The 288,358-nt window shown below is 36.6% G+C and overlaps 15 protein-coding genes across 18 annotated transcripts; 10 read left to right on the top strand and 5 right to left on the bottom strand.

The window, feature by feature from the left end:
- The first annotated feature begins 12,708 nt into the window (after positions 1-12,708).
- Positions 12,709-14,082, top strand: LOC106136119 (probable ribosome biogenesis protein RLP24). Its single transcript, XM_013336568.2, has 3 exons — positions 12,709-12,866; positions 12,945-13,267; positions 13,862-14,082. Exons 1-3 carry the CDS (start codon positions 12,786-12,788, stop codon positions 14,034-14,036), a joined length of 579 nt encoding a protein of 192 aa, XP_013192022.1. The 5' UTR covers positions 12,709-12,785; the 3' UTR covers positions 14,037-14,082.
- A 988-nt stretch (positions 14,083-15,070) lies between these two features.
- LOC106136114 (neither inactivation nor afterpotential protein G) lies at positions 15,071-25,769 on the top strand. Its single transcript, XM_013336561.1, has 11 exons — positions 15,071-15,197; positions 15,720-15,922; positions 16,298-16,522; positions 16,983-17,195; positions 17,890-18,053; positions 21,930-22,090; positions 22,548-22,669; positions 23,044-23,227; positions 23,784-23,928; positions 24,718-24,879; positions 25,640-25,769. The coding sequence occupies exons 1-11, from the start codon at positions 15,071-15,073 to the stop codon at positions 25,767-25,769; spliced, it is 1,836 nt and encodes a 611-aa protein (XP_013192015.1).
- Positions 25,770-26,477: 708 nt separating this feature from the next.
- Positions 26,478-28,943, bottom strand: LOC106136113 (uncharacterized). Its single transcript, XM_060948623.1, has 4 exons — positions 28,820-28,943; positions 28,310-28,462; positions 27,377-27,517; positions 26,478-26,624 (listed from the first exon to the last, which is right to left on the bottom strand). The coding sequence occupies exons 1-4, from the start codon at positions 28,874-28,876 to the stop codon at positions 26,478-26,480; spliced, it is 498 nt and encodes a 165-aa protein (XP_060804606.1). The 5' UTR covers positions 28,877-28,943.
- A 1,855-nt stretch (positions 28,944-30,798) lies between these two features.
- On the top strand, positions 30,799-31,787 carry LOC106136117 (retinol dehydrogenase 13-like). Its single transcript, XM_013336566.2, has one exon. It carries the CDS (start codon positions 30,839-30,841, stop codon positions 31,769-31,771), a length of 933 nt encoding a protein of 310 aa, XP_013192020.2. The 5' UTR covers positions 30,799-30,838; the 3' UTR covers positions 31,772-31,787.
- Positions 31,788-33,218: 1,431 nt separating this feature from the next.
- On the top strand, positions 33,219-35,331 carry LOC106136111 (retinol dehydrogenase 13-like). Its single transcript, XM_060948489.1, has 2 exons — positions 33,219-33,715; positions 34,370-35,331. The coding sequence occupies exons 1-2, from the start codon at positions 33,477-33,479 to the stop codon at positions 35,052-35,054; spliced, it is 924 nt and encodes a 307-aa protein (XP_060804472.1). The 5' UTR covers positions 33,219-33,476; the 3' UTR covers positions 35,055-35,331.
- Positions 35,332-50,623: 15,292 nt separating this feature from the next.
- LOC106136116 (pro-resilin) lies at positions 50,624-59,570 on the top strand. The gene is made up of 2 exons (XM_060948490.1): positions 50,624-50,677; positions 58,578-59,570. Exons 1-2 carry the CDS (start codon positions 50,660-50,662, stop codon positions 59,112-59,114), a joined length of 555 nt encoding a protein of 184 aa, XP_060804473.1. The 5' UTR covers positions 50,624-50,659; the 3' UTR covers positions 59,115-59,570.
- Positions 59,571-64,544: 4,974 nt separating this feature from the next.
- On the bottom strand, positions 64,545-109,723 carry LOC106136131 (chondroitin sulfate synthase 1). Its single transcript, XM_013336586.2, has 6 exons — positions 108,597-109,723; positions 73,732-73,872; positions 69,959-70,139; positions 69,288-69,445; positions 68,646-68,847; positions 64,545-68,095 (listed from the first exon to the last, which is right to left on the bottom strand). Exons 1-6 carry the CDS (start codon positions 109,356-109,358, stop codon positions 66,939-66,941), a joined length of 2,601 nt encoding a protein of 866 aa, XP_013192040.1. The 5' UTR covers positions 109,359-109,723; the 3' UTR covers positions 64,545-66,938.
- Positions 109,724-112,068: 2,345 nt separating this feature from the next.
- Positions 112,069-117,961, bottom strand: LOC106136134 (uncharacterized). Its single transcript, XM_013336588.2, has 2 exons — positions 116,203-117,961; positions 112,069-115,591 (listed from the first exon to the last, which is right to left on the bottom strand). Exons 1-2 carry the CDS (start codon positions 117,688-117,690, stop codon positions 115,466-115,468), a joined length of 1,614 nt encoding a protein of 537 aa, XP_013192042.1. The 5' UTR covers positions 117,691-117,961; the 3' UTR covers positions 112,069-115,465.
- Positions 117,962-118,284: 323 nt separating this feature from the next.
- LOC106136123 (poly(A) RNA polymerase gld-2 homolog B) lies at positions 118,285-141,773 on the top strand. The gene is made up of 8 exons (XM_060948408.1): positions 118,285-118,651; positions 118,725-119,044; positions 127,525-127,719; positions 128,436-128,554; positions 129,825-130,002; positions 130,696-130,827; positions 137,637-137,765; positions 138,187-141,773. Exons 2-8 carry the CDS (start codon positions 118,741-118,743, stop codon positions 138,570-138,572), a joined length of 1,443 nt encoding a protein of 480 aa, XP_060804391.1. The 5' UTR covers positions 118,285-118,651; positions 118,725-118,740; the 3' UTR covers positions 138,573-141,773.
- On the top strand, positions 119,058-127,429 carry LOC106133519 (uncharacterized). Its single transcript, XM_013333275.2, has 2 exons — positions 119,058-121,348; positions 121,990-127,429. The coding sequence occupies exons 1-2, from the start codon at positions 121,334-121,336 to the stop codon at positions 124,075-124,077; spliced, it is 2,103 nt and encodes a 700-aa protein (XP_013188729.2). The 5' UTR covers positions 119,058-121,333; the 3' UTR covers positions 124,078-127,429.
- Positions 141,774-142,335: 562 nt separating the features above from the next.
- LOC106136122 (zinc finger RNA-binding protein) lies at positions 142,336-169,670 on the bottom strand. Of its 4 annotated transcripts, none has more exons than XM_013336572.2 (20): positions 169,533-169,670; positions 169,198-169,337; positions 168,097-168,275; positions 166,017-166,170; positions 165,098-165,191; positions 164,559-164,682; positions 163,920-164,181; positions 162,266-162,555; positions 161,373-161,492; positions 160,628-160,723; positions 159,663-159,851; positions 158,459-158,535; positions 156,778-156,985; positions 156,104-156,227; positions 154,712-154,806; positions 153,192-153,287; positions 152,270-152,422; positions 148,652-148,747; positions 148,260-148,362; positions 142,336-145,386 (listed from the first exon to the last, which is right to left on the bottom strand). In XM_013336572.2, exons 1-20 carry the CDS (start codon positions 169,583-169,585, stop codon positions 145,319-145,321), a joined length of 2,721 nt encoding a protein of 906 aa, XP_013192026.1. In that variant the 5' UTR covers positions 169,586-169,670; the 3' UTR covers positions 142,336-145,318. The 4 variants fall into 4 exon arrangements, with proteins under 4 accessions (XP_013192026.1, XP_013192028.1, XP_013192027.1 ...); XM_013336574.2 differs by having other exon boundaries at positions 162,266-162,468; XM_013336573.2 differs by having other exon boundaries at positions 165,098-165,155.
- An 824-nt stretch (positions 169,671-170,494) lies between these two features.
- LOC106136120 (immediate early response 3-interacting protein 1) lies at positions 170,495-171,558 on the bottom strand. The gene is made up of 3 exons (XM_013336569.2): positions 171,372-171,558; positions 171,130-171,231; positions 170,495-170,693 (listed from the first exon to the last, which is right to left on the bottom strand). The coding sequence occupies exons 1-3, from the start codon at positions 171,457-171,459 to the stop codon at positions 170,638-170,640; spliced, it is 246 nt and encodes an 81-aa protein (XP_013192023.1). The 5' UTR covers positions 171,460-171,558; the 3' UTR covers positions 170,495-170,637.
- Positions 171,559-173,281: 1,723 nt separating this feature from the next.
- Positions 173,282-178,771, top strand: LOC106136115 (uncharacterized). Its single transcript, XM_013336562.2, has 6 exons — positions 173,282-174,469; positions 174,748-174,979; positions 175,449-175,562; positions 176,222-176,380; positions 177,032-177,217; positions 177,642-178,771. The coding sequence occupies exons 1-6, from the start codon at positions 173,571-173,573 to the stop codon at positions 177,960-177,962; spliced, it is 1,911 nt and encodes a 636-aa protein (XP_013192016.1). The 5' UTR covers positions 173,282-173,570; the 3' UTR covers positions 177,963-178,771.
- A 17,966-nt stretch (positions 178,772-196,737) lies between these two features.
- LOC106136126 (fibrillin-1) lies at positions 196,738-260,167 on the top strand. The gene is made up of 54 exons (XM_013336581.2): positions 196,738-196,854; positions 210,400-210,548; positions 214,119-214,201; positions 214,547-214,660; positions 219,395-219,502; positions 219,814-219,921; positions 220,229-220,407; positions 222,181-222,342; positions 222,682-222,769; positions 222,906-223,061; positions 223,446-223,635; positions 223,840-223,977; positions 224,429-224,545; positions 225,153-225,369; positions 225,681-225,891; positions 226,229-226,333; positions 226,548-226,807; positions 227,106-227,220; positions 228,170-228,277; positions 229,712-229,881; positions 230,705-230,837; positions 231,328-231,486; positions 232,122-232,302; positions 232,630-232,774; positions 232,977-233,127; positions 233,771-233,923; positions 234,246-234,426; positions 234,986-235,178; positions 240,063-240,236; positions 240,914-241,080; positions 241,488-241,627; positions 241,859-241,975; positions 242,238-242,384; positions 242,924-243,040; positions 243,192-243,295; positions 243,600-243,861; positions 244,100-244,424; positions 244,773-245,006; positions 245,911-246,080; positions 246,555-246,756; positions 247,345-247,464; positions 247,749-247,906; positions 248,315-248,655; positions 248,879-249,098; positions 249,437-249,610; positions 249,863-249,977; positions 250,524-250,799; positions 251,214-251,506; positions 251,924-252,130; positions 252,735-252,889; positions 256,389-256,628; positions 257,020-257,110; positions 257,683-257,900; positions 258,602-260,167. The coding sequence occupies exons 1-54, from the start codon at positions 196,852-196,854 to the stop codon at positions 258,740-258,742; spliced, it is 8,985 nt and encodes a 2,994-aa protein (XP_013192035.1). The 5' UTR covers positions 196,738-196,851; the 3' UTR covers positions 258,743-260,167.
- Positions 260,168-260,804: 637 nt separating this feature from the next.
- LOC106136121 (solute carrier family 25 member 3-like) lies at positions 260,805-261,849 on the top strand. The gene has a single exon (XM_013336571.2). The coding sequence runs from the start codon at positions 260,896-260,898 to the stop codon at positions 261,847-261,849; it is 954 nt and encodes a 317-aa protein (XP_013192025.1). The 5' UTR covers positions 260,805-260,895.
- Positions 261,850-288,358: the final 26,509 nt, after the last annotated feature.

Here is a 288,358-nt window from a genome sequence, read left to right as displayed (position 1 = left end):
AGCGTTACCGTTCTATTTCAGTGCCATTCTAATTAAAACGATTCTAAATTAACTTATATAATGCGACTCGAGCAAAAATGCGAAATAAACGATTGTTTTTTTCGCATTCGTTGGATAGTTTCAGCTATTAAAAGACAGTAGGTACGTACCAAAACAAACTCGCATGACTCCTATTTGCCAATCACTATCGAACTCACACTCAGATATTATTCAGAAAGTCACTGAAACTGAAACACAGCACAGCACTATACGTCAACACAACACTTTTAAAAAAAAATAATGTCAAAATTTTTATTGGAAAATATTCGAATTTGAACAGTTCGTTTCGATAATTCAAAATTGGAACTCGCCGCGTGGTGGAAGATACAGCCAATACGAGAAGCGGGAGCGGGCGCGCTCTCTGCCTACAAAACTCGCACTGAGCTATTGCACGGCAATCACCCGTGATAACTTTTTTTTTCTTTTATTTTAAAACTCCACCAAAATCGGCAAATAAGTTGCCTTTGCGCGGCTTTCTTTGAAAAGACAAGAGGTTTTATTCGTACCACTATCATTGCCAAGCACGTCAAATTTGACGAGATAATCCGACGAAATCGCGCCCAAATGTGCGCCATGTTTTTTTTTATTTTGTTTCTGGAAGCCGAAATTATGCAAATCGAATTTATTTATACACTGAGGGATATAATCTCGAAACGGGTACCTTTATTTGCAGCTCGTTCGGAACACCCACGAGAGATAATGCAGATTGCAACATTTTTTTCATTAATTTTGCACGATCACTTATCGTCAAAAACTGACATGCAACATTTTTTTTGAGGTTTTTTTTCTCCTGCTATGACAGTTATTTCATAAGGTGTGCCGATTATTATCGCCTCTTGAAATTTAGGTACTTAATTTACATACAATAAGACTGACAGACAGTCATACGGTAATTTTAGTTAATGAAACTTTTCAAAAACTATAAAAAAGGTAAGGTTTCAGTTAGTGGGATTGCCCTAAATTAACCGGGCTGATGCACTGGAAAAAAAAGGAATATAATGCTTGCCTACATACATACAATCAAGTCTAAATCCCTTGCGGGGTTGACAGAGCCAACAGTCTTGAAAACACTGAAAGGCCACGTTCAGCTGATGGCTTACTAAAGATATTAAGATTCAAATAGTGACAGGTTGCTAGCCCAACACCATCCCAAACTTATAAGCCTTTCCTTTATTCGCCTTTTACGACATCCACGGGAAAGATATAGCAAAACATACCAGCATTTGTGATTTGAGTGCATGGAAGCATCTAAACACCGAGTCGTTAATATCATACTATCATACACTTATACGGAGTAGACAGAGCCAGTCTCGAAGGCCACATTCAACCGCTCGTATGTATCAAATGTATCAACTACCTTAATCTAATAAGGCACCACTTGTAACGCAGCAAATGGGAATTTATGATGTAATTATGTCCACTTAATATGCAAGAAACTGGAAGACGTTGGGAAATGGAGGTCCCGGCGGACGGGTTGTGGTAAGTTATGGTCAATATTTAATTTGATTTGAATTTAACTAATTAGCCAAATGAAGCTTCAGATTCTTCTCTTAGGCGATGGGCTAGCAACATGTCATTATTGGAATCTCAATTCCATTATAAAGCTATACAGCTGAACGTCACCTTTTAGTATTTTCAAAACTGTTGGCTCTGTCTACCTCGTAAGGGATATAGAAATGATAATATATATGTATATAAGTTAAATAAACCTTAGCCAACGCCTACAAGAAGAATTCCAAGTTTATAAGCCTATCCCTTAGTCGCATTTTACCACATCCATGGGAAAGATATGGAAATGATAATATATATGTATGTAAATTTAATAAACCTTAGCCAACGCCTACAAGAAGAATTAGAAGTTTATAAGCCAATCCCTTAGTCGCATTTTACGACATCCATGGGAAAGCTATGGAGTGTTCCAAGATTCTTTAGTTCCGGAAACCACACGGCAAATTCGACTACTGAAAAGGCATATAAAATTAGGAATATTCTTGTCGGCGATGGGCTAGCAACCTGTCACTATTTGAATCTCAATTCCATCATAAAGCCAAACAGCTGAACGTGGCCTATCAATCTCTTCAAGGTTATAGGCTCTGTCTATCCCGCAAGGGATATCGACGTGACTATATGTATGTATGTTGAGAAATTAATGTCCAGCGCCAACAACTTACTTTCCGCCTCCGGATAATCACATAGCCGTCGCATTCCTGAGGAAATGAGCCGCCATGAACACTGAATCTTCTGCACAGCACGCCGCTTGCTTATAATATTGATTAATTAACTAATTATTATTAATTGCTGTTTATTTATACCACTTTTAAAAATAGCTCGGTTGTGTCATGTAATATTTTTAATTACTAATTATTAATTGTTGTAAACAAGAATCAATTTTAACACTTTTGAAAATAGCGACCTAGTTTGGATGTGTCATGTAATATTTTTAGGGAAAAATGAGAGGGGACTGTGGGAGTGTGGCGTGTGGTTCCCGGCTCCAATACAAAAATAATAGGACCACTCCATTTCTTTCCCATGGATGTTGTAAAAGGCGACTAAGGGATAGGCTTCCAAACTTGGGATTCTTCTTTTAGACGATGGGCTAGCAACCTGTCACTATTTGAATCTCAATTCTATCATTAAGCCAAATAGCTGAACGTGGCTATTAAGTCTTTTCAGGAATGTTGGCTCTGTCTACCCCGCAAGGGACATAGACGTGACCATATGTATGTATGTAGAATTATTAAAATCTATACTTATATTATAAAGCTGAAGAGTTTGTTTGTTTGAACGCGCTAATCTCAGAAACTACTGGTTCGAATTGAAAAATTCTTTTTGCGTTGAAGATCATTTATCGAGGAAGGCTTTAGGCTATATAACATCACGCTGCAATTTTAAGGAGCAAAGAAATACTGGAATATGTGAAAAAAAACGGTGAAAATTATTCATCCTTGAGGGCTTCAATGATGCTCAAAATAACGCATAATATTATTAAGATAAATAATATATTATGCGAACGAGTTAACAATCATTAGGTTCCTTTTGATTTTAATTAATTAAAAAAAAATATTTCAATAGACTGACCTTCTAACTGACCTGACTGACTGACCAATCATATTTTTTTACTCACGTGACAATGAAAAAAATTACATGTGCTTTATCCCAAAATGATATATATATATATTCTTGAGTCTTATTATATCAAAAGATGATATACTGAACGCAGTCCAAGGTATAAACGTTTGGTACAATTGCATTTTTGATAATTGTGAGTCATCTTTACGAGTATAAGTCATTCCTAGATGTTTAAAGATAAAATAAACTATTATTACTAGCATTAAATTATTAATAATAGGACTACTCTATATCTTTCCCATGGATTTCATAAAAGGTGACTAAGGTATAGGCTTATAAACTTGGGATTCTTCTTTTAGGCGTTGGGCTAGCAACCTCTCACTATTTGAATCTCAATTCGGAGTAGACAGAGCCAATAGTTTCGAAAATAAAGGCCACCTTAAGACCTTGAACTAAAGAAATAATAGTAAAACTTATGATTTTTAACTGTTACCCAAAATCTTCGTTTTTACGAAAGTAATACATACTCGTACATACGTATATAAAATCACTAGCTGTCCCGGCAAACGTTGTTTTGTCATATAAATAATTTTTAAGTTTATAGTTGAAAAAATGTTGAGGGTGGACAACCCTTATCACTAAGGGGTATGAAAAATAGATGTTGGCCGATTCTCAGACCTACTCAATATGCTCACAAAATTTCATTACAATCGGTCAAGCCATTTCGAAGGGAACGGACATTGTGACACGAGAATTTTATATAAAAGATGAATCTTCCCCGTATGGGTAGGCAGAGACTACAACTTTCCATTTACCACAATCCCTGCATAATTATTTCGCTTCATCCACATTCATATCTCTCTTCAACCAAGCCCGTCGGTTCAGGGTACTCTTGACCTGAACCTTCCACCAGAACGTTACATACATACATACATACATATGGTCACGCCTATATCCCTTGCGGGGTAGACAGAGCCAACAGTCTTGAAAAGACTCAATGGCCACGCTCAGCTATTTGGCCTAACGATAAAATTGGGATTCAACTTGTGACAGGTTGCTAGCCCATCGCCTAAAAAAGATTTTTTTTTATTTATTTATTTTTTTCTACAAATTACACAGATTGAGTTAGCCTCGAAGTAAGTTCCAAACTTATGTTACGAGATACTAACTCAACGATACAATATTTTATAATAAATACTTATATAGATAAACATCCAAGACCCAGGCCAATCAGAAAAAGTTAATTTCTCATCATGCCCTGGCCGGGATTCGAACCCGGGACCTCCGGTTTCACAGACAAGCGTACTACCGCTGCGCCACAGAGGCCGTCCTAGTATCCCAAGTTTGTAAGCATATCCCTTAGTCACCTTTTACAACATCTACCAGAACGTTCCCGAAACTTAACTCGCTTTTCCCTTATGACTTCTACCAAAAGAGAAGACAAAAGGAGTCAAAGATCACGCGTCACCCGCGGCAGGAGCACGCGAGTAGACAGCCGATTATAAATTGCAAATTCTATGAAACACCTGATTCGATGCATTTTAAACTTTATTAAAAAAGTATTAAGGTACATTGAGACTGTGTTCTGAAGTTTGTAAAAGGCACCGACAAAAGATTTATAAGCGAAAATTACTCACAAAAAATTGTACTGCTCGAAGCATTTTGTCGTCTGATTTTGCAAATATTCGGAGTATTTTTTTTTATTAAATCATTTATTAACCGATCTTAATGATGATTAAGATTGTTTACGTCTTATTTTAAAAATATATATAATTTAAAGTAATTACAACAGCTTTTGGGTAAGCCAACAACTCATATTTTTCTAATTCTTAAAAGCGATTCAAGTCTACTAGACACGTACTCATTACAAAAAAAAATTCGCCAATAATGAAAAAAACAACAACGGTTGCACACCTCTTAAAGTATTTGGCAAAGAATTATTATATAACAAAATATAATCTTGACAGTCTTCATTTCAAATAAACGACAATAAACTAGTATAACATGGGCAAGAAACTAAGAAGTTACTTACAGAAACAAACAAGTTGAATAACATTCAACTTTCTCACAAAATAACAAAAAAAAATCTTATAATCGTATTCCATCCATCCACATAAATATCACAATCAGGTTGATGATTTAAAAATGCGTTAGGGCTCGTGAGCATACGACAGTGTGAAAAATGTGGCCTTTCAGACTTCTAAGCTCTGTCTACCCAGCAAGGGATATAGACGTGATTATATGTACATTATGGTAACCAAAGCTGGCCTATTACAATGTAAACAACTTTCCCTGTGACTCGTCACATTCATGTCACATGTTCTGTCATTAAGATCGTAGTGGAATCGATACGGACTCGTAATCGATTCCGATTTCGAGTGAACCGAGATGTAAATCTCGATAAAAAGTAATATTAGAATCTTTATTTTTTAAATGTTACTAGCTAGGTATGACCTAAATTATCGCGCGAAGAACTATTGCTGTTTCGCTTTTTATAATGACGTGAAACGGGACAGCGATAGTTTTTCGAGTTATAAAAACGGCGTCGCGCCTGTCAAGCTAAGGAGGCAGCTTAGCAATTAAAAACAATAAAATGGACGACGTTTATTAACTCTTCTAACAAAAACAAGCTTTTGTTATGAATAATAGGACTATATATACATATGGTCACTTCTATATCCCTTGTGGGATAGACAGAGCCAACAGTCTTGAATAGACTGATCGGCCACGCTCAGCTATTTGGCTTAATGATAGAATTGAGATTCAAATAGAGACAGGTTGCTAGCCCATCGCCTAAAAAAAGAATCCCAAGTTTGTAAGCCTATCCCTTAGTCGCCTTTTACGACATCCATGGGAAAGAGATGGAGTGGTCCTATTCTTTTTTGTCGTTATTGGAGCCGGGAACCACACGGCACATAGAACTATCCATAAACAATATAGAAAACTGCACGCATATAAAATTAATATCTTGCCACTAAAAACTTCACGGTCATCTGGCAAATCGAGTCAAGTGCCATAGACTAGAAAATGATAGAGTGTTTTGTCTATGATTACCACAAACAATATTGGCGGTACGGTACTCCAGAAAGATTGCAGGAAGCCGCCACTGCATTTAGTGATTCAACTGTGACGGACGATTAGATATATACTGGGCACTTTCTAACCCATAAGCCACCGTTTCTGTTAGAAATAGTATTAGGTACTTATAAGAAGTTAAGAGACTATTAAAGTCTCTGCCTACCCCTCCAGGAAAGAGGCGTGATTTTATGTATGTATGAATGTAAGAAGTTAAGATCGACAAGAGTTAGGATACCCAAAAAGTTAATTTAAACACCTATATGAAAGAAGAAAGTTGATGACTGTCTGACATCAACGCACAGACCAAACCGCTGCGTCTATAGACTTGAAATTTGGCGTGTAGGTTCTTTTTGAGGTCTAGGAGTGCACTAAGAGAGGATTTCCCGAAATTCCCGCGGGAACGGAAATTATAGTTATATTCGACGAGCGGATCCGCTGGCGTCTGCAGATTGAGTTAGCCTCGAAGTAAGATCGAGACTTTTGTCACGAGATACTAACTACTAATTTTCCTTCTATTTTATTATATAAAAAAAGAACTGCAATAAAGTCAGTGACCATGACCACACACAATGATGAGATGTGTATCACGTACCGGGCGTCTAGACGACGTACCTCAGACGGATTGTAAAAATGTCTCCGATGATACATGCGACGGTTTCAGACGTGTGTCGGGTTAAGCTTGTTTTAACTCCTTACTATTAATAAAAACAAATATTCAGTTATCTATATTCATGCATACATACAGTCACGTCTATATCCCTTGTGGGGTAGACAGGACCAACAGTCCTGAAAAGATTGATATACCACGTTCAGCTATTTGGCTTAATGATAGAATAGAGATTCATACATATAAAAACGTTGTTACTGATCTATGTCTGTACATGAAAGCTACATACATACATTTAATTAATTCTAGGTACCTTACGAGGTTGACAGAGGCAACAGTCCTCAAAACACCGAAAGGCCAGATTCGGCTGTATGGCTTAATGATGAAATTGAAATTTAAATATTAACAGGTTGTTAGCCTATCGCCTGCAAGAAGAATGTCAAATTTATTCGCCATTTCCTTAGTCGCCTTATTAGACACTAGCGACCCGCCCCGGCTTCGCACGGGTGCAAAATTATAAATGTTATTATACATAAAAACCTTCCTCTTGAATCACTCTACCTGTTACAAAAAACCGCATCTAAATCCATTGCGTAATTTTAAAGATTTAAGCATACAGACAAACAGACTAAAATAGCGACTTTGTTTTATACTATGTAGTGATGTTTGCCACGGGACTACGTGGTTAAAACCATGGATTTTCTGCTATGGATTTTATGCCCTTCAAATATCTCTCCTCTCTCTGATCTAAAATTTAATCGCTAATAGTTTGATGAGGTTGGACGTAGGACGTTTTTGATTTCATCATTCTGATTTACATACATACAAACCCAGATACCCAGTGACAGTTCCAAGAACCCCACATTCGACCCCACATTGTACCCGGAACTCATCGTTGAAAAACCCACAGTCACTACAGTATAACATAGTGACATTGTTATGGTAAACATTGGACGGACATCAATAGCATTGTCTGAAGAATTGAGGTCATTGACTTGTCCAACGCACTAGATTAAAGAAATAATAAGTCAATGTTAACACACATTTTTGGCTTTTCATAAATACTTGCATTCTTATTCTTAGCTTTTTATAATTTTTCTAAAATATCAAACCAATTCTATACGTCCTTGTTCTTTTTTTAATTTAAAACACGATCTAAATAATGTTTAATAGTGCAATTCTTATTTATCTATCAGGCAAAGAAAATACATATTTTCATTTGTAAATAGATCGTTAAAGTCAATCAAGAAAAAAGCTTATCACTTGGGGTTCTTCTTTCAATCAATAGGCTTTTCTTCTTTAAGTAACTTTCTCTGAACCTAGTCAATAGAATACTTAGTTTTATTTTCAAAATTGGATACTGATGTCCAAGGTACTGCGGTCGTATAACTTAAATTTAATTATACCTATCTACTACCTACCTACTGCTTCCAAAGCGCATGTGTAGAAGAAGCGGCGAAACAAACTCCACTGCAGCAGCAGTACAATCAATTCCATCATCTAGCCTTCCACCTACTTGGTCTTCGATTCCTTTGAGTATTGGCGCTACGTGTAAGAAGTTTATCCCTAATCCATAACCTAGAAGAAGAATCACACGTTTTAAATAAAATAAATAATTTCTCTGCATTTTAATACATACATACGAGTACTTACACAAAATTTCCGGAGGGGTAGGCAGAGACTGCATCTTTTCACTTGCCACGATCACTGCATACTTCCTTCGCTTCATCCATCTTTATAACTCTTTTCAATTTTAATCTAATATCATTATCCATCGAAGTCAATGGCAGCGACTCACATCAACAAAATGAAAGAGATATCAAACATGGAAGATACGTATAAATTGTTTTTTAAACTTCATTCATGGACCGTGTTAGTATACTGCTAAGGTTTAGTTACAGTCGAACAAATGAATTCTAATTGATAATATGATAATCATCTCAAATATTCCCATCATTGTAATAGGATAGATTCTTAAATGTCATGTGGTTCTCGGCATTTTAGAATGAGGTAATTAATTTCCACCATACATACATATAATCACAACTATATCCCTAGTGGCGTAGACAGAGCCAACAGTCTTGAGAAGAGTGAAAGGCCACGTTCAGCTCTAATGGTTACTAGCTTAATGAATCTAAAGGCGTAGATATATTATGGCAATTTATAACTTTTATATATTAAGTCTTTTGGCATTATCTACCCTGTAACCTTACAGGTTAAGCTGTATGTCTTTACCTATAAACACATTATTAAATACGTGACTCTGAACATTTATTATATTTTTTAAAAATAATAGTAGGTGTTGTAGGCAACCTTCTTTATGTACGCCATAGCAACGGTTGCCATGGTTTGTTTAGAAAATATCAGATATTATTTTAAATTGTAAAATATTTTCAATTTTATTTTCATAATATAGTGAACTAGATATTATGTTTACTGTGTTATTTATTAAAAATAAGATAAATATGAAGTTTATCTTGATAATATAATACCTAAAAACTAATTTTATGTGGTTATAATGTGGAAATAAAGACAACTATAGATCGCGCAAGTGTTTTTGTTGAATGTTGTAACTAAAAGTCTAATAAAGTAAAATGAAATTAATTTATTTGCTATAATATGGTGTTATAATATTCAATACATATCTAGCTTTGACTGAACAAAAGTGTTTTATTAACTTCAAAGCAAATATTCCTATATTTTCATCAAATTCTGAAACAAGTCGCGCGCTTCATTTTTCGTTCAAATCCGCCGCAGTTCTAGCGTCTCGGTAGTACGGGCGCTTAGCATCTGAGAGGTTAAATGACACAATATCTTTGTGTCATTTACACAAAAAGGCGCGAAAAATATCTATCAATGCGCTGAGTATGTCACATCATTTGTCAGTTTTAAAAATAGAACATGACTTTTTAAATACCCGAGGCGAATGCATCTCGCATTACTCCTGCCACGGCTCGGGGGAAAAATATCGCACGTTACGGAATTTGCATACAAGCAGTAGGAATACACAATGCACTGTGACGATGAGTGAATTAATGTGACTTTTAAAGTTACCGTTGTATGCAGTGAAACTTTACTCTACATACATATTTATTATACCGTGCCGTGTGGTTCCCGGCACCGATACAAAAAAAGAATAGGATCACTCCAACTCTTTCCCATGGATGTCGTAAAAGGCGACTAAGGTATAGGCTTACAAACTTGGGATTCTTTTTTAGGCGATGGGTTAGCAACCTGTCACTATTTGAATCTCAATTCTATCATTAAGCCAAATAGCTGAACGTGGCCATTCAGTCTTTTCAACACTGTTGGCTCTGTCTACCCCGCAAGGGATATAGATGTGACCATATGTATGTATGTATGTACATATTTAAGTATTATCACACTAGAGGCCGCCCGCGACTTCGTCCGCATGGAAACCCTCTCAATCCCCTGGTAACTTCGGGATAAAAAGTAGCCTATATGTTATTCTGGGTCTTCATCTACCTCAATTCATATAGTGACAGGTTGCAAGCCCATCATCTATATTAATATTACTAAGCTGAAGACTTTGTTTGTTTGTTTGTTTGAACGCGCTAATATCAGGAACTACTGGTTCGAATTGAAAAATTCTTTTTGCGTTGAATAGGCCATTTATCGAGAAAGGCTTTAGGCTGTATAACATCACGCTGCTATATTACGGGCGAAGAATAATGGAAAATGTGAAAAAACAGAGAAAATTATTCATCCTTGAGGACTTCAATGATGCCCAAAATAACTATTCCACGCAGACGAAGTCGCGGGCACAGCTAGTCTTAAATAAGAGTCCAAGTTTATTAAAAAGCGTTATTGGCTCTCCTGCGTCTATTGACGACAAATCATCGATTAAGTCAGTTGAATCAAAACGCGCCAACCAACAAGATGCATGTCTGTAGTCCACTTATAATTTTATTTTTAGGTTGGTCACACTAATATGCAAATGCCCGAATATCGTGGGAACCGAGGCACGCAGGCCTTAAGAATGTGCGGTGCGTTACCTAACGCCGATGCAATTCTTCTGACACGTTGCTTGCATTAATATGTACTTGCATGCCGCCGCGGTTTGCAAAAAAAAACTCAGCAAATAAGTGAATAAGATTGAGGCTGCGAAACTTTTACAGCGCTGTGGTCGAAATTTCAAATATCCGACTAGTGAATCTATATTACCTATATTATATTATATTATTAATATTATAAAGCTGAAGAGTTCGTTTGTTTGAACGCGCTAATCTCAGGAATTATTGGTTCTAATTAAAAAATTCTTTTTGCGTTGATTAGACCAATTATTGAGGAAGGCTTTAGGCTATATAACATCACGCTGCAACTATAAGAAGCAGAAAAATAATGGAATACGTGAAAAAATGGGCAAAATTATTTATCCTTGACGGCTTCAATGATGCCCAAAATAACTATTCACGCAGATGAAGTCGCGGGCACAGCTAGTAATTAATAAGTGCCGTATGGTTCCTGGCGCTAATGACTACACCATATCTTTTCCACGGATGTTGTAAAAGAAGACTTAGGAAGAGGCTTATAAATTTGGGATTTTCTTATAGGTGATGTGATGAGCCACACAAATAAACGTGGTCCTTCAGTCTTTTCAAGACTGTTTCTCTGTCTACCCCGCAACGGATATAGACGTGATTATATGTATGGATGTATTAAATAAATACGTATTTACTAGAAGTGCATTAGAAATCAATTCAATTGTTACCATTATTTCGAGACAAATTATCCATTAGCCTAATACGAGATATGTCTATTCAAAACGCGTTCGCACAAAGGGATAATCAGTTAATAATGACCCGACCCGAGTTATAAACTAGTCATGTTTAATCCGCGCACGAATCTCGCCGCAGACCACCTCGGCGTCTCATTATCATGCTTATTTTGTTACATTTTTGATTAGAATCACGTCTCGTCACTACTAAATTAGGATACTTTAGTGTTTAGGCCAAAATATGTCGATTAAATCACTGCCGTCGTGACAAAAAGACACGGCTAACAGTCGTTCTTAATTGGGTTCATTTTTTCTGATGATGATCTGTAAATAAGTATTGTCTAACTTATTTTGTATTAACAGAAATTTTAAGAAATGCCTAAAGTACTTACCCGACAACGATGAGGTTGCATGAAATGAAAAAGTAGAGGATGTGAATGAAGCGAAATAAATAAGTAGGATCGTGACAAGTGGTAAGAATATGGAGTCCTCCGGGAAGGTGGCGTGATTTTATGTATGTCTGTATTTTAGTTAACTGTTTTAAGTTTATAAGCTGTTTTTTAAGTACGACAGCAGAAAAATAATTGGAATTACAAGTTTTGATATTTCTGTAATGAAAAATATCGTGAAATATGTCGATGACGTTCAGTTATGGCAACGTACCTATGTTTGTTCATGATCCAGGCTGTTCCCGTATAAAGTTGCAAACATCAGACGCGAGTCGTTTCACACCAAGCACCGCTCCAGATCGTGGTCACAAACAAGTCAACCTTCAAGGGAGGAGTCCTCATTCTTAGGACGGTCATGCCATGTCAACAAGTCTGGAAAATTTAATAACAAACAAACATGGACGTACAGTGTCGTACAGCAAGATGCTAAAAAAAATTACTTTTTAATCGAAACAAGTAGCGACATCTTTTGCCGAATAGTTAAGGTTACTGAAAAAAAAGCACTATTCTTATATAATTAACTACTTAACAATAGATGTCGCTAGTGCTATTACTTCCAAAATATAATTACGTAACCATTCGTTTAATTAAGTAAATCAATACTTACACATTGTCGCCTAAATATTATGAAATGGGTATTAAATATCAAAATAATAAATAAATAAAAACTAAAGTGACATTGATAACATTCAGTGCAGCTGTCACTGTCAATGTCATCCACTCCAATCACCAGACCAGTCCAGTCCACTTCACTTTATTTTCTTTCTGGCGTGCTATCTAACAATAAATACATGCACGTGTAAAAATGCGTATAGAAACTTGTTATTTCTGCTCCTCCAGGATATATCCTGGCCATGGCATTCAATTTGTGAGAAATGATTGTAAGGTAGGTCAATTTTCATATATAACCCCATGTTAATAGAATTATCTCATGTAATGCAACCCTAACCAATGTTGATATTAGATTTTCAGATTTTGTCGATCGAAATGCCATGCGGCGTTTAAGAAGAAGAAGAACCCGCGTAAAACGAAATGGACCAAAGCCTACCGTAAGACTGCAGGCAAGGAGCTGGCTATTGACCCATCATTTGAGTTTGAAAAGCGTCGTCACGTCCCAGTGAAATACAACAGGGAATTGTGGAATAAGACCATAGAAGCTATGAAGAGAGTCGAGGAGATAAGACAGAAGAGGTCAAATAATTACATCATGCAGAGATTGAGGAAGGGACGCGAAGTCGAATGGCAGAGGGATGTCAGAGAAGTCCAAAGGGATATTTCACTTATTAGGTAATTTATCAGCTATTTTACATTTAATACAACAACAGAGCTGCATGTTTTTCAAAGTTATGTTAATAATAATAATATAAGCTTTTATTCAGACAAAATTTACATTTACATAACTATTTATTTCTACTGCATCAAGTCTGTTTGTATCTCAATTGTTGACATAGGTCTGGAAGTTATGTACATTAGTTTTTATACTAACCAATTTTTAATTGGTGAGGGTTATCATTGAGTAAACTCTCAAGCAACTGTCCAATACGGGTTAAGGTCTTCTGCAAAGGTTGCAGAGGTCTGATGGGATTCGCTATGTATACAAAAAGCCTGACTCCTCTAATCCAGGTTCGCTGGTCAAAGGCATACCCCAGGCTGCTCTTCAGAGTGGTGAGGATGCAACTGAGACTAAAACTGCTTCATTTTCATCATCAAAGTTAATTTTCAAAGACAAATCTCAAAGTTGAGGATCCACTCTCCACCTCCCAACATGGCCAAATCTCAACATACCCTTTTCAATTTTGGTCACCACATCCTCTTTTGCTTCACAGAGATTTCATGTACACCGATAATAGCCATGTCTTCATGAAAAATTTAATTTTTCAGATCACCAGCTGCTGGCCTCAAACAACGTGCAGCTGAAGAAGAAGACATTGAAATGGTTGAACCTGAAACCATTGAGGTTGTAGACGCTAAAGGCCGCAAGCAGGTCATCGAGGCACCGGTCATGGTACCCGCGACCGGGGAAATGATAGAGGATGGAGGCGATGTGGAGTTATAATTTTCTAGTTATACAAGTCTTGATTATACGCATTTTATTTTTATAACTGAGTTTTATTGTAACATCATTGTCATTTTGCATCCAACAGATTTTTACTCAAATCAATCAATGTTTAGTCAAGTTCCAGTGAGATCAACTCAGTTTATTATAGGTTACTTAAAAATTCCAGTGTAACCTTGATGAATTAAAGTGTAACCCGTGACTTTACTAACTTATGTTTATCCAATATATTAACTGAAACTAAAAGGTGTTAAGTTTAAATAAACTTTTTGACCCATGGAAAGAAAATGTAATTCAACTTGGTGTTCCATGTTTAATTTTTTGTGCCCTTAGTTTACTCGCTGACATATCTTGAACACCCCTCTTTTTGGTCGGTGGTTAAAACAGTAAAATTTGCAAACCTATCAGGTGATTAATAGGTCACTATAAAGAATGTATTGATTTTGTAGACCATGTTAATCCTCTTAAGTCTTTACAGATGTTCTCAACTTTTGGAAAAATATCTGTTTAATTAAAAAATAACAATAAACAATATTAGCTTAAAAGTTTTATAAAATTTGAGTTTGTATTTTGATATTGATGGGTCGGGTTAAATTAAAAATCACCATAACTGCCGGTCCCGCGGGAATTTCGGGAAATCTTCTCTTAGTGCACCCCTAGACCACATAAAACCTATATGTCAAATTTCAAGTCTAGACTCAGTGGTGTGGGCTGTGCGTTGATTGGGAGTCATGCATTCATGTTCTTCTTTAAAACGTTTAGATTAAAAAAAATTGGAAAATACTGAATTAATTACTAACATAAATCCAGTAGTTATATTAATAAATTACTATTAAAAATGCCTAAATTATATTTATTTAGAAGTAAAAATAAAACTGTTTGATACCCCTGCCTAATTCAATTACCCGCGCTGTATAAACTGCTTTATTTCAGCATGCATTAGTAATATAATGAAATAGCTTTCTTTAACATGAAACTATGATTACTTACAGTGTATTAAATAAATTATCAATAATACATAATATAAAATAAGAATGCCTATATATTCCTACATATTTGGTGTTTTTATCGCGTTTATATCGTATGTTGTGTATCAAAAATACGCGAATATTTACACTAGTGTTATAGTGAAGCCGGAAAAAAGATACGACTATATTATCGGTAAGTAATTTATTTTTTTTATATTTAAACGCCTTAAAAAATGCTATAGCAAAACCTTTGCAATGGTCACAGAAACGAATCTATAATAGGGTTCTGGGTTAGTGTTACATTGACCTTTTTTCAATGAGTCTGATATTAATTACAAAGTATAGATTTGGTGTCGAATGGATCAGAAAGAGGATGTCCGACATGTTGATGGTCGAATCTGTAGGTTCCCGGTTAAAATGCAAGATGCGCAGAAAGGCACGGGTTCGAATCCCAAATGTAATAATTTTTTTTCAAACTTATGTATGTATGTTAGTTTGAATAGCTACTAACCGATGCCTATTATCTGGAGTTGAGGTAAGGGAAAAATTCGTGAGGAATCTGCACATTCAGGCAACTGGACATGTTTGTAAACATGATCAATCCAAAATATTCCAGCCAGTCAATATTTATATGCCTAAATTAAGTAACTTAGCGCCTTCATGTAAACCACAATAGAATTTTTCTACAAAACGAGAAATTGCTATTTTACTGCAGTAGGCGCCGGCACCGCAGGATGCGTGCTAGCGTCCAGATTATCTGAAGACCCTAAGACGAAAGTACTACTGATAGAAGCTGGAGGCTACATGGGATACTTCACCAAGATACCTCTGACACCAACAGCCGCACAGCAAGGGCCAAACGACTGGTCTGTTAGGACGACGCCGCAAAAGTATTCCGCGTTCGGGCTATGGCGTCAGGTAAAAATATTTAAAATATATTTGTTAATGTTGTGAAAACTTATAGACTTACATTATATTATGACATTAAATTTTTGCATTCAAAATGTAGATCAGGCGGTCGGCTTTCGTACTGCAATGAACTTAAATTCACATACAACCAATATTAATAAATTTTAGTCTGACCTCCATCTAGTTCAGCTTTTACCACGATCCAATATGGGTTAGGTTCCCCTGCAACGGTTGCGGAGGTCAGACAGGAATCGCTTTCCGTGAAAACCTGACTTACCCAATCCAGGATCTGGCGTTAAAAATGTAACCGGAATTAACGTTGAGGAAGAAGAGTAACGCAGAATGTTATAATATTGATTTAACAGTTAGAAAAATCATTTTTAGACCCAAATAATCCCCCGAGGTAAAGGCCTGGGTGGATCAGGCCAGATCAACTTCCTGATGCACGGCCTTGGTCTTCCCGAGGAGTACAAAAAGTGGGCTCGGTTGGGATTCAAAGGTTGGACCCAAGAAGACTTACAGCCATACTTTATCAAGGCATTTGGGACGGTCCAAAGCGAGTTTGATTCAGGGCATTGCTCGCTAGATGGCGTGTGTCCTGGGTCGGAGGTAGGTAGATGTATATTTGTCACTAACTTCAGCCAAAGGCTTCGCTTTCATGTGAAATTTCATTTCTTTTATTTACCACCGTGCCGTGTGGTTCCCGGCACAAATACAAAACAAAAAAGGATAAGACCACTCCATCTCTTTCCCATGGATGTCGTAAAAGGCGACTAAGGGATATGCTTATAAAATTGCGATCCTTTCTTTTTTGGCGATGGGCTAGCAACCTGTCACTATATGAATAAACATACATACATATGGTCACGTATATATCCCTTGCGGGGTAGACAGAGCCAACAGTCTTGAAAAGACTGAATGGCCACGTTCAGCTATTTAGCTTAATGATAAAATTAAGATTAAAATAGTGGAATTAAAAAAAAATTACAAAATTAAGATTTAAATAGCAGGTATCTCAGTATCTACCTGATGAAATGACTTTAAATGGGATTTTTTTTACTCTTCACAGGCACCAATGAAACTCAAACTCATTGACGAACACAACGACCTAATGAGGACTTTCCGAGAAGCGTCCAGGAGATGGAGTGACAAACACACAATATTCCGGAAACCAACCGCCACTGTCAAAGATGGTATGAGGTTTGGAACGCTCGACGCGTATCTGAAGCCGGCATTGAAACGAAAGAATTTGCATGTTCTGCTCAATACAGAGGGTATTTCGGTAAGATACCTACTTAGGTGAAGCTATAAAACAAAACACATAAAGTATTCCAATACTTAAAACTTTAAAATTCTTACTAGATTCTCTGTTACTTTATAAAGTTTTATTTACTTTCTTACTGAAAGTAGAGTCGATTTTTTTTTTAAATAGATAATGATATTTACATAGTATATCACGTATAGTTATTTCTATATTCCTTGCTTCTTTCTCTTTTCCATGGATGTCGTAAAAGGCGACTACGGGATAGGCTTACAAACTTGGGATTCTTTTTTAGACGATGGGCTAGCTATATATACGATTTGATTTGATTTGATTTGAACGTGGCCTATCAGTCTTTTCAAAATTGTTGGCTCTGTCTACCCCGCAAGGGATATAGACGTGATGACATGTATGTATGTACGTACATACATATTAATTTATTATTATGTGTGGTTCCCGGCACCAATAAAAAAAAGAATAGGACCACTCCATCTCTTTCCCATATCGTAAAAGGCGACTAAGGGATAGGCTTACAAACTTGGGATTCTTATTAGGCGAATGGTTAGCTGTCACTATTTGAAACTCAATTCTATCATTAGGCCAAATAGCTGAACGTCGCCATTCACTCTTTTCAAGACTGTTGGCTCTGTCTACCCCGCAAGGGATATAGACGTGACCATATGTATGTACATGAAACAAGCAGTTAATTTTGCAGATTCGCTTTGAAAACAAAACAGCATCATCTCTATACATACTTCAGAATCATCGAAATTTGGACAACATTTTCGTCAACAAAGAAATCATTCTGTCTGCCGGCGCCATTAAATCTCCACAACTCTTGATGCACTCAGGGATTGGGCCTAAAGAGTTGATTGAACGGTAAGTATTTATCCTTCACTAAAACTGCCGTGTGGTTCCTGGCCATTAAGAATAGGACCACTTCATCTCTTTCTCATGGATTTCGAAAAACGTATCTTGGGATTCTACTTTTAGGCGATGGGCTCGCAAGATGTTACTATTTGAGTCTCAATTCCATCATTAAACCTACACCTAAACGTGGCCTTTCAGTCTTTTCAAGACTTGGATCTGTCTGCTCCGTAAATGATAGAGACGTGATATTAAAGCTATGTAATACTTACACCACCAGTTTTTTTTATACCAACAGAATAAAATATCAGCCTTAGTTAATAAAATTGCGATTATTGTATCGTCAGCCTTCTTAGATTAATAATTATTGTCTATTGTTTGTCAACCTTCTTTGTCAGTCACCAAAATTATTTTTATAGTATCTTAGTCTTAGCTTTCAAAGTTGGGGTTTGGATTTAAGTCTGATTTAAACATTAAGTGCCGTGTGGTTCCCGGCACCAATAAAAAAAAAAAAAAAAAAAAGAATAGGACCACTCCATCTCTTTCCCATGGATGTCGTAAAAGGCGACTAAGGGATAGGCTTACAAACATTGGATTCTTTTTTAGGCGACAGGCTAGCAACCTGTCACTATTTGAATCTCAATTCTATCATTAAGCCAAATAGCTGAACGTGGCCTTTCAGTCTTTTCAAGACTGTTGGCTCTGTCTACCCCGTAAGGGATATAGACGTGATGATATGTATGTATGTATGTATGTATGTTTAAGGGTAAGGCCGCCGAAATTGTCAATTTTTTTGTGTGACTTTTGGTCGCTTTTTGTCGAACTACCATTATGAAGATATACTCCATAAATTGTAAAGTATACCTTAAATATATGTTTACCATCGAAGAATAATATGATAGCCCCTACTGTTACTGTAATACCGGTGCAAAAATTCCAGATATAACTTGTTTGACGACAGTTTAAAATAAAAAAAAGCGTTTTACTTTTGTGTTACATTTTTTTTGTGTGACGAATTTATACCCATTGTTTTGATTAAAACTACCAAATAGCAAAACAAAGTATTAATATGGCATCACTGTTACCGACATATAAATGTAAAAAAGGCAGACAATGTTGTTTTGTCACAGGAGGCATTTTGAAAGTCCGTTACATAATTTGCTCTGATTGAATAAAAAATTTAAAATTGTGATTTTGAAGGTAAGTAACAGAGATTTGTTTATTTTTGTACCGAATTTCTATGCAAAGTGTTTTAAAGTGTGCGTGGAATCGCTCATAAGCGTCTAATTGTAATAAATAACCAAGTTATAACCAAAAAATATTTTAAATATTTTACTTTTGTGTTGCTTTTGTATGACATATGTGTTACGCTTGTATTACTTCTGTGTTATTGTAACACAAATTTACGTGTTGCGTAACACAATAGATTTGTAAAGCCGCATTCACATTCTGTGAATTGAAAGTCGTTTAGTTTAAATGGTGCTACCTACAATCTCCCGTTGAAATAATAATTATTGATGTTTGATTCCTCTCCGTCGTGCTTCTTCCAGCCAGATCAATAGGCAAACAGAAAAAATATAAGTCATTGTTTTGGTTGTAGGTATTGCGTTATTTGAGAGCCCTAAAAAAATGTTTACCTAAGTATTCTATTTACTTTAAAAAAATATTCTCAAATTTACAAACCGCGATGAGTTAATTTTACTGGTCAATGTCTGTGGTACACAAGTGATATAAAAGAACCAAATATACGCGGGGTTTTTATATGTGGTTCAAATATAATGAATGACATTGTAATATGTATTAATGTTATTTACAATTTTGGTTGAAAATTACTTGTTATTGATCTTTGTCGTAATGAATCACATCTTTTCATTGCAGCCAAATCCCTGATGCGCTTCTGTTGTAACAGCTGTAAGGAATCCGATTTCTCCTGTCTTTCAAACCACTTAAAAGCTATTTCTAGAGCTTCAAAAGCTTCTGCGTGAGATGTTCCTTGACATTCACCCTCAGTGTCAGTCTCTTCTTTGAGATGAGAGCGGGAGTAAACATTCGGAGGCGCGTTTAAACTTGTCCCCACATGTCTAGTAGCGCGGTACTGGAGCCGTGACGCGAGTCCGGATAATCGGAATTTCGGATAATCGGGATTCTACAAGTTTTCCCTGCTAGTAGTAGTGGTATGTGCAGTACAACAGAAAGTTAGTTGTGTTCATAATATTTTTGAAATTAAAAATATTGGTAAAATTACAAAAGTCTTTTATTCAAACCCTTTTTTACGGCCTCTGTGGCGCAGCGGTAGTGCGCTTGTCTGTGTCACCGGAGGTCCCGGGTTCGATTCCCGGCCAGGGCATGATGAGAAAAGAACTTTCTCTGATTGGCCTGGGTCTTGGATATTTGTCAATATAAGTATTTATTATAAAATATACCTAGTATCGTTGAGTTAGTATCTCGTAACAAAAGTCTCGAACTTACTTCGAGGCTTACTCAATCTGTGTAATTTGTCGCGTATATATTTATTTATTTACTTTTTCATTACCTACTTCATTTTTACTACAGTTACTTACTTATATTCGTTAAGGTTATTTTAGTCACCAATCTGAAACGAACTTTACCCAAAATGTTCGTTGCTTTTGGGTTACATTTGTGTTATGGTAACTCAAAATGTCTTGTGTTACTTTTGTGATACAATTGACAATTTTCGCGGCCTGACCCTTAAACATTAAGATTGTTTTTTGTTTTTTTTTTTTAAATCCATATCATCATCATCTATGAATCTTACAAAAACTCGTCACATATTGTTATCAACTGAATAAATCCATTAAGACTATGATCTGAAGTAAATAACTGACACTATTTCATCATCATCAACGCCGTAATACGATTTGTTGAAATGTCTCGTTATCCAATTAAGTCGTTTCAGTGCCGGGGCGGCCGACACAATTTTTCTGGTTATGCAATTTTGATGGAGTGAAATAATAATAGATAGATTATCTTACTGTGATTTCCGGGTTATATTATTTATATGCGTACCAAACTATTTTAGCTCAGCGTGCGTTCAGTTAAAATTATATAACGCACAGGAATAAAAAGTCTATAATATAAATTTAGAAAACATACATACATACATATCATCACGTCTATATGCCTTACGGGGAAGACAGAGCTAACAGTCTTGACTAGACTGAAAGGCCACGTTCAGCTATTTGGCTATAGAAGAATTTAGAAAAAAATGTTATAAAATCCAGCTACTAAAGGTACTCATGTTTTTAACAAATAAGTATGTTATGTAATAGATGGATTTAAAATAATTTAGTTACTTAGGTAGGTATGAATTTTTGCAGTTGATAAGTACATACCTACTTCCCTAAAACTAAGTTAAGATGACCCAAAATCGAGACGACAAAATATTAACAATTATAATATAGGAAAATTAAAAATTTCTTGTCAAAATAGTCTAAGCTCTGCCTTTTCTATTTATATTGATATTGCCGTGTGGTTTCCAGCACTTTTGAATAGGAACACTCAGTGTCTTTCTCATAGATATCATAAAAGGCGACTAGGGGTTAGGCTTATCAACTTGGGACTCCTCTTGTAGGCGATGGGCCAGCAACCTGTCACCATTTAAAACTCAATTCTCTCATTAAGCCAAATAGCTGAACGTGGCCTTTTTTCAAGACTTTACGATCTGTCTACCCCGCAAGGGACATAGACGTGACTATATGTATGTAAGTATGCATACCTTTTCTCTCAAACGTTTCCACCTGACCTTGGAGTTATACCTTCTTAGTAATTCAGCTTTTATTCCTTCACTCAGCATGACCAAACTATTTTAAGCATATTTTCCGCACCTGTCACTATATTTACATCATTAAATTCTCTAACATCTTTCAGATTAAGGATAAAACTCGTATCAGCCAACGAGAGGGTAGGCAGAAACCTTCACGATCACATGAACATACCAATCTACGTCAGCATCAAGAAACCTATAAGCGTTACGCTGGCCAAAGTCTTCAGTTTCGGGACGTTTTGGGACTATTTCTGGAGCGGCCAAGGTATAAATCCTGTTCCTAATATTCCTGGCTTTATCCCAGTGCCGTGTGTGTCCCGGCACCAAAAGTAAAAATAATAAGACCGCTCCATCTCTTTCCCATGGAAATTGTAAAAGGCGACTAAGGGATAGGCTTATAAACTTGGGATTCTTCTTTTAGGCGACGGGCTAGCAACCTGTCTCTACTTGAATTTAAATTCTATCAAAAAGCTAAAAAAGAATCCCAAGTTTGTAAGCCTATCCCTTAGTCGCCTTTTACAATTTCCATGGGAAAGAGATGGAACGGTCTTATTATTTTTACTTTTGGTGCCGGGAACCACAAGGGATAGGTCCTTAGTCGCCTTTTACGACATCCATGGGAAAGAGATATAGTGGTCTTCTTCTATTCTATTTGTATAAGTTATTTGTACCAAGATCATTATATATCAATCCCAAAATCAATTTATCTTAACAATTTTCAGGTTTATTATCATTTGCACCCATGGCCGGCATCGAGTACCAGAACTCATCAGCTCTGATGCTGTTCTCAATGGGTACAGCCAGCGAGACGCTGCTAAGAGATCTGTCCAATTATAAACCCAAGGTAAGGTTTCCTGGTCATCTGAAGTCGATAATGACTCTGAAGTCGATAATGACTCTGAAGTCGATAATGACTCTGAAGTCGATAATGACTCTGAAGTCGATAATGACTCTGAAGTCGATAATGACTCTGAAGTCGATAATGACTCTGAAGTCGATAATGACCAAAGAGCATGAGTATAAGATACCTGAAGGGTTAGTGTGAGTATTCAAGTAATCACGAATTTGTATTAAATTGCATTAGTGCCATCGCGTTACTACTAGATGGCGCTGATCAAATCACATACAAATTCGCGTTTACTTGATCGACGCATTTGATGGAGTAAAACTCGCACTAACCCTACTGATTTCTTTATAGTTTGCCCAATTTTTTTATAGGTATTCCGCGACACGTTCGTTTTCCACAACGACTATAAACGGGAAGGCTTCATGTTTCTGGCCTCGTGCGCTCAGCCCAGGAGTAGAGGGACTGTCACCATCAGGGATACGAGTTCGAAATCACCGCCTATAGTGAATCCTAACTATTTATACGATGGAGGTGATGTCAAGTGTATAATAAAAGGTGTGTTGATGAAGACCAATTAATTATTTATTTATTTAAACTCCGTGTAGTTCCTGGCACCAATAGAAAAAAGAATAGGACGACTCCATCTCTCTCCCATGGATGTCGTAGAAGGCGACTAAGGCTTATAAACTTGGGATTCTTCTTTTAGGCCATGGGCTAGCAACCTGTCACTATTTGCATCTGAATTCTATCTTAAAGTCAAATAGCTGAACGTGGCCTATCAGTCTTTTCAAGACTGTTGGCACTGTATACCCCGCAAGGGATATAGACGTGATTATATGTATGTATGTATGTTAAACTCAGTGCACGTGAAATGTGCAGCAGGTGGATTTGCCGTAGCAATACCATTAGGTTTTCTGTGCCAGTCGAACCTTTGGACCAAACTAAGAATGGATGCACAGGTGATGCGATATGTATAAAATGAACTAAGTTTTCTTAATTTTAAATAAATGGTCTACTCATACCTACGCTTACTCTATCAAAATTATTTTAACTGGTCAGAAAATATTTTTTTATACTGCCTATTAATTATTAGAATTCTACTTCTTCACAGCATTGCGAAGAGCTGAGCAGTTGGTGTCTTCTGAGCCATTCCAGGAGATAGGGGCCAGGATACACTGGCCGAGACCGGAACGATGTCTGTCCTTATGGAACTATTCTAAGGAAGATCAAATTGGAGCCGCATTTAGAAGGAAAAAGTCAGTCTTTCAAGATTTTCTTAATTGTATAATAGCTTTGCTTGATTTTAAGCCAAGAATGCCGTGCCGTGTGGTTCCCGGCACCATTACAAAAAAGAATAGGACCACTCCATCACTTTCCCACGGATGTCGTAAAAGGCGACTGGAGGATAGGCTTATCAACTTGGGATTCCTCTTTTAGGCGATGGGCTAGCAACCTGTCACTATTTGAATCTCAATTCTATCACTAAGCGAAACAGCTGAGCGTGGCCTATCAGTCTTTTCAAGACTGGTGGCTCTGTCTACCCCACTAGGGATATAGACGTGATCATATGTATGTATGTATGTATTATTTATTTCATCCTCGACATTAGGGATCAAATAAAGGACGTCCTGGTAAAAGGTCAGGTTAAGAGTACCCGAAACCGCCGAGCTTGCATGAAGAGATGTATGAATTGTGGATGAAGCGAAGGAAGTATGCAGAGATCGTGGCAAGTGGAAAGAGGTAGTCTCTTGCTACCCCTCCGAGAAAGAGGCGTGATTTTATGTATGTATGTATCCTCAACATTTCCATTTTAAAATACCAACGTTTTAAATACCTAATATAAGTAGGATCCCGTATAAATGGTATCACCAACGTCAACATATTGGTTATAAGCGGACCTGGGGTCCTGGTTCCTGTTTTCTTCCCAGAGATATATATTAGATCCATTATCGCTAATGGGAGGAATTTCCCAATTTAATGGCCATCGTCAATCTAAACTAATATAAGAAAACACCATGATGACTAATCGAATTTCCTCCCACTAGGCTTAAAAGCAAGAAGTCTCAAGTATTGAAGCTGTCACGCCCCACCCAACCTCAATCCCCCCCAGACGAGTACCTCGAGTGCATCATCAGGGAAGTGGCCGTGACTGGACACCATGTGGGAGGCAGCTGTTCTGGTGGGAGCGTGGTCGATAGCGAATTAAGGTTCGTTCTTATTTACTCAAGGGATCCACGGTCAACTGGTCTTCCGAAAGTAAGCCATGGTCTATTGAGTGCATCATCAGGGAAGTGGCCGTGACTGGACACCACGTGGGGGGCACCTGTTCTGGTGGGAGCGTGATCGATAGCGAATTAAGGTTCGTTCTTATTTACTCAAGGGATCCATGGTCAACTGGTCTTCCGAAAGACTAAACTTTGGTCTATTGAGAGCATCATCAGGGAAGTGGGGCCGTTGTAGATAACGAATTAAGGTTTCTTCTTATTTCTTACGACTAAGGGAAAGGCTTATAAACTTGGTACTCTTCTTGGTAGGCGATGGGCTAGCAACCTGTAACTATTTGAATCTCAATTCTTGTCATAAAGCCAAATAGCTGAACGTGGCCTGTCAGTCTTGGCTCTGTCTACACCGCAAGGGATATAGACGTGTTTATATGTATGTATGTTAATAATTTAGCACCTTACCAGTTTTATTTTATTAGTATTATCCTATTCATATCCTATTAATATTATAAATGCGAATGTTTGTAAGTATGTCAGCATGGATGTTTGTTACTCTTTCACGCAAAAACTACTGAACCGATTACGATGAAATTTGATATGTAGGTAGCTGAAGATCCAGAATAACATATAAGCTTCTTTTTATTCCGGAGTTCCCGCGGGATTGATAGGGTATCTATGCGGACGAAGTCGCGGCCTCTGGTCATACATAGTTTAATGATTTGTCAATTATTTTATTAAATTCCAGAGTAAAATCCACGACAAACCTTCGTGTAATGGATGCCAGCATACTACCTTCGCCTGTGTCTTTGTTCCCCAATTCTGTGATCGTCACAATGGCGGAGAAAGCGGCTGATCTTATCAAGAGGGCCTTATGAATTTAACATTTCCAAGATTATGAAAAGTTGGGCCTCATGAATTAAATATTTTTAAGATATTATTTTATAGATTTTTATTTTTCTTATCAAATTTATGACTTCCCACACAAGAAATTTGTTATTTTCATATTGCTAGAAGTGACTTGTGATTCCCGCCACTTTGATAGCCCAAATAGGACTACTGCATCTCTTTCCCATGGATGTCGTAAAAGGCGACTAGGAATGTCGGGAAAGGGGAAAACTTGTGTTTCATCTTTTATTCGATCATGTGATGAATCTCAATATTATCCTTAAGCCCTACAGCTAAACGTGGCCTTTCAATCTTTATGAGACTGTAGACTCCGTCTACCCCGTAAGGGATAAAAATGTCATTAGGACAAGATAGGCCCAAGCTTCCTCCAATACCTCTCCCGGAATGAGGCGCGAGTTTACTTATGCATATAAAAGTAAACCATCAAAAACATTCTGTAAAAAACCCAAGTCTCGTATCTCAGTCTTTCTACAGTAAAAAGTTGTGAGATCCATGTAATACCAAGTCGGTTAATCTATTTAGTCTCTACTTAAAGGTCCTTCTGCCTTAAGTAATTACATAAGTTATTATCAAGCCAATATTAAAAATATTTTAAGTTTTAAACAACAGATGGCATTCTCTACCAGTCAAAACTGCACCATAACTATATGTAAATTTAGCTGAAGACAATTCTATGATCAAATTTTTATTTTTATCGAAACTTTAAAAATTACATGTTTTGTTTCGGTCAACGTTAAAGTCCAGTAAAGTAGGGCTTCGCCTTTCGGCAACGGGAATGGGTAATTCTTCGGAGGTATCTCCAAGTTGATTACTCTGTAGGTGCCCTGGTGGAAACAGACGAACATACATTTATATACATATACATATATATACAGGGTGAATTTTTAATCGTTATTGCAAAATTCGCATAATATTAGGACCATGAAAAGGACGTGGATTTTAATAAAAATAAGTAGCAAAATGTTAAAAAATAAATGTTTTTTCTACCATAAAAATTGGTCGATCAGCCCCCATAGTATCGCACGCGCGACGCCGTTTTCATCGCGCGAGAAGCTATCGCAGTCCAGTTTTACGTCATAATAAAAAGCGAAATAGCCGAAGTGCCGTGTGGTTCCCGGCACCAATATAAAAAACAATAGGACCGCTCCATGTCTTCCCCATGGATGTCGTAAATGGCGTCTACGGGATAAGCTAATAAACTTGGGATTCTTTTTTTTTACGCGATAGGCTAGCAACCTGTCAAGATTTTGAAACACAATTCCATCATTAATCCTAACAGCTAAACGTGGCCTTTCATCATGTACGTCTTTCAAGACTGCTGGCTCTGTCTACCCACAAGGGACATAGACGTGATTATATGAATGTACGAATGCAGATTGAAGTCATTACGTGTGAAAACCTTGTCCAATCCAGGGTCCTATTCAAAGGAGCGGGCTCCTCTCAGGAAAGGTGAGGATTTGACTGAGACTCGCGCCAGGAGGAAAAAGAAGAAGTATAATTTTGTACTATGTATTTTCTTGTTACTGTGTAAATTTCTATGCAATAAAGATATTACGAACAAACAAGCAAGACTCACCGCTGGAAAAGGGCAAGTCTTCCTCATGCCGAAGTATTTCAGCACGAAGTCTTCCAACCAACGATGTCTGTATACGTCGCAAACTTTCATTTGGAAAAGCACATCGTTCCCCGTGCGTTTGCTGGCGTATACGATAGTCATCTGTAACACGTTATTTATGCTTAGGTAGTTACAATTATTAGTTGCCGTGTGGTTCCCGGTACTTATAAAAAAAGAATAGGACCATAATGTAGCAAAAGGCGACTAAGGGATAGGCTTATAAACTTGGAATTCATCTAGTCTTTTTCTAAAGTGCCTTAACCGTCATGAGCTGTCGTTAAATGTATTTTATAATAGTTATAATTTATCCCTTTACAAAAGTATTATATTATATACTTACTGCCCCGCAAGGGATATAGATGTGATTGTAAGTATGTATGTAGATAGATAGATATGGTCACGTCTATATCCCTTGCGGGGTAGACAGAGCCAACAGTCATGAAAAGACTGAATGGCCACGTTCAGCTATTTGGCTTAATGATAGAATTGAGATTCAAATAGTGACAGGTTGCTAGCCCATCGCCTAAAAAAAATCCCAAGTTTGTAAGCCTAAGTATATATGTATAAATATAAAATAGGTGTCATGGAAGTACTGTCCATATCCCTTGCGGGGTAGGGAGAGCCAACAGTCTTGAAAATACAGATCACGCTCAGCTGTTTGGCTAAATGGTAGAATTGAAATTCAAATAGTGACAGGTTGCTAACACATCGCCTAAAAATAACCCCAAGTATATAAGCCTATCCCTTAGTCACCTTTTATGAAATCTATGGGAAAGAGATGGAGTGGTCCTATTCTTTGTATTAGTGCCGGCAACCACACGGCACAACGTACACACACGTACAGTATACGTTATGATACGCGGTAGATTTACCAAATGAACAAATTAAACTTACCGTTACGTTATTACCCCAAGGGTGCAGCGTGGTCATACTGATGTTGGACCTGTAGGGCTCTCCCCTCTTAACCCTGCCAGTGAAGGCCTGGGGGTTGACCACGTATTTAGGGTCATAACTGGTTATCGTAGCACGCTCCTGTATCGGTTCCAACTGGAAAATGAAATAAACATAGTAATTAAATTTTTTGTAGAAAGTATATTGACTAAGCCATAAGAGGAGTTTAAGTGGGACTGTTGAAGTGTAAAGACTAAGACGAACGTACATACATATGGTCACGTCTATATCCCTTGTAGGGTAGACAGTAATTGAGATTAAAATAGTGACAGGTTGCTAACCCATCGCCTAAAGACAGTCCCAAGTTTGTTAGCCTATCCCTTAGTCGCTTTTTACGACATCCATGGGAAAGAGATGGAGTGGTCCTATTCCATTTAGTATTGGTGCCGGGAACCACACGGCACCAATACAAAAAAGAAAACATACCTCGACATGCCAATAAAGAAAACATACCTCGGATTGACAAATAAATGAATGCAATATTATGAAACACATTAAAAATATGATCATTTTCAGTAAATTTGTTTATTTCACTTCATTTCCACTTCGAACAATGTTCATTCAGTACTGAATTTGATCGTATGTCTCATAAAATCATTTCGAGCGTTAAATCACTTTTGATAAACATCTCTTTACTACGTACAAAGATTATTCTGTTTTATGATTTACGTGAGATATTACAATAATATACATATTATAAACCAATACGAAAAGTATGTCTGTACATTGAAAATATTAAAAAAAAATGTTGGTTGCGATTAAGCTAACTCTGATGCCATGTTAGGCGCCGTACATGCAAAATCGCGGGAAACAGCTAGTTTTTAATATAATTACATAATCGGCTACGTTTACCTATATATTGTGCCAATGATAAGAGGTACTCGACCGTAAAAAAGGATGTAATAAGTTGATAAACAACTATTTATACGAGTATAATGTACACGTGGACATCCATTCGTTATGCCGATTACGCGATCTTTTTAGTATTAAAAAAAAATATTTAACAAATACAGTCAGTCGGAGCAGATACAAAATAAATATAGTCAATTTATTTAGGTTGTTTGACTAGGCAAATTTACAAGTAGAGTGTAGATGGAAAGGTAGGAGTGGGGAGGTACCTTGGTCAAATTAAGGACGTCCTGACAAAGGGTCAGGTCTAGAATGCCCGAAATAGCCGAGCTTGCATGAAAAGTTTTGAATGTGGATGAAGCGAAAGAAGTATGCGGAGATCGCGGCAAGTAGAAAGATGTAGTCTCTGTCTACCCCTCCGTTACACATCGATTTTTAAGTAATAAGTCAAATACAAATTCATAATGTTTATTCATTATTTTGGGACATCTCGTACATTACTTAATAATTATCATATCTTTTGGTTTCACAACATTGTTTGACGTCAAATAAATTACTTAAAACAAGTTTAGTGCCGCTTTTAAGGCGTCTGTGCAGAATAAGTGGTAACAAACTGCACTGCAGCATTTTCTTCAAAAACGTCAATTAAAGATAATTAATAGCAAAACTAATTCTTATTAATTATTTTGTTTTTCTTCACATAACTATAAATTAATTTTGAAATGTATTTTTGCACAAAACAGCAGAGCTTGTATGAAGAGAGTTATGAATGTGGATGAAGCGAAATAAGTATGCAGACATCGTGGCAAGTGAAAAGATTTAGTCTCTGCCTACCCCTCCGGGAAAAGGCGTGATTTTATGTATGTTTGTATTTATGAACAAAAAGACATGGACAACAAATGAAATTAAAAAAATTAAAAATTATATGATTAACTTGTATCTAGTTAATCATAGGTATAATTTTGCCTGGTAGTGTATGCGTAGGCACAACACACCTACGCGATGCAATATCCACACTTCTTATTTGGCGAGTGTATGCATTTATTTGCATTTACTGCGTCATATAATTACCATGGATTCTCGTAAAAAAAAAGTAAATACATCTGTCTGTATCTGTACTGTACATAATCTTGTGTCTGGCAGTCTAGAAAATTAAGACTTTATTATTTTAAAAATATATTGTGCCTGCTTCTTTCCTTAAAGGCTTTTTATAGCCTTTGCGTGGGACTATTTCCTAGCAAATTGTAGTATATATCTCAATTCCATTTTTAAACCATTCCAGCTGAACGTGGCCTGTCGATTTTTTTCTTTTTTTGAGACTTTTATGCTATATTATATACTTAGTTTTAAACTTACAAAATACCATTAGGTACAATAATAATTACCGGCTTTTAACTAAGTATATTGCATGACAAATTGTCTACTACCGTCAAGTGTTCATTTCGATTCTAGTAAAAAAACCTCATGAATAGTAGATAAATCTTTGTCCTCTGACGCACGATTATTGTCCATTTATTTGCGCGATCACGAGCGGTAAATCCCAAAGCGATTATAAAATGACTATCTGTAGTACGGACGTCAACCCTTTTTGCCTTGGTAATAAAAATAACAGGTCCAATCAGGATGTGGTCGCCAGTCTTTGAGTTTGATCCTTCTTGCGATGTTGTGTGTGAGATGTGTAAATTAAAAACAAGGTTGGACGGGAAAATAGCTGTTGTGACCGGCGGCAGTGCTGGTATAGGATACGAAACAGCAAAGGAACTTGCCAAATATGGAGCCAAAGTTATCATCGCTAGTAGAAATGAAACCAAACTGAAGTTAGCTACAGAGAAATTGATTTACACAACTGGCAATAAAGATGTGAATTATAAAAGAGTAGATTTGGGGTCTCTGAAATCTGTGAGACGATTCGCAAATGAGTTGTATAATGAAGACAGGATTGATTTTTTGATAAACAATGCAGGAGCAGTAGGCCTTTCAGATCGGTTGACTGATGATGGCTTAAACCTGACGATGCAAGTGAACTATTTTGGTGTATTCCTACTGACTTATCTACTAGTGCCTATGATGAAGTTGTCATCACCGAGCAGAATAATAATTGGAACAGCGTCGTCAATGTATATCGGTGAAATAGATTTTCATCACTGGAATGATATAGGCCGCTACAATGTTCTAACATCACTGGGAACATCAAAACTAGCCGATTCGTTATTCACGGTTGAATTACACGAACGACTGCAGAATTGTGGTGTCAGCGTAAATGGTTTTGATCCTTTTTTGGTTCGAGGTACTGATATATTCGGCAATCTTGATACATTAACTGGTGAAGTATCAAAATTGTTTGTTGACATAACCGGCAGGGAAAGAAAGGACGTTGGCGCTGAACTGGCGTATTTGGCAGCAAGTCCAGACTTTGACAATGTGAGCGGAGAGTATTTGAAGTTCTGTAACGTTTGGCCTAACCACTGGTTGGTCAAAGATAAAGAACTAAGAAAAACATTGTGGGAAAAAACTAAAGACGCCGTGCGGATAACTGCAGAAGAGGAATGGGATTAAATTTATCATAAGACATTGTGACATATACCTAGTCTGTTGTATAAAATACATGTTTTATATTTCAATGTTTTTCTTTTTGTTTTTTTTTTTTGTTATTACATAATTTCGTTACCGGACGAGCCGACCACTTTAAAAAGTAAATTATTTTAATCAACTTTGTAAACTTGTAACTTTGTGCCGTGTGGTTCCCGGCATTAATAGAAAAAATAATAAAATACCACTCCATCTCTTTCCCATGGACGCCGTAAAAAGCGACTAAGGGATAGGCTTATGAACTTGTGATTAGAAGAAATTTACGCGATAGGCGGCTATTTGAATCTCAATTCTATCTTAAAGCCAAATAGCTGAACGTGGCCTATCCCTCAGTCTTTACTTTCTACTTTGTCAGTCGCATGCCCTATTTCACAGAATTGTGACCAGCACAATACTAACTGCTACATTTTGAAATTGTCCTGCTTTATTTAGAACGAGATTGCAACTTTGATTTGACTATGTTTTTTTTAAACAATAATTTTTTTTATGTATTACATTGACATACAAATATACCAAGAGAGAGTGAGTCGGAACGTTGAACGCCTCGACGAACGTACCGTAATCAAATCAGGGACTTTCTGGTCGTCCTTTTTGTATGTTATATACCTATATACCTATCTGAGAGCTATATCTTTCAACATACAATTGAAACATTGCAACGAATATCTCGAAACTGTCACAGTTTAAACAAGGCGTGCCAATGGTCTGAAAACTGATGAAAAAGGTATTAAAGCGGATTCCAGGCTCCGAAGCGTTATGATGGAGGGTGCAACTGGGAATGCGCAAAGTTGAGAGAGAGAGAGTTTTAACGATAAGTAAGCAACCAATAATGATGGATCCCTGTGAATTCCCTGATGCCAAAACCCGGGTAAATCAAATCAAAATAAATATATTTATTTGTGAATGCAGACGTATAATGATGGTACATTAAAATTAAATTATTGTGCTCTGTAATTTGGCAAAATGTCGTACCTACAAAAAAAAAAGTTAGAACATAACATATAACTTTTTTATGCAATCGTATAAAACATACAGCTGAACGTGGGGAAGGAACTTTAAGGAAAGAATCCCTTTAAAGAACAGAACGAAACGCTCCTCAAAACGAACACCTATCCACCCTTGCTGGTACTTCGCCCAAACAAATTGGCCACTGGAGAGAGAAGATATACATAGATCCTCCGGGTAAGAAGCGCGATTTTATTAATGTAACCACATATATGTATACATACATATAGTCACGTCTATATCCCTTGCGGGGTAGACAGAGTCAACAGTCTCGAAAAGATTACGAAGTATAAAACAAATAATTCTTGACACAGATCAAGGCACCTGGTTTACCTCGAAGACATTTCGAGGCCATCATATCATGTTTCAATTTTTATTTTAGTTATTACAAATTTACCGCCAAGAATGGACGTAATCTTCTTAGAATTATATACCTACAGTGATTTTATTTAACATAACAAAGCAATAGTGTTCATAAATAAACTAGAAGGATTGTTAATTTAAAAATTCTACAAATTCAATAGGACATTTCTTTTATTTCAATTCCAAATATATGATCAATATGATCTGAGGTACAAAAAAATACTGAGGCACAAGAATCTACCTGAGGAATAAAACTAACTTACTATTGGAAAATTAATCACTAATTTAACAAAACCCCAAAACAATGGTGATCCGTGATGACTTCTACAAATGTGAGACAGACGTCCAATTGAACGGCAAAGTTGCCATTGTGACCGGAGCTACTTCAGGTACTGGGCTGGAAGTAGCCAAGAATTTGGCTAGACGGGGTGCCAGAGTGATTATAACTGGTAGAGACACCAAAAGGCTGGAGGATGCTGAGAAGAACATAAAACAATCGTCGGGAAATGATAATATTGTGTCTAGGAAGATGGATTTTGGAAGGTAAGGTTATTCATACATACTTACATATAATCATGTCCATATCCCTTGCGGGTTGACAGAGCTAAAAGAGAGACAGAGTCTTAAAAAGACTGATAGACCACGTTTAGCTGTTTGGCTTAATGATAGAATTGAGATTCAAATAGTGACAGGTAGCTAGTCTGTTGCCTAAAAGAAGAATCCCAATTTTATAAGCCTTTGTCGCCTTTTACATAAGGTTATTTTGTATTATCTTATAGGTAGCTCTTAATATATGAATATATCATGTCTTTTTCCTTTACGCACGGGGTAGACATGGCCAATTGTTTTGAAAAGACTAGAAGGTTATGTAGGTACAGCTTGATCGCCCAGTCGAGTTTCCCTTGACATACTTCATTATTTTATTTTGCTATAAACATATTATGAAGTTTCATCAAAAATAACCAAGTATTTTCGATTAAATTAGCGTTTACAAGCGCATCATATTTTACATTTATTATATTTTATTGATTAGCATAAAAATTATAATTTATAAAGTACAACATCCTACTAAACGTGGCCTTTTATTCTTAACTGTTGGTTCTATCAAGCCCGTAAACGCTAAAAACATAATGCTTATATGGAGTTAGTATGAGAAGCGTAAGCAATTTTAAATTAGAAATTTAATTTAATTTACAGATTGGAAACCGTAAGAGACTTTGTCAAAGAAACGATAGCCACAGAGCCTAAATTAGATATCTTAATAAATAACATTGGTGCAATCGGACTACAAGACATGCAAACACAGGACAATCTACACCTAATGATGCAAGTCAACTACTTCGGAACATTTCTGCTTACTTATCTGTTATTCCCGTTATTAAGTGCATCTGCACCGAGTAGAATAGTAAATGTATCATCTCTAGCACTCATTTTAGGTCACATAGATCTGGATCATATGAACGATGTGGGAAAATACTCAAACTTTGGCTACTACTGCAACGCTAAACTGGCAGAAATTTTATTTACAGTTGAAATGAATAAAAGAATAAACGGTAGTGGTGTTGAGGTGTTCAGCATGGATCCAGGTTTAGGCAAATCGAAATTCTTCAGACATCTAGACAATGGAGTTTTAAAAGATATTTTACATAAAGGATTGGAAATTTTTGGGTTACCATTAGAAAGAGTAGCAACTCTGCCTGTGTATTTGGCTGTAGATCCAAAAGTAGCAAATTTTAGTGGGAAACATTATAGATATTGTGAAAAATATTACAGTAGTTGGTTTGCTGAGGACGAAGAACTAACCAGAAATCTTTGGAAGGAATCGAAAAGGCTTTTAAATATAACTGGACTTGAAGATTGGGAAGAGAAAGGAATTAGATAATAGAAGAAAGCTTAGGAAAAAGTAAAAGTTTGGTAAAAAAATATACAAAAGGTTATGGAAAATGCACGCGACTACTGAACCCAAAGAAGAATTTATGTTTGGCGTCTTTAAAAGGAATCTCAGAAAATGACGACCTTGTTGCCCGCGACTTCGTTAATAATCAGCAGATTACAGAGAGAGAAAAAATTGTTTATACCTGCAAACAACCTGTATACGGTAAAACCTGTTTGCTTGACTTCTTTCTTTTTGGATTTAATTTTACGGCCAATGTCATGACATTGACCGTTATAAAAAAAAGGTACTTTTTGGCTTTAATAAATAATGATCACAGAAAATGGAATTCTTTTCTATCACATTCATACCTCCTTCCGACACAGAAGAATATTAATTCCGTCTTTCTAAACTAAGGGACAAAAGTGCTTACAATCTTCATTAGTTTTGAGGGCTTATTCTGCAATGGCACTCCCGGACTAATAAATATAAGGAAATGTTACATCTGCTTCAAATATTTTTATATCTGTGTGGCACACACTTTGTTTTTTCTTTGCCACTAAATCGCAATAAATCAAGTTACTCTGTTCGGAGTTCTGAATTTCTTCTGAGTAGGTAGGTTGACATCTATAAATCGAAATATATGGCCGTTATTATTGTGCCGTGTGGTTCCCGGCACGAATAGAAAAAAGAGTAGGACCACTCCATCTCTTTCCCGTGGATGTCGTGAAAGGCGACTAAGGGATAGGCCTATAAACTTGGGATTCTTCTTTTAGGCGACGGCCTAGGAAACTGTTACTATATGAATCTCAATTCTATCATTAAGACAGACATCTGAACGACTGTTGGCTCTGTCTCCTCCGCATGGGATATAGACGTGATTATATGTATGTATGTTTGTCCTGTATTATTCCGATTGCTTTATTGTACTAAGTATTTTAAATTCTACGCTCTTATCTTACGTCACAAACGCTAAAAGGATGCTGCGGTTTCTAGAAAGTATGTTTTCTCTGGACCTCGCATCGCATTTCTATTTTCTTCACAACACTACTCAACAATAAATTGTTGACTGGTAAATAATACTTCTAGCATTAAGTCCGCTATTTGTGCTATTCATTTGTAAATAGTGCAATGAAGTATAAATATATTAATTAAAGTTAAATATCAAAATAATCTTAATCTCATTAGTTACTTGGTCAATAAGGTTCATTGACAAGGGGATCCTAAAAATTAAGACGAATAAAATCTTGCTACGTTTCCTTGCTGACTAAAAACTTTTATAAAAACTAAAATACAAAGAAAAGCCATCAGCGTGATAATTCTTCTTATATAATGTGAATGTTACTTAGAATGCCATAATGGTAATCGCACTGTTGCCAAGTGTAACCAAGGATGGGAAAAGCAGAAAATAATCGTTATCGATAAAAATAATGCAAGGTTTGGCAGACACAATCGTATTCCGTTTTTTCCGCGATAAAATTTATCGTGAATTGCGGTTCTTCTTTTTGTAATGCATTTACTAGGTGGTCATTTATTTGTTACTTACCTTACTTAGACTAGGCATTCGCTTAAGATATCATGGAAATAATTACATTTAAGACGTCGTGAAAATTTTCCTCAAACTTTTATACATTTGGCTGCCAATATCATTCAACAAAAACAAAAAATATCTGAAATTAATGTGTTGATTATGCAGTGAATGATACGATAATTCTTCTAATGATATGAAAATTCTTAAAAAATTATAAACTCAACTCAATTTTCTTGTGATTTATATCTGTCACTCCAAATTTACTTTAAACTTTATGTTACTTATTTGTTTGTAAGTAATATCTTTATTGCACAGAAATGTACAGTTACAAAAAATATTAAATTTATCGACATTTCCCATCACTAGTCCGCGATTCGCGGGTCATTGGAAAGTACGCCGCAAACTCAAAGGTTGTGGCATCATTGCTGTAACTAATAATTATATCTATCGACCTACTGTGCATCACTATTTTATAGCGTTTTATCCATATAACTTCCATAATTACGGCATCTTTGGCGCAGCGGTAGTGTGTTTGTCTATGACACCGAAGCTATGTCTAGGACCACTCCATCTCTATCCCATGGATGTCGTAAAAGGCGACTAAGGGATAGGCTTACAAACTTGGGATTCTTTTTTAGGCAATGGGCTAGCAACCTATTTGAATCTCAATTGTATCATTAAGCCAAATAGCTGAACGTGGTCATTCAGTCTTTTCAAGACTGTTGGCTCTGTCTAACCCGCAAGGGATATAGACGTAACCATATGTATGTATGTATGTTTATAACAGAATGCGGAACCTCAGTTGTCACTGTGTTTCAGAATTCAGAATGTAGATACGCTAAGTCATTCGTAAGTCACCTCGTCAGTCGTTTGGTAGTCATTACTGTGAATAAATGAGACAAGTTTCTCACGTTCAGCTACCTACATTATCTTTTGACATAAGGAAATGCATAATAATGAATGCAATTTGCACAAGAAACAGCAACAATCTCATTAAAGCAAGAATACATAGAATAGATTTATGATTTTCAAAATTGGATACCTACAAGGTATCACTTATTGACGTCACCTCACTTAAATATAATTATATTTACTACCGCTTCCAAAGCGCATGTGTAGAAGAAGCGGCGGAACAAACTACACTACAGCAATTTCACGGGACGTCAATTTACAAATATAGACTCTCTACTCTTAAATCTAAATCATGGACGAATGCACGTCGTCTACATTAAAAAATATGAAGAATAGTCCATACTATCTATCTATCATCTATATATATCTGAAGAGTTTGTTTGTTTGAACGCGCTTATCTCAGTCTACTGTAATCTCAAACTACTGGTTCGAATTGAAAAAATATTTTTGTGTTGAATAGACCATTTATCGAGAAGGGCTTTAGCTATATAACATCACGCTGCAACTATAAGGAGCAAAGAAATAATGGAATATGTGAAAAAACGGGGAAAATTATTCATCCTTGAGGGCTTCAATGATGCCCAAAATAACTATTCCACGCGGACGAAGTCGCGGGCACAGCTAGTAAATATATGCGAATGTTACAATTTCACACATAAAGTATTGAACCGACTTAAATGAAATTCTGGATGGAAATAATTAATACCTACCCCAGTGCCATGGCACGCACGACGCCATTTTAATTCAAAAACAATCGCTGTCTCGTTTAACGGCGTACTAAAAAGCGAAACAGCAATAGTTTTTTGCGAATCCTACTAATATTATAAATGTGAAAGTTTGTGAGTATGTCAGGATGTCAGTATGGATGTTTGTTACTCTTTCACGCAAAAACTACTGAACCGATTACGATGAAATTTGGTGTATAGGTAGCTGAAGACCCAGAATAACATATAGGCTACCATATATCCCGGAGTTCCCGCGGGATTGATTGTTATGTTATGATAAACGTTCTACGCGGATGTAGTCGCGGGCGGCCTCTAGTATGTAAATAAATCAGCGTCGCGCATGTCAAGCTTTGGGAACTAAATAAAAGCTTTTAAAAAAAGGGCAATACGCACGATTGCCCTTTTTTTTAAAAGCTTTTATCTAGTTTGACTTGTATGTTAACAAATCTTTCAAGTTTAATTTGACCCACTTCCCGGTATCCGATTGAGCTGAAATTTTGCATGCTGATCCAGAACCGATGACGATGCATGTTAATCATAAACGTGACCTGATGCTGCTTCGAGGATCGGCTCCTTACGAGAGTATCTCCTCAGCGGTAACAATCGCGACAAGCTTTTATTATAATTTCAATTCTGTAAAATCATAAATGAATGTGGTTAATGTGATTTAAATTTAATTTGATCTTTTTAGGGCACTTAAATAAAAGCTTGTTTTAAAAGTTCTTTATAATTATTTTTTATTTAGGCACCTTAATCATTCGTCCACCAGCGCTATCTAAATAATCCCATCTTGATGAAGAAATCCCACACCATAGACACAGCTTGTATGTCCAAAATCTTTGTAATACTTAAATTTGTGCGGCCGAGTAACCTTACATAAAAATGAAAGGTTGAGAGTAATGGAAGGTCGGGCATCATATATCACAATTCGGCGATGAGTTTTGGTGCTTGGTGTAAGATATAAGCGTTTTTGACATAGGTACGTTAATTATTAATTTAGTTAGTGTAAACAAGTGTAATAGAAAACTTATCTGTAGTGTCCTACTAAACGACGATTAATTGTTTGGTTTGTTGCTAGCCCATCGCCTATAATAAGAATCGCAAGTTTATAAGCCTATCCCTTAGTCGCCTCTTACGACATCCCTGGGAAATGAGTTGGAGTGGTCCTATTCTTTTTTGTACTGGAGCCAGGAATCACACGGCGTAACTAATAACATAATATTAAATGTTTAAAAATAGTTATTATACCTATCGTATGTTATAGTACATACACACGTACGTACACATAAATAAAAATAAGTGACAATATTTCTTGTGACTGGAAGGCTGGAAAATATAGTTTTTTTTTCATAGTTTTTAAATCATAGAAAACTTTTCTTAAAATAGAATAACACAAACAAACTTGGCATTCTTTTTTAGGTGATGGGCTAGCAACCTGTCACTATTTGAATTCTATCGTTAAGCCAAATAGCTGAACGTGGCCGATCAATCATTACAAGAATGTTCGCTCTGTCTACCCCACAAGAGATATAGACGAGACCGTATGTGTATGTAATATTATCTCAACTAGTCATGGCAATTGCCCACGAGGTTGTTCGCTGTGTTTATCGCCTATAATTTAATCGCTGTAAGCTTTTAATTTACACCGCAGAAAATAATAGCTGTCAGTCATTTACAAATAGAAGTGGCGATCACGAACCATCCAAATGTAATATATTGGATCTCATTTGCATGCAACAATTTATGATTTCTCGTGTTATTCGTTCCGTAGGTATATTTTTAATCGCATTCGTGAAACTTTGATTAAACAAATTATTTAGATAGATATGTAATTAATGAATACTATGTAAAAAAAAATACTTAATTTTCGCTATGTGTTTGATAGGTTAACTCGAGTTTTCAAATATTTACCACGATGAAATCCGTGAGAAGCTAGGTCATATATGAAAAAGCACACTGCAAACTTAGATTAAGAAAAAGTTCTCATTTTCAGTATTTCTTTTACCCAAGCTAAAGTCCTAAAAAGCTTAACTTATGTACTTACTTTAATAAGTTTTGCCCCGTAAAGGATAAAGACGTGTTAAATGAATTTATCAATAGGTCAATTTCATTTCACCTCAAATTAGTACGATGGTCACGCCCTGCAACAAGTGAAATAATCTCACGAATTTAAATCTTCTATCTAATCTTTTCTTTCTTTCTATCTCTCTAGTTTATCACAGAGTTGGAGTGAGAGCCTTGAAACATGAGTACCTGACTATGGTACGGATTCCTGAAACATATTGACACTTCCAGTTAGTGCCTCCGCTCCAATATTGTTTCAAATAGTGTTAACTTGCAATTTTAGCACCAACCTTTACGTCATGTGGGTTACAACAGCACGGTGAAAACAATTTGAACGCCAATAGCCCTTCACTTTTTCTGTCAAAACTTGGAAGTTATTAATCACGTTTGAACATTGCAGATAGCCACATGACTTTATACTGTCGATTTTAATAACGTATATGAATCGGCAATGAATGTGTGTTTTTTCTAATATTATAATGATAACGCCTCTTACCCGGAGGGGTAGGCAGAAGCTATATCTTCTTGTTAATACTGTACATATACATTTGCGACGGACAGCATATTTTGACGGCCTCTGGCGCAGCGGTTGTACGCTTGTCTGTGACAGAATAGTTCTAATCTCGGTCAGGGCATAATGAAAAACAGTTTTTTTATTGGCTTGGATTGCTATTAACTCAGGATTCTTCTTTTAGGCGATGGGCTAGCAACCTGTCACTATTTGAATCACAATTCTATCATTAAGCCAAACAGCTGAACGTGGCGTTCCAGTCTTTTCGAGATTGTTGGTTATGTCTACCCCGTAAGGAATAAGGACGTTATTATATGTATGTACATAGAATCTAGACCTTGCATTATAATCTACAAAATAGAGTTAATTCAGTTCACGAACCAAGGCGACCTCTCACTTGGCCCACGTAAACACTAGATTCACACTCCATCTGTAATCGACCATTACGAAACCTTCGCAGCTTGATTTATTATGGACACTTGAGTAAATTTATGTAAGGTTAATTCTAACTGCAAGTGCTCTATGTCGTTAGCAAAATAGATATAGAAATAAAAAATGCATAGCGTGCCGTGTGGTTCCCGGAGTTCTGAATTTGAAAGGGTTGAAATTATACATATAAATTGAAATATATGTCATGTAGAATTTTGCCGTGTGGTTCCCGGCACCAATAGAAAAAAAATAGGACCACTCAATTTCTTTCCCATGGATGTCGTGAAAGGCAACTAAGGTATAGGCTAATAAACTTGGGATATTTTTTTAGGCGATGGGCTAGCAACCTGTCACTTTTTGAATCTCAATTCTATCATTAAGCCAAATACCTGTACTTGGCCATTCAGTCTTTTCAAGACGGTTGGCTCTGTCTAAATAGTGACAGGTCGTTAGCCCAACGCCTAAAAGAAGAATCCCAAGGAACCTATAAACCTATCCTTTAGTCGCTATTTACGACATCCATGGGAAAGAGATGGAGTTGTCCTATTCTTTTGCTTTTGGTGCCGGCATAATCCTAAGTATCCTATCAACCTATCGGTCAAAAGGTTCTTCTGAGAGAGAATGCCTTGTGGCATTAAGTCCTCCTGTTCTACATTTTACGTGCATAAAGTTTAAATAAAAAAAAACCAACATACTGATCAAAAACTTTGCTTCTCGCATTACTTTTTTATAAAAACTTTCCAAAAAACTTAGCTTTCCACTGGCCTATAGCTTACGGGTATCTTAGACTATTAAATAATGGAAGATAATTCATTATTTTATAGACCGCCTGAAACCATAATTTCACGAATGAGCTTCATACAACATAATGAAATTGCAAAAAATGAGATTAGATCGCATGATTGCAAAGAAAAGGAAATCTTACAAACATACGTACAAACACGTCTTTATCCCTAACGGGGTAGACAGAGTCAATAGTCGTGCAAAGACTAAAAGACCACGTTCAGCTGGTATGTCATGTTCAGGTTGCTAACCCATCGCCTAAAAAAGAATCCCAAGTTTGTAAGCCTATCCCTTAGTCGCCTAACCCTTGATTGGATTTTACAATCTTCAAGGGCGTGAAGCAGCCCACACCATGAGTGGCGTGGAATATTGCACTAAATGAATGTTTACCTATTCCCTTAGTCGCCTATTACGATATCAATACATAAACACGTTTTAGTCACACTTTGGTAACCTGGGTGATCAAATTCCATATTTTTTGTGTCCTGAAATCACTTAATAGCAAAACACAACCATTTTGAACGTAGCCACAAAACCTTACAATTGTACAACAGATTATTCCACTTTCACAAATAAACGAAAGCGTACATCTAATCTTCCTAAACTCAGTCGAATTAACATTCACAAAACAGTGTCAAAGTCTTACTACAAAAACACGACATTATTTGAATACTACATTGATAATTTAACGGTATTTTCGATATGGTGGACGCAATTCAATGCAAATCAGTTCTTACAAAACCCGACCTTGATTGGCGGTCACTCTTAGAAATGCCTATTCAACACACGCGCTACCAAATGCGACGTTCCATAACACGAATTTGATATGAATAATTAATTTTTAATTTCATATTCCTTTTAAAATGTTGGTGCAATGCAAATATTGTTATTTTTGCTGATTTCTAACTTTGAAAGTTGTCTTTTTAATTATTATACATACATATAATCACGTCTATATCTCTTGCGGGGTAAACAGAACCAACAGTCTTGAAAATACTGATAGGCCACGTTCATCTGTTTGGCTTACTGATAGAATTGAGATTCATATAAAGTGATAGGTAGCTAGGCCGTCGCCTAAAAGTAGAATATCAAGTTTATAAGACTATCCCTTAGTCGCCTTCTAAGACATCTATAGGAAAGAGTAGGAGTGGTCCTATTCTTTTTTCTATTGGTGCTGGGAACCGCACGACACATAGTTATTATATGTTTAAATATTTTAATATTACGTAGGTACTAGATAGAGAATCAAAAACGAAGTAACTTAGTTTTTTAAGCAAAGCGATCTATTTTAACCACTAAGTAGAATCAAAAACATAATTAAATGTACAGAGTTGCGATGGTTGTATAAATATATTTCACTAATAAACAGCTTATGTCTAGAAATATTATTAAAAGACATTTTCACAAATTTCATTGCTATGTGGTAATAAATAATTGATTAAATTTTTCGTTGAATTTCCTATTAGGAATATATATAAGTTACTAATGGTATTAGTCACAAAAAACGAATAACACGAAAAACATTATATATGAGAAAATTTTCTTAAAGTAGTTAAATAATAGTCACATGAATGACATTTGGTTTTTCCTTTTTTAAAAGTAAGGCTCGCCGCACACTAAATACACTGGCCTTTCTGAGAATATGAAAAGTACTGTATTCTACAGTGTAGTTTGTATCGCCGTTTCTTCTATAGGTTCGTTTTGGAAACTGTAGTAACTTCAATCCATATTAATTAATATACATTTTATTCATTTGTTTGTTGAGCCGTGTGGTTCCCAGCACCAAAGTAAAAAAGGATAGAACCACTCTATCTCTTTTCCACGGATATCGTAAAACGCGACTAAGGGATAGGCTTATTAACTTGGGATTCTTCTTTTGGGCGATTGGCTAGCAACTTGTCACTATTTGAATCTTAATTCTATCATTAAGTCCATCAGCTGCAGTCTTTCAAGGCTGTTGGCTCTGTCTACCCCGCAAGGGATATAGACGTGATCATATGAATGAATAAATGAATGATAAAAACTAACGGGGGTTGCCTTTTTTTCCGCTCAACCTTCATGTGCGGTGAGCCTTAGAACAATGACTACTGACTACAAATATTGATCAAGTCAGACATACTCAGTCATTCACAATTTACATAACGTATGTTTGGAGACAATTAACACGATGGCTTCTTAAATGAAATCAAAGATGGCTACCGATTCGGTTTGAGAAAAATTTAAGTTAGTTTTCTTATATAGAATCGGACATATTTGTTTTATGAAAGAGTTAAAATCGTGATGCATATATGTATGCATTCTTGTAAAAAACGATAAACTACTACTTATTACTTATCTTAATGCGTTTCAAATTATCATTCATAAGTGGCTAACGCTAATCTAACATTTTAATTCAGAACATATTTTTAAAAGGTCGGTAATTATGCAACGCGAGACAAAAATAAAAATTATAAGTTACTTATTTATTTAATTCTACATGGTTCACTAATGAACAATAATGATACATACATATAATCACGACTATATCCCTTGCAGGGTGGACAGAGCCAACAGTATTGAAAAGACTGACAGGCCACGTTCAGCTGTTTGGCTTAATGATTTAATTGAGTTTGAAATACTGACAGGTTGCTAGCCCATATCTATCTCAATTCTATCATTAAGCCAAATAGCTGAACGTGGCCATTCAGTCTTTTCAAGACTGTTGGCTCTGTCTATAGACGTGACCACATGTGTGTATGTATGTATAAAAGATTTATTTTCAGTAGGTACTTAACTTAATATATTGAGGTCAATATTATGTATTTATTTAAACAATGTGAAACCACGCGTTCACTTTTGCCAAATGCTTCTTTTCATTCTAATCTCTAAAAGATAATTCTCTATAAGAAAAATTAAGTAGAACAAAGATTTCCCATCGCGAAAAGCGTACATACGTAAGTAATTGTAGAGATAATCTTATCTATCTGGGAGTTTTTCAAGTTGAATCGCTCTAAAAGATTTTTTTCTTATAATAAACAACCTACTCTAAGTTGCTTTAATTTTCAAACATGTGCTTTCTGGGAAGTTGACGTTCTTAAAGTACGGAAGTAGACGAAAAGTACGATTTTGAATTTTGAAAGAAATTTTGAATTTTTGAATTTTGGTCCTATGCTTTTTCTTATTTATTGTCCTAATCATACACACACACATACATAAAACACGCCTCTTTCCCGGAGGGGTAGGCAGACACTATGTCCTTAAGGCAGAAACTATGTCCTCATAATCATGTTTGTACTTATGCGTGCTTTGCAGCAAATAAATGATTTATCTACTGTATCTATCTTAAGTCTTTCCTCAACATAATTAGCTTTATTATACAGCCGTTGCTCACGACTTCGTTCGCCGTAAAATTTCTCTGAAAATTTTTCATCCTGTCTTTTAATCCCTCCTTCCTTCCACTTCTTTCGCAAAATTTCTGAACCTAATTTCATCAAAATTGATTCAGTGGTTTAGGCGTAAAAACCTAACAGACAGACAGTACTTTCGCATTTATATAAAACGTAAATACTATGTACTTAATCACATCTTCATCCTTTACGGAGTAGACATTCCTAAGTCCTGTAGTTTCAGATGGACCTACGTCATCTGCAGCCATTCGTTAGTTAAGTAAGTGTGATTTAAAAAAAAACAAACTAAAATTTTACACAATATTTGCAAACGAAAGTTAAACCATTATAATTTATTCTACTTATCCTAATTCTATTTATCCAGTTTATCTAACTAATGAATCTATGCAAAACGTCACTTCGTTTTTATAAAGTTGGCGCCAAATGTTATGTCACATAATCATAACACATCGGTAGCGTGTGTATAGCTAATATATCTTTGAAACCAAGAATTAAAACGCAATCTATTATTTCTTGATTTATTTGAGCCGTGTGTGTTAAGAATAGTCGCGCTTTGGAATAGGACCACTCCATCTCATTGCTATATACAATACAATAAAAATTATCTTTGTAGTATAAATATAGATTTAAAAATATGTTGAGCAAAGGAACATATATACATAGGTATAGTCACGTCTGTAGGAAGTAAAGTCGCAAAGTTAGTTATTCACTTCAAAAGAGAGAAGAAGAAAAAAGGAGAGAAAATAATCAGTTTAAATGTACTATATTGTTGGACATTAAATAAAAATATTTGACAATCTATACTAATATTATAAAGCTGAAGAGTTTGTTTGTTTGAACGCGCTAATCTCAGGAACTACTGGTTCGAAGACTTTAGGCTATATGTATAACATCACGCTGCAACTATAAGGAACAAAGAAATAATGAAAAATGTAGAAAAAACGGGGTAAATTAATCCTTGAGGGCTTCTATCTATGATGCCCCAAATAACTATTTCGCGCGGACGAAGTCGCAGACACAGCTAGTAAAATATAATCGCTGACATTTTTTCCTAACTAACAAACCATGGTAACCGTTGCTATGGCCTTCTTTATGTAGAAGGTTGTCTACATGCAGAGCAGTCTCGAAAAGACTGAAAGGCCACGCTCGGCCGCATGGCATCATGATGGAATTGAGATTCAGAAGTGACAGGTTGCTAGCCCATCGCCTACAAGAGGAATCTCAAGTTTATAAGCCTATCCCTCGGTCGCCTTTTGCGGCAACCAAAGTAAGGAGATGGAGTGATCCTAATTTTTTTCTATTGGTGCCGGGAACCACACGGCTATAAATACATAGGTATAAGTTACACGCGACAAATATCAAATGGATAGGATTCAAATATTTTTTTTTATAATAATTTGAGTGCGTTTGACTTCTATCTGCCTGGTGGTAACCTAAATGGGGCCTAAAGTGGTGCAGGCAAGCTCAAATAGTGCCTATTCATTCTTGCCTTGAAAATAAATATAAATATATACGGGACAAATTACACAGATTGAGTTAGCCTCGAAGTAAGTTCGAGACTTGTGTTACGAGATACTAACTCAACGATACTATATTTTATAATAAATACTTATATAGATAAACATCCAAGACCCAGGCCAATCAGAAAAAGTTCTTTTCTCATCATGCCCTGACCGGGATTCGAACCCGGGACCTCCGGTGTCACAGAGAAGCGTGCTACCGCTGCGACCCAGAGACCGTAAATCCCCAAGTTGTGGGAGATTATCGGGGAAGCTATTTGTCATATTGTGCATAAATTAATGCTGGCAACACACAAGACTATTATGTAATGTTATCAGCGTAAAATAAAGTATAGAAGTGACACTTATAGCAACTGCCGTGAATTCCCCTGCACCAATACAAAAAGGAATAGGACCACTCCATCTCTTTCCCATGAATGTCGTAAAAGGCGACTAAGGGATAGGCTTACAAACTTGGGATTCTTTTTTTTTGGCGATGGGCTAGCAACCTGTCACTATTTGAATCTCAATTCTATCATTAAGCCAAATAGCTGAACGTGGCCATTCAGTCTTTTCAAGGCTGTTGGCTCTGTCTACCCCGCAAGGGATATAGACGTGATCATATGTATGTATGTATGTACTTATAGCAATTTAGTACAATACAACAAAAAGCTAACATACATAAATATATACAGTTAGGTCTATACCCAATATTGTTCAATGAAACAAGCGAAAAAAGCAAAATTATGTTCTCTCTAACAGCGCAACCTTTGCTTGACTCCCTACAAAATACATACATGTAACGTTTTCAAATCAGAATTAATTTCCGTCATAAAGAGATTTAGGAAGGCAATTGCTACATCCAATTATCTTACATACCAGACCGATGTATACAATTCGATCCTCCATCTCTTTTACATGGATGTTTTAAAAGGCGAAAGAACAATCTCAATTATATAAGCGATTAGGCTTATAAACTTGGGATTCTTCTTTTAGGCGATGGGCTAGCAACCTGTTTCTATTTGAATCTCAATTTTATCACTTAGATAGATAGATAGATAGATAAAAGCTTTATTCACCATCACAATACATTAGTTGGACACATACATAATTAACAGTAATAAACAATGTGAATGTGCAATGTGCATGAATGTACCACAAACAATGATGGACAGTGAAAAGGTCCTGACTCAGCATAATGTCGCAGGTGTAGGCACCGCGACGCTGATGATTCTGCCAGAACCTTAGATGAGCTCAGCGAAGCCACACGAAGAGGAGATAAATGTACCTACTAGTTATAGGGCGAGTGTCCAGTAAAGTTTGTTAATGGCTCAGCAAAAAAGAAATAAATAAGTGCGAATGTAATAAATATTTTCATTTACTGTTGCTTATTACTTAAGTGTTAAAAAAGTGCACGCACGTCACTTTAACAATCAAATGGTTCAATAATTAATGACTGTAGCCACACTAGGAAAACATGCGAGTAATGTTTGTGTATATATTTGTATATTTAACTTTGTGATTGGGTCAAACGTTTGCCATTCCAATTGCATTTGACAGAATAAATTCCTTAAATTTAAGTTTAAATGAAAAGAGTGATTTTAAATTTCGAATAGGAGGGGGGATATTATTCCATATTTTAGTGGCATTATACCTAAAACTACAACAGAACGCAGCTGTTCTGTGTCGAGGCACGACGAGAGGAGGAACACATGTTCTCAACCCCTCCGATCCTCTCGGATATCTCAATTTTATTTTGTCATACAAATACATAGGCGACTTCTTGTTGATCACACCAAACATAAGGGTTGCCATGTACAGTTTCTGTCGATCTCGCATTTTTAAGAGATTTGAGGAGTAAATGAACGGACTAACACTTGTGCGAGGTGGAATTTTAAAGCAATATCGTGCACAGGCATTTTGTACCCGCTGTATTATTAGTCAGCTAAAAACTGAACAAGACCTTTCAGTCTTTTGAAAACTTTTGGCTCTGTCTACCCCGCAAGGGATAAAGACGTGTCGGTATGTAATCTTCTGTAACATCTTTATTGCGACGTCGGTATGTTCACTGGAACCAAAGAGATTGTTTACATGTCGTCGCCGGTCACAGAGGGCGCCACTTTCGACCGTTAATAGCGGTTTAGCGGTTAATCTACGGTTTAAAGTTTGAGGTTATGCCAGTCATTAGAATAGCAGTGCTCATGTTAAATTGCGGTTGGGATCTCGTAATGTACGTAATGACACAACATCTACAATACTGGCTCAAAAGACGAAATTAATATGAATTCTTTAAAATTATTCGTACTTCATTAGTACTTATTGGTTACTTCGTACTTATTTACGGTTTTTAAACTTGGCAAGTGTTTAATTGGTTATCTATATAAGCTAACCCCTTAACAATTTTACTATTTTACACATCTTTAAGCTTTACGGTGTAGACATAGCCAACAATTTCAAACAGACTCGCATGCTGTGTTCAGCTGACGGAATTCAGATTCAGAGCTTAAAGAAGAATCCCTAATCAAGAAGCCATCATAGAAGCTTGACCTATATGAATGTGTTAATTCCTTTAGTCACTTTTTACGACATAATACATGATGAGGAGAAAGAGTGGTCCTATTCTAAAATGCCGATAATCACACGGCACCTTTACGGATGGATTAATATGGACTTATCTTCTTAATCACGACTTTATGCCTTACGGGGCAGACAGAGTCAACGGTCTCGCAAAGACTGAAATACCACTTTAAGCTATATAGACTTACATACTATAATCACGCCTATATCTCTTGGGATCCCTGTATGGAATAAAAAATTCTACTAGCAACTATTTGAATCTCAATTCCATCATAAAGCCAAACAGCTGAACTTGGCCTATCAGTCTTTTCAAGACTATTGGCTCTGTCTACCCCGCAAGGGATATAGACGTGATTATATGTATGTATGTAATATTAAAAAAATATGTTTTTCTTTTTTCTAATTACCATGAATCTTTAATCGTCTTTTAATCTTGAACTGTCGATGACCGGTGGTTAATCCTTAAAATATGATGTTTCAACATTACCTAATTAAATATTCCATATGAAGGACGTCAGTACGAGAGCTATTTATATTTACAAACAATCTAATTAATAAGTCAGAAATAAACATCTATTTCAATAACTTCAAGGCTCATCTAATACGAGTATCTTTATAGAAAAACATATTTGAAACATTTGTTATGATACGAGCACTTTAAACAACCATTTCATTTTCAACAAAGTACATCAACCTGTCTTACTTCTGATACATAATATCACGTCTTTATACATTACGGGGTAGATAAGTCCAGTTATCTCGTAACGACTCGAAGATGACAGGTTCGTCTGAAAAATTATAAGTTTATAACTTTTGCAATCTGAGCGGGTAGAGGAGCGAATGGCACGCACTTCGATTTTTATTTGTTACCAAGCCATCATGGATGCTAAATTCTAATAAATCTTTATACTTAATTACATATTTTCCACAATATTTACTCAAAAAGCTAATGTAATAATTTTAATTACCCAAAATTATTACCCGAACCTTTGACCTTATCTGCCATCTGGCTTAAAAAAACCGAAAAATGTTGCCCTCCAATTAACCAAAACTTCCTATGTACATCTCCCTTGCTTGCACAACATAACCTATCCTTTCTCTGCCCCACCGCGCTTCGGGTTAGGTATATATCACCTCAGACCATCCTCACTAACACACAAACTCACTGCGACCCGAAGTGACCCAACACCAAGCATCATGAAAGCCTTCGTAGCGGTAAGTCCAGTGCCAGTGATGTGATGTGATTTAAAAAAAAAGTGACAGTGCCAGTGACGTTCCGAAATCAAATTAACAGTGCATTAGTGACAGTGAATCGGTATTTGAATTTAATGGAATTCGGAAACTTAGAAAAATGGAACAATGCACTCTTGATTTCCGAATGTCGTTAGGCGGTGGACGAATCGATATTGGATTGCAATATGGATAATCGAAGTGAACGCGTATCGATTTAGTATAAGAGATAGATGCATATTTTGTAACTATTGCTAGGCTGATCTTGTTTCCGAGGGTGGTGTGAAATTCTTCACTGACATTTAAAGAGACGGTCCACTTTAATGAGGAAGGCTGAATATAAAAATGATTGGTTTCCTTACTCTCTCAAATGAATCAGCTTCCTGCTACTACCTAGTTTTCAAATTGCAGCTATATCTTACTCTATTAATGGAATGTATGATTGCAGTCTCATGTTGATACGTCGCCAAAGTTATAACATAGCTATACCAGAATCAAATACGTTTTGAAGCACTTTTACGCAAAAAAGCTCAAAATTTTCATCATTTTATTTAATTTTGAGATTTTATTTTTAAATTGATACACTTAATCGCTTCTCTCATAAAACACGTTCGATTGTTTTACGTTTCAGTCAAAATTTGGGGTAAAATCTTATTATTATAAGTAACATCTCCGATAAATTTAAAATTTCCACAGTAATTAAACTGTGCACTGTCCTTCAATCATTCACTATCATTTTTTAAAATTTATTTTTAATACATGGTTTATAAACTTACATTGTAAGTCATGTAAAGTAACAATCCTCTAAAGAAATCGTCATGACATACCACCAAGCAAGATAAGTGGTATAATTCCGCCATTGCAAGTGATTTATTTAATTTTATAACTAAGTATGTACTATCTCTTGTAAATGTGCAATAAAGATATTACAAACAGACATACCAATTTCACATGTAAATAGATGCATAATCATACAAGATACATAACTATAAAAATCTCTCTTCAAACGTCTCGTCTAAAACGTACGATCATTATTCAGCTTTTTATTAGTTTTTCCAAATGATTTATAGCATATTGTTAAGATGTTCCCATTGTTATAAAAATTCAATAGTAAAAAATTATCTCATGGAAGGTACTTTTGTACATTCTTTAGGCCTTTATTTAGGATCATCTAGAGAATTTGTGCCTTTTGTAAGACAAGTAAAAGTGTAGCCCCATCTATGCTAAAAATTTTAACTGATATCCTTATCTATCATCAACTTACAGACGTATAATTGTCATTATATGTAGATATATTAATTAGGCCACCAGGAATTCAACACACAAGACCACCATTTATTGCTTAAACGCTTCACGCTAAGGGAGATTTTTGTGGAAATCCCCACATTACTTAATTTTGACATTTCATGGCAATGCTAATCATCTTTTCTATAACCACTTGGAAATGCTTAATAATAAAAGCTTGATAAACTGGAATTTGGTAGACTAGTTAAGCAAACCTTGTGATACCCCTGGGAACCTCTGGAGGAGAAAAATTTCTATTATAAATAACAAATTATCACAAATATGCTTTATACCAAAACACACATTTTTTAATCAAATCCAAGTAAATCCACTTGTAAATACCTCTATAATAAAATTTCCCAATCCCTGTAATTCTAATGGTCACCTCTGGCCTCTGCCACCCATCACAGCTTGCACAATCGGGAGGTACTTGTCTTTCGTAATGTAATCAGCAGAAATATTGAAAGTACCTAATAAACGTACTGAATCTTTATATGGTGCTGTTTTCAACGAGGCGTGGTGGGCGTGGGTTTTATAAAAGCACATGTTTGAATAGCCTGTTACATATACATATGGAATCATGCCGGTTTCCCTGAAGGGTAGGGAACAGACTAAATAACGCTAATATCATTTAAATAACGTTCAAAACACTCTGTTTGAATGAATTACACACATTCCCATTGTGCTAGGAAATATCGTTAATCTATAATTGATTAATGAAAAATTTATTAACACAAACTTCAGAATACACGTTAATTATCTTTTCTGACTAAATTCGAAATTGATTTTTACTTTTACGCGAATCATTGGCGAAACATTTGCAAACATAATATTTACTTAAGTCAATTTTACTTTTAGATCCGCAAATATTATATTAATAGAATATAACTTTCTAATGTGCATTATGCATGAATTTAATTAAATTTCGTGACGTTCGAAATATTTGTTTCATTAACATAACTTATGCAATTTATCGTAGTTTTATTAAAATTTTTGCTAATTTTAATAACAAATCTAGCATTAATAAAAGGATTTCTTAGCATAATAAATTTAAAAAAAAACTGCTACCGTGCAGAAATGTCGAGTTTGTAACATTAATAAAATTTTAGTGCGTAATTTTAGATTACTTTTACATGTTCAATACAAACATAAACGGCATTAGGTCCGCCTTTTGTACATTTTATTTTGTGAAGTTGTAAATGAATAAATGACCATCACTGAAAATATGGACCTAAATAATGATTTTCAAAAACTTAATAATTCTATGCAAAATATTAAAAGGGTAATAACTGAAGGTAGTGGAATAAAACTTCAAACTTTTTACATTTTATTAAAATCAAGCCTGTATTGTTCGTCTCAGCCGAATTGTGTGATTTTATTATCAATCTTAAAAAAGTTATCTTTGTCAATATTTTGATACATACGAATTGTTGGAAATTCTATTTGTGCAACTACAGTAGGCGACTCTAATGGTGAAGACAAACAGTCAATACGTTTTATGTCAACGTTTATTGAGACAGGTCAAACATAATATACATTAGCACGAACAGGCTTCTGTTCTTCGATTTCCTGATATAATACCGATTTCTATTATTCATAACTTATACTTTCTACGAAAACATCTGAAATTTTATTGCCTTCTGTCGTCAACAGAATTTTTAGCAACGCATTGAAAGAATTTTTGCACCATTTAAGTAGTTCAACGCGAAATTCGATTTTGCAAAAGCGTCTTTGATTCTTCTTATATCGATAAGAAAAATGTTTTTCATGGATGTCGTAAAAGAAGAATATGGGATAGGCTTATAAACTTGGGATTCTTCTTTTAGGCGACGCGCTAGCAACCTGTCACTACATTAATCATAATTCTATCATTAAGCCAAACAGCAGTATGTGGCCGATCAGTCTTTTCAAGACTGTTGGCTCTGTCAACCCGAAAAGGATATAGACGTGATTGTATGTATGTATCATTTTATGTGTTTTCTTAAGAACAGTCTAAAATATGGACCAGTCTTTTCCAATTATTGTGGTTAGCATGAGGTGTTTAGGCAAACGGTTCAAATGTCTATTTCTATGTTAAAGAGAATTCACACGTTTGCGGTTGAGAATATCAAAAAACTTCTTGTAAATACATACATTCGACATTCAAGTCATCCATATAACTGTTAATGTCGAATTTAGAATTCAATCGATGAACGGCTCTTTGGAAATACTAAATGCGCATGATTCTGTTTAGAATGTTTTGCGTCACCTCAAATGGCATGCAATGAAGGGTCACTTCGCAGGCCGGTCACATGCATCAGGTCTAAGTAGGTGATGGCTACCAGTGTTTTAGGAGGCTGTGTTTTGAATTTATTATGTAAACTAGCGACCCGCCTCGGCTTCGAAGTAGCATTTGAAGACATCCCTTTACCGGAGGGAATCCGGATCCCTGCACACTTCTTTCGCTTCATCCACATTCTTAACTCCCTTCATGCAAGCTCGTTGGTGTCGGATACTCTTTCTGCCTTTTGACCTGACTTTACGCCTGATTTTGTAAGTCAATCAAGAGAAGCCAGCACACAATATTTCTCAATTCCATCATTAAGCCATACAGCTGAACATGGCCTTTCAGTCTTTTCAAGACTGTTAGCTCTGTCTATCGCTTTAACGATAAAACCTTGATTATATGTTATATGTTATATATAACATATAATCAACATATATGTTATATGTTTATTTGTATTGGTGCCGTGTGGTTCCCGGCACCAATACAAAAAAGAATAGGACCACTCCATCTCTTTCCAATGGATGTCGTAAAAGGCGACTAAGGGATAGGCTTACAAACTTGGGATTCTTTTTTAGGCGATGGGCTAGCAACCTGTCACTATTTGAATCTCAATTCTATCATTAAGCCAAATAGCTGAGCGTGGCCATTCAGTCCTTTCAGGACTGTTGGCTCTGTCTACCCCGCAAGGGATATAGACGTGAACATATGTATGTATGTTATATGTTATATGTATTATCCAAATATCTAAAGTTAAAGATTTGAATCATTCAATTGGGGTGTAAACATTAATTGAGTTATATAAACTTGAGTCTATGCAACGGTGGATAATAATAGCTAACGTTGTTGAATTCTAGGTCGAATAAGTAAAAATAGATGCATTATAATGTTGTAATCAGGCAATTACCCGAAAACTGGGTCGTTTGCTTATCTGTAGGTGCGAGATACACTTCCTAACTAAAGTTATTTTTATCTTAGCAAATAGATTCATAATGGAGCCTCATTAATTAACGTAAGAAATTCATGTGTCATAATTTGTTTCATATCCAGATACACTATCTATACTTCGTGATTGTCAAGAAATTGTATGTACGGATCCGTTGATAACGTTGATAACGATTGATCCGTGATGGAAACCCTACCAAACTTAAATTTCCAAGGTTCAAATTAGGAATGTTACATCATTTTAATTAGTTAGTTTCATTATTAGTATTGTTAAGAAATTGTAATTATCACTTTATGTCAACATTATTCAATAAATAACTTCTGTTAAAATAGGTACATATATTTTGATATAATAAAGAGTAGACATAGCTTACAGTATTAAAAAGATGAAAGGCCACGTTCAGCTGTATAGCATATTGATGGAATTGAAATTCAAATAAGTACAGGTTGCTAGCCTACCACCTACAAAAAAGAATCACAAGTATGTTAGCGTTTCCTTTGATTGACTAACTGATGATGATGATAATAAGATGACGTCAAAAACGAAGATGACAAATTTCACATATACATCATCTGAGGTCGTAACGCCACAAGAACCGCAGATCAAAGTTGAAAGCTTCATGCCGTCGCGTGATTTCCGCAGTCATCGCGGATATGACGCAATGACTCAGTTGGATCCAAACACAATATCTATACTTGGTGATTGCCATGAAATTGTGTGTAATCGTAAGGAAAAACAAATTTTTAGATGAATGAATGAATGAATTTTTGGAAAATTCTCTCTTATAGTGCCATGCCATGATGTGACCATAATTTTCACAATTTCAACGATTTTTAAAGTGTATTAAACCTACTTATATTTCACAAACACACCACACAATTTCAATGATTTCCATGCCTCCATAATTAGTAGGTATACTTAGAGTTATAAATTTGGCTTTTCAAAAATATTTCCGTCGCAAAGTCTTTTGTCAGTCACACCACTCATAATATTGTTAGTTTGTAAACTCTTTATTGCACATAAAAAGAAATATAACAAATTACAAAACAGTCATTGGATTAAGAAGATTATGTACAATAGTATTTTCACAACATCGTCTTGCTGTGAGGCATATTTTTAGTTCTATTCATTCTATACTTAGAAGTGTACCAGTTACAACTTTCTTTTCTTAATCTTGCTTATACAATTAAAGATCAAGACCAGATAATGAGTTGACGAGCAATCGCTCAAAGCAATAGGGCACATATCAAACCCTATTTCGATGACAGACACGTTAAGAAACATGATTGATAATTATTAGTCAACAATCAATATTGACACATCTGTACATTCAAAGCAGTCAATCACAGTATTCGTGTAACTTTATTGAAACTAAATAATAGTTGAATAAATCATGTTAGTAGTAATCTACTTACCTTTACCTTTTTTTAAGGTAGATTTTTTTATTAAGACAACTACAAAGATTGTACTTATTCAAATCAAATCAATGGAACTTCATAAATTCTTCCTTTAAGATTATTTGACTGCAGATTACCTTATTTTTTTAAATAACCATCCACGGGTCACAGGACATAGAACACGTCTATAACAATTTGTGGCAGCTTTCAATAGAAAATAACAAATTCACAAATCTTGATTTAGTTATGTCGCAATCCTTTGACCCGGAGGTCAGGGGTCGGCCATGCGAAGCCGACTGAGGCCGCGATTCCCAGAGCCTCCGTGACGCAACTCTTCCCGTTCAACTCTGACCTCTAGCTTTCACTTCGAATCATTGTTTATCGAATCATCAAATCAGAGAAAAATTAATCATTTCCATAAAGGGAAAAGGAATAACAAACATACCTGAAATGAGCCGGAAGGCCCGACTAGTTTATGAAAATTGTATAGGTAATGCAACTGCTGATTACAATAAAAAAAGGAATATAAATATAAACTTTCGAACAGTAGTTCAAGATTTTAATAATAATAATAGTAATGACAAAAAAGAATTTCATTCATAAAGATTATTTAAGAACAAAGATTAACTTCCAACAAAATGTTTACCATAAAAACAATCAACATAAAAGCTGGTTGTAACAAAAGCAATTGTAAATTGACCTGTTTCTCATGAACGTTACTTTAATTGTGTGTTCAAACTGTTATCAAACGAAGACAAGATGCTATTACATGTCCGAAAGAAAAATAATGAGAAAAGTAAAAGTCACATAGATCACAAGTACGTTCATCTTGACCCCGAAAAATTTCACTTTCAATTAACTTCTATCGTTAGAAAAGTAAGTAAAGAATTGGTCGATAAAGAAGTTTTACGCAACCGTTGAATAACTGGTATTTACATATATTTTAATACTGAGATGTGAACGCATTAGCAAACATAGATTGAAGTAGAAAGCTGAGACAATACATGCATTAATTGATAGTAACCACACTAGATACACGGCCATTAACAGGCCTGGCATCTTAAATATGGTCATTTGTAAATTTAACGATGTATTTATGTTTATGATTCTCTCGCCTATTCGTTTTTAACATTTAAATTTATCCGTCAAAGACATGTGTTAAAATATGTTCTTTGTTTTAACAGCTTATAAAATCCTACATTCATACATTTAATCGTCTGATTGGCTGGCTTAATATAATATAAAAATTACTGTTTATCGCAATATAGATAAAACGCACCATTTCTAAAAACTTCGAACACACTGAATTTCTTATTAATCCAAGATTCTTAATAAAACTCATCTGGTAAATCATTGTAATTCTCTTGAAGAAACAGTTCCTCTAAGGTTGAATAGAATTTAATGGTAGATATTAAAATTCAAGCGCCGTGTATTATTGCAAGCTTAACGACTCTTATACGGCATTCAAAAGATGCAATGGACTTCTATAGAAATACTTGTTCAACTCTCGAGTCTGCATTACTTATTATTTCTAATAGCTTTTCGTGAGGACGTAACATATTATTGACTTACATCTTAAACCCTTTGAATATCATAAGTGGAATTCTATTTGAGTACGGTATATGAATGTTCATATTATGAAACGTGATGGTAAATAATAATATGCATTGCATAATGTCTCAGTTATGATTATTTTATTAATGATGTAAACATGAATATTTTGAGTTGTTTATATAACTTCATTGTATATTTATGTGTTTACAAAAGTATCTTAATTTAACTGTTAAAAATTGTTATTATATGTTCATTGATTTTGGATTTATCATTTTTAGTCTCGGCACTTAGGTTTTGGAGATTAGATTGAATATCTTTGTTGATGGTTTAACGATAAGAAGCTCTTGATATTAATGCTCAGTGTGACTTACGGTCTTTGGTATTATAATTTAAACAGCAAAAATATACAAAGCATTAAAATACCCTATTCTTTTGTTACAGTGCATAGCCCTCGCGTTGGTATCGGTCCACGCTGAGCCACCATCCGGCTACAACTACAACCGGCCCTCCTCCGGCGGCTTCAGCGGCGGCTTCAGCGGCGGCCTGAGCGGCGGCGGCGGCTACCGCGCCGTCTCCTCCGGCTTCCAGACCTCCGAAGGCCAGAACGTCGACCCACAACTCCTGGAACAGGTCCGCCAAATCCTCCTTAAAGAAGAATCCCAATCTTCATCTGGATCCGGATTCGGCGGTGGATTCGGCGGCCACTCCAGCGGTCCCTCCTCGTCCTACGGTGCCCCCGCTCCCTTCTCGTCCTACGGAGCCCCCGCCCCCTCCTCTTCCTACGGAGCCCCGTCCACCTCTTACGGAGCCCCCTCCGCCCGCGTTGTAGGAATCGACCTTGAAGGAGTCCGCCAAGCCATCCAGGTCGCTCAATTCGAGCAGTCCGGTGGCTCATCCGGTGGATACCCGTCCGGTCCTTCCTCCTCATACGGCGCCCCCGCCCGCGCCCCCTCCAGCAGCTACGGCGCCCCCTTCTAAGTAACCAACCAAATTAAGGACGGACCAGTTCAGTTTTCAGTCACTTATGAACTGTCCCTGTCGGTCGACGTTATTCGTGCGCGCTCTTCCCAACCCTGGGCGCGTGCGAATGTGTTTAAAGTTCGGCCGGTGGCCACGTACAATGTAGGTGGTGCCGGCCCGGCCGAGTCGTTCCACCTTCGGCCAACGCCTGCGACTGTGCACGATCACGGGTTACCAGCTCATCCGCGAAAACTTGCGCAACGTGGTTTCCCTGTGTCTGTACATCATAGAGGGTTAACGATGCTGCGATTATAGTTTTCGTGGTTGAGCCAAAGATGCACCAGCGGCGCAGCCAGTCGTTTCTGACGAAGTGGCTCACCGCTGGACTCGGCTCATGTCTTGTATAAAGTATCATAAGATAGCATAATTTTTGTTGTAAGTTTTATTATTTTTGTTTACAAAAAATAAATACATTTTGACACCGTAACATGTGATTCAATTAACCTATGTATCCACACCCTGTTACACGTTAATTAATATATTATGTATATTTGTCTGCCACAAGCTTGGTTAGTGATATGGCATTTGAAACAGCAACTACACCAAAAATGAGTAACATATTTGATATGGACATCTTGACCAACCTTCGAGTAAACTCAATTTATTTAACAACAACATTAAATTGAAATCTTTAAAGTTAATCGATATCAATCCATAACTCACGAATCTAATGCTAAAAGCAATATATCGTAGCCATTGGATTGCCGAGATGACGTAATAAAAGTAAATCATGGAAGCAATTATGACAAAGGTCAATTTCATAATGGCTGTTAAATGGAAGCGATTGGGTGACGATGAAAACATCTCAATAGCCTTTGACCGATTACGTAAGTACGCGTGAGGAAAAACATTAGAAGGTGTACATAAGTTGGATGAAAGCAAGAATAATCTATACTAATATTATAAAGCTGAAGAGTTTGTTTGTTTGTTTGAACGCGCTAATCTCAGGAACTACTGGTTCAAATTGAAAAAATATTTTTGTGTTGAATAGACCATTAATCGTTCCTCGATTAGGCTTTAGGCTATAAAACATCACGCTACAACTATTAGGAGCGAAGAAATAATGGAAAATGTGAAAAATACGGGGTAAATTGAAATCCTTGAGGGCTTCAATGATGGCCAAAATAACTATTCCACGCGGACGAAGTCGCGGGCACAGCTAGTAGTTAATAAGTGCCGTATGGTTCCTGGCGCTTTAGAATAGGACTACACCATATCTTTTCCCGGATGTTGTAAAAGAAGACTTAGGAAGAGGCTTTTCTTATAGGTATATATAAATTTGGGATTTTCTTATAGATGATGAGCCATACACATAAACGTGATCCTTCAGTCTTTTCAAGACTGTTGGCTCGGTCTACCCCGCAACGGATAAAGACGTGATTATATGTATGAACGTAATAAATAAATACTCGTACGTATTTACTAGAAGTGCATTAGAAATCAATTCAACTGTTACCATTATATTCAATGATGCCCAAAATAACTATTCCACGGGGACGAAGTCGCGGGCACAGCAAGTAATATAATAGCCAATGAGCAGCGAGCCACTAGCCTATTGAAAATTACTAGAGAGATTTTCGAGGCAAATGTCCGTATCTGACTCCATAGCCCTGTAATCCAATCCACTAGCATCCCACTCGCATGACTCAGACGAAGTAAATCTGTTAAGATTTTTATTTACTATATATATATATAAAAAAACCTTAACACTTCAATATCCCTTGCGGGGAGACAGAGGTTATAGTCATGAAAAGACTGAAAAGCCACGTTTACAGCTGTACGCGGCCTTTCAGTCTTTTCAAAACTAGTAGCTATGTTTCCCCGCAAGGAATATAGACGTAATTATATGCATGTATGCATGAGATACATACATTTCCATACAATGCCGCCATTATGATATTTCACATAGTTACATTGTTGCTATTGTAGGAGTGGACAACTATAACGGTCGGTCTGTCTGTTGCAAATGCACTGATTCTGCGAAATATTTTATACGCATCTAACATTATAAAGGAGTTACGAAAATAGCGAGAAATTTCGCGTTACTATCGCAAAAAAACCAGGCTTATTACCATTTATTATTCCGTAGACTATAAGAATAAAATAGACATTGGATTAAGACAATATAGTACCTTCCTTCTTATTTAATTACTTGTAAACTGTGACTGACGTGACTGAGTCGCTTCGTGTAATAAACTTGACTTACCCAAAGCAGTCTCATGGGCAAACATAGGCGAGAAAAATCACGCCTTAATCATTGCGGGGTAGACAGAGACATCAGTCTTGAAAAGACTGAAATGCTATGTTCAAATGTATGATTTTTACATACATACTTACATATAATCACGTCTATATCCATTTTTGGGTAGACAGCCGACAATCTTAAAAAGACTAATAGGCCACGTTCAGCTGCTTGGCTTTATGATAGAAATGAGATTCAAATAGTGACATGTTGCTAGACTGTCGCCTAAAAGAAGAATCCCAAGTTTATAGCCTTACCCTTAGTCGCCTTTTACGACATCCATGAGAAAGAGATGGAGTGGTCCTATTCTATTTCCTATTGGTGCCGGGAACCACACGACACGGTATGATATATGAATGATGATAGAAACAATTAAGTCAGAGATCTGGTTTCTATGCCTCTCACTGTACTAGATGACAATACAACATCGACGTCACGGTACAGTGCTGATCATTATGAAACCGTAATCCCACGACTAATCGCTCGAATCTGCGCATATTACACATTATATAAAGTTACGTCACAACAGACAATGGTCATCGCCTAAAGGCAGATTCGGAGCACCTATGATGTCGCAACCTTGCGTGTGAACGCGGCTTTAGGATTAGGATGAGGCTTGAGAGATCGCGGTATAGAGGGAGGTAAGTTATAGCTGTATTGCCGTGTGGTTCCCGGCACAAATACAAAAAGAATAGGGCCACTCCTTCTCTTTCCCATGGATGTAGTAAAAGGCGACGAAGGGATAGGCTTACAAACTTGGGATTCTTTTTTAGGCGATGGGCTAGCAACCTGTCTCTATTTGAATCTCAATTCTATCATTAAGCCAAATAGCTGAACGTGGCCATTCAGTCTTTCAAGACTGTTGGCTCTGTCTGCCTCGCGAGGGATATAGACGTGACCATATGTATTGTAATATATATTGTTCTCAGAAAATTTGAATCCCACTTAAATAATTTTCATGAAAAATGTTACCGAGACGAGTCTTTCCCTGTGAAAACGGTTGCAAATCGCATTTATAGTTAAGATACTTGAGCTATGCGCTCTTACTTTACCAGGCCTTACTTCACATACATACATACATATGGTCACGTCTACGTCCCTTGCGGGGTACACGGACAACAGTCTTGAAAAGACTGAATGGCCACGTTCAGCTATTTGGCTTAATGATAGAATTGAGATTCAAATAGTGACAGGTTGCTAGCCCATCGCCTAAAAAAGAATCCCAAGTTTGCAAACATATCCCTTAGTCGCCTTTTACGACATCCATGGTAAAGAGATGGAGTGGTCCTATTCTTTTTTGTATTGGTGCTGGGCACCACACGTTTTAATTCACAAACTACACATTATAATCAAATCGTGTGGTTGACACACAATGAGCGAATGCCTATGAAACCTTCGTACCGGTAGCAAAGCGGCTATTCGCGCGATTTAAATAAAATTATAACGGAACGTAGTCCCTCAAATAAGCGCACGCTATCTACCAAATTTTTTGTTCAACGTAAAATAATCAAAGAACGAAATCGCTTCATTGCCTTGCAGATTGTAAAATTCAAGAAAGGAAACTGCTTATTTTCTAAATTAAAATTTTAATTCATTATTATGGGATACTTCATATCGCTTTATAATTGTCAAAACGTATGGTTTAACAACATTGGTTGACGTCAAATAAATTACTTAAAACTAAGATTACTGCCGCTTCCAAGGCGTCAGTGCAGAAGAAGCGGTAACAAACTGCACTGCAGCATTTTCTTCAATAACGTCAACTTCACAATATCAATTAAACTTAGAATAGAATGTGGACGAGAGAATACATTGTTCAGATTAATATATCTCTCGTGTACACCTCTACCGCTCTTAGAACCCGCCTCCGACGTTCAGGCTCGACTGCCATCTTAAAAAGATCTTCGTCAGTGTCATGACTGGGTAACAGCAGTTCCAACAATTTTTTGTTGAACACGTGTGTCGGTTTTTCTCTGTTTTGATTTCTGGCGTAGAGATGTCGTCCCATCTCATCTTATCTGAGCACTAGCTGTGCCCACGACTTCGCCCGCGTGGAATAGTTATTTTGGGCATCATTGGAGCCTTGAAGGATGAATAATTTTCGCCGATTTTTTCACATTTTCCATTATTTCTTTGCTCCCTATAGTTGCAGCGTGATGTTATATAGCCTAAAGGCTTCCTCGATAAATGGTCTGTTCAACGCAAAAAGGATTTTTCAATTCGAACAAGTAGTTCCTGAGATTAGCGCGTTCAAACAAACAAACTCTTCAGCTTTTTAATATAAGTATAGATGGTCCTAGTTGCGTCCTCGACCGCTACTCTTCCGCGACCCGCTGTTACTAAAGCCTCAGCCTTAATTATAGTTGATTCTCCAGACATCTGCGCAACCTCATTGTTTCTGGCTAATTACGAAAACTAGGCAGGTTTCATTTAAGTAGACATTTATGTAGTTTGCTTTTAGAGTAATAGCTTTTAGACTTAAAGCTGCTAATAGTCGTTAAATTGTCTAAGCACTTTTATGGCTACAATGCAAACATGGGATCATACAGTAAAATATAGCTATTTAATACTTTATAAATAATTATTGTTGAGTCTTTAAGAGATTTATTTTTGTTTTGCACGAATACTAGTGTTTTGTATCAGTTGGGACCATTTATTTTATTTACGTGGCGCTATTTTTTGTAAATTAATAAAAAAAGTCATAACTTGATAGCAAATTCTATCATGAAACCAGTGCACAGCGGAAAATCCTCGCAAGAATAGAACTTCTCAAGATTAATAAGTAAAAATAATTAAAAAAGTAAAGTCGCCTTAATTAGTTGCTGCCGTAAAATCACTTATTATCCTAATCCTCTTCATTAATTTCAGTTCCCTTTTTTCAAATCAAAAAAGGTGTTTCTCATGCCTGTATGTATGTATATTTCTTCGCGATAATCTCGGGATTTGGATGCTTTTTTCAGGAAAGTGATCGCTACACTTAAAAGGTTTTACAAATTAAACCCTAAATTATATTTCTTTAGAAGTCATACGTATGTTTTTTGAAAAGATTCATTTAGTTATATTAGGGGGAACGAAGGTCTTTCCACACGTTTAAAAAAAAAAAACAAAAAGGGGGAAAAGATATATAAAAAATAAAATAATGCCAATGCCAAAAATAAATATTTTTATTTCACTTGACATCACTGTCGCATCACAAAAACATAATTTCAATCAAATAAAACATAATATCAAAAGAAATATTAAGGTTCATCCCAGACTTTTAGTTAATAAGTGATATAGCTTCAACATATTTTTAGTCACAAGTATCTTAGAACCATGTGGTGACAAACAACTTTTTTATAAAGAATATATAGAAATATATAATAATTAGTATAGGAATGTATGGGAAGCTGCCTTAACTCACAATAAATTGTCAGCTTAACTAATGCATGTAACTTACTTTTAACATTACTCATTATACTATTGAATAAGGCAATGTTGTTCCGATTTCTCTTAAACCAGAATTTGGCACTCTGTTTCTAGTTAAAATGGCCACCACACTTATTTTTTTAAGTATCAATTAAGCGATAAAAATTATCCAACATTTTATAATACTTTATCTAGATGTGCTACAATAGATACTCCGACCTATAAATATTTTAATATCACACATTTAATAAATTAGGATAACAATCGACGAAATTTCGAGATATTTAAATTTCGAATTTTCTTAAACGTAAAAAATAGACAAGTGGAAAATGAGTAATTTGTTATTTTTTTTTTTTTCAAATAAGATATGAGACAACAAAGTCAACCCATGTGAAGTGGAAACCATAAAATCAGTCTACGATAAACCTTACATTTCACAATAAAAATTACCTACTTATCTAATAATTGGCACTTAGTGAGCACAATAATGTACAGCTTTATTTACAAACTTCTCTATACAGTGTGTTCAGGAAAGTACCGGACAAAACAAACGCAATATAAGAAACAATGGAAATTTACAAGTACTTAATTAAAAATGCTCTTGGATTTTTAAATAACCTAAATGATTATTTGTAAAAACGAAAAAATCTGAGTTATTTTATTTAAACTTAATTCCAAACTTGATTTTTGAACGTGAAAAGAATAGTAAACGCAATCTATGCTACACCTGAAGTCTGAACGTCTTGTGTACCTCTTTGTCAAATTTCATTAAAATCGTTAAAAATAAAAATTCACAAAAAACATCAACAAAAGAATCTGCAAATTTCATGAACCAATTTAAATGTATAGAAAACTTTTTTGTGAGCTTTTTATATTATTTTTTCTTCATTATTTTGCACTTATCTTCTGTGTGACCAGCGTAGGACACCAGAGATTTTACAGTAAAAATAAATTGGTCCTTTATAACGAAATAAATTGTGCAGAACATTTTCACATTTAAAAAATATATTTTCTATACACATGTGAAAATACTGGACAAAATACAAAAATATTGTTTTATTCTTCCATTTTTGATAAATGAATTATATCTTAGATTATGATTCTTATTCTGCTTCATTACAGCGTACAAGGGAAACAGACATACACACATTATATTCTTCATATCTTTCTGTCCTTTCAGATGCATCTCTGAGAACACTTCACAACCGTTTTTATTTTCTTTTGTAAAATTGAGTATTGCTATGAATACAAAAATATTCTATTTAATTAAACCTAATAGTGACCTAATTTTTTCTTATCTATATTTCGTATAAGTATTATTCCGAACATTATTTTTGGAATATAAGATTCCACAAGTTAGATTCAAGCAAGTTAAAATAAACCGATAGTTCTGAACCTTACAAATTGGAATAATTTAAAATAAAACTATACATATATTGGACATATATTTATGTGGCATCAAATTTACCAACACATCACATATTTCCTTGCAGCGGTGCTCAGAGTACTTTAAACTAATCCACTAGTAACTTAGGAACGTTAAAATAATAACTAAATGCGTTACGTCACTGACCCTAAAATTCTCTCGACACATAAATACATTATGCTTTATTATCACAAGTATTCTATCTAGCAAACTTCGATTTATTTAAGAAGATAGACCATATACATTTGTTTAGATATAAGTCTAGTCACGGCCAGTCAGGTTATATAAATTGTATTATTTTGTTTTTGTCCATGTAATTTAAAGATTAGGAAACGTTTAAGGTTAAGAAAGTAATGATATCGCAGAAAAGTATATCCTGGCGTAAATTACTGATAAAACCCGACCCTCAAGAAATGGAAAGAAAAAAAAAGTTGGGCAAAGAAGAAAAGCAAAAATCAGGAAACTTACTTAATGAAACAAATTACGTAAATTTAGATTGTCTATGGAAAAACATCGAAGTCGAAAGATTACTGAGGTTTGAAAGAAAAGAGAGCAATACAGTAACGACTGCGAAGTATTTGTACAAAAATATCAAAAAATTAAAAATATACAATTTCCACAACACTTCAACAACATGATATGCATTGTCAGCAATAAAATTGATAAATCTCATCATAATTGAATTCCTACCTACATTAACCCTGTACTAGCTAGCACCTTTCTCTTCTTGAGGCCACAAGACCTCCGGATGATTCAACATATAGTAAATCATGTGTTTCTCACTTCCGTACGTCGATGCCTTAGTTCCAAGACACATAATAAATTGACTCTTTTCCAAACTCTTATCACAGTCCACTGAATGGAAAATATGAACTAAACTGTCGTCCGGAGCCCTGTATACAGTCAAGTTTGACTTTATTAACGTTTCAAACAATTGCACATCTTCTAGACCCCAACCTTTGATACTCAAATCAAACCCACCGACCATTTCGAAATCGCGCTTATAAATGCCGAGGATACCAAAACCATATTGTCTGAAGTAACCGTAATCATCGTTAATTTCCTTACTATACTTCAAATTAGCTATTTCTCTATCACTTTTAACATCATCATCAGAATTCGCCACATATTTTCCTAAATTCGTATTAATCACCAAAGGTTCATCTTTAAATTTATTGTAATCTTCACCATTCACCACGTCCGGATTATATTCACTAAACACTATTGGGAAGTACACTTGATTGTATTTAATTGTGTTTATTCTAATTCTCCTTAAAGTTATGAAATTAAACATCATGTCTACATCTATAAAGAATACTAGATCGTCACTGGAACACATTTTGAGACCCTCTGTCAACGCCGCACCTCGAGAAAACGTAGTCGAGCCCATATTGACAACTTTGATTTCCTTTCCGTATGTTTCCGTATAGTAATTAATTAATGACTCCGAATTTCTGTAATCCAGCGGATTTTTACCATCCAAATAAAGTACAACTATAAGTGTCACAACCTCGTTTGATTTCAGGACGATTTCTTCGTAATTTTTCATGAACCTTGAAAATGTTTCTTGCCTGCCAAGTAATGGAAGTATAAAGTAGATCCTTCTATCATACACTGTGTACTCCGCAAATTCTTCATTGCCCCACTTCAGTACGTTAGGTAAATTCTGTAGTTTCATCAGTCCGCTTTCAAGGGCTTCTTTTACACCAAGTTTCCCGAAGTCTAGGAAGCCAGTTTGTTGTTGACTTGTTTCATCAAAGTCATAATCTTTAATGAGCTCTTTTACATCCCCTTCTTTCCCTAGTACTTCTGGATCTTCGAATGGTGGGGGCTCTCCCATTGGCAGTTCTCGAATCTCCATTCCTGTAAGAGGAAAAAATAACAACAGTAAGTTTGGTTGCATTTTCCTCGAGTTGTTGACTCAAAACTATTTTTATTTTCCAAATTTCTTAGAAAATACCTAGATATTGTAAGATTATGTCTAGACCATTTGTGATATCAGAAACTTTAAAATCATTTAGATTATGACTGATGATAATAATCTTATCTTCTACAACCTGAACATACATAAAATACAGATATCACATTTTTGTCCCTTGGGAAATACATTTAATAATCCTATCTATCACTTGGTACCCAACTCTTATCTATCTCGTATCATCATATCAGCCGTACGATGTCTACCGATGAATATTAGCTTCCCCCAATAATTTCCACCTCGCTGTATTGGAAGCAACTTGCATACAACGTTTTCAACAGATCATCGATCCATCTCACGGGAGGCTGTACTACGCTACACTTTCTGGTACGTAACCTCCACTTTTTGGTTTGGCACCATCAGCTCTTTGAGAATTTATATCCGCAATCATTATCTATCTCTTATCATATTTAAAAGTATATTCATGTATATTACCAGTAAAAGACTGCTGCAAATAAGCGTGTCTTCTCACAGCCGCCGTCATCTTCCTTCCTCTATATCTCCTGTACTTCAGCAGTAAATCTAGGATATGGTCTACTCCATGTAGAGGTTGGAGCCGGGTGTAGCCGTAGAGAAGCTCGTTGAAATCGATGATACGCCCGCGCTGGCGAGACGGCGCGTTGATGATCTCCATGACCTGGAAGGTGTAAAATGACGACGTAATGATACGCAGGTTACAATGATTCAAGTTTCGATTTAATTTTTAATGCTTTGGACTAGTTTAAATGGCAAAAGTTTTAATCGGGAGCAGTGGTCTGTATTAATTCTCCAAAATAAGTGCATGTGTTTTTATGTGACATCCAAAAATATTTCCTTATCCTCAACGTTTTATCAGTCTTTCTTATTTGTCGTACGAGTACGTAGTTCAAATATATCTTCATATTTCTTGGAATTCCAAGCTAAATCCGAGAAACACCTACTCTACGCAGGTGAATTTTGTGTTGGTATTGGGATCAAACATATTGGAGCTACATTTTTTCTTCAGTGTTTTTAGATGGTTTCTGCTTGGTCTTAGAATTTTTCTATCACATAGGTAGTTTAAGTCGGTCTTTAAAGAACAAGGAACAGAAGACTTACTTCTCTTATCACATCATCAAGCGCCTCCTTCAGCGGTGACTCAATCCTTCTCTTCGGGTTGTTATGGCTCACGGAGTATATGGACTTGCTGATGAAATCAAAAGGCACAATGTCGTCCAACGTGCTGGGCTTGTACCGGTTCATGTCCAGGGGAGCACCTGGAATTGATACCATGAATACATTAGACGGATTTTCCCAAGAAGTGTTAAACAGTTGATTGTAAAAAAAATTAAAGGTCATAAAGTTACATGCTGCCTTTTGACTAAATGTTAATACAATATATTTTTTTAAGGATAGGCATATTGGATGTTTATTGTTTAATTACAGTAAATTCTAGCTTATGAACTTAGGATTCTTTAGGCGATGCGCTAGTAACCTGTCACTATACAAATCTCGTATTCATCATAAGGCGATTCAGCTGGACGTTTCCTTCGACTGTTTTCAACACTTTTGTCTCTGTCAACCTCATTAGGGATAAGAACGCGATATATGAAGGTAACAGATCAAATTTCGACAATTGGGCACAAATTAACGCAAGAATAACAAGAAAATTGATAAGATAACTTCAAAATTCAAAAATGTTTATTCATTATTATGGAATACATACTTCATATCACTATCACTTAAAAGGAGCAGTAACAAACTTCTCTTTGCGGTATCTCTGCTCTTACCTAAAATCTTATTGTTCCCCAAATATCCTCGCTCCCCGAGCTTGGCCGGGAAAAGCGGGACGTCTCCAGGAAGAACGTAATCTTCCACTTCATCTTCGGGCACGGACAGTTCCCTCATGGAGGCAGCTATGTCCCGATGAAGGTCTACCGAACGCTCTCTTAATTCTTGTATACGAAGGTTCTGGAATATGAACAGGCGGAAGAATAAGTAAACGACATAGCTGGAGTAGTAATAAAGATAGCAGATGAACAGACTTAGAACAAACAAAACCGGCCAAGTGCGAGTCGGTCTCGAGCACTATGGGTTCTAAAGTGCCGTTAAAATAAATATGTAGTTAATAAGGTGAGTGATTGAGTACTTTATTTTTTTTTAATTGCAAGCATTCCACAATTAATTTGTGATACAAACTCTAGATATTCCGAAGTAAGTATTAAATCTAATGAAGGCCTATAATTAACTTATAAACTAACTTAATTCTTCTCTCGTTAGTTACATGTAGGATGTAGATACGTATTTGAGCCAGAGTGCATCGTGGTTAAATGTCATGCGGTCCCATGATGATCTCAAAATGGCAAGAATGGCGCATTAGAGGGGTTTTAGAGAGTAGGCTGGCACTCTAGATGCCAGGAGTCCCACACTCTCTCTGGTGAAGACCAGGGAAGCAGTCCGTAAAAAGGATTTCCCCTTCGAAAATAAAAAGAAAATATGTACGAATTTCTTAAAATCATTCTGATCAGTTTTGTGGAATTTCGTTCTTGCCGTTAGGCTACGAAACTTCCAAAATCTGGGCTTTGAAGCAAATTAAGAATGGAACCAGGAAAACTCGACTATTTATTTTATATATCAATTCCAATAATCTGTTTACAAACAAGTTAAATTGAATATTATATCAATGTAAACTATATAAACAATAACATAATAAATGCCGTAATTATCCTGGTCTTTGTAGCAATTTAAGAATGGAACCAGGAAAACTCGACTATTTATTTTATATATCAATTCCAATAATCTGTTTACAAACAAGTTTAATTGAATATTATATCAATGTTATCGGGGTTAAACTGTTTATTAACTTTTTGATACAAAGTATTGGTGATGTATGCTGATATATATAAGACCACCAATTGTTTTACATAAATACATACATAAAATCACGTCTGTATCCCTTGTGGGGTAGACAGAGCCAACAGTTTTCAAAAGGCTAAAAGGTCACGTTCAGCTTTTTGGCTTAATGATAGAATTGAGATTCAAATAGTGACAGGTTGCTAGCGCATCGCTTAAAAGAAGAATCCAAAGTTTATAAGGCTATCCCTTAGTCACCTTTTACGGCACTAACGCCCAATTATTTCATTGAATCGAAGAGTAACAAACATGTGAAGGCTATATATTCATGAAAATACACACAATTACGTCTTTTCAAAAGAAGTCTTTAAAAGAAGGCAAAACAGTCAAATTGACTAAAAGAAAAAAATACCACACAAAGAAGGAAGAATATGAAGGGAAAGAAACCTGAAGACAAATAGTTTCCGATTTCAGAAACGTCCTGACGAAAGACTAGTTCAAGAGTTTTCTAAACCTACGAGATTGCATGAAGAGTAATGATGAGTTTGTATGCTGGAATCATAGCAATTAGAAATATTCGATTCTGCCTACCTCTCCAGGAAAGAGGCGTGATTTGATGTATGTTTATACTCATTTTTGATAGTAAATGATACCGGCACATAGCACGTGTCTAAAGCGTTTGTAAAGTTCCAATTATATGTGCGTCTCATAAACAGTCGATCTTGCAAACAAGCGTACGGCCCTTGGCTATAAAACTGGTGTGAGATCAAAGTGAAAGAGTGTTTATCTCTTTGTATAAGCGAAGAAACAGATTATAGCTTCGAAGAACACATTCGCCAATTTAGAACATGGAAATGAGAACACTTGAGTTACTGGAACCGTTATTTCTTAATATAATTTAAACAATTATTTTTTTTGAGATAAACTGAATTGAGATAAAGAGGAGAGGGAAAGAAGATAAGCCAATGAATTCGATATGACGAATGATGTTAAACTATATAAAGGGATAGGCTTTTAAACTTGGGATTCTTTTTAGGCGATGCAAGCTACTATGCTAGCAACCTGTCACTATTTCAATCTCAAGTCTATCATTAATCTGCAGAGCTGAACGTGGCCCATCAGTCTTTTCAAGACTGTTGGCTCTGTCTACCCCGCAAGGGATATAGACGGGATTATATGTATGTATAAATCTATTTATCATAAGAAAAATTTAATGGAAAGAGAGGAAGAGGAAGTCATAGCATACAATATGTTGATCATATAAAGCAAAAAATAAACGTTACAACATACCAATAAATAGAAGAATAAACTAACAGAGAAGAGAGATCAATAGAAGAAGCTCCACTTAATTACAACAACAAGAGTTAGCTCTTTAATTTAAAAACTGAGTTGACGAAGAACTAAAGACTTATATGATATCAAAAGAACAATCCTTAAATACCAAGGAGTTACAGCCACCAAATTTATTCATTAAAATATCATAATTAATGTACTAAAAAAGTTAGACATAACAAAAAGAGAGTTATCAAAACACATTACATTGACAAAATCACCTCCATTTTTGCCTAAGTAATATGCAATCGAATTATATATTTTGCTAAATTACGCAACTAGTAATCGTACGAGTAATTCTATAGTGGCAAGTTAAAAATATAAAAATTGCATTTATTGCAATAACAAAGCGTGCGCGCAAGTTTTAATAATGAATATTATAATGTGACTAATGCATTTCATTCTGGCATCAACGGTAAAATTAAAATAATATATTTTTCTGAAAATCTCAAAGATCGATTGTCGTGTGGTTTCCTGCAATTTAGAACGGAACCACCCCATGTCCTTCCCATGGATGTCGTAAAAGGAGACTAAGGGATAGGCTTATAAACTTAGTATTCCTCTTGGATGGAATAGCATGGGATTCTTCTTTTATGCGATGGGCTAGCAACCTGTCACTATTTGAATCTCCATTCCATCATAAAGCCAAACAGCTGAACGTGACCTATCAGTCTTTTCAAGACTGTTGGCTCTGTCTACCCCGCCAGGGATATAGACGTGATTATATGTATGCATGTATGTATGGAATAGCAATCTGAACGTGGTCTTTTGGTCTTTTCAAGACTATTGCCCTGTCTTCTCCGCAAACTTCTCCGGACTTGTCTTCTCTCGACTTGGTTCCCCTTTTTGGTTTAGGTTCTCCAAGGGCTGCGAAGGTCAGGCCCAGAGTTACCCAATTTAGGCACGTGGTTCGTTTTGTGGCGACATCTCTACGCCACAAGACGCTATCGGCCAATAAACAGCGAGGCGCCTAAATCGCGCAAGCAAAGATTTCACGATCCTCCGACACAACATCTTTAGTCGCGCGGTTCCCCAGGCACCACACCTAGCCTGGCGGTAGATCTTCCCTTTGATGACAGTCGAGCCGAATCATCACTCCCGCTGCAGTTTCATTTACGCTCGTCTCTTAAGGATACTCCTAACCTGATCTATCATCAGAACGTCCCATAGTTATTACATACATACATACATATAATAACGTCTATATCCCTTGTGGGGTAAACAGAGCCTACAGTCTTGTAAAGACTGATAGGCCACGTTCAGCTATTTGGCTTTAAGATAGGATTGAGATTCAAATAGTGACAGGTTGCTAGCCCATCGCCTAAAAGAAGAATCCCAAGTTTATAAGCCCATAGTTATTGATGGAATAAATACCTACCTTGAAATAGGAGTGAAGCCGGTACATCTGCCTATGGTCCTTCACCGGATGGAGGGTGATGGCCCTGTGAACCTCCCTCTTCTTCAGGCGCCCCGTGTACGCAGCCTCGCCGCTACTGTTGTGGTGTAAGATCATTTGCATCTGAAATGAGAAGGGGTACGTCATCAATATCAATGTATATATACAGGGTGACATTTAAAACAACTGCATCCTTTCAAACATAGACCATACCCATGCTTCTGAGCCGTTTGATCCTATTTTTATTTAAATAAAACGTCATCGTTTTCACATTTAAAAAACCCTCAAAAACTACGTTACACGCTTTATTAAAGACCAATACTACAAAAAGAAATTAAAACTAAACATGAAAATATATGTCTGAAAAATAAATTATTTTTCTAGTATCAAGATCAAGTAAAGTACAGAGTTGTCGAGATCGCTCAGCTGAATGAATTGTGTCGTTGACCTCTGAATCTTACGCGTCGCTTTTCCGCCCGCCGGTTTGATATGACGTATTTAGGATCGTGGATTTTGATACTTTTGTTTTCTTTCATACTTTCTGAAATATGAACTGATATTTTTCTTTTAACGTTTTTAATTATCCTTAAGATGAGTACACTTAACAGTTAAATTTATGCAGTTGGATTAAAAGTCATCCTGTATATATATATATATATATATATATAAATTAAATTTGCGCCCCGTCCTTCGCTTCCCTTGGATATTTCTGGATAAAACGTGTAATAAAGTCCAGTCAGGGATCCTTAATTCCGCAGGGACCAGGGCCTCGAACCTTGAGACCTTGCGACTCGGAGGATACTACTACACCACCGAGACTAAAAGAGACCGATCAGTAATTATCTTTCTATATTCCTTCTACTGTTAGCCCCGATCACATCCTCACCTTTCTGGGGAGGAGCCTCGGGTACGCCGTTCGGCCAATCAATATGGATTATTTATTTACATTACTTCTGAAGTAAATATTTAACAAACACGTAGATTTTCCGTGCTCAATAACAATATATTTCATTTCATAGAAATTGGAATAATATTAGACGATAGAAATGCCATATTCTACTCAAAATTATTATCTATCTTGCATCACATTTAATTTTCTGAGAAATTGCAGAATCGAAAATCTCAGAATTGTGGTGCAGGATGTCACAACCTTTACACGAGCAATCACCAGTGGTTACGTCATTTCTCTTTTCCTCCTGGCGTTTATCTGTTCATCAGTTGATCAATCAATCAATACATTTTTATTTGTGAAAACAGGTTGCAATGAAGTTATATCCTCTAGAGAGAATCCAGGGATGGATGGATGTAGGTACCTTCGGAAATGATTTTCGATTGGGTAAGTCAGTTGTACAGATAACTAGGTGCTACTTCTATAGACTTAAACTATTCCGAATTCTATATACTTTTATTTTTACTCTATCCAAACCTTATCTCAGTAATTTATTAGGTCGGTGTTAATAAACTGAATATCGGCTATTGATAACAATCACTTAACTAACCTCGAATTACGTTATTTTAACATTGATAACGCGAGCTTATTATTTATATAAACTACGCACTTTGCGGAAATGATTTTTGTTTAATCAGAAAATTTAAAAGAAGTTTTATTTTACATTTCTAAATTCTTTTCTTCCCGCATAAATTACATACATACCACGCCATAGGCAAAGACTACAATTTGCAACGAAGCTTGTGTAATTTTGCGTATATAACAGAAAGTTGATCGAGGAACAGGCATTATATACATTGGGCAAAAACTTAGGGTCTAAAACCCCATTACTAATACTCGTTATATTTACGCCCATAACCCTAACGAGTGCATTATTCTATATAATATTTCACAATAAGCCGTTATCTGTCAACCAACCGATTGTTAACATGTGAATGTCAACAAATTCACTGTTTCTCTCGAAAGAGAAAGCGACTAACAATTATCCATCTGTCTGTAGATTAGCACACAATGGCTGGGATCTCGGCAAAAACTGGTCGCGCCGCCTCTAGCGGTTTCACTCTCAAGGGCTCTGTGGCTATAAAATAATATTTTAAGACCGATCACATTATTTGACCCAGTATTTCATCGTCAGGAATAATATTTTGTATACTAGCTGTGCCCGCGACTTCGTCCGCGTGGAATAGTTATTTTGAGCATCATTGAAGCCCTCAAAGATAAATCATTTTCCCGGTTTTTTTTTTTTCACATTTTTTCATTATTTCTTGGCTCCTTATAGTTGCAACGTGATGTTATGTAGCCTAAAGCCTTTCTCGATAAATGGTCTATTCAACACAAAAATAATTTTTCAATTTGAACCAGTAGTTCCCGAGATTAGCGCGTTCAAACAAACAAGCTTTATAATATTAGTAGGTATAGATAACGACGCTAAGTATAAGGTACCACAGTAGACGTTACCTTTTACATTTTTCTCGTCATATTCGGCACTTTTGAGTCCTTTAGTTAGTTAATTTCATTAGATCGAATCCTTCGCTACTAAAACTAAAGACTTTTTTACCAGGGCCCGTTGAAGGCCACAAATATCAGTCTGAAATAGCTATCCGTTGTCTTTTTGTCGTACCTACGTGTTTCTTTCATCGTCGAGAGAATGGATAAATAGAGTTAGCCTCGATGTAAGTTCAAAACTTCTGTTACTAAACACAAAATCAACAATAGTAGGATATTTTATGATCTTGAACTTCTCATAGGCTAAACGGCCCCACAGAAAACAAATGATTTGCATGCAAGAGGCCCTACCAGCGTAGGCAGTTCTCTCTGCTATATGATAAAAAGCTATAATAAACAATCACCGTGTGGTTCCCGGCACCAATACAAAAAAGAATAGGACCGCTCCATATCTTTCCCATGGATGTCGTAAAAGGCGACTAAGGGATAGGCTTACAAACTTGGGATTCTTTTTTAGGCGATGGGCTAGTAACCTGTCACTATTTGAATCTCAATTCTATCATTAAGCTAAATAACTGAACGTGGCCATTCAGTCTCTTCAAGACTGTTGGCTCTGTCTACCCCGCAAGGGATATAGACGTGACGATATGTATGTATGTATGTATGTAAAAAACAATCACTTGACATCATCTATCCTTACATGCTGTCGATACTCTTTTACGCCTTATCTGCCCCCACTTGACAAAAAAGAAACCAGGAATATGCTTCCATAGAAAACAATAATTTGCATACAAGAAGCCAAACAGCTGAACGTGGCCTATCAGTCTTTTCAAGACTGTTGGCTCTGTCTACCCCGCAAGGGATATAGACGAGATTATATGTATGTATGTATGTAATATGCTTCCACGAGAGAATATCCAGGCGACTTTCACGTGAAGCTTTGTAGGTCACGCAACCGGTCTAGATGTATCTGTCTGTACCTAGCTTTATCTGAACAAGGAATCTAAGCGATGCTACTGGAAACGCTGTGAAGGGTTAAACGTGTTTTTATATACAAAGCCGATATACTACTATACATACGTATAGAGCGTTGGTGGTTGAATCAGTAAGGTGCCTGGTTAAAATGCGTAACGCGCAGAAAGGTACCGGTTCGGATACCACTTCGGTGATGTACCACCAATAACTATTTTCGAAGTTATGTACGATCGCGTTCATATCTGCAGTCATAGTTTTAAAATTCTTACGGGTTAAAATAGCGTGCACTGTGGTTCCACTAGATACACACACACATGCATATTTAAAAAGAATAAATATTCCTTCAAATGAATACGGTCTTTAATACCAATGATTACTAAGTAAAACAGTTTATTATTCTATGACATATAACATAACAAAACAGAAAGAGACGGTAATCAACGATGTCCGAACTGGGCCCGATAATTGTCGATCGAGATATCGTCGTCTCTCATGATTTGCATAAGATTTGCCTATAGAGGGAAGCCTGCGACTGCCAGACTTATGTCATTTCAATAAAGTTGAAAGTTTGTCTGCACACGACCCTAACATAGGTAGTGGTTCCTTTGAAAGTTATTGGGTAGCAATTTTATTACTTCGTTTGTGCAAGTGAGATCTAAGATATACTAGATAATCTCGCTTGCTCACACTCGCTTGTTCTAGTTACTAGCGGATTCCGAAGTTATTCAAGAAATTTCTGTCTATTAAAAAAAATATATATTGTTACTGACAATTTTTAATGTTTCAAGGTGCCATTTGAACTAAGTAACTGACTGACTAACTAACTAACTGATATCTAAGAATTACGATACCCGTGTCTTCAAACACGGAAATCAGCAAGAAATATTAAACAAGAGGGAGCAAAATAAAACACTCAATAATTAAAATTAGTAAATTTTATTGAAACAGTTTACCTATAGTTTTGTTTACATATTGATGATTATATAAAGGTATACATACAGCATATTACACTAATTTACCTATCTCCTGTTATTAAGGTTACAGCTTAATTATTCGTTTTCATAAAGAAAAGATATTGAAGCTGTCCTTAAAATACTATCTAAGTAGTAGTTTTAATATAAACTGGCAGAACCTTTCACGCACTATATGGACTCGATACACAGGGTAGTTGTCTTGCACAAATGATATTGCATATCATCAATCGGATAAATACACCGCACAGTTGGTAACATGGTTTCTTGCAGCACTTGCACATAATGAGCAGCTGTAGCGCATCTTGCTATCTACACCTGTTCCCTAGGTCCAGCAGCACTCATCCAGCCCCACATATTTACAGATATGCGTCCAGACTCCATATTTGGCACAATATTTTTTTCTTCATACCGAGTTGCATTTCTTCGCCATAAATGAAGCCTACCGTGTTGCGATGACGTAAACGAACTTTTTGTCCGTAAATATCGCCGTGTTCCAGTCAAAATCCAAATACTGCCGAGCAAATTCTAAATGTTTTTGCTTATTTATTTCGGATAAATACGGCTTTCTTGCTGGCTGTCTGTGGAATAGTCCCTCACGGTGCAAACTCGACGAACAGTAACCACTGATGTGTCGAACTGTTCCGCAAATGTTCTGGTCGGTATGAAGCCATTATTTTCGTACTGTTCCACCATGGATCTCCGCTGTGTGGCGTGTCGCTGTGTTGATTAGCGGACGACGGTCGCTGAGCGGTCAACTTTTTACACTACCCTCTTCTTGATGGCGCGTTACCCAACGCTTAACCGCTTGTTGTTTATTGTGTTATTTGTGTGAATGTGTGAGTGACAGCGGTGACTGCAAGCTATAAAGTTTTGCGAACTATGACTGCAATTATGAACGCGACCGTACATTAGTTTTGATAACACCGTGAGGAAACGTGCACATTCAGGCAATTAGATATGTATTAAGTATATAATAATATGTACCTAAGCCGTGTGGTTCCCTGCACCAATACAAAAAATAAATAGGACCACTCCATCTCTTTTCCGTGGATATCGTTAAAGGCGACTAAGGGATAGGCTTACAAACTTTTTTTAGGCGATGGGTTAGCAACCTGTCACTATTTGAATCTCAATCCTGTCATTAAGCTAAACAGCTGATCGTGGCCATTCAGTCTTTTTAAGACTGTTGGCTCTGTCTACCCCGCAAGGGATATAGACGTGACCATATGTATGTATGTACCTAATCCAGAATGGTTAAAGCATACCCCGAGCTCCTGTCCAAAAGTAGATGCAACCACTAAAGCTAGAAGGTAGAAGAAACATGAAGCCTATCTGATAGTTAGAGGTTCTGTGGGCGGCTGAAAAGCTTATAAACTTGGTATAATTGCTTTAATCAATAGTCTAGACACCTATAAGGTAACGAGTAGTACCTAATAGTATTCTGAATTTCAATTCCATCATAAACAATGAAAACAAACAAATAGACCAAATTTTAAAGTAAGTTTCCTAGGGCTATACCAACAATGTTTTATTATAAACTAGTTGCGTTTCGGGCTTTCCCTCCCATGGGAATTGTAGGATAAAACCAATTCTTGAGGACTTCCAAGAAAAAACCTTCATTGACGCGACTATTACGCAATCCAAGCTAAACCTTTTAAAGTTTAGGTACAATGAAATAATACAATAGATATACATACATACATAGTATGCCAAATGATGGATGAAAGACGTTTGGATGTGTTGTGCGTGAATGAAACGAAGCGGAAAGGATGCGACGCGACGCAGCACGGCCCTTACACGGCGTATTGGTCTGGAATTTCCAGTACCAGCCGAGGCTGTCAAGGGGTCGGTCTAATTCTTTCTGCACGAATGGCTGAGTGCGTGAATGAGTATGAGTGTGTCAGCCCTCGTCTTCTATGGATTAGGCTGAAAGTTGGAATCACTCGGATCTTCGTTCTAGGTGTTTATGCACCTTGGGATGTGGGTTCGAGGGGTACAACATCAGCAAAAAGCGAAAACGAGGAGTTCTGGAATAGTGTAAGAGAAGTATTGAAAGTTACCAAGCCAAATGAGAAGATTATTATGTTAGGTGATTTTAATGGATGGGTGGGTGTAAAGCGTGATGGATATGAAAAGGTGCTTGGTGCGTTTGGTGACGAAAAGGTGAATGATAATGGAAGAAGTGTATTAGAAATTTGTCTAGAGTGGGATCTTTTTGTGTCGAACTCAATGTTTCAACATAAAGAGATCCACACCTACACAAGAGTGGAAGGTATTTTAAAAAGTATGATAGACTTTGTGATTGTAGATGAAAGATTGAAGAACAAAGTGCTGGATACCCGTGCATATCGCGGTGCTGGCATTGACTCGGACCATTTACTGGTGATATCCCGGATAAGGGGTATCTTCAATCGCTGGCGGCACAGGGTAAGGGAGCAAACCAGCGCTTTGGAAAGAGTAAAAGTAGAAAATTTGCAAGATATGGATGTAGGTAAGAAGTATATTAATAGACTGAAGGATGAATTTGAAGATTTAGATGAAATGAGCGATATTGAAGATGGATGGAAGGAATTTAAAGAAAGAATTGTGAAAGTAGCTGTTGAAGTGTGTGGTGTAAGTAGAAGAAGGAAAGGAAAAAATCACAAAAATGCGTGGATGAGTAAAGATGTGCAAGAACTTGTGCGATTAAAGAAGAAAGCATGGCTGGATTTGTTAGCAGCAAAAGCTAACTTAAGAATGCAAGAGGTTATAGATGAAGATGTGAATGAAGCACGTAAGGAATATAAGAAAATGAAAGATTTGGTTAAGAAAGCTGTGATTAGAAAGAAAGAAGAGTATAAAGAGGATTTTGATAAAAGGCTATCAGAAGACTTTCAGTCAAATCTGAAAGTATTCTGGAAATCCGTAAGGTCAGCCCGAGGAAATACTATAACCAGAGAGCTGACTAGGATCAGATGCCAGGATGGTAGCGTTGTGAAAGGAGAAGAATGTGTACTAAAGATATGGAAGGACTATTTTGAAAGTTTATTTGAAAAAAAGGAAGGAAATAAGAAAGATTTCTGCTATAGCGAAGAAAAAGAGAATGAGATGGAAGGCGAAATTGAAATGTTCGAAATTGTGGAAGCACTTAAGAGTATGAAAGCAGGAAAGGCTGCTGGGTGTGATAGAGTGTCGGTCGAGATGCTTAAAGCAGGAAAAGGCGTAGTAGCTAGTCAGTTGTACTGCCTTTTCAATTTGTGTTGGAGAAGCGGCCGAGTACCAAAAGATTGGTGTAAGGCTGTTATCGTGCCACTTTACAAAGGAAAAGGGTCACAGCTGGACTGCAAAAATTATCGTGGTATAAGCCTGCTTAGCGTCGTCGGCAAATTGTATGCTAAGGTATTGATTAATAGAGTCAGGAATGAAACTGATGACAAAATATGGGATGCTCAAGCGGGATTTCGAAAGGGAATGGGATGTACTGATCAGGTCTTTTCCTTGCGGTGCATAGCCGAAAAGTTTTTGGCCAAGAGTCAAAAAGTCTATTGCACATTCGTAGATCTGGAAAAGGCCTATGACAGAGTTGAGAGGAATGAATTGTGGTCAGCACTTTCTATGCATGGGGTGAGCAGTCTCTTAATACGAGCACTGAAATCCTTATATGAGGATTCGAGTGCTTGTGTCAGGATAAACGGAGCGCACACTGAGTGGTTTAAGATTGAGAAAGGCGTTAGGCAAGGATGTGTTGCGTCACCGTGGCTGTTCAACCTATTTATGGATAGCTGTTTGACAGATTTGAAAAAGTCTAAAAGTGGATTAAGGATGAATGAGTTACTCGTCAAATGTCTGCTCTATGCCGACGATCAGGTTATACTGGCGTCATCAGCGGAGGAGTTACAGGAGATGGTAAACTGTATGCATGAAGCTTTAAAAGAGAAAGGAATGAAAGTGAACGTAAGTAAAACTAAAACACTGGTTTTTGAAATGGAGAAAGAAATGACAGCATGTAATATTTTGATTGGAGGAGAAAAAGTGGAGCAAGTGAAAGAGTTTGTATATCTAGGATCAAAGTTTACATCAGATGGCAAGTATGATAGTGATATTGAAAGGAGAGTGAACGCGGGGAACATGGTGAATGGAGCTTTGCATGCCTTTATGAGCAGTCAGAAACTATCCAAAAAGGCTCGACTGGCTGTGCACAGGGGCGTGTTGGTCCCGACATTAATGTATGGGAGTGAAAGTTGGGTATGGCAAAAGAAGCATGAAAGCAGAATAAATGCAGTGGAAATGAGAGCGTTAAGGAGTATGATGGGTGTGAAATTGAGTGACAGGATAAGGAACAGCGTGATAAGGGAATGTTGTGATGTGAAAGAAGATGTAGTTACAGGAATAGAAAAGGGTATGTTAAGATGGTTCGGTCATGTGGAGAGGATGAATGAAAGCAGGTTGACTAAGCAGATATACAAGGAGAGTGTGGAGGGAAAGGTCGGAGTGGGAAGACCTAGACGAACGTATCTTGATCAAATTAAGGACGTCCTGGTAAAGGGTCAGGTCAAAAGTACCCGAAACCGCCGAGCTTGTATGAAGAGAGTTATGAATGTGGACGAAGCGAAAGAAGTATGCAGAGATCGTGGCAAGTGGAAAGAGGTAGTCTCTGCCTACCCCTCCGGGAAAGAGGCGTGATTTTATGTATGTATGTATGTAAATAATACAACACAAATGCAGAAAAAGACAATAATCGCTTTCATGTATAATATAATTTATAATCAATTCAATAAATTTATTCTGGGTCACCTTGATTTCCATTACGGAGAGATAAAATACATTGAACTCAATCAAAACTAACGGCGACACGTCATTCGCAATAACTTCGTCATAAACACTGACATTTTATTTTACATACATAAATACATAAAATCACGCCTCTTTCCCGGAGCTGTAGGCAGAGACTACATCTCTCCACTTGCCACGATCTCTGCATACTTCCTTCGCTTCATCCACATTCATAACTCTCTTCATGCAAGATCGGCAATTTCGGGACTCTTGACCCATTAAATGTTTAACATAAGCATTTTATGTTTCAAGCTGGTAGCGAAAAAAAGTTGGTAGCGAAGAAAAAGCCGCATCACTTACACTGTATAGTATCTTTCAAGTAATCAAGAGCTTCTGTGGTCGAATCGGTTAGATGCCCGGTTAAAACGCATAAAGGCACAAGTTCAAATCCCAACTCAGCCATGTACCAATGACTATTATCGAAGCTATGTACATTAGTTTGAATACTGACCGATCTTCTTACGATCAATCAATTATACTCGTATATGTATTAGGCTATTAGGTGCAAATAAAAGGCTGAAAATAACAAAAAAAAATGCAATTTAAATGAATGTTAGAATGGTACTTAATTAATTATTGGTTATACCTAATAGCTACTGAGATAAAATAACACGTTAATCCAATTTGATCCATTGATTTACGTCACTCACGCAATAGGCGCCTAATCAATTATTTTTCTATGAATTAAGATAACAGATCGATAAAATTAATTGTAATTTAAATTTTCAAATAATATTTAAATCACATAATCTCCGATTTTCTATAATCCACGTGGTTAATTAATGGTAATAGCATTTATGTGATCATTACTTGTTATGTTGGCTGTATCTACTCCGCAAGATATATAGACATGATTATATAAATAAAATAATTAATAAATTTATACGGGACAAATAACACAGGTTGAGTTTGCCCCGAAAAAAGTTCGAGACATGTGTTTCGAGATACTAACTCAACGATACTAAGTATATGTTTGTTTGTATGAATATATGTACGCAAAATTTCAAAAATATTAGTTTAGTAGAAAACGCGTGAAGAGACAACAAACATATAAACATACTTTCGCATTTATAATATTAGTTGGAAGTGAGATTAAGTCTTTAGTTTTTTTTTTTATAAGTAAGTAAAATTGTCTTTACAAGTCATTTCAAAAGAAATGTCCTAAAGATATAATTATAAGTTTATCTGCGTGCATCCACGGGCGTTCATTGTGCAGATAGCGGTAACCTTGTGATAACGCTTATCTTGACCACTTCTGCCGAATAGTATAATTCGGTCACATTTAACAGTACTACAAAAAAGAGTGTTTTGTGTCCAGGGATTTTATCTATTACAAGAATTTGGCACAAAATTTGGTATCGTCAGGATTTACCACGGAATACATAGATCTCGCTATATGCAAAGTGCGTCGAATCGGTAAGTTGCCGGGTTAAAATGCGTAATGCGCTGTAGGGCACAGGTTCAAATCCCACCCCGGCTATGTACTATTTTCCAAGTTATGTAGGTTTTCGAAGTTATGTGGATATATTAATTTGAATACTAACCGGTACTCTAACGGTAAGGGAAAACATGGGGAGGAAAACTGCACATTCATGCAACTGGATGTGTAATCATGGATCTAATACGGGTTTAGATCTCCTGCAAAGGTGTCAGATAGAAGTTGTGTAAAAACCTGACTCTCCTAAACCAGAATCCATGGTCAATGGCATACCTCGGGCTCCTCTCTAGAGTGGTGAGGATGCAACCGGGACTAAAGCCAGGAGAAAGAAAACATCTCTCACTGTTCCCCTTATCTGTGGGATTCACAAATTATGCTTAAATAATAACTTTTTAGGTAATTTTCTGCCCTATTTCAGTGAAATTCAAATGAGACGTGAAGCACGAACGAGAAAAGATCTTTCTAGAAATGCGCATCATCAAGGAAGCAGGCAGCAGGAAAGCGGCGCACGCGCACGTCTTAAGATTGACGTTTCCTCGCGTGACATCTCGCAGAGGGGGGCAAGTGGATGCTTCCTGCGGTCGTCTCAGACGTCGTCGCCGAATAAATTTGTATATAGCGATTGTCTTGTTGTTAGGTTCAAGATGGATTGGTAATTTCCCTTTTTTTTTCATTACATTTTAATTCATTTTATTTGTAAATATTGATTTCATTGCTTAATTTTTTTTTGTATTTATAATAATCAATTTGTTAGATTATTATATGTGTAGGTTTATGATTTTATTAAAAATGTTATGTTGTTATGTTGATGTAATTTTAATACTATTTCTACAATCAGAACTCTTTCCCGGAGGTGTTGATAGAGGCTTTGTCTTTGAATCATTTGTCGCTACAAATATTTTTAAAGTTTCAATAATTTTCAAGCTTTCAATGTCGTCATGCAAGTTTGTCGGTTTAGGGTAGATACTGCACAGGTAAAAATTTTTAATGAATTTGAACAAAAGTCATTTTTATCTACTTTTGGGATAAAAAAAATAAAGAATAATATTTATTTGGTTAGAGCTTTTGAAAACGCAGATAAATATATGTTAAAGTAAGTGTATAACACGAGAGATATGAATTAAACCGAACGTGTCATCGGAACATACTTACATTTGGAATTTATCTACTAATGGGAATTAGTAGCTAGTTAGAATTTTATTAGAACACAAAGGGTGCTTTTTCTTAATTTATTATCAATTTTTAAGTAGTCCACTAAATAATTACGTAACTACATAGGTAGGTAATCCCTGTGCGGTTTTGTGGTTAGAAAGGTCATTTTTACATAATATGGGAACACAGTTAGTGGTTTGACAATATTATTAAGTTTCCAGGAAAACCATCTTTAAAAATGTAGGCCGCTTACATAAAAATAATAATTTTAAGAGACGAAAAAGTACGACCGTCTTTTGTTAATTTCTCACAACAATGATATTAAGACGCAATTGAAGTTAGGGCTTTTTATGTTTTAAGTTTTTATATTGTAGGTTTTCTTGATTTTTACCAACACACGATATTTGATTGAGATTGCGATATTTTTGGAAAGGAATAAATGCGAAGAGCTAGCAACCTCTCACTATTTGAATCTCAATTCCTTCATAAAGCTATACAGCTGAACGTGGCTTTTCAGTCTTTTCAAGGCTGTTGACACTGTCTTCTACACATTTTTTCTTCAATACGAATATATTTTGAAGAAAAAATGTGTGGCTTTTACTCAGTTGTGAGACATAACAAACCTAGTTAATTAACTATCTATATAAACGAATGTATTATAATTAGGAAGAAGATATAACAAAAAAAAGTATTACCGCGATCCTATCAGACAGATTTATCATCAATTTAATTACTAAGTAGGTACTTAATTATAGCATTATCAATAACAGTTCAACCGACAAAGACATCTAAACTAATCACAAAAGGAGAATCTGATCTCCATTTAGATATCAAAATAATTATTTGCACACGTTTGACTATCATGTTCATATAGGTCACATGATCACATAAATTTTATTAAGAACGTGTAGATACGAAATAGACTTAATAATAAGACGTGACTATAGAAATCTTAATAATTTAATTAATAATATTCGCTTATGTAAAAACTATGACAAAAAGATGAGGTAACATACTCTGTTAACTACATTACTTTTGTTATTTACCTGGTTTGGTTGCAAAGAATATAAGTTTTATAATATTAAAAGTGAATCATCATTTATATTACACGTGGTCTTTTCAAGACTGTCGGCTCTGTCCTTCCCGCAAGGGGCATAGATATGATAATATAATTTATTTATGTCAAATCGCTTCATAATTTGCAATGACAAAATTAAATGTCTGCGATAGTGTTTCAAAACTTTAAAATCACGCCATTTACTACACTTTTTGCCAACGTCCGCAGATCGAATTACACATTTCGCAAAATTACAGTGTTCAAGCTTGGTTAATGGCTAATGGTAATACAGACAGACTGACAAAAAGACGAGATATAAACTTTGTGGTGCCGGCGCCGAAAAATTTAGGGTCGATGGCCAGAGATGTTGAAGCGCGATGCTAAGCGAAAGCGATGTTGTTTTTTATTATTCTTTATTTCTAGAGGCCGCCCGCGACTTCCTCCGCGTGGCGTCATTCCCGCGGGGACTCCGGGATAAAAAGTAGCCCATATGTTGTTCTGGATCTTCAGCTAGCTAACATACCAAATTTAATCGTAATCGGTTCAGTAGTTTTTGCGTGAAAGAGTAACAAACATCCATACTGACATCCTGACATACTCACAAACTTTCGCATTTATAATATTAGTAGGATGTTATAAAAATAAAAAAATTACTTTACCTTTGCATTTACAATTTGACAATCGGAAACAAAATAAGGTCTAACTATTTTAAGAAATGCCTTTCTTGAGTTTGCGTGTGCAATTTCATTCCATATCATCCAATTTAGTTAACCAGCCTACTAATAATTTGGATAATTATAGGATTATACTACAAATTTGTAATTATGCGATATAATAACTGGTATATACTGCTTTTTATACCTGTAATTGCTTGTAGAAACTATGCTTGAAATCAATTGAAATGTAATACTGACATAGAATTCGGAATAATATTTTTTCGATTTATTTGACTTTGGTTGGAAATTACTTTCATTCATATTCATATATAGCGCGAAAAACTATGTCTGTCTGTCTAACCCTGTCCTGCGTTTCTCGTCATAATAAACAGCGAAAAAAACGATAATTTTCGCGCGTTAAAAACGGCCTCGCGCGTTTCTTGCAGCGGGGGCAGACTATGTGTTTGATCGGGGTGAGTTATTTAGGTAATTTCTAGTAGCCTGTCTGTCTTATTTATTTAAGTAGACGTACGTACCTACGTACACCAACAATGTTTATACAAAATAACTAGCTGTCCCGGCAAACGTTGTTCAGTTTTTGGATAACTGTTAGCTCTTTCTACCCCGTAAGGGATATAGACGTGATAATATTCTATGTTATGGTACCTAATATATGTAGTTTTGATCATGGTTTTTACTAGGTATTATAGGTGCTTATTTAATTATTTTTTTTTTTAAATATCCACAGTAAAGAAATAACTAGATAATGCCTTTTTTAAGGTTCCGAAACCACACGAATCGTTTTATATCATAGCAAAGCCAAGCATAGCCGGTGCTAGCCAAGCTTTATAACGGTCAAGTCAGGATTGGCAATTTGGTCTAATAGCTTGTGGCAACGACACGCGTTTTGGGTCACTGACCGTTGCTGCTAATTCTTAGATGATTAGACACATACAAACATATATTCACGTCTACATCCCTTGCGGGGTCGACAGAGCCAGCAGCATTGGAAAGACTGATTGGCCACGTTCAGCTGTTTGGCTTAATATATTATAGTTACAGATTATAGTACCTAATAATATGATTTAATTGGGTACTGACAAAAGTCTTAATTCCATTACTAAGCCCTCAAACTAAAAGTGGCCTACCAGTTTTTGAGACAGTTGGCTCTGTCTACCCCGTGGAGGATAAGCACGTGATATTTGATAAACCTTTATAGGTATGTACCGACTAAACTTAACTAATAATAATTTTTGATCGATTCACACCTACACAGAGATTTTAATCTAACCAAACCGGTTCTAAAAAGTATGACAAATTAAGTGCACGTCTATAATAAAAAAAAAAACTGTTTAAACAATTTCGTCTATTCGTTGTCCAATAAATACCATGTCATTGACAGAGGCTGGGGTCATTGACCCGGTCCGAATGAATTTGGCAACTGTTCGGGCCAGCAGGCCAATTCTGCTATTTGTTAACCGAAACAGTTCGGATGCGTTTCAGCTTGGTTACAGTTGCGTTTATATTGTCAAACGGTATTCCAGTAACTTTACGTTGATAGCTGAAACGCAAATGAAACGGAAGCGGTTGGTTATTTGCTGCCGATGCAAAACCGTAACTTTGGACAATTCAACCAATGCAGAACCGTTGCGTCTCGGCCGGACCAACTGTCAAAAACTTATCAGAATACGAAATAATAGCCGAACGGCAAACGGAAGGTTACGTGTCCTTTAGCAGAATACGACAACCAAACCGTTACGGCTTCGTTTTGACAAATTGTTAGTAGAATACCAAAAGTTGTAATCAATGCGTTTCAGATCCGTTTCGGCTAAAAATAAAATAGCAGAATTGGCCTGCAGGTCGGGTCGACTCGGGTAAAACTGAAAGTGTGATCCGATATGATCGGAGACCGCAATTTTGTTAAAATCAAAAGTTTGCTGTTAAAATTGAAAGTTCTTATCAAGAAGGATACAGATACTTAATTGATACTAATAATGATTAGAAGCCTATCCCTTAATCGCATTTTACGACATCCATGGGAAAGGAAGGAGTGGTATTTTTCTATTGGTACCCTTATACACCGTGCCACACATGTTCCGTGTGAGGTAGAGTACCTCACACGGCACTTGAGATTAGAGACATTAACCATAAATAAATATAAAGTACAGCAGCTAAGAAAAGGACTGATGAGAATGAACGATGAGATGTGGAATAGTGTGACCTAAACAGACCCTATATACATATTACATATTTATATATTTGATAAGACCTACCTAACATATACGCAAACGCAACATAAACAAGATTATTAATACAAACAAAAAGAATGAGTCAGAAAGGTTAATGTTTTACAAAAGTATCTTTAACTTGCATCGACAAAAAAAATAAAGCAACTTCGCACTACTTATTAAGTCTATCTCAATTACAAAATATTCGCAAATGATTCACGGCTAGTAAGAAAAACATGCTATGCACTTTTTACGCGGCAATTTTTCCTGTAAACAACTTAATGAGACAAAAAATCATTACAAAGTTATATAGTACACCGACTCATTTTAATGTGGTATTTTAAATGGAATTTATGAGGCAAAACCTCTCGCTAAAAAGGTTTGGTCAGTTTCACAGAAATCTAAATTGCATACATAAAATCACTCTTTTCCCGGAGGGGTAAGCAGAGACTACACTTTCTTTCACTTCATCCACATTCACTAAGTTAACGTTTCTAAATTATTCCTTAAATTAAAGACATCTATGGTCAGTTCTATGAAACAGAAACGTTAGGAAAATTATAAAAATTCTTTTTAATTTCAGTTCGATTCTAAATTTAAAAAGTTCTCAGAAAATTGCGGTTAACTTTTTCAATTAATTCCACAAAGATTGGCTTGTTGAACGAATTAGGATCAATGCCCGGGTTTTAATCCCAATATGACTAAGTGGCTGTTTGAAGAACTAAATTACTGAATTGACTTTAAAATATGGGTTCACAATTTCCTTCTGTGGGAATTTCCAATTTTATAGCTGTTGGTCTTATTATTAAAATAAGGGATATTATCTGTGCCAAATTCTTCAAAATCAATCAGGTAATTTTTAAGTTAATTGGTAACAAAAAAATGATACAAATCTTTCCGTTTTTAAAATTTTTATATTATACTTATATAACATATTATATTTATATAATAAATAGTATGTATAGTTCAATATATAGTATAAAATATCCTTATATGTTTAAAGCAATCCCGTAATGGCTATATTATTAAACAAAATTCCAATAGTGCCGCCCAAAAAAAGTATAATTAATATTTTGAAAGTCATCCTCTGACCAAATTCTTCAAAATCAATCAGGTAATTTTTAAGTTAATTGGTAACAAAAAAATGATACAAATCTTTCCGTTTTTAAAATTTTTATATTATACTTATATAACATATTATATTTATATAATAAATAGTATGTATAGTTCAATATATAGTATAAAATATCCTTATATGTTTAAAGCAATCCCGTAATGGCTATATTATTAAACAAAATTCCAATAGTGCCGCCCAAAAAAAGTATAATTAATATTTTGAAAGTCATCCTCTGACATATAAAGTAAGTAATCGAAAGTTTTTATTCAAGAATTCGAGGCGATACCATGATGCTGCGACTTTCTTACAATTTATTAAACAAGAATTTTGTAAATTAAGAAACCGTTTATTATTACAATCGAAAAAAACCTTCTTTATCTTTTATTTGCCTTAAAATGTGAGAAAAAAGGTCTTCTTATATCCGTGGCGCGCGGGAAGATCTTGACAACTAGACCTACATGTTTTTTTTTTTTTATTGGTCCAAACGCTTTCTAAGCCTATTATTCACCTTGTCAAAAAAAAACAGCCAAATTGGTAGAATAATTGCGGAGATATTGCATTTGGTAGTATGTGGATAACTCGATAATTAGAGTTTTTTTCTTGACAAGACTATATATCAATTTTCGAATTCTCAGAATTTTTGCGAAAATTATTACAAGTTGTTTTATCAACTTACGATCTGAAAACAAATGAGGTTCCTAATCTGATATGTGAATTTGTTCCTTTAGAAATTGTACCTCCTTCCCCGATGTAAACTGATAAAACGAATTAATCGGTTATACTCATTTATATCATACGTACGTTACTTAATATTTTGATTAATACATTTAAAATTTATTTATTGTTTTACATAGTAAATTGATATATTCAGATAATTAGTTAATCTAAGGCAAGTATAATTGTTTTCTAGTTTGGTAGGTACATAACTTTGATCAATCTCACAATATTTTTATATTTTAATAAATATTGACTTTCGTACTAGCTGTTGTCCAAAGCTTCGCCTGCGTAAAAAGTAACTCACATCAGGCTCCATCGAATACAATATACAATAAAAAGGTTTTTACATTTGTAAGCATTTTTGTCACTAGCTTTTATTTTTAAGGAATATAAAAAAAGGAAAGATTTGGTTAAGAAAGCTGTGATTAGAAAGAAAAAAGAGTATAAAGAGGAATTTGATAAAAGGCTATCAGAAGACTTTCAGTCAAATTTGAAAGTCTTCTGGAAATCCGTAAGGTCAGCCCGAGGAAAAACTATAACCAGAGAGCTGACTAGGATCCGATGCCAGGATGGTAGCGTTGTGAAAGGAGAAGAATGTGTGCTAAAGATATGGAAGGAATATTTTAAAGGTTTATTTGAAAAAAAAGGAAGGACATAATAACGATTTCTGCTATAGCGAAGAAAAAGAGAATGAGATGAAAGGCCAAATTGAAATTTTCGATATTGTGGAAGCACTTAAGAGTATGAAAGCGGGCAAGGCTGCTGGGTATGATAGTGTCGGTTGAGATGCTAAAAGCAGGAAAAGTCGTAGTAGCTAGTCAGTTGTACTGCCTTTTCATTTGTGTTGGAGAAGCGGCCGAGTACCTACCAAAAGATTGGTGTAAGGCTGTTATCGTACCACTTTACAAAGGAAAAGGGTCACAACTGGACTGCAAAAATTATCGTGGTATAAGCCTGCTTAGCGTCGTCGGCAAATTGTATGCTAAGGTATTGATTAATAGAGTCAGGAATGCAACTGATGATAAAATATGGGATGCTCAAGCGGGATTTCGAACGGGAATGGGATGTACTGATCAGATCTTTTCTTTGCGGTGCATAGCCGAAAAGTTTTTGGCCAAGAGTCAAAAAGTCTATTGCACATTCGTAGATCTGGAAAAGGCCTATGACAGAGTTGTGAGGAATGAATTGTGGTCAGCACTTTCTATGCATGGGGTGAGCAGTCTCTCAATACGAGCACTGAAATCCTTATATGAGGATTCGAGTGCTTGTTTTAGGATAAACGGAGCGCACACTGAGTGTTTTAAGATTGAGAAAGGCGTTAGGCAAGGATGTGTTGCGTCACCGTGGCTGTTCCACCTATTTATGGATAGTTGTTTGACAGATTTGAAAGAGTCTGAAAGTGGATTAAGGATGAATGAGTTACTCGTCAAATGTCTGCTCTATGCCGACGATCAGGTTATACTGGCGTCATCAGCAGAAGAGTTAGTGGAGATGGTAAACTGTATGCATGAAGCTTTAAAGGAGAAAGGAATGAAAGTGAACGTAAGTAAAACTAAAACACTGGTTTTTGAAATGGAGAAAGAAATGACAGCATATAATATTTTGATTGGAGGAGAAAAAGTTGAGCAAGTGAAAGAGTTTGTATATCTAGGATCAAAGTTTACATCAGATGGCAAGTGTGATAGTGATATTGAAAGGAGAGTGAACGCGGGGAACATGGTGAATGGAGCTTTGCATGCCTTTATGAGCAGTCAGAAACTATCCAAAAAGGCTCGACTGGCTGTACATGGCGTGTTGGTCCCGACATTAATGTATGGGAGTGAAAGTTGGGTATGGCAAAAGAAGCACGAAAGCAGAATAAATGCAGTGGAAATGAGAGCGTTAAGGAGTATGATGGGTGTGAAATTGAGTGACCGGATAAAGAACAGCGTGATAAGGGAATGTTGTGATGTGAAAGAAGATGTAGTTACAGGAATAGAAAAGGGTATGTTAAGATGGTTCGGTCATGTGGAGAGGATGAATTAAAGCAGTTTGACTAAGTAGATATACAAGGAGAGTGTGGAGGGAAAGGTCGGAGTGGGAAGACCTAGACGAACATATCTTGATCAAATTAAGGACGTCCTGGTAAAGGGTCAGGTCAAAAGTACCCGAAACCGCCGAGCTTGCATGAAGAGAGTTATGAATGTGGATGAAGCGATGGAAGTATGCGGAGATCGTGGCAAATGGAAAGAGGTAGTCTATGCCTACCCCTCCAGGAAAGAGGCGTGATTTTATGTATGTACATATGTAGTAATAGAAATATGATGATAGTAATAGAAAATAATGTTCTGGGGGTACATTTTTAATAACAGCGGCCCAGTTTTCGCAAGCAAGTCAAGCTCGCAATGTATGCAGATGAAGTTGCTGCCCATCCACCAAGGATTTTAATAACAGTGTTGGTTTAAAATTGTTGTTTACTACAAAAAAGACGAAATATAATAGGTGAAAAACTTGATAACTCATCTTTACATTCTGGAAAATATATTGATAAGTGGATAAGTCACTTGATAAGTCGTCGGTACGCATATTGACATGTCGATTATTTCAAAAACTAAGAAAAATTATGCAAATTACTGTACGTTATTCGAATCACCGTAAAAAGTTTACCTTAGATAAAGTATAAGTTATAAATGTAACAAACATATGCATTTTCCAGAGAAAGCCAAAGTTTAAAATGGCCGCCCTGTAAAATTGCTTTTTTCAACATGTCAAATTCTTCCCGCGGGGCACGGATATAAAAACAGAAGACTGGATATGTCAACTTATTTGGTATTTCTAATGCTAAATGCCTAAGGCAAAAAGTCTAAAATACTTCTTTAGTGCAATACATATATTTAAATTAACTATCTACATACGTAGAAATAAGAAGTGCCCTTGCACTAAATTTCTCTTTAGTTTAACTTAAGATTCTTAGTTTTTTCCTTGATGTACCTACATTAATATATATAAATAAATAAATAAAAAATACGTATGTATGTATAGTCACGTCTATATCCTTTGCGGGGTAGACAGAGTCAACAGTTTTGAAAAGGCTGAAAGACCACGTTCAGCTGCATGGCTTAATGATGGATTTGAGGTTGAAGTAGTGTCATGTTTCTAGCCCATCGCCTACCAGAAGAGTCCCAAGTTTATACGCCTTAAATAAGTTATTAAGCCATTTCTTTTTATTTAAGTAAGTACCGTGATGAGAATATAACAGGATATATACATATATATAGATGTGATTTATAAAATGTGGCAAAACCAGCGTAATATACATAATAATTTAGTGATCAGTGTGGGACAAACAGATGCTCATATGAATCATCATTATTTGCCGACGACGTGAGTGATTCGAGTGTAATCAGACAATTCCCGGGAATTAAGGACAATCAGATGGCGACTTTCATCGAACCTTGACCCCCATTGTTGTGGTCAAATACTGTTGTTTATGATTATATCGACCTGATGACTGTTAACACTGTTACGTTTATTGGTTACTAGGGGCCGCCCGCGACTTCGTCCGCATGGAAACCCTATCAATCCCGCGGGAACTCCGGGATGTAAAGTGGCCTATATGTTATTCTGGGTCTTCAGCTACCTACATACCAAATTTCATCGTAATCGGTTCAGTAGTTTTTGCGTGAAAGAGTAACAAACATCCATACTGACAGACTCACAAACTTTCGCATTTATAATATTAGTAGGACTAGCTTCGCCCGCAAAAATTTAACGCCACCTACAAAAGGCGACTACTTTAGCGCCACCTTCAAAAAGCGATGAATTTGGTATCACCCACAAAAAGCAAAAATACCATCAAGATTAATCAATCCGTTCGCTTGTTTAGATGTATCAATACACATTCACGCAATTTAAATTTTATAACACGTCTCTTTTTAATCAGTGGTTAACGTGAAAAAGCTATTTTCCAGATCGCCGCAGTGCAGTTCTTAATACACTTTGCGTGTTCATGTTTGGATTACCAAGAATAAGAAAAATACACAAGTTTACATGCGCACACGCGTATCTGCCTAAAGTATGGCGTTTATTATCGGGTGCCCATTGCCCTAAATACAGGTATTACGGTCAGAAATGCACTTAGAGTAGTTGAGCAATTGTCTAACGGATTTTAAGAACTTAGTCTACTTTTAGCGAAAGGTCGGGTCAAGAGTAGCCGAAACCGAGCTTGCATGAGTTATGAATGTGAATGAAGTGAAAGAAGTATGCAGGGAACGTGGCAACTGGAAAGATGTCATCTCTACCTCTGGTAAAGTGGCTTTTAATTTTTGTTTCATTACAGATCTTCTGTACTTAACTTATTCACGTTTTCAGTCTCCTGACGGCGGCTTTTGGCGCGGTCTGTTTTTCGCTGTGGTGGTATCCCTTGCCTCTGAACCACACGTCCTGGGTTCAATCCCCGATCGAGTTATGATGAAAAAGGATATTTTCTAGCTAGCCATTGGATGTTTGAATGACTATACTAGTCGTCATTCTAAAATATATTATCGTTGACTTGATATCCCAAAGGATACGTCTCAAACTTACTTTGGCGCTAACTCAAACTGTGTGAAAAAGTATTCTTTCTTACAGTTGGGAATAAATAACTTAAAAAAATTTTTTCATCCTTTCCGTGCCATTTCCATTCCAAGTAGTGAAAATTATTATTATTATTAAATTTAATTATTAAATTATCATAAATATATAATTATTTTTAATCGACCACAATTAAGACTTTTGTAATTTTTATTTCATTTTGTACTCAAGTTGAAAGTGGCCTTTTAATCTTTTCAAGACAGGCTCTTTACACCCTCGCAAGTGATACAGACGTAATAATCTATACTAATATTATAAAGCTGAAGAGTTTGTCTGTTTTTTTTGTTTGTTTGAACGCGCTTACCTCAGGAACTACTGGTTCGAATTGAAAAATTTTTGCGTTTAATAGACCATTTATCGAGGAAGGCTTTAGGCTATATTACATCACGTTGTAACTATTAGGAGCGAAGAAATAATGGGAAATGTGAAAAAAAAAAACCGGGGAAATTATTTATCCTTGGGGGCTTCAATGATGCCCAATATAACTATTACACGCGGACGAAGTCGCGGGCACAGCTAGTAAACATACATGGTAAATTCATGAATTGTTCCGCATATCATTACATTTCGCACTTCTAACTGACTAGTCAACTGACTGGCTGCCAAATTATCAGGCAATGAACCTAAAAACGTCAGTCGTAGCTGTAAACCACCTGATTGATTAACTTGTCGCCTACAAGTGGCCAAGAATCGAGATGATCCAGAGTGTTGTACTCTGCAGCAACGCCCCCTGTTGGAATTTTTGTTCTACCTATGGCAATTAAATGTACAACAGAAGAACATTATGTACAAAAAACAATTTAGTATGTACGTACAGTAAATTTGAGAAAAAATGATACTTTATAGGGCGCTGCCGGAGAGTATACTCTACAGCAGCGCCACTCAGAATACTTACTAGTATTTATACTAGAAAGCTGATTTTTGTGTTAGACGATGTACGAACGTTTATTAAGAATAATAATGAAAATGTAAGCAACTATTGTTTTATCTTACTTTAAAAGAAATGCCTTGCAAAGCCTTATTATTTATTAACGAATTAATTGATTTTACGTTTTTAAAGCATACCGCGGGTGAAGCCGCAAGCAAAAGCTAGTTTGATTCATTATGAAAAAATAAAAGGCAGACAATATAGCTTTCCTGAAATTGTTACTGTTACAAAATCTGTGTTATTAATTTAGTACTTACTTTATTAATTGCCTTATTGACAGGAAAGAAGAAGTGTTCACTGCAACGTACCTAACTACGGTCTTTCTTTTAAAGTAAGATAAAACAATAGTTGCTTAAATTTTCATTATTATTCTAAGACGTACATACTAATAAACGTTCGTACATCGTCTAATTAAAAAATCAGCTTTCTATTATAAATACAAGTAAGTATTCTGAGTGGCGCTGCTGTAGAGTATACTCTCTAGCAGCGCCCTATAAAGTATCATTTTTTCTCAAATTTACTGTACGTACATACTAAATTGTTTTTTGTACATAATGTTCTTCTGTTGTACCTTAAATTGCCATAGGTAGAACAAAAATTCCAACAGGGGGCGTTGCTGCAGAGTACAACACGATCCAGAGTACAGTCAACAGCGTATCAACCTACCCAAATTCACTTCAACATACATATCCCTTGCGGGGAAGACAGAGCCAGCAGTCTTGAAAAGACTGATACGTTCAGCATTTTGTATCAATGATAAAATCGAGATTCAAATAGTGACAGGTTGCCAGCACATCGCGTAAAGGAAGAATCCTAAGTTTATAAGCCTACCCCTTAGCCGCCTTTTACGACATCCATGGGAAAGAGACGGAGTGGAAAAAATCGAAATCAAAATTCTATATTGTCTAGTACAATTGTAGACATCTATCCCATCTTTTTTCTATTGGTGCCGGGAACCACACGGCACGCACGAAATTTACTTCAAATTTGCCTGTATTACCGCATTATCGAAACGCATGCAGAGTAAATTGAAATGCGGTAAAAATTTATGCGGTTGGCTGTTCTACATTTTGAATAGTACCTTATAAGTATGTAAACCACGTAAAGATTGATAAAACTAGATGAACCAAAAGAAGTATGCAGGGATCGTTTCAAGTGGAAGGATGAAGTAACGGCCTACCCCCGAAAAACAGGCGTGATAAACCATATGTTTGCAAACCACGCAACTTGCCTGTGGCTTGGGAGGCTCTGTCCATCCTGTAGAGGATAAAGAAGTGATATGTATGTGTACCATAACAAAAGGGTATTGAAGGAAAATACTATTAACTTCTATACTAAGAATTTTAGTCACAACAATTTACATTAATACTTAACATGAACCAATTTATCTTTATTTAATTCAAACAGTTGCATTCCTACATAATTCTCGACGCTTGCGCAATAGTTTTGACATGCGCCTTGTTTTATTATGAATACCTGCACAGTCTTACTTGGTTAATCCATTTTCCGAGCTAATTACATACGAGTAGAAATCCGAACGATTAAATAAATTACACAAAAGCGTTTACACAAATACAAAAAAAAAACCATGAAAAGAGTTTTGAGAAAATGTTTACACTGAGGGTTTATCTGACCCAATTTTTTCTCTGAGCGAATTTTTATACACAATTTACAGGTTAACTGGAAGAGATCGCTTTTAGTGTTGAGGTGGCCTTTACTGCTATGTTTTTAATACATGATTGTGAATTGCTGTAATTTATTATGGTGCAATAAAGAGTTATTGTATTTTTATTGTACCACCCAATTTAATTACGGGGTCTACCCAGATCTATGTAGTTAATCCGGTTAATTTCAATTCAATCCAATAAATAAACTGTTGTCTTGTGTACCGACACGTGGCGTACTAATGCTATCATGTTACAGTGACTGATTTTAGATAACATTACGCTAATTGTAACTACAATACTGACGAAACCTTTTTCACTAATTTAATTTTTCTAATTATTCTTTTACTACCACAGAAGCAAACGTACAATCGAAGCCTTCAAAAAAACTTCTGCAGTTGCGTTTTCGTGAAGTTTTACTAATATTATAAATTCGAAAACTGGATGTCTGTATGTGTGTGTTTGTCAATCTTTCAAGTAATACAACTGAATTATTTTTTAGTAAAACTTTTACCAGCGAAAAAGCTTAGGCATTGGAAAAACATAATAAATTTAATAAAATTTCAAGCGGACGTAGTCGCGGGCAGGGCTAGTGTTTATAAAAATGTACTTTAAATAATAAATTTTCTTGTACTTTTAATAAATAATAAATTGCTTAAAAAAAATATTTTCATTGTGGCACGCAATGAACTAACATACACTTACCAGCCCCCACAACATGGCACGCATGACGCCATTTTTACTAGTATACCTACTCACGACAAAACAAAAAGCGAAACAGCGATAGTTTTTCGCGCGATAAAAATAGCGTCGCGCGTGTCATGCTCGCTCCGCAGGTCTAGCTAAATCTATGTCTGTCTGAATGTTGAACATTGACAGCTAAAATACACATTTTACGAGGTTCCAAACAATGTTTTAATGTTTCCTCTGCGTCGTTTCCCGTCTTAACCGACCTTGTATGCGTTTGCATAATATGCAAGACTGTTCCCTGTAATGTGAAGTAGTTTGGTTCTGTTTATCACGTCTTTATCCTTTATGTTGTTAACAGAGTCAAAAAGCCACGTTTATGTGAATAGCTTGATAATGGAATAGAGATAGTGACAAGAAGCTAACCCACCACTTAAAAAATAATACATACCTACATATTATCACGTCTATATCCCTTGCGGGGTAGACACAACCAACAGTCTTGAAAAGACCAAAGGCCACGTTCAGTTATATATATTTGTATTGAAACAGGTTGGTAGTGGTAAGAGGGAAAACCCATATTCTTCTATAATAATTGAATAATATAGCTTTATCATAAATTTTTAAAGTTAATAAGAGACTAACTTGTACTCACATATCACATAGTAACTTGTTCTTGTATTTTAGGGCTTATGGACTCAATCTACCTGGTGGCTCACAATTTGAGGTCTGAGATGGTACTTGGAAACTAAGATAATGTACATATATTCTATCTCGGCTTGAAAATCCCATACTACTATTTAAATTAAGAAAATTAAAAGGTATATACGTTCAACTTCTAGCCTTTAGCCTCATTCCAAATTATCTAAACTGTAACTCATGTAATTCCGCAGTATGCGCTCGCGCATGTATCGGTATAATGAACTACATAAACAACTGACGCGGCAAGTGTAAGGTCATCAGTCTAGTTTCGTCACTGTGCGCTTTTGTGTCTAATTTTACCAGATTTATACATGCCGTCGAAATGCTGAAGACAAAACGCCACAATAAATTATTAAATCAAAGGATGATTCAATATTGTGTTTCTTGTTTTTCTTTTATTTTTTCATCAATAAAGATGTGTGTGAGAGGGATAGGCTTACAAACTTGGGATTCTTCTTAGGCGATGGGCCAGCAACCTGTCACTAGCTGAATCTCAATTCTATCATTAAGCCAAATAGCTGAACGTGGTCATTTAGTCTTTCAAGACTCTTGGCTCTGTCTACCCCGCAAGGGATATAGACGTGACCATATGTATGTATGTGAGAGACACATAAGGTGCCCGGTTAAAATGCGTGTGGCGCAAAAGGCACAGGTACGTATCCCACCTCGGCCATGTACCAATGACTATTTTCGAAGTTATGTACATTAGTTTGAATACTAACCGATGATCTTACGGTGAGGGAAAAGATCGTGAGGAAACTTGCACATTCAGGCAACTGGATGTGTCGCCATAGATCCAATACGGGTTAGGTTTATCAGCAAAGGTTGCGAAGGTAAGATGGGAGTCGCTTCGTGTAAAAACCTGACCCACCCAACCCAGAATCCATGGTCAAAAGCTTACCCAGGACTCCTCTCCAGAGTGGTGAGGATGCAGCCGGAACTACAGCCAGGAGGAAGAAGTAACAAAGTTACAAGCGCCACATAACCGAACCACACACCAAAACCCTCCTACTTTTTGCGTTGGTTAAAAAAGGTGAATGTTTACAATGTTACGTCCGGTCAATGACCCTGTGCAATTAGTCCAACCACTTAATGAGCTCAGTCGGATTTAATGGAAAGATAACAGGAAGAAATATTCGTATCTTTTGTGCAATGAAAATACTGAGAAAAGTATTTTTTTTATACGTAAATTAAATCAGTTCTCACACTTTAAGTGAATGTGACCTAAGTGTCTTTAAACTATGCCGTCTCTATCTACCCCGTAAGGTATATGACAAGAGAAACCTACCTATGCCTTATATATACTGGTAGGTATTAGTTACAGTCGTAATAGGCTAAAAAACCTGAGACTAATCTTTTCAATGATGGGCTAACAACCTGTTACTATTCGAATGTCAATTCCATTATTAAGCTATACAGCTGAGCGTGGCATTTCAGACTTTGTGAGACTGTTGGCTCTGCCTACCCCGGAATGGATAAAGACGTAATAATAGTACGTATTCACAGGTCTGCCCGGCCATTGAGAATGGCGGCCAAGTAACCCTAGGCAACTATACATTGCGGAAACTACAGAATTCAGAATATTGTCCAGATTTTTGCTATGGCAACACTGTCTAGAATCAACTCACGTCACGCGCTCCCCAAATTTACATACATAAATACATAAAATCACGCCTTTTTCCCGAAAGCGGCAGAGACTACAATATCTTCCCACGATTTATGTATACTTCTTCCGCTTCACCCACATACATAACTCTCTTCATGCAAGCTCGGTTCCCAAATTTACAGCTTCGTCATTCATTGCCACAGGTCACGCACAAAGGGACGCCCAATGTGACGTGAACGGAAACGGTGATAATATAATGATAATTAATAATGAGTATGTCTGTCTATCGGCAGTGGGGAACTCTTTGTACGCCTCATTTTTATCCGAGCTTTATGTAGGGTAAATGAATTTTTTTATTCAATTTTCGATTAGGCATTTGTCTTCCATCTCACCTGATGGCAAGTGACAATGATGACGAAGCTGTTACGTGCCTATCTAAGAAATACCCATTAATTCTACTTATGAATTTTTGGGAATATAGACGCAGATAGTTCATTCCTTAACTACTCCAACCAAAAGAAAGTTGATATTGAATTTGTCAAGTAAAAGCTAGTTTAATATATTATTGAATGAATGGAACGAATGAATGAATACAATATATTAATTAACCAGTTACCTCGAATCTATCTACCAATGACGCAGGCGCATACGGATTTGGGTTTTTGATAAAATTCGGATTATTCGATAACAAACATGACGTGTCGTATTTTTGATCATACGCATTACATGTGATCTCGATCTATCCGCTAAGCAACAAGGGTTGACTGGTTTGGACAACCGTGCGCTTAATTCAAAAAAGTAAAAAAGAAAAAAATCAAATGCCCTGATCTTTCGCCAGGACGTCTTTAATTTTATCTAGTTGTCAATAATTTTAAATAGATCTAAATGCAGTAGAAAAGTTTACCGCCGCCGCTTCATCATTTAAATTTACATTATAATTATTGTTTCTACAAATATTTCGTTTCTTTCCCGACCCGAATACCTTATTAAGAAGAGACATTTTAAACTCAATAAAACTTTTTATACTTTTATATTACATGTTTCTCGGCACAGCAAAGGGTTCCTTTTCCGGCAAAACGCAGATTGGACAGATTGTATAATTATTATACGCATTATAGGAATAAGGTAAGTATGTACCTAACCTACCTAATGTACTTATTAAAATCCACGCAAAATACTAATCTACGCATATCGATAAATAATCTACGCGTATCTTTACTTTTAACACGTAACATTAATTACTTTATCTGTTTCATTCTAATTACTATAAACAATAAATTTTTTGTCACTAAAAGTGATAAGCAGATTACATACTCCAGGACTTACATGAATTACGTAGTTAAACCGGCTCTAAACAAATAGGTTTCGAGAATTTGTCAATATGATATCTATTAACATAGCATTATTACAAAACTTCATTCAAAATGTGATTTCTTTCTTCGAAAATCTGCCTATTATACGACTTTTTTATTTATATGAACGTGGCCTTTCGGTGATTTCCAAGACTGTCGGCTCTGTCCACCCCGCAAGGGACAATGACGTAACGGTAAGAATGTAGCATATTCAACGTTTAATGCCACTTTTTTGAACAAGAAAGGCAGTGTATTTTTATGTCAGGATTCTGATTCCTAAATATTTTCGATCTCTGATAAGTGATAATACTCGTTGAATAATAAACAGTGCATGAGAGACGGCAGAGAGTCTAAGCAAGTTACTGTTAAGTAGGTTTATTTCGTAAATAGCAAAATAAAAAAAAATATTCCTTAAACTAGACGTTAAATAAAAAGTTGTAATAGAATTACTAAGGTAATAAAAATACGTTTACTTTCAACATTAGATACAAGGTATTAAAGAGCAACACAGCCTGTAATTAAATCTATTTCTACTACGAAAAAACAATTGTAGAAGACGCTACAGCACAAGCTACAAACTATCAAAGCTTTGTCTCTGTATAATTACCGTCATCTGTACAGAGGCCTGCAAAAAACCTGGATCTGTTACGAGACCGGTAACACATCTACAGGGTCGGTTTTGAGATGAAAGTTGTCAAGGACACATCGATATTTTCTGATTTTGTATGCGTAAGTACTTATTTATTATCATGGTTTTATCCCTTACCAGGTAGATAGAGTCAAATGCCACATTCAGCTGTGGCTTAGTGGTGGATTCAAATAGTGACGGGTTGCTAGCCCTTCGCCTAAAAGTCGAATTTTCTTTAAATATTTTTATTTTTTCGTTTGGTCATGTGGAGAGAATGTATGAAAGCAGGTTGACTAAGCAAATCTACAAGGTGAGTATGGATGGCAAGGTGGGAGTGGGTAGGCCTAGACGAACGTACTTACCTTGATCAAATTAAGGACGTCCTGGCAAAAGGTCAGGTCAAGAGTACCCGAAACCGCCGAGCTTGCATGAGAGAGTTACGAATGTGGATGAAGCGTTAAAAATATGCAGAGATCGTGGCAAGTGGAGAGATGTAGTCTCTGCCTGCCCCTCCGGGAAAAAAGGTGTGATTTTATGTATGTATGTATTTTTATTAAAATCTAAATATGCCTGTGCCAATTATAAATGCAATGCAGAATATTCTGCCGTCCTTAATTGATTTAACTAGCTTAATACAATAGTCTAATACATCCACAGATATCGATATTATAAAGTGCTTAATTATTCCCATTTCTGTGAAGTCTTTATTTTAAACCGATTCACCTTTACCACGCCTCATTCTCGTCTTTTGACAAAAAATAGACATTTTAACAGATGCCCATGCGTCTGTCTGAGTAAACGCAGATGTGTTTGTTTGTTATTGAATAACAAATTGTGTAGAAGCTCCAAGGATTTAACAATAACTTGCCAAATTCCGTTAAGTTGTGACGTCATATAATACTATTACGCCTATCGTTCAGGTAACTTGCTTTTTGTTCAGATAATCACACCATTTCAAAGAGCATAAAGCTTGTTTAAAAATTTACGTTAGTAGTAAAATAAAGCTGAAATTCATACTCCTAAAGGAGAAAAAATTTGGATTTATTTGTTACAAATTAAAACAAACAATACTAAACCGACTTCAGTTCTAAGAGGTAAAATAAGACTACTTTTACGTCTAGAAATTAACATACAAGTAAAGATCTGGACAAAAGTCTAGTATGACTGTATGACACATCATCCTAACGATCCTGAACTGTCTACGAAAGAGGCGCGCCCAGGGCTCCTGAACTGGGTAAGTCAGATTTTTGCACGAAGTGACTTCCGCAACCTTTTCTAGGGAACCTATCTTAACCCATATTAGATCAACCAAAATATTAACACATACCTACCTGTAAATAATGATAACACTATACGTTTACGACGTACAGACGACAAACAAAAAACGACATTGAACTTTATGCCGTTACTTCATTATGTAAAGACTAATTTACACGCAATCTATGAGCTGTCAAATAGTCAATTATATTCCTTTTTTTAACAATAAATAAAAAAGTAGTATTTTTTTTTTAATAATTACATATTTTCATATCCATTTCCTGTTTTTGAGATAAAAATCGTTAAATAATTAACAGAAGGTGATTCATTATTAATAATATCTTTAAGGATATTTAAATTAAGGAAAGTTGAAGAAACAATACGTACTTTCGTACATACTTAGACTTTACACTGTTATTATTTTACAAGATTATTTGCCTCAATAAAAACAAGATAAAAAATGCATAAATATTCAATAGATAACGTTTATTAGGGCAACGAAGTTATCGTTGTGAGAAAAAAATAAAAAATCATTTGAAGATTGAAGTATGTAGGTACGGAAAGTGCCAAAAAACTGAACGTGGCCTTTCGGTCGTTTCAAGACTGTTGGCTCAGTCTACTCCGCAAGGGATATAGACGTACGATACATGATACAAACAGAATAGCCCAGTGCGCACCAATTCTTAAAAAGAGCACAGTCTACCCTACCCTTTTTCATGGAATGTACTTACGAGTATTACAAGGATTTTCACACTTAATTAAAAACAAGTATTAGGTACCTATGCTAGTCAATTAATAAGGATTTTTAAGTTAAAAATAATACCGTAAATAATGCATCAAAATAGTATTAATATAGGTATTGTTCTAAATTAAATATAGAAAATGTAAAAACAAATAAAAGTAAATATTACATCAAGTAAATGCTGCGTTTCTAAGTATTAAAGAATTTATGCCATACCTTCATTTAATCAAAAGTTAATAGTGTGAAACCAACCTAAAATTAAACTCGAAATTTATTTGTCACGTCCGTTATATGGAACGCAATTTTCTTTGGGTGAAGAAATAAATAAAGATTATTCTATTAACGTCACCTTTTTAAAATTCAAATAGAATTTTGTTCTAACATAAAATTTATAAAAAAAAAGGGGACAAGTGCGAGTTGAACTCGGGTGAAGAGGGTTCCGTACGATGTTACCTATCATGTTTTTTTAAGTCTGACCCATATTTGTTTGTGGTAACTAAAAATATATTCGCCCACACATTCCACCTGCAAATGTAACTTGGTACGCACAATATTGAGTGATTTACCATGTTATTTTAATATCATGGACTTCTTATAGGTTTTCCTAAAATCTATAAGGAGAAAACTAATATCTATATTTTTTTCAAAATTTTTGGTTCAGCAGTTTCGGAGATAAGGGGGGGAATGGTCAATTTTCGTCTATTTTCTTGAATAACTTGGAAACTATTTATTTTAAAATTACAAAAAAATACATTTAAGATCTTCTCAACAAGACCTTTCATTTGATATGACCCACGATGCAGTTTTCAAAATTTTTTTTTTAATTTTCCCCTTCCCACCCTATAATGATACAGATTTCAACTGCTCACGTCACACCTCTGTGTTTGGGTCACAGGAATTGATATGTGTACCAAATTTCAACTTAATCGGTCTAATAGATTCGGAGATAATTGACTGTAAGCGACGGACGGACAGACACACGAGTGATCCTATAAGGGTTCCGTTTTTGTATTCAGACGTACGGAACCCTAAAAATACATACCTGGGTAGGTACCTACCTACTTCTTACATTTTGCAAAAGCAGGTTTTTAAGTAAGGATCATCTCAATATCTTTTCAAATATTGGTCGTAATTACACGGGTATTGAACGTTTTTCGATAGCCAATATTTGCATGACACTTTGGTAAATAAAGATTTCGTCTGTGTCGATAAAGCTTTTTGCGAGGAGACGTATAGGTACCTAACTGCTTAGAATCGGCAGGTCATTACACTTTATGTTAGTAGGTACATTATATGGTAGAAAATACTTTTAAACTTCGCGTTGCATGATTACTAATGTATGAAAAAAATGCATAAAAATGCAGGGAATTAACGAAAACATACCGTTTGCACCGGCTGTGGTCACAGGATAACTGAACTTAATGCAACGAGATAAATAGTGACTGGTTGCTAGCAAATCGCCTTCAAAAAGAACCAATTGATTAGCCATTCCCTTGGTCGCCTTTTACGCAATGGGAAAGGTGTGAAGTGGTCCTACAATAGTACAGAGAACCACACACAACAGTAGCGACATACTTCGCATATACGAGTATGTTATGCAGAGTCGACACGCCATAGATAAAAAGAAGAATAATTATTTAAAAGAATATAATTCCCTGTACAACTGTTAATCCAAAAAGCCTCAAGAGGCAGTGAGCATGTTCAACGAAGACTTGACAATTACAAATTCATGTCCGCGCATACAAACAGCGTTCATTGCGTCATGTGTGTTGTGTTTACAAAGAAATAGTATAAAGTTATATATATGGAGACAAAACAGCACTAACTGTCCTTGATGCATACATACATTACATTAATATAGTCACGTCTATATCCCTTGCGGGGTAAACAGAGCCAACGTTCAGCTGTATGGCTTCATGATAGAATCGTGATTTAAAGAGTGACAAGTTGCTAGCCCATCGCCTACAAGAGGAATCCCAAGTTTATGAACCTATCCCTCAGTCGCCTTTTACGACATCCATAGGCAAGATATGAAGTGGTTGTTGAATGAGAGTTAATTTGCTTATTTAATTATTCTGATCTAAGTCCTGAGAAGAAAAATCAAAAACACACATACCTAATACAGAGTGCACTACAATCCATGAGTGAAAGAATAAGTAAGTACTTATCAGTATTATAAAAAAGTTTAGAATGCAAATAATTTTCACTAACTTGTTCGTGACTCTTTTTTTCTTTCACGATCTTTATTAATAAAATCATTTTATCATTTTCACTTTTTCTTGTCTCTGTTTAATTATCTTCGCATTTATCTTTTGATGAATTTATCTATTGTTACCCTCTGATATCAAAAATATTACCTCGTTCGATGTATTCAAGAGACAATTAGCCGAGCACATAATCTCAATTTACTGAACTTTTGCTGTAATATTTCGTTTATTAGTGTGACAACGAACTTATTTTTTTTTTTGTATTTTATGTTCTCATGTAAGTGATGTAAAATATGTCTTTATGAGAATAAAAGTCTATAAACCTAAACCTGATGTGACAGGAATCCGACCACCTAAAATATTGTATCAAACCCATGCCTAATCGAGTTCTCCAAGCGAATCATTATTTCGATCACAAACGAATGTCGACTATGCATTATCGAACAATAGTTGCATCGTGAAGGGCATTAAAGTAATTGGCGCACAGAAGTCATCAGTCTACCTGGTGACCCTGATCGTCTATGACATCTGCTATAAGATAACTTCAAAGCTACATAGTTACCTCCATGAATTTACCCTGGGAAGTGTTTAGATTTTTAAACTATCGATACGACTCTCTACTTTCGTTTTATTAAGTAAAAATTTTAGCTTCAGTTTAACGGAACTAAAATTAACCAACTAAAATTTTGATCTAATTTAGGACTATCAAAATTCGGAATACTATTTTCTTCATTTTCATTATTATGTATGGGACATTTCAACCGTCAATTACTAATTGTCATATCTTTTGGTTTCACAACATTGGTTGACGTTAAATGAATTACTTAAAACTAAATTTACTGCCGCTTCCAAAGCATCACTGCAGAAGAAACGGTAACAAGCTACACTACAAAATTTTCTTCAATAACGTCAACTTTAATTATAAGTATCATCAGTACTTACATCGTAACTCCATGTACAGGACACTCCAGCAAACTTGGCGACACATCGCCCCAATTCCACGTCTTCATGGGTGGTGTACAGATGCTTCAGACAATATTTCACATGAGGCGCCACTCTCCTTAGGGTTTCCCGTGAAAACAGCACACCAGGGCCACCCATACAAAAGTTCTCATTATAATCCAAGGCTAATGCGTCCCTTTCTGCGTTCGTGCCCCTACCAGCCTGCCCAATAAACTGCGGCTTCCGACTGTCCACAGAACGCAAGAACTCTTCCAACTTATCACCTCTAACGTAAACGTCATCATCAGCGCGCATAAACCACTCGAATCTATCACCATACTTTTCATACATGTACAAAATCATGAGGAAAGACTTCTTCTGCGGGGGGTAACTATCGTCCACATTCTTCAACGGGACCAGGGGCAATCCCGGCGCCCGAGATACTTCCGAACTGAAAAACGCTAGTCGCCCAGGCAGATCCTGAGCCCACGTATCGTACACTGCTTTTGCTCTCGATCCCAGATACTGTTCCGCCGTCATCACACCCACAAACACTAAAGTCCTGTTAGAATTTTGCACTGTCTCGTCGGGCCCGAGGCCTATCAAGGCCAGCGGGTCGGGAGCGACGTACTTAGAAGCCACTGGACAAGTCTCTAAAGAAGTCCTAGAGGAGGAGCGCAGGCACAGTTTGAAGAACATCCCCAGCGTGACTCCGGCCACGACACCCGCCGCCAGATGCATCCACTTGCTCCTCCGAGGCATCGTGAACTGCAGTCTCAATAATGGCACTCAAGATTACCCGGCGTCCACATGTGCGCATTCCAAGAATAGTCTTTTTATCCCTTTTTTGTTGCGACCGGGAGGGGTAGACATTAGCGGGCGGCTTTTTTGTTCGGTCCTCGCTCCCAGCGACGGGGAGCGATCACATGGTCCGGGCGACCGTCGCGGATCACGAAATCGAGCCGTATCGCGCTATCGCCGGCCTAAATATCGGATTTGCAGATGTTATCGTGAGCGCGAGTGCGGCGAGGCGCGGCGCGTATCGAAATGCGAGCCGTTCATGTTTCACGTGGGAAACGCTCGGCTCGAGCGTCGCCGGCCGACCAACTGGACCGCCTCAAAACAAAACTCAAGCAGCGGTAATTCAGTGACCGCGGCACAGTTCTCGGCCGCGTCTCTTTCTTGCGCCCCAGGTAGCGTATATCCGTCCCCGTCAGCTGTTAATGTGGGCCGGATTCGAATGAACTTGCCCCATTCATAGCTTGTCTGGCCCGTGATGACAATAGACAATGCCGGTGGTCGCCATTGTCTGCCGGGTCAGTAGCTCGCGGAAACTCAACTTTATGACCCATTTTGCGACAAATCGGGAACTACGCTATTATACCAAGGCACTTCCAAAGCGTTTCGTCAGTAGCCATCGACTTGCAGCAAACATCACGTTAGCGACTAACAAGTAGTTAGGTATCAGACATGCAGGCTATATTTAGCTTTGCCAAACTTATCACAACCTACACACATCGTGGCGTATCCTTGACGCTGGGTAAATAATGACGATGGCAACAAATCCACGTTAACTTCTTATCTTACGAGATGCTCATTTACATAATGCAGTTACAATTCTAACTTTGATCTTTGCAATTGTAATAAATTCTAAGTACCTTTTATATATTTCGGCCAAGCCAGGTAGACAATCGACGTGGGTCTTATTCACTGGGATCTTAATTTGTATGCTACGACGCTTCGCGTGGTTTGTGAACGCATAATTATCATTACAAAATTATCATGAGAATAATATCACACACACACACTAAGTATCTTGTCTGTTTTACAACAATGAAAGGTTGGATTTCAAATTAGATCAGTAATGTCTGACACGCACGTAAGATCCTAAATCAATCAAAATCATATAAATAACTATAAAAATTTTTTAAAGGAAGTTATATAGTTGCAAAGTTAGCTATTCCTACAGAAGATAAAAGGAGAAAAGAGGAAATAAATAATCAGTTTAAAATTACATTATTAGTATGCAGAGATCGTGGCAAGTAGAAAGAGGTAGTCTCTGCCTACCCCTCCGGGAAAGAGGCGTGATTTTATGTATGTATGTATGTTAAAATACATAAAATATATATACATAAAATAAAAATATTTGATAAAGCTATACATAAAATAAAAATATTTGACAATAAAAATAATTTTGACATTCTTTCCTAACTAAACAAAATCATGGCAACCGTTGCTATGGCGTACAAGAAGGTTGCCTACAAGTTTATGGAATTAAACCCATATCCACCGACATGGAAAAAATATTTTGAGACTAGTTTAGATTCAAAATTCAAATTCAAAGCCGTGTGGTTCCCGGAACCAACAGAAAAAATAATATGACCACTCCATTCCTTTCCCATGGATGTCGTAAAAGGCGACTAAGGGATAGGCTTATAAACTTGGGATTCTTCTTTAAGGCGATGGGCTAGCAACCTGTCACTATTTGAATCTCAATTTTATCTTAAAGCCAAATAGCTGAAAGTGGCATATCAATCTTTTCAAGACTGTTGGCTCTGCCTACCCCGCAAGGGATATAGACGTTATTATATGTATGTATGTGTGTATTAGATTCAAATTGCACTAAATCGCCTTATAAAGAAGACATAACACTTATCCTTACCCAGAAATTAATATTCATTATGCCTCTAAGGACCACCCAAATATTTGCCTTCCGTTATCAATGACCCGAAGCCCTTTATCACTATCAGTCAGGCCCTGGCATTGACCGACTACGAGATGACGGGTAGTAAATATTCGGACATTTTTAATTTAGTAATCACTACCTTTTGCGCGGGACTTCGCTCCAGTGGGAACTTCCAGAAAGAAGCCTACGTTCCTCCTAAAGGTCTTTTCTATCTGTGTACCAAGTTTGATCAAAAGCAGTTCAGCAGTTATTAAGTTTATTCGTTACAATACAATAATTACAAAAATACACATCTTCTTTTTATTATAAGTGTGGACTTATAAATATAAAATTGATACTTTGGACTTATTTTTAGCGTTTCGTACCACATAAAAAATATATTACATGGCCAAAATTATCCACCTACTGTTAAAATATTTTTCATAGAAATACAGATATAAATAAAAATGTATGTAGTATTGAGTACCTATAAATAAATACAAAACCAAAGGATTGTACTATACATACACTTTTTTTTAATTCTTAATAAAGCAAAAGCTTTTCATTTATACTTCAAGAATAATATGGCTGAATTTAATCAGCCATTTTGGATTTTAACACTAGCACATTTTCAAACTTTTAAATGCAACTGTATTAAACTACACTAACAGACCAAAATATACAAATCATAATTTGCGGGCATATAACATCACATTTTTATCCGCATCATTTTAATACCAATTCGTTCTCCTACAAAATCCCTCATCAAAACTCATACAAAATAACTTCACGAAAAAAAGACAAAAGTGAAAATATTTGTTTATTTATAATACATTGTTTTGTGTGAAGCTGTGTCGTAGAAAATTCACACGAGCTCTCTTAATAAGCATTTATATACTTACAATTAATTTATCACTCTGTTACAACTAGAATAAATTAAATTGCAACAAACCAAACAACGTGGAATAATTTTACACCTTGTTTAAAAACAAGAGTATTTTATTATAAGAGTTAACTGCAGTTTCAGTTACTATCGCTGGGAGACTGATCGAGATGTGCCGTGTGGTTCCACACACTTTAGAATAGGACCACTCCGTGTTAACCATGGACGTCGTAGAAATCGACAAAACGTGAGAATTAGCATTCGTTTAATTAAATTTTACAATCACGCGGGAATAGAAATAAATAGTGTCCTTGTAGGTACTTAATTTCTCTTTAGTTTAAGTTCTATTCTTATTTTTTTCCTTGATGTACATAAATAAATAAATAATATGTAAATAAAAGTATAGATCTAGCACACACTAGCAATAGCAGTTTGCACACACTATGTTTTTTCTTCTCTACCAGACGTAGCATGGCGATGTTTTTATGGCGCGAAAATCTATCCGTTCCCGTTTCACGTCATAATAAAAAGCGAAACAGCGATAGTTTCTCAAAACCACCCCTCCCGGACATAGTAACTGAAGTGTAGATATCTCTTGAAATATTTATTATAAGTATAATACAAAAATATAACTTTAATAACTAACTAAGGGCAGATAATAAAATGGTGATTTAAAAGGCGTAATAATAAAAAGTGTAATAACTTTTCAGGGAGCATCGGTTGAATAAATTATTTATTATACCTACATTGCATACTAAGCTGGCTCAATATGTAATACCAATTCTTGTCCCATAAAAATGTATGGTAAGCAATATCAATTGTTTAAATTTGACAAATCAGATGATTGGTGAAATGAAAAATATCATTATACAAAGAAAAAAGAAGTAGTGTGAGAAAATCATATCAAAATACCGATTTAGCCCTGAAAAGTACATTATAACTATTAGGATCTATTCTTACTTAGATGGACTGTCTATTCTGTGCTCTGGGCCTGCCAATGAGGACAATTTTTATAAGACAGAATAAGATAACAGCCGAATCTAAGTGTGAATAGGCCCCTAGGCATGTGCAGGCAACTTTAAAATATGCAAAATATTAAATGCAAATAAATTTGTTGTTTAATAATTCATACAACAATTCAATTATTTCATTTACCGAAATGACTGAAAAAATTCATAGTTTCATTTTGATATTGTCTATAAATTTGTGAAAACTTCAATTAACAGACCGGATTTAAATCAGCTTCAAGCAGTGACAGATAGTTGAGAATCAAAAAAAAACATCTGCAAAATTTTATATTATAAATGCATAAATCTCTTTATAACGCTTTCACGCCTAAACCGATGAACGTATTTTCATTCCAATTCCGTACAGAAAAACAAGATGTCTGGTAAATCGTGTTGCATAGCAAGTGAAAGCGGGCAATCTGTGTCTGATTCTCGTTCCAAGTTATTAAAAAAAATAGGGGGTTAAAATGTTACCTAATTGTCCAACCAAACCCAGAGGTGTGAGAACCCACGCGGGGCGAAACTCGCTGATGCGCGTAGCGAGCGCGCAGTGACCAAACATTCTGAGACTTTATGCACTATTTTGATTATTTTTATGTTTTAAAGTAGTATTTTGTTGGTATAATATAAAATTTTATATAAAGTTAAGCGTGTTCATTATTTCCTTTCTATGTTCCTCATTATGCAATGCGATTTACCAGACACCCTGTATAAACTACACTTCCTAAAATATAACTTGATCAAAATGACAGCGAACAAAGAATTTTCAAATTCCCGTATAGTTTTGCCATGAAAATGAATGATACATACCTATGTATATCTTCTGAATTTTCACATACCTACATAAAAGCATCTTCTAAATAACCTTCCATATATTTCTATATCTCCTTTAAACGCCACTTTCAATTTATTTACACTGTGGCTCAAATCACAAATTTACTAAGTATAACGACGTTTGCCCGGCAAGGCAGTCTAAAATATCATCAGATATTGAACCTTATGCAAAATGATTTAAAGTTCATGGACACTTTTACTTGTCACTTTATAAGTATCTCGCCCTTTCGCTGATAACTGCGACTTTTTATCTCTGTATATCGTATGAAGCACTAGTCTTTTAAGATTCAATTAATAAAAATAATTCAATAAATAAGAATTTTGCATTTGAGGACTGCCTTAATGCATTGGACCGAAAACTTGTATACCATATAAAGACAACCATTTTTTCCTATTCCGCCGTGGAGTTAAGGCGAAGCCTGAGCTCCACACACTTCACGGACCGACGTCAGGACGATGACATACAAACAAGTACCAAAAACCCTATCCAATCCAAAGAGAAAATATATGTACTATAAGTATCTGAATGAAAAGAAATTGAAAACAAAAACTTAAGTCACATTACCTATAACATATATTTTTTTTAATAAATTCAAATTATATAAATTTTCCCCAAACTAAAATAAAACACCGTTTCCGCGGCGGCGTATGCAGCCAATGGAACGCCAAAAAAAAGTGTTGCCATATCAAGCCTATCATATCTTTTTTCAGAGATATAATTTTTTTTCTACTCATTCTCTGTCGAGAAACTAGTAAATATTTGCGGATCCGACAGGGTTTTTGTACATATAGTACAGTCACCTGCAAAACTCCATACATACATTTTCATAACGCATGTTCCTAAAATTGTATATGGAGTTTTGATAGTGTACTGTATATCAGTAAGGTAAACTTCCCCAAGCTTTCAAACCTAAAGCTTCATATAACTTTCTAACACGCTCTATAAGACACCTAAGGCTGTGTACAATCTGGAACTTTTTACAATTTTCTCTACACATCTGGCAGGCATAATATTGTCTTTAAACACTATTTACAGATATCTATGCGAATTTTTCATCCATAGAACAAGGACAAGTAACTCTTCACAAACTCTAACTGAACCATAGACCAAAATGTGAGTAAATTAGGTATGCCCATAGAATTTGGAACAATTTAAGACTATAGAAGAAGTAATTACTGGTAAATGTGACGTCTTAAGATTTTTAACACCATAAATTTTTCATATTGCACATCAATTCTGAGATTTAAGTGACAACTATGCTTTACTACTTTTCTTGTAGTTCCAAATATTAAACGGCATTTCTATTGTCTTTTATCATTCAAATTTCTTTGAGTATGAGATTGCCTCAATTTATTGTATAGTTTTAACATGACCATAGACAATTTTATCTATAGAGCTCTTATCTGTTCCTCCCGAGCATTGATCAACATCAAATATCGATAAATTCTAACCACAGAACCATTGCATTCGGAGCCTGTGTTAGGAGACCAGGTCGTCCAAAGCCTTGTCCTTGTTGAACTCCTGCTTCGCCAGCGCTGCTGTCACTCGGCCTTCAGAGAAACCCAGGTCCATCAGCTCACCAACCATCAGGAGGCCTTCAATTATCTGAAAAGATTACATTTTTTGTTAATAATAAATTTATTTAAATTTGGATAGTGCACATAATAATATAATCACGACGATATTCCTTGTCATTATACATATATTTTTTCAATTAGTGCAGTGTGGTTCCCAGCATAAATATTGGGATACCCTTGGGATTACTATTTGAATCTCAATTCTGTGATTGAGCCTAACAGAAGAGCATGGCCTATCAGTCTTTTCAAGACTGTTGGATCTGTCTACTCCACAAGAGATATATACGTGACTATATGTTTGTATGTATGTATATAGAACACTGACTTGTTAATAGCAAAGCATATAGCAATAGATCAATAAAAATAAAATGGTTCCAGTATGACAGCCTTGTCTCAATCAGTGTAATCAAATTAAATTGAAAACAATTTATCAAAATTCCTACATACATACATATAGTAACGTCTATATAGACCAAGAATGGTCCTATTCTTTTTTTTTTTAATTATAGCCTAACCACATGAACCACATGACACTGAAACTATCAAAATTCCTATTTAAAATATATGTGTTAAATCTTTTCTAAGATAAAGTGCTCAAAGATATGCTTCACATCGAAATATTGAAATAAATCAATTTACCTTTTTATCATTATCACCTAAAAGACTACACACTCTGGCTACCCTGTCCAATGGGAACCCCATCCCCTGTATCTTCTGGCAAATATTCTGCAACTTAGACGGCAACTTATCATATGGGTTCGGCAAGTGCTCCTTCTTCCTACTTCTCCGTTCTTCCCTTTTTTTACTACCAGACGTTTCAGGAACCACTTTTGGTGCCGGACTTACGTTATATGATCTCTCGTTAGCTCTTAATTTAGCAGATGCTAATTCTTCATCCAACTCTTTGACAATATCGGGCACGCTTCGTGATCGGGACTTCACAGTATGTGACGAAACTGATGAAGGGCTCTGGTTTTGGTTTTGATTTGGTGTATTGTTATATGTTACATTCGGAGACGGATATGCAATAGATGAAGGAGGACAATGGAAATAATAAGGTTGAGGAATGAACGTAGAGTCAGTAGGAACTTGGCTAATATCAGTTGGTTGGATTTGATTATAATAATTCGGATCAACGCCTTGATATGAATTTGCTGGAACGTAATATTGATAATTTGGCATGTACATATTTATATTATCACAGGTGTTTTCCGGTACATAATATCCATTTGATACCGGATAGTGTTCTGGGGAGTACATCAAACCAGGACCATGTATAGGCTGTTCAATGTATGCATTTGGTAGGTATGTTACTCCTTCCAATTGCGCCTGAGATCCGCAGTTAGGAATTGTGGTATAACCTGGCTCAAACATCTGAGGATGGCAACTCGTGCCGGAATCCCTCTGACTTTGCAAAACTTGAGCCAGTAACTCCATATCATTTATTGTCTTCAGCTCCACATTATCAAAAGGACTTGATGTATCATTCTCAAAATCTTTATAAGTTAATGTTTCTATGTTATGATTGTAATGCTGTATCCTAGTAACTTTAGCACTGTTCTTTATTTCCTGTAATGGATCTGGATCATCCAGAAGACTATTTTGTTGGTAGTTAGATTGCACTTGTATTGGTTGGAGAATGTTTAATTCTGGGTCAGGGGCATTACTAGTAGTGGGTATTTGGATTTCTTGAGCAGCAACATCAACAGTTTCAGGACTTGCTTTTGTGTTGGACTCAGCTGGATTTGTATCAGCTTTTTCATCAGGGGACAGTGCACTGATCTCATCAGTGCTCGGGTAAGATACCTCGGATACGCTCAACTGCTTTAATTTCTCTTCAGCCTCTGCCGCAGCGATGACATCTAATTTTTTTTGCTTAGCCTCCTCTAAAAGCTGTAACCGGTGTCGCCGTTCAGTTTTTTTTGTCTCCTTGGCGCGCCGAAGCTCCTTGAGTTTAGAAAGTACATTAGTTTCGAAAGTAGAACAATATTTGAGACTGTCGACGACACTCTGAGCTCGTAAAGGGCATTCAGAAACACTATAAGGCAATTCTATTCGCGGAGGTCTTTTGTATTTTTCTGATATTTTGACGGGAACTCCGTCCATATAATCGTTGAAATGAGACATGGCGAACCACTCCTTATTCTTAATAAAACTGATAATCAAACAATGAGATGACAAAGTTTGTTTCTATTGACTTTTTGCACTTTTAAGGTTACATGATCCACAATCAACGTCATCACTCTGTATTTGTTATTATTCTACACAAACTGGAACTCAGACAACCTTTTACGTTAATCCATTTTTACAAAATTACTTATTCTTTAGACAAAATTATAATTCAATGACGATTTTCTTGACAAATTATTATTTTGCTTTTGTTGCGTGAGTGATTGACAATTTATTGAATGTCAAAAAAACGTCACATGTCCATGTCATGTCATATTACAGTGTTGCAAGTTGAGAAAAGATCAAATAGCATATTTTTATTTATTGATGCTTTTGCAAAATAAATAGTTTTGATTCTTTTCTTAAAATACTATGTACATTGTTAATTACAGTCAATCAATATATCTCAAAATTGTAGATTATTAACGTAAATTTACACACCGTCTTACATAATCTTTTAAAAATGGCATAATACTGGTTACTTTTAGAACACTCAAAATTTGAACAAAAAAAAGTAAAATCACGTGGACGTTTCATGGTGGATTGCCGTCAGATGTCGCTACAGGTATATCCAAAAAGTCATGGCGGATTTTTCAGTGGACTTTTACCAATTTGCAGTGATATTTTGTGGGTAGAACTATTATTACCGGCGTAGAATTAATTTTTAGCTCGTTCTATTAGTAAATTGGTAAAATAGCGACACGAGTCACATTGAAGCCACTGGCCTGTTTCGCAAATAATAATTACACTGCTAAGACGTCAGGACTTCGATAGATTGACTCGTCTCGAATTTCGGGAGTCCAAGATAAATAGATTTTATACGTCGCTCCATATTGTAATTAATTTGCTACGCCTACGATGACACAGTAGCCGGTGGGAGGCGTAAGACCGCCATCACAAATAACGTTTTAAAAAACAGGTTTGTGGATTTATTTTCTGATGTTACATGATAAAAGTTTTCTTTGGAGTAATAAATATGTGTTTGTCGACAGATAAGTGGATATAAAAATGAATGAGGGAGCGCCGGTAATGTATCACTCGAACGGGGGTTTCGGAGGCCCTGCGCCAGTTTATATGGTAGCAAATGGAGAGAGGCAACGGCATTTCGCCCTGGAGGCATTGCAGGCTTCTACAGGGTCAGGAGGTCGAGGCGGTGGTTCGCCGGCCCATCAGCAGGGCACGCCGCGACGCTGGCAACAGCGCCGGGACCGGCCGCACGGCAACAAGACAGAAAACACAGCATTTGGATATGATTCTGATGACTCAAGTTTATCAAGCAATGCCTCGGGCTCAAACAAATCTGGAGAGAAAGGTATGTCCTTGTTTTTTCCTCTGTTTATATGCTAATCAAAGCTTCTAATATACTTTCCCACATTTGACTAGTGATAATACTTGTTTTACATGCATACATAAACTCACGCCTTTTTCCTGGAGGGGTAGGCAGAGACTATCATTCCACCTGCCATGATCCCTGCATACTTCATAACTCTCTTCATGCAAGCTCAACAGTTTCGGGTACTCTTGACCTGACCTTTTCCAGGAAGTCTATAATTTGATCAAGGTATTTTTGTCTAGGCCTTCCCATACCAACCTTTCCATTCCCATTCTTCTTGTATATTTACTTAGTCAACCTGCTTTTGTTCTCATCCTTTCTGGCTTTAAAAGGTTAAAAATAACTTTTATGTGTGGACTCTGGTGGTATTAGGCATGGCCTACATTTATTGTTTGGTGAAAATATTTTCTTAACAGAATGTATTCAAACTTTTTATTTACAAAGCCTACCTACATGTTTTTTTTATGAATATCAATTTGATTGTTTACTGGTATTATTTGAATTAATGTTTGCTATCTACCCTCAAGTTTGTATTTATTATTCGTTCAAAGTAGGATAACAACTCAGGAATTTTAAAAATAAATTTTCGAAATTACTTATCACTTATTGACATCAAATATTACTTTTTATTTTTTGAAGTGGAAGAAGCAATTCTTATAAGATTAGAGTAATAATCTTATAAAAATTACTTCTACCAATAGATCTACATAAGAACTATCAAGCTTTGACAAGGCTTATGTCCTATTTTTCCTCTCTCATTCTCTGAAATAATCTGACAATGTTTGAGTAGGCTGGTCTATATTAATTCAAGTTAAAATAAAAAAGAAACAAAACTATATAGGTTTATATTTTATTATTTTTTAGTATGAGCAAATAGAAGTGGTTATTAAGTTTATTTTATGTCTTGCCAGTTAGTTATACTTGACCAGATTTTAGTTCCTGCATTCATTTCATTTGTAAGATTTGAAAGGCCATCGGTCAAGCGTACTTCTAACCAATGAGCTTGTGTAAAAAGTTTAATTAATGTGGATGTAGCAAACAAAGCATGCAAGAATGTGGCAAGTGGAATGATGTAGTCTCTGCCTACCCCTCCTGAAAGAGGTCTGGTGTAAGTTTCATTTTATTTTCTTTATTTTGAGAGTATGAATATATATAGGTGAGGTAAGTAAGGTAAAAGGCGACTATGTTATAAGCTTATTAACTTGGGAGTCTTCTTTTATGTGATGGGCTAGCAACCTGTCACTATTTGTATCTCCAGTCAATTTATAAGCCTAACAGCTGAACATAGCCTGTCAGTCTTTCAAGACTGCAGGCTCTGTCTACCCCGCAAGGCATAAGAACGTGATTATATAAATGATGAATGAATGTATAGGTGAGTGGAACAAGTGATAATTGTCATCTGCACGAGTCTTCAAAGAATGTGATAATTGTATTACACACTACAATTTTTCACACCTTGACTTTAAGGATAGAACGAAGTAACCAATTTGATACACACATAGGCACGTCTATTTATATCCCTTGCAGGGTATTCAGTCTTGAAAAGACTCAATGGCCATATTCAACTAGCTTTGGCTAAATTGAGATTAAAATAGCGAAAGGTTACTAGTCCTACAAAAAGAATCCTAAGTTTTTTAGTCTTTTCGTTAGTTGTATATTACTGTTGATTATTGAGAAAAAATTGAGAGAGATACGGTAAAATATTTTGTGATGATGATGTACTGGAAAAATGCTTGACAGTTAGGTGGCTAGCATTGTGTATAAAGGCAGTGGTAACATTCAGTAAAAATCTGAATTGTATTAATTATTACAACATCCCTTCTTACATTATAAATAAAGAAAAAGTAACTTTTAGTCTGTCTGTTACGCTTTCACACCTAAACCATTTGGTACAGAGATGAGTTGACTCTGAGAAAGAACATAGGCTACTTTTTATTGCGAAATGAAAAAGAGCTAATGAAAGATTGTCGATAAACTTTTACGGCAAATGAAGTCGCGGGCAACAGCTAGTACCGTGAAATACGCCAACTTTGCCTTCTAGGAAAACTTTGCCCAAAACAACGTTTTTAAAGAATATTACTATTTAAAAAAAAAGTAACAAAATATCGGCAACATTTATCATATTTGTAGAAAATAGACTTTAGATGTGGCAACACAGAATAGTGTGTGCGCTCCTATCTTCACTCAGTCACCTGTCAGCATTTGTACAGAACGGAGTGTATTTTTGTGGGCCAATTATAGCAAAAGTTTGAGAGTGAATTATTTATCATGGTGAAATCACAGGTATGTTTTATATATTGTATTTTGTGTAAAACCATACACTGAGTGTTTTGATGCTATTATCGTTAATTTAGCTTGCATACAATAAAAGTTATGACGCTGGGCAAAGTTATCTAGTAAAGTTCCGCCACGTGATTGCCAACATTGCCCATTGCCGAAAAACGTCTAGGGTTGGCACTTTTTATTTATTGCCGACTACAAATAAAGGAGATTTGACATCATCTGAAAACTATTAGTCGAAAGAAAATAAATGTTTTTTGATTGAACTAGGTATAGTCTAACAGCATAAAGGTAATTTTAGCTAGCACGCATCGTCCGTCTATGCATAAATAATGTCCACGCTCCCTAGATTAACGTCGTAACATCCACACAATCCTGGTAACATGTGGCTTAGAGTACATTTGTTGTAATACAATGTCAATAATTTAACACTCTCATAATTCAGGGATTACATACTAAACAACTCATAATAATAATTGATCTTAAGCCCAACAATTTCACATAACAATTGTTTTTCCAAAAATATGACTTGATTTCTGTTTCTTGTTGTATGAATTCCTTGTACAAAAAAAAAAATCTAAAAAAGACTTTAAATGTTTTTATTTATAGGTATTTCAATAATTTGTATTGTTGTCATATTGCAGAAAAACAAACATAAGTCACGTATACGACAAAGAAAGCCAAGACGTAAACTTGGATCTAGATTATACAAAAATTACTCTAACGAAATGTTAATGCTCGCTTGTGAAGCCGTTCAGTCGGGTCAAGTATCTTCTCGAGACGCTGAAAAGCAATTTGGTATCCCAAGGCGAACCATACTCAACAAACTGAAAAATCTACATACAAAGTCAGTTGGACATCCAACAAAATTGACATCAGAGGAGGAGGTCAAAATTGTAAAAGTTTTACAAGCGGCCAGCAATTTCGGCTCGCCACTTACGAAACTCGATTTAAAACTATTGGTCCGTAATTACTTGGAAAAGAACTCAAAGGATCATATTTTCAAAAACAAGATTCCAGGTGATGCATGGGTCCAGAGCTTTTTGGCAAGGCATGCTGATGAATTGACTTTGAGAGCTACTCAAAATATTTCAAAAGCAAGAGCTGAAAAAGGAGCTCAAGAAATAATTGATTACTTTAATAATTTAAGTGTGACACTGAAAGATATACCAGCTCAAAATATAATAAATTTCGACGAAACTAATCTATCCGATGACCCTGGCTCTTCCGTTGGCATTTTCCGAAGAGGGGTAAAATATCCGGAAAGAATAGTAAATTCTACCAAAGGAAACATATCTCTTATGTTTACGGCCACTGCAAGCGGGCGGTGCCTTCCTTTATATGTTGTTTATAAAGCAACTAATTTGTATTCAGAATGGATTAATGGAGGACCACCAGGGACCCGATATAACTGTACCAAGTCAGGGTGGTTTGACAGCGTAATGTTTGAGAATTATTTTGAAACTATTATTCTACCATGGGCAACTGAAACTGCCGGGACAAAGGTTGTCATATGCGATAATTTATCCAGCCACTTAAGTATTAAGGTAGTTGAGTTATGTGAACAGCATGACATCAAGTTCGTTTTTATCCCCCCAAGATCAACACATCTCACCCAACCCCTTGATGTCGCATTTTTTGGGCCTTTGAAAAAATGCTGGCGTAAAGTTTTATATCAATACAAGCTCAAAAATCCAACTCAAACCACACTTAACAAGAAACATTTCCCGAAATTGCTTTCTGAATTAATAGAATCGATTCGCATGTCGGAAAAATCAAACATTATTAGTGGCTTTAGGGCATCGGGAATATATCCACTAAATCCACAAGAAGTCCTTAAGAAGATCCCACAAATGGAAATCCAGTCGTCTTCGTATGGAATTGATCAAGTTCTGGTAGATTATTTAAAAGAAACTAGATCTCCAAAGCCTTTTCAAGTACAAAGGAGTAAAAAAGTTAATTGCGAGCCGGGAAAATCAGTGACCGCTTCCGATTTAAATGTTGATTCTAGGTATAAGAAAATAAAAAATAAATCAGCTAAGATGGCAAATGAAAAAAAAAGAAATGATGAATCTTTTTACTTGGACGAACAAACTGGTCTTTTCATATCAGAATCTACTCTTTTTTCAAATAATGATACCAATTATGATCAAGACTACAACTTGGAAGAGGCTTTCGGTATCCCTCTATATCAGCATAATTCTATACCTGAAAGTTTAAGCAAACAATGTATCACAATTATTAATTTCTACATGAGTCAATCATTCCGTATTAAAACTAAAACATTTGCACCCACTAATGACTTACATTTTAAATCTCCCATAGGTAGTTTCACAAACACAATGATTGTACGAAAAGACAATGACAGTTCCGTTCAAAATACTGATCCAGCCAAGAAAAATAAAATAATCATACTTTCCGATGTCCTACTTAAACCAGGATCAGCATCAGCGACTAATGTTTGTTATTTAAATGAAGCTTCTGGTAAGACTGAAAATATACCGTTTACATCTATGAACAAAAATGATTTACCAGAATGCCTGCAAGTGAAAAAAAAGAAACAAGTGAAGAAAATGAAGACAATAAATAAAGAAAAAGAGAAAAATATAAAGAGAGGAGTCAGAAATAAGATAAAAGGAAAAATTACAGCTCAAAAAAATAGTAGAACAAAAAAAGGAATAAAAGATTTGATAGTGATTCCAGCTCAATATCTACGGGTAATGAAGTTATAACAGCTGACACAGATGATTCTGATTACGAAACAATAAATGATTATTACATAGCGGAATGCTTGCGGGAACAAGAAGAAAAGGAAAATATTGATGATTCAAATACCATCCCTTTTGGATTACATGATATTGAATATTTTTCTGAAAATCAAGAAAGAATTAAAAAATACGACTGGGTTATAGTTCGATTTGCAACAAAAAAAAGTTTAAAACACTATGTAGGTCAGGTATTGTCCACTAATGGTATAAATCCTACAGTAAAATTTTTAAGAAAAGTTAAAGAATCAAAGTCCATCTCAGGAACGACCTTTACTTACCCAATAGTGGATGATATTAGCACCATACAACATACTGAAGATATTATAGCGGTTTTATCCGAACCAAAGATAACTCGACGTGGTCAAATTGTATTTAATGTCGATTTCAGTAGTTTTAACATACAATAGTAGTTCACTCGTTAAACCGTTATAGTTAAGCCTTATATAACTTACGTATGTTCAATTCAGTAACTGTGATTTGATTAAGACTGCTACATTTTCCAAAGAATAATTATATAACTTTAAGAAACACTCTCCTATATTTTATTATAATGTTAAAATAGTTCTAACCGAGCCAAAGTCATGACTAAATTTAATTCAAACTAAATAGTATTTAGATTTTTAAAATTATTTTGAATAAAAATGTTTTGTTGAACGTTGTTACTGATTCGAGTTGAGTTGTTATAAGATAATCAGATTTTAGACCAGTTATATTACTGTTTGATCTCAATCATGTTACTTCGAATTTTTCTAATTTTGCTTATTTAACAATTAAGCATACTTTCTTTTTTTTCCACAAGATATTTTAAGTTTTGTTTTTTGATAAACAGACATTCGTACTTAATTATCTCTAGGGATACGTACCTACTTGTTTTTTTTTTTGTTAATTAATATAAGCTTTGATTATAGGACAACCTTCACTGATCTGAACTGACCTATTGATGTTTTTAATTATTAAATTTAACATACCTACTATGTACTAAATATATGTGTTGCAAGTAGGTTGTCTTAAAATGTATGTAGTTTTTTTTTTACATTTTACCATTTCTGATAACAGACAAATGACGATCAAAAGTATGAAGCCTACAGAATATGTAAACGTTCAAAGGCTTTATTTATACTTTTGATCGGAGTGTCATTTGTCTATTAGCTAAAACGCGTAAAATGTAAAAAAAATAAATATAATGTTTAGGCAATCCACTTGCATTGTACCTATATTTAGTATTGGATTTAAATTAATATTAAAAAGTCACCCATTAACCAGTTCAGTGACGGGTCTCTTTTACTCTGATCTCTAACTCGTTAATTTTCTCGTTGATCTCAATTATGTTAAGTATAATTATTTTCTATTTTTTGCTAGTTGCTAGTGTAACTAATAAGTATCTTTTTTAAAATCTCCTTATATTTTGTAAAATGATAAACATTTCATTGGTCACAGCTTTTAAAAGTTTAATTATGTCAAGTTGTAGTGGTGTCTCACTATTAACATGTTTTTAATTGTTCTGAAGACTAATAAACAGTTTAGTTCCTTAAAAAGTGTATTTTCTTACTAACCTATCAAAAGATTTAGTGCTAATCATTATTAAAAAAAGGATTGTACCGAAAGTTGACAACCCTAGCTCTTTTAAATTGCTTCATGACGTTTGTATAAAGGAAAGAAAAAAATACTGAGTAACATTGCCCACTCATTTTAAAACAAGTATATGTATGATATCGTTTTACTTTTTGGATTAGTGGCCTTTATTGCCAATATACTTTATTTGGTTCTTATGTTATTCTCTTAAGGTCTATATTTTCGCTAAAAATAAGGGTGGGCAATGTTGGCTAAAACCCCAGATAACATTATCCATCGCCGAAATCGGAAATATGTTAGAAAATACTTACCTGCTGTGTTATTTTGTTACGCTAATGCATGAACATGATCTCAGTGTTGCCACAGATACAACAATATATCTGGGGTACCATACAAAAAAATGGCAAAAATCTATTTTTTCTTCAAAAACTGGGCAATGTTGGCGTATTTCACGGTAAGTAATTTTTGTTTGATCTGCATTGAAAATAAATTAATATAAACAAATTGCTATCTAAATTAAAGATAATAATGATGCGGCGTCGTATATCTATTCTTTTTCTGTTAAATGATCATAAATAGCTCTGCTATTGTATTTATTGCCAACTAGAATTTAAGGTTGATCCTTTCACGTTTTCCTCGTGGACCAACTTAAATGAACAACTAATTGTTACATGTATGAACACATGACATCACAGGCACGGCATCGTATTCGCGATCATAAAATTCTCGACACATTAATAGCCAAAAAAATTACGTAGACGTTTGTAATACCAACAACGACGTGTGACGATATATGATTTGATCATGAAGTATTTTCTGCGAATGCTGAATTCTTTAAAGCATTTTAAAAACTCACACCACTTTTTAATTTAGCCATGATACACACATGTTTACATCACACAATCGTGATGATGCACATTTAAAATAGTAGGTAATGCACCACACTGTTTTTATTTAACCGTCGTTCATTTGTTTAAAGCCAGCACTTGGGAATTCAATAAGGATTGAGGCAATGAAATTTAATCTTCTTAACAATTGAGTGTTTTACCTTTCAGTCTTTTCGACACTGTCGGTTCAGCCTACCTTGTAAGGGGACATAAAAAGGAATGTCATAAATTTATATTGAAGAATATCAAAAAGTAACAAAATTAAATTGTCATTTTTTCCCCCGCTTTGACGTTAGCTACATAAGTGTAAGTTTTAGGAACATGTTTAATTCATTTTCACATCTTAAAACTCGATAATTGTTAGGTAATAATGGGTACATTACACATGTGATGTCACTGTGATGCAGAGTCTGACGCACTTGCGTACCTATGCGATAAAAGGCGAAGTAATAACTATGTCGTTTTTGAGCTTAACGTAACCAATTATCATCTCGTATGAGGTCATTAATTCTTTTGTTTTCATTTAATAGTGACTGGTTTATTTTTGGGCTACGCTTTATTAGGAATTTCTGTAAATAATTTCTCAGCGAATACCTACGACATAACTATATTTACCTATGTCAAGTAGAGACATCGGAACTTGAACGTTTTTCCATGGATTGTGTATTTTTATGGGATCATGAAGTTGATGATAATTCTTATCTCAAATTGTAAGAAAACTTATACCTTCCCTTCAAATAAAGCTTCACATGAAAATATGTATATTATGACTCTGTTGTGTTTCTTGTCAAGAGTGTTGGCATAATTTGACCAAGTTAAATCTCGTCGTGCTTACCATCAGGCAGATTGGCGTCAAACCCAACATTACCTACGTTGCGTATGACGTCAATCTGCCTTAATAAAATAATCCAATTAAAAAAAAACAACGAAAAATCAGTTCCCTAACTTGCAGGGGAAGGTACCTCCCGCAGTTCAGAGCGCAGTAGCGCCAGTACGCCCAGCGGCCACCAGGGGAACTATTCCCGCGAGTGGAGACCGCGCCACCGCCGCGATCAGCCGGCCAGACATCGTCGGCTGGCACCCGACCGGTACATCAGCTCGGCGTACGCCTTCCAGGTCAAGTTTACGCCTGATGACCTGCTCACTGGTTAGTATGACTGTGTCTTAAGACAGGGAACTGCTGGAGAGAGTGTACACCGCCGAGATCAGCCGGCCAGACATCGTCGGCTGGCACCCGACCGGTACATCAGCTCGGCGTACGCCTTCCAGGTCAAGTTTACGCCGGATGACCTGCTCACTGGTTAGTATGACTGTGTCTTAAGACAGGGAACTGCTGGAGAGAGTGGACACGGCCGCGATCAGCCGGCCAGACATCAGATTTATACATCAGCACGTGGTTCGCCTTCTAGGTCAAGTCATATAATCACGTGTATATCCCTGGCGGGGTAGACCCAACAGTCCTGAAAGGCCACATTAGCTGTATGGCTTAATGATGGAATTGAGATTCAAATAGTGGCTAACCCATCGCCTACAAGAAGAATTACAAGTTTATAAACCTTTCCCTTAGTCGTCTATTACGACATCCATTAGAAAGATATGGATTGGTTGTTCTTGAGTACCGAAAATATACCGGTAAAGTTTTTTTAAGTATTTATTTAATTAAATTAATACCAACTTATTACATGATTAACTTATTGATTCTAATACAATTTGGGGTGTAGATGATACATACATACATATGATCACGGCTATATCCCTAGCGGGGTAGACAGAGCCACTAGTCTTAAAAAGATTGATAGGCCACGCTCAGCTGTTTGACTTAGTGATAGAATTGAGATACAAATTGAAATTGTTTATGCCCAGGATCGAAGTTCGACACGCTGTCGCAAGAGATGTGGGACAAGTTCATTAAGTCACAGCAAACAGAGGAGACGTTCAGGAAAAAGATGACCCTCTGGAGATATCTGTACATCAATATCAAGGTGAGAACTTTGTTATATATAGATATATAATCTCAACTTTACCACATATTATACAGTATTTGACGAAATATTCGTATTGAAATCAATAGTTTTATACTTATTCACATTTTTTAATGTAGACAATGTGCATTCGTCCACGATTTAGATTTAAGAGATCTATATTTGTAAATTGACGTCCGATGAAAATGCTACAGTGTAGTTTGTTCCGCCGCTTTTTCTACACGTACGCTTTGGAAGCGGTTGTTGATATAATTAGATTTAAGTGTTGTGACGTCAAAAAGTGATACCTTGTATCCAATTTTGAAAATGTAAATCTATTCTATTCTTCTACATACCTATAGGTACCATGTAGATTGAATATAGAATAGGATAGATTTATTTTTAAAATTGGATACAAGGTATCACTTATTGACGTCACATAACTTAAATCTAATTATAACTACTACCGCTTCCAATGCGCATGTGTAGAAGAAGCGGCGGAACAAACTACACTGCAGCAATACAATTAAGTCTTGATAACTTTTGTTGAGAACCGCCTCCAATCGATATCCTTCTTTTTTAAAGTCAGTTAAATTTCTAAAACATTTTTCACTGTCCATCATTGTTTGTGGTACACACATGCACATTGCACATTCACATTGTTTATTACTGTTAATTTATGTATGTGTCCAACAAATGTATTGTGATAGTGAATAAAGCTTTTATCTATCTAGATACATACATACATATGGTCACGTCAATACCCCTTGCGGGGTAGACAGACCCAACAGTCTTGAAAAGACTGAATGGCTATTTGGCTTAATGATATAATTGAGATTCAAATAGAGACAGGTTGCTAACCCATCGCCTAAAAAAGAATCCCAAGTTTGTGAGCCCGTCCTTTAGTCGCCTTTTACGACATCCATGGGAAAGAGATGGATGATGGTCCTATTCTTTTTTGTATTGGTGCCGGGAACCACACGGCACTATCAGACTACACACTATCTAGATAGATAGATAAAAGCTTTAATCTACGTATCTATCTAATTCTAATTCAATTCTATCATCAAGCCAAATAGCTGAACGTGGCCATTCAGTCCTTTCAAGACTGTTGGCTCTTGTCCTCCCCGCAAGGGATATAGACGTGACCATATGTATGTATGTATGTATCTAGAAAGATAAAAGCTTTCAAATCAAATCAAATCATCTTTATTGTGTTTATTCACTATCACAATACATTTGTTGTACACATATGTATGTATGTATGTATCTATCTAATTGTGTTTCACAGCGGATATTCCCCCGCTACTCGCTGTACGTGGTGGGTTCCACCATGTCGGGGTTCGCACTGGACTCGTCCGATATGGACCTGTGTCTGTACGTGCGGCCGCTGGACAACGTGGAGCCGCGTGCGCATGCGCTGCTACACCTCAACTACATACTCAGCTATATACGGAGTTTTGATCCCAGTGAGTACCTATACATACAACATACAAATATCTTATATCTAAAATTCTCGTGTCACAATGTTTGTCTCCGTACTCCTCCGAAACGGCTTTACCGATTTTAACCAAATTTTGCATGCATATTCAGTATACTTACCGTCTGAGAATCGGTTAACATCTATTTTTCATACCCCTAAGTGTTAGGGTTGTCCACCCTTAACAAATTTAGAAATTATTTAAAAATTATTAATATGGCAAAACAACGTTTGCCGGGACAGCTAGTATATATATAATCACGTCTGTATCCTTTGCGGGGTAGACGGAGCCAACAGTCTTGAAAATACTGATAGGCCACGTTCAGCTGTTTGGCTTAATGATAGAATTGAGATTTAAATAGTGGCAGGTTGCCAGCCCATCGCCTAAAAGAAGAATCCCAATATTATAAGCCTATCCCTTAGTCGTCTTTTACGACATCCATGGAAATGAGAACCACACGGCACCTGTTATTTAATTTTGCTTATTCTACTCGTGGCTATAACTGTTACAGTCAATATAAATTTTTTTGTGTACAAATAACATACAGCCAAAATTACTTAGACTAAGAAGTTTTACGCAATCATGCTGCACATTAAATACATACATACATAAAATCACGCCTCTTTCCCATTAAATAATGATGTTAATTCTTTTTTTATTTTATGCTATGCGTGATTACAGATGCAGAGCTGATCCAGGCGAAGGTTCCGATTCTGAAGTTCCGCGACCCCCGTCACGGGCTCCAAGTAGACCTCAACTGTAACAACGTGGTCGGTGTCAAGAATACCAGCCTTCTCAACACATTCTCCAGAAGTAAGTTACATACATACCATATGATCACGTCTATATCCCTTGCGGGGTAGACAGAGCCGACAGTCTTGAAAAGACTGATATAGGCCACGTTCAGCTGTTTGGCTTTATGATGGAATTGAGATTCAAATAGTGATAGGTTGCTAGCCTATCGCCTAAAAGAAGAATCCCAAGTTTGTAAGCCTATCCCTTAGTCGCCTTTTATGACATCTGTCCAAATTAGTAATCCTAGTTTGTATTTTTTCTATATTTAATGTGTCCGTGGACTCTGTCCACCCCGTAGGAAATTGAGACGTTGTTTAGTGAGCATTTATGTGATACAAGTGTCCATCTATTTTAGATAATTATTTTTAGTTTAATTCTCATAGTTAATGTGTGGTTACATAGATGGCTCTGTTCAATATTAGAACGCGATATGGTTTCTTGCATTGTGTCTAATATAAGGTCAAAGAAAGTTCCGAGTAAATGAGTTTAGCAGCAGTGGTGGTTTGTTTTATTCGACGTGCAACCGTAGCGACATCTGGTGCCGAAACCCGGGAAGAAGTGAAAAAATCTTGAAGACAGTGTAGTGTCTAAGTGTAGTGAGCAGTGTTCGGAACTTGTAAATTTTTCCAAAAAGTTATCATGGACTTAGAATAATTCTATCGAGATTGGACTTGTAAAATATTTCGCAAATTTTGTCATTTAGAAAAAAATTGACTTTGTCATCATGGAGGCCCTTTTACTGAAGCAAGATGATATTTACGAGAGATTATTTAAAGCATATTCTACGTACAGAAAATCACCCAAGGAGCGCATATCCGTATCATATATTGAGTCCAAAATGGAAAATTTAGAAAAACTGTTTAGCAACTTTGACAACATTCATTTTCAAATTGTATCAAATGTTAATAAAGAGAAGAGAGAACAGTTAGAATATTTTAACAAAGATATGTATGGAAGATTTGAGGAAACATATACAGATTACAAGACGAGAATGAAGGACGATTTAAGGAAATTCAATACGTCAGCTCCTGGAAAATCGTGTTCAGAGAAAATGGAGGTGAAGTGTGAAGCGAAGTTGCCGCAGATTCAGTTACCGAAATTTTCTGGATCCTACGAAGAATGGCAGGCATTTTATGACATGTTTCAATCTTTGATTCATCAGAATAGTAACTTAAGTGCGGTGCAGAAGCTACATTACCTAAAGAGTAGTTTGTCTGGGGAACCTGAAAATTTGTTAAAGAACTTGTCAACTACAGATATCAATTATGAAGAAGCGTGGAAACAGTTGACACGGCGATATAATAATAAGCGATTTAATTGTAATGAAATCCTTAAGCGCTTGTTTTCTCAGAGAAATTTGTCAATTGAGTCTGCATCCTCGATCAAACAGTTACTTGATACGACTTCAGCCTGCTTGAAATCACTTCAGAATATGAGTATAAATATTGATTCTTGGGATCCAATGATAAACCATTTGGTGGTTTCGAAACTTGATACGGAGTCACGCAAGCTTTGGGAGTTACAGATTAGTCAAACTGAGTCAGAAGATTTGCCAAATTGGAGTCAGCTTGTTAAGTTTTTGGAGATGCGTTTCCGTACCCTTGAGATGATTGATACTGGTGGTAAACAAAAACCTACTTTCAACAGTCCTACGAACAAAGTCGCACCTAAGCAAAAGTCATTTCATGCAACAGTCCAAGAAGAGAAAAAGATGATTGCATGTGTAATGTGTCCGAACCATCACTTGCTTTATGTATGCCCACAATTTTTGAGCCAGTCTCCTCAAGAGAGATCAGAGTTTGTACAATCCAAGAGACTGTGTTTCAATTGCTTTTCATCGAATCATTCTGTAAAGAATTGTCGTCAGCCTACGAGTTGTCGCCGATGTGGGCGCAGACATCACACCCTGCTGCATTTTGACCGGAGTCAATTACCAGAGTCATCCCCGGCTACCACAAGTGCTGAGAATCCCGTGCCGGCGGAACCAAGTGCATCAGGCACTCAAACGGAGACAAGAGTTACATCCCACTTTGTGCAAGGAAGAGATAGTGAAGTTTTATTAGCTACCGCTAGAGTTAAGGCTGTAACATGTAACGGATTGTCTAAGGTTTTGCGTGCTCTGATCGACCAAGGGTCAGAAGCTTCATTTGTAACTGAGGCTACTGTCCAATCTTTAGGCCTTAAGAAAAAACCTGTGAATGGTCTTATATCTGGTGTAGGAGAGGGAGAAACGCGAACAAAAGGTATGGTTTCTTTAGAGCTAGAGTCCCTTCATAATCCCGAGTTTTCTATTAAAGTAGATGCCTTTGTTTTGAGTAGTCTTACGTCTTTCCTTCCTACAAATAAGACTTATATTAAAGATTGGCCTGAGTTTGAGTCGTTGTCCCTTGCCGACCCTTATTATGGGTCACCTGAGAAAATTGATCTTCTATTGGGAGTTGAAGTTCATAGCGAGATTATTGTGAATGGCTTGTTAAAACATCCAAATAAACGAGGTCCTATTGCTCAAAATACGCAATTTGGATGGGTTTTGACAGGTCGTGTCAGTAGTGGTATTTCTTCATCTAAGCGATTGATTTCTCTTCATATTAGAGTTAAAGAGGATGAATTTTTACAAAAGTTTTGGGAAATAGAGAGAGAGCCCGATTCTTTAGTTAAGAAAATGAGTAGAGAAGAAATTAAATGCGAAGAGATTTATGAAAGTAGTACAGAGAGAAATGAGAATGGCCGTTATAAGGTACGTCTTCCATTCAGAGATCCAGATCCAGATTGCTTTTACGGTCAGTCAAAGAACATAGCACTTCGTAGATTAAATTTTTTGGAGAAGAAGTTAAGTAGAAATCCTTTTTTATATCAGGAGTATAGAAACGTTTTGCAGGATTACATTGATCAAAATCATATGGAAGAGATCACAGATGTGGAAGAAATAAATAATGAACGAGTTGTTTATCTTCCCCATCATGCCGTTGTTAGACTAGACAAGGAAACAAGCAAAGTAAGAGTAGTTTTTGACGCGTCGTGTAAAGGGACTAATAATGTCTCTCTCAACGACTGCCTGTTAGTGGGTCCAAAACTTCAACAGGATTTACGTCATATTCTCATGAGGTGGAGACGTCATCCGTTCTGTCTAGTTGCTGACCTTGTGCAAATGTACAGACAGATCCTTGTGCATAAAAAGGACACCGATTGTCAGAGGATTTTATGGAGATCTGAACCAAACCAGCCTTTAAAACATTATAGAATGTTGAGACTTACTTTTGGGACGGCGTGTGCTCCATATTTGGCAGTGAAGTCATTGCACCAGTTAGCCAAAGATGAGTATGATAGAAACCCTTTAGCAGCATCTATTACTTTAACAGATTTTTATATGGATGATCTTTTAAGTGGATCAGAAACTGAGAGTGACATTATAAAAATTTACGAGCAAATGAATGAGTTAATGGGTGCTGGAGGATTTTGTCTGAGAAAATGGTGCAGTAACAGTGAGAAATTGTTGAATCACATCAGTGAACACAGGGGATCTGAACAACATTTGATATTGAAGTCAGATAGTGCTGTCAAAATTCTAGGTATTTGTTGGAATAAGAATACAGATAATTTTGAGTACACTTATTTGTTGCCAGATGATGGAGAATCTCAAGAGAATGTCACCAAAAGAAAGGTTTCATCAGAGATTGCAAGGCTGTATGATCCGTTAGGATGGATCTCACCTGTGATAGTCAAGGCTAAGATTTTTATCCAGAAACTCTGGAAATGTGGATTGGAGTGGGATCAAGTTTTGACGTCTGAACTATTGCTAGAGTGGAACTCGTACAGAAAAGATTTGCTAAATGTGAAGGATATCGTGATTCCTCGATGGCTAAATTCAAGAAGAGAGGATTATGTTGAGTTGCATGTCTTTGTTGATGCATCGCAAGCTGCTTATGCTGCTGTAGTATTTTTGAGAACCAAGGATAAGTCCAATAATATTCATGTGAATATTGTAACTGCAAAAACTAAGGTTGCACCTGTAGAAAAGGAGATATCTATTCCACGAATGGAGTTATGTGCCGCAGTTCTTGGTGCTAAATTAGTGTATGAAGTCTCCCAGATATTGCAAATTCCTAAAGAGCAAATCTTCGCGTGGTCTGATTCAATGGTTGTACTAGCCTGGTTAAGAGGAGATCCGAGCCGTTGGACGACATTTGTAAGCAACCGAGTATCAGAAATTCTAACTATCTTGGATTTCTCTCAGTGGAATCACGTGAGAACTGATTTTAATCCTGCAGATTGTGGGTCGAGAGGCATGTCATGTTCAGAGTTAATGTCATATCAATTGTGGTGGCGTGGACCTGATTTTCTTCACCATGATGAAATTCATCTTACAAATGAGAGTTTTGAAACAGTTCAAGAGCAAAGATCTGTTAAAACCTTAACTGCTGTAGTTAAAAGGACAGAAGTATTTATTTGGACCAGATTTTCAAATTTACAAAGAGCGTTGAGAGTTCTATCGTTTTGCAAAAGATTCTTAAATTTAAAACTTCCAGAGAACCAAAGAGAGATGAGTAGAATTGTTACAAAGAAAGAAATTAATGAAGTAATGGACCTTTGTATACGAGAAACTCAAAACTTTTATTACGAAGAAGAGCTAAAGCAGTTAAGGTCCCAGGGCCAGGTGTCAAAAAAGAGTCAGCTGCACACTCTTAGTCCATTTATCGATGAGAAAGGTATTCTGAGAGTAGGCGGGCGCATAAAGTTCTCCGAGGCAGATTTTAATAAACAGCATCCTGTAATTATGCCTGGTGAAAGTCATTTCACTAAGTTATTAGTATTAGATGCTCATGAACGTACATTACATGGTGGGCCGCAAATAATGTTGAACCTTTTAAGATCTAAATTTTGGATTGTACGAGGTAGAGATCAGGTCAAGAAATGCTATAGAGAGTGTATGACATGTCTTCGTTATTCTCGGCAAAACAATAATCAGTTTATGGGCCAGTTACCAAAAGCAAGAGTGACTCCTACTCGACCTTTCAAAAGTGCTGGAGTGGATTTTACTGGTCATATCAATGTTAGATTTTCTCCTGGACGAGGATCCAAAAGTTATAAAGGATATATTTGTGTCTTTATTTGTATGGTTACAAAGGCCATACATCTTGAAGCTGTTTCAGATTTAACCGCCCAAGGTTTTATTGCCGCCTTTAAGAGGTTTGTGTCTAGAAGAGGTCACTGCCAGGATCTTTATAGTGATAACGGAACCAACTTTGTTGGTGCAGACAAGGAGTTAAAAGACATGTCTCAAAAGGCTACAGCTCAGCTTCCGTTTGAATTCCGTCAATTACTTTCCAAGGAAGGAACCACGTGGCACTTTATTCCTCCTCAGGCACCTAATTTTGGAGGACTTTGGGAGGCAGGAGTGCGGTCTACAAAGTCCCACTTGAAAAGGGTTATAGGGGACTCAACTCTTACGTTCGAAGAGTTATCTACTGTGTTAACCCAGATAGAAGCATGTCTTAATTCACGTCCTTTGTACTGTTTGAGTGATAATCCAAATGATCCATTACCGCTTACGCCTGGTCATTTCTTAGTAGGCGAACCTCTTGTCGTAATACCAGATGAAGATCATTCAACGGTTAATATTTCAGGGCTTCAAAGGTGGAAGCTTACTCAAAAAATGGTAACGGACTTTTGGAAGCGTTGGTCTGATGAATATTTGATAACCTTAAATCAGAGATATAAATGGTTTACTAAAAAGTCTGAGCCCGAAATCGATGATATTGTTATAGTGAGGGATCAAAATTTACCGCCATCTAAATGGTTATTAGGAAAAATTTTAGATAAACATCCAGGCAAAGACATGATAACTAGAGTTGTTACTATCAAAACAAAAAATGGTATTTTTAAACGCCCATGTAACAAATTATGTTTCTTACCTAAAGACGTTAATGTATCTCAAGCAAATTAATTAGAGTTGAGGTTAAAGTTCTATTGTATACATGAATGTATTAAGTTTAAAGTTATTTAGTATCTTTTGTTACGGTGGGCGGATTCTATATGTTTGTATTATTTTATTTTTGGGTCGTAAAAGAACAAGTTCTTTGGTGGGCGGAATGTCCAAATTAGTAATCCTAGTTTGTATTTTTTCTATATTTAATGTGTCCGTGGACTCTGTCCACCCCGTAGGAAATTGAGACGTTGTTTAGTGAGCATTTATGTGATACAAGTGTCCATCTATTTTAGATAATTATTTTTAGTTTAATTCTCATAGTTAATGTGTGGTTACATAGATGGCTCTGTTCAATATTAGAACGCGATATGGTTTCTTGCATTGTGTCTAATATAAGGTCAAAGAAAGTTCCGAGTAAATGAGTTTAGCAGCAGTGGTGGTTTGTTTTATTCGACGTGCAACCGTAGCGACAACATCCATGGGAACGAGATGGAGTGGTCCTATTCTTTTTTTTATTTGTGCCGGGAACCACACAGCACTAAGTTGTTTATTTATTTATTTAAAACTATTGCAAATAAAAAAATGTACAAAAGGCGGACTTAATGCCGTTTGGCATTCTCAATCAGTCTACCAGCTTACCAAAAAGAAAAACTTCTGAGCCTAAGGGGAACGTCCTTGTGAAAGGTCAGGTCGAGAGTACTTATGAGATTGCATGAAGAATTATGAATGGGGAAGAATGCTCTGCAAAATGCTGCAGTGCTGCAGTAGTCACGTCTATATTTCTTGAAAGATTGTCTCAGTTTTTTCGGGCCTTATTTTCTACATTTGCGCTTTGGAAGCGATAGTAGACTCGATTTTAAGTTGTTCTAACCCTTGTTTGTGCCTGGTGTCGTGCCCGCAGTGGACTGGCGCGTGCGGCCGCTGGTGGCGCTGAGCAAGCTGTGGGCGCGCGCGCACCGCATCAACGACGCGCGCGCGCGCACGCTCTCCTCCTACGCGCTCACGCTCATGGTCATCCACTTCCTGCAGTGTGAGTCGCCATACATTCTTACGTTCTTATTCGACTACACATTCAAATATTTCTTTTTTCAAGATGTAAGGTTTCTTACTCTATACGTAAATTATATATGTATATAGTAAAGGTTTTTTTATTTTTTATCTATTATTGAATTAATGCTTGTAGTAGTGTAAAAAAAAACAATTTCTTGATTTTTAGCTTCGAGCGACGCTATAAATGTAATGTATTTTCTCGTCCACATTTCTAAGATCTAAATTTGGATAATTGTGAAGTTGATGTTATACTGCACTTTGGAAGCAGTAGTCGACTTAAGTTTTAAGTAATTAATTTGACGTCAACCAATGTTGTGGAACCAAAAGCTATGACACTGAGTGATGTTTGAAATTTAATAAAAAAAAAATTAACTTGAAAAAATGATACAAATTTTGCACAGGCGGCACCAGCCCGGCGATCCTGCCGCGCGGCGCGGAGGTGGGCGAGTGCGGCGAGTGGGCGGAGTGGGGCTGCGCGCGCGCCGCCAACCGCGCGTCGCTGGGCGAGCTGTTCGTGCAGCTGCTGCGCTACTACGCCGAGTTCCCGTTCGAGCGCGCGTGCGCGTCCGTGCGCGCCGGCGCGCGCCTGCCGCTGGCCGAGTGCCGCGCGCGCGCCGAGCCGCACCAGTGGAAGCTGCTCAGCGTCGAGGAGCCCTTCGACCTCTCCAACACGGCGCGCTCCGTCTACGACCCTGAGACCTTCAGCAAGATAGTGACCGCCTTCAAGGACAGCCACCGCCGCCTCGCCGCCGGCCTCCGCCTCGCCGACGCCTGGCCCGAGCGATGACGCGCGAGTGAACTGTGAACGGTCCACATTCCATAGTGCCATATTGTTGAGTGATTTCTATTTTGTAGTGTTATTTATTGCGGCGATTCGAGTGCACTTTTGTTTAGCGCTTCCAATGTGATCCGATGGTTTCTCGGTGTGATTTGTTTGCGAGAAACCGATGTTCCGCGGCTCGTTTGCCACGCGCCATTTAATGTCGTAGGTGATTTTGGATTTCATTGCAAATGATTTCGATTTTATCTACCATTTTACAGAAGGAAATTTTTCGCTTTATACAAAGTATAAAGATGTAAAAATCGTGGTGTATCGGACCGCCGGGACGTTATTCGGCACATGAGCACGACAATGCGCGTTCATTCCAGCTTCCCAGTGGATAAATTAAACACAGTGATAACTGTAATTGCAGTCAAGCGGTCGGCACTCGTGTTGCATGTTATATATTTGCTGCCAAAACGTTACCAAAAACGCTAAAATTAAGACTGAGTCATTTCGCTAGAACTCCACTAAAGAATTTCCTCCGCTGTATTGAACGCAGTATTAGAAGCTTATCTGGTATGAGTTCTAGAAATTTAACACTTACTTCTTGCATCACACTTAAGCTTGGAAAATATTAATAAACTTGACTAAATCACCCTGTAAAAAAATGTTGCCAGTTTTTCCAATTTTTTATTTGTAAAGTTATATTTTCAATATCAATGGTACCACAATCAGACATATTTACTTTTGAACAAGCGTTAAGTTACAGCGAGGGATTGTAGATAATATCATGTCGTACTCATGACTTTATTTATGGCTAGTCACGAATCGTCTGACCCTATAAAGAGAGGGTTCCTTATATCGTGTGGTTGAAGGCTAAGACAATATGTGAGAAATCGTATTCTTTGAGTGACTCGCGTTGTTGACAGGCCGTTTTTAATGTTATATTGTTTGTTATAAGTTATTTAAATAATATATATTGTACATAGTAAGAATGAAAGTTACCAAAAAAAACATAAATATTGGAATGTTTTAAGGTCCTCTTTTTTATGTAAATAGTATGTTGTGAGAGGGTAATTGACAAAAAAATATTATTATTATATATACAGTTGAGGTTGTTAGGCGCAGGCAGCCGCGGTTTATGGGTCGGAGTTATTCGGGTGTGGGGCTAAATTCACGGCTTCAAACGCATTTTAACGAAAGACTCGTACGCCAGGACCAAAGATATGGATTCCAATTCGGAATGTTAAATGCAATAAATTCTTACAAATACCAACTTACTACATACATACAGAAACAAATTGCGAATTTATTACTGTATATATGTGGAGCTATGGTTTTCATGAATTTATTGTGTTAGATAATCCGAATGTTTTCTTATGTTTGATTCCAGCATAAATATAATATACCCTGTGCATAAAGTAACATGTTAATATCATTTATGGACATCATTACTTTATGGACAGGGCCAAGTTAAAAAAACAGTTTTAATGCGTTTTATGCCGTAAGCAATTTAGAAGAAAATATGCCTTATAGAGCTCTGTTATTAGACTGAATAAGGCATATATTCCTCTAAATATCCCCAGGACACGCAGGCCTGTTGTTGTTTTCCTAATTATAAAAAGTACATTAAGGTGCTATTAGAGTAATTTGCTCCAAATCCGCAAGTGCTATTCAAGATTCAGTGGTGCTAAAGTATTATGTTGCCTTAACGAGCGCTTGCCGGCTTCGGGGGCGGCGCGGGGCGCCAAATGTTAGCATATCTTTATATTTAACGGAGATTGTAAAAAATGTTATATTCGCCTCGTGTCGCCTATTGTTATCGTATAGACACATATATAAAAATAACAATCATTTTAAACTCTGAATGAAATAATTAACCGAATTTAAAAAAAAAAAAAAACATGTCTTTTTTCGTTATTTTAACTCATGAATTTCTAATTTTACACAAGCTAAATCTGCCATTTAAACATCATTAGAATAACTTCTATAATAACATTATTTGGCGGATCGATTTATATGTTTGGTTTTCTGTTAAAATCGCAATGAACTTGGCAATACTTAACGTTAGAGGGGGTCATTAGTTTACACATCTATCCGTCACTACCCCGCACCCGTTTACAACTGAATGTTAGTCGAAATGATGCGCGGCATGACGCGACAGATACATTGTTATTTTATATAAATATATTTTTTTTAAATTTGCTGAATCGCTCGGAACTTTTGTCACGTGTGGTATCCGTTCGATATTTTGTGTTAAACGCTTGTCGAACGAAAATCAAACGCTTCGATAATTTTGAATGAATCATAATATAAAAATGTCCCCCACTGACTTGTGGAAGTCTGTCCGCCGGCATCCGATCCTCCGCGGCGTCGCAGCTCGCTCGCCCGCCGTTTTTATAAGCCTATGTATAAGTTTTATATCAATTTTACATAAGAGGCACTTGCCGCGCTCGAATAATAAAAAGTACAATAAATAATTTTAAAATGTGCTATAAATATATATTTAAGAAAACTGATTATAGTTAACGATGCAAAGTGTCTCAAAAACTGTTTAATTTTTGAAAAAAGTTACAAAATCCTCGAAACCAATACAAAAAAAATGATAATAAAAAAATAAAAAAAATCTATAAAAAATATTTAAAAAATCCCAAAAAAAAATACACAAAACAAAAATAAAATTCTGAAAAAATCTTTTTACTTTGACTTATCTAAGGTCAGATTTATCGCATGTTTTGACACTTTTCGGGGCGTCCATCTGCCCCGCGCATGTTCATAAGCTGTTTCACGTTCAATGTAAAAGTGTTCACACTTGGAAATAATTTTTAATAGTGGAAATATCCCAAATGTGAACATTTTCACGCTGCCGAGAAACTTATCCCGCCGCTAATATTTGGACCATTTTGGAAGCCCGTCCTGCCCTCATGCTTATGAACTGAGAGGGCTGTCCTACTGTTCTATTCGTCTCCGATTTCTCTCTAGAGCATTCTCGTAATTTTCCATTCGCAAAGCGATCGATCTAATAGTAGTGGTGAATGTTGACATAGAATTTTTCTTTGCCACCGCTATTTTAAATGAAAAAATTTTTGGTCTTGATTGGACAATTTAAGTCTTAAAAAGCTCGTTTTGGAAGACATTAGAAACGAATTCGAGCATAAACAGCGACCAGTAACAATAAAGCACCTCGTAATTTAACGCCCACAAATACTAAATACTTAGTCAAAAATCTTACTTAACCTTATTTATACTAATAATTCCGAACGCCTTGAGAACTGGTCCGCTATTTGTTTTAATTGGTGCTATTTGGATTTATTTTCAAAATTAATGAGTTGTTTGAATTAACAATGTGTTAAATGAATTGGCCGACTCACTGAGGAGTGATTTTAATTCGATACAGGTATTAATAAAATCTTGTTAAGTAATATTTGTAACGCACCAAAATCACTCTTCTATTGGATCTGCAATTTCATACCAAGTTCCTTTACCTACGTGGCATTTATTTAAAGTAACTGTCTATCGTTTCAATTTGGACACTTGACATAGGTACTAATAGGCCAGTGAAGATAAAAAAAAAATATATGATCACAACTAACCCTGTATTATCTTTTATTTTTTTTTACTTGCCTTAAAAAATATTATTGCCAATTGATCTGAATTGGAAACACCCAAATTCACAAAGGTATTCTAAATGAAAACGCCATAATCATAATCTAAATTATACGTGCAGTTTGAAATCTCACACATATTATGTATAATTATTTTTGATGCAAAATCACTGCCATGAAACCCATGAAACACACTTCTATCTAAAGAGTAATATGTTCAAAACGATTGTTCAATAAAACTAAGCATGGTACTTAATGTTACAAAATTGTGTTGTAAGTTCAAACGAATAAAATGCAATATACAATACGTTGATTATTTGGAATTTCGTCTTTTATGCAAATTTTAAGAGGGTAACATTCGTTGTATATTGTGTGTATAATCTGTAAAATATTTTCAATACTAAAATTATTTTTGCACTCCTTTTAGATGTTTTTTTTTGTCTTGTGTTGCATTTTATTTTTTGAACACAAGCAGTTTTTATCGTCATTGTACAAAATATTATAAAGAAGATATTCTGTAATAGTTTAATATATACAAACTGCCAGAAACCTGTTTTATTTACAAAATTTATTCCTGTGCTCTTACGGTGAAAGAAAACATCGTAAGGAAACTTAACATTCAGGCTATGTAACCAGGTTCCCCTTGAAGTCAGATAAACACGGAAGACAAAATTGTTACTCGAGCCTTTCCTCAGAAACCCATTATGACGTTTGATCCGCTTAGTTAAAAAAAACCTAGTGTCAAGACACTCGTCACTCTGAAGTCTTCGACACTTCCAAGGCTTTGACACTAGCCAGTCTGCTTTTCATTTACTCTCTTCCGCGAAATATATGAAAATGTGGCGCCTAGATCAAAATAGAACAAGTAAAACAACATTTTCATGGTCTTATTTTTATTGACAGTTAATTTTAAAGTACAGTTTACAGAATAAAAACCAAGAGTGACAAAATAATCTGCGTCAGAACTTTAAGATTCCAATCAGTGTATATTTTACAATATCTATCTACAGGTTCGTATTATATAGAGAACCTGATTCTAATAAATAATATATTAGTAGATCACACCTCTTTCATTTTTACCGTGACGTGACTGAGTTTAGTGATATCCCATTAAGAGTTTCAGCCAATGAATGCTAAGATACGGCGACAATTTGAGGGACTTAAGTGGCCAATATGATAAATTGTCATATCTGGAAGAGTACAAAAAGTCACAAGAAATTGTAACAGACCGATTTAAACGGATCCATCACTATGCCATACAAGTCCGATTTTTTTGCTTTAAAGTGAACTAAAGAAAACTATCAATGATTAGTTACTGAAAATTCAGGCTTCTTGTTTTATACACAACGAAAGTATAGGGGAGTCGAAAATAGCCTGATTTGTTTCGAGAAAAGGATGGTACAGCCGTGCCGCTTTTTTTTCTCGACTTGGCGGGCGCACTGCCGTGCCCCCGGATACGTGAGTATTAATCGCCTTCCCAAAAATTTTAGTTCTCAGCTTAAGAGTTATCTCGAGCTTTGATTTGCAGATATTAAATACATGGTTTCTAACAAAAATCAATGATTTGTAATACAGGTATTAAACGCGCACGTAACCTTTACTTATCTCTGACGTTTCGAGTCATGTTACAATGATCCGCGGTCACCGAGCGAAACGTTCGAGATAATATAAAGGTACATGAGCTTTAACGCCTGTATTTTATAAATAGTATTATACAACGCGAAATTTTAAAATCAGTTAAAAATTAAAGATGGAATATCACCGAGCAGTATTTTATCGCGTCGCCCGAGGCCTCGCCCACGAACCAAACAGATTTCCTGACTCCAAGCACCGCGAGGCCCCTAATCCTATTCTAGGTTTCCTACTAACTACTTCACAGACGATCGTCACGATATTAATCGCGACTAGCACGCATCCTTGCACATCAGTCGGTATATTTACCTAACCTTCGAGACAAGAAACTTTTTACATGTCAAATTATGTTTTTCTTTCAATTTTATCAAAGCTTAGGCAAATGTACAGACTATTCCAACTGCACATCACTAGAATAACAATTCTCTGGTCTTAAACCTTCAAATCCCAGGCGCCTGACGCCTTCAACGGTAGGAGTCTACAGACACATTCAATATACAACTTACAAACTAATTAGTAAACAAAACAATCACGTAAAGGGCTGCAAAGCAGTGAAACGAACTGAGGAACTAAAGACACTTCAAATAGTCAAATACTGTTATCCTAAAGATAATAAGAAACCCTTACGATCCCTAATTCCATAGCTATCTATGCTTTCAGCCGTGCGGGCATTCCCTGTCTCGTGTACCGCTAGATACGTACAGTACAGATTTAGTAAACGTTTGGTCAAGTCTGGCGAATGCTATAGATAAGATTTTTTCTAGGCAGTTAATTTACAACCGAATTAAAGTGAGTTTACAACCGAAGCAAAAAGTCAAGGTTGTCAATTCGTTTCAAACCAATTTATTAGCGACTTTGAAATTTTCTCAAATCTACATTACAAACAAATTGTACTTTGTGTATTAAGTCATTTTGAAATGGTATCAAATTTTAATTATGATACAAAGATCATGATTATCAGGTACCTGATTACAAGTTAACATTTAAAAGCAATCAAAACTAGAGAAACTCCTGCCCAGATATAACAGACATCAGACTCGTACAAACGCACTATTTCATAATAGAACCTACATTATACCTAATTTTAAACACTACAAATATTATCGGGACTAATGCAATATTTTGGACAGATCACCGCGACATCATATAGTTTTTATGACAGAAAAATAAATGTACAAGACAACACCACAAACACCCACACAAAAACTATTAATTTTTAACCATTTAGTTGTTTTTAGAATAATAATCCGATTTTGTACGCTCGTGTTTTGATATAAACACAATTTAGCTTTTATTTCATAATTTGAGATTGTGATTTGTGACTTTTACAAAGTTTTAGATGTTATGGCGGTTTTTTAACGTAAATTTAACTCTTGGTAAAGAAAGAATAAGAACATTGTATTAAAACTTGAGAGTCCATAGACGAGTGATATGATGTTGTCTGTACGTCGTTTAGATCAATAAAAATATATTAAATTATATCCCGAAAGAGACGCTCGGCGGCGTCCGCGGCCGAAATAAAATATTTTGTAATTATTTCTTTGCGCTTGTGTTTTCAGAAGCATCCAATTTCTCCTCCGTCTTGACCACCTTGCCTTCGCCTGGAATAAAAATTGAATGTTTTAGAGAAATGACAATACTAGGCAATAATTATACCTGTAATGGGTGTTTGTTTGTCAATCTTTCACGTCAAAACTGATCTTCATTTAATTCAACACATGTATGTACTTCGTGTCTCTTCAAACCATGACATTGGCAGAATCACCGAAAGTCCGGTGGAAGCCATAATATAAATATTGCTAATCAAACTAAAAAATAGAAAATAAAAATTAATGACAAAGGAATTATAAAACAGTAGTAGTAAGTCGAACAATCAGTTATAGTCAATTACCTCTGATTAAAATTATAACAAAATTAAATTTATAAACAAAACAATTTAAATCAGAGTAAAAAGCGTGGGGTGCATTTTACTTCATTTTCATAACTCTCTTGTCATAAATATATGCTAATAGAATGATTTTAATATTTACTACATCAGGCACCCCACGCTTTTTACTCAGATTTAAATTGTTTTGTTTATAAATTTAATTTTGTTATAATTTTAATCAGAGGTAATTGACTATAACTGATTGTTCGACTTACTACTACTGTTTTATAATTCCTTTGTCATTAATTTTTATTTTCTATTTTTTAGTTTGATTAGCAATAAAGCGTAGTTTTTTAGTTTTTTTTAAACTATTATTTATTTTCTATTTTTTAGTTCGATTAGCAATAAAACGCGTAGTTTTTTAGTTTTTTTATACAATTATTTTTTGGAAGTTAACACTTCTAGTATAACTATCTTACTAGAAAAGACTTTCGCAACCATGTGCCCATCGCCGGAGGTTTTCACAACTAACTTTCTTAAAGTTATATGTGGCCTGATTGGATTAAATCTCATAATATTCTCATAATGATGATTCTTTTTTAGGCGATGGGCTTGCAACCTGTCACTATTTGAATCTCAATTCTATCTTAAAGCCAAATAGCTGAAGGTGGCCTATCAGTCTTTACAAGACTGTTGGCTCTGTCTACCCCGCAAGGGATATAGACGTGATTATATGTATGTATGATGATTGTTAAACCCAGTTGAAAAGAATTTTATAGTGATAAATCACTGTTAATAATATTTTTGACTATCCAGCAAACATAATAATTTTCGATTGTGGCCTTGCCAGGAATCAAACCACAAGATTAAGAGGCAGATTGATACAGGAACAAAAATATTTCAAACATACCTCCACTGCCTTTACAACCAGGAACGCAACAATGTTTATCGGAAGACATCGTGGCACTTTCGTTGTAAAACTGTCTTTCACAAAAACAAACACAAACTTGGGACTCCTATCTCAAATAATCAGGTACTTTTTACAGGAGTCCTATCTGCACAACACAGTGAACACAGTCAGAGTCCAATCTCAGATGATAAAATCACACGAATATCCGGAAGAACAAAGCTCGACTCAACGGAAGATTCCAAACTACAAATAACGACAAGTTATCAGCACAAAACAAAGTGCAAATAGGTAAATACACAGGCACCGGTATTAAGAAACAGAAAGAAAGTTTACAGGTTTTCTAATCGAATTCGAAACTTACTGCAAAACTTATTTGACATAAATAAATGTCACTCATTTCTTAAACGAGTATTACAGTGTTGCTATTATAAATAGGCAAAAGATACCTAATGTTAATTCAAGAATTGCATTAATATGTTAAATACGTATTAAATATCACAAAGTTCTGTAGGTAGTAACTTTATTCTTGTATTGTTGTAAATTTAGTTGTTCAATTTTCATTTATTACTTTTGTTTTATTACTTATATATTTTTTATTGTTTTAAAATATTCTACTAATTCTACTATTGTTTCTAATGGTAATTCTAAATGGAGCGATGCGATGAAATAAAAAAGCCTCAGGTTAATAGTAACATTATATGGAAATATATTACATCTCTTTTTGGCCTCCTTATACGTCAGAACTTCTTGGTTTCTTGTATAGAGATTACTGGCAATGGTGCTATCTCTGTCTCTCTTACTCTCATACGAAGGATCTAAAAATGAATTTATTAATCCTGGCAGTTTTAATAAGGATAATGAGAAACTCTTATCAAAATATTGCATTGTCATCGGTCCTTGATACGTGTGCAAAGTTTCAAGTTGATCAGACGTTTAGAAATCAGTGAAAATTAAGCTCAAAGATTCTGTTACATACATACATACATACATACATACATACATACATACATACATACAACCCAAGCTAATAAAAGCGTAGTAAAAAGAAAGAAAACACATGTATGTGAAGTATGGAGGACATAGTATATAATATTTAATGGAATAAACATCTTGTTCACTATTGTTAATTCGTTTACATTAAAAATCAAGGAAATATTGAATTACAAAAAGTTAATTTCTTTTCACATGCTTGTCTCGATCTGTGTGGGCGCGATAAACCCTAAAACTCATATAATGTACGTTTTTCAAAACTGTCATTAGTTTTGTCGAACTATTTTATCATAACACTATCCATAAACATTTACAGTAGGACCAGTTTTTAAGGCAATTTTATTCCTGCCAATAATGGTATGGTGTAACAACTGTTTAATTTTTGATTATTTCTCTTTAACTTCGCTCATTCATATAATCACGTCTATATCCCTTGCGGGGAAGACAGAGCCAGCAGTTTTGAAAGACTGACGGGCTACGTTCAGATGTTAGGCTTAATGATAGAATTGAGACTTAAATAGTGACGACAGGTTACCCATCACCTAAAATAATCCAAGTTTGTAAGCCTATCCCTTAGTCGCCTTTTACATCATCCATGGGAAAGAAATGGAATGGTCCTAATCTTTTTTTTCTTTTGGTGCCGGGAACCACACAACTTAAATATAATGCTAAACATGTGATTTCGGCGTTAGTATCTCTATTCTCACCGTTGTGGTCGGCGTCCGCGTCGGAGTGCGAGCGCCTGCGCTTGCGCGGGAACTTCCAGCTCGCCGCGTGCTTCAGCTTCGGCAGCTGCTCCATGTCCAGCACCTGTCATATTCATGTTATATATCAGTTTTATTTTGTTTGTGTTAATGTTAAACTTGATGACTTCACTTTACCTATCGGGTTTTCAATACCACCTTAGTGAAAGTGAAACTTTAATTTTTCATGAATATTACATTTATTTACGTGGCCTTTAAGTCTTTTCAAGACTTTCGCCTCTGTCTACTCCACAAGGGATATAGACGTGATTAATATGTAGGTATGTATATCAGATTTATGGGACAAATGCCCCAGATTATTCATAAAATTTGTTTGTGTCATAAATTATAGTTACCTTGTAGATCTGCCTAAACGCAATCTGTCTGAGGAATTGCTGCGCGGACGCAGTCAGATCTTCGCGCTTCTGCGACGGCAGATTGCCAAGCGCATCCTGAAAGGATAACATATAAAAGTAAAGTATCGATAATTTTATACCAATTAATAGAAGTTAGTACCCGGTTGACCGAGCTTTGCTCGGTCTACCAGAGATGGCGCTGATATAGTTTCTTAAAACGCGGTTTTTAAAATGTTTATATATCTTGGGATCCGAGCTTTTCTCGAACCTAGGACTTGATAAATCGATTCCTTGAGCCGAAAAGCCCCTAATCTGTAATTTTCATGAAAATCGTGGGAGCCGTTTCCAAGATCCTGATTTTGATATACAAGAATTGCTTGTTTAACCCTTATGTGAGTGACGAGGTACCCGGGTACCTTCAGCGTTTTCAAATTCAAAGAAAAGTATGTTTTACGCTCTGTAGGTAGCTGTGATTTCGTGAGAGCTCTTAACTACTTATAAATTACGTATTTTTTAATATTTTGACCCAGTCAACTATTTACAATGTTTTGTGGACATCAAAACATATTTTAAACTCACAATAGAGTGATAAGGTACCCGGGTACCTCTTTGTGTCTTGTATGACAATGAAAGTAGTATTTATAATTTCGTACAAAAATGAAATAATAAACATTTGTAATGATAATTTATTTCTATAAAAATAACTAATTCTTTGTTTATGCAGAATTAGCACAGCTTTGGAAGCAGGTGTTAGATGTTGGACGAGTTACTGCATGTTCATCATAGTCTGGTTTTCGGCATTTAGTGCAAGCTTTTCGTGTTTTTCTTTGCTTGCGTTTGAGTTCTCTGCATATGTAGCAACTTCCGTCGAATGCAACACGTCCTGTAGGATCTCGTCTAGTCTGACTTATAGAAGTTGTAGATCCAGAAGGAATTGAAAGCCTAAGTTCTTGGCCAAGCACATCCTGAATTGCAGATCTCACATGTAATTTTGATGTCACAATGCAATTTTTTGATCTTTCTTCTATATTTTTATCTACCACACAGTTGGAGACTCAATTATTTCAAAAATTGTCTACGTCTGTCACTAGAGCCAATTTGGGGGTTATGTTCCATGTAAATTATATATGCTGCCAAAGCTACAATGTCAATTATATTATAAAAAAAAGTGCTAAAGGCCACCGATTCTTTCTGCGTTTTACGGTATATTCTGCTAACAGCTTATCCATATTGTCCACTCCACTTTTGGTTTTATTATAATATAAAATTATTTCTGGCTTGGCAGTTTCCCCATCACTTTCAGTAACTGGTGACATATGCATTGATGATAACATTATTACTGCTTTATTCTTTTTAGGTACGTAGGAGCACACAGTTGCTTCTTTGCTAAAGGCGAAGTTAGAAGAATAAATTATCCTCTCCTTGTGTGCTTGCATATTTGCAGGAAGAAACCGTTTATTTTTTCTTACTGTTCCAACTAATGTCATATTCCACGAAGTCAAGAAATGAGCCAGTTGAAGAGATGTAAAAAAATTATCCATCGTTACATTCAGTCCTGAATTTTTATATTTAGCCACAAGATCTAATACAGTGCATTCTCCAACATTTGTTTGACGATTGCCATCACTTGATTTTCCTGTATATATTTGTCCATTGAGGGGGTAGAAATTATTTGCACCACAACCCCAAAATATTTTTATGCCATACTTTTCAAGTTTCGATGGCATGTAATGAGTACGCCCACGATATCCATACAGCTGTTCGTCAACGGTAATACATTCATGAGGCTTCGAGCTAAAATAATAGCTAAGCTTAGCTAAATTAAAACAGACCTTAATTGTTTACATTACATATAAACTGTATGAAGGTACCCGGGTACCTCGTCACTCTGTTAAAGGTGTTTTATTTGTCACTCACATAAGGGTTAAATATAGATATTAGATATGAAAATATGGAGCGTCTGTGGTCGAATCAGTAACGTGCCTGTTAAAATGTATGTGGCATAAAAAGGCACATTTGGTTGTATCTTCACCACTCTGGAGAGAAGCCTGGGGTAAGCTCTTGACCATGACATTTTGGGTTGGGTGAGTCAGGTTTTAGACGAAGCGACTTCCGTTTGACCGTTTGAACTTTTGCAAGAGAACCTAAACCAAATTGGATCATATGGTTCCAAATTCAGTTGTCTGAATGTGGAGGTTTCATAACGATGTTTTCCCTTATCTTACAAGCATCTGTTAGTATTCAAATTAATGTATATAACTTTGAAAACAGATATCGGTACTTTCCTTTATGCCTTTAAGCGCAACACGCCTTACAGATTCGACCATCGATTATTGAAGTATGCAGTTAGAAGTGAATTGAGTACATAATTATACCAATAGGACCACTCCATATCTTTCTCATGGATGTCGTAAAATGCGACTAAGGAATAGGCTTATATACTTGGGATTCCTTTTTTTAGGCGATGTGCTAGTAACCACTATAGGAATCTCAATAGGCTATTTGTCTGTTTTTTAGAAATGGTTTAAAATTATTCTTTATGACATAATAAACACACTTCATTTATATTACGGAGAAATACGCAGTATTTATAATAAAAAATGAATTATAAAGGTTGAAATTTAAACAGCGCGCCAAATACGCTCTCATAGTAATGGCGGACGCTATATAACCTGTGTGACGTCACACGCAAGCAAACTGATTATCATTAGGTGCAGTTTCAGTAGTTAGTGATTTTGATTATATTTCTCTCAATTTATCAAACAAAATGGTTTATAAATGGTGTGTAATACCACAATGTACAAATACTTCAATAAAAACTCCGCAAAAAGTGTTTGTGTCTGTTCCGACGAATCCAATAAGACGAAAGAATTTTATCGCATTCAAATGTGAAGATCATTTTGATGTAAGTATGCTGGCAATATTTGAGTTATAACAAACATTAAAACAAATAAAACATAACCTATAAAATAAAATTCTACGAAATTTTTGCGTGAAATGGCATAAAGATTTCTAAATAAATAATTTCTTTAAAATACTTATACAGCTGTTTTTACATTCTTAAGTTCTGCACCATAGTAAGCCGCGTTGTTTTTGAATAAAAGTGCAACCATAAATGCATCAATCTCAGGTAGGTTTGTGTTGTCGGCACGCACAAAATTTTTGTCTATTTTGAATACAAACACCAGGAATTTATTTAACTAAAGTAATAAAATGAAGCTGAAATAGTTCACTGTCACGAAATAGCTCAATATCTGGGATAAAACATTAATAACACACAAACTACACAGCAGGAGTTGATGTTTACTTGCATGTGACGTCACCGGAGTTGTAATTAATCACAGAGCGTTTCGGTCGTTCAAAAGTATTTAAAAATTATTGTATTTTTTAAACGATAAATCGCCAAAAATATGCTTATTTTAGTACAAATGGAAGTAAAACCCGTTCTGTTATATTATTATCTAATAAGAGTACCAGAATTCGTAGCATATTTTCAATAGTGTCAAATAGCCTATTGTATCATTAGGCCAGGCAGTTGAACGTGGCCTTTCAGTCTTTTGCTGAGTGTCAGTTACCCCCAGCCCGCGTGTGATATGGACGCGATGATATGATACAGACCACGAGCTCCTTCTCGCAGGGGTCGCGCAGGCCGGGCCCGTGGTCCAGCAGCAGCCCGCCGCCCACCGCCTCGCACACGCGCCGCAGCGCCTCGCCCGGCGACAGCGCCGCGCCCGCCGACTGCAGCACGCCCGACACCAGCAGCTCCATGGCCTGCGTTCGTAAACCCGTTTGTAGTAGCGTGTGGTTACCGGAATTTTTTTAAACAAACCTCGTATTTCCTAATTCCCAGCTGACGAATGCTATCTAATTCTAGTCTAGTTTTCATATTAATTACGACACTTTAAAACAGTTTGCAGTATCGTGTGGTTCTTTACACTTTAGAGGATTACTCCATATCTTTCCCATGGATGTCGTAAAAGGCGACTAAGGCAATGGGTTAGCAACCAATCACTATTTAAATCTCAATTCTATTATTTAGCCGTACACATAACCGGAACGATTCAGTCTTTTCAACAATTTTACCAACGCCACAAGGGATATAAATGTCTATGTTTATATGTATGTAACACTTTAAAACACCAATGTTTTTCTAAACGCCAATAACTTAAATTCATTGAATAACTAAAAAACCAATTCGGTTTCAAGTTAAACCCTTAAAATTGTTCTCCAATTTTTAACTCAAGACCGTGCCAAATTCTATGTGCAAAATTTAACTTTTAAGCTGTCTTTATTTTGCACAAGGGTCATACGATTAATACAGTTATCTATGATCTAAGAGAAAATGCACGTTACACATTTTGTTCAATAAAACACTAAAATTTGTATTAAGTAAAAAAAAAAACTTTCCCAAATGCTCATGAAAACAAATCTATTATTGTATTTATGATAGTTTCCTAATAATTTTTTGAATCACTGAACCACGTTTATAAATTTGAAAACTTTAAAAAAAAACTAAAACAATAATAAATGAACAACTTACATATGGGTTGAGCGGCGTCCAGTTCGGTATGCGCCTGCACAGGTCGCGCATAATCCTTATGATGATAACGCAGGATTGCAAGCTCGCCGCCCTAGCCTACAACACACTACACGGTCACACACCGCGCGGGCACCACGCTCACATTTATTGCTCCATCTTCCCAAAAAAAACTCAATTACTTTTAAATAAAACTCAACAAACAAACAAACAGAGCAATAAATTCCTGGTTGAAACAGTCTCAAACTGCGTTTCCACCTCCTCCCATTTACGGCATACAAAGTGCGGGAAACGCAGCTTCTTTTAGGGAAGCACTTGTAGCCACATGTTCATGGGAGCGGGACTATTTATGACAACTTGAGAGGCTACGTTAGATTGAGTGTGAAAATAAAATAAAAAAACAAACATGTGACTAAGTAATAAGTACGCGCTCCCCTCTCCAAGTGAATTAAGAGTTCGACTCGAATCGGACTGCGCTGGCCGGTCAGCGTTATTATTGCACTGCACAATATTACAAAACCGCTTCAACTATTATTTCGATTTGTTAGAAAATTATAGTTCCTATATCCTTATTTATTTGGTATTGATATAGATTTTATTAATGTATGTTTCGGTGGCATTTTTAATTATTATAAATAATAATCAGAGCATTTTGAAAAACAAATCAGTCAACTGTGTTGAAGACAATTTCATCTTTATTCTGAAGTGCATAATCCCGAGTTATTTGCTATTTGAAACACGTAATGCATCTGTTACCTACATCCTATTTGAAACAGCTAAATCCTCCAAGGGTACTGTTACTGCAAGATAAATTCCTTCCATCAATAAAAAAAAACACATTCAAATCTTTACTAATTTTCCCTTGGATTCACGTGATGAAATCACCAGGGATCACCAGATCAACATCATCAAGATTTCTCCACTCGGGCTCCACTTCAAAGTGGTGCATCCTCTAAAGACTAAAGCCAGGAGGAAGATTAAATGAATAAAAATTTTGGATTTGCGTATGTAATGTACTTGTTAGCAGTGTACTCTTTTACTAGCTTGTAAATATAAAATTGTTAAAAATGAAATCTGTATAGAATTTGATCACAATTTTCAGGACACAAAAATGTGGAATAAACTAAAAATTTACAATTGTCGCTAAATTGACCTGTTGAAATCACAAACAAGCTTCAAAGATATTTCTGATCTTAAGCAGCATTATGAACGTTTCAAAGAGCAAATAAGACATGATTAATGTTTAACAGTACAGTGCGATTCGAATGAGACATGCGAGCATTTGATCAGATTGCGTCACCGCAGAAGCGTTTAGGCGAGCCGTGCGCCCGCCTGTCGGCGGAACCACACAGCCTCGCTTCACACACATCCGTAGCGGTGCTTGTCTTATAAACCATTTCTCTAGAGGACTGAGCCAGTTAACTTCATCTTGGCATCAGAGAATAGAATATGAATCAATGTCCGTGAAAGCAGAAGCTGGTCGCACGTGCGGGGAGCGCGCACCGCGTAATCTGGCGATGTACCTGGAACCACTTGGCGTGCCTCAGCGCGGCCAACGCGTCCAAACACTTCTGCCGCGGGAGCACATCCTTGTCGTCGCGCTTTACGTCGCCACCCTCTAGCGACAACAACACAAAGGGTGTTTGACCATCAACACATCGACGAAAACGGGGCAAACATACACACACCAGCCTACAACCTGGGCGATTCCGTCGCGACGCGACTTTTTGCCGGAGCGAGTCGCGTCGCGAGTCATGTGCTTACTGTTGTACCAGTGTGAGTCTGTGGCGCCCGGGCCCGGCGCGAAACAAACGCCCGGTGATTCGTCAAATTTCGCGAAATAATACCGTTTAGTTTCCATGTCTCAAATCGACGGCTAATAAAATTGGTTGCGTCCTAAATTAAAATTGGCATATTTCTTCGAAAAGTACAGTTCTGATCATCATAACATATCCCTTGTGACATATTACCTTTCCAGCCGTCGACAGTAAACATAAAACTACACAATATTAATGCACGAAAAATGACAAACGTTTCTAGGCATTTGGTTTACACCGGGTCCAGGTTATAATCTGTGAGCCGCATCTCGAGAGGCGATGAAAAACGGAAAACAAAAATATAGATATACATAATAGATAGACAATAAATATAAATAATGTTTGCTCCGTTTCAGTAGATAGCAATATACCACTGCGGCACGTGATATATCCGATGATCAAAAATCCTTTTCTTCTCGCTGCTAACCCTACACCTAAAAATAAGCACTCAACACAGCGCCCGGCGGGCGATTACTGAACAAATTATCTTTATCATCTATATCGAAAAAACAAAAATATATGATCAGTAAAAACATACATATACAAGAGAGATACATAGGAGAATTAGTAGTAACAGATAGTTTGTTCTGGCAAGTTGTTGGGATCGACGAATTCGACAACCAATTTCAACCGGTTCTCTTTGCAAATTGTTCTCCCGTGGGAGTGAAATGCGTGCGCTTCGGACTTTTCTGAATTTTACAGCCACTGACATATATAAATACTCGCTGGATAGTCTGTCAAGGTCCCATTTGAATGCAACCATATTGAAAGGAATCCACGCAATAAAAATTCATACTTTCTTTGAATTCGAACAAAGTCAGTTTTCCCATAGACAAACTAATATATACGAACAAATAATAATAATAAATACTGCCAACGCAGCAGCATAGATTCGCCGCCGTATTGTCAATTTATCACTCAATCATCGAACCCATTTATATTTAAACCCCCAACACAAGTTACATTCAAAGTGTCACAAACGGCGTCCAGCAAACACACATACAGAGGTCAGTGTTCAGTAGGTACACATGTGTGATGTGAATGTCGTGAAATTGGCGTCGTCGCGGATCAGCGGCGGGTGAGACAGTGCCCCCTCACCTGCGGGCTCGCGCATGACGGCGGCCGTGAGCGACACCAGCACGCTCACGGCGCCGTCCGACACCAGCACGGCGCCCTCCGCCGGCTGCAGCTCCACTTTGTACTTCGGCTCGTCGCCGGGGCCCTGCCGTTATATATTTATTTTATTGTATACATTTGAATAACTGATAGGGAATGTTACAATGATTAAATAAAATAAAACATTTTGAAATTTTGTAACTTTTAACACAGAATCAGAGAACTGAGGTTGGTTCTACAGTCATTGCCATTAAGAAGTAGTAAATTTCTAGCTTGTTGCAACCACCTCATTATAACTTCTGTCTCAATGAGATCTTTTTATTACTAAACATTTAAGTATCTAGTACAAGTTCAGATGGACACTTAAGCGAAAATTCATTTAAGGAGTCATGGCAGAACGATGTTTTGTCAGTGTCCATCGTGACTTACCTGTAACCAGGTTCTTTCTACATGATACTAGTTATTCACCAGTGATTTTGATCATGTTATCTAGCAGTAATAGCAGGAATGATGTTCTAGTCAGTGTCCAACGGGCTCTTTCTACATGAAACTATCTATCCATCAGCCATTTTAATCATCTAATCCAGCAGCAATAGCGGTCAAGTGCACATCCCTGGCCCCCCTTAGCAGCAGCGTGAGGTCACACTGTCACTGACCTTGACCTTGGCGAGGTGCGCGGGCAGGTCGGCGGCCACGCGCTTGAGCAGCGTGATGGTGGGGCGGTCGTGGCACAGCACCACGAGCCGCACCAGCCGGTCGCCCTTCAGCAGCAGCCCCTTGGCCAGCAGCCCCACGCGCATCACGCCCTTCAGCGCGCGCCCGGCGGGAGCTCCCCCCGCCTCGCCCTCGCCCACGAACGAGAACCTGCGCGCCAGAGAGGACGTTACTAGTACGCTATCTATGTAACTCAATATGATGACCGAAATGTTGATAAGTCATAGGCATAAAACAACTCAATCCAAACACTGCTAAAAGTACAATCTAACTCAAGTTTATCCACAAGATCAATATGATAACATTCTCGGCAAAAATAGAATATTATTTAAAATACTGAGAACCTCACACCAACCTATAACCCCGCATATAATACACTAGCTGTGCCCGCGACTTCGTCCGCGTGGAATAGTTATTTTAATTTACCCCGTTTTTTTTTCACATTTTCCATTATTTCTTCGCTCCTAATAGTTGCAGCGTGATGTTGCATAGCCTAAAGCCTTCCTCGATAAATGGTCTATTCAACAAGAAAATAATTTTTCAATTCAAACCAGTAGTTCCTGAGATTAGCGCGTTCAAACAAACAAACAAACTCTTCAGCTTTATAGTATTAGTATAGATTAATGTTACATCATAGATGACTACTTAACAGCCTAGTTAACCTAACATTTCAAATACAAATAAATAATATTACAAACCAGACACTCCATAACTAATAGAATTATATAAAACCTTACCAAATTTTTGACACTAACAAGAATCAAAGAAAACAACACAATATTTGTTTTACTTGTACTACATTCTATTTACATACATAATCACATTTATATCCCTCGCGGAGTAGACAGAGCCAACAGTCAAGACTGAGGACTAGGCCACGTTCAGCTAGCTATCATTAAGCCCAACATTCTACATACTACTACATTAAAACAGTTACCCAACGTGACTACCAGAAGTCTACATTAAAACTCACGGTGCACTTTTTATTTGTTGTTTAGCTTCACCATAAGAAGCTCTATTAACTTTAGCTCCTTCTTGCTTTATATTCTCAACTTTTACCTTGATGTGGCTGTACAAAAACAAAAACTTTGTGCAAAACGCAATAATAGAAAAAAAAATCAGAATTAAAAGGAAAATCAGCGAGCCTTGTCATGCTACAGATATTATTACAATTCCACAATTTGTTTTTGGTATATTATTGATCTATAAAAAATGTTAGAGCTAAAAAGGAAAAAAGAATTTTAATATACAATTACACCAGCCATACATAAGCTTTAGACCATGGCGAGGCAAACTGATTGATAACTCGATAACTCAAAATATATCTCTAGTCTTTGCGTGTTCCTATTGCAACCTCCAGTGTTATGCTTAAGAACCCGAGGTCTGCTATCAGACCATTATCTTTCTACTGTGTCTCGTGTCGTGTCAATAGCTTGCATATTATCTTAAAAATGTTACATACAATAAAGAAGCATTTTACTACTGTGTCTCATGTCGTGTCAATAGCTCGCATATTATCTTTAGCGATGTCAACTAGGTAACATAGAATAAAGAAGCATTAACAAACATGTCTAGTCACAATGTCAGCACAAAACAAACAGGCAGACAGGCAATAATACTCACAACTGGTTGTCGCGGCCGTCCTCTTTGCCTTCCTTGTCGTCTTTCTTGTCTTCCACCTTCACTTTGGCGGGTTGCGGCTGTAGAAACATTAATTTTGTTAGCTATTGGGATATTTGTGGCTGAAAACTGGAACACACGCTAACATATACGATCAAGGCTCTACTGTGAGAGGACACATAATATTAACAAATTTCGTTATTACAATTAAAAACTAGCAACCGGCTGCATCTTCGCGCGGTTAGTATTTATACAAATAAACCTTCCTCTTGAAAAACTCTTTATTTAAAAAAACTGCATTAAAATCCGTTTTAAAGATCCAAGCGTAATATATATAGAGGGACAGAAGCGGGAAGCGTCTGTGTTTTTCACTATGAAGTGATTGAACGGAGCTTTTATATAGAAATAAGTGCACTTGTGGTTATTATTGATAGGATAATCATTGAATATGTACGTATATTTTTGATAGTGGGACTATGAAAGCAATTTATAACACATTCAGCCATACCTAACGCGTTCAAAACAGCATTTAACCGACATTCTGATCGAATGTCGAAAGAGACTAAACGTCTCACTTCTACTTTCTTTGTAAATCTTGGCCTTGCTGTTATTAAATATTTATACCAAGCTTGTTATGCAAAGTGATCGATTTAGTGAACTAAATGCAGAATGTGACATAAAAGGTCAGGTCAAAAGTACCCGAAGCCGCCGAGCTCGCATGAAGAGAGTTACGAATGTGGATGGAACGAAGCGAAGGAAGTATGCAGATATCGTGGCAAGTGGAAAGAGGTAGTCTCTGCCTACCCCTCCGGGAAAGAGGCGTGATTTTATGTTTGTTCTATACAATAGAATAGAATAGATTTATTTTCAAAAATTGGATACAAGGTATCACTCATTGACGTCACATCACTTAAATCTAATTATAACTACTACCGCTTCCAAAGCGCATGTGTAGAAGAAGCGGCGGAACAAACTACACTGCAGCATTTTCATCGGACGTCAATGTACAAATATAGATCTCTTAAATCTGAATCATGGACGAATACACATTGTCTGTTTTTTTTTTTTTTTTTTTTTTTATTATTGTATGTAAGATCTTACAAAACATTAAGTAGGTATTAACTTAGCATAGCGAAACCACTAAGGTTTGAGATTACACTAAGATTACATTAACTACTACTACTATGTATGTATGTAGGTGTCATACCCTGTTGTTCTGCTGGGCGTGCAGGGCATCCGACAGCGACTTGAGCGCCTTCTCTGTGTGCGACACGCAGCGCTGGATGTCCTGCAGCTCCTGCTCGCTGGGGTATATCTCCGCGTGCTTGGCCAGCACGTGCCGGTCGTCCGACGTCTCCGGCCGCCGCGCCACCGGCCCGTAGCCCATGCCCATGCCCTGTTACAGTACGGACAAGTGAGGGAAACATCGAGAGGGTTCATGCCATTGTATCACTCGTTTTAACCGACTTTTTAAAAGGACGAGATTTTCAATTCAGCCTAATTTTTTTTCTCTTTTGGATATTCTCAAGAATAGAGAAAAATGAATGGTTCAGGTCAAAAGTACCCGAAACCGCCGAGTTTGCATGAAGAGAGTTATAAATGTGGATGAAGCGAAGGAAGTATGCGGAGATCGTGTCAAGTGGAAAGACGTAGTCTCTGCCTACCCCTCCGGGAAAGAGGCGTGATTTTATGTATGTATATATAGAGAAAAATTATATTTGCAATACCTGGTCAACATTTGTGAATCTGTTCTCACAAAAGATCAAATTCTGACAGGCTGTTTCAACTGCTTTACCCACTCCAAGACCATGGCCCCCTCCCTACCCAAAATACCCGCCCTAAAAGATCCGACAGTCCTCTGTTAGTGCCGTGTGGCTCCCGGCACCAATACAAAAAAGAATAGGACCACTCCATCTCTTTCCCATGGATGTCGTAAAAGGCGACTAAGGGCTATCCCTTACAAACATGGGATTCTTTTTTAGGCGATGAGCTAGCAACCTGTCACTAGTTAAATCACAATTCTATCGTTAAGCCAAATAGCTGAATGTGGCCATTCAGTCCTCAAGACTGTTGGCTCTGTCTACCCCGCAAGGGATATAGACGTGACCATATGTATGTATGTCCTCTGTTAGAGGATGCAAGCGAGACTAGCGATGATGGTGATGTACTGACGTGGTGATGGTGATGGTGGTGCGGGGGCAGCGGCCCGCGCGGCCACCACGGCTCCATGCCGCCCTCCCAGTAGCCGCGGTCCTCCTCCTCCATGCCCTGGAATACACACATACGTAAATAACACTCCTTTTTGTTTCTTTAGCTTATACTTCTATTCTTTATAAGCAAGAAGCTATAACTTAGCTATGTCACTGTTAACATTAATGCTGTTTGTGACAAAGGTTATTATTAAAAAAAAGCCCTATTTTCAAATAAGAGACCACCAATCGATAAAATCATAAAAGCATAATCCCAAAACAACTGAAATCTGATATTCATAATCCTGCTAACATGAGTTACTTGACAATTTAAGTCACTTTGCGTTTTCCCAGTTTAAACAAACGATATACGATAATCTAAAAAACAATAACGTGCCGTGTGGTTCCCGGCACCAATACAAAAAGAATAGGACCACTCCATTTCTTTCCCACGGATGTCGTAAAAGACGACTAAGGGATAGGCTTACATACTTGTGATTCTTTTTTTTAGGCGGTGGGCTAGCAACCTGTCACTATTTGGATCTCAATTCCATCATTAAGCCGAGCAGCTGAACGTGGCCATTCAGTCTTTTCGGGACTATTGGCTCTGTCTACCCCGTAAGGGGTATAGACGTGACTATATGTATGTATGTAAAAAACAATAAAATATTGTCAGTTTCCACAGTGGTCCTTCCTAATTAGCGTTAAAACATGAGTAGTGAGCGCACCTCGTGCAGGCGGCGGCGCGCCCACAGCTCGTCGCGCACCATGAGGCGCTGCGCCTTGGCCTCGGCCAGCTTGCGCTGGTGCATGGACGGCTTCACCTTCACCTCCAGGTCGGGCTGCACCTGCGGGCATATACCTTCTCATGGGTGTTGTTCATTTAGAGTTAAATATTCTTAAGTTCTATGTTGAATAATATAGACATTTTAAACTGATTATTTTCTCCTCTTTTCTCCTTCTATCTTCTGTAGGAATAAATAACTATACTACCTACACTCGATAAGTCTCCTGTGACGTTGTGATGCTCTAATTGAAGTCACTAAAATTTGTTTGGTAAAATTGCTATGTTAAATTTCATTTTCTCTTTTTCAAACTCTAACGGAACTGATGCAGTAAATATGGATAAAATTTTTCTGTATCGACGGCAACATTTGTATCGCTCAGTTAATCCTACAGCAAGCAGACTTGTGAAATGTGTTATTGAAAGCAAGTAATATACAGTATTATACAAAGCCTTAGAAACCGTGTTTAGTATTTATTGATGATAAAAGTGCGAGTAATAACAGATTTTTGTATGATCATCCTCATTAAAAGTTGTAATCATTTGATGTCTGGAACTCTTGGCGATCGCGAGCGACCGCCAGGCTCGACGGACACCTCAAACCTTTTACTAAGTAATCATCGGATGACTAACTTGTGGAAGGATCACAATCTACAGATTGAGATTAAGTGTGAAAGAAATTCAAGTGTAATAGAACAACGATCTTCAAATTTAAACCCATATTGCGCTAATATAGCGATTATTGCTAGTTTACGCGTGATTTAATCTTTACTACTACAAGAAAATTTACCATTATAAGACGCTGTCAAATGACAATAAGCGGGTATAACCACCAACCTTCTTCTTGTACTGCAGCCGATGCCGCCTGCCCTTCATGTGCATCTCCTTGGCGTTGGGGTCGTTGAACTTGCAGTCGCACAGCTTGCAGTTGAAGGAGAGCGCCTTGCCGTCGTCGCCGCGGATCTCCTCGATGTAGTCCTGCCCCACGGGCTGCACCTCGGGCTCGGCGTCGTTGTCGTCGTCGTCGTCCTTGTCCTTGTCTGCGGGCGCGTCTTTGTTGGCCACGGTACTGAGCCCCCCCGACGCCACGAACGCGATCTTGGGCGTGCCGGCTACAGTCTTTTTCGCTGACAAAGTCAAATTTTCTCTTTAGGGCCTTTACGCGGTCGTTGGGAGTTTGCCACCAGTGGTGATTGTTCCAGTGTGTCGCGGTGTTAGGTTAAGAGAAATGGTGGGGTTTAGGGTTTGTGGTCTAGAGGTGGAAGTTGCAATTTCGCGTGATTAAATATGAGTATACGATTGTGACGTGTCGCGGTACAACTGTATATATGACAAAGCTTCGTAGTTTCGCGACAAGAATAACGCGAGTGCGATATTTATTTGCAATTTTCAAGAGGAAACAAATATTTGAAGTATGTACACGATTTTAATTATTTCCACGCAAACGAAACAGAATCGATTTCAAAACATTTTCACATTACATTTTTAAATATCATACGCGTCCTGTTCCAAAACTTAAAAAGATTTGTGTTGTGTAAACGACCACTGGTAACAAACAAGTGGCCATACGAGACACCGCGAAACGTGAAAGCCGCGTGTCACCATAGAAACTGAGCCCTTTCTATACAATCCTCATTTGTTTAATTATTTAATTTCATCATAAAAAAGGCCCACGGATCTCACACACACTCCATATCTGTACCGAGTGGCGGGACTGAATTTCGAAGAGAAAATTTGACTCGCGCAAGTTGCAATAGCCGACTGATCGCGGGGGATACAGATATGATACTGTGGCGTCGGGTTCAGTACTTGTAGTGGCACAAATACGTTCTCCATTCGATAAAAACATGGATTTTGGAGAACATATCTGGTTTGAACATCGATAAATTTCACCCGCATCTAGTGCAAATTCGTATCGACGAGGTGATTTATATCTTTGTTGTTAGTAAATATTAAAGCAGGTTGAAGCAAAATCAAGCTAAGTTAGTTTGGGTAACTGAAAATTGTTCGGCGTAAACCCTATAAACTTCTTCTATGTTATCTTTACATGCAAATTTCAATATTTATATTGGAAAACTATGTGCGAACCAAGCTAATAAACAACTAACTCAGCTTAGTTGTGGAACAACTTAAGTTTAATCACACAATGGCAGAACTATTCAGGAATGAAGTCAATTTGTTCGTTTCAAAAAAATATTTTCAATTGTATAATTCAGTTTTATTCATTTGATGATTATAAACTGAATAAGACTGTAATTCTCTCACATCTATTTGTTTCAGAAAAATCCTCTTTTTATTCACAAACATACTTTTTATTCACATACATACATACATACACATGGTCACGTCTATATCCCTTGCGGGGTACGTTCAGCTATTTGTTTTTATTCACTGCCCTCTAAATATCAGCCTCTCCAAAGATATTCATATTCACTAAAGCACACATTACAAAAAGAGGATGTCCCCAGCACGCCGCGCGCTCCCCACTCACCTGCGCCGAGCTTGGTGGGCTCCGTGGAGGGGATGGGCTTGCCCAGCATGGTGTGCAGCTTGACCACCTTCTGGTGCTTGATGCCGCGCACGTGCGCCGCGTACGCGTCCGCGCCCGTGCACGTCACGTCGCACAGCTCGCAGCGCAGCGCCGCGCCGCCCGCCGCGCGCGCCGCCGCCGCGCCCGCCGCGCCCGCTGCGGCCAGCTTCACCGCCGCCTCCTTCTTCTTGTGCTTCTGCCCCTCCAGGTGCTCTTTGTACGTCTGCAATTATATTGTGCTGTATTGTATGTACTGCTTCTACGAACTATCGGCTAGGGAAGAGTCGAAGTTCGCCTTGCATTATACTTTTTATATTTTTTTCGAAACCACGAACCATTGTTATATTCTTGATCATCTTGATACTATCGGCTAGGAGAGTCTGATACAGTGATTAGTTGCTAGATTTCCTGTTATTACTTTTTTTAAATCAATCTGTTTAATTCATCTCTGTAGATTAACTGAAGAATAGACTATTATTTAGTGAATGTAGTAAAGAGATACAAAATTTTATTCCCACTTTTTAAGCAAACTAATGGCAAAATAGCAGAATTAATTTATTTTATAACTGTATCACAATGGCTACATAGACGATCGTATACCTGTGGTCCGGCGCAGGAAATGCGGCAGACGTCGCAGTAGTGCAGCTGCTGCGCCTTGGGCGGCGGCTTGGAGCGCCGCTGCTGGCCCGCGCCCACGCCGCCCTTGTTGTAGTTCTTCCAGCCGCTACACCACATAAGGTTTCATTCAATAAAGATATTTGTTGGATATGTATTTATGTTTCTGTGTGAAATTGGCAATAAGGAACTTGACAATTTATTGACCAGTTATAATAAATTATTTATCTAGGTGTGCAGGTTTCTTTACAACATTTACGTTTACCTTTAGAGAACCATTTCTCATTTACAAGGTATGGAAAATATTACAAAAAAAATTCTCGAAATATATGGCCATAATACTGCATCTCGCAGCCTTGATATGCTTATAAGGCATGTTTTATAATAACAGTTTGTTCCTACCAAAAATCTCCAAGAACTCATTCAACAAAATGTAACTACAAAAATTTACATAAAAATCAAATCAATCTATGAATTTGAACAGAGACTTATGTGCTACATAGACATAAAACAAATAGACTCACCCGCCGCCGCCGGTCTTGGTCTGCTGCGCCACGTACATGGTCGCCGCGTTGTACAGGGCTGTATCGTAGGCAGTGTTTCCTCTGTTAGCGGACTCTACATCAAGCAAAATTTCACTTCGCTCACAATCACCCAACTGTACACCCGTCACCTTGCTTTTCTTAGTTGAGACAGTTCGGTGGTTGCGAGCGATTGTTCTAGATTCTCAATATTTTTATTGAATCTACTTTTTCATACAGATATCGACTGTAATTTTATGAAAATAAGTGATTACGCAAAAGAGATTATTTCGAAATTAGAAAAGACAACCGCGGGCCCACAAGCATTGCGGATGCAACCGGGCACAAGTAAAGAAAAGAGCAAAAATGATTAAAAAAAATTTATTTTGTTTTACGATTTAGTTTTTGCATAATCATTCATTTCTAGTTCTTGTAATACTTTGATGTAATCTACATTGATAAATTACCTTAAATGTACTTAGATGACATTATGATAATGAGTGAAATAAGTTTCAGAACTTAAGTTAGAAAAATGATATGGCTAGGTTGGAGGAACCATGCCGGAAGTTAATCTGGAAAAGTTTGATTGTGGTTGTTTTTCATAACTTAAATTAGTGCTGAGGAAATTTGGTATCTTTGTACCAATGAAAATTGCTATTTCAATCTGTTAAAACATTCAGTTAATTAGTTAAATTCAGTCAAAAGAAGTTTTTCATCAATTTCAATTTGAAAATTAAGACTTGACAGACAGACAGTCTAAAAATAATAAGTAACTGTAGTACAATTCCAATGTAACATTCAGAAATGAAAGCCCAAGTATTAGGCATGGAATGAAGTAGGTATAATCCTTATGAGAAGTCTCGTCTTTAGCAGACGTATCGATCGAGAGTGGTGTAGTGTGAGATGGTGGTGGTATACATACGTTTGGGCGGCTGCGGCTGCGGCGCGGAGTAGCCCTGCGCGGGGTAGGCGGCGGGCGTCGGCGCGGGCGCGGCGTGCGCGTGCGTGTACACGCCGCCGTACGCCTTGGCGCCCGCGCTGCTCACGCGCGCGCCGCCCTGCGACCCGAACGCGTGCTGTGGGGGGCATTCCTTGTTACGAGTGTTATATCAATCAAAATTCAAAATTTTTATTCATTATTATAGGATACTTCATATCGCTTAATAATTGTCAAAACTTATGGTTTAACAACATTGATTGACGTCAAAATAAATTACTTAAAACTAAGTTTACTGCCGCTTCCAAGGCGTCAGTGCAGAAGAAGCGGTAACACACTACACTGCAGCATTTTCTTCAACAACGTCAACTTCACAATATCTATTAAACTTAGAACAGAATGTGGACGAGAGAATACATTGTTATATGTGAATATATACAATAAACATCCAACACCCGGGACAATGCCTTGGTTATGTCATGACTTTATCCACATAAATTACGGAATAAACGAAGTCTTAAGAATGCTACTATGGGGACTATACATATATTATATCATGACTATAGAGATAACAGCAAGTTTCGATAACCCCAAAAACCACATTCAACTAAATACCTTAATGTTAGATTCCTAATTAAGATCATGACTAGGTGCTAGCTCTTCGCCTAAAAGAATTTCAATAATTTTCCTTGATTTACTTTAACATGGCAAAGAAAGCTGGCAAGAAATCACTGTCAGCCCTAATTAACATCTTATAAACCCCTTATTTCTCCTTAAAAATAATTGGTAAATAAAATAATAGTAACTGTACATAAGCCTTCTATAATTGATTATAACTTCTTATAACTATTGACTTTGTGGGATAAGTTATTAAGGACCTACCTTATTAAGCAGTCCAAAATTCAATTAAATTATGCAGCATGAACAGAAAAATTCATAAATAAATGTTCTATTTTTTTCACAATTTCTTTTCCTGTTCCAACTCGTCTCAGTATGTTGAATGTATTATGTTAAAATGCTGATTTTCTTAATATTGGCAGGAGCCCAAATTCATAGCTATCAAAGCAACAATAATAACCAAATTTCACATAAAAGTAAGGTCAGTGAAAGGGCATGAGCGGAATGAGAGATTCAAAATAACAAGGTCAAATTTGTTTTTGTGACAATGCTGCGAAGGACAAGTGGTGATTATTTTGGACCCAGCATGTCAATTCTGCTATTTTATTTTAATCCGAAGCGGATCTGAAACGCATTGATGACAACTTTTGGTATTCTACTAACAATTTGTCAAAACGAAGCCGTAACGCATTGGTTACGCAGCCGAAACGGTTCGGTTGTCGTATTCTGCTAAAGGACACGTAACCTTCCGTTTGCCGTTCGGCTATTATTTCGTATTCTGATAAGATTTTGACAGTTGGTCCGGCCGAAACGCAACGGTTCTACATTGGTTGAATTGTCCAAAGTTACGGTTTTGCATCGGCAGCAAATAACCAACCGCTTCCGTTTCATTTGCGTTTCAGCTATCAACGTAAAGTTACTGGAATACCGTTTGATAATATAAACGCAACTGTAACCAAGACGAAACGCAGCCGAACTGTTTCGGTTAACAAATAGCAGAATTGGCCTGCTGGTAGGCTAAATGTCGCATCTGGTATATGTTAGATCACATAAAGACATCAATCAATACTCTGGCAATTGGATGCTTAAGATCAGACAAATTTGCAAGAAATTTCACAATGAGTCGAAGGACAATTATTACATTTAGGGCATCTTTTAGAATAAATTGGAAATTATCTGAAAGATACAATATGGCCAAAAACAAAAACCTACCTAGTCTTCTTGTAAAAAAAGTCACCATTGAAACTTACTTTACTGGGATAAGTCCGTCACTGCAAGTGATTTATTTACTGTGTAAATTTCTGTGCAAAAAGATATTACAAACAAACAAACTTTTTGATTGTTTTCAATATATTAATTATTTTTTATGTCTATTGAAAAACTAGCCCATAGATCACTTCAAACCGGCTAAATAGTACGCAAGGTAAGGTGAGCCATCAATACGTACCTGCGTGTAGGTAGCCGGCGTGGAGTAGGCCGGTTTAGCTGTGGTGTCGTAGGCGGGCTGCGGCTGCGGCGGCGCGGCGGCGGGGTAGGCGGCGGCCGCCTGCTGGTAGTACGCCGACTTGCTCGCGTCGTACGCCGACGCCGCTGCCGCCGCCGCGTGCGCGTGCGCGTGCGCCGCTGCTGGCACATCAACATGTTACTAACTATAACATCTTTGCCTACACGGATTGTTTTTGAATGTGTACTGTATAAATTATTTTCAGGTGTGAAAGCTATATATGTTTATTTAGACTGGAAAGGTAAAGTAATACAGTATAGGACTTTACTGAAATTTGTTACATTTTATACAAATTAACAAAGAAGCTGTGTGGTTCCCGGCACCAATAAAAAAGCAACTAAGGCGACTTAGGAATAGGCTTATAAACCAGGGATACTACTTTTAGGTCATGGGCTAGCCAACCTGTCACTGTGTGATTTGAATCTCAATTCAATCTTTAAGTCAAACAGCTGAACAAAGCTTATCAGTCTTTTTAAGAGTGTTGGCTCTGCAAACCCTGCAAGGGATATAGATGTGATTATATGTTTCCCCATAAAAATGTAAACAATTATTTATTTGGTTGATCATTTTGGTACCTACTTATCTCATCACTTATCATGACAGTTGTTAATTATTTTTATTATTTTTATATAACATAAAAAATTATTACTTTCCATATTTTACGAATATTGGTGAATAGATACCAACTTCTTTGTGATGTTAAACAAGAAGTGATTTGAAAAGCTCAAAAAACTATTCACGTGCCATATAAAGATAAAAAAATTACCAAAAGTAAACTAGGAATAGTTTAGGTGCTCATTTAATGATAGAGATTATTCAGCACAAGTTTATTTTTATAAAATTTCACATAGGTATAACCTTTATTTCACTAATTCAATAATTCAATTACCTATATAAAATTACGTCGCTGCATTATTGATTTTCCCAGAGAATTTGAGAGTAAGTTTCCACGCTAATATCGTTTGTGTGGTGTTTTCATCACCATTGTTATGTAAACAAACGTGATAACATGGATTTTGATAACTTTTTCGAACAAAATCTTACCCTGTGTAGCGGCTGCGGCCTGATACGCAGTGTCGTACCCGGTGGCTGCAGCACGCTGGGTGCCGTATGTGGCTGCGGTCGCCGCGGGGGCTACAGCATACCCCGTTTGACCGCCGTATGCTGCCCCAGCCGTTGCCGCACTAAAAATCAATCTTCTATTAAAAATCTAGGAAGAAACTATATCATTCAGATAAAATTTACGATCAATACAGCGCAGACGCCATTTTGACTTGGAGAAACACGAGCTCAAAAACTTGCGAACATCATCACTCAACAACCGTGTCGTGGTTATTTATTTCATAGATTCACATTAAACAGAGTGGAAGAAAACTTACCCGTATTGGGTTCCTCCATGAGTAAACCCAAAATAATTATTTGCTGCCATCATTTACCAATTTTCCGCGTTGAAACAACAGACGCTTCGGGCGGAAAAGGCCGGCCTTTTTCTCTATGCTTGAAAGATGGCGACAATGTCATAGACAAATGTCAAAACAAGGAAGTGAACTAAGGATGCGTTCAAGACTTCAAGAAAAAGAAGTACGAAGTAAGAGTTGTAGATAGATGCGTTCATTTCTCGTATTTCTATTCACTTTATTACTAACATGTACTTATGTATTTAATGTTTAATTCAGCGCTGTCGCTGAATACTAGGTTTGTTTGCTTCTTTTCAAGTGGATTTTAGTATTTATAAGAATAATCCTTCATTTAAAGTAAAATCTCATTACATGGAGGAAGCCATGGTTTCTCAAAGACCCTTTTAGCCTTTAGCTTTAGCTCTGCCTACCCCGTAGGAATAAACATGTGATCATTTATATTTTATATTACAACATAAAGTCTCAAATATATTTAATCACATCATGTCCAGAATCCCTTATAAATCGCACCCCTGGGAGAGCTAACGCCGGGATGCTAGGAAGATGAATACACTCTGTCCATCAATTTATTTGACATTCTATTATACATTTTATTTTAGTTGAAATTATATTATTTTATTATTTGCATTAATCATAACAATGTATTCCCTCCTCCACATTTCTATTCTAATTTAAAGTTTGGGTACTTGTAAAGTTGACATTATTGAAGTAAATGCTGCAGTGCTTTGAAAGCGGCAGTAAACTTAATTTAAAGTAATTTATTAGACATCAACCAATGTTACCAAAAACCAAAAGATTTGACAATTATTAAGTGATGTTTGAAATGTCCCATAATAATCAATAAAAATTTTGAATTTGAATGTGACAGGTAGGCCTTAATATAATTTTCTATTTATTTAGATAGATTAAAATAAAACCTCAAATTGTATTACAAAATGTTTATTTACAAATGCCTTACATATATAGCTAGAAGATATTGACAGTGACACATACATATATGTATGTATAACATGTATTTGGAACTTCTATTGCCTTTTGCTGAATGTATTGCTCTACGTTTGTTCCTTCATCCTAACAATAATTTAAAAATTATTGTTAATATGTTGAGGATAATGAGAGGAACTGAAACAAATAAACTCCCATTTAACATTTAGGAAAGAACAGACATTTATAGGTATAAAACTTTCTCACAAACCTAATGTTGGAAAGACAACATTTAAAACAGGGATAAAATCTGTTCACAACTTTCTGAAATTAGCGTATAGATACAGACAAAATAGGGGGATCTCACTTTATAATATCTAGTGATATTCCAAGACTGTATTTGCTTGACCTTTAGTCCCATACAGGTAGGAATTAAATCAAGGCTATTTAGGTATTGAACTTAAACTTAAATTTGGTTATAATTTACTAATATTACTAATACTAAAATAACTAGATTGGATATCCCCATATGTTCTTAAAATTTATCACAGCAACCAAGCAAATATTTCCCATTGGAACCCATAACTAACATACAGTAGATTTATATTCTTTTATATTAAAGATAGATACTTACTTCTGGTCACGGTCCTAATTGATCTAACTAAGTTTAATATTTGGAACTTCACAGATGACTGATCCTCAAACCCTTGATTTGGGCTATTGGCGCCCCATCCCACTGTAAATATGATATGTCAAAATGTTATTAAATATTTGATTTAAGGCAAGGCATGGTAATGGGCTTATTTTGGAGATATCAACATAGAGATAAATTAGCAATGGAAAAGATTTTTTTTTTCATGAAAAGTGTTTACCCACTTTTTTGCATGAATCTCTCTTCGTGTAACACACAGACAGCATTGAGGCATAGTAGTGAAGCCTCAAATAAATTCCATAAGGTCAACATCTTGCTTTGATAGGTACTGCTAACAAAATTAAATCACTTTTCAATTAATCCCAACCCAACGCAACTCTTGTTTTGTTGTGTTGTGGTTATGATTTGTTGGCCGACTGACACTGTCACTGTCAATCAAGTGACAGTCACACATGACGATGACATTTTTTGTTTCATCATAACAAAGCTGTAACATCATCTTCCTGCAGTTTAAGGTTTTTCATTTATTTAATGTTTTTAAATCTGTACATTTTTGTTTCGGCTTTGGTGGTGACAAATCCATCGTGGAGTTTTACCCGACTGAAAAAAATTAGTTATAAAAGAAAGAAAGAAAGAAAGAAAAATCTTTATTTGGCGCAAGATGTAACATTACATTTTCATCCATAAACAGAAATAAAAAATAAAAAATACATGATGCGACCAAAAGGGTTTAAAGTTATACTTTTCACATGTATCTTGTTTGTAAAAATCTGTATCTACTGTCTCAATGTAAACAAAACAAACGTCACACGACATCAACCAATCACAGTAAAGAATGCGACGCGCTTAGCCAACAGCAGCGTAGATATTAAATCGCGATATTAAAGATATCACGCATTTGATCATATACAACTTTCGACTCAACATCGTCAGAGCCGCGCCGTGATTCCCCAGGCATAAAACCTAGTCTTGTGAAGATCTACCCTTGGTGACGGCGAGACCGCATCATTGCTCCCGCTACATACCGCTGAACGAACCTATTGTAAAAATGCGTTTGCGAAAAACCTGAATTGTTTGCTATAAGTGAATTTACTTTTATTGAGGTATCGTTAGTTTTGTCTTAGCAACCCAAGTGTTCATAAGCAGACATGAACTCAAAATCATGTCATTCTCACTTAATGTGTACCCCCGATTGTGATGATGTTGCATTCAATTAAGAAAGTCTATCCTAGCAGTTTTTTAATTGTTTCAAACTTTTCAAAAGTGATTTTCATCTGTGTTGGTCCCGACATTAATGTATGGGAGTGAAAGTTGGGTATGGCAAAAGAAGCACGAAAGCAAAATAAATGTAGTGGAAATGAGAGCGTTAAGGAGTATATTGGGTGTGAAATTGAGTGACCAGATAAGGAACAGCTTGATAAGGGAATGTTGTGATGTGAAAGAAGATGTAGTTACAGGAATAGAAAAGGGTATGTTGAGATGGTTCGGTCATGTGGAGAGGATGAATGAAAACAGGTTGACTAAGCAGATATACATGGAGAGTGTGGAGGGAAAGGTCGGAGTGGGAAGACCTAGACGAACATATCTTGATCAAATTAAGGATGTCCTGGTAAAGGGTCAGGTCAAAAGTACCCGAAACCGCCGAGCTTGCATGAAGAGAGTTATGAATGTGGATGAAGCGAAGGAAATATGCAGAGATCGTGGCAAGTGGAAAGAGGTCGTCTCTGCCTACCCCTCCGGGAAAGAGGCGTGATTTTATGTATGTATGTTTTCAAAAGTAATAATCTAATAATAATTAGATGTTTCTAAGCAGGCGGATTCTTTGAACAAACGGTTTTTTTACTTTAGTATTTTTTAACCTGTCTCTCGTGTTGCATGTTGTGATTTGATTGTGATTTTTTTGTGGCACGAGCAAATTTCTGAGATTTTGTCAGTACACTACTACGTCTTGTAATCTGCGAGCTTAATTACCATAAAGTCAGGGATTTCACATACCTACCTACCAATAATAATGTTATCTTCAATCGATTATTTAAAAAGAGAAAAATTTGAGTTTTTGCATTTTATTTGTAAAGTTTGGTCGCATAAGTCCGATGTAGTGCTTGTTAAGATATTTCACTGTTCTGTACTGTCATCTATCACTGTCAGTCAGCTTCGCCAGCTGTTACAAGTTACAAAATTTGTAATTACAAATAATAAAATGTTTTTATTATTGTAAAACCTACGTAAAACTGTTAATAATTGCAAAAACATGTTTGTTTCTAAATGTAGGCAGGAAATAAAATAGGTATTTTTTACAGTTTTTCAATTATCTCGTGTATGTTACGATTATGATGCTCTGAAACTTACGGAATCATGTTCACATCGTTCGATGATTTTCACTGTGATGTAAAAACAATTTAATTTACCATTTTATCCATACCATGGAAATGTTAAGCGAATCTAAAGACTCGGCGGTCAATGCCTCTACTCCAGTTATGGCAGAGAGTTCGAGAGAAAACGGCTCGGAGAATCCCGTCCGCGATAGCTCTGAAACATGTAATCCATCTATAGCCCAGAGTGTTCCAACACACGATCACAATATAGCGCCTAATAATAATAAGCAAAGGGAACTTTGTACATCTGATCTGGTACAGAGTTCTTCAGAGGTGAATGTTGTAAGTTCAAATAAAAAAGTTATGGAACATGAAGAACTTAATTCAGAACATACTACTAAAGGTCCTGATGAAAATGAACTTAACAATGAAGCAAAAACTACCAATACTATTGTTCCACCTGATACTAATAAAGTACAAGCTAATTCCTTAGTTGATCAAAATATAGTTACAACACAAAATACACAATTAAATGATAATCAAAATGAAATGGAGACAGACCAAATTGAACCAGCAGAAAGTGCCACAGTGGAAACCAAATGCCTAAATAAAAATAATGTTGAGAAGGTTCCTTCAAATATTGAAACCAGCATTCCAAATGATCATGAAAATAGCAACTTGATGTCTAACAATGAGCTCTTGATTGAACAGAATGGTAAATCAATGGATCCTATTGACCCTGCAAGATTGGAAATTGACACATTTCACTATCCAAAAGTTAATTTGTATGCTGAAGACACTGGTCCGAAATTGTATGATGTGACGGATAATTTCGTCAGTAAGCCAATTATACCCAGTAAGCTGCCTGAAGCCTTTAGTTCTCTGCCAGTCTTTGCGAGGCCTAAGAACAACACAGATTTATTGGAGTTTCAAAATGACCAAATTAAGGGATTTGTAGGCTCTGGCTGGGATGAAGCGGAATTTGAGAGACTTGCTGCTTATTGTAGGTATGTGATTTTAAGAACTTCTCTTGTATGTACAATGTGAAGAAGTGACTGCCATTTGACCTTTGAAACTTTCCAGGGGAATTAAACACATATTGGATCATAGTTACATATTCATTTGCCTATTTTTATTGCAAAATTGTCAGTTGTGTCAGGGGATGAATGTTTGTATTGAAATTGAAACCCACCCACGACCAGAAAGACAAAGTTGCGGGCAAAAGCTAGTGTACTATAAAGTTCTCAAAAAGAACAGCACACTATTTAATACTTTTCTCTTTCAGTCCTGACAATCTTAGAACTGGAAGGGAGTTAACCATGCTGACCAACAGTCCTGGACAAGGGTTCTATCCCTCGGAGATGGAGAAGATCAGCAAGAACACTGAGGATTTCACTACGAGCCACGAGCGCAGTATTGTAAGGAAACTCAAGCTGAGAGTGGAGAAGGACACCAAGAATCTGTACTCAAAGAGGTACAAGTACCGTGGGATCCGTATGATATCACTTGGGAATGATGTAAGTATTATCTTTTAGAATTTCAGCATCATTATCCTGTTAAAGAAGTTTGTCAGTGATACATGACATGATGACATCTTTGGGCACTGGTACTGACAAGTGTGGCTAGCTTCATACGAATGCTATGTATGAAGTGACTCCATACAACCTTCGCAACCTTTGCAGGCTGACTTAACCAGTATTGGATAAATGTGCAGGTTTCTTCAGGATATTTTTCGTCACTGCATTGGTTAGCATTCTAACTAATGTATATAAGTCAGAAAAAGAGTTATTGGTGGCAGAAGTGGGATTTGAACCTGTGCCCCATGGCACTTTATCGATTCGACCGCCGACGCTCCATTTTTATTCTGCATATTGTGTGTGTCATTGAATTGGGAAACTAATGTGTTGTCTTCCAAGCATTGTCTGCGAGTCTTACGAAAATCTCTTGTTGCCTTAATCTTGTTTCAAACTGAATAACATTGCGCAGGTAGAAGACAACACCCCAGTAGTAACACTGGGCGAGCCGCTGACCCCCGGCAAAGAGTTGCTGTTCTTCATCAGGTGGTACCGGCCCTTCTCCTACAATCCTAAAGATAAGAGTGTAAGTTGAATTGTCATTTGACAGTTATATGCACCAAAAGTAACGTACATAGGTGGACTTTTTGCGATAAGGCATTCGCTTGGCAAACACCTGGAGGTATTCATTCATTCCCTTTTCATTTTAGACCAAACTATACATATAAAATACTAACATTTTTTCTAGTTCCAACCTAACAAAATATCAGTCTCTATTGGGGCTTATTGCTCACATTAAGAACTTATCTTGTGTGGGTCCAAAAGATACAAACACCAAAACAATCTTTATTATAAAAACATGCCTTTATTGCGATGTTCATATACATAACGCTTGGATCACACGCACTTAATTTTTTTGCGTCTATAATATTTTTGCTTGATCTCTGTCGGGCGTTATTGCCCATATTGAGAGTTATGCTTGTGTGGGTCCAATAGACACAAACTCAAAAACGATGTGTAAAAAACATTAGTAAATCCTATTTTCTTCCTACTAATATTATATGTGAAAGATAGTGAATATATGTGTGTGTGTGTTTGTTACACTTTTACACAAAGACTTCTGAACGGATTTGTATGAAACTTTAAAGTCTAAACTTAACTTTAACATCTGAAGGCAGGCGGAGTCCGGTTAGTTAAAAGTAATATTTGAAATACAATTGAAAAATTATACTATTTATCTTTCAGCAATACCGCACCCGCCACTCCGTGTTCAGCTGCAACATAGTGATGCTGGGGCGACACCGGCTCACGCTGCTGCGCGACCGCGTGGTGTGCCCCAACGACGTGGACATGAGGCTCGACGTGTCCGCCAGGCCCGATGAGATACCGTGCTCGTCTGCTAAGGTAAAAATAATTATACATAGTAGTAGACAACCCTCTTTATGTACGCCATAGCAACGGTTGCCATGGTTTGTTAGTTAGGAAATAATGTCAGAGATTGTGTTTATTGTAAAAAAAAATATTTTTGTATTTCCATAATATAGTTATTTAAATTTGATTATTTCTCTCCTCTTTTCTCCTTCTGTCTTCCGTAGTGAATAACTAACTTTGCGAATATACTTCCTACACATACATAAAGTCACGTCTACATACATACATACATATATCTCTTTATTATGTAGGTCAGAAAAGCGTGACCAAAATATAGCAGATTTCGTCATATTGGGGTTTAGAAAGTGAATTTACATATCACCACTAAGCCTTGTAGCTGAACGTGACCGTGTAGTCTTCGAGACTGATGGCTCTATCTACTCCATAAGTGATGAAAATATGATAATGTATGTATGTGAAATCATCCGGTAGATTTAAAATCTATTTTTTTAAAAGACATCCTGTGAAAATGCTGCCGTGTAGTTTGTTCCGTCGCTTCTTCTACACTTGCGCTTTGCGGTAGTATATATAACTTTTAAATAGTTATGTTAATGTCATTAAGCGATACTTTCTTACCTATTTTGAAAATAAAGCTATTTCTATTTTATCCATTCCTTTTTCCAGGAGATGTTCCCATCTGGCTTTTTGTTCATTAACAACGTTTTCTACGTGGACTCGCGCGCCGGCTGCCGTGACTACACCGAACCTATCAGGCGCTGGGCGAAATCGCGCGGTTTGGGGGACTTCCCCGTGAAGGACGCGAGTCAGGTCAGGCTGGACCAGCTGACGGTCAAGTTGGGACACCCTGAGGTGAGTAAAACTGTGTAGTTGGCAATACTGCTGCCAACCTTCCGGTTATCGTTGCCAAATCAAATAAAACAAAATATATTGTTTCTACAATCTTAATCTGACGTTAGCTAGTAAATTACACTTAGATGCAATATTAAGATTGGGAGAGACTGATGTCTGAACTAAACAAGCTTGTATCTCAGAACATCTCCATCAAATCTTGGGGGCAGCGATTCCAGATGGCCTCAAAATGACTAGGGCGCACTGGAAGGATTTAAGCCCATTCCTTAGTCGCCTTTTACAACATTCATGGGAAAGACATGGAGTTGTTTTATTCTAAAGTGCCGGAAACACACGGCACAAATTCACAAACATTATAAACATGTTACAAAATTGTTAGTTAATATTTAAGAGATCTATATAATTTTTTTTTCTATTATTCCAGGTATACGTCCACCAAGGCAACTGCGAGCACTTGTTCACTATATCAGAAATCCGCCTTCTCAATACATCTGATCCGCTCAAATTCGGCTCTTATCCATGTCATACAGCTCTTTCACAAAACCAAACAATTTACTGTACAACGTGCGCAGAATTCGGGGCCAAATGGATCGTCGTCGGGTGCTCCAGAGTACCTTTCGACCCCGCGTTCTTCTGCGAGAAATGCTTTAAATTGTATTTGTATAAGGACGGTAAAAAAATTGGCAATTTCAAAGCTTATTTGTATAGAGGGAACGAGATCAACGTGCTGAAGCCGCAGGGATGACGGAACTTCAGCATGTCTTCTCGTAGCTTAAAGTAATTGCAGCGTACCAACTTATTTATTACCCTTCACTTAATCTTTTAATTCACAATGTGAATTAAAAGATTAAGTTTAAGTCTTAAACAATTTAACACCTAAGATTGTATTAGGTGACTTATTTAGCCCAACGATTAGTCAAAATAATCTCATATGATGATGGACATTAAACACTTTCATGCCAAGAGTTATAACTCATTAAAATGCATAGTTGAGGAAAGGACGCAGCACGTAAATAATTGTGAAGAAATCTGGCTTTAGTAAAATCTGTGCTTACCATTACATATCACAGAACTAATCAATTCCGATACGTGATATAATTTCAAATAAAACTGGCCATAGAGTTCCTTTTGGACCCATCTTAAATTCAAATGGTTTTTAATATATGTCAAGATGGTTGCCGAATTTCATCGTTCATATAATGTCTATTTACTATGTGTGTCCTTTATAAAATACATCTTTATATAATAGAGTATAGAATGATATATTCTGTGCCAAAACACTGCATGTTCTAGTAAAAATGGATGAAAACGATATTTTAAACTGTGATATTATATGTAGGATACAGTGTTATAAGAATTTTATCAGCGTTCAATAAATATGTATCTTTTACTCTCGGCCTCTCGGTAACAGCAGAATCTAAGAAGTAATCAAAGGTCTACAGTTAATTTAAAGTATTTATAAGCAAGAAATATATCATGTGTATAACATTGAAAGTCAAACATTTTAAGTTTCTAGAACATTGGTGTCTGTAACAATAATAAGTAATCCCTTAGAAGTAATAAAATTAAAAAAATAAACTTGTTTCATTTCAATACTAGCTGATGACCGCATGGTTGAACGATTTTTGTTAAGGTACATTATCTGGTATTCATTTGGTATTCCAGATCTTTGATTTTTATACTTCTCACTTTATACTTCTGATCGAATCAGGCTGAACAAAATTTGCATGTTTTGAGCACTAGGCATTGCAAATAAATACCTTATATAAAATCGTTCTATTCCTGTCCTATGACTGAATCGAGCAGTTAGGACAATTCATACAAGCCGAGCCAATCGTTCCATCTTCATTACGTGTGATCGGATCGTGCGTGTGAAACCAGGTCTAGGACCTCCCGGACTCTATTAGCTGAGTTTGATAAGCTGACAACTAATGAAGCGATTCCTGCGATTATACTTGTTATAAATCTAAAATGTACTTGAGGATGTATCAACCTACTTTGTGTGTAAATCGAGCGATGGAAGTAGGTATAAAAGTATGTATGTTTGTAGTTTGTAAGTAGGTACGTGAACTATATTTAAAACGAAAACTTTAATTGATACAAAATTTGATTGATTGAGATTGTTTCAGAGCACAAATGAACAGAGAAAAATAATAGGTACCTACTTAGTACTGGCGAATAATGCAACACTACGACTCAGTACCTATATCTTGGCTTTACTTAAGATTTTTCTCTCGTCCATCAACAGCAGTTAGTAGCAGTTTTAGGGCGGTTGCCTGGTTTAGGGGTCACAATTTACAATAGCTGGCTGCTGATAAAATAGTACCTACCTCCTTCCTACCTACCTTATATTAATTCTATACAAAAAATCGTTGCATCAAATCTCTACAGGTTAAGACAGACAAAAGATGAACATCTTTTTAGGATTGCTTTCGCCACGCTTATCTTCCTTGTTTGTTCCCACTTCTATGATCGCCCCGCCACAAGGCATTACCACGTTACCACGCCTGATAAAATTTACTAAGCAACAAGATACGTTAATAGGCAATTGCCTCTTTTTTATTCGATAACAGCAAGTGCCGGATAAAATGGATTTTTTATCACATAATACTGTTAATCTAGCTCAATCGAGAATATGGGATAAACGGGGTGTCAATTGCACGATAATATAACCAGGTGATCTTCCGTGGGGGCGGTCATTGCGGTTTAAGGAGCATCGCACGTGCAGTGCACTCGCCAACAATGTAAATTATGATTGAAGTTGATTGAAAGATATTATATGCTTGTTTTAAAACCGTTACTTCTGTAAAATACTGTTTTGTTATACGTAATAGATTGAAGTAGGAAGCCTTGATAAATGAATATCGTACCGTAGATAGGGTTCCGTACTCGAAGGGAAAAACGGGATCCAACTGAGACTGCGCTGTTCGTTCAACTGTCAATTTGTTACTAAGCTGTAACAAAAAACTAAAAACAGAATTAGTCTAAAATATATTTTATTCATGTAGTAAGTAATCTATATTTAGTTAGTAAAGTTTATTCATTGTTAACACATTATACTTATACTTAGATATCTACCTAACCACATTTACGCAATTATATTATTTGTTATTATTTCGCTTCCAAGCAATGAAAATTGCATTTGTTACAGATATACGTTTTTATATGGAACTCTTTGTGCGTGAGTCCGCATGCGCCAATTGTTTATGAAGCCTCTATAAGTTTTCGGATAATTACCATTTTGTTTAAGTTAAATTAAAACTAGAATTATTACAACCATTGATTCGTCTTTGGAGCCACGGCGCCCTATGTGTAAATGTAATAAAAGTACTATCGGCTATTACGATTCGACGACATATGTTTTCATAGTGCGTTCACACTATGAAAAAATATGTTGTAACAAAACGTACGGACTTTCTTGCCTTTCATGCCGGCTTACCTTATGCGACTTACCTTTCATGCCGGGACTGTTTCAAGTCGGCAAAATCAACCAAGGTCCACCACAACTAGTATGTTTATCAGCTAGTCATGTGGTACTGTTAAATGTTTAACAGAAAACGCGTAGGCGCACCCCCAAAACACATAAATTCTACTTATTTATTACTTCTGACGTTTTAATGGCGATAAGCAATAAATGTAATTGATGAATTGGTATATAATTACAGCTTTTTAAACACTAGTAAATTGTAATCGTTATCTACCAATTGATGATTTAATTTTTTTTGGCAGTTAATAGAGCGAATAGGTGTAAGTAGGTATTACAGATTATGGCGATGTATAAATCTGAAATAGTTGATCGCTAATAAAAGCATTTGTCAAAATAGCAATAATTTATATTCTCTTAGAATCAGATCACCAAAACCTCGCCGGGTAAAAAAAAAACATATAATGTGTTTATATACTTTACTGTAATTAATGTTAAAGTACTACAAATCGTCGGGGATAGTTCAAATCCGCGTAACTAGCATTGGATAATTCCGCGTATATGACAAATGTAGCCATTTTAAGTTTTCGCGAGTAATTCACGCAAAATCTTGATAGGCTGCCACCGACTTGAAACGAGTTCATTTCGAACAATCGGAAGCCAGAAATCGCCAAAAATAACAACACTGCGTATCTTTCGCGAGCAAGTGTCGACACCGCGTATGTGATTTGGTGACACCGGCACCAAGTTTGTTGTTTAATACATACATATGGTCACGTCTATATCCCTTGCGGGGTAGCCAACAGGCTTGAAAAGACTGAATGGCCACGTTCAGCTATTTGGCTTAATGATAGAATTGAGATTCAAATAGTGACAGGTTGCTAGCCCATCGCCTAACTAAGAATCCCAAGTTTGTAAGCCTATCCCTTAGTCGTCTTTTACGACATCCATGAGAAAGAGATGGAGTGGTCCTATTCTTTTTGTATTGGTGCCGGGAACCACACGGTACAAATGTTGTTTAATTTTGCAATAAAACTGTGTATTTACTTAAAAATTATCATTGCCAACATCAGGTAAGTGTAAATGTAATGTTTCTTTTCGTATATTTTAAATTATCAATTTCTAAACTTTTAAATCTCATATTTCTAAACTTTCCAACAGACTTAGCTCTGCCGCTTATGCTGTTAGGAGGATCCGACAATTGACAGATGTAGCTACAGCTAGGCTTGTTTATTTCAGCTATTTTCATAGTTTGTTATCTTATGGTTTACTTTTATGGGGTAGCGCGGCTGATATACAAACTTTTATTATTATTTTTATAATTCAGAAAAGGGCCATTCGAGCAATTTACCCACCGCATTAATATATCGCGAAATTTTAGGACCAAGAGACTCGTTAAGACAACTCTTTAAGAAAATAAACATACCTACAGTAGCGTCCCAGTACATTTTTGATCTTATAATGTATGTTAGGAAAAATACCTCTCTTTTTTTTAAAAGTTAGTGCCACATCTGATAGAAATTTACGTAATAAACATAAATTAGTCATGCCGTATCATAGGCTTAGCAAAGTCAGTAAATCATTTATGGAGAACTGTATACGATTTTATAATAGGATGCCTGAGTCTGTTCTTGATATGCCCAACCGAAAATTCAAAGAGTATGTAAAGAAAGTACTCTGTGAGAAGGCTTATTATAGGACTGATGATTACCTTAATGATAAAAACATCTGGCTTGAGCTTGGCACAGGAACCTCGTAATACATTGTAGTTTGATTTGAACTTAAATCAAAATTCAGTACACTCTGTACATAAATCTTTTTAAAATTGGCAATCCATAAAATATATATATATATTTTAATAATAATAAAATCTCATATAAATATATTAATCGGAACAATGTATTCTCTCGTCCACATTCTATTCTAAGTTTAATTGATATTATGAAGTTGACGTTGTTGAAGAAAATGCTGCTGTGAAATACCTAATTCGAACCTGCCTCTTATTAATTAATAGTAATCTATAACTGTTTACACCTTATAAATGAACAATTTGGTTAGTCTTTTTTTGTTAGAAATTATTACTATATATAGCTCTAGGTAACATATTATTACTTTTTGTTTAGTTACTTTGTTGATTTTTATAATTTGATTTTAATTATTACCTACATTTGTTACATTTATGTTACACTAGCGACCCGCCCCGCACTGGCTTCGCACGGGTGCAAAATTCGGAAAAAATTATACATAAAAACCTTCCTCTTGAATCACTCTACCTATTACAAAAAACCGCATCAAAATCCGTTGCGTAATTTTAAAGATTTAAGCATACAGACAAGCAGACTAAAATAGCGACTTTGTTTTATACTATGTAGTGATTTATCTAACATTTATTCATTTTGTCTAACTTTTATAAGAGGCAAAGATTTTGCAATAATTTTGTATAGATTTATTTTCTACATTGACAAATTTTTTTGTTAAAATAATGATATTTGTTTCATATCAAAACCGCGTACTTTCCCCATCAGTTCCATTGTTATAAGTTTATGGTCAAAGCAAATCCGCGTAATTGTCGTAGGGCCTTAATTATTTACTTAAATTGATATATTTTCTACCAAGAGATAGAACACATTACTAATTACTTTTTGTGTAAAAATGAGCTTTAAATTAATTGAATTAATAAAGTTATTAAGTTTTAACCTTCCCCTGTAAAACTGGATCTATTGCAGATACGCACCTTTTACGTATGGTAGATTCGCGGATTTGCACTATCCCCGACGAAATAACCAAAATAACTATCGTTAAACAGTTAAATAATAAGGAAGGTAGAACAACATATTACTAGCGCCATCTATTAGCGAAAAGTAAAACTACAAAAATTTTGACAGTTTTTCTAAAAACTGATTTCTAAATATGACTGCTACGGAAGTTGCTTTTAGCGCCATCTAGTAGCAAATAGTAAAATTACTATTTATATTAATAGTTCAAGATTTCTGACACAGATGGCGTTGCTTAAAATTCTGTAATTTATGAAAAAAAAAACGGAACATTTTGGTACTTGATTATAAAAAAAAAATAAAGACAAACTGAGACATGTTACTATGTTATATTATATTTTTCTAGTAAGAATTAGTTACATAAAATCAAAAAGGTTTTTAAAACGACATAGGTAGGTTCACAGAATATGTCGTAAATATTATCTTGTCACTTAGGTACACTTTGATGCGGTACTAATGAGATTCAAATCCGAGTACCTTTAAGTTAGTTCACTATCGAGCGGGTGCCATTAATCTTAATAATGCAAAACAATAAAGACTGTCAAATCTCTTATCAAAGTATGTATCTTCATACAGTCCGCACAGAAAGTGATAAGGCTGCGGTATGCGACCCACCACACAAATTTAAAATTTCAAAAAGTTTTATTCATTATTAGAGGATACTTCATTTCTTCCTTCATTCAAATCTTTTGACTTCACAACATTAGTTGACGTCAAATAAGTTTACTCCCGCTTCCAAAGCGTCAGTGCAGAAGAAGCGGTAACAAACTGCACTGCAGCATTTTCTTCAACAACGTCATCTTCACAACTATCCAAACTTAGAATAAAAACTCTCACTCTGTTTAGGATGCATTTCGCATGCATAATCAAATCTCATTGTGTGAGTAAAATTATCTCTACAGTAAAATATAGTCGCGTTTTTTTTTCGTTCACTGGTTTAAGCCATACATACGTATGCATAATATATCCCTTGCAGGGTAGACAAAGCCAACATTATTGAAAAGACCGAATGGCCTCAGTTATTGAGTTATGGAAATGATGGAATTGAGATCCAAATAGTAACAGGTTGCTCGCCCATCGCCTACAACAAGAATTCCAAGTGTTAGCCTATTCCTTAGTCGCCTTTTACGACATCCATGGGAAAAATATGGAGTGGTCCTATACTTAAGTGCCGGGAACCATACGGCACGAGAAAATTGCAGCAGTAATCATTTTATGTCGAATCTATACTAATATTTTAAAGCTGAAGAGTTTGTTTGTTTGAACGCGCTAATCTCAGGAACTATTGCTTCGAATTGAAAAATTATTATTGCGTTGAATAGACCATTTATCGAGGAAGGCTTTAGGCTATATAACATCACGCTGCAACTATAAGGAGCAAAGAAATAATGGAATATGTGAAAAAACCGGGGAAAATTATTCATCCTTGACGGCCTCAATGATGCCTAAAATAACTATTCCACGCGGACGAAGTCGCGGCCACAGATAGTTCGTCTTAAAACTTCAATAATGACTATTTGTCGGCCTCTGTGGCGCAGCGGTAGTACGCTTGTCTCTGACACCGGAGGTCCCGGGTTCGAATCCCGGCCAGGGCATGATGAGAAAAGAACTTTTTCTGATTGCCCTGGGTCTTGGATGTTCATCTATATAAGTATTTATTATAAAATATAGTATCGTTGGGTTAGTATCTCGTAACACAAGTCTCGAACTTACTTCGAGGCTAACTCAATCAGTGTAATTTGTCCCATATATAAATAAAAAATAAATAAAAAAAATATTCATGTAGGTTTAATTAGTTTCCATTTAGGCTACTAACTCTATTTTCGCATCATCAAGTTCAGTAGGCGAAGATAGGTAAACTGATAAGTATCTACATACATATAAGGCATTCTATAAAACATTTTCCTATAACTAACCCGGTTAACAATATTTAGGTCGCGTAATTATTGCCTCACGGTGTCACAAGTTTTATCTCTTAAAATAATGGCGTATGCTTGTTTGCTGTGCGAGGAGACCATGGTGCGGTTGAAAACATACATACATACATATGATCTCGTCTATATCCCTAGCGGGGTAGACAGAGCCACCAGTCTTGAAAAGACTGATAGGCCACGCTCAGCTGTTTGGCTTAGTGATAGAATTGAGATTCAAATAGTGACAGGTTGCTAGCCCATCGCCTAAAAGAGGAATTCCAAGTTTATAAGGCTATCCCTTAGTCGCCTTTTACGATGTCCGTGGGAAAGAGATGGAGTGGTCCTATTCTTTATTGTAATGGTGCCGGTGCGGTTAAAAACATACGTGCAAACACGCCTCTCCCCGGAGGGGTAGGCAGAGACTACTTCTAAACATTAAAATTAAAGGATATAGACGAAAAACAATTGTAGTATTACGCCGTGTGGTTCCCGGCGCCAATACAAAAAAGAATAGGACCACTCCATCTCTTTCCCATGGTAGTCGTAAAAGGCGACTAAGGGATAGGCTTACAAACTTGAGATTCTTTATTAGGCGATGGGTTAGCACAGCACACACTCTCCAAAATGGTGAGGATGCATACATACATATGGTCACGTCTTTGTCCTTTGTGGGGAAGACAAAGCCGACTGTCTTAAAAAGACTGTCCGGCCACGTTCTTCTATTTGGCTTTAAGGTAGAATTGAGATTCAAATAGTGACAGGTTGCTAGCACATCGCCTAAAAGTAGTATCCCAAGTTTGTAATAGGCCCTTTGTCACCTTTTACGACATCCAAGAGATGGAGTGGTCCTATTCTTTTTTGTATTGGTGCCGGGAACCACACGGATAGGGACTAAAAGGCCAGGAGTAAGAACTAGTTACATTAATTCGATTAGATATCATTCTATTGATTTTTAACAGCCTCCAAGGATAAGGATAGATTAGTTAACGCGTTAGTAACTTTAGATACCAGCAATTGCTTGTGCGCATGTTTCATTGGATCAATTGTTTCGGAGATAAAGTTAGTAATATTACGTAATCGTTAATAATTTTAATGCAGCAAGTCTGTTACCAGCAAAATACATACATACATATGGTCACGTCTATATCCCTTGCGGGGTAGACAGAGCCAATAGTCTTGAAAAGACTGAATGACCAGATAGATACCAGTAGAATGTAACAATAATATTTTGTAGGCTGTAGCGTGGTTTTCGGCAGAAATAGTTACATACATACATATGATCGCGTCTCTGTCAACAGTCTTGAAAAGACTGAAACGCCACGTTTAGCTGTAGTAAGGCTTAATGATAGAATAGAGATTAAAATTGTGACAGGTTGCTAGCCCATCGCCTAAAAATAGAATACCAAGTTTGTAAGCCCTAACCCTTAGTCACCTTTTACGGCATCCATGGGAAAGAGATAGAGTGGTGCTATTAAATTTTTTGTACTGGTGCCGGGAACCACACGGCGCTTACCTTCGCATCCACATTTAAGTCACGCGCGCTCCGCACTCTCAATTAATTCTTGATCTACATATCTTCAAGTACACCTTTCGATTTTTCTATAAAACAACAAAGAGATTCGGTAATTAGGTCATCTGTAAGGAGGCTGCAAACAAGATAAGATACGTTTCACAAACATTCGCTGTTGACTCTCTGAGCGCCGCCCGCAATCATCTGATGATAATTAGTATCAGATTTAGGATATGTGAAATTATTAAAGATTTAACCCACTTTAAGCTAGTTGCAAACAGTTTATGAACATTTAATAATTTGTACAATAATACTTATAGTTTCCATCCATCCATATCTTTCCCATGAACATTGTAATAGGTGGCTAAGAGATTATATACTTGGGATTCCTCTTTTAGGCGATGGACTAGCAATCTGTCACTATTTGAATCTCAATTCTATCATTAAGCCAAGCAGCTGAGCGTGGCCTTTCAGCCTTTTGATGACTGTTGGCTCTGTCTACCCTGCAAGGGCATATACCCGCATAGATATGAATATATGTGCTTATAGTTTTCCTTCGTTCCTTTCTTTTTCTCATCAACATGTTCTATTTTGTAATTCTTCATAGACTTAATGGCATCACGTAATTGTTTTTGGTATAATTTGAACGGGTATCAAGTAAATTAATGTTCAGATGTATAGTTAGATTCAGGTACTATTTTAAACCTGGATGACAAAGTTTACATCATTAAGTCATCCAGGTAAACACAGCCTTTAAGTTTTGTGATTATTTACTCTGTCTAACCCCGTAAAGAATACGTGATAATTACTACAAGCACACGTACATACATACATATAATCACGTCTATATCCCTTGCGGGGTAGACAGAGCCAACAGTCTAGTAAAGACTGATAGGCCACGTTCAGCTATTTGGCTTTAAGATAGAATTGAGATTCAAATAGTGACAGGTTGCTAGTCCATCGCCTAAAAAAGAATCCCAAGTATGTAAGCTTATCGCTTAGTCGCCTTTTACGACATCCATGGGAAATAGATGGAGTGGGCCCATTCTTTTTTGTATTGGTGCCGGTAACCAAGCGGCGCCACGCGGAAGCACAGGTATATATGTATGTCTTAAAGACTTTAAGAAGACATTTAGAAGGGGCAGGTCGATAAAAAATGTCTGGACGTCGTAAAAGATGATATGCGAGCTAATAGTCTGAAATCCGAGGACGCCGAAAACCGGACCAAGTGGATTGAGAAGAGTTGGAAGGCGGACCCCGGGTCCCGAAACACTTCTGTGGAGGGTGCAACTGGGACTCGCAGAGATGAGAGAGAGAGTATGTGTTAAAGATTTTTTTTTCCTGAATTTAATACGGACCTTGGGTCGGCTGTATGGAGTATTAGTCCTTTAGTTGCCTCTAACGACATGCAAATATCTCGAAGTATAATCCAACCAACTAAATATGGTAACATTAATATATATCACATACCTGGAGCAATAAAACATATGTTATTATATTGAGACATTTAACTGCTCAAGTGTCAATAACTATAATCGCTCAATTATCTGATTTATAAGGCGACGCTATCTTTACATGAGATAACTTTTAGCCCACACGAATACATAGTATTATATTAAGTATTCTTGTTTTATTTATCTTCCTTTATACATCACGTCTATATCCCTTACGGGGTAGACAAAGTCTGGGTAAGATTGATAGGCTATGTTCAGCTGCTTGGCTTAATGATAGAATTGAGATGCAAATAGGTTGTTAGCCCATCGCCTAAAAGAAGATCATGTCATTCTGGAATCTCATTTTCATTATTTAGCTTTTCGTGTCGAATCGGTAAGTTGCGCGATTAAAATGCGTGATGCGCAAAAAGGCACAAGTTCAAATCCCACCTCGGCCATTACCAATGGATAATAGCCAAATAGCTTAATAGCCAAATAGCTCAATGTGGCCTATATTGAAATTCAAATAGTGACAGGTTGCTAGCCCATCGCCTAAAAGAAGTAACCGAAGTTAATACGCTTATCCCTTAGTCGCCTCTTACGACATCCATGAGAAAGAGATGGATTGGTCCTATTCTTTTTTCTATCGGTGCCGAGAACCACACGGCACTAAAATTAAAATTAGAAGTAAAATTAACATAATTGGTATCTCGCTTGTCTCAACATCTCACAGAGATGTTAGAATTGTAGATAACATTCTCACATGTGATATGTAAACAACAATTATTTTATTACGTAACAGTCTGTTACTACCTACTCGTAACATAACGCTTTTTCACAATGCATCTGAATTGTCAGCTGAACAAATTTTGTATTTGTAATTGCACAGAAAATTACACAGTTTTATGAAATAGTACATACATACATAAATCACGTCTATATCCCTTGCGGGGTAGGACGAGACCACATCTTTCCACTTACCACGATCCTTGCGAAAGAAGTATTCTTTCGCTTCATCTTCATTCATAACTCTCTTCATACAAGCTTCGGCTTCGGGTACTCTTCACCTCACCTTTTTCTGGAACGTTTCCGATTAATCAGAAAAAAAAATAGGTAAAAAAACTTTTTAAGTTAAACGGTTTTATGTTAAACATACATTGCAATGTTTAATATAAATGTACTAAAAACCAAAAAAATAATAAAATAGATACAGTCGTGGGAATTATAAACATATGCATAGACTAGACTAAAATAAAACCGTGGGGCACGTCAATTGTCTACAAATTATAGACTTAATGTGCGATAGAAGAATCGTTTAATTCGTCGTTAGGCAGTTGACCCGCAGACGGTGCGCAAATTACTTACTATTTTGCTGGCTAGCGAGGAATCGTTTCACTGCTCGTAGTTTGTCTTTAATCGACAAAACTTATGATAAAAGTACTACTCGCTCAACATTATGAAACCCTAAAACTCGCTTAATCGAGCTTGCTAACTTGTTTCCACATTCTAGCCCTACTTATCACACGTCCATCGTTGTCGGTTGAACAACTGCCTAATTATAGTGTAACATTACAAAACAAACATTTTAATCAACGATTGTAGACAATTGACGTGCCCCACGGTTTTATTTTAGTCTAGTCTATGCACATGTTTATAATTCCCACGACTGTATCTATTTTATTATTTTTTTGGTTTTTAGTACATTTATATTAAACATTGCAAAATTCAAATTCAAAATTCAAAATTCAAATTCAAAATTCATTTATTCCTTAAAAATATGTGTACATAGAGGTGGTCAATAAAATATGGTGTCAAACATACTTTGCCATCTGAGGCGTAGGAAATAACATTATGTCAAATATAAATTAATAGATTTAGTTCACACATTGTCAATTAATAATATTTTGTACAGTTGGCCTATAGGAACTCCTTAACACTATAATAACATTCCTTCAGTAAATATTCATGAACTGCATTTTTGAATCTTCGGTATGGCAAACATTTTATTGCTTCAGGTAACTTATTATAAAGCTTTATACACATTCCGTAACAATTATTGAAATACATTTTTGTCCGCGGTACGTGACCGTGTACTAGTCTATCTCCACGTCTTGTGTTACGGGGATATATGTCAGATGCCTTCTGAAAAAGTGACAAATTCAGTTTAACAAATTTCACTATCTCTAAAATATATATACATGGCAGTGGAAGTATTTTAAATTTTTGAAAAAGAGGTTTACATGATATAAATGGAGCCACTCCTGCAATGGCTCTAACACATTTTTTTTGTACAAGAAAGGCTTTGTTGATGTCGACATTGTTTCCCCATACAATAACACCGTATCTAAGCACCGACTCAACATAACCATAGTACGCAAAAAGAGTAGATTCCAGAGAAGCTATTTTCCGCAATCTGGATAAGACATATACATATTTATTTAGTTTGCAGCAGATGTTGTTAATATGTGTTTTCCAATTAAAATTGTCGTCAATAGTAATACCTAAGAATGTCAAAATATTAGCCTGATTTAAAAGTTGTCCGTCATACTCTATATTTATTTCTTTATTTCTATTCAAACCTTTATTAAAATGCATATAGTTTGTTTTACTTAAATTAACAGAAAGATTATTTTCACTTAGCCACTTTATGACATCCTTTACGGCCATGTTTACTTCATGTTCATGTTCTGCCGATGTCTTTTCATTACCTTTTATTATTAATGAGATGTCATCAGCAAACAGAATAATTTTATGTTTTATTATACCTGGAAGTTCATTAATAAAAATTATGAAGAGAAGTGGACCTAAGACACTTCCTGCAATGTATGTTTAACATAAAACCGTTTAACTTAAAAAGTTTTTTTACCTATTTTTTTATTTTTTGGTTTTTAGTACATTTATATTAAACATTGCAATGTATGTTTAACATAAAACCGTTTAACTTAAAAAGTTTTTTTACCTATTTTTATTTGTTTTTGTAACGAATAAACTCAAAAACTGGACGGATTTGAATGAAATTTGGCACAGGGATAGACTTAACCTTCAGGAGTAACATAGGCTACATTTTATCCCACTGCTTAGATTTTAATTTTGAATAGTAAATTGTATTCTACTTGTTGAGACCTTTCGTTTGATACCCATGTTGATGGGATTGATAAAACCTAAGTTATCCTCCATTTTGTAGAGGCCGCCATCTTGGATTTCAACTTTTTATAGTATATTGTATTCTGCTTGTTGAGCCCTTTCATTTGATACCCATATTGATGGGATTAATGAAACCTAAATTATCCGCCATTTTGTAACGGCGGCCATCTTGAATTTATAATGATAATGAATAAACATAATTATATTGTCACCAAAATCCAAAGTGTATACAAAATTTCAGATTAATCGGTTGACAGGAAGAGGGTGAAATTTGAATTACTAAATTTGACCCAAGAATAAATAAAACAAACGGGGTGAGCTAAATAAAACCGTTTAATATTACAAAATAAAGCTTGGTTGGCTGCCTATTCCTCTTCGTCGCAAAGCTAGAATCCTATCCATGCTGTATACAATTCTCAACGACCCTTGTGCTCCAGATTATCTTAAATCGAAGTTCCCACTTTTAAGCGCTACCCACGCTCGATCTCTCCGCTCTTCTGAAAACCTTCTTCTGGCCACTCCTGCTCACCGCCTGGGATTCATGTCGAATTCATTCCAAGTGCAAGCCATTAGATTGTGGAATTCTCTTCCTGAATCTATTCGGAAGGCGCATAATAGATTTGCATTCAGGGAGCAAGTCCATGATCTTCTTTTTGACCAGTAGATTTCCTTAAACTTTACACAAACATCCAATGTATGTAGTATATGTATGTTTATTTTATATGGAGTATATATATATATATATATAGTCATACTTATGTTTGTAATATATTATATGCAAGTGTATTAAGTAACCTATTATTATTTATATTTATATAATTTTTTTTTTACAGTTATCGCACTACCAGTACATCCATCTCAGTTTGGTCCAAAGGTTCGACTGGCAGAGAATGCCTTGTGGCATTAAGTCTACCTGTTGTACATTTTACGTGCATGAAGTTTAAATAAATAAAAAAATAAGTATGGGGAAGAGGCTCCACAGACTCAAACACCCGATAAAGAATCGAATTCGGAAAAATTGAAAATCTTTTGAAATAATATTTTCAATCGGTCGTGGTTACAGAATAACCTCTTCTCCAGGGAAGTGAGGTTGCAACCAGGACCAACGCTCGGAGGACGATGCAGTGACTTCATTTTTATTGCCTCAACCTTGCAAAAACCTTACCCATCGCTAAAACTGCATTTACCTCATAATTTTCACACGTTTCAATGACGTGCCATGCAAAAATTTGGCGTCATCATAAGATTCACAAGGCTTAATACGAGATGATAAAAATAAGATTGTACGGTTTCTATGTGAGTATTATAGACGTGTAAAGATCACAGACGCGACATATATGAATATTTAAGTCCTTATTCGAAGGCCTACACCAGAAAAGCAACTACCTTGAATAATAAAATTTCAAAAATAAATATATATTACATATATACCTAATATAATGTATTAATTTGAAAAAAAAAAAATCATTATGATACACTAACTTAACTGATAAAGAAAATAATAATAGTTAAACTGAAACATGACATTACTATGACATCAAAAAATGTAAAAAAAGGTCTGACTAAGTAAAAATGGGTTCATTCATATCTAGGTTCCACGGTGGTGGGGCTTTATTGGTCGACTAGAGCCTGATTGGCGTGCGTAGCTTCATATCCGTTCATCTGAAACAAGAGTAAACCTAGGACCATAGAATACAAACTACATACATACATATATGGTCACGTCTATATCCCTTGCGGGGTAGACAGAGCCAACAGTCTTGAAAAGACTAAATGGCCACGTTCAGCTATTTGGCTTAGTGATAGAAGTAAGCCTATCCCTTAGTTGCCTTTTACGACTTCCGTGGGAAAGAGATGGAGTGGTCCTATTCTTTTTTGTATTGGTGCCGGGAACCACACGGCACGAATACAAACTACTGCTAAAATAAATACATTTAAATGTTTCTATCTATATCTTTTTATATCTGTCCCCGAAAGCGAATGGCATCCAGCGAATTGAGAGTGTAATCCCTGTCTAAACAGCGTAATGCGACGCGAGTAGTAAATACTTGGAGTGTTAGACCATGTTTATCAAAATTGTAAATACTACAGCGATCACAAAAGAGGGGTGTTAAAAGATTGGTGAGGTTGCTTATGCTGTGAAGTTTAGGTAGAAATTAAATGTGTTCTAACATATTCCAAGGCTGGTTGATAAGTAGCAGAAATTGTTTTCAGCGACTCTGAGCTTTAAAGTCAAAATATGAAATATCTAGCTAACTTTTCGATTTCAGTAATCGGTCATACCTTGTTAATTAGAGCCATATGGTCATCATTTGGCCCTAGTTCATAATCATCAACATGATCGTCGTTTCGTGCATTGACTTGTCTTTCCACATCCTCAAAAGTGATAGGCAGAGGCCTGCCCAGAGAGGATGCAACGGGATAAATTTCTGCAGGAAGATAGTGACAGCCATTAACTAGCCTGTTTTCTCAATTAAAAGAAAACTTTGTTGGTAAGCCAGCATCGAACTAGGTGAGTTTGAGACAATACCTATTGCCACCTGAACATATGTCCATGAGACGAACGATCAACAACAAATATAGGCCACTTGCACATTGAGGGCAAAGATTACAAAAACATTGTAGAGGAGACAAAGTAAAATATAACTTGACAAATCTGCTACCGATGATCTTGTTATAAACATACATACATACATGCACATAATCACGTCTGGATCGCTTTCAGGGTAAACAGAACCAACAGTTTTGAAAAGATTGATAGGCCACGTTCAGCTAGAATATAGAATTTAAATTCAAATAGTGGCAGGTTGCTAGCCCATCGCCTAAAAGAAGAATCCCAAGTTTTAATTTGTTATAAAAAGTTCTTAAGATTCATCTCTAATCATAAGCAATTTTCGTTTTTTAGTGATTATAGAAAAAAAGACAATAGAGATAGGCAAAAACAATCAGATGAAGTCAGTGCAGGCAGACTTCTAGACCAATTTAGCTTACCAAGAATTGTAAAGATACATATAATCACGTCTATATCCCTTGCGGGGTAGACAGAGCCAACAGTTTTGAAAAGCTGAACGTGGCCTACGTTCAGCTTTTCAAGGCTGTTGCAATTTCCGAGGCTGCTCCAGAATGTCGGATAAATCGTTATCTTGTGTACTTTTAAAACTGAACAAAATGGCACGAGGGACTCTATTTAAAATCTTACCTTACTAGCGGTTTGTTTTCAATAAGTCTCCCCTTTTTACCATCCCAATCTTTTCTAGTTGATCTTAGCTGGTATGTGCTATGTAAGACAAGAACAAATTTTGCATACGGACAAATTGCAATACTACCTGATACGGTTAGTAATTTCGGCAAAACTGTAACAATCATAAATATATACATACGGTCACGTCTATATCCCTTGCGGGGAAGACAGAGCCAACAGTCTTGAAAAGACTGAACGGCCACGTTCAGCTATTTAGCTTAATGATAGAATTGAGATTGAAATAGTAACAAAAAAACTTAAAATTTCATTCAGAACTGTAACAGCTGAACAATATTCTTTGTTCACGTTTAACCTCTGCAGGTTAAGTGCCAAAAACACATTTTTAAAACCAACACAGAGCGGATAGTTGACGCATTTTGGATTACACACCGGGTTGGTATTCGAAGGTCGGCCCAGGGTTGCTCGGTTACTGCAAATGAATAAATATCCGATCGGAACAATGTTCTTGAAAGTCTAATTGAACATGCTGTTGGAAAGAGCGCAGCAGATCTTTAATTCGGGAACTGATGTCATAGTGAAACAGCTGGTAATGGAGCGTGACAAATTATTGTTATAATAGATTCGATTGCGAATTAATAAGTATGTTACATCACCAATACTGCCCTGGTATAACTAAAATGCCGTTATCTGCCAAATCCTTGTTTTAAGTAAAACGTTAAAAACTGCGGTAAAAATTTAAACTGATGCCATTCATCAATGAGAACGCCTATTTATGACTTAAAGGTAGGTACCAAAAAGTCGTATATACAGATCGAAAGAGATTTTTTTTTCTTATTTTACTGGTAAAAATGGTGTAAATCCTGATGTCAGATAACGGCATTTTAGTTATACCACGGCAGAATATTATCTGAACTTTTTAAAGCAGGAGATATAAGGAGGACCCAGAATCGTTGACGGTGCATGAAAAATTGAGCATAAATGTAAAGATCTTTTAAGATCAAGCCGCAAAAGACTATCTTTTAAAATTGAGTTAAGCGAAATTCGTAATCTCTTTATGACCCCATCGAAAATAGATCTGATAATAATTCTTCTTTATATGCCCTTCGCGTTTCCTTCGAGACTAGAGGCTTGACCGTCTTTAAACTACGGTCTTATTAGAATACACTAGTCAGATAATTTTCAGTTAATGAGCAAATGTGACTTTATATTAAAAATATTGTAAATGTGAAAGTGCATTACAATTAAGATCCCTATAGAGTTAGTAAATTTATAGGGACCTTTTGAGTGATATTCTCTGGTTTTCAAATGTAGGGCTACAAAATATTAAAGTTACAAGGGTTCTATAGCATTGTTCATAAGGAAATCCAAAATTAAAGCTCACTTTTTGTGTATTCATTACTGTAATTGGCTCACGGCTTAATATTTGAATATCACCCTATGTAAATCTTAATAGATATCTTCGGACTTATTTCACTCGTGTAAAATTTTCTATTTTTCCTTAAGTCTCTTCCCGTGTCCAATTGAGGCGGACCTTGTTTAGGGGTTTCTTAATTTTATTTTCAACAGGTGATCATCTAGGCGTATTTTTTGGTCACTTTAACATACATACATATCATCACGTCAATATCCCTTGCGGGGTAGACAGAGCCAACAGACTTGAAAAGACTGTAAGGCCACGTTCTGCTGTTTGGCTTTTTGATAGAATTGAGATTCAAATAGTGACAGGTTGCTAGCCCATCGCCTAAGATAGAATTCCAAGTTTATATTTGGCCACTTTCAAAATGATTACCACGCGTATCATTGTAATCAAGTAATTAATTACTTTAGGGAAGAACTTGAACGAATATATTTCTATCACTTACCATCAAGACAATGATACGCATGGATATAATGAATTAGGTCAAAACTATGAAGCTACAATCGCAACAAAATTCTGGAAGAAGAGGTATCAAAATCTAAAGCGAGGCGCTAAAGCGAACGCAATAAACAAACATTTGGGTAAAGAATAACATCCACTAATAACGTAACGGAAGCACCATCGATCTAAGTGGTTGGGCAAACGTGCGCGCGCGCTTGCCCATTGATAAAGCTCGCAATTTTACTTGTCAGTCGGGAGTGTGCTGCCATCCGGAGCAGACCTCCTATCGTGCGCTCCAAGGCGCTTATCTTCCATCCGGGCGTGGAAGTACGCGGCAACCACGCTACTCTCTGGGTGCCCTCGAGGAACCAGTGGCATGGTAATTTGTGATTAATCCCCTCAGGATAATGCTCATTTTTCTGGACGGATCCCGCTGCCCGCCTATTGTCTCGAATAGAATAAAATTGGTATCGTATTACGTAATGTTAATAATGATGAATTATTGGCTTTTTATTTGGGCATAATTTGCCGGAGCAAATTTTCTGGTGAGAGAATTTTTTTCATTTGAAAATTTTCACGAATTTCTGAAATAAATTAATCCAAATTTTTATTACATTATTCTTTAACCATTTTGTAAATTAATAATTGGTTCATTGTTATAAAATTTACTATTTAATAGTTGCACAGCATCCAAACCTTCCCAACTTGAATCTAACGCGGACAAATTTCAAAATCCCAAAATCCTCCGGAATCGTTCATAGATATCTGGAATGGTTGAATTGTAACAAATTCCCACATCCTCGTTAAACAGGGCCAGGGTTAACCATTGGCCAGTGGTCCTGTTATCGGCGGAGGAACAGCTCGAAGGCTAGTGATTTGCGCAATCACAGCGAAATATCACGTCCGTAGCTAAATTCAGTTGTGTGGGAATCTCCATGTCTACTCATATCTGTTGTTCTGATTTACATATTGTAATGTGTGTAGAAACGAACAATTTCTAAGTTATAACATCGGTGTTTGATACTTGGTTGCGAGGCAGAGTTGTCGACTAATTTTGGAATAAAATATGTACAGTAGAATCAGTCTGGACAGCTGTAATTATTTTGACGACTCTAGGAACAAGATAAGAACTAATACTTTCCAAAAACCAAAAGTTCGCAATGACAGTACATGTAATTAAAAAAAAAACTTGATACTCCTTTATTTTTAAAGTAAACAGCTGGTAACAATATATAACACAACTAAAGAAAACAAGCTAGTTTCATGGAAAGTAAAAAAGACTTACTGTTACTGCAACAAATATGGAATGTTTATCAAGATTTGAAAGTAAAAGCTTTGCAAAAATTGAAAAAATTAAGGTATTTTATCTGTCATCATCTCGACTTATTGTGGGAACATATAACACAAAATCTTAACATATGTAGATTTTATGTCGATAAAAAAGCCATTCTAAACTCACACACATGAAACCTAATTAAAACACATGTTTCTGCCAGAAAGCCTGGCCTACATTCATCGAACAAAAACAAACGCCGAACATTTATCTGACACGAAAAGTCCACGTCAATGAATCATTACAAAACCAAAGTATTCCTATTTAGGAACATCTGATCACGAGGAAGTCGCCACCTGTACAAATTAATCCGACAAAGTGATGACAATTTCTCGTTTTGTTAGCCGAATATATGACATGAACTTTACGAATTTAACGTCCGTCATGTGCTAACAATGAAGTCAGAACCGTTCTAAGCTCAGCGATTATATCATTTGAGACATACATCGACAACATAGTGTAAAACAAGATTAATAGACTTGTCGACATTGGCCCTAAACCTCTTGCAAGCTAATTCGCCATTGTGTGCAGTTTACTGTAAGTCGTTATGAATTATAACCAGCATTTAACTGTCCCCTCAGCTTCTATTGTCAGTGGTTGTAAAATTTTAGGACCCAACGGATTGCTAGGGCCTTAGAAATTATGCAGGAATAACTGGGAATTATTCAAGCGGTGAAATGTCGCAAGCATTATCATAATGTGTCAAGCAAATAAAATGACAACAGTTTCATGAGAGGACTACTTTCGACTCTAAGAGATATGAGTAGTATGCGTACGCATTGAAAGATATTAAATAATTAACTTTTAAATCTAGCTTCATGTTATGTAAATTTTATCTACGGTCATTTATAAAAACTAGTATTCTTAATGTGGCTAATGCATAAACTATTTCAAAATGACACAAATTTTCAGACATAATCTTCATTTTTCTTAATCTGAACTTTACGAATCTGAAAATAGATTTCATGAATAAAGTGAACCGAAAGGATGAAAAATCTAATGCAAAATAAACCTTACAGCATACGTATAGCACAATATGTGAACCCTATACTAGAATCACTATCTACCTAAGATTTAACTTATTTCTAACATCAGATATCTACAAAAATAAACTTCAGCATTATGCATGACCTATGCAAGCAGAGCTCATGCGCATAGCTTTATGATAGCTATACTTATGATTAAGTATCTAGGAAAATGAGCCAACTATAATGTGCTCTACTATTTTATTAAATCCACAACGCGGTCCAAAGTTTGTAGTTTCAGCAATCTGTGTTAGTAACCAGTGCGTGTTTGTCTGTTTGTCCTACGCAAATGTGCGCTCAGATTTTATCATATCGCAATGATATAACATGAGAAATAGCATGAAATTCTATTTCAGACGTATTATTAAATTTTATTATTTATTGAATACAAAATCTTAGAGATTTATGTAATAGTTATTTAGAATAATCTAAGTTCTATGAAAAATATAAATTCAGGTAGTAAATTGTTTTTTTTGGTGAAATGCTGTTTTGGAAATTAACTTAAATAATAATCAATTGATTTTGACGTCAATATGTGATAGTTAATGAGATCTCTAACAGATAGTTTCAGTTTATTAACCAATCAACATAGGTGGGTTTCGGGTGAAAGAAATCTCATTAATTTGTAAAAACCGATTTTTTTTTTATCTTTACGCTAGTAAGCATATCTGATAAGCATAGATGGTATGACAGAGAATAGTCAAATACTGTTAAAGAAATAACAAACAAACAGTATTAAAGTCAGTTTTCACATCACTATAATTTTACCGATTGTATATATTATTAAAACGAGAAAGTATGAAATTTTTATGAATTTCATTAAAATAAAAAAAAAAACCATTTCAAAAAAATCTCGTATGTGAACAATAATTACAGTTAGAAGCATGTGACTACGAGTACAAGTAATCCCAACTAATATGATAAATGAGAAAGTAAGTTTATTTGTTTGTTTGTAAGATCCCGTGAAGAGCTTCTCCCGTCCACATTCTATTCTAAGTATAATTTAATATTGTGAAGTCGACGTTGTTGAAGAAAATGCTGCAGTGCAGTTTGTTACCGCTTCTTCTGCACTGACGCCTTGGAAGCGGCAGTAAACTTAGTTTTTAAGTAATTTATTTGACGTCAACCAATGTTGTTAAACCATACGACAATTATTAAGCGATATATAGTATCCTATAATAATGAATAAAAATTTTGAATTTGAATTTGAATTTGAGCTACTAAATTAATCTCCATGAAATTTCACTGTTATTAAAATAAGAGTCTTCTCTCATCACCTTTCTCTGTAAAAATTATAGTTCCCGTGGGATTTGCGCAACCTGTATTCTTTGTAGGTGGCGGTAAATTCGTCGCTTTTTATAGGTGGCGTTTTATTCGTTGGTTTTTGTATATGGCATTAAATTCGTCGCTTTGGTAAACGTCACTTAATTTACGCGGGCGAAGTTACGGGTAATGATAGTATTCGTAATGTTTTAATTACAAAATAACATACGATTTCTCAGCTTAGAATCTGTACTTGGAAATCTGAGTCTTAAACTACAGAGGCGCCTCCTTGAGATATCTGATGGATCGGATCCTATATCTGAACAATGCTTTATTTCTCAGAACTTAGATTATATATAGCCTGACAATCTGAGTTCGAATCCCGGTCAGGGCATGATGAGAAAATATGTTTTGGTAATTGGCCTGGGTCTTGGATGTTTATCTACATATATGTATGTATAAGTATTTATTATAAAATATAGTATCGTTGTGTTAGTTTCTCGTAAGACAAGTCTCGAACTTACTTCGAGGCTAACACAATCTGTGTAATTTTTCCCATATATATTTATATTATTTTTATTTAAATCTGTTCATGTAAAATACTGTTTAATTTATTTTATTATTAGCTAGAAAAAATGTGCCATGTGGTTCCCGGCACCAATAGAAAAAATAATAGTACCACTCCATCTCTTTCCCATGGATGTCGTAAAGGCGACTATGGGATAGGCTTGTAAACTTGGGATTTCTCTTGTATGCGATGGGTTAGCAACCTGTCACTATTTGAATTTCAATTTCATCATAGAGCTATACAGCTGAACGGGGCATTTCAGTCTTTTCAATACTGTTAGCTCTGTCTACCTCACAAGAGATATAGACGTGACGTATGTATGTATGTTTGCATGTATTTATTGTTTAAATAAAAGGGATAGGTTTGATAATTCGCATGGCATACATACGTATAATCACGTCTATATCCTTTGCGGGGTAGGCAGAGCCAACAGCCTTGAAGGACTGATAGGCCACGTTCAGCTATTTGTCTTAATGATAGAATTGAGATTCAACTAGTGACTAGGTTAGCCCATCATCTAAAAAAAATCCCAAGTTTATAAGCCTATCCCTTAGTCTACTTTTACGACATCCATGGGAATGAGACGGAGTGGTCCTATTCTTTTTTTATCGGTGCCAGGAACCACACGGCACATAGCTCCTGCAGATGCAAAATATTCCATCATCGTCTAATCATATTTCAGTTGCACATCGTTTTACAGACAGACACACAGGGTGAGCTATCTCTAAGTAGTCCTTTGATCGCGGCCACTTCCTACTAGACCCATCTGAATGGGCTCTCTGTTCGAAATAGGTTGATATGATGTGATATACAATCTTGTTGGATACCATGTCGGCCTCTGTAGCGCAGTGGTGAAGTTAATCTGTAAGCCATTAGTTCTAGCGTTCAATTCCGGACATGTTAAGTTAAAACTTTTTTTGGGGTTAACTGACTCTAATATGGTTACTTTATTGACAGATTAATCTGTATTTTTTAATCTTATAGGTTTTAAAAAACATATGGTTCGTTATTTAGGAATTATTAGAATTGATGTACCATTTCTGGCATTATAGAATAGGTCCAGTCTCTGGCCCGTGGATGTCGTAAAAGGCGACTAAGGGCAGGCAAAGATACATTTGTCTGGTGCAGCTTTTACCATCATTCAATATCGGTTAGGATCTCCTGTAAAAGGTTGTGAAGGTAGGACGGAGACTTCATGTGAAAACCTGACTTACCCAAAACATGATTATGGTCATAGGCGCACCCCGGGCTCCACTCCAGAGTGTTGAGGGTCTCGCCAAATGGTCGTATAAATAAGAAGAATTTCGAAAGGGGACATTTATTATTTAAATTTCGTATTAATCAAGAAGATAATCATAACAATTAATAATTTAAACGAACTCAAATTAAAACTAAAGGTAAAACTACTTTTAAAAAAGAAAGAAAAAAAAGATGATTACGTTTTTGAAAGGCAATTACTGCTTATATTTTCCTGTTATTTCTTTAAACAAATGTTTAGAAGTATGATAGGTGTAAAATTTAGTGACAGAATAAGGAACAGCGTGATAAGGGAATGTTGTGATGTGAAAGAAGATATAGTGACAGGAATAGAAAAGGGGATGCTTAGATGGTTTGGTCATGTCGAGAGGATGAATGAAAGCAGGTTGACTAAGCAAATATACAAAGGGAGTGTGAATGGGACTGTTGGAGTGGGAAAGCTTAAACAAACATACCTTGATCAAATCAGAGACGTTCTAGCAAAAGGTCAGGTCAAGAGTACCCGAAACCGACGAGCTTGCATGAAGAGAGTTACGAATGTGGATGAAGCGAAACAAGTATGCAGGCATCGTTGCAAGTGGAAAGATGTGTTCTCTGCCTACCCCACCGGGAAAGAGGCGTGATTTATGTATGTAGAGGTATGTAAAATTCCACCATCGCACTTGACCCTAATATTGGTGGTAGTGGGGCGAATCGACCATTTGTTGACATAGGGTCAATTGCATCATAGTAGCGGCCGATAGACCATTTGTGACAACAAGTTTCTATACGATAACTAACTTACTCGTATTTCTTAAAAATATACAAGGAATGCTTTGTGGTTCCCGGCACCAATATAAAAAAGACTAGGACTAGTGAAATAAAAGGCGACTAAGGGATAGGCTTATAAACTTGGGATTCTTCTTATAGGCGATGGGCTAGAAACCTGTTACTATTTGAATCTCAATTTCATCATGAACCCATACAGCTGAGCGTTGCCTTTCATTCTTTTCAAGACTGTTGGCTCTGTCTGCCCCGCAAGTGATATGGATGTGACTGTATGTCTGTATGTATGAAATAGGAAATACTAGCATCATTTTAATTATAGATACATATATAATCAGGTCTATATCCCTTACGGGGTAGACGCGATAATATGTTGGCTCTGTATAACTGAAAAGGTACGTTAACCCCCAGTCAAAGTAAACCACTCAATTCCCTAACCGAATTAGTTCGCTCTAATTAAGGGCAGACAGCGTCACAAACCTAATAGTCTTAACGGGGTCGCGGTTCCGTGCACTGTGTTACTGATAACGCCAATCATTTTGATTGATAATTAATAGTTTTTTTTATAAGTTTTCTAATGAGGATGGTGTGAATGAGGTATGCCCTTATACTGTTAGTTATCTTTTACAAACATTCGATTATAAGACTTTATCATATTCTTAGAAGAGTTTCACTATTGTGAGATTTTCTTGAATCGGTCATTAAAGTTAAGCACTTATTAATAATACATACATACATATATAAAATCACGCCTCTTCCCGGAGGGGTAGGCAGAGACTACATCCTTCCACTTGCCACGATCTCTGCATACTTCCTTCGCTTCATCCACATTTATAACTCTCTTCTTCATAAGCTCGGCGGTTTCGGGTACTCTTGACCTGTCTTTTACCAGGATGTCCTTAATGTGATCAAGATACGTTTGTCTAGGTCTTCCCACTCCGACCTTTAATAATATTAATTAAGAATATTTGTTTTAATAAAATAAAAATGATTATGATTATGAAAAAAAAATACGAATCACCAACATTGATTAATATTCTATGCAGGTGTTAAGTTTGAAATTTCCCAAAAAAATTTGAAACTGTTTCTAGAAAGTTCTACATCCCACAGAATCATTTAGACAACCGAAATCAACAAAAGTAAACACCGAAATCATCGGGCGTTGACCCGAGTGCATTGAATGTAGACGGCAAGGCGCCAATCCTAGATGATTGATTGATGATTCCCGATGATCTTATCTGTCGGCAACTCGTTTTGACTCACTGACTAACTGTTGGAGTGCTATTTCGATTAACATTTCGATTTAAAACATAAGTGATGTTGTCGGGACATTTCAAGAGATATTTACGAAAAATTTCGAGTTTCTTAATATAATTTGGACACTGAAAAGGCATATATAATAATATATTTAAGTTCCTCTCTACTTGAGCACCTAGATCGAACATCAGGCAAATTATCTTAGTTTATACATACATCCATACATACATACATAAAAATCACGCCTCTTTCCCGGAGGGGTAGGCAGAGACTACCTCTTTCCACTTGCCACGATCTCTGCATACTTCCTTCGCTTCATCCACATTCATAACTCTCTTCATGCAAGCTCGGCGGTTTCGGGTACTTTTGACCTGACCCTTTACCATCTTAGTTTACATAACAAATTTAATAATTCACATTGTCAAAACGAAAACTATGAAATAGACATGGTCTTAAAACTGAACACGCTGTATCGTAAGACGTGGTAAGAAATGAGTAGGAAAGCAGTCCCCTGGCCTCGGAGCCTGATGGCAGGGAATGCAACTGGGTGGGCGTGCACCCCCCACGTCAAGATGAGAAAGAGTACAAAAGAAAAACCTGACTTATCCAATCCAGGAACGAAATCGATATGCTCACCTCATTCACTACACTGCATTTCATTTGAATTTAGCCTTAAAATATACATACATATAATCACGTCTATATCCCTTGCGGGGTAGACAGAGTCAATAATCTTGAAGACTGATAGGCCACGTTCAGCTGTTTGGCTTAATGATAGAATTGAGATTAAAATAGAGACAGGTTGCTAGCCTGTCACCTAGAAGAAGAATCCCAAGACTATGCCTATCCTTTAGTCGCCTTTTACGACATCCATGGGAATGAAACGTAATGGTCCTATTCTATTTTTTTCATAGGTGCCGGGAACCACACGCCTTGAAATATAAAATTTTAATAACTTTATCAGAATAAATTAAGGTTTTCTATCGCCTGAAACTAATATACCGTTCAGCTTCTTATTCGTAGTAACTCTTCCCAATTCACATTATGTGGTGATCATAAGCTATTAGAATCAAGTGCCCTACTAAATACACCATTAATCTCACAATTAGATCAACCTCGATGCGCAGCCGCACTAAATCACTGGTGCATTCGAAACCTATTATTAATAATCCCGAGACCCCATGATAAATAATCAGAGGGTCCGTTCAGAAAACTACATTAATCTATTAAAAACCCGTAACTGATTACGCGTTTCGTAATTATTATTTCGTGGCGGGAATAATTAGGAATGTCAATTAATAGAATTGTTTCGGCGGGGTCTTAAAATTTCAATTTAATCAATTTATCATAACAATGTATTCTCTCGTCCACATTTCTATTCGAATTATAAGTTTGGACAATTGTAAAGTTGACGTTATTGAAGAAAACGCTGCAGTGCGGTTTGTTATCGCTTCATGTGCACTTGAGCTTTAAGTAGTTTATTTGACGTCAACTAATCTTGTGTTAACTAAAAGATATGACAATTATTAAGTGATGTTTGAAATGTCCCATTTTAATTAATATTTTTTTATTAGTGTCGTGTGGTTCCCGGCACCAATAGAAAAAGAATAGGACCACTACATGTCTTTCCCATGGATGTCATAAAAGGCGACTAAGAGATAGGATTTTAAACTTTGGATTCTTCTATTAGGCGATGTCACAATTTGAATCTCAATTCTTACTTTAAGCCAAATTACTGAACGTGACCTATCAGTCTTTCCAAGACTGTTAGCTCTGTCTACCCCGCGGGAGATAAATACGCGATAATATGTATGTAATTTATTTCAAAGCTTCCAAAGAAATAAATAATAAGACCTAAATCTCCCACGAAATTGACGCTGACCTTGTTGAAAATAGAAAAAGTTTTGTAAGCTCTTGTATAACGAATGTAAGACGAAGTACATACATGCAAGTCGGAGGAATGTTTGTTTGTACGTTCATCGCGGTAGATCGTTAGAACCCAGCACGTTAATAACCGCTCAATTGGGGGCACTGTTGAGCTTGCTTCATGAGAAACGACCGAAACGTTTTATATACCAATAACATTGAGTGCACATTTTGTTTGTGCATAATTGTTTAATGGCACCTTTGTGAATTCAGAAGTTGATGGGTTTTTGAACTGAGTCCGTCAAATTAATATTAGTGTAAAAATAGCATTCTATCCTACTAATATTATAAATGCGAAAGTTTTTGAGTATGTCAGTATGGATAGCTGAAGACCCAGAATAACATTGAAGCTACTTTTTATCCCGGAGTGCCCGCGGGATTGTTTTACGCGTACGAAGTCGCGGGATAGTGGCAGGTTAGGATAGGAAATAGTGACAGGTTGCTAGCCTATCGCCTTTTGCGACATCAATGGGAAAGAGATGGAGTGGTCTTATTCTTTTTTGTATTGGTGCCGGGAACCACACGGTAAAAACAAAATGTGCCTAATGTTGCTATTTCATTGAAAGGACTTTAATAATGATGATGTTTAAGTATTTATTAGCAGAGATAATCATATCTTGTCATAAATTAAGGCGGATCACAAATGAAAGCCGAAAGGAAGTGTAATCTCCACACTTATATCGCAAAATGGATGCAGTGTGTTATTACAAAGTAACAGTAAAACTAGTTGCGTGCGCGCACCAAGAATTAATTCTTATGAGCAAATCAAAGCCTGTGCATTAATGTTTACTTTTTATGATCTACTGAACTGTCTGCAGTTTTTGCAAATATTTTTACGAATCTTTCAATATAGTTTTCATCATGTCTCTCGTGCTTGAGGCATTTCTTTAGAAGTAAACAGAACCTATGTCCAAAAGTTTCCTGTGGACATTTAGTTAATAAATAAATAAAAAAGAAGAGAAATACTGAGGTCATTTGACTCGTTAATAGAAGATTTTAATTTCGAATCATGCAGGATAAAGACTATTTTAAAATATCTTATTTCCAGTGAGCACAGGATTCGCAGGCAAATAACTGATGGTACGAAGTAAATAACATAATTCTTTTAATTACTCAATGTAAAATTAGAAGGTAAAAATAAGCAGATATTGAAAAAGTCCTCAGCACTAATAAGCTTTTTTGTTAATGCCTAAGTAACATTGAAATGAAACTATAAATATAACGAAATTGTTATAAAACGTATTGCGTGGTCAAATCTTGTCTCGTGTCGTCCAAGTGGTGTACAATAAGTGAGCTGTCAACGATGAGTGACGCCACAATATACACGATAACAGATGTAACTCCTTATATTATCTATTTTTTTTAAACTTAACCAAAAATGTCTTTGAATTTAATGTCAATTTTTGAAACTACGGCGAAAAGTTTTATGTTAAAATTTTTCTATGTTTTATTTCAGAAACCACAAATTTTCATAGCTGTTCATTTGAGAGATTCAACAAACTCACCAGGGTATTTTTCTGTATTCTGGATAGTTTGTGACGATGCGGCGCACACGCTCCCATCGTTGTAATGATGGCCGGGACGCGAGTAAATACTGATCATTAAAAACTAGTTTTGTTAATGCATTGCTTAATTTAATCTTAGATTTATGTAATTTACTTACAATTTTTGAGTCAACAAGAGAGGCTTTGCCGTTATTTATTTGAAGGAATAACAATCTTAAGAATTATTAAAAAGAATATATTGCAATTATACTATGAAACTTAACTATAATACCTACGCAACACTAAAATGACAAATTGTAATAAAACTATAAATTTTCTTAGTGCCTCGCATAAAACTTTTATAAGATTCAAATAAATCCATCCAGTTAAATATATATTATATCATAAACTAACTTTGATACTCTTATTTTAGGGTCTTTAAATGAGCTCTTAGCTTGCTGCCGACCAAATATTCCATTCGTTCTTCAGTGTACATAAATCACAGTGTCCCTTTATTATTGTTTTCTACCAAATTCCTCAATTCATTCATCCATTCATATAATCACGTCTATATCCCCTGCGGGATCTTCAATTTTGGTCAACTTTTATAAATAACAAGTAACCGTTACTTTACCAAGCACAATTTCATAGATTATAATATTATCGTCTGTGACAACGACGAGTGGATCAAGTGATCTTATTTGAAGATTTGTTTACGTGTGCCCATCTGGGTCACCGCTGTTTGGGGAGAGTTCGTTAGGATCATTCAATAACCAAATGCCAGGATCTGTTTATATTTTTAGTAGCAGTAGAGGATATTTGTTTATTGATCATTTTAATGAAGGCATTGAAAATCCTGGATCATCTATGGGTGTACACATAAATCTGTAGCTTATTGTAGGGTATCATCTTTAATTTGAAGTTTATATTAATATGAAAATCTTAATTCGTTAACCGATATTAGCTTTTAAGGAAATCTTTCAGTATCGTGTAGATTTGTTCTTAAACAAGATGCAGTTACAAGTTTGGCCGTACTATGCTTCATTTACTTAGATAATGCAGATGTTTGTAATGACATAGGATAGCGATTAGAGAAAGAAGATTTTGTTGTTACATCAAAAGAGCTTTTCACAGAACCCAAGTTTTATTTGTGATCCGCGAATATTATTTTCTTCATCGACGTCGAAGTATGGTATTAAAAGAAAATGAAAGCATTTTTAGCGCAATATCCCAATTTTCAATTTATTAATTAAGAGGATGTCGAAACGTGACACTCATGTCAGATTTCAGCACACTTTTTAGTTTTATATTTCGGTGTATGTTAAGCTTCTAAATGTACTTTCTCTAGGGAGAGAATGAATTTAGAAACATCCCAGTTTTCAGCATGAACGCGATACGCTAGGCGATGCGGTCATGTGCGTGGGCGCACTGACTCACGCGCTCATTGATCGGCCGATCATTGCCGGAGATACGGGATCTGTGTCAGGAGTTTCATTCATTCAATACCTTCTGGTGGTAGTTTTGTAAACATGCAAACAAGGTTTTGTATGCTTAGTACTCGAGATCCAGATATTTTAATCAATCTACATGATCAATGGACTTAGATGCCAACCTTGTGGTAATCCAAATATACCTGTTCAATGGACCTAATATACTACCTTGTGGTAATCCTAAAAACATCCTGATTTCTCGTGTTGTTTTTAAAATGTTTCCTTTATTAATAGTATCGACTGAATGATTAAACAATTTCGCTGATAGACTTTTATATTGAGAAAGCGGTTGTTGTGACTATTTGAATTCGATTAAAAGAACATATTTTTGTTACATAATTTTACGGATATAAAATTTTGCTTACTAATATCTGCTTAAAACAATACTAGGCTTTAAAACAATTGACATACGTATTGTAATATTGAAAATATCAAAATATATTTAAAACATATGTATCAAAGATTTATAAATATAGTTAGAGCAGAGATCGCGCGCACGGTCGTCGGCCGCACTTATCATTTAGCATAGATTCCTTGACCGGCCATGCAGCTGGGGTTGACACATATGACATGTATTGAACAAGCCATATAAAAATGACAATCTGGATATTATAACAACGATAGAGGGAAACAAGACATTGATAAGGTTTAAGTTATAATAGCTACATTAAAAGTTCGACAGCTTCTTATATGAAAACACATTTATAGATCTAAATTGTGAATTATTTTAACGGTTGAGGTATAGTATAAATAATATTTTCGCGTGACAGAGACAGGTTTTGTTCCAAACGCACAAAACTTTGTGAATTTGACACAATCACATAAATAATATTATGGATGGACAAAATGGACATACCACTAAATTGCCATTTAAAAAATTAATATTTTCTGTTTATGTCACCTATACTATTTATAAAATAGTGTGATAATGAAACTGGGTCGGATTGCTTTTGGGTGTGACCTCACGCACCAAAACAATGCACTTCTAGATAAAGAAGAGCATATTTTTTAATTGAACTTATCAAATTTTAATACAATTCGAGTTTATCAAATGTTTACATTATTAGTATTGATAAATGATGTCTATAAAATGAATGTAACGTAAAATGAAATCTAAGTTATGAAATTAGCAAAAAACTTTTCTGTATTTACAATATTTAGGCATTGCCTTCAATGTTTTTTTAATTTATTGGGATAAGGAAATGGTAACTTCAAACAAAAAAGAGAACTAGTTAAAAATAATGCGATACCAATATTATTACTAATTCATTTCGATGGTCCCTTTTGTAAGGTCTCCAACAAATAATCCAAATGTGGAATCAAATTTTGATGATTTTGATCATCCGGGTAATTTTCCATTAAGTGATGAAATCACCTGATGAACACAAAAACCAAAATTTGATCTCCCAGGTGCCCAAAGTGGATTAATCCAAAATAAGTTGGTATCATGGCGAACTAATGAATTGGGATACCAATTTTATTCATTCATTTCGATGGTCCCTTTTCCACCAATTTTGTGGTATTATGTGAAATAACATTTAAACTATTCTCTCCAGGGTGATGGTTCCAAGATGACATTGTGGTGGCTGCTGGTGGTGTTGGTGGTAGCGTCAGTGTCTGCTGATCCTTACTACAGAGCTAGCACGCCCAGAACAAGACGCTACCCGAGGTTAAGAGATGACGGAGCACCTTTACAATTTGTTGGGTAAGTTATTTCTACCTACTTGATTAAGAAAAATCTAAATGACTTAATTTATCGTAAGTTGGATAAAATACTTAATGACTGATGAAAGATTTTTTGTGAAAACTTTTAAAATTTTGGTCTACATTAATTCTTCTGGTGTTCGCAGCAAGATTAGCTGACATATGTTCACGAGATACAGATTGTCTAAGAAGAGGACTGGTTTTTGTAGATTCGTAGGCAGGTACTTAGTTTAACACTCAGGTATTAAAATTTCCTAGAGATTAGCAGGATAAATTCACAGTGAAACCAACTTCTGAAGAAAGGTTGATATATTTAAAAAAAAGACAATTTTAGAATATTGAATAATACCGTAAATTACCTGTGTATTTTTATACACCGGTAATTTAAGGTATCATAGTCAGATGGCCTTCGCATGTTTAGTAAAAGCACTTATAAATTAAAACTGTCATGAAATATTTCCCTAGTTAAAGGCATAACACTATCTAGTAGTGCAAAAGCATTAGGCCTAATTGAAATTAAAATAGCATACAAGTTGGTGCAGGCGTATTGACTCATACAGTTAAGTGGAAGAATGTGAGCAATGCGATCTGATCTTCAGCACGTGAGATTCATGACGCGATATGGTCTCGATGCGGCTAGTTTCTTAAGAAGTTTAAGGGGAATCGTTAGGTCCTCATGAGCCTTTATTTTAGTTCAAGTTTTTTTGATTAACACATATATCAAGAATCTTTCCGGTTGACGGAAATTACATCTTCCATTGTCTACAATCTTTGCACATTTCTTTCGCTTCATCTACATTCGTACCTCTCTTTGTCGGTTTAAGGTACTACGAGCTAGGACTTGCTCTTTCACAATATTTCTAATTTACCTAGGCCTACATTATACAATTTACGTATTCAGAAGTAAGTGGACCCGGGTCATCTCAGCATAGATGCAATTGGACATAAATCAGGACTATAATGATGAATTTAAGATTGGAAAGAAAATGCTATTCAGCTTTACAAGGTATTGTTAATATTATCTGCTTTTACTTTTTAATGGTTAAAATTACATGTATTTCTTTAATAGATCAAAAGTAAATGTTTTCAACCAATTTCTTAAATATACGATCGGAATACGAAATAGATAAATGAAAAATGATGGAATTAAAATATTATTAACTTTGTTTATCATAAAATTACGATTGCAATGTTTACATAAAATATAATTCGTTAGATAAAAATAATGTGATGTCTGTAGTAAATTTGTTCTAACAAGAGTTCAAAGGCTTTTATTGACATCATTATGACATCTTTGTTTACCTGGCTTTCCCGTGTATGTCTGTACATCATGACGTCATGTTAATTTATATCGTTCGTTGACTCCTACTGCTTGTTTAATTAAATTGGTGTTACCTTCCTCAATAACCGACATTTTAGAAGGTAAACATTCTTTCTTTTGTGTATCATGTGCGTTTGAACACCTTTCAATGCTGTGATCAATCTGTTAGGATTCTATAAGTAGCTAATGAACAGGTATCATGGGATCTTGTGACCTGAGAGTTTTTACAATGTATGTGTAGTGACTTTGATGAACTTGATATTCATTTCGTTCTTTCGAAGTGGTTAGGTATGTGTTGTAATCGTAATGATTTGGATTGTAGAACATTTACATTCATTTTATTTTAATTTACTATTAGTCCATTTTGTAAAGCCCTTATTTTTACTAGAATACGCCAGTGTCTTTCCCCGCTTTCTTGGGAAATCTTGTCTCATTGCACCCTTGACCTACATAAAAAAAAAAACAAATATTTAAACCGAGATGTTTCCCGTGGGCTGTGATGGGGCTGTGTGTTGATATGTCAGTCAAAGAGTCTGTCGAAAAATTTATAAATCAGTAGCAGCTAGATTGATTGACTCTGTATCAGGTTCAATATGGTTTTCCTCCTCGAATTGAATTTCCATCTTTACTTCATCATTCATCAATCAATCTGGTGTGATCATTGTATAATCATGATCTGTTTTTAGTCACAGCTATGACATCCCGTAGGTCAACTAGGAAGTGTTTGTCAAGCGGTCCGGTAATCCGAACTAGCCATACTATAGTCCCATCGTAGGCGTCCACGCGTGGGTGAATTTCACGCTTATAATTTCGGGAGTAGTCGGGAGCGGAACGGGTTCACTGGGTGAAGCAAGGTCGGTGCAAGCGGGAAGATGAGATTACCACGCATGTTAAGCAGTAAGCTGGTCAAGGATGAGAAATATAGCGTAAAGTCTTGAAACAAAAGTGATTACAACGAAAATAAATTTTGTTTGTGTGATTTTAGTATAATATTTTACACGATTGTTCAGAACGTCTTTCTGTGTTTCAAAAATTTTGTGATTTTAACGACTAAACCAAAAGGATCAAAGATAAATGCTGAGATGGCCAATATTTTTTAAGCTAATAAAAAAGTCATAATATTGTATTCGATTTAAGGAGATTAAATGCTTGTATAAAAACAGTAAATTTGCAGAAAGTTTTGTTTGGCCGATTGACAACCTCATTCTGCTGATGGTAATTCTTTTTTACAATTTTTGAACTAGTATGATGTACATATGTAGGCACAAGATAATCTCATTCGAAACTTAGATATGAAACATTTCAATTTGTAACAATTACTATAAATGCAACTGCATTACTGTTACAAGGTCTACAAATAAGGATTTTGGTTCAAAGTCTAAGGACAGTTGATACAATCCGCCCTCTGACCTCAGAATTACTTCGCTTATTGTAGCATCTCGAATCGCCACATCCAATGCTACCAATTGCTAGCACAAGGATATCAAAATCTATGCGGAGATGACGTAATAGTTAAGCTGCTAAATAAACTTAATTGTCATCTTTCGAGACATTATGTCGTCTTTTGTTTATAAGTCAGCGCATTACATTTGTGGCTCCGGGAGCGTCCCAGAAAGTGACGAGAGGTCCTTGGTAAAAGCTAATTCATGGGTATTGTTCATGCACTTTGAAGGAAAAATGTACTTAAAAACAAATGCAACTAAAACTCCACATTTCTTGAACTAATTTAAAACTATATATTTTCGTTAAAACAATTACTTATACATACATACATATGGTCACGTCTATATCCCTTGTGGGGTAGACAGAGCCATCAGTCTTGAAGAGACAGATAGGCCACGTTCAGCTGTTTGGCTTCATGATAGAATTGTGATTCAAATAGTGACAGTTTCCTAGCCCATCGTCTAAAAGAAGAATCCCAAACAAGCCTATCCCTTAGTCACCTCTTACGACATTCATGTGAAATGGGATAAGAAGAGACAACGGCCTCTGTGACACCGGAGGTCCCGGGTCGAATCCCGGCCAGGGCATGATGAGAAAAGAACTTTTTCTGATTGGCCTTGGCCTTGGATGTTTATCTATATAAGTATTTATTATAAAATATAGTATCGTTGAGTTGGTATCTCGAAACACAAGTCTCGAACTTACTTCGAGGCTAACTCAATCAGTGTAATTTGTCCAAAAAGAAAAAAAAAAAAAAAAAAAACAAAAAAAATAGATTTCGTACTGAAGATGTTATTCTTGTTCCAGCCCCCACGTGTGCCGCTCCCGCAATAGCACGCATTGCTGTCCCGGCTGGACCTCCAGACCAAACTCCCTACTTTGCGTTGTTCGTAAGTATTTTTTCTGTGTCCTGTCTTATAAGTTTTTAATATCATCCCAAAATAAGGCTGATAAGTTGGGTATGTCTATTTACATACATATAGTCACGTCTATATCCCATACGGGGTAGACAGAGCCAATAGTCCCGAAAAGACTGAATGGCCACGTTCAGCTGCTCGGCTTAATGATGGAATTGAGATCCAAATAGTGGACAGGTTGCTAGCCCATCGCCTAAAAAAAGAATCACAAGTATGTAAACCTATCCCTTAGTCGCCTTTTACGACATCCATGGGAAAGAGATGGAAATTAAGAACACCTGAAATAATTTAAGTAATTGTGAAATCTGTCGATTCCAGCCTTATGCCGGCCGGACTGCGGGTCTCCAGGCGCCTGTGTGTCTCCAAACATGTGCCGCTGTCCAGGCGGCGTGGAAGCTCCCAGTTGCAGACCGAATGCATACCCTTATATGCGTAAGTGTATGATAGCCTTAAATTGTTTACAGACATACATACAAAGAAAGAAGATGTAGTTACAGGAATAGAAAAGGGTATGCTGAGATGGTTCGGTCATGATGAATGGATGAATGAAAACAGGTTGACTAAGCAGATATACATGGAGGGTGTGGAGGGAAAGGTCGGAGTAGGAAGACCTAGACGAACGTATCTTGATCAAATTAAGGACGTCCTGGTGAAGGGTTAGGTCAAAAGTACCCGAAACCGCCGAGCTTGCATGAAGAGAGTTATGAGTGTGGATGAAGCAAAGGAAGTATGCAGAGATCGTGGCAAGTGGAAAGAGGTGGTCTCTGCCTATACCTCCGGGAAAGAGGCGTGATTTTATGTATGTATGTATGTATGTACATACATACATATGGTCACGTCTATATCCCTTGCGGGGTAGACAGTGCCAACAGTCTTGAAAAGACCGAATGGCCACGTTCAGCTATTTGGCTTGACGATAGAATTGAGATTCAACTAGTGACAGGTTGGTAGCCCATCGCCTAACAAAAGAATCCCAAGTTTGTAAGCCTATCCCTTAGTCGCCTTTTACGACATCCATTTGCTGTTCCCGAATCAATAATTAAATTTGTAGGTATGACTTGGAACGGTGTATCTGATCATTGCAATAACTATTCTGACGGTGGTGTTTATTACTTGAACAGTACGAACTTGAAAAGATGAAATAGCATTTTTTAACTTATTTGTCAAAATTATTCTTGTCCAATAAACAGCCAGACTAATAGCCCTGTCGTTGGATGCATTCAAATCCTTTACAAAACAAATCAGAATAGTAGAAACACGACAATCACCATTGTGTAACTATACCAGTTGAGTAATCTATACATATAATAAATCTGTAGAAAGGTCAATTCTGTACATTGAAAATATTGAAAAAATAAATAGCAGGGGGTGTTACTGGATCGACACCAAACACAAAAATGTGATTAAAAAAATTTTTGTCTGTCTGTCTGTATGTTCAGGCATCACGTGAAAACTTACGGTTCGATTTTGATGAAACTTGGTATAATTATACCTTATTATCCTGGGCGTAAAATAGGATACTTTTTATCCCGAAAAAATACGAAGAAAAAAAATCTTAATTTTTCAGTTTATCCATAGACGTTGTTCTGTAGAACCGCGAACACACGTTGCGTTACCCGCAGTGGATTTAGCGCCGTAACCTGTAGCGCCTAAAGTCGGCTTTGGCTTGAACCGTTTGCTGCACAAGCGGGCCGCTACTAATTACTATGAAAAAAATACTTCATAGCTACATTAATTCCCATCAAGCTGAAAATGAGTATAATTATTTAAAACACAATCAAAAGCATTATTTCAAAATTCCCCATGATTCCGGTTTAAGGAAAAAAATTTACTCACGGTCAAAGGTAAAAAATGGGTGTATCGCAATTTTCTTTAAAACGGTAAGTTTTTCAAATCGGAAAATTACCTCAGACATAAATTGTAGATCATAAAGTTATCTATAAAAAAGGTATCAATATTTTTTTTCAACAAAGCTACCGTTTCTGTGATATAACGATGCAAAAAGTTGCAAGGGTCATAATATGCATCCGTTTCCTTGCCACCTCTGAGGTAGTGTACTATTAGCGCGTTTTTTTTTAACATTTTTATTATTAAACTTGAAAAAGTCTGAAATAGGTTAGAATAAACACGTGTTTTCACTACGCAGTGGCACTCAAGACTAACTTTCGCATTTATTATTTAAAAAAAAATAGAATAACCCTAAGTGAAGAAAATCATCTTAGGACAATAATAGAGATTACAATTATCAAATTCAATGCAATAATCAAATTAAAACTAAAACTACTTATAAAAAGAAAGAAAAAAGATGACTACAAACTAAAATTTAATTTATAAATTGTACAGTCCTTGCATAGCATCAACATGCGGGAGTGTGCCCAGAAGGCTGGCAGCATTGCCAATTCGAATGGCAATGCTGATTCTCTGAGCCAGATAATTTCCAGCCCTCCGGTCAAGAGATACCTCAATTAGGTTTTTCGACAATTGTCGGAAAAGCTGATGGGCAGATAGGCCCCCCGGTCCCAGAGTTTCTACCCCAAAAGGTTCAAAAGTATAGATATTACCGATAACTACATATTTGCGCCTTTTGAGGTTTTTTGCCTCATTTGAAGCAGAACGGCCTTAGATTTAGTAACCTGAAGATGAGACTGCGCAAGTGTGTCGACACAAGTAGCATCCCACACCAAAGACCGCCCCAATCTCCAGGGTACCAAAGTCATACCATCCGGTCTCTTGGCATCATCCCGAGCCAGACCGTTTGGTTCTAGAACGGCTGGAACATGGATGGTGGCAAGAGCACGGAGGATTATATCATTTAGGGCGGCATGGCGTCCTAAACGGCCGGCACTCCTAGGGCATGAGAGGCCGTGGTGTCCATATCCGACAACGGTATCCCCGCAAGGACAACTATTATTAAAGAATAACGGTATTTCATGTGTTGAGCATTCTGAGATAAAGCAGCTATACGACCCTAGCCACGTACACAATTAAACAGAGAGACAGATGTTGTCTCAAGGTTTCACTACAGTATAAATGAAGGGACTGGGTTTCATTATACTTATGTATATTTTATATTTTGAATTCAAGTTAAAATTACCGACAGAACAATATTTTTACTTATATTACTGCTACATAGAGTATATACGAGACGTGCTTATGCATATTATGACGCTTGCAACTTTTTGCATCGTAATATCTCAGAAACGGTAGCTTTATTGAAAAAAAATATTGATTCCTTTTTATAGATATCTTTATGATCTACAATCTATGTCTGAGGTAATTTTCCTATAAAACTTACCGTTTTGAAGAAAATCGTGAAAATCCCATTTTCTTACCTTTGACCTTGGGTAATTTTTTTCCTTAAACTGGAATCATGGGGAATTTTGAAATAATTCTTTTGATTGTGTTTTAAACAATTATACTCATTTTCAGCTTGATGGGAATTAATGTAGCTTCATTCCTATTTTTTGGTCTAAATTGACCGGACTGAAAATAAAATGGAGAAATAAACCATCTACGCGAAGACCGACATCCGCGCGGACGGAGTCGCGGGGGAAAGCTAGTAACTTAATAAAAATAATGCTTTCAAGAAAAAGGACGTTACTATTTTCAAATCTCGAGTAAATTCCAATGAAAAAGTGAATAATCAAATCAATCTTGTAACAAGTTTGTTTCATAATCATTCTATCTATCTATTTAAAAAAAGAGATGGTTAATGTAATTAAGGACGTCCTGGTAAAGGGTCAGGGCAAAAGTACCCGAAACCGCCGAGCTTGCATGAAGAGAGTTATGAATGTGGATGAAGCGAAGAAAGTATGCAGAGATCGTGGCAAGTGGAAAGAGGTAGTCTCTGCCTACCCCTCCGGGAAAGAGGCGTGATTTTATGTATGTACTAGCTGTTGTCCGCGACTTGGTCCGCGTAAATTTCAAGTTGAATTTTGATCATATAGTCAGATACAGACAGACAGACAAAAAATTTAAAACAAAATTCTCTATCCGTTTCAGTCAAAATAATAAATGTACAGACAAAATATTTTTACTGTTTTATTATATGTTAATGTAAAATTTTGGCGTAAAAACGTCAGGCCCAAGGTTCGGACTGCTCATTAGCAGGTAATCAACTCGGGTGGAGCTGTGTAGATGCATTATGCAGTAGCGCATCTCATTGCACTGGTATCCGGCTTGTACGGCGCCAATCAGCTATGGATCAAGTGCAAATGCTGATGTCCAATCAAAACAAACGAAGTTAACAAAAAATTTCAATTTCTTGATTTTTATAGACTGTTACTAGCTGAGCCGGCAAACGTTGTTTTGCCATTACGAGTATAAATAATTATTAAGGAATTTCTAGTTTAAAAAAAATGTTAAGAGTGTACAACCCCTATCACTAAGGGGTATGAAAAATAGACGATGGCCGATTCTTAGACCTACTCAATATGCTTACAAAATTTCATGAGAATCGGTTATGCCGTTTCGGAGGAGTATGGGCGAAAATTTTATATATAAGATACTAGCTTTACCCGAGTCTTCGTCCACGTGGAATAGTTTTTTGGGCATCATTGAAGCCCTCAAGGTTGAATAATTTTCACATTCTCCATTATTTCTTTGCTCCGTTTAGTTGCAGCGTGATGTTATGTATTCAAACAAACTCTTCAGCTTTATAATATAAGTATAGATAGGTTTGGTCATGTTGAGAGGATGAATGAAAGCAGGTTGACTAAGCAAATATACAAAGGGAGTGTGAATTGTGGAAAGCGGACTGTTGGACTGGGAAGGCCTAGACGAACGTACCTTGATCAAATTGGGCACGTTCTAGCAAATGTTCAGGTCAAGAGTTCCCGAAACCGACGAGCTTGCATTAAGAGAGTATGAAGTAGCATTATGTATAACATATAGTATAAGTAACATTATGAAAGTGGACATAGTGGTGGATTAGTGGAATAGTAACTTATGTACTGGCCATTTTTATAATGCAATTAGAAAAAAGTGAAACGCCTGACGGCCGTAGATTGATGTAATGTTTTATAAACGAACAAAATTGTGATATAAGTATCTTAGGGTAAATGCAAAAAAATTGCTAGGTACATGAAATTTCAACTTTTTAGAGTTTCAACGTTTGCTAAATATATCTTTCCTGATACTAATCCATTCAATGTTTGCGCATGACAGCGGCGCGCATGCGTGGTGGTTGTCAACGAATCTGCATGAATGGTGGAACCTGCACTAACGGAACTTGCGCCTGCGCGCCTGGATGGAGCGGCGAATTCTGTACTGACCGTGAGTATATATAAATTTGTATATATACATTTCAGCTGTAGGTTTTGGGCCTTCAGAACTTGCTATAGAACTTGGTCGATTAAACAACCAATATTAGTTGTATTTTTAAAATAATTATAATTATGCCAAGCTGGAGTTCCGCTGTGTTTTTTGTTGCTTTCCAATTTGACTTTTTAGTAGAGTGTTACGTCCTATCATATCTAAAGATATTTCATCTCATAAATCTCAGGCTCTTATCAAGGAAGAACGTAGCGAAGAACCACATCAGGATCACGATTATGATCAATTTTCACTGTTCCTATCTCTTCCAGCAATATGCCGAGAGCCATGTCTGCATGGCGGTCGATGCGTTGCCCCGGATCGTTGCGTCTGCTTCCACGGCCTTTCTGGAGTCCGCTGCGAAATCGATCGAAGAACTGGTAAGGTCTACTTAATTCTTATCATCATTTTCATTATTTTCTTCTACTTCTATAATGCCGTTGTCGGATTCATTCTTTTGTCTACGATTTAAATGGGATCTTTAAAAATACATTAAAAGCAATAGATGAGCAGTTAAACGTTACATCTGAATCAAACACTGATCATCTTCTTATATCTTATCATCATCTTCATTATTTTCTTCTACATCTCCTTATCGTAATAATTCTTACTACAATTAAGAATGTACTAAACGCTACACATAAATACTAATATTAAAAATCTGATCTAAACATTGGTTTACTTCAGGACCTTGTTATACCGACACCAGGGGAGCCCTTTGCACCGGCGCCTTGGAGGGAGTGACGTGTACGAAAGGGCTCTGCTGCGCGACTGTGGGCGTGGCCTGGGGCCATCCCTGCGAGAAATGCGGAGATCTGGATTGTCCGCAGGGTTACATTCGGAATCTGGCTAATAAACAATGTCAGGTAATTCAATTTTTTTTGGTCTTTTTTAAACGGTTTTAATCAGGTTTTAATAGGTCAAATTTAGTAATTCAAATTTCACCCTCTTCCTGTCAACCGATTAATCTGAAATTTTGTATACACTTTGGATTTTGGTGACAATATAATTATGTTTATTCATTATCATTATAAATTCAAGATGGCCGCCGTTACAAAATGGCGGATAATTTAGGTTTCATTAATCCCATCAATATGGGTATCAAATGAAAGGGCTCAACAAGCAGAATACAATATACTATAAAAAATTGAAATCCAAGATGGCGGCCTCTACAAAATGGCGGATAACTTAGGTTTTATCAATCCCATCAACATGGGTATCAAATGAAAGGGCTCAACAAGCAGAATACAATATACTATAAAAAATTGAAATCCAAGATGGCGGCCTCTACAAAATGGCGGATAACTTAGGTTTTATCAATCCCATCAATATGGGTATCAAATGAAAGGGCTCAACAAGCAGAATACAATATACTATAAAAAATTGATATCCAAGATGGCGGCCTCTACAAAATGGCGGATAACTTAGGTTTTATCAATCCCATCAACATGGGTATCAAATGAAAGGTCACTATCATGGGCTTCTACAATACATGAAATGCAGGGCAGCACTGTGGATCACGCAGTCGTATACTTAGGTGCGAAACTGTTTGAAGAAGGTCAAGCCTACGTGGCTCTTAGTAGAGTAAGATCTTTGCAGGGACTACGTATAGAGGAGTTGGACTGCAATAAACTAACGGGCAAGAAACCTTGCAATAATGAAGCACTAAATGAATTAAACAGAATGCGAAATAAAAACTAAAAACTAGAAAATAAAAATAGGTAAAAAAACTTTTTAATTTAAACGGTTTTATGTTAAACATACATTGCAATGTTTAATATAAATGTACTAAAAACCAAAAAATAATAAAATAGATACAGTCATGGGAATTATAAACATATGCATAGAGTAGACTAAAATAAAACCGTGGGGCACGTCAATTGTCTACAAATTATAGACTTAATGTGCGATAGAAGAATCGTTTAATTCGTCGTTAGGCAGTTGGCCCGCAGACGGTGCGCAAATTACTTACTATTTTGCTGGCTAGCGAGGAATCGTTTCACTGCTCGTAGTTTGTCTTTAATCGACAAAACTTATGATAAAAGTACTACTCGCTCAACATTATGAAACCCTAAAACTCGCTTAATCGAGCTTGCTAACTTGTTTCCACATTCTAGCCCTACTTATCACACGTCCATCGTTGTCGGTTGAACAACTGCCTAATTATAGTGTAACATTACAAAACAAACATTTTAATCAACGATTGTAGACAATTGACGTGCCCCACGGTTTTATTTTAGTCTACTCTATGCATATGTTTATAATTCCCATGACTGTATCTATTTTATTATTTTTTGGTTTTTAGTACATTTATATTAAACATTGCAATGTATGTTTAACATAAAACCGTTTAAATTAAAAAGTTTTTTTACCTATTTTTTTAGTTAAGCGAATTCGCAAAACGCAAAATTCTAGATATTTTTGTTTGTGTCCTATAACCTAAGGTTGTACAAGTAATTGTTATAAAATAATTTAATAGTATGCTAGGTTTGTTAAGCCGCTTTTTTTGCTCATCCTTTAGTTTCGAAGTTATAATCTGAGCAGCTCATTTCTAATAGTATCAAAGAGATGAATTTCTTCGTTTGCAAAAGATCGTTATCACTGATTTTTTCGACATCAAATCTCGATCACAATTTCAGGACATAGACGAATGCGCCGCCGTGCCGCATCTGTGTACTGGTGGCCGTTGTATCAATTCTATTGGTTCCTTCTCCTGCGAGTGTCCACCGGGACAAAGACGACATATGATTTCTAATAACTGCGAAGACATAGACGAGTGCGAGGATCCCGATATTTGTCCGGTAAGTATTTGTATATTAATATCAATTTGAATTAATTAAAATGGATGGAATTTCTGTAAAATTGGATGTGAATTGAATATCGCGGATTACGAAAATATGATTAAATTTAGCAATTACATCTCGAGTCGCTGGAAAAAGATTATGAAGGACTGAGAATACGCCCTTGAGGCACTCCTACGTAATTATTTGAATTCCTTCAAATTTTTAATTATATTATAATATATCTGGATGTTTTTGTCTTCCATCTATGTTAAAGTATTGATTAAAATCTGCTCTCCAATTGAGAGATTAAGGAAATTTATTTATTAAAACTGATTAATAGATTGAAAATTATTTCAGAATGGAAAATGTGTAAATACCGAGGGCGATTACTTCTGTCTCTGTAATCCTCACTTCATTCCGAGTCCAGACAAGAAATTCTGTATCGGTAAGTTTTGCAACTTCATCTTGACAACCAATATTGTAAAAAAGACCCGATTTAAAAGATGGGTCTAAAAAATTAGGGAGGTTTTAGTGACAATTGTTTTAATATTTTTCTAGAAGCTTCACGAATTATTTCCCAGATGGTCGAGTTCGAACCTGCTACTCCTACCTGAGCGATACGGGAGAATGTGCGGATGCGCTGTCAATGCCACTCTCTAACCGCGACTGCTGTTGTGGGTACAATATGGGCCGCGCGTGGGGTGACATGTGTACTCCGTGCCCTCCCAGAGGATCTAGTGAGTATACGTTGTAACAGTCTCCTGTAGGATAACTTATATAAAAGACAGAAAATTATTTTGTTCTAAAATTGTTGTCTTTTAGATATTCCATTTGTAATTTTGTTTATGAATTTGACATATCAAAAACCATTCCTAATGTATATAATATATAATATCAAAAGTATAGTTATATGAAGTCTTCTTTCAAGTACTCCTAGTTTGGTTAACCAATGAACAAGTTGTTGTACTTTATCTTCACAATTTTATTTTAAACCTGTATCTAAACAGTGATAGATCGAGATCTGGCGATAGTGTCAATAGTTATTTTTGGAACTAAAATTAGAAGTGTGTTTTTATCATTATTTTGTGTCACGGAGTTAAAGTTTAACTTTCTATTTATAGCTGAATGGACCCATCTCTGCGGTGGAGGCATCATCCCTCCGATCTGGAAACGCAATCAGACTACCGGAGGTTTGGATTACGAGGATCCCACTGGAGGAGAGCAGCCCCCACCGAAACTTGCCAAAGTGAACGAGTGCACGCTTCGAAGTGGCATCTGCAACCTTGGTGATTGCGTCGATAAAGATATTGGGTGAGGAAAATTTATTTTTTCCACTGAATTGGTTATGCTTGTTGGAATATCTTTAACATTTCTATGATATTTGATACTGTTAGATTTGTTTTAGGAGCCTGGAGAGCAATTCGTTAGAAATTAACGTTTTTACATAACTAATCAATAAACGAAGCCGTAATGCTTCATCTCCACAGTTCCATGATCTAAGCTCATCATTTCCAGATACGAGTGCAATTGCTGGCCCGGTGCTGAGAAGACTGAGAACGACGGCAACCCGAGTTGTATCGACATTGACGAGTGCGCCCTTGAGTACTGCAAGGGTGGCCATTGTGTCAATACTCCTGGTTCCTTTGAATGCAAGTAAGTACACTTTGAAAAATATTCCATAGTTTGGGGTGAACTAGAAGCTAGAGCTCGAGACGTTGTTGATAAGACCAAAAATTTGAGTTTCCTAGTCGATACGCCCCTGGCTACCTCCGGCCGCTGATCGTAACAGCCATTTGTTCGTCGTGACTAACCTCGCTTCTTCTCAGTCATTCTATCATTGCGGAGGATCGTGATTCCATTTAAGTTTGTTTAAGATTGTCTATAGAGTCACGACCCTTCGCAACGATTGACTGACTAAGAAGAAGCGAGATTAAAATTAATAGCAATAGATTCTATGGTATCCAAGAATCAAAGATTTATAACAACAGGCAAAAATTTATATAAACTACGCTATAAATAAAAACTGTCAAGTTGATTTTGAATATTTTAAGTATGCCTACTATTTGTGGAGGAAGTTAAATATGAAATAAACCTTTTTGTTCAGATGTCCACCTGGATTTGACCCTGTCGAAGGCGGTCAACGTTGCAGCGACCAGAACGAATGCGAGATGACTCATGGTGGCATGTGCACCAATGGAGAATGCAAAAACTATGGCAATAGGTAAGTGATTGGTATGAAAAGAAAATACAGGTTGACAAACTAACACTTGTAAGACAAAAAGACGGAACGTAGTACGTACAATGCGTCAGCAGACCAAAACATAGCACAATTTTTGGTTTAGTTCATAGTGATTACTTCGATATTCAAACAGTATGTGCCGTGTAGTTCCCGGCACCAATACAAAAAAGAATAGGACCACTCCATCTCTTTCCCATGGATGTCGTAAAAGGCGACTAAGGGATAGGCTTACAAACTTGGGATTCTTTTTTAGACATTGGGTTAGCAACCTGTCACTATATGAATCTCAATTCTATCATTAAGCCAAATAGCTGAACGTGGCCATTCAGTCTTTTCAAGACTGTTGGCTCTGTCTAACCCACAAGGGATATAGACGTGACCATATGTATGTATGTATGTTCAAACAGTACGACATTTTCATGATAATAGAATAAACCAATAAGAAGCCGGCCCGGCTTGTAGTAGCCCTGGTTATGAAATCCACCAGAAAAATAGAAGGGAGAAACTACAAATAAAAAAGGGTTATCTAGTTGATTTAAAGCCGCAGAAAGTTTCGCTCCATTTGAACTTACTTCACTCATTTCACCAGATACGAATGCATCTGCAATCCCGGTTACGAATCCACCCGCACCGGTAACGCATGTCAGGACATGGACGAATGTCGCGACAATCCTAACGTGTGCCGCCACGGCCACTGCAGGAACACCCCCGGGTCTTACGAGTGTCAGTGCGATGTCGGCTTCGAGACCACTGCCGGGGGGTACTGTGTGGATATCGACGAGTGTTCAGACAGGAGCTTGTGTCAGGTGAGGATTGATGAGGAAGTTATCGTAAATTTGATTATACCTTCCGAACAAATTGAATCCCATAAATCTTTTAAATATCATCAATATTAAGAAGTTACTGTTTCTCCATAATTTCACGTTTGTAATAAATGTAACTATTTTGCCCATAAAAATATAATTTTTATTTCATTTGTAACTGCTTCAACTTAATGTGGATCATCATATGCATCACTGTTAGTGGATTTGTGATGATTTCAAAGTTTTTTAATTAAGAAAATCAAATGTCTTGTTATAATGCTAAAAGTTTTAATTAAAAAAACCTATCTTCCCAGGGAGGTCGTTGCGCAAACACCGAAGGCTCTTTCCAATGCGTGTGCGAGGCTGGCTACCGTCCGACTCCCGACCGCGGCGCCTGCGTCGATGTAGATGAATGCTCCGAACAACAAGTCTGTAGAAATGGCCGCTGCCACAACACTCCTGGGTCTTTCCGTTGTGAATGCACCTCAGGCTTTACGCTTAGCAATGACGGCAGAACTTGTGTTGGTAAGTTGAGCATCGTCTTTGTTGATGAAGTACATATATTTGTCGATCTGAATGAGAGTATTTAAATCATCAGAAATGACCGCGTTCACAACACTTGTTTCGTCTCCAGTATGCCTCAGTATTCACGCTTGTCAGGTTCTGTGTTGGTGAGTTTAAAACGAAAGAAAAGTTTTGTTGGTGAAGCATATTTGTCGATCTGGATTAGGGTGTTGATAACAGATGTAAAGGTGTATGTTAGGATTCACACTTAGAAACGATGGCAGATATTTGTTGAGAAAGCGTATGTGTTGACATGGAAAAAAAAACATTCTAGACTAAAACATGTTTTTTCTTGCAGATGAGATACAAGACTTGTGTTACGAAAAATATGAAGACGGCCATTGCACTGCACCTGGCTCCACACCAGTCACACGATCTCAGTGTTGTTGTAGTTCTAATAAAGGTAAACTTTGTTTTGTCCAAAGCTTTATTAATAGAAACTGGCATATTAAACCACGGCTATTTTAAATTGTGCCGAAATAAAGACCCTGAAAAATATCCTGAAATGTGATAAAAATAACGGTGATTCGTTATGCTACACAGGTTCTATGCCCAAAATATCAATGATAGAACTTCATAAAGTAGTTATATTAATACAATCTTATAAAACTTTACAGGTCTTCAACTTGGTTGGGGAGTGTCATGCAAAAAGTGTCCTAAACAAGGTTCCAAAGAGTATGAAATTCTATGTCCATCTGGTCCCAGCAAAGACAACGGTGGAGCTGACATCAACGAATGTACCATGATCCCTGGTATTTGTCAGCATGGAACGTGCGAAAATCTTGAGCCCGGATATAAGTGTATCTGCGACCCGGGTTACCATTCTGACGAGGACAATATCTGTAGGGACATCGACGAGTGCGACATGCATCAGTCGGTAAGCGACACTTTAAAATTTATTTTTACTACTGGGATTAGCTCTAGAGATTAACTCTAGTCAAGCGAAGAGAATAAGCACTACTAACAATGATAATCCAAACTGGGATCTTCTTGTCATATATCCAGGATATCTGGCGACGATTTCGTGTTTGGGCCGGTTCTGGATCATGGTCATAAATGGACTCTGGGTTCTTTTACAAGAAGGGCTTAATAGGATGAATCACCAGGATAATTATGAGAATTTTTACTAGTTTCTAATAACTCTTCATGACATCTGGATCAATATTTTCTTCCAGTACTGCACAGGTGGTCAATGCCGCAATACAATGGGCAGCTTCACGTGTGTTTGCCCCCCTGGCACCAGGTTCGAGCCCGACGAACAGATCTGCCGAGACATTGACGAATGCGAGGGTGAGGTTATTTTCAACGTCAGGGAATATGACCGGGGCGACATCCCCCCCATGTACCCCGGCATCGCAGGTTACAATCTTTGATGAAAGAGCATCCAAACGCTGACTTATCATTGGCATTCTAAGACACGGTTCGCTAGTTGAGTCGAATTGTTTTAACTGTTGATTCTGTATCTTTATTTATATTGAAGTCTCTTAAACTTTTTAAGCTCTCAGCTCTTAGTGCACAACCAGGTGGAAGATGTTCATTATTCTTCCTTTCAATTTCATTATCCGAATCAGTTGTTAGAGATTTATGATTGATATGATGACTTTTATGATTGGTTAACGTAAAGTATTATAAAAACCTCTGGAACCGTCGTGTTATAAAGAAATCCATCATTCGATTCAGCTACTTCACCAATGTGAACCATCAGCCAAGACACACTGATAATAACATCCAGCTTTGGCGTGACTTTCATATTCTCTCATCGTATGAGCAAATTTTTTATCAGTAATCAGTAATATTATTAAAATCATCACTACATTGCTTACAGTTCATTTTTTTACAGCTAATAAATCTAAAATTTAATATGCAACTAGTAATAATCAGAATATTATTAAGGTTACTAAATTAATACCATTGATTCAAAATCAATATTGCATATAAGAAAGAAAACAGACGAAAAACCATTAACAATAACAATTTTAAAAATGTTGATTTAAAATTTAAAAGTCAAAGTGATTTTTTTAAAGAATTTGTATTATATATATAATATTGTTATCTTTAGCAATAGTGATCTACAAATGACCAATCGTTTTCAAATCATGCAATACATTGATCAGTAGATAATGGAATCCTTAATAAACAAAATTTTGATTTGAAATACCTTCATACGGATAAAGTAACTACTCAACTTTAACTTTGTGAGGCTGTTCATGTTTATAGATAACGTTGTATAATGTTGTAGAGATGACCAACCCTTGCGACAACGGACGCTGTATCAACACTCACGGGAGTTACGAGTGTGAGTGCGAACATGGATTTGTGTTGGATGCCACTGCGCAACACTGTCTTGGTAAGAACTTTAAATGATAATTTAATTATTAACTTAAACATACATACATATGGTCACGTCCATATCCCTTGCGGGGTAGACAGAGCCAACAGCCTTCAAAAGACTGAATGGCCACGTTCAGCTATTCGGCTTAACGATAGAGTTGAGATTCAACTAGTGACAGGTTGCTAGCCCATCGCCTAAAAAAGAATCCCAAGTTTGTAAGGGATACTTAGTCGCCTTTTACGACATCGATGGGAAAGATATGGAGTGGTCCTATTCTTTTTTGTATTGGTGCCGGGAGCCACACGGCAACTTAAACTTCATTGCACAAAATACAAATAGCACAATTGGCGAACTTAATGCTAGAAGCATTATCTACCAGTCAACCATTGGGTATAAGTATAGTATATTACTTGGGTAGTATTAAATTTCCGTTGTTTGAAAAAAATACCTGTGTCGTAGAAATAGACTAGTTAGCAAGATTCGAAAATCGGTGACCAGGGTAGGTTCGAGGATAAAACGTTTACTATTGTTGTAGATATAAGTAACCTTTTCATTTAACTTTAAATTATTACTAGACAAACAATTTTAAGGAGGTAAGTCTTTTACATAATCACAGAAATCTACCTAAGAACTCATCTCTGATTAAACTTAGCACAATAACTTTCACACAACTTTATGTAAATTACGTCATTTGAAAATCTTCGGTTTCTGTTACAAAGTTTATCTTCATTGAGATACGCTTTTACTTTACTTTCGAAGACATTTTCTGTTTCTTAATCCCTTATCCTTACCTATTCCTCATGGCTTTTTATCATCTTAGCTCATTACTCTGGAGAGGAGCCCGGGGTGTGAATAGAATAGAATAGATTTATTTTCAAAATTGGATACAAGCAATCACTTATTAACGTCACATCACTTAAATCTAATTATAACAATTACCGCTTCCAAAGCGCATGTGTAGAAGAAGCGGCGGAACAAACTACACTGCAGACTGAACAAACTAAACTATGCCTTTGTAGGTTAACCTAATCCGTATTTACCGTTACATATCCAGTTTCTTGAATACGTAGATGTAAGAGCATCGGTTGGTATTCAAACTAATGTACTTTCGAAAATAGTCATTGGTACATGGCCGAGGTGGGTTTCAAACCTGTGCCTTTCCGCGCATCACGCATTCTAATCACCTTATCGAATTGACCATCGTCTAAATCCCTTATATGTATATAGCGGGAGCGACCAAAGGGAAGATCTTCCGCCAGGCTAGGTGTTATGCCTGGGGAACCGCGGCTACGACGATGTTGTGTCGGAGGTTGTATATATAGCTCCAATCCATGAAATCTTTGAAATCGCGTCAATTTCTTTGCGATGATTGACAGTTGTTATTTGATTGGATGTTGTGACGAGTGGCGTAGAGATGTTGCCACATGTATATCAAATTATCAACCACAGATAATCGTCGCGGTTCTTGCTGGCGTCGTGTGGTGGACGGCCAATGCGAAGCAGCTTCTCCATTGCCGCTGCTCCGACAGGAGTGCTGCTGTAGTGTCGGGCTAGCTTGGGGCTCCCCGTGCGAGACCTGTGAGCCTGAACACTGCCCGTGTGAGAAGGGATTCGCTAAGGTATGACTTCAAGTGTATAAGAGAAAAACGGGTTGTCTATTTCTTAAATTCTGTGTGTATATGAAGTAATCGACCTGGCTGTTGAATTTTCTAATTGCCTGATATTATTGCGTCTTTACAATTTATCTCTGATTTTGAATGTTTTGTAAATATGAGTTATTGAATGATATCACATTGTATTATCATTATGATATTTACTTATCCCTTTGGCTGCTCACTTTATCGAAAGGATCCGTGATCTTATTACTGAAATTAAGTTCCAATATACTCAGTCCTGGTTATATTATTGTTTATTTAAACATAAGTACAACGTACAAATGTTTAGCACAATTGGACTTAATGCTAGAAGCATTATCTACCTGTCAACCATTGGGTCTGACAGATAACTTTATGTGGGGTTAAATAAAATAAATATATTTATACCTACACAAAACACAAAATAAAACAATTATAATATACATACATTAAAACTAAAATAAATACACAGTATACATAAATAAATAAATAGGTGCAGCGATTATTATTCCATTGTACAAACATACATGAAATGACGCCTCTTTCCCGGAGGGGTAGGCAGCGACTACCTCTTTCCACTTGCCACGATTTCTAGAATAGAATAGAATAGATTTATTTTCAAAAATTGGATACAAGGTATCACTTATTGACGTCACATAACTTAAATCTAATTATAACTACTACCGCTTCCTTACTTCCTTCGCTTCATCCACATTCATAACTCTCTTCGTGCAAGCTCGGCGGTTATTCCATTGTCCACAATATAATTATTATAAAACCTTTATGACACCATCTGTTTTGATGACAGTTTGACGGAACGACCTGTCGCGACGTGGACGAATGTAAACTGGATCCCGACCTTTGCGTCGGTGGGAAGTGCGTCAACACTGACGGCTCCTACCACTGCGAGTGTCCCCATGGATTGACGCTAGATTCCTCTGGTAGGTGCATACATATGATCACGTCTATATCCCTTGCGGGGTAGACAGAGCCAACAGTTTTGAAAACACTGAAAGCCTACGTTTAGCTGTTTGGATTAATGATAGAATTAAGATTCAAATAGTGAAAGGTTAAGTTCATTGCCTAAAAGAAGAATCTCAAGTTTATAAGCCTATCCCTTAGTCGCCTTTTACGACACCGATGGGAAAGGGATAGAGTGGTCTTATTATTTTGCTTTGACATTATAACTGCAATTTCGTTTGCACAACATCGTGAAAGATGTTAAAGAATTTATTGATTTTGATGTAACACAAAAAGACGCAAAAGTTTGGATGATTTTAGGGTTTGGATGACTCGAAGGAATAACAAAGGGGCCTTTTTTAGTAGTTCGAACTTTTAATGTACCTTCATTAGACCTTTTAACTCGTCACTATGTAAATATACGAATCACTCATCTTTGAAACAAATCATATTAAAATCTATGATGACCAGGTAATCGCTGTTTGGACACACGTGTGGAGTATTGCTACACCGACTACGTTGGTGGACGATGTGTGAATCCTCTGAGAGAGGTCCACAAGACTGTCTGCTGCTGTTCCGCGCTAGGCAAAGCCTGGGGAGACAGCCGATGCGAACCCTGCCCTAAAAAAGGTAAGACTAGCTCGGGTGAACTTGCATGCCTCATTTTCGTTCGCTTCATTCAGATATCTGAATGAATGAATTTTTACAATCATACATGATGACCAACTTGATTACACTTGATAATACTACTTGACACATGTAATGATAGTGTAAGAAGTTGGAGCTTTAAAAAATTTGTGTCTAATTCTTTTTTTATTTATAGTTTTGATTGACATTACATACATACATACATATAGTCACGTCTATATCCCTTGCGGGGTAGACAAAGCCAACAGTCATGAAAAGCCTGAATGGCCACGTTCAGCTATTTCGCTTAATGATAGAATTGAGATTCAAATAGTGACAGGTTGCTAACCCATCGCCTAAAAACAATCCCAAGTTTGAAAGCCTATCCCTTAGTCGCCTTTTACGACATCCATGGGAAAGAGTTGGAGTGGTCCTATTCTTTTTTTATTGGTGCCAGGAACCACACGGCACGGGCTTTAATAAATTTGTGTCTAATTCTTTTATTTATTTTTATAGTTTTGATTGACATTTCTGTTAATAATTTTGAAAACAAATGTGTATCGATTGTATAATGTGATGACTTTATGATAAATATATAGTGCATTGCGTAATTTTTCATACCTTTTGTCATCTTACAGGAACGGATTCTTATCGCAATCTTTGTATGAACACCGAGACAGTACTTGGGCCGTCAGGGCCAGGCGAGAGTCGACCTTATGGCAAAGATGATAACATGACAGATCTCTTCAAAAATATAGAATTCCCACCTTATTTCGACGGCGACTCTAACAGACCCGGAGGGGGAAATATGAATGACAGGTATGATTAAGTAGAAGTTAATTATGTATATGCCAATGCAAAATTTCTTTGTGATGCTGTTAAATTTTAAGTTTACTGTTTAACTTTTTCATTCTTTGTTTATTTACAACTTTTTCTGTGCTCGTCCAATAAGGAGGGCTCGTTTTTCATGCAATCAAATTGCTTATATCAATTAAGTTTTGTTAAAGATACGTAAGAATTTTAAACTTATGACCTAAATGTGTGTTCCTAATCGTTTTTAGCCGTAAGCTTCTTTTTAGTTTGTGAGAATCAGGCCTCTCTTAGTGGTTTTCTTGACAGTCCATTTAACTTTTCCTTTGTTTTCAGCATCTGGAATTCGGTGGACGGTAATTTCATCCCGGGCCATGTGGAGGTGAACGAATGCTCAGCCTTCCCTGGTCTCTGTGGACACGGGCGGTGCAGAAATCTGATGGGGTCGTTCACTTGTGACTGCTATAGAGGATATGAAAAGGTGAGACAGATAGTGGAGTTTATCTCAATGTTTTGGGTATTTCTTTTTATTATTTTTCATAATTTTGACTCTGCTATAGATAGGGTTAAGAACCAAAATGCTCAGTTGAGTTCAACAAAGATGGACGGTCGGCTCAGCGTATTTTTGTATTAAAGAAGAAATCAAGGGTAAGGCTCTGAAAATGGTCTTTTAATTATTCTAGGGTTCCAAGAATCACACATGCGTTGACGTCAATGAGTGCGAGATCGTAAACGACGTATGCGGCGCCGGAGAATGTCGCAACACTGAAGGAAGTTTCACATGCCACTGCCACCCTGGACACAAGTCCAGTGAACTATCTAAAGTCTGCGTTGGTAAGTGCCTTTCTATCTTTAAATATTATTGGTATTAAAGGCGCACGTAACGTGCCTTTTTTTTATATTGGACGTTTCGAATCATATTACAATGATTCGTGGTCACCGAGCGATTGAAAATCAGCGGGCTACTGCTCCGTCTGAACGGTAGAACTTTCTCCTATTGCCAAGTTGTTAACACGCCAACTACCGTCACAATATACACTAACAGAGTCCTTATCCTTATTATTAACAGACTTTCCAGAATGAGGTTGCGTTTTTGTTATCATTTCATTCCTATATTTACTATCGACATCAGGCTCCATCTTTTTTATTATACCATTCGGTTAGACCTAGTCCCGAAGAATGCCTGATAAATGTCCTATGATAAAAATGTATGTCACTGAACTATTGCTATTAAAAAACGGTAACCGGTAAACGGTTAAAACGGTTTCAGACTTCTTCCCGCAACCTATTCTTCTGCAGCGTTTCATCCAACTCAAACTAGGTCATCGGATGTTAATGCAAAGCTGTAATGGTGATAGTCATTCTAGAACTTTTAGATTTATATTAATCTTTATAATGATGATCCAGATATCAATAAACTAATGCAACTCATTACTCTGATGCCACTTCAAAATTATCCTCTACAATAAATTTTCAGACATCGACGAATGCGAAGAAACCCCCAGCCTTTGTCGAGGTGGTCGTTGTATAAACACTCCCGGATCGTTCCGTTGTGAGTGCGGCACTGGCATGGAGCTGGCGCCCGATCGTCTCTCGTGCAAGGATATTGATGAATGCTCCATTACCAGTGGTAAGTACGCTGTAGCATTATTGTACAGAGATATCTTTCTTACGTCTTTGTATTTAAGTAGTTGGATATTTTCTTTCTTAGATTGATTAAAGTTAACTTTTCTTTTTATGTCAAATGATTGAATAGGACCACTATAGATAGATAACACAATAAACCCAAACACAAACTATTTCGCTAAAAACAAAAAAGATTTCTCATGTTTATTAACTTGTAGACATAAGTATTTTTGGGTGAATCTCCAATTGGCATCTTTAAAAGTATATCAAATAAAGCTGTTGTGATTGTAAAATCATCAGAATTACGTGAATCATTTAAATTACAGGCATATGCAGCAATGGTGCGTGTGAAAACCAGATGGGAACATACCAGTGCGTATGCGACGAAGGTTATGCCCAGTCCACGGTGAAGTCGCACTGTGAAGACATCGACGAGTGTTCCGAAGACCCCACCAGATGTCAGCATGAGTGTATTAACACACCCGGATCTTATCACTGTACCTGTAGGTAGGTAGCTTGGAAACTAAGAAGAATTTAACTCAAACTTAAGAATTTTAAGAATGACAAAATTTGGTAATTATAGATGATATTGAGACGATTTGCTTTGAGGTTTGCCAGAAGTATATAATTTATTAACTTTTAGTAAGTCATTTAATTGGTGTTCCCCTCGATGTGTTCTTCATGCGAGCCACTTTATGACTAGATTTAAAAGTGACTAACCTCCGCGACACTTCACGGGGATCTTATCCTGTTTGGATTTGAGAAGTACAACCCTCATCCGGTTTTGATTATCAGACTTAATATATTATATTACTATTCTATTCTATTCTATTCTAAGTTTAATTGATATTGTGAAGTTGACGTTGTTGAAGAAAATGCTGCAGTGCAGTTTGTTACCGCTTCTTCTGCACTGACGCCTTGGAAGCGGCAGTAAACTTAGTTTTAAGTAATTTATTTGACGTCAACCAATGTTGTTAAACCATACGTTTTGACAATTATTAAGCGATACGAAATATCCAATAATAATTAATAAAAAAAAATATATATATATATTTGTTGTACCCAGGGACGGCTGGCACCTCCGCGCAGACGGTCGCACATGCCGCGACATCGACGAATGCGCAAGCGGCGCGCGAGTGTGTGGCGGGGGACAGTGCAGGAACACGCCCGGCTCGTACCGGTGTACTTGCGGAGACGGACTATTACCGTCCCCGGATGGAGACAAACCCACCTGCCAGGATGTTGATGAGTGTGCTGATGTAAGTACATACATACATACATATAATCACGTCTATATCCCTTGCGGGATAGACAGAGTCAACAGTCTTGAAAAGACTGATATGCCACGTTCAGCTGTTTGGCTTTATAATGGAATTGAGATTCAAATAGTGACAGGTTGCTAGCCCATCGCCTAAGAGAAGAATGCCAAGTTTACAAGCCTATCCCTTAGTCGCCTTTTACGACATCCATGGGAACGAGATGGAGTGGTCCTATTTTTTTTTATTGGTGCTTGGAACCACACGGCAAAGATGTAAATTAATCCTAAAATAGGTGTGTTGACCCTGTAGAAAAATATGCTGAGTTTCTAATTGTCATGTTAGTTCTCCCTAAAGATGATATGATAATTGAACTGAAAGATTAGTTAAAGACGAATGCGTTAAATACCCATCGAATTTATTACAATCGCTTACTAAGACCTATCGAATCAACTTAAATATTGAAATTAATTTTTATCTTTCAAGGAAGGATTTTGATTTGATATTGTTGAAACGAATATCAAAAATGAGTAGAGTACCGCCATCTACTGTTATTATTTGTGTATCTGTACCCTCTGTCTAATGTCTTAAAAATAAATTAGTCGTTCGTTAACTATCAACTTACGTGTTTCATTTATAGGTTATGGACCCCTCCCTGACCGCTTTGCAGTAAAAAAACAATAATTGTAAAAGTATACAGTTTTGTGGACTATTTTGTGTTGTGCGAGCAGCAAAATGAGCACCGGTTACCTAACTAACGTGCCAAAGCTCAAAGGGCGCGAGAACTTCGAGGATTGGGCGTTCGCCGTTGAAAATCTGTTGGTTTTGGAAGGCGCGGACAAATATCTGAAGACAGAAGGAACTGAGGCAGCAGCTGCAGCGGCAGATCTAAAAGCACGAGCTAAGCTGATATTGACTATCGATTCATCATTATTTGTGCACATAAAAGAAACAAAGACTACGAAAGAATTGTGGACAAAGCTTCGATCATTGTTCGACGATTCAGGTTTTTCGAGAAGGATTACTTTGTTACGTCATTTAATTTCTATCAGATTAGAAAATTGTGAGAATATGACGAGTTATGTGACACAAATTGTAGAAACGTCTCAACGTTTAAGCGGAACTGGTTTTGCGATTAACGATGAATGGATTGGTTCATTGTTACTAGCTGGATTACCAGAGCGATTTATGCCGATGATTATGGCTATTGAACATTCCGGGATGAACATAACTGCCGATTCAATCAAGACGAAATTACTTGATATGGAATCAGTCGATGCAAATGAAACGGAACGTAATTCAGCATTACTTGCAAAAAATTGGCATAAAAAGAAACCGACGAAAGGTGGCAGCACTAGTAAACATGGCGGACATACGTCAAACTCGAATGTTAAAAGTACAAAAGTAATAACATGTTACAAATGCAAGGAAACTGGACATTTTCGTAATCAATGTCCACTTTTAAAAGAGAAACCAGAAAATAAGAAACACAGTAACGCTTTTAGTGTTGTTTTTCTAAGTGGCGAGTTCAATAAAAGTGATTTCTACATTGATAGCGGCGCCAGTATGCACATGACCGCGAACGAAAGTTGGGTGCAAAATCCCGTGTTTTCATCGAATTTGCCAGAGATAATTATCGCAAATAAGACAAAAGTACCTGTCCTATGTTCAGGCGATATGGAAATAACTACAAGTTATAATTACGACATAACAGTGAAGAATGTTTTGTGTATTCCAAGTCTGACAACTAACCTGTTATCGGTCAGTGAACTGATAAAGAATGGAAACAGTGTTGTTTTCGAGCCAAACAAGTGCATAATAAGAAACCAGTCAGGGGATTTGGTTGCTGATGCGGATTTAATTAATGGTGTTTACAAAGTTAACCTACAAATACAGAATTGTTTATTGACATCAACTTCAGTGAATGGGGAGACATGGCATAAGCGTCTAGGCCATATAAACAGCAGTGATATGAATAAAATGAAGCGTTGCGGATTAGTGGACGGACTAGATTATCCAGACAAGTTCACAACAAGTAAATCAAGTTGTGAAATATGTTGTGAAGGAAAACAGTCTAGGCTGCCATTTTCGACAGGTTCACGTGCAACAGAATTGCTACAGATTATCCATTCAGACATCTGCGGCCCCATGGAGAGCAAGTCAATAGGGGGTGCTAAATATTTTATACTGTTTATAGACGATTACAGTAGAATGACCTTCATATACTTCTTAAAAGCCAAAAGTGAAGCCTTAAGCTATTTTAAAGAGTTCAAGTCGATGGTGGAGAACTATCAGAACAAGAAAATAAAGATCTTAAGAACGGACAATGGCAGTGAGTACTGTAGTAATGATTTCGAAAATTACTTGAAGAAGGAAGGTATTATACATCAAAAAACTAACCCGTATACTCCGGAGCAGAATGGGCTCAGTGAGAGGTTAAACAGAACCATAGTGGAGAGAGCAAGATGCTTACTTTTCGAAGCTCAATTAAAAAAAAAGTTTTGGGCTGAAGCAGCCAACACCGCTGTCTATTTAAAGAATAGAACGGTGACTTCAAGTATTGAAAAGACTCCATATGAAGCTTGGACTGGAACAAAACCAAATTTGCAGCATATACGCATATTTGGAAGTCCCGTAATGGTGCACATACCAAAAGAAAAAAGGACAAAATGGGACAGGAAGTCTAAAAAACATATACTAGTTGGTTTCTGCGATAACATCAAGGGCTATAGGATATATGATCCAGTACAGAACAAAATAACAACAAGCAGAGATGTTATTATATATGAGAAGAAGATCACAGAAGAGATGGTGGCAGTTCCAATAGAAAACACAGATTCAGTGGGGGAGCTATTGGAGGAATCTGTGGTGAAACTAGAACCATTGGATCAGTCGAGCTCCAGTGAATCAGAATATTTGGATGGCAACGAAGAAATCTTGCAGGAAGAAGAGATCACAAACTTTCAGAAAGAAGAAGACAGAATCATGCAAGAAAAGGCCAGTAGTAAATCCAAAGAAGGAGAAACTTCAGAGACAAGAGACATGCCACAAGAAAAAGAGAAGAGAGTGAGGGAGAAACCTTCAAGATACGGCTTTGCTAACATATGTACTACGCCAGGAGAAGTAGATGGGATGACTTTTGCAGAGGCTATCAGTGGTCCTGAGAAACAACAGTGGTTGCAGGCGATGGCAGAGGAGCTGCAGTCATTCGAAGACAATCAAGTGTGGGAGATTGTCGATGCTCCAGAAAACGCGAGTGTAGTACAGTGTAAATGGGTCTTGAGGAAGAAATTTGATTGTGATAATAGAGTGAAATATCGTGCCAGACTTGTAGCAAAAGGTTTTACACAGAAGGCCGGTGTGGACTATCAGGAAACATTTTCACCTGTGATTAGACATGCAACTTTGCGCTTACTGTTTGCTTTGAGTGTGCAATTAGATATGGACATCACTCATTTGGATGTCACAACAGCCTTTCTTAATGGATATTTAAAAGAGAGTATTTACATGCATTTGCCAGAAGGATTTCCCATTGATAATTCAAGTAAAGTTTTAAAATTAAGAAAAGCTGTTTATGGACTCAAACAATCCTCATTAGCATGGTATCAGAGGGTTGAGGATACATTGTGTAAGTTAGGGTTCATTAAAAGTAAATTAGAACCTTGTGTATTTATAAAGAAACATAGTAATGGAAAATTAACTATTGTTGGAGTTTATGTTGATGATTTTATTATATTTTCTAATGAAAATTCAGAAACAGATTGTTTGTTAAAAGCTTTGAGTCAAAAATTTAAAATAAAGAATTTGGGTCAAGTTAAACAATATTTAGGCATGAGAGTCAACATTAATAAAAGCTCAAATGTAATTACAGTGGATCAGGAGCATTATATTGAACAATTGGCTAATAAATTTGATATGTCTGAATGTAATACAGCTGATACTCCTATAGAGTGTAAATTAAATGTTGAAAAGTCAAATGTTTGTAATGAGTTGCCATTTCAAAAATTAATTGGAAGTTTAATGTATTTGGCCGTTCTCACTCGACCAGATATTGCATATTCAGTTAGCTATCTCAGCCAATTCAATAATTGTTATTCATATAGTCATTGGAATTATGCTAAGAGAATATTAAAGTATTTATTGAAAACCAAAAACTATTGTTTAAGATATTCCAAAGAAACAGCAGAACTGATAGGATTTGTAGATGCAGACTGGGCTAGCGATGCCATTGACCGACGTTCATATACTGGATTTTGTTTTATGAAATCTGGGTCTGCTATTTCTTGGGAAAGTAAAAAGCAAAGAACTGTAGCATTGAGTAGTTGTGAGGCAGAGTATATGGCTTTGTCAGAAGCATGCAGAGAAGCAATCTATTTACAAAATTTAGAGTGTGAATTAACTGGTTCTTGTAAAAAGATTACATTGTATAATGACAGTCAGAGTGCATTGAAGCTGGCAAATAACCATCAGTCACATAAGCGTTCAAAACACATTGATGTGCGTTATAATTTCATAAAGGATGTAATTATCAGTAATAAAGTTGAAACTAAATATTTGCCAACTGCCAGTATGCCCGCTGACTTATTAACTAAAGGGTTGCCTGTAATAAAACATTATAAATTCATGGAAACACTTGGAATTGTTGAAAAATAAGTTTTATTTTATATGTTTGTTATTAGTGTTATTACACAGTTTTATAGAGGTCACAGGGTTATTTGTAATTTTGATATAGTGGGGGTGTTGAAACGAATATCAAAAATGAGTAGAGTACCGCCATCTACTGTTATTATTTGTGTATCTGTACCCTCTGTCTAATGTCTTAAAAATAAATTAGTCGTTCGTTAACTATCAACTTACGTGTTTCATTTATAGATATCTGTATTCCAGATACCAGATCTCTGCGGCGCGGGAGACTGCCACAATATGATCGGCAGCTTCGTGTGTGTTTGTCCGGACGGCTATAGCGTCAAACCGGACATGGGGCCAGCTTGTACCGATGATGACGAATGCGAACTTGGGACCTGCGACTGCCATCCTAAGGCTGACTGCATCAACTTGCCCGTGAGTAGTTAAATTTATACCTAACAGTCGTCATACATACATATGGTCACGTCTATATCCATTGCGGGGTAGACAGAGCCCACAGTCTTGAAAAGACCGAATGGCCACGTTCAGCTATTTGGCTTAATGATAGAATTGAGATTCAAATAGTGACAGGTTGCTAGCCCATCGCCTAGAAAAGAATCCCAAGTTTGTAAGCCTATCCCTTAGTCACCTTTTACGACATCCATGGGAAAGAGATGGAGTGGTCGTGTTCTTTTTGTATTGGTTCCGGGAACCACACGGCACAATACAAAAAAGATACCAAAGTCGTCATCCATGATCATTAACCTCATTGTCTTAAGGAAAATCCGGTGCGTTTATAACCAGTAGTGGGAAATGGAAGTTATCATCTGTGACAGTATGAGGATTCATTATAAGATGATTGTAATGTATTAAATCCTGATTTTAGTCTGAAGTACTTAAGACTTCATGATGAACCGCCGATGTCAGTAGTTTCTTTAATTTCTATTCAGCAGAACTGAATTGTATGGTAGACGTTCTGCTTCCAATGTTGTGGTGGTCTTTTATGAAATTGTTTTTAAGGACATACTCGTAGTTACTTAAGCACTGGACGGTTTGTACTTAAGATGATACGCCCATGTGTTTTTTGAGGGTTATCAATTGGTATATTTCAGGGTTCCTTCCAATGTCGCTGTAAAGATGGATGGCGTGGTGATGGTACGGAGTGTGAAGACTTGGACGAGTGTTTGACGAATAACGGCGGCTGCCATCCCAGAGCCACCTGCATTAACACTGACGGCTCCTTCAAGTGTGCCTGTGACGTTGGATACAAGGGAGATGGGTAAATAATAAAGATTACTATTTACTTCTTTGGATGCCCCGAACGAATAAAGTTTACTTGTTAATTACGCATACTCATCTTCATTTTATCGAATTTAGTTCAGTTGCACTTGATATCCGCTTTCTGTGTTACGTGACTGGAACATTTTTCGGTGACCGCAATTTTATCCTTGTAAGTTTCTTAAATAAGATACTGTATTACTTCGCTTTTCTTATCTTTTATTGTTTGCATCTAGGTAAAAGATTTGGTTGCAATACTTACTTAAGTTTAATCAGGTTTATTATCAGATCCATGGATTACTATATTTAACCTTTAAGACTTAATAGTTATCTCTGTGAGTATCAGACTACCTGCGAGTATTCTACTCGTATCCTCAAATGGTCTATCACCATCTTCAACGTTTCCAGATATTCCTGTGTGGACATCGACGAGTGCTCTAACGACCCCACCCTTTGCGAGAACGGCCACTGCATCAACACGGCCGGCGGCTACGAGTGTGACTGCGACGTCGGATTCACCAAGTCTCCTGATGGACGCTCATGTCTCGGTAATCTTTTCATCTATTTCATTCCAGTTGTTTCTATTTAGTCCAGTTAATAAGTGGCAGTTGATATTATATGAATGATTATTGATTGAAGTTGACTGGTGAAAGTAAATCTTGTACAAACAATCTGAATCATAATTTCAAAACCACTAAGTTCACTGCAGCATAGAGACTAGTGGTCTAAATCTTGTAGCGTTTGAACAGAATAAGACTAATTGTACCTATTGTTTACAGATATGGACGAGTGTACGACCTTCCACAATGTCTGCGTGTTTGGCCAGTGTATTAATACATATGGCATGTTCAAGTGTCTATGCGATAAAGGATACCAGTCAGACAGTGTCGACGATTGTAAGTTGTACTTGTTAATTTGCCTCTTATCAGAGTTAGCAAGTTGCTAGGGAAAGGCCGCTCCATTATCTTTCCATCTACTCTGAAAATGTCTATAAATTTTATTCGTGTACATATTTCATTATAATAAGTGTTTTCTACTATATATTAACTAACACGCCCAGCCTTAATAACTAAATACAATGCAGAATGTGTTCGGTAGCCTTGATAATGAGAGATTGAAGTTCTGTCTACACTCTTTAAAGTCTTTAATAAATTTCAGTGATGCCCGGCTTCAATTGTACGGACGTGGACGAGTGCAAGTCCCCTCAGTCTTGCCAGTACGGAGAGTGCATTAATACTGATGGATCCTACATCTGCCGGTGTCCACCGAACTACGATCTGGTCTCCGATGGCACTGCTTGCTACGGTATGTTCATTTATTTATCATCTAGTTACATATACATACATGTTATCACGTCTATATCCTTTGCGGGGTAGACGGAGCCAACAGTCTTGAAAAGAAAGGCCAGGTTCAACTGTTTGGCCTAATGATAGAATTGAGATTCAAATAGTGACAGGTTGCTTGCCCATCGCCTAAATGAAGAATCCCAAGTTCAACTTAATAAACAATAAGTCAATCATTAGTTACGGCATCCTTGCAAACCATCTAGTTGTGGCATTATGGAATTTATGTTTAGGTAACATACACGTATGTTACCTAAACAATCAATGATTTGATATTGTTCGACATTAATTCAAAAGGCAAAGATGTTGTTTTAGGTCATCGGTTCCATGAGGTAAAAATAACTTATTCATTTCAACAAAATAAGTTCTTCTAAATTTGGGGTAGTTAATGATTTTGACACAAAATGAGAACATTTTTCAATAGTTTTTCTTGTCTTAGGGCATCAATCTTGTAATATAATCCAAAATACGAGTACATTATAACACTTTTTACCTTACCAGACTCAAGAAAAGCGCAGTGTTACGGCCGAGTGGATCTGCGTTCTGGCACTGAGCGTTGTAGGGACGGTGACGAGCTGTCTGAAGATGGAACTATGGCGGCTTGTTGTTGTTCTGTTGGTAAGTTGAAGTTTTTAATCGTGAGGTTGAAAGTGATGCCAGGTTTATACAAAAAACTAATGTTCGACTACGTTCTTTTTTGTTATCTACTTTCTATTTTTAAATTATCCTAATATCGTGTATCTGGTAACATCTATTGTTTTGATGTTAGGTGCCGCTTGGGGGAATTACTGCGACCTTTGCCCAGAGCCAGGGTCGGAAGCGTACAGGCAGCTGTGTCCTGGAGGACCTGGTTATCAGCCTGTTCTGGAGCCAGTAAGAATCTATTTATTTTTATTTGGTCATTGTCAAAGTGTTCATATATTTTTGATTTTCGATTTTTTTGTGTTCTGATTATTAGAGTCTTAACAATGTAATTCAATTTCCATTTCGTTTATGTCAAATTCTGTTTTATTTGACTGCGAGTAAGCCACTTCAAAGATTCTAATAGATCATTTATGTTTTTAATTTTAATCTTGATTTTTGATATTTGTTTATGTAGTAAGAGGTAATTCCACTTAAGAATTTAGATCACTCTAATTTTAAGACCATTTATGAAGGAATGTTTTTACCTTCCCAGCCATCATATGTAGTGACCCTAGCAGACATCGACGAGTGCGCCCAACACCCAGCTCTCTGTGAACACGGAACTTGCACCAATACTTTTGGTTCTTTCGTCTGTACTTGCGGGGATGGATGGCAACTCACCGAAGACGAGCAGAGATGTGTCGACATTGATGAATGCGCCACTCCGAATATATGCGGCCCTGGTATCTGCAGGAACATGGCTGGGTCCTATGTCTGTCTCTGCCCGGAAGGATACGTCGCTATGCCTAACAATAGTAAGTTCATGATAAGATATGTACATACTATAGAATTTGTTTCTCTGTCTACATTTGATTTGTCATATATTTTGTTAGTCGAAATTTTTGGTGTTAGGATAACTTTATCTGTCCCATGTCTAATTTTGTAGCGAGCAGCTCACTACTTCATGTATTTCGACCAATATTTTCGGAGGGATTCATTGGTCTTGCGATAAGTCTGAATAAGTTCATAAATTAAAAATATTTCCCTTTTCAGAGGAATGCGTGGACGTCCGCCAACGTCAATGTTACTTGAACTGGGACGAAGACAATGGACGCTGCACCTCTCCGGTGGGAGTCCCTCAAACTAAACTTCTCTGTTGTTGTTCCGTTGGAAGAGCCTGGGGAGCCCCATGCGAGGCTTGCCCGGACACCTCCTCTCCGGAACATATGCAGTTATGTGGCACCAAACCAGGGCTGTATTATAATCCTGTCACGAATGAGACGAAGCCGATTAATGAGTGCGACATCATGCCGCAACTGTGTAAACCTGGAAGATGCCATGACACGATGAGCGGATTTGAATGCGGTTGTGACAGAGGGTAAGTTTTTGAGGTTAAGAGTTTGGTAAGGATGAGAGTAAGGTTTGAATTTAATGTTGAAATCATTACATTTAACAAATATTATTAAAAAAAAATTCTTTAAAGCAGTCAAGTTGTGGTTTTGTTTCTTTAGCATTTTTTGGCAATAAAGTTTGATTCGAATTGAAATTTAACCGTAATATGTAGCTATCAAATAATAACATAGTTCATTAGTGTTCTAATTCAATTTTCTCCCAGCTACACTCACGGCAACTCCTGCCACCTATGTCGCGATGTGGACGAGTGCGCCTAATAACATTTTAATGTTCATTAGTGTTCTAATTTCGAATTAATTTTTCTTTCCCCCAGCTACACTCACGACAACTCGTCCCACCTATGTCGCGACGTGGACGAGTGCGCCACGGGTGCCGCCCGGTGTCGCGGACTCGCTCAATGCGTCAACGTGCCCGGCGCGTACGAGTGCCGCTGCCCGCCCGGGTACCGCCTCACGGGCTCGCTCGACGAGTGCGAGGACATCAACGAGTGCGAGGACTCTAAGCTGTGCGAACACGGCGAGTGTCGGAACACTATCGGCTCTTACAAGTGAGTGTTCTGTTCTAGTGTTTATATCAACTCGCACAATGCGTCAACGTGCCCGGCGCGTACGAGTGTCGCTGCCCGCCCGGGTACCGCCTCACGGGCTCGCTCGACGAGTGCGAGGACATCAACGAGTGCGAGGACTCTAAACTGTGCGAACACGGCGAGTGTCGGAACACTATCGGCTCTTACAAGTGAGTGTTCTGTTCTAGTGTTTATATCAACTCGCACAATGCGTCAACGTGCCCGGCGCGTACGAGTGTCGCTGCCCGCCCGGGTACCGCCTCACGGGCTCGCTCGACGAGTGCGAGGACATCAACGAGTGCGAGGACTCTAAACTGTGCGAACACGGCGAGTGTCGGAACACTATCGGCTCTTACAAGTGAGTGTTCTGTTCTAGTGTTTATATCAACTCGCACAATGCGACAACGTGCCCGGCGCGTACGAGTGTCGCTGCCCGCCCGGGTACCGCCTCACGGGCTCGCTCGACGAGTGCGAGGACATCAACGAGTGCGAGGACTCTAAACTGTGCGAGCACGGCGAGTGTCGGAACACTATCGGCTCTTACAAGTGAGTGTTCTGTTCTAGTGTTTATATCAACTCGTATAGTGCTGCTAGCTCGGCGCGTACGAGTGTTTCTGTTCGTCCTGACACATAAAAAGCCTTAAATGAATTTTCAAAAGAATTATCCCTAAATCAAAAATTTTTAAGTATTGTTTACAGTCTTTGTTTTTGGAAAGATCAGTCTGGTTCTTACTCGATTGTTTTCGTGTCTCTTACTCCTTGTTCTGCCTTCTAAAGATACCTTTTGCGTTCGGTTCTCCAAATGAGGCCAGATGCTTCCTTATTCCTTCCTCTATAAATTCTTCTTATTTTAAACGTAAACCAACCGTGAACTTTTAACTTACAGATGCGAATGCAAACCCGGCTATACACTCCGCGACAATGCGTGCCGCGATGTCGACGAGTGTGCGCGCCCGCGCCCAATGTGTCGTAACGGAACTTGTGAGAACCTCCCGGGGACGTACCGGTGTCACTGCGATGAAGGGTTCAAGCCTGGTGCTAATAACGATTGTATTGGTATGTATTTTAATATCGCCTGCTATAAAATTTATCTTGCATTCTGTATTTCCTTTTCTTGTCAGCGTCCTAGCGTTATCTATCGTGCTATTTTTCTTATGCGTTAGTAAAGCAATGTTCACTCATGATTATGTTCTATGAGTGGGTTAGATAGATAGATAGAATCTTTATTGCACCATAATAAAAAGAAAAACAGAGAAAAACAAAGGTAATGAGGTACAAAGGCGGAATTATCGCTAAAGCAATCTCTTCCAGTCAACCTTAGGGTAGGAGGAAATTAAAATAAATAGAATGGAAATTAGGTAATTCAAACAAAAAATCCTCATCTGCTTTGATTTCTAGTGATTTTCTCCTTATCGATACTGAATGAGCTTTTAGCACATTTCCAACAGATATATGTATTATTAGATTTACATTAACAGCCTTTGACTTAACCAGATATTGTTTCAACATATCAAACTCACTCGTTTCCAGACATAAACGAGTGTCGCGAAGGCGGCATGGTTTGCCGCAACGGTCGCTGCCGCAACACGATTGGCTCGTTCCGTTGCGAGTGCGCACCCGGCTACGTGCTCACCGGCGACGCCCGCCATTGCCGGGATATAGACGAGTGTAATGAAGAATCCCACCCTTGTGGCAGAGAAGGAGCACCGTCGTGTACTAATACTATTGGATCGTGAGTATTCATTTGTAACGCGTATTGCTATATTGATGTGCTCAACAGGTATATTGCCGTGTGGTTTTCGGCACTTTAAAAAACCACTCCATATCTTTCCAATGGACAGCGTAAAAGGCGTCTTATAAACTTGGGATTGTAGGCGATGGGCTAGCAACTTGTTACTATTTGAATGTCAATTCCATCCAGCCATTCAGCTGAACGTGGCTTTTGAGTCTTATCAAGACTGTCGATTGAAAAAGAAAAAATATATGAAAATATTTTATTAGTTTAACAAAGTGGTACAGTATAAACCAGTATTTGTGACCTTCTATTAAGTGAGAAACACCTGTATCAGAAAGCTACGCTAATTCTGTCTACCCCGCAGGGGATATAGATATGAATATAATGTAATAGGGATGAAACAACATGTGATAGTAAGTGTAAGAGATTATGGTTCAATTGATATAATGAAAAGGAAAATAATGGAAAGAAAATATACGCTTCCACATTACTCTTGAAACTTGTGGAAGAGAAAATTTTTTTGGTGATTTATCTTTAATACTAGGTATATGCTAAAATTAAACTATATTTCGCTTTGTTATCTAGCTATGACTGTTCCTGTGGCAAAGGCTGGCGACTGGTCAATAAGCACTGCGTCGATCGTGACGAATGCAAAGAGCTACCTTATGTCTGCGCTGGTGGAGAATGTCGAAACTTCAATGGGGGGTAAGATGCTCTTGTTAATTTCAACGTGCTACGCAATAACTAACCCTAACTCACTTTGAGATACTAACTCAGTTGACTGGGATAAGCAAGGTATAAAAAAGAAGAAGAATTATTAATTCGTTCATGTTTCGTTTCCTCATCACCATTAGCTCAAGTTTAGTACCAGTTCGTCATCATTTTTCTGCAGAGGAGGCCCAATGGTCATGAACCATGATCATTATTGTTCATTATTATGGTGACATAATTGGTCTATCTTCTCTTGCTTATTAATGTCCAATTTTCAGCTACGTGTGTGACTGCCCCTCTGGTTGGCGATTCGACAAGAACCTCGCCGTGTGTGTGGACGAGCGTAAAGAGCTCTGTTACGACGAATGGGAAGCAGGTCGCTGTCATAAGGCTCGTCCGCTGGACCTGGGCAGACCGGAATGCTGTTGTTCTGAAGGTAAACCATTATTGTTCGTAGCTTTCTACCAAAAAAATGCTAAGAATTTAGTTGGATTGTGATACAACCTTTTTTGAAAGGTCCACTGAAAGATTGAATTGGATTGAAGAAACGAAAAATATTCAGTAGAAGACTAACAATCTAAACAAATCCACAGGTTTTTGCAGAATTTGCTGATTATCATAGTAATGCTTCATTTGTTTAATATGAAGCATTACTATAATAATCAGCAAATTCTATCAGTAAATTCAAAACTGATCTTAGTTAAATATTTGTATTGTGTTGTATGGATGACCATCTAGGGACGGGAATACGCAAAGATGAGAGAGAGAGGTTTACAGAGATAACTAACTTGTCATAAGCTGCTTGGTCAAATGCTTAGGCTCATCTAAACTGTTTAATGAACAGGTGCTGCTTGGGGCAGATATTGTGAGCGCTGCCCGTCCCCCGACTCCGCAGAGTTCCTCCGCATCTGTCAAGGTGGAATGGGAAGACCAAACCTTACTCAAGATCTGGACGAATGTGCAGTTCGCCCTGACGTCTGCAAAGGCGGTCGTTGTATCAACACTGATGGTTCCTTCCGATGCGAATGTCCCGATGGTTATGTCCTGGATGAATCTGGATTGGAGTGTATAGACGCTGATGAATGCACAACTGATCCGAGGATATGTGGCAATGGGACATGCTCTAATACGCCTGGAGGATATGACTGTACTTGCAACTTTGGATTCACTGAAGGACCTGATCACGTAAGTATATTTTGCAATTTGATCTATTGTTTGGAATTGTTAAAAAGGCTTTTTATTATCTGCCTTTACCTAACCTTATCAAAAATAATAGTGTATTGAAATCTTGTATCTTTATGCTCATTTTCTTCCATATTATTATCGCTAGATTGTTAGGAATCCTTCTTGCAATCAGCAAGTCTCTAATACTCCAAAATGTAATTTGGTACTCTTCTTTCTATTCCAGACCTGTGTGGACATAGATGAGTGCGCAGAAGGTGCGCTCTGTTCATTCCGTTGTCACAACACACCCGGCTCATTCCGTTGTACCTGCCCTTACGGCTACTCAGTGGCACCTGATGGAATTCATTGCAGAGATATTGATGAGTGCGCTTCAGAAGACAATAGACCGTGTCAACATGCTTGCGAGAATGTTGTTGGGTCTTATGTCTGCAAGTGTCCTGAAGGTAAGGGTTAATGGACCTCAAAAAGTAAAAATCCTCCAAATTTGTGAGTAGGAAGTGTAGACTTTGATTATTGGGATATCATAAAAATGATCAGATTGATTGAAACTTACCGAAATAACATCCGTTCCCGTGGGAATTTCGGGTCATCCTCTTTTAGTATTCCCCGAAACCACAGAAGAAACCCACTTACCAAATTTCAAGTCTCTAGACCAAGTGGTCTGTTAGTCAGTCAGTCAATTAGTTTCACAGTAACGGTATAGTTTTTTTATAGATAATGCAATAAATCTAGCTCGGCGACTCTTCAAACCAATTTCATTAAAAAAATTCCTCATTCTCAGGTTATAAACGAACATCAGCACCACACGACTCTCCCGATGCTTGCGAAGACATTGACGAATGTGCAGAAGACAAACATCTGTGTGAACCCGGGGTCTGCGTTAATACTGACGGCGGGTATGAATGCGATTGCGATGAGGGATATGAGCGCAGCGAAGATGGAATGGATTGTATTGGTAAGTCTACAAATTGAGATAAAAATTCGGATAGTCAACATTGATGATATTATGTTCATCACTCATACTTATAATATCGTGTTATCAGAGACTCTCGTTTATTCGAAGATGGTAATCTTGAAACTATGAAATAAATAGAATTCGTTTGATTTATTGTAATTTTTTTAAATGAGCCGAGAAATAGCAGTTTTAATAGGTTTTTCTTCAATAATTGATTCTAGAATCCAGATTGAACAATGGTCTAATTTTCAGATCGTCGTACGGGAATGTGCCATCGGAATCTCGTGTCTGGTCGTTGTGTTCCCGAACCGTGGCCCAGGTCTCACCATCATTCGTCCACACCGGCCCTGCCCACTCATGTCACTAAGTAAGTTCCATCTGGTACAGTATCATTGATTTGTGAAAATGAAAACATTAACATACATACATACCTATGGTCACGTCTATATCCCTTGCGGGGTAGACAGAGCCAACAGTCTTGAAAAGACCGAATAGCCACGTTCAGCTATTTGGCTTAATGATAGAAGATTCAAATAGTGACAGGTTGCTAGCCCATCGCCTAAAAAAGAATACCAAGTTTGTAAGCCTATCCCTTAGTTGCCTTTTAAGACATCCATGGGAAAGAGATGGAGTGGTCCTATTCTTTTTTGTATTGGTTCCGGGAACCACACGGCACAGAAAACATTAACAATACTTATTTATGTGTAAAGGATTACTGGATCTTTCACGCTCATTTCATTTCTTTATTCCAAACCTTTCGAAATATCTATTGCACCACTTTATTAAAAAAAAATCAGAAATTTCTAAACTACGTTACTAGATAATAAACGTTTATATGATATGTATCTTTGGTGATATTTCAAAAAATTTTGGTGTACAAAATCTTTTATTCTAAACCTGCTTCTTTTTCTAGGGCTCAATGTTGCTGCACATTAGGTGTGGCGTGGGGACCTGAGTGCGAGATCTGTCCCGCCCCGGGTACAACTGAACGTATGGAGCTTTGCACCGAGAAGAATCTAGATATGGACCACGGCGGTATGGGCGGAGGAGGAATCGGGGGAGGAGGTGGCGGAGGCGGTATCAATGGGGGCGGAACAGGAGGAGGAATGGGCGTGTTCAACGACATTGATGAATGCGCCGCCATGCCTGATCTATGCGCGCCTGGACGATGTGTTAACACTATTGGCAGGTGAGCTGGGTTTTTAACATACATACATACAATCACGTCTATATCCCTTGCGGGGTTGACAGAGCCAACAGTCTTGAAAAGACTGATAGAACACGTTCACGTGTGAGTTTTTAACGTTTGGAATTTAAAGGTTAGGTGGTTTACGAAATAGTTTGAGAAGTTTTTCTTTTTAATTTGTCTGTAAATTTATTAGACGCAGTTTGTTACTACCTATTATCTGATGTAAAATACAAAATGTATCTACTAATCATTTGGGTGTTCAAGTCACTAAAGGTAGATAAATCACTTATACCGATGTACTAACTAGATATAAAGAGACCATCATCAAAACATACAGCGATAGGTGCAAATATATCAGCGAATTGTACAAAGAAGATTGCATTTAGAAGTATTAATTCTTTCATGTGACTCCAGTTTCCGCTGCGTATGCCCTGGAGGCTACAAACCCGCTGGCGACGTCTGCGCCGACGTCGACGAGTGCGCAGCGCGACCCCCACCATGCGAACATCTCTGCAAGAACACTGATGGATCGTACGAGTGCGTTTGTCGTACTGGCTATGAGTTGGACGAAGACGGCGCCGACTGTAGAGACGTGGACGAGTGTGAACGGAATACGCACACTTGTCAGCAAATTTGTACGAATACCAGAGGGTCTTATGAGTGCTCGTGCGCAGACGGATATGTGAAGAAGGGCGACGCTTGTATAGGTGAGTTTTGAATGTGAGAAGCTTTATAGTTTGGCAAGTTTGCGGACGGAAACTATGAGTGCGATTGTACTGAATTGCTTTGACAAGAATGATGGAGCACGAGCCATTGCAAATTGATAAGTGTAACGTAAATAGTTACGTTACGTTACTGATATTTCTGTTGCTACTTTTACTTTTACTTATTATACTTATTTTACTTTTTATTTAGTGACCACGGATCATTGTAACATGATTCGAAACGTCCGAGATAAAATAAAGACACTTTATGTGCGCAGAAAATACCTGTATTATTTATAAATAGTATAACCGTTGTTATTTGTAAGTAGGATTTCGAAACGGTTGTTCCGATAAATTAAGAAAAAATATTGTTATAACTTAAGACAAAACTACATGATTAAAACACAACACTCGTTACAGATATCGACGAATGTCAAGAGGAAGGCATATGCCCAACTCCTGGCAAATGTGTAAACCTCCTCGGTTCATATCGCTGTGTGTGCCCGAGAGGGTTCCGCTTGGACCTCACGGGAACCAGGTGCATGGACCGGGATGAGTGCGAGGAGGGCAGGTGTCAGTCACCTTGCAGGAACTACGCTGGGAAATATAGATGCGAGTGTCCACAAGGTATGTAAGGTTTGAAGGAGCGTTATGATTACATACATACATATAATCACGTCTATATCCCTTGCGGGGAAGACAGAGCTAACAGTCTTGTAAAGACTGATAGGCCACGTTCAGCTATTTGGCTTTAAGATAGAATTGAGATTCAAATAGTGACAGGTTGCTAGCCCACCCCTCAAAGAAGAATCTTAAGTTTATAAGCCTGATCCTTAGTCGCTTTTTACGACTTCCATGGAAAAGAGAAGGAGTGATCCTATTCTTTTTTTTTAGTGCCGGGAACCACACGGCGCTTTCTCTTATCTTAACAAATTTGATTTCAAAGTATAAAAGACTGAAATATATGTTGTGAAGATACTCTTACGGGGCACAACAGGTTGGGACGGGACGGGACGGAACAGAACGAGAACAGACGGGACAAGACGGGAGAAGCCATATGAATTTAAATCAAATATAAACTTAAAACAGTCTCGCAAGATACGGGATAAAAAAATGGGTGAAATTTTATGGCGTATCCTTACGATCATAAATACATTTGCGCGGGCGAAGCCGCGGGCAAAAGCTAGTATATTATAAGTTGTGAAGATACACTTAAATTAATGTTTGTCAGGTATGGTCCGCTCATCAAACGGCGTGTGCACCCCGCAAGACGCGTGCGCAGCCGGCCCTTGCGGCTCCTCCCCCTGCTTCCCGCTCGGCGGCGCGTACCGGTGTGGCTGCCCGGGAGGGTATGGCTGGGACGCTGGACATGGCGTGTGTTTGCAGGTCAGTTATACGATAAAAAGTATTCCTAGTTCTTATGGTAATAATAATAAATAAATTCTTTATTGTCTTGAAAAAATTACAATTTTAGAATCAAGGTTGGGCCTTGCTTTTAAGTTATATAAACCTGTGTTAGAAACACCCGCTCTGAAATAATTAAATAAGTGTTATTTGCAGACAATGTGCAATTACAAGTTTAATGCTTAAAAATAATAAATAATAGGAACAAACATGCAAATAACAGAAAGCAATGATACAATTATACAAAAATATTAAGTATATTCTTAAAACTGCTCAGAGAACGCAAATTTGAGAGCCGTTCAACCTTCACTTCATTCAGATCGCATACCGTGACGTGGATGAGTGGAAGAGATCCCTTCACGGGATAAGTCCGCCATTGCAAGTGATTTGTGTGACTTCGTCCGCGTAAATTTCGAGTTCAATCTACAATTGGTGAAGGTTGTAATTAAATCGGTTTAGTACTTTTGGAGATAAGCATGATCATACATTCAGATACAGACAGACAGACAAAACATGTAAAAAAAAATTGTCTATCTATTTCAGTCAAAAATACTAAATGTAGAGACAAAATATTTTTACTGTTTTATTATATGTATAGATGTAATATTTCTTGTTACTGTGTAAATCTCTATGCAATAAAGATATAACAAACAAACAAATAATCGTGAAATTCAGCTTTGGAATAAAAATATTTCAGTTATATCGGTTAATTTGTCAATACCAGTATATTGCGTGTTTTAAAATGTAAATTTGCCCATTACTTTCAGTACGCCTTGGGATACAATAAATCATGTTGTCATGTTGAACAAAGAAATAAATATCTTGTAAATAAGATACCTACCTTTCTGGTAATCTGTATCTATACTAATATTATAAAGCTGAAGAGTTTGTTTTGTTTGTTTGTTTGTTTGTTTAAACGCGCTAATCTCAGAAACTACTGAACCGATTTGAATAATTCTATTTATCGAGGAAGGCTATAGGCTACATTTTTATCTCGGATTTCCTACGGGAAACGTCAACAATGCAGGTGAAAGTTAAATGAGTCGGCCATCTGCGAGCTTTCCACGCGAACGCTGCGCAAACCAACAAAGATATAGTAAAACAATGTACTGAAGATGTGAAGTACTCATTTTTTGCCACAAAAAAGTCCGCGAGAGCATATATCTATCTCTTAAGGTTTACTTACAATAACCACTTTTATGTTCATTTTTTAAGATTATTTTTTCATTATAAACATAAGTTATTTTGAAACCAATTTTCTTTAATTCAGTATTAATCCTTATCCAAATAAATATGTTTATTACTTTCGGCTTTTCATGTAGTCTAAAATTGCCATTTACAGTATATAAATCAGACGAATAGGTTTTGAGATATAGTCATAAGCAATTTGCAGCGAAACATTTAATACGGCGAACCAGCGTTCTTTCTAATACGCGTGACCGCCTGCCGCCGCCCCTCACCCCGCATCTTTCGATCGCCCTGCTCTATCCTACTTCCTACATATAGATAGGTATCATTCAACTTATAATAGTTCCTTTGTATGTAGCAGTGAAAACTGCATTCAAATTGAACCCGTGGTTTTGGAGATACATGCTAACATTCATTTATGTAAACAATTGTATACTGCAGCGCATCCTGGTGATTTGTAACCGTAACACCTATCTAAGATCATGCACCAATCAAATCTAAATCCAGTAGTGAAATCCGCATTAAAATCGGACCAGTAGTTTTGGAGATATATGCTAACATCCAGCTCACCCTAAACGCATATATGTATACGGTCTCCGTTCGGTCGCGGGTAATGATGTGGGCCAAGTCGTCGCCAAGTCGCATAACAATTAGCAGCTATAATTAATAAAGCCGAGGAGGATGTTTGCAAAAATAAATATGATGCCCAAAATAACTATTCCACGCGGACGAAGTCGCGGGCACAGCTAGTACAATATAAAACAGTCTTCATCCAGCCCACGAGTATTCTTCTTTTTGTTTTCTTACCATAAATAATTATTTTTTGTTTGGCATAGCACACTGCATAGTACAATGTAGATAGTTATAAAAATGTACATACATATAGTCACGTCTATATCCCTTGCGGGATACACAGAGCCAACAGTGTTGAAAAGACTGATAGAGCACTTTCAGATGTGTTGCTATATGATAGAATTGAGATTCAAATAGTGACAGGTTATTAGCCCACCGCCCAAAAAAGTATCCCAAGTCTATAAGCCTATCCCTAAGTCGCCTTTTACGACACCAATAGGAAAGAGATGGAGTGGTACTATTCTGTTTTGTATTCGTGCCGGGAACGACACGGCATATGCATATAAAAATGTAAATACAATAAATCTGTCTCCCCATTTTTATAAATCGAGTTTTAATATCTTAATTAACATTACGTCGAACTTTAAAACTAAAAGCTCAAATAGACGTTATAATAATAAAAAAATCCAGCCTAGCTTCAAGCTTCAGTTATAAGTTTATTTTTATACTAAAAGAGTCGAACTTGAGATTTCCACTACAAACTTTGCAACTAAAGCTTCGTTTTAAGTAAACTCCACATCTTAGAAATAATATATGAGAGATAACTTACAAGTTTATTCAGGGGAATTTAATAATACTACTGAAACAAGTTTCGCTAGAAATTTGTAGTTGGCGTAAAATGTTTTTCTTTTGTAAGAAATATTCTGGGTAAAATAAGCGGCTGTAATGGCTGTTGCGTTGGATGCCAAGGCAACTAATTGTGGACTCTTTGGACTTGAAATAAATAAATTTTCCCACAAACAATTTTCGTAGATGGTAGAGAGATAACATTTATAATGACATTTTTTTATTCAATTATAAGAGACATCGTTTGTGCGGTATCGTATTTTCTTTTAGTCCATTGTAATAATCACATGCAAAGATTGTGAAAACTATATCGGGTTTTGGCTCTTCAGCGTAACAGCTGAACAGAACATATAGTGACTTAAACAATCTATTATAAAGCTGAAGAGTTTGTTTGTTTGTTTGAACGCGCTAATCTCAGGAACTACTAGTTCGAATTGAAAAATTCTTTTTGTGTTAAATAAACCATTTATCGAGGTAGGCTTTAGGCTATATAACATCACGCTGCAACTATAAGGAGCGAAGAAATAATGGAGAATGTGAAAAAAATCTGGGAAAATTATTCATCCTTGAGGGCTTCATTGATGTCCAAAATAACTATTCCACGCGGACGAAGTCGCGGGCACAGCTAGTATATCATAAAAGTACGAAATGGACACGTCAATAACTATCACATGGCTCCACCAACATTCCTGTTCCACGAGCTGAATCATGAGGTGCTCTCTCTTAAGTGTCTCTGAATTATCACCTCCATCTCTAAGGTTACGTTACGTCTTACCATCCCCGAATGCTCATCTGAATCTTTAATCATGAACACGTCAAAAATTTCTTTGTTTCTTACAAAAGTCTCAGTCGAATAACTTTATTCTTCCACCAGCTGGGCGGCGGCTGCGCATCGGCTAGTTGTCTCTTCGGCTGCACTCCCATGGGAGACGGCTACCAATGCGGTTGTCCCACGGGATACGCGCTAGTCGGCGCCGGGCACTGTCTGAGCGCCCTGGACGGAGCTCTACCACCTGGGGACATCGGAGACGCGCCCGTGTTCCCAGTGCGGGATCAGTACAAGATTGGAGGGGATTCTGATCTTATTTCTACTGAGGGATGCTTCAGTTGCAAGGTATTTTTATATACATACATATGGTCACGTGTATATCCCTTGCGGCGTAGATAGAGCCATTGAAAAGACTGAATGGCCACGTTCAGCTATTTGGCTTAATGATAGAATTGAGATTCAAATAGTGACAGGTTGTCAGCCCATCGCCTACAAGAGGTATCCCAAGTTCATAAGCTTTTCCCTTAGTCTTGGTAAACCTTTATAATTAAGGTTATTTTAAATAAATAATGGGCTTGCATCAAGATTGTTATGAATGTGGATGAAGCGAAGGAAGTATGCAGAGATCGTGGAAAGTGGAAAGATTTAGTCTCTGCCTAACCCTCCGGGAAAGAGGCGTGATTTTATGTATGAATGTATGTATGTACATAATGTAAATAATGGACTTTTTTCCCAGATTAATGGAAGAAGACGAAGAGCTCCTGAAGAAGGTATTGTGTTCGCGAATGGCACCACAATTGTTAGGAGGCGAAGACGACGAAGCAGACGTGAGTTTAAAAATATTTCGCAATTAAGTTTTAAGTACCCGGCTGACCGAGCTTTGCTCGGTCTACCAGAGATGGCGCTGATATAGTTTCTTAAAACGCGGTTTTTAAAATGTTTATATATCTTAGGAACCGAGCTTTTCTCGAACCTAGACCTTGATAAATCGATTCCTTGAGCCGAAAAGCCCCTAATCTGTAACTTTTATGAAAATCGTTGGAGCCGTTTCTGAGATCCTGATTATATAAATACCTACAAGAATTGCTCGTTTAAATATAGATACATACAGATGTTGTCTGCTGATTATTTCAATTATTCTATTGGTATCTTTGATAGATAGAACAAGCTACTACTTATATGACTAACGATTTGGTACTAAGAAGATTATTGTTATTAGGCACTAATTTATGCAAGAAGAAGCGGTAGCAAACTTCACTGCAGCATTTTCTTCAACAACGTCAAGTTTACAATAATCCAAACTTGGAAATAGAAATAGAACAAACATTGTTATAATCAATTTTCTATACATTACAATTCGAATCTAACATAAACTCACTTTATACTTTTCTTACGTCAGGTCGTCGCTCACTCCTAGAGACCGAAGCTGAGCTGATAGTAGTCACAGCGACTCCCAAACAGACCTGGGGCAAAGCACCCTTGCTGCGACTGGTGCCCGCTGAAGAAGGTCCCAGACCTCATTACAGGATAGCTTATGGAGACGATGACAAAGACTTCACCTTGTCCAAACGGGATGGCACGTGGGCGCTGCGGTTACGAAGACATCTTAAATCTCATGTGAGTATTAATTGTTGACATTAGTTGTGCCCGCGACTTCGTCCGCGTGGAACAGTTATTTTGGGTATCATTGAAGCCCTCGAGGATGAATAATTTTCCCGTGTTATTCACATTTTCCATTATTTCTTCGCTCCTTATAGTTGTAGCGTGATGTTATATAGCCTAAAGCCTTTCTAAATAAATGGTCTATTCAACACAAAAATAATTTTTCAATTCGAACCAGTAGTTCCTGAGATTAGTGCGTTCAAACAAACAAACAAACTCTTCAGCTTTGTAATATTAGTACAGATAGTAGCCTTCAAAGTGACATGAGGAAAAGCGCTCCCACTGCGACCGATAGAATTGAGTTTCAAATAGTGACAGGTTGCTAGCCCATCGTCTTAAAGAAGAATCCCAAGTTTGTAAGCCCATCCCTTATGCGTATAGTGAGAGAGATAATACATACATCATTCATGTTTTTTAATATAGACAATGTGCTTTCTTCCATGATTTAGATTTAAGAGATCTATATTTGTATATGAACGTCCGATGAAAATGTTGCAGTGTAGTTTGTTCCGCCGCTTCTTCTACACATGCGCTTTGGAAGCGGTAGTAGTTATAATTAGATTTAAGTGATGTGACGTCAATAAGTGATACCTTGTATCCAATTTTGAAAATAAATCTATTCTATTCTATACTTGTATGTTTTGCTTGTTTTTCAGGCGGTCCTTGAGAAGCAGTTGGAATTAGAAGCCAGATTTGTCCAGCCGCCGAGTGTGAGGCGACGCAGGAGGAATGTCAACGATATCCCGGCGCCTCTCCGCCTTTACGTTTCAGTCAAGATAGCGCCGAAGAAACGCTAGTGCTTGGTCAGAGTTGGGTAGGCTATAGGGTTAACTGGGTAGGACAGAGAATAGAAATAGACGAAGGAAACAATGCAAATTAAAACCGAAGCTAATGTTGTGCAAAATTAATTAAATGCAAAGATATGTTACAGATTCGTGATGTTACTGTATAAAATATATTGTATAAAAAAAATCGTTATCGACGGAATTAATAATCGAAAAGTTTAACTTCTGGTCGTTAATTATTATTTTCTTTTCATATGTTTACTAAATACATATTAGGATTTTATTTAATTTTGCACATATCTATTTCTTTTTTATTTCATACTGATTTTAATGACGATCATCTGTATGCACTGTCTTATTTTGAATTGATGCAAAGGTTTTGTGTCTTTCATGAAAGCGTTTGTTTTATATTGTTTCCTAGTGACCTGAGCCTTACTAACAAACTTGATTTTAATTTTAAAAGACTAGAATCAGATTCATTTTTAGTTCTTTAAAAAACATAGTTTGTGACTACGAGAAGTTGAAACAAAAGTCAACAACTCGGAGATAAGGGCCAGTGTGGTCCCAGCCTACTTATCGATAAAAAAGTCGATGTACGGATTCGATAAAATACTTACGACGGAAGCTGATTTCCTTCCCACGTGAATAATTAAATCACTGCCAAAAACAAATCCGAAAAGTCAATACTGCCATTGTGTTGTGAAATGACAATCCCTTATTCGAATGAATTTAATGTTAAATTAAATGTTAGGAAAGCATATCTCGAGTTGAGAGAGGCTAGTCGTACTACGTAGATAAATTGACATATCAAAATGATGATAGACTGGTTCTGTATAATGCGACTAAATATTTTGTTTCGGCGAGATCAGTTGTCAGTTTTCTCTTTCACGAATTACATTCCTAATTTTGTTACGATTTTACAAATCGTCGTCGCAAAATATTTGGACGCTTCCATCGGATCGTCCAATTCGGCCGAGTCTAAGACGATCTCTTCGGCAGTATTAATGTGAGGAATGATTGAATGCATAATACGTAGTTAGTTTTCGATATGTTGATGTCGCGCGCATCACTAGTTTATATGTATGTTAGGTTAAGATATGAAACCAGTTCGATAAGTACATTATGTCGATATTTTTCATTATTTTTACAACACTATTGCCATCGATAGCCAGTTAAAAATAAGGAGACTATTTATTTTTATTGTTTTTCACTGTATTTTTAAACTTTGTATTCAATGAAATCTACTTATTTTAACAAATTGTGGAATTTTATTACCGCGGTAGGGATAATAAACTAATCTTCTAAGATTTTAAGTACAAAATCAACGCAATAGATTTGTTTTATTTTGTAAATATGTGTATACATTAAAATTAATATAAAATCATAGCTTTAGTAATTATTGTAGTTGATAACTTACGTAACCTCGATGGAATTAATAAAGTGTTATATAAATCTTGTGTTTTCTTTGCGCAATCCCAGGTCCCGACATTTACGTTAATATAATAGAAGTACCCGAAACCCCCCAGCTTGCATGAAGAGAGTTATGAATGTGGATGAAGCAAAGGAAGTATGCAAAGATCGTGTCAAGTAGAAAGATGCAGTTTCTGCCTACCCCTCCGGGAAAGAGGTGTGATTTTATGTATGAATGTACACATGTATTTAATGAATTCTCAATATAGAGGGTATAAAAAATCCGGATTATATGCGTACAGATTCCTGTGATAAGTTTTTCTTCATGAGACCCACTCCGTCATTCCCCAACACGTGTCTCTGGTTCTCAACACGCAGGACTCCGGGATATCCAGTTGAGATTTCTAATTAGAAAAGAGATCAAACGTACTTAAATATATAACTAATATATATCTTTAGTAAATCGATAATATTAAAATCGCTATCCCGCAATACAAAAATGTAGTCGCATCATAAGGACTGAGTTCCAATCTATGTACAATTGCCTTATACCATAACTTAAAGAAGTGTCAATAGAAAAAGAAAAAAGGCGTCAACGTCGCGCCGCAGAGGAGTCCAAAATAAGATTGACATTTGACCATTTTTGTACAAAATTAACCAGGGCCTTCGAGTCAGGTTGCCGCATGGCCAACAGCCATCATTAAACAAGCCATTGGGATTATTATCAATAAAAGGAAACTAACAAAAATCCCAAGATGCCGGAACCAAAGGAGCAATTCTCGTGTGAGATGTACAGCGAAAAGTTCTTCATGTTATGTGCGGCCGGCGGCGCCTGCGCTTGTGGGAGCACGCACACTTTCGTCACCCCTCTCGACGTGGTCAAATGTCGACTGCAAATAGACCCCGGAAAGTACAAATCCATATTTAATGGTTTCCGCGTGTCGTTGGCCGAAGGCGGCATGGCCAATCTTGTCAAAGGCTGGCTACCTACGCTGTTGGGATACTCCATTCAAGGATCCATTAAATTCTCAGGTTACGAATACTTCAAATACAAATTCGCGAAGATGGTCGACGAAGAGTCTGCGTATTTGTACCGGACGTATTTGTATTTGGCCGCATCTGCTTCTGCCGAAGTGCTAGCGGACATCGGCCTTTCTCCATTCGAGGCTACGAAAGTTAGGATGCAGACCACGCCGGGGTATACGTCGAAAATGTTCGAAGCGATGCCGCACATGTATAAGACTGAAGGCTTCGGAGTTTTCTACAAAGGTTTGACTCCGCTGTGGGGTCGTCAAGTGCCGTATACTATGATGAAGTTTTCGTCGTTCGAGAAGACGCTGGAGTATTTGTACGCGAACGTCGTTCCGAAGCCGAGAGACCAGTGCACGAAGGTGGAGCAGTTGATATTGACGTTCACGGCGGGGTACATTGCTGGAGTGCTGTGCGCGATTGTTTCTCACCCGTCCGATACGATCGTGTCGAAGCTGAACAAGGATCCGAGCGCTTCGATTGGCGGGATCTTGTCGGAGGTGGGGCCCGTGGGGATATGGCGCGGGCTGGTGGCGCGCATCATCATGATCGGCACGCTCACGGGGCTGCAGTGGTTCGTGTACGACGCCTTCAAGGTGTACACGGGCATGCCCCGCCCCCCTCCGTCTCCGATGCCGGAGTCCCTCAGGAAGAAACTGGCCGCTCAGGGAAAATTATAACTTTGTGTGTAACGTCTGTTTATTGGTTTTTGTGTAATATAAAGCTGTGTTGTGTTCAATTTGTATTCAATTATTGCTTCTGTACTGGTCTTGTAGCGAATGAAAAACATAGTGTGTTCCAGCTGCTTTATTTCGGTGCTGATCGTAAAAGCCTATCAGGGGAATGGTTCATAAAGCTTAAGATGGGTTAATCGTGATAATTCAATATTTTAAGGACTGTTTTGGCTCTGCCTACCCCAAAGTGGATAAATACGTGAAATATATCCACTTTGGGGCAGTATGTATGTATACGTTACGTATGTTCGTGTTATATTCGACATCCGTATTATCTTTAACTAAACAATATTATCCTTTTCCCAACAATGGCATTTCCCAATAAACACCATTGTTCGAGCCCATTGGAATATAAAATAAAACCCTTTTAGGAGAACCGATTCCTCACGAGTTATCTACACTATTGGAAAAACAGATTATAATAGCACGCGATGATCGTATACAAAGGAGGTTGGCCGGGGACAGCAATAACAATAAATGGGGGATTTATCTGAGCATCGTGCCCCACTTGCGGGATTTGCTGCCCGCCTGACCTCCGGGATCGGGCTGTCTTTTATATCTGCTGCGAGATGTTTATAGATGGGTCCTGTGTTTATATGGTTCAGTCGGTTCTTATTTTTGATTGAGTGGGTTGCCGGCGGCCATGTTGGCTAGGGTGACTTATCTGAATGGCTTCACAATTAGGTGTTTTATCTGTGATGAGCAATGGACAGAACTATTGATCACGCGCCCCGAAGCTTTTCTCGATTTAAAATCAAGAATCATTGTTAATTTCACCTTATTCCTTCTCTTTCCCATGGATGTCATAAAAGGCGACTAAGGGATAGGCTTATAAACTTGGGATTCTTCTTTTAGGCGATAGGCTAGCAACCTGTCACTACTTGAATTTCAATTCTCTGTCTTTGGCTCTGTCTACCCCGCAAGGGATATATAGGTGACCATATGTTATGTATGTATGTTTCATTACGAACGATGAAAATTACATTACTGTAGATGTTGACTTCAAGGAAATCGGAATAATATTTTTCCGAATGCTACACTAGTATTTTTTGTTTAGGTTCAACAAACGACACGAAACTTTTCCGTCCGGTCTTGCATACGTATTTCTCTCTCTCTCCCACTCATAAATCAGTAATCTCTGAGGCCCATCTATAAATATCTTCGTTAAGGTGTTTTACAAGTCGGCTCAGTGTGGATAGTGGTTACAGCTACTCCATTTAACATAATCTTAAAGATACTCATCTTACTTGTTTGTTGAGTTTTACGGCTGGATATATGAATGAGTCTTTGACACTCTTTTGTTAAAATTTCTAAACTTCCAATTTTATAATATATATTTGCCGCATGGTTCCCAGTACCAATATAAAAAAGAATAGGACCACTCAATCTCATTTATTATAGATGTCATAAGAGGCGCCTAAGGGATAGGGTTATAAACTTGGGATTCTTATTTTAGGCGATGGTCTAGCATCCTGTCACTATATGAATCTCAATTCTATCATAAAGCCATACAGCTGAACGTGGCCTATCAGTCTCTTTAAGACTGTTGGCAAGGATTATAGACGTGATATGAATGAATGAATGAATATATACAATTATTTAAATTATAATTTTTATTTATTAACACACAGAACGTAAAACATACATATCTAAGCTTCACATCAATACTTTCAACTCGACACCGCATGCATACAAGTGCATCTTGCAACAATCTAAACTAATACTTTATATTAAAAATGTTTGCAAACCCGATTGGAAAGTCGCGCAACTCGCAACAGTTGCCAATTGAGTTGCAGTTGCGGGCGACAGCGCGACAGCTCGGTATTAACTTGTCGATGCTACGGTAAAACATTGTTCAGCATTTTATCAAAATGTCCAGGAAATGTTTTGGGACTTTGTATGCTAGTAAGTACATACATATATACATAAAATCACGCCTTTTCCCGGAGGGGTAGGCAGAGGCATCGTTCCACTTGCCACGATCTCTGGCCAGTAAGTCTTGAGCTTTAATTATTTACGACCTTACTTAAATCTAAAAGTATCCTTTATGAAGCAGTAGCTTAGTAAACTTACATACATACATATAATTACGTTTAATCCTTTACTGGGTAGACAGAGCCAATAGTTTTGAAAAGACTAAATGTTTACTCAACTGAAATTGTAATTTGTGAAGATATGAATGAAGAGAATGGATAAATAAAAAATGTGTTACCGTCTCTTGCTTACAATACTTTGATAACTAAAATTTTTAATAAGTTTGAACAAATTTTATTGACAGTTTAGTTAATGTAAGTAAAGGAGAATTATGATTATTGTATTGCTGGGTATACGACTTACCGCTACAAATTAAAAAAAATATATATTATCAATAAAAATTTTCACAACCACTATTTTCCTAACAAAAAACAAATTGAAATATTTATGTTTGGAAAACTTTACTTAGCTTATTATGATCCATAGAGTTTGGCCTGGTCGCGTCTCCTCTGGGGAGGATCCCGGGGTCAATACCCGCAATCCGGGAGTGGTTAAGTCAGGTAATTACAATAACTCCCATCTGACCTCAATAACTCGTTCCATTTGAGGGTAACGACTTTGAATATAAATATTGTATGCTTTATAATACCTAGAATGTAGATATTACTACTCTATGGAGATCATCCTTCCTCCTTCGTGCCGTGTGGTTCCTAGCACTAATATGAAAAAAAAGAATAGGACCACTCCATCTCTTTTCTATGGATGTCGTAAAATGCGACTAAGGGATAGGCTTACAAACTTGGGATTCTTTTTTATTTAGGCGATGGGCTAGCAACCTGTCACTATTTGAATAACAATTCTATCATTAAGCCAAATAGCTGGCTCTGTCTACCCCACAAGGGATATAGACGTGACCATATGTATTTATGTATGTATAAACAATAAAGGTATTAAGCATGCACTTAATGCACCTTCAATTTATGTCGGACGTTTCGAATCATGTTATAATAATCTGTGGTCACTGAGTGAGACTGAATCTGAAGTCAATAATTCAGATGTAACGCTGTAATAAGAGAGTAGCTTTAAGGAACCATAACATCAAATATTCATACAAAGTCGAAAGTGAGATGGAGCTACGCTTAACTTAAGTAATGGATCAATCAAAATAAGTAAGAGATATAAAAGCAGAAATTTATTATATATGTAAGAAGTACTCTATCAAGACTTCAGAATACTATCAAAATGATTTTTCTTGTGTACACGATTCTCGATCTTTCTACTAAATTTTTAGGGTAGAGAATAGTTTGTAGTTCATATCTAGGCTTTGTTTCTTAGAATATTCCCGGTTTAAGATCATAGAAATGAGAGATAATAACATTAAGTTATCATTTATTTTATTAATAAAGGCAAATTTATATATATGCGTTCAAAATGAGAGTTCCTTTACTACATCGATGATTTATTGAACTTTTCGAAAATATTGTCGTCCGGCTAAATAAGTTATATTATAATTATTTGATTCCAATAACAAAAATACAGTACAAGATTAAGATATTCTCAAGTCATATGAGCCGAATTTTATAACACATATATATATAATCGCGTCTTTATGGCTTACGTGGTAGACAGAGCCAATAGTTGCACAGACTGAAAGGTCAAATTCAGCTGTATGAATTAAAGATAGAATTGAGATTCAAATTGTGATAGATTGCTAGCGCATCGTCTAAAAGTATCTTAAGTTCATTAGCCTATCCTTTAGTCGCTCTTTACGACATCGGAGGCAAGAGACGGAGTGGTCCTTTTCTAAAGTGCTGAGAACAAATTGTAAAGTTTAGGAATAAGAAATTTGGTCTTTCATACTAAATATGACGGCCTCTGTGGCGCAGCGGTAATACGCTTGTCTGTGACACCGGAGGTCCCGGGTTCGAATCCCGGCCAGGGCAATTATTTTATAGAATCGTTGAGTTAGTATCTCGTAACACAAGTCTCAAAGAACTTACTTCGAGGCTAACTCAATCAGTGTAATTTGTCCCGTAAGTATATATTTATTTAAATCTAACTGATTCTATGATCTGCGGTTGTAACCTAATTCCACTGTATCCGCCGCGGTATCCCTGTATCTCCGGCATTTCGGAACACCATTCCTTGAGGCGATCCTGGCTTTCGACATATCACTGTGATAGACGGAATAGAGTCACATATTTATGGAAAATCTACTACGTAAATCGATATAGGAACAGTTTAACCACGATGTAGGAAAAGTTGAGAGGATTATATTGACTTAGAGTATTCGGCATTTTTACGAGGTTTTACGGTCGTAGGTAATTTCTGTTATCCATCCATCTTTCTGTTATCTTTGCGTGTTCTCGGTAATATTCCCTGTTTATACGCTCCGGGGCCTGGGGTTCTACGAGTATTTCCGACAATTCCCTTAAATCTATATTCTTTGTGCACTGGACGTTCATACTCTCAACATATATACCATCAAGTATTTATACTTTGCTATAGCCAACAGCTTTGAAAAGACTGATAAGCCACGTTGAGCTGTTTGGCTTAATGATAGGATTCAAATAGTGACTTGTTGCTAGCCTTTCGCCTTAAAAGAGAAACCTAAGTTTAAAAGCCTATCTCTTAGTCGACTTGTACGACATTCATGGGAGTGGTTCTATTCTCTCAAAATATATAGGAAATAATAGGTAAATTTAGAACTGCAATTATTTAATCGCTTTAAGTTTATATGTAAGTAGTTACTTATAAGGCAAAACATTGAAAAGTCTCATGAACAACTTTTCCTTAAAACAAATCCGAGTCTGAAAGTCTCACTTCATTACCTCCGAAGCCCCACTATTCGAAAACGCCAGTAATTTTTCCATTTAATCTGACTCTTAATTCCGTTGTGCAAGTTTCCGAGACATTTCTATAACTTGCAAATCTAATAATGAACGAGCTAAGGATCGAATTTAATATAGTAGAGAGAGGGAGGATAATTGAAAAAGTTTCGTTTTAAACGGCGGCGCGCGCTAGTGAACAACAGTTTAGCGATTCTTCGGAATGATAAAGTTAAGACGGAACGCAAATAAGATCTGTCAGATACATACACATGGTCACGTCTATATCCCTTGCGGGGTAGACAGTGCCAACAGTCTTGAAAACACTGAATGGCCACGTTCAGCTATCTGGTTTAATGATATAATTGAGATTCAAATAGCGACAGGTTGCTAGCCCATCGCCTAATAAACGGCCCAAACGCCTATGGACTACTACAGCGGTTACTAAGTTAAGTAGCTTGCTATCTTTTAGCGGCTTCTTGCTGGTTCTCGGAAAGATAAACCGGCTTGCGCTTAGCTTTTAAAATTTGTAAAAAAAGTCCTAAGAATAGTTGATGTAGTTATTCTATAATTATCTCTCATCTCTCTTACGTGCGACCTTTGAAAAATTTATAACTGTGTTGGGGATCTTGAGTTAATCCATTCTCACTCTCATCTATTTTTATTGCGCAAAATTCAAAACTTTTCAAATTTAAAATTCTAATTTTTTTTATTAATTATTATAGGATACTTCATATCGCGTAATAATGTTCAAATCTTTTGGTTTCACAACGTCAACGTCAAATAAATCACATAAAACTAAGTTTACCGCCGCATCCAAGGCATCAGTGCACAAGAAGCGGTAACAAACTGCACTGCAGCATTTTCTTCAACAACGTCAACTTCACAACTATCCAAACTTTTCGCATTTACAGTTGCACCCGTTGACCATAGCGCTTCGGTGCTTGGAGGCTGCTTTCCTTCATTATTAAATCCACACACACACACACACACACACACACATAATCACGTCTATATCCCTTGCGGGGAAGACAGAGCCAACAGTCTTGAAAAGACTGATAGGCCACGTTCAGCTGGGCTTGGCTTTATGATGGATTTGAGATTGAGATGGATTATTAAATCCATTGTCGCTAATTCCGTGAACAGAACGGCGTCTTTACTTTTTGTATTATAGTTTAAGTTTATCGTCGACGAATCGCAGCCCACCGCAGCGGCCACCGCAATGCTCGCTGACAGCAGAACTGAATTAAGACAGCTAGACACTAGCGAGTTTGTAAACTTGTTAACAGGGATGTATATTACTAGAAGTGCTGGTTTTTTTTTTACTTTTTATAAGCTAGTGCCGTGTGGCTCCCGGCACCAATAGTAAAAAGGATAGGATTACTGTAACACTTTCTCATGAATGTCGTAAATGCGACTAAGAGATAGGGTAATAAACTTGGGATTCTTCTTTAAGGCGATGGGCTAGCAACCTGTCACTATTTGTTTCTCAATTCTTTCATTAATCCAAACAGCTGAACGTGGCCTTGCAGTCTTTTTAAGACTCTGTCTTCCCCGCAAGGGATATAGACGGGATTATGTGTATGTATGTATTTTACATACATAGATATATATGGTCACATCTATATCCCTTGCGGGGTGGACTGAGCAACAGTCTTTTATGTATATATTTTAATATGTATTTTAATAGGCACACAAGCATATGTCTACACGAAATACAAAATAAAATAATTATGATAAACATACATAAAAACTACAATAAGTAAACAATATACATCATACATTAATAAATAGGTGCAGCGGTTACCGAAATGAGTGAAAAGGCTTAAAGGTATTAAATACCCTCGCGACTCAAAATCCCAAGTCACTCTTGGTAAAGTCATAAAAAAAAATTAACAGTCAAAAATCTCCTCAAAGCCTGATAAAACCCATCATAAAATTCTATTGCCAAGCTTTACAAGTTATGCCTCTGCCAAGTGCACTTCTAGAGATTTTATATCTTTGGCAACGTTGAGGGCAAGTTTCCATTGTCAGTAAAACAGCCACAGAACGGCCCCAGCTGAAGAAATAGTTCACATTGATCGAGATTTTCTGTATTTAAACCGCGTCTGTCTGTCTTCGTTAATGACTCAATCGGTTAGTGAAAGAAGAATAGGACCACTCCATTAGTAGGCTAGTGTAGTTCCCGGCACCAATTGTAAAAATAATAGGATTACTCCATCTCTTTCCCATGGATGACTTAAAAGACGACTTAAGGATAGGCTTATAAACTTGTGGTTCTTCTTTTAGGCGATGTTTTAGGGACCTGTCGCTGTTTGAATCTCAATTCTAGCATTAAGCCAAACAACAGCTGAACGTGGCATATCAGCCTTTTTAAGAGGCTCTGTCTGCCCCGCAACTTCCGCTTAATCCACGGTTTCGGATACTCTTGACCGGACCTTTTGCCAGAAAGTCTTTAATAATAATTGATTTCCTGAATAAATTGAATTTAACATATGATATTGTTATTATCATATCAGGTCAAAGACCAGGCCCTAGCAACGATGAAGTAATATTTTTAAAGATAAACAGTAAAGTAATTTTTATTTATTTACTAATTTATGTACACAAAAAACATCGAGAATGATAAACACAAGAAACAAAGTTATGTATATAGGTTCTGCTTATTTCGAAAGAAATCTCTTCCATCTGACTCGAGATAGGAGACATGATGGAAAGGGTGACAGGCGTGTACTCCACTCACACACAACTATTTATAGACATAAATAAACAAATACATAAATAAAGTATTATAAAAAACAAATGTAAATGATAATGTATGTTTCTACTACATTTTTTTTTGGGCAATAAAATTTTGTATTGTATTTTATTGTAAATACCGAATAATAAATACATAAAATATATACAATGGATACCAAATAAGCAAGGCTGGAGAGGTAATAATACATTTTAAATTAATTTTTACATTGGGAAAGTGATTTAGAGTCACGTATCTCGGGTCGCATAACTTTTCTTTGAGAATCTCACAATTTTCCAGTCAACTATCACACTGTGAAACAGCTTAAATAGCTTACTCGCATGCTGAACAGCTTATCTCTGATATCTGAGAAAGCGAGCTAAACAGTACGCTATTCAAGCTGAGTAGCATCGTTAGGTGCTTAAGTTTTGTAGCTGGCTTTGTCATGTTTGTGCTTATCACATGTAAAATATACCAGCATTGTCTGAGAGTATTCTGTTCTGAATTGTACTTGAAAAGATACATACATATAATCACGTCTGTATCCCTTACGGAGTAGACAGAGACGACAGTCGTGAAAAGAAAGGCCATGCTGTATGGCTTAATGATGGAATTGAGATTCAGTGTTCCATGATTAAATGCATTGCTTAATTGATAGGAGTCGTCACTATGCGAATCAGTTGCAAATAAACAATCATCCCGTCTAGACGTTGGTTTTAAAGAGTATTACAGGCTATAGTAACCCTTATAGAACTGTAATTATGAATATTTATTTTTTACTATAAAACCATATTTCTATTCTAAGTTTGGGTAATTGTGAAGTTGACATTGTTATAGAAAATGTTGCAGTGCAGTTTGTTACTGCTCCTTCTGACGCTGACGCTTTAGTAGCGGCAGTAAGCTTAGTTTTAAGTAATTTATTTGACGTCCACCAATGTTGTGAAACCAAAAGCTATGACAATTATTAAGTGATATTTAAGTGTGACATAATAAAGAATAAAAGTTTTGAATTTGAATTAAATTTGAATATAGAGCTAATTAAAAAAAATACACATACATACACCTACATAAATAAAATAAACTTAAATAAGCCGTGGCAGGAGGATATTGAGCTATGTTTGTGGATCGACTCTTTAATTATGTAAAAGCGACGACGTGAATCAGAGTGCCCGGTAGTGTGATCGCCAAGTTTAACATTTTTTTTTACCAAATTTATGAATAAAATCATACGATTTAATTTTGCAACGACAGTGTAATAAACATACACAAATCACGCCTCTTTTACCGGAGGGGTAGGCAGAGAATACATCTTTCCACTTGCCACGATCCTTGCTTCCTTCTTTCGCTTCATTCACATTCATAACTTTAGTCTTTTCTCATAAAAGATTTCTAATAATTTTATGTAAATAACGTGTTGATGATGCTCGTGTTTTGCAGTATGTTATGTTATTAGACAAATTGCAAATAAAAGTTATAATTATAGTTTTATTTAAAAAAAAAAAACAATCTGTGCTTGTATTACAATATATATACAAATAAAATAAAAGAAGTTGTAGAATGAAAGATTTATATTTCTCATTCATAGCGTTACTTAAAGTTAAAGTTTTTTTATCACTATCTTCGATCGAAGGAAATTCCATAGAGTTATACCGCCACCACAAACTTGGCTTCTACTTTTACATGTGAGTTTTGCGTAAAATGTAATTAAACGGAATAGGAAGCAATTACTGCGCTAAGTACAGCCGGCGACGAAGTCGTGTGACAACACATGTTTATCTTATACAATGGGATATAAAATGAATTTTTACAGAAAGTCTTTAGACTACTTACTTAATACTTTTCAACTTGAAGGAAGATGAATGGAACATTGTACATACAAGAAAATAAAATCTCAAATTATTGTTGATTGGTTGATGCACTAATTAAAAAAGCATTCGTCATCTTGATGAAGCATCTAACATTTTTTTGGTAATTAATGCTTTTACGTATACATTACGTACTTCAAATACAATTTTTCTTTTAGGCGATGAGCTAGCAACCTGTCACTATTTGAATCTCAATCCTATCACTAAGCCACACAGCTTCAGTCTTTTGTTGGCTCTGTCTACCCCTACTGTAGACGTGATTATATGTATGTATGTAGAATACATATTCCAACAGATGCAGTGGACCGGGAGAGGGCTGATGATTGATGGTGAGGGACTCCCTAAACTGAGGTATGCTGATGCCTCGTTCTTGTTTCCAACATCATTTAGGATATGATCGTTATGCTGGGCGACTTAAAGAGTCTAATCCGAGAAGACTGGTCTCAAAATGAATATGGTCTCTCGCTCAAAATAAAAAGTAAGGTTATGAGCAAGAGGTCAGAAACTATTAGTTATATATAGATAAAGTAAATACATATATTTACCTTAAGACAAAAGGTTACCTTGGCCTTTGAAAATCAGACAATGAAAGCGGACCGACCAATCAATCGCTCGGGCGTGAGCAGCATTCGGTGCTAATAAACAGATTTTCAATGGCAATATACCCTTAGTTAGTTTAGTTCGTTTCCAAACAATACCGTGCGATACCGGGCCGAGTCGTTGTGACAAATCAAATATGAACATCAAAACACAACTTCCTTGTTTGTTTAATAATTTAAAAAAAAAATTTAACTGGTTTAATGGAGACACACTGTCGAACAAAAAAACTAATAAAATCAATTTTAAATAAAATGAAAAATGTTTATATTTAAATTAAAGGCAATAGAAATACTTTAAAGATTCTCCTTTTATGATGCCTTATAAGACAAATTAAAAGCAATGATCTCCATAAAACCATTACTAAGAAATGCAATAAAGTGAAAACATAGCAGGTCTATAAAATATATTTTATTACTTCGGCAGTCACCGCTGCTGCAGTTCTCCACAAAATCCTTATAGATTCCGGTTCGAAAAGGGAAAAAAGCAATAGCTGGAACTGTAAATTGTTGGTAGGAGCTGCATTCAGTGTGTAGCACCTTAGAAATAAATCTTGCTGGGTCGGAATAAATGTGAGAATCGCGTGGGGCGGAAAAATTCCCGGATAGCGTTCTGCATAGACGGAGAGGGGATGGAATAGCCGTGATGCATAGCGAGACCTATCGGCCTGGTGCTGTGAGTAAATATAAAGCTAGAGGAACATTTAAAATTAGAATATTCTTTCTTTTAATTTTAATGTTTACTGCCGGTTACAGTCTAACATGCCTGGAGAGGAGTCAAGGGTCTTTTGAACATGAATGAGCAAGACAGATTTTTAAACGAAGCGATACCTGTCTGACATCGGCAACCTTTGCAATGGAAAAATTGGATCATGTTAAAATTGGTAAATGCTTCATTAGATTAATATGCTTATTCCCGACACCTTTGTTACGAAAGAGTGACTGATGTTTAGATTAATATTCCCAATATGTTAACCAAACAAACTCGTGTTCTTCCTGTGGGAATTTTGGAATATCCTTTCATAAGAGAGCACCTTTCAAAAATGCAATATTGATAGATACATGTAGACAGTAAAATTTTAATTAAGGACTTCCTCGCAAAAGGCTGACCTTTCGACATATTTTATCCGAAACCTAAAAAGAGATACGAATGGAGATGAAGCGAAAGAAGTATGCAGATTTCGTGGAAAGTAGAAAGATGTAGACTCTGTCTAATCATCTGAAAAAAGAGGCGAAATTTAATGTATTTTTAAATTTATGGATTAAGGACTTGGTGATTCAAATTACTGCTTCCTAAATGCAGAAGCTTCAACAATTCGTAGTAAATCAGTCACTTATAACGCAAAAGATTTATTCTTAATACAAATTCAATCTATTCAACGTTTGAGTGAGACAAAATTAAATGAAGATTATCCATTACCGTCAGTACTCACTCATTGTCAATATGCACAGTAACGGAGTGGCGATGTACGAGAAATATTCCAAGATAGTCGACATGGTTCACATCATTCTCCATTTTACATATTAAGCTGTTACGACTCTCAAAGTATTTTCGCATTTCATGTGCATTCCACTTAAAAGCCTTCATGCTTGCATATTTTTATCATATGGTCATGCTAGTATTATAAAGAGAAAAGATTTGTATTTTTATATAGTTTTGGATAAGGACTAAGAGTACACTAAAGACTCTTGCATGAAGAGAGATATGAGTGTGATGTGATGATGATGTGAAAGTACTAGAATAGAATAGATTTATTTTCAAAATAAGATACAAGGTATCACTTATTGACGTCACTTAAATCTAATTATAACTACTACCGCTTCCAAAGCGCATGTGTAGAAGAAGCGGCGGAACAAACTATACTGCAGCATTTTCATCGTGGCAAGTGGAATGTAGTGTCTGCCTTCCCTTCTGCGGACAAACGTTTGATTTCATGTATGTTTGTAGGTAACTGTATATCTCTTAATTTTTGCGTGTTCCTGGTTGCACCTACAGAAGTTTTTCTTCTTTGTCTGTTTGTTTTATTCAAGAAGTTAATAATTAAATTAGGCAATAAAAATTTAAACCAACTTCATTCTTATTTCCAGTCCTTTCCCCAATACCTTGCTATAACTGTATCTAATTTTCAGCAGCCATTTCTCAGCAACATTAATTAATTACCTACAGGGTTTGGATAGACAGATAAAAAAAAACTCATTTGTTAATTACAAGTAACTTCCCTTTGAAGTTTGTGTTCGCTCCGAATAATTTTATGCCAAAAATTTGTTACATAAATTAGAAATTTTAAAGTTCATAATGGCTGTCAGGCATGAATGAACTTTTAACCAGATGATCATTAACTTTTCTACTAATCTCATTGACTGCTGCCTGCAGTGTGATGGGTAACTGTACATTAGGTTAACTTCTATGCTCTAACGGCGATGGACAAAAATTTGAGGAAACCATGGCATGTTAGGTTTCCAGAGCGTTGCGGAGATCAGACGCGAGTAGCTTTGTGTAAAAAACAATCTGACTTAATCAAGGATCGTGACTCATTGTCGCAATGCGTAGAGTGAACTACGAAGATGATACTAATATGTTTAGACCCATTGGACCCATAAACGAATCAAGGAAATCAGAACATTTTACTACAGGAATGATGTACCGTCGTTTTTCATAACACGCCATAATTTTTTGTAAATGTTATAAAAAGTAAATAAATATGTTGTCAAATAAACTTTAGAATTTGATAGAAACATTATGGTGCCCCAGCCACCTCTTGCGTCGTCTTACTCTTTTTCTTATTTATATTTTTCTTCCGGTTTATAAATGTTTTTTCATAACTTTTGTCTTTGGGATATAGTTATGAATAACAAATCGTTCAGTACTACATTCTAAGAAAAGATAGCATCCTATTTCTATATATGTCAGATCAGAACAAATAACATATAATATAAAACATTTTCAAATATAAATGTATTGACAAAATAAAAAAAAAAATATCCTAACAAGGCACGTTTTATAAAAATATATTTGATAAATCAGAAGAAATAATACTTCCTTTTATAAAGTATTTTTACTTTATAAAATCTCATATTTTTTCTCCAAAACAGCGGAAACAGATGAATACAAACATAATTTGAATTGAGAACCGTAAACCCTCTATGTCGTCTGCGATGAATGCTAATTAAGTACATTTGGGGCTTTATTTTTGAAGAGAGCTTTGATAACCCTCGCACGCTCCCAATGACCTTTTCCGTCAATCAAAGTCTGAATATAAGGAGGCTTAAAGACTGGGCGACAGAACACGCGATTTTAGCATTTACTTTTGTAGTTAAGTGTTTTGATGATTGGCTATTTTGAAGTTAAATTGTAATCATGTTATTAAATGTTAGAAATATCGGAAATTTTCTAAGAATAGATATATATATGTTTTAAACGTCGTAACACGTGTCAGTTCATACCCGATAATCTTGAGATTAGGTAATCATTAAATTTGTATAAGAAAAAAAAGTTACAAACATAATCTGTATAATTTGGTAGCTTACGTCCTCTTTTTTTTCAAACCCATACATATATACTTTAGTTTACAATAACTAATACATATGCCATAGGTTTTATTAAATTTTTTATGTATATTCTATGTGACATCCGTTTGGTGCAGTAAATTAGTGTTAACGTGTTTTCATTTGCTTTGTAAAAGCGTACAATATAATTACGTCAATATCTTGAAAACACTGGTAGGCTACGTTCAGCTATTTGGCTTAATGATAGAATTGAGATTCAAATAGTGACAGGTTGCTACTAGCCCATCGCCTAGAAGAAGAATCCTTAGTTTGCCTATCCCTAAGTCGCCTTTTACGACATTCATGGCTAAGAGATGTTGTGGTCTTATTCTTTTTTCTCTGGGTGCCGGGAAGCACACGGCAAACTATCTATATCACTCAATTCTATCATTAAGCCAAATAACGTGGCCATTCGGTCTTTTCACGACTGTTGGCTCTGTCTACCCCGCGAGGGATATAGACGTGACCATATAAATGTATGTAAATAACACTAAAAAAATAACCCAGTTTATATATCAACATAATGTTGATAATTATTATCAAAAAAACTCTCATTTACTGGCCACACACTCCATCTTTTGAGGTTCGGCATTTGATCCGCGCCGCTTCCCTTTGTAGTCGTAAAGCCTACCAGTGTGCTAGACATTCGCGAATTTGACTTGTTAAACGCTGACTTTTTATGTCCGTTTAGAAACATTTGCCCGTAAAAAGGAAAGCTTTACTGACTCGCTTTATTAGCTAAGCTTTTTAGGTACGTCTATTATCATATAGAGAATGCCATTTTAGAATAGGACCACTAGGATCTTTCTCATGGATGTCGTAAGAGGCGATTAAGGGAAATGCTAATAAAATTAATGAGATTCATCTTGTTAGTGATGGGTTAGCAACCTGGCACTCATCTCAATTCCATCATTAAGCTATAAAGTTGCCTGTTAGTCTTGATAATTTTCAAAACAATTTTTGTAGTACTAAAATCTATATCATTTATTCATAACTAGCGATACGCCGCGGCTTCTCATGAGTAGCATTCATAGATACTTCCTTATACAACTCTCTTTCCAACATATCAAACAGTAACAAAATCCGTCCACAGCTTATTTTCCGAGATGAGTGCATACATACGGACAGAGAAAGTACTTAATAATATGTAGTAATTAACAATAAACAGTTATATTAATAATTGCCTTAGCATGTATGTAATATGTTGGCAACGAGTTCGGTTGATAAATTAATAAGACCGTTAACATTGAAAATTGTGAAATTAATGTCATCAGTCACAGCAATTAGCGGCTTGGCCCGCGTGCCCTCTCCCGCCGCGACCTGCTTGGATTTGAAATTATTGTTACATACATACATCTGATCACGTCTATATCCCCTCCGGGGTAGACAGAGCCAACAGTCTTGAAAATACCGAATGGCCACGTTCAGCTATTTGGCTTAATGATAGAATTGAGATTTAAATAGCGACATATTGCTAGCCCATCGCCTAAAAAAGAATACCAAGTTTGTAAGCCTATCCCTTAGTCGCCTTTTACGACATCCATGGGAGAACCACACCGCATGACACAACACATTACAAACGTATAAAAAAAATTATGGTTTTAGGCCTTGTTTATACGATATCGATTTTAATGTTAATGAAAAACTAAAGATTGCAATAAAAAAGAACAGTGTGATTAACATAATTTTCACTACGCTCAGCCAAAATAGTTTAGAGTGGAATATTTAAGAAATAGGGAAACACTGAATAAGTGATGGACAGAGTTATGTAAGAAAAAAGTGACTAGTGAGATTTCAAGTGAAATTAGAATAAACTTATATGTTCCGACTTTGAAAATGTCTGAAATAATAATAGTTGCTTTAATGAAGTGAAGCAGGCATTTGTAAAAGATGCTAGATTGGAAATAACTAGGAGAAATCTTAGGCCATAAGAATTTAATAAAAAAAAAATGCTTAATAGATTACAATTTACCAATGAACTTATAGAAAAGTATACTCTGTAAAGAAAAATACAGAGAATGCTATTGAAAACTTTCCTTCAGGTAAATGCACTCAAAGCATTCAATGGACCACCTGGCATTAAATGACGTTTCCAATGCCTTTTTCATCTCGACGACAAAAGAGTTGTCTTTGACTCGGGCTCTATGGAATCGTTCATTCCGTTCATTCACTATACGGATGAAAGAAACGGAAAGACGTTTTTGTCGTGAACGGTTTATAAAAATACTGGAGTTGAGAATGTAATTTATCTCTGGGTTTTAGATAAACAGAAGAGATGATACAGCCAAGATCGAGGGAAACACTTTAAATTACAAATTGAATTTGAAAAAAAATATGTATGACTACTCGAATGAATTGCAAAAGCCATTGATCAAATATTACCTGAAATAGTGTAGAAATAAAGATAACTTATAAGACTTTAGTATTTTTTCTATTTTACGGTAACATTTTTTGCAGACGATGCGATCATGAGAGGCAATTATACTGATAAATTTAACCTATAGCTGAATATACTTTGCTTACGTCTGACACGACAAAGCGCCCTCTACTACCAAATTTCAAATCACTGTATTGCCTAATAACATTATTGTCTCATCTCCTCACTTCTGTTATCTACGTCCACTCAGTCACTGTTCAGGGAATGGAAAGAAACAAAGACCGAATTGGCCAGTTAGACAAAGGCGCTAAGTGAACTAAAATGCATTCTTTACGTGCATAGAAAATTTCGATTGTTTATGGTAATCCTAGAGGGATGTTTTATAATTTTACCGATATGAGCTTTGCTAATTTGTAATGATATTGTAATGATATTATCTTAATTAAACTTAATTATAGTGGTAACCCGAAGTAAGCATTGCATTAATTCCAACTATAGTAAAAATAATGTTAATCACACTTTTTTATTACAATCTTTAGTATATCATTTACATTAATGTGGCTCTAGAGCGATATCGTATAAACACAGCTTAACACTATATTTTTTTGTACATTTGTAATGTGCTGTGAAAGGTATAAAAAAATTATGATTTTATCTGATTTTAACTTTTTCTGATTGGCCTGTAAGTTGAGTTGGTACTTATCTCGTAACACAAGTCTCGAACTAACTTTGAGGCTAACTCAATCTGTGTAATTTGTTCCGTATATACATATTTAGTTATTTATGTTTATTTATCCACTAATACCTAAACTATGTCTACTGCGTAATAGATAAAGACATAAATCTATTTGCAATAAAATGTATTTTGTTTACAATTTACCGAAATTCGCCCGTGTTCATATGTCTAAGCATGTGAAGCAATGCTTGCTATTGGTCCTGCAACCGTCGCAATCAGGTAAAAGCAGCTCTGATGCTATCTGCATCGCGTCCAATGCTTGCTCTATGCTAGACCACACGGGCGACAAAGGACGATTTTATTGCGATTTATAAAGCGAAGAAAGTTTTTATGAACGTGGTTTTTAAGTCTTTTCGACATTGTTGGCTTCGTATAGAGAGATAATATAATGTATGAGTGTATGTTAGTTTTAACTGACTGCAAAGAAGCAGGAGGTTCTCAATTTGACAATATTTTTTTTATAATATTGCAAGATAATATTCGAATTCGAACTGCGAATAAATTAAGTTTGTGCATTAGAAAAAGATAATACTTTGTGTAATGCACAAATTAAAGACAGAAAACGCCAATTTTGATTTCCTGCGCTATATATTGCTTATAATTTTCGTAATTAAAATATCCAGCTAATAAAATATAAAAAACCTACCGTTAAGCGACAACGATCTAAAGTTATAAACTAATCTCGTCTTTATCTTTTACGTGTATCCCGAGCCAATAGTGTTGAAACGACTAAATCCACAATCACAGCTGGATTCAAATTAAACGTTACTAGTGAATATTTTAGGCTTCATTTTTATGAATGTGCTTCTCCTTTGACATATTACCATTTAACTTTCACTCATTTCAAAAGAATTTTCCATCTTTTTGGACTGAAACGGATGAATTCGTAAATCGCTAGTTTGCGAAGGCCCTTATGTGTGCGTTTTATGTGAATGCTTGTGAATTTAATCTTTTATCTAGCAAGAAGAGACTGTAAAACGGATTGACTGCGAATTTTAGTAGTGTTTCCTGTGTGAAAAATTTAATTTCTACCATTATCATAAAAATAGTTTTTCAGTGTGTAACTCGAAAATTTAGAACCGCTCCACTATATATATTTCATCCATCCATCTCTCCATTCCAAATTTCCATTATTCTTTATGTTTATATTTCCAAATATGGAAACATATACATAAAGAATAATGGAAATTATATCTTTTATCATCTCCAAGTTATTGGTTATTTGGTACACAGTATATGCATCATATTAGAGTAACAGATGTGGTCTTATTGAGTCGGTAGCCCTGTTTTATCAACGGCACCAATTTCTTTGCCTGGTAATATATTTCTGTATCGAAGATAGTCACGTTTGCCTTCACACGAAAATATAAGTAAATCTCTATTATTTAGCAGTAATTTTGTTGCATTTGTGCCGTGTGGTTCCCGGCACCAATAAAACAAAGAATAGGACCACTCCATCTCTTTCCTATGGATGTCGTAAAAAGCGACTAAGAGATAGGCTTACAAACTTGGGATTCTTTTTTTTGGCGATGGGCTAGCACCCTGTCACTAATTGAATCTCAATTATATCATGAAGCCATGCAGCTGACAGATATGGAGTGGTTCTTTTATAAGTGCCAGAAACCGCACGTCTGAATTAGAGTATAAGATTATAACTATAGCAATTAACTGAACTTTCAACTCTTGCCTTCCATCCAAACTCTCCTTGTATATTTGCTTAGTCAACCTGCTTTCATTCATCCCCTCCACATAGCCAAACATCCTCTTAACATTCATTGATATTTTTTATATTCTATTCCTGTTACTACATCTTCTTTCACATCACAACATTTCCTTATCACGCTGTTCCTTATCCGGTCACTCAATTTCACACCGATCTTACTCCGTAACTTCATTTTCACCGCATTTATTTTGCTTTCGTGCTTCTTTTGCCATACCCAACTTTCACTCCCATACATTAGTGTTGGAACCAACACGCCCTTATGCACAGCCAGGCGAGCCTTATAAGCCAGTTTCTGACTGCTCATAAAGGCATGCAAAGCTCCATTCACCATGTTCCCCGCGTTCACTCTCCTTTCAATATCACTATCACACTTGCCGTTTGATGTAAACTTTGACCCTAGATATACAAACTCTTTCACTTGCTCAATTTTTTATATTTTTTTTTTATTTTGGGACCAACCTGCCAGTAATTCCATTGCTCAAAAATATTAACTCCAAATTCAAATTACCGTAACAAATTATGTAGAACATTGTGTAGGAGTGTGTACACACGAGTACTAAGTGATCGATCAAACTGGCGCCTAATAAAATAACACAGAGTTCAAATTTAATAAATATGTGATTGATCGACGGCCCGATTGGATGCGAGAGAATTTGGTAATATGGAGGTTTCCTGTTGCCCTCATTGTTATGGACAACTTTTTTTTGATACATTTTACGTTTGTATGTAAAGTTGCTTTATGAAAATGTAATGGCTAACTCAATGATATTATTCTTATAATATGACTAGGCAAGGTATATATTTATATATATTACTATATATATCTAGTGCCGTGTGGTTCCCGGCACCATTACAAAAAAGAATAGGACCACTCCACTTTCCCACGGATGTCGTAAAAGGCGACTAAGGGATAGGCTTATAAACTTGGGATTCCTCTTTTAGGCGATGGGCTAGCAACCTGTCACTATTTGAATCTCAATTCTATCACTAAGCCAAACAGCTGAGCGTGGCCTATCAGTCTTTTCAAGACTGGTGGCTCTGTCTACCCCGCTAGGGATATAGACGTGATCATATGTATGTATGTATGTATGTATGTATATATATATCTCGATAGGTATATATATATATACATTTATCGATTTAACAACGATGTCTTTATTATGAAATTGTATATAAAAAAAATTAGGCTTACACTCTTTGTAATGCGGAAAACAAAGTGAGAAGTCAAACAATACATTAGTCGACACCTGCTTCCTACAGGCCCGCTTGGTTTATACGAGGAGCTTGCAACCTGACACACAGAGCGTGTGTACAGAATAGGCGCTACGTTGGTGCAAAGCACCTTAGTCCTACGTTGATACCTAACCTACCTACCACCTAAGTGCCACGCCTCTGCTACCCTTATGCTAACGTTGATGCTACGCCTGTGCTACGACGGTGCTACGCCTGTGCTTTGCCGGTGCTACGCAGGTACTACCTTGATGCTACGTTTGTACTACGCCGGCGCTACGCCTGTGCTACGACGGTGCTACGCCTGTGCTTTACCGGTGCTACGCAGGTACTACCTTGATGCTACGTTTGTACTACACCGGCGCTACGCCTGTGCAAGACTGTACTTCGCTGGTGCTACGCAAGTCCTACGCAGGTACTACTTAGATGCTACGCCGGTCCTACGCAGGCACTACATTGATGCTACGTTTGTACTACGCCGGCGCTACTCCTGTGCTATCGCGGTGCTACGCCTGTGCTTTACCGGTGCTACCCAGGTACTACCTTGATGCTACGTTTGTACTACGCCGGCGCTACGCCTGTGCTACGCGGTGCTACGCCTGTGCTTTACCGGTGCTACGCAGGTACTACCTTGATGCTACGTTTGTACTACGCCGGCGCTACGCCTGTGCAAGACTGTACTTCGCTGGTGCTACGCAAGTCCTACGCAGGTACTACATTGATGCTACGTTTGTACTACGCCGGCGCTACGCCTGTGCTACGACGGTGCTACGCCTGTGCTTTGCCGGTGCTACGCAGGTACTACCTTGATGCTACGTTTATACTACGCCGGCGCTACGCTTGTGCAAGACTGTACTTCGCTGGTGCTACGCAAGTCCTACGCAGGTACTACTTAGATGCTACGCCGGTCCTACGCAGGCACTACCTTGATGCTACCTCGGTGCTACGCTGGTGCTACGTTAATGCTGTACCTGTGCCACGGTGATACTACCTCGGTGTTACGTTAAGCTACTAAAATTATATAATAGAACTGTTATATCGGTACAAATTTTCTATAAGTTTAACTTCGTAAGCTCGACATTAACAAATAGAAAAAACATTCGCAAAAGCACGTTTCAGAATAAAACTGGCCTAACTGGTTTGGTTTTCTGTATAATATTATATTTTGTGTGTGTGTTTATTGCAGCAGTCGTACGTTAGTTGCGGTCGAGCGGTACCTGCGGCCGTACGGCACTGTATTCTAACTACATAACAATATGTGTTTGTATGTTAGTATTTCGGAGTATCTAGTAACGTAATTTTGTCACAGTTTTGTCAATAAATACAAATAAGGCTTTCTTTTACATCAAGTTAAGATATTTGAAATCGTAACATTGTAAAGCGACGTGTACCAATTGAAAGAGAAAAGGACCATTCCATCTCTTTCCCATGGATGTCGTAAAAGGCGACGATGGGCTAAGCAACCTGTCACTATTAGAATCTTAATTCTATCATTAAGCCAAACAGCTAGCCGTGTGCGTAGCCTAATGGTCTTTTCGAAAATGTTGATTCTGTCTACCCCGCAAGGGATATAGACGTGATTATATGTATGTATGTAAAGAGCATATAAATGTGTGATTCATGCTGAAGATCTGACCACAAATATATGACAAATTGGCTTATTTTCTGTTTCTTTAATTTAAATACTCTTGTCGGCCTTTTTTATGGTGAATTTTTCCAATTCCACGTAATCATTCAAATCCAAATTCAAAACTGTTATTCACTATTATGGGTCACTTCAATATCACTTAATAATTGTCATATCTTTTGTTTCCACAACATTGGTTGATGTCAAATAAATTACTTAAAATTAAATTTACTGCCGCTTCGAAAGCGTCAGCGCAGAAGAAGCGCTAAAAACCTGTAGGTACTGCACCATTTTCTTCAATAACGTCTTCAATTACATTTGAATTTCATTTGGCGAAGCTTAAATTTTCAGAATAAACAGATTGCATCCATTCGTTAAAATAAATACATACGAGTTCATACATAAAATCACGCCTTTTTCCCGGAGGGGTAGGCAGAGACTACATCTTTCCACTTGCCAAGATCTCTGCATACTTCCTACGCTTCCTCCACATTCATAACTCTCTTCATGCAGAATAAAATAAATACCATTTAAAAACACATTTTTGCAATTTGTACTGAAATATTACAATAAGAATTTCATAAAAATACTTCTATTCAATCTAATTCTCACAATAGAAAACAGAATAACATTTTGCCTAAACTATCGTCAAATTCATACATATATACATATAATCACGTCTATAACCCTTGCGGGGTAGACAGAGCCAACACGTTCAGCTATTTGGCTTTAATATATAATTGGGATTCAAATAGTGACAGGTTGTTAGCCCATCGCCTAAAAGAATAATCTCAAGTTTATAAGCCTATCAAATTCATTACCCACATTAATCTCAAGTCTTCAATTCTCTATTACGCTCGTAAACCCAATCATACACTATGTCTGGAGCCCATGAAAGGTATCGCAGGAAGCCACACTATCGCTCCGCCGATCGTGCACCGGACGATTAAGACGATATATTGCTATAGTATAGGGTACTTACACTACCAAGCTATCGTCTACACTATAAATCCCACAGACGTTGTTACGCCTCTGAAGATAAGGCGCAAAACACAGATAAGGCGCGTCGATTGATCGGCAATGAGTAGAAATTCATTTATCCTACTAAAACCCTGAGAAAGCCATTAATACAAACTATTTTCAACCATAACACAGAGGTAGTAAGTCGATTTTAGCTTGTTCCACTGTGTGTTAAGCATTAGTTTCATTAAACCGACAAAGTAAATTATTCATTCGCGCGGTTAACTTGAAGTTTTTTTTTCGTAGTTTTCATTTGGCTCGTTAGTTACGCTTTAAAAATGGATGGTTTTCAAGACGTTCCTCGCGGCGTAAACGTTATGTATTTCAAGTATAACCTTTTTTATTTTCTGCTTCCGACCACTGAAATGGTGAAGTTTTACCTACAGCCAATTTATGCTTTGATTAATTAAAGTTTCGTGACTTTTCTGATGAATTAAGTGGACTCAGCAGTTCACAGTAAGCTTTAGGCGTGTATTCGTGAGGGCGTCGGTTGTAAAAATAAATTAAGAAGAATGACAAACTGAGATTAACGTTTAAAACACTTTTTTATCGAAGTAAGCGTTTTTTTTTCGGAACTTATGGAATAAGATCATTCATGGTCAGATTACCATGTTTGTCTGGTGGTGTCAAAGAAAAAACAAAGTTAGATCAGCTGCTTCTTTTCCCGCGCAATTTGTAAAAGCCGATCAAAGGCGTGTTGACTTGAAATTCTTTTTATGGTGAAATTTTAACAATAACATCACGTACATGAAATTGAAATAATAATTCATAAATTGTTATATCTTCATTCAACCATCCAGCTATAAGTAGTTTTTAGTCTTGTGTGAAAAGGCCCCGTCCAACCTGAAGGGGTAATACCTTGATATGTCTTTGTAAGCATAAATACATACATACATATGGTCACGTCCATATCCCATGCAGGGTAGACAGAGACAACAGTCTTAAAGACTAAATGGCCACGTTCAGCTATTTGGCTTAATGATAGAATTGAGATTCAAATAGTGACAGGTTGCTAGCCAATCGCTTAAAAGAAGAATCCCAAGTTTATAAGCCTATCCCTTAGTCGCCTTTTACGACATCCATGGGAAAGAGATGGAGTGGTCCTATTCTTTTTTGTATTGTTTCCGGGAACCACACGGCACTATCTCTTTGTAAGCGGTAATGAAATTACCCCTTTATGCGAAGGAAGCGCATAATTTGTGACCGCTATCGACACGTAGATAAAACCGTTCGATTCGGCGCGACTTTAATTTCTTTCTCACGATAAATGTGTTCCAGTGCCTCTTCCTCGCACACATGGTGAAAGAAAGGGAAGAAATACTTCTGCAGACAAGAGTGAGTTTATTGTATCACAAAGTAAGGAATTCCTAATGCGTTTCGTTTATCTAAGTAATAAAAAATCACATCACTAGTCGTATATTAAATTACTATGTAAATTGTAAACGAAATGGATGTTACCTGCTGCTTCGCTCGTGTGAAAGTCACTATCCCAAAGGAACAGTACTTCTTTCGAAATGAAATTATGATAAAGTAATAAAAAAATTAAATAAAGCTCTCTTTCGATGCTATAAATATTAATAAATATACATATATGGAATAGATAACACAGATTGGGTTAGCCTCAAATTAACTCCGAGACTTGTGTAACGAGATACTAACTCTACGATACTATATTTTATAATAAATACTTCATACATACACATCATATAGTCACGTCTTTATCCCTCGCGGGGTAGACAGAGCAACTTATCTTGAAAAGACTGATAGACCACGTTCGGCTGTTTGGCTTAATGATAGAATTGAAATTCAAAATAGTGACAGGTTGCTAGCCTCATCGCCTAGGAAGAATCTCAAGTTTAAAAGTCTATTCCTTAGTCGCCCTTTACGACATCCATGAGAAAAAGATGGAGTGGTTCAATTATTTTTTCTATTTGTGCCGGGAACCACACGACTTAAACCTCTATGATACTAGAAAACTATTTTTTTAAAATATCAAACGGTATTAATATCCTGTGAAAATAATAGGCTAAGTTTTTTTTACAGACATTACAATGTACAAATGAATTAACAAATTTATGTCTATGCGTTTTTATCTTACAGGAGAATAAATCCTGATGGAAAAATTAGTTTACACTAAGTTGAGCGTCAATTTATTTAATAACAACTAAAATTCAACATAAAAGTGTTTCTACGTCAATAATTTTCGCTCTTTCACAAATTACCCGAAATTGATGCTCTTAAATTTAAAAGGCAAATTAATTTGTAGTTGTCTGGCGTTCAGCCATGCTTAATTAATTATTCTCTTAAACGCTCTTTTGTAGAAATGCTGCATGCAGTTGTGGAATGAGGGAATTTTAAGAGATATCACAATGAATAAAGTTTATTTATTTTCATTAATTGTCGTGTGGTTCCAGGAACCAATATTTTAAAATAACAGGACCACTCCATCCCTTTCCCATGACGTAAAATGCGACTATGGGATAGGTTTATAAACTTGGGATTCTTCTTTTAGGCGATGGGCTAGCAACCTGCCACTATTTAAATCTCAATTCTATCATTAAGCCAAATAGCTGAATGTGGTCATTTAGTCTTTTCAAGATTGTTGGCTCTGTCTACCCCGCAAGGGATATAGACATGACGATATGTATGTATGTATTCTTCTTTTAGGCGATGGGCTAGCAACGTGTCACTATTCGAGTCTCAATTCCATCATTGGGCCGTACAGCTGAACATGGACTGTCAGTTTTTTGACTGTTGGCTCTGTATGTATGTATAATATGCAAGTTTTTTTTTCGATAAACCACAATCCAAGATCGTGGTCAATATGCGTGCCCTGGTCACCCAATCCAGAGAAGTGAGGTTAAAACTGGAACTAACGCCAGGAGACAGATTATTTCTCCGAAAGTCAGTTTGCATACATACATATAATCACGTCTATATCCCTTGCGGGGTAGACAGAGCCAACAGTCTTTTAAAGACTGATAGGCCACGTTCAGCTATTTGGCTTTAAGATAGAATTGAGATTTAAATAGTGACAGGTTGCTAGCCCATCGCCTAAAAGAAGAATCCCAAGTTTATAAGCGTACCCCTTAGTCGCCTTATACGACATCCATGGGAGAGAAATGGAGTGGTCCTATTCTTTTTTCTATTAGTGTCGGGAACCACACGGCATTAATAGAAAAAAGAAGTCAGTTTGCAAAACGTCCATTTTCTAATATTTCCGTAACACGTCGATACACTTGCACATTGACGATATATATTGTATGGCTTCCCATTAGCACAGTGGGACCTTTGAGTTTTGTAACAAAGACAGGATTCTCAAAATTTATAACGTCTCCAAGAAATATGTTATTTTGTTACAATAAGATTAACCAATAATAGAATATGTTTTAATATTATGACAGACATTAAATACTCAGTTTGAATACTGACCGTTCTATGTATATTAGTTTAAATACTAACTGATGCTCTTATGAAAATGCTGCAGTGTAGTTTGTTCCGCCGTTTCTTCTACACGTGCGCTTTGGAAGCGGTAGTAGTTATAATTAGATTTAAGTGATGTGGAGTCAATAATTGATATCCCTTGATAACTTGTATCCAATTTTGTATACAAGGTATCAAGGGATTGTATCAAATCTATTCTATTCTATTCTTACGGTGAGGGAAATCATCGTGAGGGAACCTTCACACGTTCAGACAACTGGATGTGTAACCATGGATCCAATACGGGTTTGGTTCCCCTACAAAGGTTTCGGACGTCAGACGGGAGTCGCTTCGTATAAAAACCTGACTCACTCAATAGCGCAATAGCGGGGTAGACAGAGCCACCAGTCTTGACTAACAAGCCACTGTCAGCTTTTAGTCTTAATGATAGAATTGCGATTCAAATAGTGACGGGTTGCTAGCCCATCGCCTATAAGAAGGATCCGAAGTTTATAAGCCTATCCCTTAGTCGCCTTTTACGACATCCGTGGAAAAAAGATGGAGTAGTCCCATCTTTTTTTATATATTGTTGCCCAAAACCACACGGCAGTATTTTTTATCGCCGGCGCATTAAACGTTTTTAATATTGAAAACTCTAGAACGCCTGGTATTTCGTGTTATTGCGATTGGTTCACTTCCAATGTACAATTTACATTCGAAATTACATCGAGTTTAGTTCACAATTCGATTCCAATCAATCCGTAAAACTTTCG

Source organism: Amyelois transitella, chromosome 16, assembly GCF_032362555.1.
Source record: "Amyelois transitella isolate CPQ chromosome 16, ilAmyTran1.1, whole genome shotgun sequence".
NCBI lineage: Eukaryota > Metazoa > Arthropoda > Insecta > Lepidoptera > Pyralidae > Amyelois > Amyelois transitella.
This window is presented reverse-complemented; position numbering and strand designations above follow the sequence as displayed.

Coding starts and splice junctions, on each gene's coding strand:
- LOC106136122 (XM_013336572.2), bottom strand. CDS start 169,585: ATGATGGCAGCAAATAATTATTTTGGGTTTACTCATGGAGGAACCCAA. Junction 166,171..168,096: donor CGCCGGCTACCTACACGCAG/GTACGTATTGAT, acceptor TGCCCCCCACAG/CACGCGTTCGGGTCGCAGGG. Junction 165,192..166,016: donor GCAGCCGCAGCCGCCCAAAC/GTATGTATACCA, acceptor TGCTTGATGTAG/AGTCCGCTAACAGAGGAAAC.
- LOC106136114 (XM_013336561.1), top strand. CDS start 15,071: ATGCCTATATATTCCTACATATTTGGTGTTTTTATCGCGTTTATATCG. Junction 15,198..15,719: donor AAGATACGACTATATTATCG/GTAAGTAATTTA, acceptor ATTTTACTGCAG/TAGGCGCCGGCACCGCAGGA. Junction 24,880..25,639: donor GTGGTCGATAGCGAATTAAG/GTTCGTTCTTAT, acceptor ATTAAATTCCAG/AGTAAAATCCACGACAAACC.
- LOC106136111 (XM_060948489.1), top strand. CDS start 33,477: ATGGTGATCCGTGATGACTTCTACAAATGTGAGACAGACGTCCAATTG. Junction 33,716..34,369: donor AGGAAGATGGATTTTGGAAG/GTAAGGTTATTC, acceptor TTTAATTTACAG/ATTGGAAACCGTAAGAGACT.
- LOC106136119 (XM_013336568.2), top strand. CDS start 12,786: ATGCGTATAGAAACTTGTTATTTCTGCTCCTCCAGGATATATCCTGGC. Junction 12,867..12,944: donor TTGTGAGAAATGATTGTAAG/GTAGGTCAATTT, acceptor TGTTGATATTAG/ATTTTCAGATTTTGTCGATC. Junction 13,268..13,861: donor AGGGATATTTCACTTATTAG/GTAATTTATCAG, acceptor TTAATTTTTCAG/ATCACCAGCTGCTGGCCTCA.
- LOC106136121 (XM_013336571.2), top strand. CDS start 260,896: ATGCCGGAACCAAAGGAGCAATTCTCGTGTGAGATGTACAGCGAAAAG.
- LOC106136120 (XM_013336569.2), bottom strand. CDS start 171,459: ATGTTGACCTTATGGAATTTATTTGAGGCTTCACTACTATGCCTCAAT. Junction 171,232..171,371: donor AGAGAGATTCATGCAAAAAA/GTGGGTAAACAC, acceptor TCATATTTACAG/TGGGATGGGGCGCCAATAGC. Junction 170,694..171,129: donor AATTAGGACCGTGACCAGAA/GTAAGTATCTAT, acceptor TATTTGTTTCAG/TTCCTCTCATTATCCTCAAC.
- LOC106136131 (XM_013336586.2), bottom strand. CDS start 109,358: ATGCCTCGGAGGAGCAAGTGGATGCATCTGGCGGCGGGTGTCGTGGCC. Junction 70,140..73,731: donor GGCTTCACTCCTATTTCAAG/GTAGGTATTTAT, acceptor TTCATATTCCAG/AACCTTCGTATACAAGAATT. Junction 68,096..68,645: donor TTTGCAGCAGTCTTTTACTG/GTAATATACATG, acceptor TTCCTCTTACAG/GAATGGAGATTCGAGAACTG.
- LOC106136117 (XM_013336566.2), top strand. CDS start 30,839: ATGTGGTCGCCAGTCTTTGAGTTTGATCCTTCTTGCGATGTTGTGTGT.
- LOC106136115 (XM_013336562.2), top strand. CDS start 173,571: ATGGAAATGTTAAGCGAATCTAAAGACTCGGCGGTCAATGCCTCTACT. Junction 175,563..176,221: donor ACAATCCTAAAGATAAGAGT/GTAAGTTGAATT, acceptor TTTATCTTTCAG/CAATACCGCACCCGCCACTC. Junction 176,381..177,031: donor TACCGTGCTCGTCTGCTAAG/GTAAAAATAATT, acceptor TCCTTTTTCCAG/GAGATGTTCCCATCTGGCTT.
- LOC106136123 (XM_060948408.1), top strand. CDS start 118,741: ATGAATGAGGGAGCGCCGGTAATGTATCACTCGAACGGGGGTTTCGGA. Junction 128,555..129,824: donor ATCTGTACATCAATATCAAG/GTGAGAACTTTG, acceptor TGTGTTTCACAG/CGGATATTCCCCCGCTACTC. Junction 130,003..130,695: donor TATACGGAGTTTTGATCCCA/GTGAGTACCTAT, acceptor GCGTGATTACAG/ATGCAGAGCTGATCCAGGCG.
- LOC106136113 (XM_060948623.1), bottom strand. CDS start 28,876: ATGATCATATTTTTAATGTGTTTCATAATATTGCATTCATTTATTTGT. Junction 28,463..28,819: donor CATTTATTTGTCAATCCGAG/GTATGTTTTCTT, acceptor TTCATTTTCCAG/TTGGAACCGATACAGGAGCG. Junction 27,518..28,309: donor CTTGGGGTAATAACGTAACG/GTAAGTTTAATT, acceptor AACGTGTTACAG/ATGACTATCGTATACGCCAG.
- LOC106136126 (XM_013336581.2), top strand. Junction 249,099..249,436: donor TGTCTGCAAGTGTCCTGAAG/GTAAGGGTTAAT, acceptor CCTCATTCTCAG/GTTATAAACGAACATCAGCA. Junction 250,800..251,213: donor TGTGTTAACACTATTGGCAG/GTGAGCTGGGTT, acceptor ATGTGACTCCAG/TTTCCGCTGCGTATGCCCTG.
- LOC106136134 (XM_013336588.2), bottom strand. CDS start 117,690: ATGTCTCATTTCAACGATTATATGGACGGAGTTCCCGTCAAAATATCA. Junction 115,592..116,202: donor TAGGTGATAATGATAAAAAG/GTAAATTGATTT, acceptor TAATCTTTTCAG/ATAATTGAAGGCCTCCTGAT.